This window comes from Phascolarctos cinereus, unplaced genomic scaffold, assembly GCF_003287225.1.
Source record: "Phascolarctos cinereus isolate Bilbo 61053 unplaced genomic scaffold, phaCin_HiC Scaffold_5;HRSCAF=322, whole genome shotgun sequence".
Classification (NCBI taxonomy): domain Eukaryota; kingdom Metazoa; phylum Chordata; class Mammalia; order Diprotodontia; family Phascolarctidae; genus Phascolarctos; species Phascolarctos cinereus.
In genome coordinates this window covers 155,341,089-155,629,446 of record NW_027555958.1, presented here as the reverse complement: position 1 = coordinate 155,629,446, position 288,358 = coordinate 155,341,089, and the positions used below count along the sequence as shown (strand labels likewise).

The 288,358-nt window shown below is 39.2% G+C and overlaps 1 protein-coding gene across 7 annotated transcripts; it reads left to right on the top strand.

Annotated features, from left to right (window-relative positions):
- The first annotated feature begins 60,440 nt into the window (after window positions 1–60,440).
- PRDM1 (PR/SET domain 1) lies at window positions 60,441–215,434 on the top strand. Of its 7 annotated transcripts, XM_020976944.2 has the most exons (9): window positions 60,441–60,512; window positions 61,864–61,901; window positions 126,671–126,747; window positions 194,307–194,555; window positions 202,057–202,176; window positions 206,044–206,296; window positions 212,008–213,119; window positions 214,279–214,407; window positions 214,793–215,434. In XM_020976944.2, exons 4-9 carry the CDS (start codon window positions 194,373–194,375, stop codon window positions 215,366–215,368), a joined length of 2,373 nt encoding a protein of 790 aa, XP_020832603.1. In that variant the 5' UTR covers window positions 60,441–60,512; window positions 61,864–61,901; window positions 126,671–126,747; window positions 194,307–194,372; the 3' UTR covers window positions 215,369–215,434. The 7 variants fall into 7 exon arrangements, with proteins under 7 accessions (XP_020832603.1, XP_020832604.1, XP_078011342.1 ...); XM_020976945.2 differs by lacking the exon at window positions 60,441–60,512 and having other exon boundaries at window positions 61,808–61,901; XM_078155216.1 differs by lacking the exons at window positions 60,441–60,512; window positions 126,671–126,747 and having other exon boundaries at window positions 61,883–61,901.
- The last annotated feature ends 72,924 nt before the right edge of the window (window positions 215,435–288,358 follow it).

The window sequence follows — 288,358 nt, the reverse complement described above, 5'->3', positions numbered from 1 at the left end:
GGTCACAGATTATGTCTAGCAAGTGTCAGAGGATTTGAATCCAGGCCCTCTGACTCCTATCAGCATTTTTTCAACTGTACCAGAAATCCTCTTTGGCTTAATGATTCCACTGTTGAAATATACCCTGAAAGCAGTATCAAAAGAAAAATATATGCTGAAGGATTTTCATTGCAACAGTATATATTATTGAAAAAAACACCTAGAAACAACTAAAATGTCCAAAAATAGGGAAACAGTTCAGTCATGGCATATCAATATAGAATACTATAATGCAATTAAGAATGACAAGCATAGGAAAAGATGTAGGAAAATTGGAACACTAATGCATTGTTGGTGGAGTTGTGAACTGATCCAACCATTCTGGAAAGCAATTTGGAACTATGCCCAAAGGGCTATAAAAATGTGCATACCCTTTGAACCAGCAATAAATACCACTTTTAGGTCTGTATCCAAAAAGATCATGCAAATGGGGAAAGGACTCACACGTACAAAAATATTTATAGCAGCTCTTTTGTGTTGGCAAACAGCTAGAAATTGAGGGGATACCCATCAGTTAGGGAATGGCTGAACAAGTTGTAGTGTATGAATGTAATGGAATACTATTGTGATATAAGAAATGATGAGCAGGCAGACTTCAGAAAAATCTAGAATGAACTGATGCCTACTGAAGTGAACAGAACCAGGAGAACATTTTACACAGTAACAGCCACAGTGTGCAATGACTAACTTTGATAGACTCATCTCTTCTTAGCAATGCAAAGATCCGAGACAACTCCAAAGGACTCATGATGGGAAATGCTGTCCACATCCAGAAAAAGAATTATGGAGTCTGAATGCAAATCAAAGTATATTATTTGCTCTCTTTCTTTTCTTTCCTTTTTTTTTTGGTTGTTTCTTCTTTCTCATGGTTTCTCCCATTAGTTCTAATTCTTCTTTACAATGTGACTAATATGAAAATAGGTTCAGTATGAATGTATGTGTAGAGTATATATCAAATCACACACCATCTTGGAGCGGGGGGAGGAGAGATGGGGAGAAAATTTGGAGCCCAAAATCTTATGGAAGTGAATGTTGAAAACTAAAAAATATATAAATTAATATTTTAAAAAGAGTGACAAGCATAAGTAATAGAAAAAACCTGGAAAGAATTTTATGAAATAATGCAAAGGGAAAAAAGTAAAGCCAAAAGAATAGAGTACACAATAACTATAATAAAACCATACAATAACTCCAGTAATGATAATAGTGCTTTAGTTAATAATAGTGAAAAGAGCTTTATATATATTATCTTAGTTAGATAGTTATATATATTGTCTTAGATCCTTACAACAGTCTGATGAAGTAGGTGCTACTATTATCCTCATTTTATAGATGAGGAAACTGAGTCACAGAGAGGTTAAGTGATTTTCCCAAGATCATACAGCTAGTGCTGTGTGACCATGGTTAAATTGTTTGATTTATCTGACAGTTTTTTGTTTCATCATCTATAAAATGGGAATAATATCTGTCCTGGCAACCAGGTGATTTTAAGGATCAAATAAGAAGGTGCTTTAAAATATTTCTACCTCAGGAGTAAGAGCCAATTTACCAAGAACACAGGAAGTTAGAAGATATGGCAAAATTTCTGCTGCATAATCTCTGGAAATGAATGTTTCTGTTTGGTTTTGGTTTCCAACCAGACTTGTGATTTCATCATTACAGGGAAATCCCAATACAGATATATTCATTACACCTTTGGGCCAGTTGTGTAACTGTGAAGACGCAATTTGATGTGAAGAATTATTTGTGAAAGTTGACCTTTTTCTTCTTATTTTTCATCAAGGGTACCTTTAATGTATATGTAGACCACTATCATAGAACTTTCATACAGATAAGAAAGTAAACATATATGATACTCATGTCTTCTCGATGGGATTTTTTGTTGTTTTTAATAATACCATATGTGTTTTTTCCCTTTTAATCTGTATCTTCCACTCTTTGTGAAACTTTAAAAACTGATCCCTTGCTGCCTCCAAACTGTGGTGCCTATAGCATGTTTTTTTTTCCTCCATGGATTTGGTAAGATCTACTCCCCCTTCCCAATTTCCTCTTAACATTTTCCACTGCCTCATCTAGCACATAATTAAGGTGTTAGAGTCTAAATATTGTGATTTTAATAACTTAGAGAAATTTTTGCAGATCAGTTCAATTTTTTTCATTTGTTTGCTTTCCTCCTCCCATTTCAGGTTGTTAGGTTCTCCAGATGATCTATGTGAGTTTGAATCTCCTGTCAAGTTTTTTGCGAAGCTTGTTTTCCTGTCCATCAATCTTTCTGTTTTGCAAAGCAATTCTATTCATAGTCTTCCATCAATCTCTTCTATAACATGTTATAATGGCTTTGTACTCTAAAATAATGCTCCTTTCATGACCAAACAAAAAATAGAGAGAATCATAGAGGACAAAATGGATAATCTTAATTATGTAAAATTTTTAAATTTTTGCACATATGAAACCAATTCAGCTAAAAGTAGAAGTGAAACAGGTAACTGGGGGGAAAAAAAACCTTTGCAACAAATTCTTCTGGTAAATGTGTCATTTCTAATATACATAGGGAACTGATTAAAATTTATAAGAATAAGAGGCATTTCCCAATTGAAAAATATAAACAGCTATTTTTCAGAGGAAGAAACCAAAGCTATCAGTAGCCATATTTTTCTTTAAAATGTTTTAAATCACTAATAATTAGAATAGTGCAGATTAAAACAATACTGCGGTTCTATCTTCATTTCCATCATATTGGCGAAGTTTTCCAAAAATAAATAAAGGGAAAAAAAACATATGTATTGGAGGAACTAGGGATGGGGTGTGGGGTGGGTATATTAATGTGCTGTTGGTGGATCTGTGAAGTAGTCCAGCAATTCTGGAAAGCAATTTGGAACTTGCCCCAAAAGTCACTGAACTGTGTATACTTTCTGACCCAGCAATATCTAGTACTAGGTCTAGACCCCAAAGATATCAAAGAAAGAGGAAAAGGACTCATATGTAGGAAAATATTTATAGCAACTCTATTTGCAGTGTCAAAGAACTAGAAACTAGAGGGGTATCCATAATTGTTATATGTGAATGTAATGGAATCATTTTATAAGGATTGATTAAGGGACAGTTTCAGAGAAACCTAGGAAGACTTGTATAAACTGATGCAGAGTAAAGTGAGCAGAACCAGGAGAATAATCTACATGGTAACAACAACATTGTATAACAATGTTTCAAACAATTTTGAAAGACTTAACTCTGAGCCACACAATGATCAACGATGACTCCAGAGAACTTATGGTCCAAGAGAAATTGGGAGGATGGGGTTCCTGAGGAGACGTATATGTAATGTTTCCCACCTCTGCAAATTAAAATGGGAGGGTTGGACTAAATATTCTCTAAGATCTCTTCCAGTTCCACAGCAAGGAAATTAAGGTCTAGTGAGTTGAAGCCACTTTCCTAGTGTCATATAGTTAATGTGTCAGGTCTGAGATCTAAACCCAGATCTCCCTAAAAGAAGGTATCCAGGGGCAGCTAGGTGGCGGGTGGATAAAGCACTGGCCCTGGAGTCAGGAGGACCTGCATTCAAATCCGGCTCCAGACACTTGACACTTACTAGCTGTGTGACCCTGGGCACTTAACCCCATTGCCTAACCAAAAAACAAAAACAAACCAAGAAGGTATCCAGAAGGGTGGTTGTCAAATGGTGCTGAAAAGTCAGAAAGGCCATAAAATTCAGGGATGAGATTAATCCTGCTCTGTCTCAGCAGAGTGGGAGAATTGAAGCCATACTGCAGGGATAAGAGGAACAAATGGGTAAGGCAAGATCCTGGATGGAAAGTTGTTATAAAGTCAAAGACATGAGACTAGTGGTTGTTCTTTTCCTCCCTGGCATCAAGTGAGAGAGACAGGCTGTAAGTTTCTGGATGGAAAGAGTCTTCAGACTTTTCCCATCTAAGGTCAACATGTGGCCCATATTCCATCTGTTCTTGGCTTCTTTGCATTTGTTCTTTAGAGTTTAAAATGACAAAGAGTAAAGACGAAGTGAGCTTCAAAAACTCAGACTATTGAACTACCTGAAGTCCAAGAACTAGAGTCCATGCCAGGATTTCTTGGAAGACAGATAGTAATGAGCCAAATTTTGAGGGACTCACTCGTATAGTCCAACAGTATCAGAGATGCAGATTCATCCATATATCCACCTATCCACAATGCCACATTTGGAAATAATCTTGGTGATGTGAACATTATGTGGCAAATACATTGTCTGAGCTCACTACCACCAAGGGACCAAAGTAGTACAGAGGAGAGTATGCCCTCAAGTTTGGAGAGGGAAATGTTCTACTTCTGTTCTTCCTATCTTTGTACAAAGTATCCCTTTGTAAAAACTAAAAGAAAAAATAAATGAAAAAAAGTTTAAAATATAAAGTATCATGTCCATTAAAGGGGACTCTAAAACCTTCTTCATAGGCAAGAAATTCCTGAGAAGTAATTTAAGATACTTAGATTTAAGGGTACATTTTAATTATGGCTAAGGCCATAAGAAACTCTTAACCCAAATTGGATCTTCTAACTTTAGGCAGAAAACACAGTCTACAAAACAGAATACTTAATGAGTTATCTCTGTGATTTTTCTACTGGGTTTTTATATTTTTAAGCTACTTTTTTAACTGAAACAATGCAACAATCAAAAAATTGGTTACAATAATCAGTGAATACAGTTTTTCAGCAGAAGTCACATATCTCTGTACTATTCACCACCCACAATAAAAAAAAATAAAGACAATTAGCAAAAGTGACTTGTCTCTGACTACAATTCAATAAAAAGTTTTCCCTATGAATCCATTACTCTTTCTTTAGATGGTTCTATTTAGTCAATAGTGTCAGACTTTAATTTACTATTCATGTTTGGATGTTTTTAATGTGTTTTCTTATTTTATGTTTTTATTCTGAATTTAAACAGCACCAAAAAAAGATATTTCCACAATCAAAGCAGAAGAGAAAAAAGATCACATATGAACACTGGAATCTCTACTATGTACAATTATCTTTTTTAAAGTATATAATAAATTCAACATTACTGTTAACATTGTCTGGCATGTCTGTGTTTCCTAGGCCTACGCTCTTTAAGGGCAGAAACAAGGCGTTCTTCAAGCTGTAAGAAACGAGGGCTCAACTATGGTCCCTTGCCTAGACATTTGCCCATCCCCCCCAAAAAAAAGCAATAACAGTATTATTAATAGCAGTCACATTATTTCCAGTCTTATTTTACCAGGGTGCTGATTCAAACAACAAGTGAGAAATTTCCAGGAAGTCGACACTAATTCAAATTTAAACTGTTTCATCTTCCTAGGATTGAGTCCATGCCAATCCTACCCTCAGACACCTTACAAATTCTTTGCTGAAATCCAAGGAAAGTATAATAAAACAAGTGAGAAAGTAAACCAGCTCAAAATGTCAGCCTCCACATAGCAAGTTGGTTTGTAGATTAAAATCAGTTTTAATCACAACATGATGTTTCTTTACATATAGTCATTAAAATCTTTCCATTTGCTCTTTTAAAAAGTATAGCCCTCCGGGGCAGCTAGGTGGCACAGTGGATAGAGCTCTGGCCTTGGAGTTAGGAGGACCTGAGTTCAAATCCAGCCTCAGACACTTGACTCTTACTAGCTATGTAACCCTGGGCAAGTCACTTAAACCCTGACTGCCTCACCAAAAAGAAAAAAAAAGGTGTAGCCCTCCAGGTTTCAAAAAGAGGGAAGAACTCATCATCATCATCATCATTGAAGTGAATTTTTTAATATATATCACCCTATCAGGCACTGATAATCTCCAAAGTATGTGGAATTAAATGCTTTCAGAATATATAGAATTAGTAGCTGTGTACACAATGGATAGAGTGCTAGGCCTAGAATCAGGAAAACCTGCATTCAATTTCAGGCTCAGATACTTAATAGCTGTGTGACTCCAGGCAAGTCACTTAACCTCTGTTTCAGTTTCTTCAACTGTAAAATGGGGATAATAACAGTACCTACTTCAAAGGTTTTTGTGAGGAGCAAATGAAATAGTACTTGTGAAGTGCTTAGCACAATGCCTGGCAAATAGTAGGCATTATATAAATACACAACATATAGAACCCTTGCTAGAGAAATCAGAACCACATATTAACAAAGTGGATATATATCCCTTGGATCATCCTATCAGCTACTGGAGTTGTACCAAAAATGATGCTTTCAGCAAACCTGTAGAAGATGAGCTGACATCCCAACACTTTTATGCAATGGCCAAAAGCTGTCATTTTTATCAACCTGTGCAAGAATCCACAGAACAGTAAATATAAAAAGAACAACAATAATAATAGCAGCACATTAACTTGTCCTTTCTTTCCAAATGCCACAAAAAGAATGAGAAGAATGAAGTAACAATAATGTTGATGATGATAACAATAATCATAATAAAAGTTAATTATCCATGGTCAACCTGCATCTTAACCCATTACTGTCTTAAGTCAAATATACATTTTGTATCTAATTTTCTTCTCTCACGTTTGCTATCCTCCCAGTAGACTATAATATCCTTAAGGGCTAGTTCAATTTCATTTTTGTTTTTGTATCCCATCACCTAGCACAGTTCTTGGTAAATAGTAGAGCTTATTAAATTCTTGTTGAATTCAAATTACCTACTTGAAAATGTCCAAAACACTCATTAAGATATGAATACCTTTTTCTAAATATATACAAATGATTGAAAAATAGATGATGATGAAGATAGATGATAGAAAGATAAGTAAACAGATAGATACTGTACTACAAGTGGGGGGAGAATCGGTAATAACTTTTGCTGAAATCTCCATAGTTGGTGCATGAAGGAAATTATCATTTGGTTGATTCTGAGTGACCCTGGAATCCATTTATTAATTTATCATCTTGGAAACAATAGCTTCACAGTTTTCAACAAAGCTGCCCAATGTAAACAAACAGTGGCTTTGCCTGACTTGAAACCTGCTGTGGCTGTGAAATCAGCTCCAGGCCATTTTTCAGAGGGCTTTCTTTATCTCTGGACAACATAGGGGTGTAGTGGGGGAAGGAGAGAAGGCTTACCTGCAAATTGCCCTGTTAGAAAAAGGAAACCATCATTCATACTAAGAAAACCAACCCTCCCCCCTACCCATTCCCAACCTTTCACTCCATTCACAGAGTAAACACACACACACACACACACACACACACACACACACCCCCAACTAGAAGCTAGTTAAAGCCAGGGCTTAACCAAAGGTTCCATAATACCCTTTCTGTGCTTTCTTAAGGCCAGGCCTCTTCTATAGTTCTGAGTCTGATTTTGGGTCTTATACAGCCATAAAATGAGGAGGATTCATTTTCTACACAGATATGTTGCCCTGGAAGGATGCTTTGCAAGTGAGCCTCAAAGGGATGAGGCGTTTGAACCACAAAATAATGAAAGTTTTGGTAGGTAAGATGGAGGCCTCAGCAAATCTCCCAGCTTTTTTGTCTTCAAAACAGCCTCCTCTACCTGCCTTTCAATTTAATGCACAGGTTGACCTTCAAGACCAGAACCCAGAAGTGAGTCATCCACCCTCTTTTGCCTGGAAGCCTGGAAAATTTGTGAGTTTTCAGGCATTTACCCTGGACCGGGAAAAAAAAAAGCTTCATGACCACAGGCAAGTTTCACAATTACTCCTAGGAAATGATAAGGTTCTACTTGGGAACAAGGCCTTTTGCTTTCTGAAGTAAGATATTAGAAATTTCACTTGTTTTTCACCAACCCACGGAAATGGAGGGAGCATCAGTCCCATACCACAAAAGACCAAGGCTCATAAGCTCTGACATGCAAGGCATGTCCTCATTCCTGGCACTGATTGTCAAATAAAACAGTGAGGGAAAAGGACAAGAAGGATTGCAGCTATGCCCCTATCTCAGCGTGCCTGGGCCATATTTATCAATGCATTTTCTCCTGACAGTATTTTTGTCCAGTTAGGTTTTGAGAGCTGTCTGGCATTACCTTTCTGCAGTTTGCACTATTAGTTTCTTATTAAGAAATTTTAAGAAAAAATATAAAACCTGTTCTTGATATTGGAGAAATTATATAAATCTTAACATTTACTTTGAGAACTCTGAGAAAAAATGTTTGTAAATATGGAATGTTTAATTATTGTTAAGTTATTACCCAACCAGGCTTTTGATTGTTGCATTATTCTTTCTTTCAAAAACATATAATCTCTTTTTTTGCCAGGATAGAACATTTCTGTCCAATATTTTTTTGAATAGAGTGAACCAATATAAGCCACTAAAAGGTAACTAGAATTAGATCTAATCTGAAGGGTTCTCCAGCAATTCTGCAACTTCTTCCTGATTGATTCTCCATCCCCCTGAATCACAGTAACTATTCTATGCCTTCTCTCCTCTCCTCAAATTTCCCACAGCACTTTACCCTCTCAGTTGAAGACTTCACTGCATATTTTACAAAGAAAACCAAAGCCCTTTGCTGAAAGCTCCCTCTTCTCCTTGTATCTTCATCTTACAACGCCTTAACTTTATCCCCCACCATTTTTTCCTTTACTTTGGTCTTATGTGAAGAGGTGGCTCTTCTCCTCATGAAGGCCAACCCCTCTGCAATTGCGCTCAATTCCATCCTGTCTTCTCCAGTAAATTGCCCCCACAACTTAATTTTCAATATCTCCCTATCTACTGGCTCCTTCTCTACTGCCTACAAACATGCAGTGCCTAAAGTATAGTAATCACTTAGTAAATGTTGATTGATTGATTGATCCTCCATCTTGCTCCACCACTAGACCCTACCTTACTCTCTAGCTACTCTACTAAATCTCTCCTCTCTTTTGCAGTCAAATTCCTTCTTTTGACATATTACCTCCACTTTCTTTTACTCCCTTTTTGACCCTCTGCAGTTTAGCTTCTGGTCACTCCATGGAAACCATTCTCTCCAAATTCACCAATGATCTCTTAATTGTTAAATCTAGTGACCTTTTGTCAATCCTCATCCTTTTTGACATCTCTGCAGTATTTGATATGGTTGACCATCATCCTACTCTCTGGATTTTCATGATACTACTCTCTTTTGGTTCTTTATCCACCTGTCTAATGGCTTCTCAGTTTTATTTGACTCTTTTCTAGGCCTTCTCTTTTACCTCTATACTCTATTATTTGGTGCCCTTATTGTCTCCCATGGTTTAAATCATCTCTATGCAACTGATTCCCAAATTTTTATATCTAGCCCTTGCCTCCCTCATGAATTCCAGTTCTGAATCACAAATGATCTACTAGACATTTCAACCAAATGTCCCATATGCATACTCAACTCAACCCATCCATCACTGAACTCATCTTTCCCCCAAAACCTTCCCCATCCACCCAGTCACACAGGCTCTGTAGCCTCAGTGTAATCCTCAGATCTTCACTCAAATCTTATCATTTGTTGTTGTTATTGTTATCCTTCACTATTGAAGAGGACCAATGACATCATGGAGTGATGTATTGACTTGGACGTGAAGTGGATTTAAGCAAGGCAGAGCTGTGCAAAGTCATCAATCTCACTCTCTCCTCCAGAGTCAGGGAAGTCCAGAAGTCAAAACGAGGGGTGATGGCCCACCCAGGATACAGTGGATGACCTTGGCCTTTCTAAATTCTGGTCTTTCCCAGACCTCAGATTCTCTGAGACAAATTCCATTCAATGACTAGGGGCTAGATAAGAATTGAGACGAAAGATGGCCTAATTTACCATCACAAAAATATCAGTCTAGGAGGAGAAGATCTTCAAAGTTTCTGGAAAGAACAGAGAATAATTCTTATTTATGCTCATTCTCAGCCATCAAAAGCTAAACAATGAGTGAGCTCATTGAAAACAAGGCCTGGGATTTTGCTTTTCTATGTATCTCCAGTGTTTAGCACTGTGCCTAGCACATAATGCAAAACGAAACAAAAACCCAAAGACAAGGGGAGAGCAATAAGATGATTCACTTATGCGTCTCTAAAAGATCATGAACTCATTTCCAAGTTTGAGGGGGAAAAAACAGGGGCATATGGCTGGGTGATAATACTTTCCTGAACCTTATTTAACATCAGTATTAATTCTATAGGAGCTGTTAGGAAAGCAGTGACAGCTGGGCTAAACCTTTATTGCAACAGTGTCAATTGCCCTGGCCAGAGAAAAGGATTCTGGCACCAGGGGCAGTAGGTAGGCAGAGCAGTTACTTACTTGGATGCTTTGCTAGATCTGGATGTAATCTCATCCATGTGACTCCACTGGTGCAGCTTGCAATCCCTTGCTGCCTTTGACACCTGATAAATTCTCGAGTATGTTTTTCTGTACATCTATTACAGATGTTTTACCCAGTGTGCTGGTGTTCTGCCTTTAAGTCTTTTAGCATTCTTCGGGGGCATCAGGGTGGCGCTTGGGCTGACTGGCTATTATCCCTCTGTCTCACTACATGGCCAGTCCACCTCTTTTTTCAATCACCATTTCCTTGATGATTTTTCTTTTTGTGGGGAGGGGGGATGATTTCTATCATGGTAGCCACTGTTGGCAATATATAGGACAGCTGGGTGATGCAGTGGATAGGGCCCTGGATCTGGAGTCAGGAAAATCTAAGTTCATATCTGGTCTAAGACACTTACTTAGCTGTGTGACCTTGGGCAAGTCACTTAAACCTCTGTTTGCCTCAGTTTCTTCAACTGTAAAATGGGGATCACTACAGCATCTTCCTCCCATGGTATCTGAGGATTTAATGAGATAATTTTGGCAAAGTACTTACCACAGTACCTGCCACATAGTAGGCACTATGTAAATGCTAACTATTATTATTAGTATTATTATTAATATGCTTGTTAGGAAGCAAGGTAAGATTCAGAGATCCATTGAAATTAAGGGACCTGAGAATTTAGTCCCTTATAGTGTCCAGATTTAATAATTACAATAGGTAGTAGGGGGTAATGGCTAAAGAGTTGGTCTCAGAGTCAGGAAGACCTGGACTCAAGCCTCTATTCTTACATATACTAGCTAGTGATCCTGGGTCAATAATTCTACTTTTCAATATCCTGGACAATTGTCTAAGTGACTAGAAGTTGCCTTGATAGAAGGAATTGCTCACCAACAGCTCACCCTATAACGAATGCTATCACAGTTAATATGTAAAAAAAAAATGTGGATTAAAAAATAATTAGGGGGCAGCTAGGTGGAGCAGTGGATAGAGTACCAACCGTGGAGTCAGGAGGACCTGAGTTCAAATCTGGCCTCAGACACTTGACACTTACTGGCTATGTGACTCTGGGCAAGTTGCTTAACCCCATTGTCTAACCAAAAAAAAAAAAAAGGTTAGGAGCCAGTAATATGGTTCTCTGGCTATGGAGAAAGAAAACATGCCTATCTCCTGCAGAATATTATGAAATTCCTACTTAGAATTGCTTACTTGGAATACTGAATATAGGAATGGGGTAATCATTGCATTATCCTTTAACGTCAATCAGAAGCTTATTAAGATAATTTGAGTAGTTGTGGATGTCAGAGTCAAAAAGGGAATGTGGAACTTCAAGAAGGGTTCATTTGAAAATGGCCCTATGTTTAAAGCCTTGGAAAATAAAGTTTATAAGGAAAGAGTAAGAATTGATGTCACTAGGTGTCAGATTATAGTACAAAGCAGTAATTATTCAAATGAGTTGGTAGTAGATAAAAACATTTTAATGAAATTGACTAGATAAGCCAACCCTGGAAACAAATTTGCACAGTGGTCTGGTGTATGTGAATCACTGGGGAAGGACTTTTTTTTATTATTATTTGAGAGGAATTACTGGGAAAATGAGAAAAAGCAATTTGGCAGAAAATAGGTTTTTTCAGCATCTGGTACTATATGGGATAACATATCCCAATAATTCTAATAATAGATAAATGATCTAAAATTAAGATGGGGGCAGCTAGGTGTCACAGTGGATAGAGCACCTGCCCTGGAATCAGGAGGACCTGAGTTCAAATCTAGCCTCAAACACTTGACACTGTGTGACCCTGGGCAAGTCACTTAACCCCAATTGACTAGCATAAATAAACAAGTAGATAGATAGATAGATAGATAGATAGATAGATAGATAGATAGATAGATAGATATAGATAGATAGATATAGATAAAACTAAGGTGTTATACTACAAAAATTGGAGCAAGTAGGTGGCACAGTGGATAGAATGCTGGCCCTAGAATCAGGAAGACTCCTCTTCAGGAGTTCAAATCTGAACCCAGACACTTACTACCTATGTGACTCTGGGCAAGTCTCTTAACACTGTTTGCCTCGGTTTCCTCACCCGTAAAATAAGCCGGAGAAGGAAATGTCAAACCACTCCACTATCTTTGCTGAGAAAATCCCACCATGCAGTCACAAAGAGTCAGATGTGATTGAAACAACTGAACGACAGCCACAAAAATTTGAAGAGGATGGAAGGTTATATCACAATTTTGGATAGAGGAAGACTTCATAACCAGACATGGGATAGAAGAGATCACAAAAGAAAAAAAAAGATAAATTTAATCATGTTAAGTTAAAAAGCTTTTGCATAAAAAACCCTAATCTCCCTGGATCAGAAGAAAAGGTATAAATTGGGAGAAATATTTACAATAAATTTATCTCATTAAAGTCCAATATTCAAGATACATAGGGAATTGACAGAAATATAAATGATTATCTTCCTAAAAGACAAGTGGTCAAAGGATCTAAACAAATAATTTCCAAAAGAAATGTAAACTATCAAAATACTATCCAAGAAATGTTCAAAATGACAAATGAGAGAAATGAAATTTAAACAAAATCTCAAATATTAATTCACATTCACTAAGCCGGAAGAAATGGGAAAGTTTATGTAAGAGGCATGTGAGAATATGGACATGATTAACTCACTGTTAGTATGGTTCTGATTTGGTTCAACCATTATGGAAAACAGTTTGGAATTATGAAAGAACATTTATTAAACTCTTTGACTTAGAGACTAACTAAAGTGTTTATATATTAAAGTTATTAGCAGCAAGCATATAAACAAACAATTTTCATAGAAATATCATAAGAGACTGTCCAATGAGAACCTGCTCTTTAGAAGTATGTGCAGTGTTCTCTACTTGGTACAATCCCCAACATGGATGTTTGTTAAAGCAGCTATCAGGTATGTGTGATGTCATGACACCAGTATGCTCAGGTATACTCTGACTATTCCCTGTCCACTCAGTCCCTGCGTTAGTCTAGTCTTAGCTGTTGCATCAGAACTGAGTTTGCATACAACAGACCCCAATGGCTCAACCTCTTACTTTTTCTTTCTAAAATTGCATTCAAGTGAGGATGAACAGCTGTGGGTCTCTCTAACCCAGAACTTCCATGAAGCTAGTAAGCACATTTTCTCCAAGAACTTGTTTATGTCTTCTTTCCTTTAGTACCAGATCTCATGAAGTCTCAAAAGGTTGGAAGTTCATACCTAGCTGAGCCAGATGGGGTGCCACTGCAGACCCGAGAAACAACCTATGGAATCCAGTCTAGCAATGGCTCATTCTTGGCAGCAGAAATGCTGTTTCCTACAGTAAGGGAGTACTTTCCAAGTGGCTAAGCCATGTTTGGAAATGAACTTAGTAGGGGCAAATGCTTTGCAGCCACTGCTTTAAGCTTGAACCTACTCTTCCCAGAGACCGTGATGGATAGAAGGATGCATACCCCTGATATTGAAGAAAATGTTTATGTTTCTCTTCTTGCTATATCTTATCAGTAAATGCTAAGTAGTCAATCCACAATATAGGGGTAATGCTAACTGGAGACTAACGTTGGGGACAACACACCAGAATTCGAGATTGAGTCTATGGCATTAAAAGAATTATCTCAACACTTCAGACTATTTGGGGCTCAGTGCCATTCAGCTATAGCATCTGTTAGGACTCTCTCCTTTTTGCTTCCCCAATGTTGGTATTTCTGCATGAGACAATACTTGTACCCGGAATCACACATAATCTTAGGGTTCAAAGCACCAAGGAAATATTCCAGCCTCCATCTTGTCCCAGTACCTACCACCCCCACACCTACCAATGGAAGCTTAACCAAAAGAGGAACCAAGATATATCTGGACAGTTCATCCGATCTTACACTAATCTACTCTCAATTTCCACATAGCCATGTCACTGTGTGATCAGTCTTTGCTTCTTTCCACAGCTTTGTACTACAAGTCCTCCACTCCACTAATGTTCTACTCCCATTCTTGCCACGTGCTCAACAACTGCTTTTGTCACAAGCACCCAGGGGTTGGATTTCAATCATTGACATCAAGTGAATGTTTTGACATTTCTTTACAGCCTGGGGAGTAATTAGCAATTACAGGCTTCAGGTTTTTGGTTTCTACATTCAGTTGTCAGCTTTTAAAGTTGCATGTTCTCAGTCTTGAAAGAAGAGAGTGATTCATGCAAAGAGATCTAGACAAAATGAAGAACATTGAAAGAAATATTTAAAGATATAGGACATAGGGAATGGCTTCATAGAAAAAGCGGCACCTGATCTGAGCTTTAAAGGGAGAGAAGGATTTCAAGATACGTACGTGTGAAGGGAACATATCCAAAAGAGTACATTCCACCAGAGATATAACTAGCATGGGACAATGGGGGCATTGTCCCAGAGCACTAACATTTGAGAGATTGCTTCCTCCACATGATGACTGTCTTGCCTTACCCTATGGTCCTCCAGAACTCATACAACTCCCCCTGGCCACCTCTCCCAATTTGTAAATCATTCAGCACAGTGCCAGGCACATAATTGGTGCTTAAAAAATATTTGTTCCTTTCATTTCCTCTCCACTCCTCACCAGGTCTTTTATTTTGGTGACCCTCTCATAGAACCTGTCTTCTCTTCCATCCTGTCAGGGAGTGAGGGAAGGCCAGACCTCTTTTCTGGCATAATTGCACTCATAGTCAGATTGTCCTCTATACTGTTGCCACCCCATATATTTTAAAAAGTATGTTTGCCCTAGGTGAAAATATTCATAGTTATAGCTCCAAAAGCAAGGAGACCTATTAAGGGATGAGTTCAAGCAATAGGAGATGAGTATTAAAAGAAGAGTGGTGGTAATGTGAGTCACTAGGAGGGTATGGATGTGACAGAAATTGTCAAGATAGAATTGACAGGACTTGGTAACTGATTGGATGGGGAAAGAAAGAGTAGAACCATGGAATGATATGAAGGTTTTGGTCTTGATTGACTATCGGCATGATGATGCCATCAACAAAAATGGAGAATTCAGGATAAGCAGATTTTAGGGAGACGATGATGAGTTCAATTTTGGACAGGTTGAGTTTGAGGTACCAAGGGGTTATCTAATTAGAAATGCTTAGCAAACAGGCTGAAATGCTGCTCTGAAGTTCAAAGAACAGGTTAAAGCTAGATTGGATAGATTTAGGAGTCATTTGTATGGAACTGACAATTGAAATCATAGGATTTCATGAGCTCACTAAGGGAGAGAAAGGAAGAGGACTTGATATGGATCCTTTATTCAGTGTGATACAGTAAAGAATATTGGACTCTGACCTTAAGTAAATTACTTAACTTTGTTGGGCTTCATTTCAATCCTTCATATGTAAATTGGAGGGGTTAGACTAGACCTCTAAGGGTTGCCTAACTCTAAATCTATGATCTTAAAATTTCTGATGCTCCTTCTAGGTCTAAATTTGTGACCCTCTGTTCTTTATACTCACACATAGCAAAAAGATGCTCTGGGGATGACTTTATCTAGTCAGAATTCTTGCTTAGTATTGGCATTGATAGGTCCAAGGAATGCATGTAGAGAGGTTTGGGTTTTTGAAGTATAATTCCAAATTGTTTTCCTGAATGGTGAGACCATTTCATAGCTCCAGGAACCACGCACCTGTCTTTGTGGAGTCCCTCCAATATCTGCCTTTTTTTTCTTTTCCATAACTCTTTTCACATTTTTATTCTTTCTTCTAGTGTTTTATTAGTGTTGATCTTAGGCCTAATAGTGCTGGTGATGATTATACATAGTCAGATGATTCAGGAATGAGTCCCACATCAGTAGCCAGTCATTTCCTGTCTGTAAAAATATAATCAATTTTATTTTTTAGAAATGTTATTTGTTGTTCCCATATCTAGCAACTTCCTATTATTTTCTTGAAGAAAGTTTTCATGATGCATAGGCATGAAGTTTCTGTATAGTCCACAAGCCTTTATCTCTTCTCTCATTCTGTACTCCTGAGCCATATTTCTTTTTAAAATAATTTACGATGCATTTTTATGTACCAAAATTTCCAGTTTTCCCTAGTATTCTGCCTCTTCTCCCTCCTAGAGAGCTAGTTCATAGAACGAGTAATATTTTAAAGGAAAAAAATAAAAGGAGAAAAAATTATCAATACTGAACAATAAATTGAAAACGCTAAAAAATATGTGCTATGAGCCACACTCAGGGCCTCCTGCCTTTGCAAAGGGGTGGAGTTGGATTGCCTTTTCATGATCTTCTTTAAAACCAACATAGTTTCCAGCATTTTTCCCACCATCCTTGCTTACATCTATATCTGCATTGAAGTCACTGAATATCTATGAGTTGTTGTTGTTGCTGTTGTTCAGCTGTGTCTGGCTCTTCATGACCCCATGCACTATAGCACTCCAGGTCCTTCTATCCTCCATTATCTCTTGAAGTCTATCTGAGTTCATGTTACTATCTATCCATCTCATCCTCTGCTCTCTCCTTCACCTTTTGCCTTCAATCTTTCCCAACATCAGGGTCTTTTCCAATGAGTTCCATCTTTTCATTTTATGGTCAAAGTATTTAAGTTTCAGCTGCAGTATTTGGTCTCACAGTGAGTAGCCTGAATTAGTTTCTTTAAGTATTGATTGATTTCATCTCCTTGCTGTCCAAGAAATTCTCAAAGTTCTTCTCCAGTACTACAATTCAAGAGTATCAATTCTGCAGCCATACGTCGCTATTGGAAAAACCATAGATTTGACTACATGGACCTCTGTTGGCAAGGTGATGTCTCTGCTTTTTAGTATGCTGTCCAGATTTGCCATGGCTTTCCTTCCAAGGAACAAGCATCTTTTAATTTCACGGCTACAGCTGCATCTTTGAGCTCCAGAAAACAAAACCTGACCTTGGTTCCACTTCTTCTCCCTCTATTTGCCAAAAAGCTATGTGACTAGTTGCCATAATCTTGGTTTTATTTTTTTTTAATGTTAAGCTTCATGCCAACTTTCACATTCTCCCTTTTCGCCCCCATCAAGAGGCTTCTTAATGCTTCACTTTTTGCCATCAAAATGGTGTTGTCTCCATATTGAGGTTGTTGGTATTTCTCCTGTCAACCTTAATTCTGGCTTTTGAGTTATCCAGCCTGTCATTTCACATGATGTATTATGCATATAAGTTAAATAACTGAGGTGACAATATACAGCTTTGTTGTACTCCTTTCCCAGTCTTAAACCAATCAGTGGTTCCACGTTTGATTCTAACTGTTGTTTCTTGAGCTGAATATAGGTTCCTCAGGATACAGGTAAGAAGATCTGGTACTCCCATCCCTTTGCGGATTTGTATATTTTGTTATGATCCACACAGTCCAAGGCTTTAGTGTAGACCAGGCCTGCACAATTTGCAGCCCACAGGCCACTTATGGCCCATGGCCATGCTGAAGGATTTAGGGCAGCCTTCAAGAAACATAGAGGATATAGAGCAAGTGACAGGCTCAAGATACAGAATGAGACATACATTTTTGGAAATGGCCATGGGGTAATTTGCTTTGCTTAACTATGTGTATTTACCAAAGTTTTTGTTTTTCTTCTTTTTTCAATGATGAGGGGAAGAGAGAGACAAAGAGAGACAGACAAAGAGACAGACAAAGAGACAGAGAGAGGGAAAGACAAAGAGACAGACACAGAGAGAGATAGGGAGAGACAGAGAAAGAGAGAGACAGAGAGAGTTGCCTGGGTAGTGACCTGCCCAGAGCCATGTAGGCAATGCAGAGCTCGTGGCAGTGGCAACACTTGACTCCAGCTCTTCCTGACTCTGAAGTCACCTCCTCTCTAGTCACCACATCACACTGCCTCTCCACAAATATATAATACAGTATAAATATTTCCCATGTGACTGTGTTAATACTTTTCATAGCATAAATTAGTGAGTTATGATGTTATTAATATGTCACCTCATTTAGTCATTCAATCAAAAACCTCCTACTATGCTCTCGGTACTTTGCTTAGTGTGGGGTTTATATGGACAAAAATGGAAAAAGTTCTTGTCCTCAAGGAGCCTCCATTCTATCAGAGGTAATGTGCATATGTAGAAATATACTAAATAAATACAAGGGAAAGGGGCAGGGATGGAGGGAGTGGAGCAGAGCTAGCCGCTCAGGAGGCCAGGACAGGCCTTATGTATAGAGATGGAGGTAAGGAGAGAGCACCTTCCAGGCAGAGGGATCAGCCCATGCAAAGACTATGGGGAACACCAAGTAAACCAGTTTGACTCGAGTACAGAGTTTATGAAGGGTAACAATGTTCAATCAACATGAAAACACAGAAAGGAGGAAATCAGGAGAAGCATGTCTTATACTGCCGTATTCCCACAATGCTTAGCCGGGTGAGCTTACACTAGAACACTTACTGACAGATGAATTAATGGATTAATGACTGAATTGGCCAGATGTTCTGATGGCATATAGATAAAACAAGGTAGTGCAATGGAATTAATAAAGATTTGTCATTGGAGGACCTGAGTTCACAATCCAACTCTGCCATTTATTACCTGTGTGAATTTGGGCAAATGGCTTTACATTTCTAGGCCTCATTTTTCCTCATCTGTAAAAGGAACAAGTTTTAATTTGACAGTCTCTTAGGGACTTTGTAGTTCTAAATCTATGAGCCTGTGATTTGAGACCTATCAATATAAAGCAAAATTAAATCGAAGGTTGAGATAATTACTGGGATAAATCAGCAAAAAGTAATCAGCCCCTCCAACCCCCCCCAAAAAAAACAAATAAACACTGAAACTAAAACAAAAACACCTTAGGCAAGTCACTTCTCCCCCCCTGGGATTCACTTAAATTAGCTCATCAGGAAAATGAAAGAGCTGGTCTCCATGACCTGATGTCCCCTCCTGCTCAGAATCTGTGACCCAGAGCCCCAGTTGGAATTATCCGATGAAATTTACTTAAAAGCACCAGTTCGTTACTTAGTCCTCCATTTTAATTTTGTTTTGTAGAGGACCATCCAAAGGTAACCTACAGCTTTGAAAGAAATCCAGTAGGGTGCTTTCCATCCCCCATTCCTAGCACAGGAATTCAGTTTTGTTCGGATAATTCTTTGACCCAAAAGCACAGTAAATCTTGTTGTAGGTTGTTTACACATTTTTATTTTAAAATCTGACCCCTCTCTTCTTTCACGGCCTCCAAAGTGAAGAACAAAGCAGTTTCATTTACATAGATCGGAGACAGATTAACAGACTTTCTAATAAACATTAAGTCCTCCCTTTGTTTTTAATTAAAATTCTCATCACTATGCAAAACACAGAGCCTACAGCACTAGATTTAAAAAAAAAATCCAATTATTTGAATATGCCCAGGGAGGGAAATAAATTGGTAGCCATTGCACCTACTGGACCACAGGGCAGGCTGCACTCAAAATTAGCTGATTTTCATAGAGAAATGTACATGGGGATACTGGTTTTGAAACTCTGTAAGTGATTTGGTCAAAGCAGACAATTAAAAGATTAGTAGCCAAGGGTCAGAGTTTCCTTTGATTTTCAGAATGTAAGTAATATAGTAAGTCAAGGGGACTCACATCTCCTTTTCCTGGCAAATTGAGTAAATGGAAGGGAATGAAGCAATTAGCCACTTTTCAATTCAAGAAAATAAGTAGACATGTTGAACATGTCTTCAAAGTCTGGGGTGTCTTCACACCTTGCTCTCAGTTTCCCTTTGCCTGGACCAAAGAAAGGATGCAATAAATGTCCTGATTGAAATGATGTATCACAGTTTTTATGGACTTGGAAGCTAATTTTGCTTAGAAGCATTTTTATAGACTTTAGAAGTCAAAGAATAAAGCCAGTTAGGTTCATGAGATCAAAAACTTTCCTTCCAGGAAAGAAAGCATTTGTTTCTTTTTTTTTTCTCTCCTTTCTCCATCCGCCTGGCTGCCCCTTGAATCTTTGTTACTAAGAGATACTAGCTGCAAACAACGTGCTTAATGAAGGAAGTTGTTTCTGTAGTCTCTCAATGGAAAGAGAATATTTTCAGTCATGACAAGGGAAGAAAAGATAAGAGGCTTGGTTATTTGTTATTCAAAAAGTTCTGTAAGACTAAAACCTGAAGTTTCAGTGTCCTGCTACAGCAAAAATATAATATTTTTAGTTGAAAATAATGCGTTTCCAATGTTAGGTGAATGTAACCTGAGTTTCCAAGTTTTAGGTGAACATAACATGAGTTTCCAATTTTTAAATGAACAAGCCTCAGTAAGATAAAAGCAAAATTATTTCTTCTCATTTACAAGTTCTATCAACCTTCTCACCACACTTTCCATCCCCCAATTGGTAACGAGGCACTGGAGTGTGGCAAAAAGAAAAAAAATCCTTTCTTTAAAAGAAAAAAAAAAGGTTGATTGATTCCTATTGTTTTTACATCACAGTCATTTCTGGATATGCCCTGCCCCAAACCTCCACCCTGGAATGGAACCCTCCCTTGTAACAAAGCAAAACAGTTGAGCAAAAACAACCAATACAGTGACCACATCTGACAGTGTACCCAAAATTGTGCTTTCATAGTCCCCCGGATGCTGATTTCTTTAATTATCTGTTCTCCCAAGATCATTAGTGGTTTTTGAATTACTCAGAATTCAGCATCTTTTTTAAAAATTTATATTGTTGTAGTCACAGTGAATACAGTCATTTAATCTTGGGTCTTCTTGACCCACTAATGTGACCACTGGATCAAAGGGTATGAACAGTTTTGGAAATTTTTTAAATTTGATTTTGTGCCAGATTGCAATTTAATATACCTCATTTGCATGCACAAGCACACACACACACACACACACACACACACACACACACACACACACACACACATGCCAAGCAGTCCTAGGAAAATTACTCTTTCCACATCTCTTCACAGATTTATGTATGTCGGAGGAAAAGATATAGTTGAAGATTCATTCACAGATCATTTATTAAATACTCCATAACATCTCTCAGTTCTGTCCCCTTCTCAACACTCATGTGGCCACCACCCTAGTTTAGGTTCTCACTTCTCACCTAGACTAGTGCATTAAATAGCTTACTAATTGGTCTCCCTTGTTTCCATTCTCTTCCCTTTCTAGTCTCTCGGCTACCCAGGTGCCAAATTGATATTCCTAAAGTATAGGTATGACTCATGTTACTTCCCTACTCAAAGACTTTTAGTGGTTCCCTATTACCTCTAGAATTTTTATCCTGTCCTATCCTATTTTTAACCTATTTTATTTTTATTTATCCAAACAACTCTGCTTGCCATTTAAAGACCGTCACAGTCTAGCTTTGGCCCATCTTTTCTAACTGATTTCCCCTTGCTTCTCCATTACAGCCAAACCAGCTCCCTTGCTCCCTGTATATAAGTATTTCCCATGTCCATACTTTTGAAGACTATCATCTCCCATGCCTGGTACTCTCTCTTCAATTCCATCTTTCCAAATCCCTATCTCCTTTGAAGGTTCAGGTCAGACGCTACCTCCTACAGTAGGCCTTTCCTGATCCCTATTGCTAAAGTTCTCTTTAAATTATTCTGTATAACTTTGAATAGACTTTGTATTTACTTGTCTGTGTACATGTTGTATCATCCAAAAGAATACAAATTCCTTAAGATCAGTGACCATTTTTTTTTATCTTTGTATCCCCAATGGAATGGAGTGAGGAAGACCCATATTCATGAGTTTAAATCTGGCTGTGTAATCCTAAGCAACTCACTTAACCCTGTTTGCCTCAGTTTCCTCATCTGTAAAATGAACCAGAGAAGGAAATGGCAAATCACTCCAGTATCTTTGTCAAGAAAACCCCAAGTAGGGCCACAGAGAGTAGGACACAAGTGAAAATAACTGAAAAAAAATCCCCACTGGGCTTAGCACAGTGTCTTACACAGTCTGAGTGTCTAAAGAATACATGATGAATTAAATTGAATGTATGACAACCTCTACTAGGGACTGAAGACATGATTGTTCCACAGTAAGTTAGCAGTCTCAAGTTTCCAAACCAGGACTGCAGTGTAGACAAGATAGCTGTTGAAGGAGCAGGGAACAAAATGAAGGTCACTTTTTAGTATTCCTTTTTAAATTGCACACACTTTTAACTCCAGAACATTCTACCTCACTCAAGGCTTGCAGGCATTTATCCAGTGATAAGTTAAGTCACATGTGTTCTAGAGAAGGCTCAAAATTTCCCAAGGAGCGTAGCACATTAGAAGTGTACATTTTAAACTTTGCCTCAGGTGCCCTGGCCCCACACTGGCAGGGACTCAAGATTAAACTTCCAGGAACAGGCAATGTCTAAAGTAAGAGTAGGGCCTCAGCCATGAAGGAATCACTACCAGTGCCCAACCCAATAGAGATTTGTGGCATTGCTTCAGATACCTCAAAAGCAGGTCATAAAAACAGTTCTTTCTAATTACTCCTGGCACATAGTGCAGCAAGGTGTTTAGCTGCTCGGGAAATGAATGGGTCACAGGGTAAGATAACTGTCCCTTCAGCACTTAGTAGGACACAAATGTCCCAAGAAAATCAACAGGACAGATTTAAAATTTTACTTCTCTTTTCTTCTGGTTTGGCTATTTTTTCCTTAGATCACACTACCTAAACCTCAAAATGTATAATTCTTGGGCCATATGGGCAGTAAGGAGATGTGTTCCAGCTAATTTCTGATTGTGCCCCTGAGCAACCTGCAGATGTTGGCAATAGGTTACAATGACTGACATACTGAAGTATTCATGAAATGGTAAAGAAAACATACTCTGTGCAAGGTTGAAATGCTTTCTACAAAGAGAAGGAAAGTTCAAACACTCACTAAGGAATGAAACAGATCATTAAAAAGCAAAATTTTATTCTTACTGTAGACCATTTCTGTAATTTTCTTCTGACATTACCCTAACCTTCCCTGATGACCTATGGTAACCAAAGACTCTACTATCACTTCTCTCTGAGAAATACAGTTCAAATTATTTGAAAAGTGAGAGTAACAAAGAAGGGACTTTCTGCTAGTCTTTTGAAAAATATTAGAGTTACAGTAATTGCCTACCCTTGGGCAAAGGGAAGTTAATTTTAGTAAAACTATACTGGGGAGTTCATGTGAGTTCATCTAGGAGCTGGGGTAGGTTAGAAGCAAGGAGTGAGTGGAGATCCAGGACAACTTTCCCTATCCATACATGTGAGGACAGTGTCTATGTCTTCCTTTGCGGCTTGCCCTGGTAGACACAAATCTGAGGCAGAAGCTAGGCCAGACTATACAATGACACCATATCTTTAGGGGGTATTTAACAGCTTTCCTCACAGGAGAGGCAACTTGGTGGCTGGAGTGCCAGCCTTGGAGTTAGGAAGGCCTAGATTCAAATTCTTTCTCTGATGCCCAACAACTGAGTAATGATGGGTAAGTAAGTATCTTGAGTCAGAGAAATTGGATTCATGATACTACCAATTACTCTTGGGCAAGTCATTTCACCTATCTCGGCCTCAGTTTCCTCACGTACAAAATGACAGATTAGACTAGATGTCTCTTAAACCCTTGCAGCTATAAACTTATAATCCTACTGTAGTGAGAGAGATGCTCAGAAAGAAGAAAGTAATGAATATCTACCTCATATACCTATCAAGTGGGGAATGGCTGAACAAATTGTGATATATGAATACAATGAAATACTATTTGTGCTATAAGAAATGGCAATACATGGGGCAGAGAGGTGACACAGTAAATAGAGCACCAGTCTTGGAGTCAAGAGGACCTAAGTTCAAATTCAGCCTCAGACACATAACACTCACTGGCTGTGTTACTCTGGGCAAGTCATTTAACCCCAATTGCCTCATCCCAAAAAAAAAATGGCAATACATTACAATGACCAATATACTGAAGTATTCATGAAATGGTAAAGAAAACATAGATGATTTCAGAGAAACCTAGGAAGACTTGTATGAACTGATATAGAGTGAAGTGAGCAGGAGAACAATTCATACTGTAACCACAACATTGTTAAAAACTAACAACTTTGAAAGACTTAAGAATTCTAATAAAAAAAATTTTAAATTAAAAAAAAAGAATTCTAATCAACACAATGACCAACCATGATTCCAGCAGACTGGTAATGAAGAATGTTACCCACCTCCTGAAAGAGAGAGGCAACGGATCAACTGTGCAAAATACAACGCATTTTCAGACATGTCCAATGTGGAGATTTGTTTTGTTTGACTATGCATATTTATTACACACACACACACTCACACACTGCCTATGGGGAGAGGTGAAAAGGAAAGAAAATAGATCCATGTTAATTTTTTAAAAAAGAAAGAAAAGGAAAGAGAAAAGGAAAGGGAAAGAAAGGAATGAAATCTACCCCATACCAAGTAATAGGCATACTGGTCAATTTGCCTATTTACAAAATTGTCCTTAAAAATGGTAAGAATTCTATTTTTTTTAACCCATCGCAACCCATCTGCTGCCTACTGGGGAATTGGTAACACTTTCTGATGAGCCAGTGGAAAATAGTGACAAACTGCAAGCTAGGTAAATTCTAAGGAAAAGAGCCTGTTTATCTGTGGTAGAGAGACATCCAGAGCTAGATAATAATAGCTCAGAAGATAATGATTCTGAAAATGATATAATTGGGTAATGGTACTTACAAATTATCAGGAAACCCAACCAGATTCCAATCACAGGGGTACCCTATACAGACAACAGGGGAGGGCTAAACCAGAAGGAAACTCCTACCCAACATAATATTATGGTTCCAAGGCCTCCCAAGGAACCAAGGTTAGTATGAGACTCTGACAGACAGCCCACCTGAACCATAAAGATCAAGAAGGCATGGTAGGACTACCAGGACTTTTTAGCCAGCCAATAGACTTACTTATGATGATTCAGGAAAAATGGAGGAGGTGATTACTCACATAGTCATATGAAACTCATTGATGGAATTATGTGCTTCACACCCCATAAAAACCAGGTTTTATTAAAGGTGAATGAAATGCTGATATGACTGTTAATATGTTCACATCGCAGTATTGATGCTTTGGATGTATTACTGATATGTACTTCCATGATATACATTCTAGTATATAGAATTATACATACACTATTGCAGTAAGTGCATGTGCATTACACATGTGACTATACTTTGGTTATTATATGTGACTATTATATATAATCATATATTTAGTAATGAGTGACATCCCCAGGCCTACCATCTTTGATTGACCTGGAATGTGCAAAAGGCTTAATTTCAGTGTTAAAGAACTGGACCACATGGATCTCGTTGAGACTCATTATTGAGTACAAGCAATTGCAGGAAGGCAGTCAAAAGGACAATAGGAGAGCCTCTTCTAGTCACTAAAGAGCTATCTGGAATTTGAACTATAAGCAATTCTTTTTATTTGTTAGGAAACAGTAGATATTAAATTGGAGGGAGGATATGGTAGAGGAGAATTGATCCAGAGACCCATGATCAATTTCCTCCTCCCTACTCAACCAGCAAATGAAATCTCAGAGTGCAAAGGCTCAGGTAACAGGGACAAAAAGGTGTTAAGCTCTTCTATGAAAGAGAAGTTCTTCAATAAAGTTAGATGAAATTAGAGGGTAGCTAGCCATTGGCTGGCCCAAGGCTTGGCCACACCCTTACTGCTCTGTAGAAAAAAAGAAAGTCAATACGCATGTATAACCTATATTGGACTGCTTGCCTTCTCAATGCGAGGAGAGGCTGGGAGCAAGGGAAAGAATTTGGAACCCAAAGTTTTATAAATGAATGTCAAAAAATTGTTTTTATGTGTAACTGGGGCAAAATAAATAATTTTAAAAAAAGAAAAATAGTCATTTGCTATTAGTAAGAGGATTTAAGGTGATTTTGTAACAATTCTCAAAAGTAAAATGTAAATCATTATTTTTTTTTAAAAAAGAAAAAGAAAGTCAAGACAAGACACAGCTTTGAGGATGGTGACCCTGCCATGAAAAAAGAGAGTCAGATATAGATTCTGGAAACATTTAGCCCTGGGAGCTGAGAAGATTGCTCTCTTTCTGACTCTTGCCCTTTCCTGTGTTCTCTTTCCTTCAGATTCTTTTCCTGCTTCCTCCTCAGGGTGAAGATCACAGAGTCTACCAACAGCATAGGCTCTCTGAACTGAACTCATGAGATGAAAAGTACTTCTTCCCTTGCTTCCTCATTTACCCTGGCTCTGAGAAATGGATTGGGTACTTCTATCAAACTCAAATAGAAACATATCCTTGTAGGCAGCATATTGATTTAGAATATCACAAGTTAATATTTTCTGTGTTGCATCACATTTTTATTTCGTTCATTAAACATTTCCCAATTATATTTTAATCTGGTTCCTTTTGCATCTCTGAGTTTGACACCTCTGGTGGGGAATTTGTCTTGTTCTTTCTTAGATTCAGATGTCAGATGAGCCATGTCAGCCTTGGAGCCAGGATTCTAAGTGGGAAGTTGTAGCTAGCCAGTCTGCCAGGGAAGTTTGAAGAACCCAGAGTGCCTTGACCTCAAACCAGTGAAGAGATCTGGACTTAAAACTGGAACTATGCTCTATAGAAACTGAGTAAAACTGTGAATCTAATCGCCTTCCCTTCCTCCCCAAAGACTGAAGTGGCTGTAGCAAAAATTATGCCTCCCTTGTATTGAAGGATTAAGTTTGTATATTTGCAACTATAACTTTGAGGTAAATATTTCTTTGTGTAAGTTAAAAAAGAAAAAGAAAAAGAATTAGCCCTGGTAGTTGAGCTATGGAGAAAAGCCAGCCACAGGAGCTCATTTGAGCAACATATCTAGCAGAGCTTCTTCACCCAGAGGGCATAGGACACCACAAAAAGAGAAGGGGCAGCAGATCCCTCCAGGGCTAGTGTCATGAGTTACTTTGCTAGCATGTATCCCTTACCTTATACTCCTCTATTAGTATATTTCATCTATATGCCCATTCTTCCAACTGATGTATGTATTTTGGGGAGAGTGTATGGAGGTAATGTTTTACAGCTACTGTCTTTATTAAGTCACCTCAGTAAATGCCTTTGCTTTGAGTTAATTGTATCTACTGGGCTACTATAGTGTTCTCTTTTGTAGGGGTATTTCATAGTGCAGTTCACCCTCTGGACTACTTCACCAACTCTGTATTTGCAGGTTGTAGATTAGATCTTTAGAAAGTGACTACCACCCCAGGTTGAAGGTATTCTGAATGTCCACACTTCTGTGTGCTTCCTTTTTATGGTAACCCAGTAGGTTACTAGGGATACAAAAACAAAACAAAAATTGATCTCTCTCTTCAAGAAGTTTACATTCTTCTGGGGGTGGTGGGGAGACAATGAGAAATTCCATTGTGATAAATCCCAAGTTCATCATTTGGTGATTATTAATGGGTATTCTTTGTGTGTCTATAATATGCTAAGTGCTAAGGAGAAGAATATTACACTAATCAATCAAGTAATCAATCATTCTAAGACACAGCCCCTTCCTTGCCAAAGCATTACTTCTCTATCCATCAGGTTCTCAGAAATGAAGGTGATGAGATGTCAGCGTCAGTGCTAAAAAAAAAAAAAAAGCTCAGAAAAGAGAGAAGTCATTTTCAGCTGGGGTGGTCAGGGAGGAATTGACAGAGCTAGACCTTAAGCAGTATAGCACGTAGCAAAGACAGCATAAAGTATGTTTCGGAAACAAAGATAAACAAGTTTAGAACTGGTAGCAAATCGGTCTGGAAAAGTAAGCTAGGGGCAGATTGCTCAAGGCCTTCAATGAGAACATTTCCTAAGCATTTGGATATCAATTAAGCATGGCTGTGGGCTAAGCAGTAGCGACACAAAGATACAGACCCTGCTTCTGCTTTCTTGGAGGTTATGATATAATGGGAGGAGATCAAATATGCAAAGAATAATGATAACTAATATTTACACAGCACACTTTAAGGTTTGCAAAGTGATATATACACATAGATATATGTATTATATATAAATACATACATATGCATGTATGTATATATATTATATGTACACATAAATATATACACATATAATATCTGAAGACACTAAGACCCCGTTTTAGAGTGGGGTCTTTACACCCCCATAGATAAGCCTGTCCTCATTTTGTATGGGGCGATCAAGACAGAGTTGCAAGTATTAAGCCCAAAGAATGCATCAAGTCATTTCATTTTTTGTGGACAAGATCAAATCTGACACATCATATACTGACGCGTTTTGCATTTCTGATGAAATCAAGTGCTAGTCTTGCACAATTTTAGATTATCTAAAATAAGGACAAATGTCCAATGCAGGAGTACATAAGTCGCCAAATGCACCTCAGAGAGTAATAAGAGCATGCTTTCTTCTTCTACTCCCCAGGGATTATACAAGTTCTGGCTCCTGACCTCTCCTCACCTTTTAAGAACCAACAGATATAGTAAATTTTGGAAAGGTTAGGAGAAGATAGGCATGCTGATATATTGTTTATGTAGCTATGAAGCGCTCCACCATTCTGCATATCAATTCAGAATTATTCAATAAAAGTTACTACATTGCCCCTACCCTTTGATACAGCCATTCCACTAGGGGATAAATCCCAAGGAAATCAAAGAGAGAAACAAGGTTCAATATACAACAAAATATTCATAATAATAATAGTACTCTTAATGATAGCAAAGAACTGGGAATAAAATGGATGTCACCAATCAACCAACAAGCATTTATTAAGCATTTACTTTGTGTCAGGCCCTGGTTTAAAAACAAAAACAAAACTATGGTATCTGAATGTCATGTAATATTACTGTAAAATAAGAAATTATAAATATGAAGAATTCAGAGAAACACAAGATTTGTATGAACTGGTACAGAACAAAATAAACAAAACTCAGAGAAGTATATACATAATTAACCAACAAGTAATTAATAAATGTTGACTTTGGACAGGTAGGTGGTTCAGTGGATAGAGTGCTGGGTCAGGAAGACCTGAGTTCAAATCCAGCCTCACAAACTTACTAGCTGTGTGACCCTGGGTAAGTCAATTAATCTTGCTTGCCTCAGTTTCCTCATCTATAAAATGACATGAAGAGGGAAATGGCAAACCACTCCAATACCTCTGCCAAGACAACCCCAGATGGGGTCACAAAAAGTCAGGCATGACCAAAAATGACTGAACAACAATGTCTTTGGACTAAGTACTGTGCTAGGTTCTAGGCATACAAGACTAAAAATGAAAATAAAAATAAAGGACACAAAATGCTCACAGATAATTGAATACATAATTACTACAACAATATAAATGAAAAGATCACAAAAAAGAAGTGAAATTCTGAACAGTTAAAAAAAATAAGGAAGTCCCAGAAAAGAGATGACACATTTCTTTCCCTTCACATCAAAGAAAAAGATTTTTAGTCAGTCCAGGAGTACTTAAGTGTTGACTACATACCAGGTACTATGCTAAGTGCTGGGAGTACAAATATGAGGAGAAAGAAAGTCCCTGCCCTCAAGGAACTCGCATTCTAATGGGAGAAGACAATACATAAAAAGCTGAAAATTGAAGACTGAATATTGCATACGTTTTCAGATGTATTATGTATCTGATATATAAGGGGGCATTAATTAACCAGATTCAAATGAGGAGTTTACCAATCAACTTCATGAAATTATAAGGTGTTTGTCATTGATAGTCTGTGATCAAAATGAAGAGTCTTCGAATTCAATTGATGGGATATAGAAACTCCTAGTGATTGACTGACTGAAGAATCAGCTACTCCTCTTCATGGTCTATAAAAGTAAACTCATCACACTCTTTGAGCACTCACTCTTTGCCTTTTCCCTTGTACCTTCTTCCAAAGTGCAGCAAGAAGGAAGGAGATTTATCTTACCACCACAACCTAAAGCCTCAATTATGACATAGTGTGGAAATAGGAGCCATGTATACTCCCACATCAACTGAGAAGGGAGGTCAATAACACTGTTGATGAATCTCAACTTCCGTAATAAAGAAGGGGAGAATTTGAATCCCCTCAGTTTCGTGATCTTGCACTCTTAGCCTTCTAGCAGCACTAGTTTTGAGGTTTCTTCTTAAGTAACTCCATGTTGCTATACCTGTCTCTTTGGAGAAAGAAGAGACAGTCCTTGCATATGTATAGCCTATATGAGATTGCCTGATGTCTTGAGAAGGGAGGTGAGGAGGGAGGGGGAGAAAATTTTAAAACTCAAAGGCTTATGGAAGTGATTGTTGATAAACCAAAATAAATTTTTAAAAAAAGGAAAAAAAAGAAGAGACAGTCTTCATGGTTCTGACACAATAATCTACTTGGAAAGCAAAGTTATTCAGACAGTACAAGTTAAATGAGTAGGAGTTTGTTTATACAATAAGCTCTGAAGCATGTTTATCTTTTGGAAGGATTGTAAAATGCAAGATGGTCCTACAAATCTTGGGAAGACTTTTTGAGTTTCTATGGGAAAGAGACACAATGGAATAACATAGAATTGCCCCCACAAAAACCCCCAAGTTCAGTTTTTCCCTGGGATGGAGCTAATTGGCTATCTGAGTGTCTTATGCATATGTATTTATTCCTAGACTCCTACAAATCCCCAGTATCTTCTATATTTTCTATGGAATGGGAAAAAAAAAGTTATCCCATAACCAATAGTTATATTGTATGTTGACTAACTATGCAACCACCCACAGTTATGGACCCAGCCACCCACATCTAAGGCACCCTAGTTATGAGATAGCTAAGGTTAACTGTGGAGACTTTCTTGGATTCATTCAGATGGAGTCAATAAGCCAGAGGAAAATAAATGGAGCCCCTGCAGTCAAGCCTCCCAGGGTGAGACCAGGTCCATGTGACCTTAGAGTTCCTGGGGAACCCTGGACCATGGATTACAGATGTTTTTGCTTATTTGCTCTTCTTTGTCGCAAAGGACACTTCTGTCTGGAGTGAGCATGCAAAATGACTATGCTTTCTTTTAAAGAAAGGACGCTAAGCCTAGAAAACAGTCAATTTGCCAAAACTGTTGGAGAGCTCCTATCTCCGTCTGGTTTGTAACCATAACAGATTTTGTACCAAGGCTTCACCTTCACCTCAGCCCTGCACCGAGTTATTTGCTCCCCATCTGTACTGGAAACATCGCTGGACTGAAAGGGAGAAAGGTAGTGGTGAGCTGGTAAATGATCAACAATCAGATCTCTGACAAGAAAAATCTGTAAGCACACCACTTTTAAGTTTAATCTGATTTATTAACATTTTTTTCCATCACTTTAAATTTAGTCATAAATCAAGTCCTAATTTATATTATTTGCCTATTTCCTCAGTGAAAATGCTCACACTAAAAAATGACCAATCCCAGCCTTGGTATCTGGGTTCAAATCCTGGCTCCGCTACTTAAGCATCTGTATGTGTCTTAATGTCTCTGATTCTCAGTTTCCTTACCCGTAAAAAAAAGATATTACCCTGCACCATCTAACTCATATGCCTGATACAAGGAAAAGTGTTTTGTATACTCTAAATAGATTTTTAAATGCTAGTTTATTAGTATTACAATAATCATCATCGGAGATTATCATTTGCTTGGTATTAAAAGTGACAGGGGTAGCTAGATGGCCAAGTGTATACATGGCCGGGTGTAGAGTCAGGAAGATGTGGGTTCAAATCCAGCCTCAGACACTTACTAGCTGTGTGACCCTGGGCAAGTCACTGTCAGCCTCAGTTTCCTCATCTATAAAATCAGTTGGAGAAGGAAATGGCAAACCATTCTAGTATCTTTGCCAAGAAAACCCCAAGTGGGATCACAAAGAGTCAGCCGTGATTGAAATGATTGAATGACAAAAAGAGGCAGCTTGGTGCCATGGATTGAGAGTCGAAAGACCTGGGTTCAAATCCTGCCTCCTGACACATAATGATTTGTGACTCAGGGTAAGTCACCTAGCTTTAAGACAGTTGCAGAAAATGTGCCAGCCTATACTGGAAAAGGGAATTTCTTCACCTGGACATTACCTCTGCTGTGAATGAAATCCCAGATCCAGTCCTAAAACCATCATGAACTGGACTGCAATTCCTGTATCCACTTGAGCCAGGGGTGGGGAACCTGGGGTCTCGAGGCCACCTGTGGCCCTCTAGGTCCTCAAGTGCAGCCCTTTGACTGAATCCAAACTTCGTAGAAAAAATGCCCTTAATAAAAGGATTTGTTCAGTAAAACAAGGACCTAGAAGGCCACATGTGGCCTTGAGGCCACAGGCTCCTTACCCCTGACAGCCATCTCTGGTGGTCTAGTGACTCTTACTTACCATCCTTCCCATTTTGAAACAACTTCATACTAAAAGGACTGCTTTGTTTTTTCAGTAACATCTATTGCCACCATTCAGCTCCCCTCCCATGGTGGGAAATGACCAATCCTGACTATCAAATGTTCTCTTCTCATTTTGCCTGCCTAGCCAATTGACTAGATGTGATGGCTTGTCCCATAGGGAAAAACCTGAGTTATACTGGCATAAGGGTGAGGGTCAGTCTCCCTCTTCCTCATCCCAATCATTCCATTTAAGGCAGATCAGGAGAGTAATTCAGCTAAACCTGGAAACAAGAGACAGACACAGCTTGTAACAAAAATCTCTTCCAGTGTTCCTGTAGTGGAAAAGCAGTGGATTTGGGGACAGAAAATGTAGGTTCATAGGCCAGCTCCACCACTTATCTGCTACGTGGCCCCGAATAAGTCATTTTCATCTATGAGGCATGGCTTCTTTATCCATAAAACAAATTCAAAGGGATTGTAGATTTAGAACCAGAAGGCATATAAGAGACCCAATTCTTGCCTTTCACAGTTTTTTTTCCTAATGTTATCTTTTTTAAAAAATACATTTTTTTCTAATTAAAAGTAAAAACCATTTTTAACATTCATTTTTAAAAATTTTGAGTTGCAAATTCTCTCTGTCCCTCCTTTTCTCCTCATTCATTGAGAAAGCTGGGAATTTTGACATAGATTTTATGTGTGCAATTACACAAATGTTATTTCCATATGTTTAATATGATTTTACATGCATGGCCTATGTCAGATTGCTTGCCATCTTTGGTGGGGAGAGAGGGGAAAAAATATTTGGAACTCAAAATCTTATAAAAAAAATAAATGTTGAAAACTATCTTTACATGTAATTGGAAGAAATAAAATACTATTAAGTGAGGGAAAAGTTATTTCTACATTAGTCATGTAGTAAAATAAAACAGAAAAAAAATATTTTAAAAAGGCAAAAACAGTATGCTTTGATCTGCATTCAGACTATCAGTTCTTTCTCTGGAGGTGGATGGCATTTTTCATCATACTTGCCTTTTACAGGTAAGGAAATGAAGGCACAGAGAGACTGGGAGATTAGGAAGCAATAGTAGTAATGAGCATTGGCTCTGAAAGGCAGAGAATCTGGATTCAAATCCTGCTTTTGATGCTTGCTAGCTGTGTGATAGGGCAGTAAGGTGGCACAGTGGATAAACATGCCAGGCCTGGGGTCAGGAAGACTCATTTTCATGAGATAACAAATCTGACCTCAGACACCTACTAGCTGTGTGACCCTGGACAAGTCACTTTACCCTGTCTGCCTCAGTTTTCTCATCTGTAAAATGAATTGGAGAAGGAAATGGCAAAGCACTCCATTATCTCTGCCAAGAAAACCCTAAATAGGGTCACAAAAAGTCAGATACGACTGAACCACAAAAAGCAACCTATTTTTTCAAGGGCAGTTAGTAGGCACAGTTGATGAAGCAAGATATTTACCAGGTATGTGACCTTGAACAAGTCACTTCACCCTGTTGGCCTCAGTTTCCTCATTTGTAAAATGAGCTAGAGAAGAAAGTGGCAAACCACTCCAGTATCTTTGCCAAGAAAACCCCAAAATGGGTCATGAAGAGTCAGATATGACCAAACAACAATCTTTGTGACCTTGGGCAAGTTACCTAACCAGCCTAGTTAGGCCTCAGTCTTAACAGTCCTTCCAGTCAGTTAGCCAAAACCTGTGATCCTCTGATTTTTAGGTGACTTAATCAATGTCACCCATTGAGTGTGTGCTGAATGGCAGAGCTGGGAGTTTGGACCGATGCCTTGTGACCCCAAATTCTCCCAAGTTTTCTAAGATCATTTCCAATTCTGGCATTCTGTATTTCTATCTCCCGCTCCCACCTAACCAAAAGCAATGCCTGATGCTGTGGCCAGCAATCATACAGATACTCAGTGGAGGCTGGAACATCTCCTACCCCAGGGCTCCCCAAAAGGGTGATTTCCTTCTTCTTTTATTAAAGGGAATTCACACTGTTCAAATTAAATATAAAATGTGTCATTTGAAAACAATGAGTAACTCAATATATCACCACACACGGGAGCCTCTTCCTCCCATAGGCTGAATCAATATTAAAATAGACAATGCTTTGGCTTTTAAAAAAAAAAAAAGCCATGTTTTTCAAATTAGAAAGATGGAGTTGAGGCATTTCATGGCCCAGAAGGGAAAGTTCCCTACATATGGGACTATCTAAGGGACAAGATAAGTCATATGCCAGACCTGATTAAAGAGATGAAAGGTCATCCGTACATGATGAGACTAAATCAAATATGTCCTCTGGGTACAGGAGAAGGACAAGGTCACATCAAAATTAACACAGGCTCAAGTGAAGGAACCGAGTATGTGGTTATGACAGCTCAGTTTCATAAAAAAGAAAACAACCACTATATCAAAATAACGAATGCCCAGCACCCGAAGCAGACCAGTCCCTAGCAATTTGAATCAGAGGTTCCCAAAGTGGCCCCCTGGGGGGTCACTGGAACAATGGGGAGGGGCAGTAGTAGTCTCAGGTGCAATTGCGGAGTGTTGAATAAAAATAAGAGGGTGGTAGAAGCATAAGGAAAAAAGACAAGAGAAGAAAATTTTGAAAAACCGTTAATACATGTTTTATCTGTTGTGTAACAGAGTTAAAGTCATAATGATTACCTTATTTTCCAAATAAACACACAAAATGCATGTTATAATGAATGGATCAATGGTCAAGTCTGCCAATAGGTCTTCAGGAGCAAGTGTTGGCAGGCGAGCAGAAGTCCAGCATGCATCAGGAGGAATATGTGCCTGCAATGACGTGTTTATAATACGATACTATATGGTTACAACACAATATTGCATCATCAACATTTCAATGATGAAAAAACCCACAAATTTACAATAAATTATTAAATTTAAGATGCATCATTTAAAAAATGTTTTATATTTTTTTGAAATGATGCGAATTAAAAAAAAACATTAAAGTGTTAAAGAAAGCAGATTTCCAGAGGGGCATTGAATAATTTTTTTAATGGGGGCAGTAGGCCAAATAAGTTTGGGAACCTCTGTAATGCGGGACCACCCCTTCTGAGTCAGGCCATCTCTGGATCCTATTTCATCCAACATTCTGCTAACACCTAGTAAGCACCTGGTATGTACAAGACGCTGAGAGGTAGCCTGGGGTTGTGGACAGAGGGCCAGCTTTAAAGCCAGGAAGACCGGGGTTAAAGTCTTCAATCTAACACTGTGTGGCTCTGAACAAGTCACCTTAGCTGTTAGTATCCCCAGACAACTCTCTAAAATTAAAAATTACAGATGAGCTACATTAGTAGGAGATTCTATATCCAGAGATCCCCCATACTGATAAATTACAGGTTCAGACCAATGTCCTCAAAAAGATATTTGGGCAAGAAACCAACTGGGGGTATGTGAAGAAAATGACAGGTTTAACCAAGCCATATATCTGGAATAAGATTGAAAGTAGTATAGGGTAGTAAAAAAGAACACAAAGGATTTTGAGTCAGAAGACCTGCATAATTATAGCTAGCATTTTATATAGCACTTTAAAGTTTGCAAAGCACTTTACATGTCAATTTTATCCCCACAACCACCTCATTTTACAGATGAGGAAACTGAGGCATGGAGGAGTTAAGTGACTTGCCCAAGGTCACACAGCTAATCTGGTGCTGGTTTCGAGCCCAAGTTCCTCATTCTAGCCACCTAGATGCCTCAGATCCTTGGCTCCTTCACTTGCTATATGTGTTAACAAAGGACAAGCCATTTAACCTAAACTGTCCAGGCATTATTCGTTTCATCTAGCAAAAGATAGAGTAGAGCTAGATGACCGCTAATGTCTCTGTGAGTTCTAAATCCCATGAACCTGTCTCCTCTTTATTCAAAAATTACCTATTCCGCATGGCAACATTTTTTCTTCTAGTCCCCACTAAAAAAGTTCAAGGAATATGATCTTCACTGGAGCTAACATTAACCAGAAACTATAATGCTTACAGTTAGAGTCAAAGAGCTGTACAAAGGAGCAGAGCGAAAAGCTATTCCAGCCCATATTTTCCCCAAATATCCAAATGAATGTCACAGATCAGCCAAATACCACATAACTTCCTCTTTCAGGACACGTACTCTGTCACTTACGAACAAGTGAGCTAAATTCCAGAATCAGTAAGTTTCACAGGAGAACCACAAATCAAATGTATCATATTCCTTTTATTCTGCTCTCATATATAGGTCACATTTACCATATTTGTAACCATGTAAACTGATGTGGTTACCAATGGTCCATTCCATTCTCTGGAGGAGAAAATGAGGCAGATCTGGCTCACTTAAATCCAATACACGTGCAAGTCAGGATATCACCTTCATGACATCTTTGGTTTTCTTTGAGACAATGGATGAACAATAACAGGGGGAAAAAAGGCTTGCTTGAACAAAAAAAATGTCATCACACCCTTGTCCAAAAACCAAAGGGTGAACCATGGAAACACGTTTCTAAGCATTTCCAAAGGAAAAAGAAAACCTTGATAGAGCCTTTGATATACCAATCAATCAGCCCAAGTACAAACCTGTAGGAAGTTCCTGGAGAAAACATACTACTTGGGAATATGTGATAAGTAAATCGATTGTGATAATCAGTTAAAACTTGGAATGTTTTAATATTTTTTTGTTTTGTTTATTTTCTTTGCCAGGCAATTGGGGTTAAGTGACTTGCCCAGGGTCACACAGCTAGTAAGTTTCAAGTGTCTGGACTAAGACCAGATTTGAACTCAGGTCCTCCTGACTCCAGGGCTGGTGTTCTATCCACCGCACCACCTAGCTGCCCTAAAAATCTGAATCTTTAAATCACTGGAAGGAGATGTTATAAATGGAATACAGCACCCCAATAAGCCAAATGTTTGGAACTGGGCAGCAGTGAAGTCCTGGATGTGGAATCAAAAGATCTGAGTTCTAATCCCAGCTCTTCCACTTACTACCTCTGTGATTTGGGCCAAATCACTTAACCTTTCTAGGCAACAATTTCCTCAACTGTACAATGAGAGGGTTGGACTAGATATCCCTTAAAGTCCCTTCTTGCCCTAAATCTATAATCCTTTCTTCCAATTAGATTAGATTTTGTTGTGTAGCTGCTTTTTTTTTAAAGTCACGTCTGACTCTTTGGGGGCTTTATTGGCAAAGGCAGTAGAGTGGTTTTCCATTTCCTCCTCCAGCTTATTTTACAGATGAAGAAACTGAGGCAAGCAGAGTGAAATGATTTGCCTAAGATCACACAGCTAGTGTGTCTGAGGCTGGATTTGAACTGAGGAAGATGAGTCTTCCTGGTTCCTGGACTCCAGGTCCAGTGCTCTATCCACTGCATTACCTAGCTGCTCTAGATTGGACCACATAAAGTATTTATTAAGTGCTTACTTTGTGCCAGGCACACACTAACCTATACAAATGCATGTGAGATCTCCATCTGCTCAAGGACCTTACACTGTAATGAGGTTACAGGACACAAAAAAGGGAACAGAAAAGGATGATGGGGGATAAAATACAGTACTCCTGGGCAAAGGGACTGAGGAAGAACTCACCAATCAGAGGAATAGACTGAAGGAATGGAGGTATTGCCAGTGGGACAGAGATGCAAAAGCAGTCTGAATCAAAGGCCAAGCTGTGTTAAAAGTGATATATCCTTGCAATGTTGCCTGAAACCAAAAAAAAATTTTTTTAAATATGTTTTAAGATGTTCATGGGGCAGCGAGGTGGCAAAGTGTATAGAGCACCTGCCCTGGAGTCAGGAGGACCTGAGTTCAAATCTGGCCTCAGACATATAACACTCACTAGCTGGGTGACTCTGGGCAAGTCACTTAATCCCAATTGCCTCCCTCCCAAAAAAAAAAAGTTCATAAAAGCATTATATGTAATTGTAAAAAAGGAAGAAAAAAAACCTAGAAATAACCTATATATACAACAAAAGGGGGATAGTTACCCAGAAATAGACTATATACCATGAAACACAAGAACGACAAATGATGAACTCTTAAAGTAAGAGTAAAAAGAGAAGAAGCTGAATTCTATCTGACCCTAAATTTGTTGGGCACCAGTCTAAGAGGTGATACTGTTCATCATCCCCAGCATGAGTAAGTTTCATGAAGAACAGAATAAGGGGAAGAGGTGAATAAGCATTCCAACTTTTCCACTGTGGTTTCATTGTTTTCAATGTTTTGAATTCTCAGAATATTAGGCACACCCAAATTCAAACATACAAAATGCTTTCTTAAACCAAATATAAATTATTTTTTGATTGCCCCATCTTTTGAATTATCTGTCTACTGTTCCGTCTTCAATAGTATGGATAGTGAAAGAATACTGGAAAATCATTTGAAACATTGACTCCCACCTTCAACCATTTCTGGGAAGAATTAAGTCAAGTTTGTTTTGCTTTCATATGGCTTGAAAGAAAAGCATTGTGTCTCTCTGGGGATCTGCTGGCCATCTGATTTTATCATATCCTCCTATCATATAATCATAAGAATGAAATAAAAATTTTAGGCATTTAACCTCAAATGCCCTTGGGTCCCATTAGAGAAATTAACTAGATACAAATTTGAACAAAATAAAGCAAATACCATTAAATTTTCCAGCATCCCTTATTCATAAAACCATCACATCCTGATTGTTGGAATAAAATAAACCAAAAAAAGGTCCAATAAACTACAAAGAAAACCAAAAGGTCTAAAGTTTCAACCTGCAGAATGTCACAAATATATGTCACAAAACAAAGTATACTTGGTTTATATGAATGCTTGGGAACTGAAGATTGAATGAGTTCAAAAAAGTTCTGCAATCTTCAGATCTTCTTTTCCTCCTCCTCCTCCTTCTTCTTCTTTTTTTCTTCTCCTTCTCCTTCTCCTCCTCCTTCTTCTTCTCCTTCTTCTCCTTCTTCTTCTTCTCCTCCTCCTCCTCCTTCTCCTTCTTCTTCTTCTTCTCCTCCTCCTTCTCTTCCCCCTTCTTCTCCTTCTCCTTCTCCATCTCATCCTCCTCCTCCTCATCCTCCTCCTTCTTCCTCTTCTTCTTCTTCTTCTTCTTGTTCTTCTTCTTCTTCTTCTCCTTCTTCTTCTTCTCTTTTCAGTGCTATTGGCATTTCAAGTATGGCAGGAGCTGCTCTGGACAAAGCTAACTTTATCCTCCTACCTCCCTTTCTTTCCCCTCTTGGTGCCCCTTCTCAATATTCTCATGCTATCTGTGGGTGTCCAGCAATCCTGACCACGACACCTTTTCCAAGCAGTCTGCCATGCTTCAGACCTTCACCAATCATGTGTTCTACTCAGCTAGATTCACAGATTCACAGAAACTCAGATGGAAGAACCCATCTATTCCAACCATCATCTGATCAAGAATTCCCTCTAAAATATAAAATACCTAACCAATGCTTATTAAGCCTTTACTTGAAGATCTCCAGTAAGGGGATCTACTTTTCTACCTTTCAAGGTGGCCCATTCCTCTTCTGAACTGCTGTAATTATTAGGAATCTTTCCTTATATCACACCTAGATTGTATTTTTTGCAACTCCAGCTCATTGCTTTTAATTCTGAACTTTGGGGCAAGAAGCACAAATTTAATCCTTCCATATAACAAACCTTCAAATACTTGAAGATGATAATTATGCTTCCCAACTCACATCAGAGACCACACCACAGAGGTTTTAACCCTTTTCACCCTGTATCTCCATTCTCCTGGTGAAGCCTCTCTTTGCCTGTGATTGCAAGAGGGTCTCCTAGCATGTATCATTTCACTCTTTATTTCTCAGTCATCTCTTCCACAGCATTTCATACTGCCTTATCCTTTTTTTTTCCTGCCCCCCACAACGAATTCCAGAAACATGATCAAATCAATTCTGCCATTTGTCCTGAAAGGGGTGTATCAGTCTCCTATGGTTCCATTTACCATCCTATGACTTTCCCAGTGGAAAATGTCCCTTCCTTGTCCACTATTCCTCAAAATGTGTTGTCTTTCCTCCATTGAAATGTAAGGTCCTTGAGGGCAGGGAATTTCTTTGTGTAAAAGTAGGGATTAATTGAGTTAACCAATCAATCACTCAATCACCCTATCCCACTCAAAGTAATTAACAAGATGATATGCCCAGATACTTCAATGGGATGAGGACATTTCTATTAAATCAATCAATCAGAAGCATTAGTCCTTGATCAATTTAGAAGTATCTGAAAGCCATTAGATGAAATGGAGTAGTTACATAGAAAATATATTCTCTGAGGAGAATTGGTCGCACCTTGTGGGAGTGGTGTCAAACCAACAATTTCTCTAGCAGTAGAGAGAGCCTATCTGCCTTGACAGTCTTCCAGGTGTGGCTGATGCACATGCTACAGCTTCTTGGAGCCACAGGGTAGAGTTGGGTGCATCAGTTGGACATCAAAAGTGGATGAGCAGCCCTGAAAAGGGCTCAGCAAACCCTCCTGCCAGAAGTGTCCATACTTCTGAACACCCCATAGACTCCAAGCTGAATTAAGGTATTCAAAACTCTTCAAGCCCTGGTCCTAAAGGACCTTTCAGCCTTATAATTTCCCCATTGATTTTTGGATCATTTGGGTCACTCTGAGCTATAGGGTTCAAACAAATATTTCTTTTACAAAAAAAAATTCCAAAAAAATTTTTAAAAAATTCCAATCCCTCCCCACCCTCCTAACCCCCACAGAAAAGTTAGGAGGACAAAGGACAAAGTAGTTTATGTTGGGAGAACCTCAAGTTTTACATGATTATTGTGGGAGGGGGGTAGGGTAGTTTAATAGGATCTCTTCAGTTGTACCAAACTGCAGACTCACCAAGTTTTTGCTCCTGCTCTTTCCTCTGTTAATAATCACTCTCCACCTGGCACCATTTTCACCTAATACCTGCTCTTCAAGGTCTAGTTCAAATGACACTTCCTCCTAGGATCCTAGATTAAGAGCTGAAAAGGACCTAGAGGTCATTAAGTCTAACATCTTCATTTTATAGATGGGGAAATTGAGGCCCATTGAGGTCCGAAAGGTCACACAGTAATTGGTACAGCTGGCTTTTGAATGTAGGCACTTTGACTCCAAAAATCCATCCCTCTTTCTACTATTACATAGACTGCATGAAAACAGCCCTTGTCCAATGGAATCAAGTATGATCCACCCCTCCTATGACTCTCCTTTCCAATAGTACTTTTTATCATGGCATTAATCAGAATCTGCCTTGTGTTATAGTTGCCAGCATTTGGGTATTTGTCTTAGCTTGAGAATATTAGCTCCCTGAAGGTAGGGGCTTCCTCTTACTCATATTTGTCCCCCAGTCACTAAATGTACTCATTAAATATTTGTTTAGTGAATGGATGAATTAAGGTGAATTGATGAATGGATGAACACCAGAGGTAGAAAGGAGCCAGGACACATCAAAAAGAAGTTTCACTTTTCTTCCGCTACAATATTCAATAATACAACTTTTCAGTGATTTCTAGAAAGCCCCTGGAGCAATAGCTTGCTCAGATTTAAATAAATATATATATGTATATATATAAATATATATGTATATATACACATACATATACATATATATTTCCTGCACATGCAGATTTAAATATATATGTATATATGTACATACATATATACATATATACATATTGCCTGCACATGCAGAAACCCATTCATACAATCAAATAACTCAATTTTGAAAAAAAAATTAACAAGATTGGAGCTAATGAATGGAAGGCTCTTGCATGAAAGGGTTAACTTGAGAAAAGCACTTCGCAAACATTTCATTAACCCTTACAACACTCCAGCAAGGCAGGTAGGTGGCAATGATTATCACCATTTTATAGCCAGAAAGCCTGAGCCAGAAAGAATTGAAGTGACTTGCCCAAGGCCACATCAGTGAGTGAATAATGGAGGCAGGAATTGACCCTAAATTCTAGCCTTTAACTTCAAGGACTCCTCATCCCCCAAAGCTAAATATTACAATTCTTTTTTCAATCCTGACCTATGATTGCTTTAGTATAGGGAACTCCCAGTGAAAGCTCTTCCTATTAATACAGACCAGTGTTGCCTACAGGACAGAGTTAAGGTAACTTGCCCAAGGTCAGAGAACCAATACACAGTCAGCCAACAAGTCTGTAGTAAAGTCTTGCTACTACTTCAGGTTATTTCAAATATTGTGACAGACCTGGAAAATGCCTGAATTACTTTTACTTCAAATTTCATTTTGGTCCCTCACTGATTGAGGCTTTGTTTGTCAAGTCTCAGCCCAAAACTGTTTGCTTGAAGTGACTACTAAAATTGGAAGGGGCAAAAAAATGAGGGGTTGGGGTGGGGTGGGTGGAGATGATTCTGTTATCAATATGTCTCAGGAAGAAAGATGAACCAAGTTATGGCCTGGATCAAAAAACAGACTTCTGCATTAATGCAAATCATGGTACCTTTTTTTAAAAGGGCAATATGTGTGCACCCTAACTTGCAACTTTAAAGACTGAGACTTTGCTGAGAATTTTGGAAATAGAACCTGAGCACCAAGCATACCACTTTATTAATTTTCATATGATTCTTACATGTGAAGAGGTAGTGGCAGAGAATTATGCCCATGTCACCCAATTCAAACATATTTCTTCTCTTTTATGTGGCTCCCCAGAGGAATCATAATAAACAAGTTGGCCTACCCCAGGAAAGGAAGATGAATTAATGACCTGCTTAACTAAGATCATAGATGGAAAGCATCAAGGAATCTTACAGGATCTCAAATCCTTAAGGCAGATGAGAAAATAGGTGACTTGGGAGAGATTAAGAACTTGGTCACAGTCCCTCAGTCAGTAAGGTGGGATTTGAAACCATGTTCTCTGACTTCCAATTTACCATTTGCTCCCCCTGCCCAACGCTGACCGTCGCAAGAACAACTACAACACCACAACTGCAAGAGGAAGCAGACTCAGAGAGGCTCAGATTGGCCTATAATCACTGTTAGTGAGTGTTGGAGGCTAGATTTTATTTTCTTTCTTCTTTTCTGGAAGTGTAGCCCTGTTCACTACAACGGCCACATTTCTTCAATTTGTTATGACGGTGTTTTGTTCCGCTGTGTGTGGGGGTGGGGTGGGGTGTGTGGAATAAATGTTCTCAGATACCTTTTAAGCTCTAAAGATTGGGGGTGGGGAGTAAGGAGAAATGGGATGGCACCAAGCCCCGAGCGCTGTAGATCTCTTGGAGCCATTCTTTCCCAAACAATTTCTTTTCCAAATTATTCCCCAGACTAAACCTCATTCTTATTGGTGGCAGGAATCTTAAACCCACATATTCTGGCAGGCCACCTGCCTGCCGGTCTGTCTGCCTGCCTCCTTAACCCTGCCTGCCTTCTCGACTCTGTCTGCCTGCCTTCCTGTCCGCGTCTTCTTCTATGTCTATCTGCTTACTTGCCTGCCTGTCTGTAGACTTACCGGTCTATTCGTCTGTCAGTCTCTCCCCTCACCTTCTGCCTGCCTTCCTGCTGACCTCTCCTTCCCTATCCTTAAATGCCCGTCTGCTCTCCTGCCGATCTGTCTGCCTCCTTCTTATCTGCCTTCTGCCTGCCTGTCTGTCTATCTGTCTCTTTACCTGCCTACCTGACAGCCAAGTCTTTCCCGCGAACTGAGCAAAAGTAGTTTAAAATTACATGTCCTCACAGCAGGACAAAGTAGAGACTTTGAATGACTTGGCTTTGCCAAATGCTGCGGGCCACTCTCCATGGCTGGGCGCTCATAAACCCGGGTAACTTAAAGGAGAAGAAGGCGCCAGCGATAGAAGCATCCCCCTTCCCGCAGCCCTGGGCTCGGGACGCTGGACCCGGTCGCGCCGCTGGACTCGCGCGGCATTCCCTGAATCGCAGCCATCAGGGTGGTTTTCCAAAAGCATGAGAAAGAAAGCACTAGTGACCGCGGTCCGAACTTCCCTAGTCCTTTCTGTAAGCCGTGACTGGACCCAGAGCCTGGAAAGTGCTGGTGAACTCACTCCGGGCTTGGGCCAGGCCAACTGCGATGGGGGTGATCGGTTTCCACTTTTCTTAGCTCTCAGTTTCTAAGCACACTTATCAACGCAATTTCTTCTGTGAGAACTGGCAATTTCCCGGGCCGGCGCGCTGGGAAAATCCGGGGAATGCCGAGCCTGACGGGAAGAGGGACAGGCCGCCCTGCAGCCGCTGGGTAGGGGTGGGAAAGGGAAGCTCCAGACCTCCTAACTTGGCCTCTGAACGATGCCACTTGGGTTCTTTGGGCTAGTAAACTCCTCCCTTGCAGCTGGTACCCTGGCACGAATTCGTTCCCAAAGAACAGGAGTTGCTTTCTCCCTCTCCGGAATTGGAAACCAGGAGGCACAAGCGGACGAAACGTTTCCATAATTTGGAGACCTGAGGGGTGGAAAGGTCAAAATGACATTCGGCCTCTCCTCCAGATCCTTGCAACCCCCAGGCTTTCTTTGTCTCTGAGGGGGAAAAAAACAGGCCTGAACCACCTGCGGCTCTCCATGGGGAAAGGCGGGGAGGAGGGGAGGGGGAGAAAGAAAGTTTTTTTCTCACCCAGTGGACAAATAAGTTTTGAGTAAGACACCCTGCTAGGCGCTAGGGAATTCAAAATAGTCCCAGACAGGCTTCTTCCCTCTGGGAGTTCACAGTCTAAGCGGGCGGGGTGCAAGAGGGAGAAGATCAGACTCATACATACATATGAAAAACGTAAGTAACAGTGCTTTGTAAGGAGACCGGCCGCTTGCTCCTGGCCAGACCATTTCTTGCCCTAGCTCCTTTGATCTGATTTCTTCCCTTTCAGCCTAGTCTCCTCCCTGCTTTTCAGGTACCTTCCTCATCGGAATCCATAGCCAGAACAGAAAGGGACAGTACTAGAATGCAAAGGTGATGAATTAGCTGGACCTCAGTTTACTCTTCTGTAAAAGAAGAAGTTTTGGACTAGATGATTTCTAAGGTCTCCTTCCAGGTTTAATATGCTATAATAAAACCTTTTAATTTTCTAGCCCTTGTTCTCTCTTTTGTCTGCCCTTTGCCCTCTTCCCCAACCTCCTCACCACCAAATTTGATTCAATACTGCAAATATTTATATGCAAGATCCTTGGAGGAGGGGGGGGAATAAAACAAATACACAAATAACTACAATAAGGCAAGCAAGAATTAATAATCGAAGAGGAGAAGTTCAACAGAGAAATGAGAAATTTCAGGAGAAGGAATCACTTCTAGGTGAAGAGATTCAGGAAGGATTCCTAAAGGAGGTAGCAGTTGAGCTCAATGTTGAAGGAAGATACTAATTTCAAGAGGGTGAGATATGGGTCAATCATACGGAGGCATGGAGGATGGCTTGAGTACAGTCACAGAAGTGAAAGGGAACAGGGCAAGCTGGGGATTTTTTTAGAACTCATGGTGGCAACACTCCTCTCCCTTCTACTATGAGACCTTTAGCTACATAGTCATGGAATCAGATCTGTATGAGGAAGAATGTACAAAGAAAAGAATGTCTCTCTGCTTCCAAATCCCTGATTTTCAAAGCTGTTTCCACAGTTAAAAAGAAATCAGAGGGGAAAAAGAATTGGCCTTAGAATCACAAAGAGTTAAATTTCAGCTTTGCCTGTACTAACAGTGTGACCTTGGGCAAGTCACCCAATCTCTCTAAACCTCACTTTACCCATCTGTAAAATGCTGGAGATGGGGGAGGGAAAAGGGAGGAGAATTGGACCAAACCATTTCCAAGGTCTATTAGAAAACCAAATTTAGATTTGTCTGAGGTGATTTTAACCTAGGATGTACAGATAGCCTACTGAAAGCCTTTGACCTACTATTCTCTCCCTTTGGTTCAGATAGAATACCCAGATTATCTCAACATTTGGTGCTTATCCACCCCCATTTCTTCTTACAGATTAGGTCTGTAAAAGAATTTCCCTGTTATAGTCATAAAGTGAGACAACTAACTTTCATCAACAGCCAGGATTACCAAGAGTTCCAACTTCCCTTTTCTCTAGAAGAAGACAATGAGATCCAGTAATGATGTTGACATAAACCCAAGCAAAAAGTCCTCACTTGGAAACAGTTATTCCCATAATACTAAAAAGTAGTGACCATCTTTCTGGAACACAGTACAAGAAAATGTCAGTGAAAAAACAATGTCACCCTTTGCCTGACTAGAATTTTGATCCTTGGTTATTATGTCTCACTATTTTTGTAAAGAGAGATAGGATGGTAAAACAAGACCAATGTGAATGCATGAGGAATTCCAGTTTGGAATCTTAAAAGACAAATATCAAAGATGGAAGCAAGAGCAGGTAACTGGGATTAATACTCAATCGGGGCAAAACCTCCTAAGAATAGTGATAGAAATAGTAAGACTCAAAATGAGCTAAGGCTTGCAAGGAAAGCAAATTAGTCAACAAGCACGTAATAAGTATCTATTATGTATCAGGAAAGAGAAAAAGGAGAACAAAAGAAGAGATACTCAGAATGAATGAAAAGAATATGGTAACAGACAACACAGAGAAGACAGAACGACTCCATTTTTATTTTGTTTCTACTTTCTCTGTTAAGAAAAATCATTTTTGGACTAGAAAGGTCAGGACAAAAATGGCTTATAGGGAGTTGAAAACCCAATAAGTAAAGAAATAAGAGAGCAACTACCTTCTTTTGACAAGTCCACATCAAGAGGCCCAGATGAACTACATACACAGATACTGAAAGAACCGAAAGATCTGAGTACTAAGCCACTATAAATAATCTTTGAAAAATAAAGAACAGGGGAAACTAGGTGGTTCAGTGGATAGAGCACTGGCCCTGAAGACAGAAGGACCTGAGTTCAGACCAAACACTTGACACTTACTAGTTGTGTGACCCTGGGCAAATCACTTAATCCTAATTGCCTTTAAAAAATAATAAAATAAAGAACAGAGGAGGAATCACAGACCTGGAGAAGGGCAAATGCCCCAATTTTCAAAAAGATAGTACAGGGAAGGGAAAGAATCTGAAAATGGTAGGCCAATAATCTTGACTTCAATTTCTGGCAAAATTCTAGAATATATTATCAAACAAAGAGTTTGTAAATATCTAGAAAAGGAAATGGTGATCAAAGAGAACCAGCATTAAGTTCAGAAGAACAGGTCATTCCAGACTGACCTCATTTTCTTCTTTGCTGGGTTACTAGACTGATATAATAATGGGGATGTTATAGATATATGCTTGCCAAGATTTCAGCAAATCATTTGATGAAATTTCTCATAGTTTCTTTATAGACAAGATAGACAGACATGGGTTAGATTATAAAACAGATTCAGAATTGATTAAATGATCAGACACAAAGAGAAGTCATTAATGGTTCAACAGTCAACTTGGAAGGAATGGTAAGAGTGCTCCAGTTCAGCTTAAGGTTTTATCAATTACTTAGCTGAGGTTACAGAATGACTTATCAGATTTGCAGATGGCACGAAACTGGGAAGGATAGCAAGAATGCCTAATCTAAAGTTCTACCCTTGGGTTTAAAAAGTCAATTTTACAAGCAGAAGGTTAGGGAGCTGTGGACTCACACAAGTTCAAATGGAAAATATCTAAAGGTTTTAATGGACCACAAGCTTAACATGACCCAACAATGTAGCATGGCAGGCAAAGAAGAAAAAAGTACTAGAACTTAAGCTTCATTAAGAAAATGTTCAAGAAGAGGGAAGTGAACAAGTGAGGGAAGGCAGTAATGTTTGAGAACCAGCTTTCTTCAAAAGTACACAGGACACAGTTTTCAGTTTAATCTGAATTATTTTACATATTCTGTCTCACTTTCTTAAATCTAGACAATCAACAAAAACAATAAATCAAAGCACTGATTTGTAATATTTATGATTTCTGTAGTGTGAATGCTCACACTGAAAATTTAGTAGTAGGGCTTTCAGGAAGGTAGGAGCTGGCTCCAGTACACCACCAGAAGTGAGTTACATTGAACTCTGCCCTAGTCAGACTACATCTGGAATACTGTATTCAGTAACAGGCACCACATTTTTAGAAGGACATTGATAAGCTGCAGCATATATGAAAGGGTGACCAAGATGGTAAAGAGCCTTGGGTGTAGGCAACATGAGAATCAGTTGCCAAATCTTGTCACTTCTTACTTCACATCATGACTGACATAGGTTTCCTCCTCTCCGCTCATACAGTGATTACTATTATTCTAACATATGAGAGTTAAATCTCATATGAACTATTGCAATAATCCACTGATTAGTCTTGTCTTTCAAGTCAGTGCCCCTCTTTAATTCATGCTTACCAGAGACGACAAAGTTATTTTCCTAAATTGAAGGTCTGATGCTCACCACACCCTCTGCTCAACAAATTCCAGTGACCCCCCTACATATAAACTCCTCTCTTTGGCATTTAAAGCTCTTCACAACCTACTCCCTTTACATACTTTTGCAATCTTCATACAAATTACTATCTTCCTCAAACTGTTCTAGCCATATTGATTACAAACACATGACATTCCATCTCTCATCTCCATGACTTTTCACTGGTTATCCATTATGTCTGGAATCAACTTCTTCCTCACATCTAACTCTTGGAATCGCAGACTTCCTTCAAGACTCATCTTAATTGCCAACTTCTGCATGAAGGCTTTTCTGATCTTCAAACCCTTCCCCAAGCTGCTAGTGCACTCCCATAACCATTGGTTTGAATATATTATGTCTCTATATGTTTAAGTATACTGTACATGTTATCTCATTTAGCAGGTAACCTCCTTGAGGGCAGGTGAAACACACCATTGTCTTTGTATTTCCAATGCTTTCCACATGCTAAGTATTTCATAAATGTTTGTTGATTTTTAAAATAATTTTTGTTGTTATCCGGAGCTTGACAAATATTAACTTTTCCATATGCAAGGAACAGGAAAAAATACTATATATACATGATACTGTGAATCTCATTACACACAGCTTGTTTTTAAATGTACAGATTAAATTCGGTGTGCTAGTTCCAAAGATTGTTCCTACTAGTCTGTTTGCTTTTGAACCACCTTTTATTTTCTGTACAATTTTTAAAATGTTTTCATTTTTGTTCTTTTCTTTCTTTTTGGCATCTCTATCACTAGTCCCCCTGTCCTTGACCCCTCTTTTCCTCTGCAAATATGTATGTATGTATGTATGTATGTATGTATGTGTGTATGTATTGTTTTAAAAACATCAAGTCATGCAAAACATATCCCAATATTATCCACATCCAAAAATATATTTCATTCTGAATCTCCAGTCCTTCACCTCTCTGTCAAAGATGTAGGAAGCATATTTTATTAGCAATTCCACTGTAATTATGTTTGGTCATTGCATTGATCAGAATTCTCAAATCTTTTAAACTTGCTTTTCTTCACAATATTGTAGTCATTGTCTAAATTGTTTTCCTTATTCTGTTGGCTTCATTCTGCATCAGGTCATATAAGCCTTCCCAGGATGCCCTCAATCTATCCCTTCCTTCATTCTGAATGGTACAATTTTATTCCATTACATTCTATGCATTCTACAATTCACTTCTTTTTTTCGTGATTATAATGTATAATTCTCCGACTGATGGACATTTCCTGAATTTCTAGTTATTTGCTACCACAAAAAGTCCTGCTATGATTATGTTTGCCCGTTCGAGTCCTTTCTTTTCTAATTTCTTTGGGAATATGCCTAGCAGTAGTAGTAGCAGTCTCATTAGGTCAAAGAATATGCGACACTTAGTGATTTTTTTGGACTGTGGTTCCAAATTGCTTCCCAGAACACCTGTGCCAATTCACAGCTCTACCAACAGTACAGTATTGTCCCTGTCCTTCCAAATCTGATGAATATGAGATGAAATCACAGAGCTGTTTTCATTTTAATTTCTCTTATTATTAATGATTTGGAACTCTTTTTTTTGGATGGTTATTGATGGCTTAGCTTTTTTTTTTTTGAGAACTCTTTGTTCATTCCCTTTGACCATTTATCTGTTGGGAGATAGCTCTTATTCCTATGTATTTGAATCAATTCAGATATCAGACTTTTATCAGAAAAAAAAATTGCTGCAAAGTTTTCCTAGTTAGCTATTTCCCTTCTGATTTTAGCTGCTTTGGTTTGTTTGTGCAAAAGTTTTTCAATTTTATGTAATCCAAATCACCCATTTCACCTACTGCAAACTCCTCTGTCCTTTGTAGGGTCAAGAAATATTCCCCTGTCCATAGCAAATGCTTATTGATTGACTGAAAGAAACATTTAGCCTGGAGAAGAAAAGATTTATTCTTTAAGTATTTGAGGGACTATTACATGGAAGAGGGATTAGAGATTTGTTTTACTTAGTCCCAAAAAGCAAAACTTATATAGATGGAAATTGTAGTGAGACATATTTAAGCTTAGTATGGGGATGAGGGGGCAGGTAAAATTTTACAATTTGGGTTCTCCAGGGGTGGAATAGGTTGACATGGAAAGTAATGGGATCCCCGCTCACTAGCTATCTTTAAGAGAAAGCTGTATGGCCACTTGCCAAGGATGTAGAAAGGAGTCATAATTAGGATCCAATTAGACTCTACATCAGAGATTCCCAAACTTGTTTGGCCTACCATTGCTTTAAAAAAAATTACTCAGTGCCCCCTTGGAAGTTTACTTTCTTTAACTAGTTTTTTTAAAATTTGCATCATTTCAAAAAATGTAAAATATTTTAAATGATGCATCTTAAATTTAATAATCTATTATAAATTTGTGGGGTTTTTCCTGCTTTGAAATTGTGATGATGCAATATTACATCATGTAACCATATAGTATCATATTGTAAATGTCCTTACACATACACATTCCTGCCCATGCATGCTGGACTTCCCAACAATGTATGACACACTCACCTGCCAACACTTATTTGTTAAGACCCGTCAGCTGACTTGAGCACTGATTGGTTATAACTTGCATTTTGTGTGTTTATTTGGAAAAAAATGTAATCACTATGAGTTTAACTCTGTTACACAACAGATGAAACATGCACGAACAGTTTTTCAAAGTTTTCTTATCTTTTCTTCTTTCCTTATGCTTCCACCACCCCCTTATTTTTATTCAACAACCCCCAATTTCACCTGAAGCTACTACCAGCCCCTTGGATAGTTCCAGGACCCCCCAGGAGGTGGTATCACCCACTTTGGGAACCTAAGCAAGTCTATACTATGTGAGGTCCCTTCTAAGTCTGAGATTCTATGATGAGATGACAATGAGTGTACTAGAAAGGACAATGAATTAGGAATCTGAAGATCTGAGTTCTGGTTATATGCCTTTGCTTCTACCTTGCTGTGTAATATTAAGCAAGTCATTTCATCCTTTTCTGCCTCAGTTTCCTCATTTTTCAATTAAGAAGCTTATCTCTAAGATTCAGATCATCTCTAAGACCTCTTCCAGGCCTAATTATCTATAAATCATTACATACATGCCAAAGAAAATAAAGATATGTTTCTGGACTATCTACACAGACATACAGCCAATTATAAATATACAGGTACGTCTGTCCTCTTGCTACATGTACATTTAATTTATTCAGAGTGCCTGAATGCTGTCTTTATATCATGGATAAAAGGTTTAAAATTTGAACTTCACATCAGCAAATTAAATTGTCCTCAAGCTCAAAAAGCCCATATTTCAAATTTCACAAAAGATTTTAGAAAATGCCACTGTTAGGCATGGAGAGTTGGCTGCTGTATCCTGAGGGCTATGGAAGGTGAGAGGCAATATTAGGGAATAAAAACCATAGTGAAGATGAGAATGAGCAGACGGGGTGAACCAAAGGAAAAAGATGAGCAAAGGCCAACTGGTCTGCCAAATGACAGGAGGGATCAGATAGTATAACCAACAATGTATTCATTTAGAAGCAAGGTGACCTCAGATAGAATTTCCAGAGAGGAGAAATCAGTTATTGACAAATTTCTTCCTTGATCCTCTTCCTGACCCTGTTTGCTTGACCCCTGAAACTTGAGAGATTTCCTAGCACTCTTGACTGGTAGGCTCAAATTTTCATCGGTTATACTTGTGGCCTGATCATTTTTCTGGTAGCATGATTCAACTATAATGACTACTAGGTTTGGAGTCCAAAGACGTGATGGATTCAAATCCCAGCTCTGCCATTCAACTTCTTTTGTGGCTTGCGGGGGGGAAGGGGACCCTTTAACTTCTCTATCTCAGTTGCCTCATCTGTAAAATGAAGGCGTTGTACTATATGGTTTTGAGGTCTCTTCCTGCTCTAAATTCTCTGACCAGCAGACCTCTCCAGGAACCGTGGCCCCCAAAGGCTCCCTTCCTAAAGGCAGGCAAGAAGTTTTTAACCAGGGAGCTCAAATTATGCTGTCCCCTACTCATGCTTAAAATACACCCTGATCTCCTTCCCTGCCCCTCCCCGTACCTCCAGAAAAATCTGCTGGGGTTACTATAAAAGCTACGCCATCCTTGGGGACTGTTTCCTCCTCAAAGATCCTAAGAAAGGCTGGGGGGTTTTATGATTTTATGGCTTAGATTTCTGTCCGGAGAGGGTAAAAAAAAAAAAATCCCCAAAGGCTGTGATCTGTTCATTGGATCTGTTCTGTTTTACTGGTATGGGCAGAGAACCAAACACCGAGATCTGGAAGTTTAGAGGAGAGTAACGAGAACGTTTTCCTACGCTCAATAAACGTACCAGAAAAGGGCATGGGAGTTTTTAGTAGGGGCTCTTCTCTTCGCTGCTCTGAGGTTTTTCAAGAGATAGGGGAAACACACGAGTTTGCTATGGGAAAAGATGCTCAATAGGAGACGGTGCAGGGACTTCCCTCTTCTTGAAATCTGAGGAAATGTTTCTCCCTATATGGTCCACTTGAGCGCTCCGGCACTGCCATGCATAACTCTTCCCTCCCCAATGAAGACTTTTGGTGTCCCAAAGACTGGGGGCGCAGCCTGAGTTGGGCAGGGATTGAGTATATCTCGGGGAAAGAAATCAGTTTTCACCTTGAAAGCAGGTTAAAGTCCCCAGGGGAGGCAGTCGCTGGGGATTTCACTGATTTTGGAAGGTCTTGGTAGGGACGGAATTCTCAGTCGGTAATTTCAGTTCCAGTTGGGGGGGGGGGCGGAGAGAGAGAGACAGAGACAGAGAGACAGAGAGAAACACAAAACTGTGTTGGGCTCTCTCCTCGGTTTAGGAAGGCAGGAATTACCCTAAACGCCTTACAGAAACTTGAAGCGAATGCAGGGGAACCGGGCATAACTTTTGGATGGGTGGAAAGTTGGGAGGCAGGTAGTTCTAGCAGTTTTTAAAAGTTCCGAAGAGTTAATTTGTCCGGGTTTGTTTTGGTGCCTTTTCTTCCCAGAAACAAGGGGACAACTGTTGCTTAACTATGATTAGTAGATATGAAAGTACATGGATCTCAAGAGAATAGGAAAGACACAATTAGAATGGAGTCATTCCCTAGGGTTGCCCTGGCCTCCCTAGCGGACAAAAATAAAATCATGGAGAAAAGTTTTAAAAGGAAGTTAGTGAAACAAGGAAGGCTTCCTCCAAGGTAATGGTGACCTTTCTGTTAACTGAAAGATTTTTCCATTTAATACTGAAAGCACTTGATCATCTTAAGGATGAAACATTTGCAGTGCATCAGGAAAGGCTCTTTTACCTATAAAGACCCTAATCCCCCTAAATGACCAATTTTTGTCTTGATACAGTGGTGATGTTGCTGGATGTGATGGGGGAAGGGAGGCATCTGTCCTATTTTATTTCACCAGATGGAGAAACTGCAACAGGGTATTTGAGAAAAACATTTCCTGTCTTTAAAACACACATACTTATGGACATTTTCTTCTCATTCTCTCTCTCTCTCTCTCTCTCTCTCTCTCTCTCTCTCTCTCTCTCTCTCTCTCTCTCTCTCTCTCTCTCTCTCTCCTCTTAATTTTCAGAATAGAACATTGTCTTTCTCCAAGCAGGTCTTGCTCTTCAGAGAACCTGGTGTTTCTACAGGTTATCAGGTATTGCTAAACATTTGGAGAAGCAGAGGGAAAGGATTAATGAAAACATTTCCTATTCATGGCTCATCGATTTTTTATTACACCTTTAGCTGATCTCCACCCCCCCCCACCCTTACACTCTCCAGCTAGCCAGCATCTCTCCAGACTAGATCAAAGAATCTAAAAGGGAAAATCTGCATCATCTTTAATATCCATCTCTCACCTCCCTCAAAAGTAGTTTAGAATAAAAAGAATTTACTCCCACATCCTGAGCCCTGATTTACTTTGATCTTCCCCATCGTTTTCTTGTTAAAAGCAAGGGGTGCCTGCTGTGGCCACCACCATCAGTTTCAGGTCATGAAGTAAGGACTCTAATGTGGGTTTGGTTTTTAAGATTTTGAATTTGTAATAATAAAATATAAATAGGAAATCACAATAATTACAATATTGTGTTTTCATATAGTGCTCCAAGTACCTTACTCCCACTTGAAAACCAAAGGAGAGAGTCTAAATAATTTTCCAACTACTAAAAATATATAAAATGGTACAGCCAGAAGACAGGTCTTGACTTCTGTTCTTCCTGTCTCAGTCACCCCTTTACTTTACACTTTCCTAGAATATTTCTTCTACATAGTTCTATCCTGGGAGCAACTATACAACAAATCATTTAAAAAAAAAAACCTCCAAGTAGAAACAAGATTACTATTTTTTAAAACAACTTTTTGCTAACAAAACAAAATTCCAGTGCAACAAGAGGATTCCAAGTCCTTGGCAATGGGATGTGAACTGTATTTAAAATAGACACATGTCCCACACACTGCCTTTGAATGAATGAACTGGAATCCCATTTCCAACTCTTACTAGCTGGGTAACCATAGGCAAGTCAACTCACAGCTGTAAGCAGTAGTTTTCTCATCTGTAAAAAATGTTGGTAAGGAGTACCTTTCTCACAGAGTTGGGAAAATCAAAAAAGATAATGTGAGTAAAGTACTTGTTATATCTCAAAAGCTCTACAAATATCACCTTTATTATTTTTATTATTAGTCACAATTCATTTGCAGCTCAATTCTTTTTTTAATTCAGTAGTTTGTTTTTCCCAATTACATGTAAAAACAATTTTTAACATCCTTATTTAAAACTTTGAGTTCTAAATTCTCTCTCCCTACTCCCCCTTCTATTGATAAGACAAGCAATTTCAAGTAAGTTATACATGTTGCAGCTCAAGTCTTAAGAAAACATAAGCTTCAAAGCACCCCAAATGCTATTCTTGCTTTAGGTTTTATACATATTCAGTCATACAATTTTGGGGGAAATGTTATAAAACAGCCCTGGAGATGTAGGAACCGAATAGGGCAATTCAACACCATGAAATCATTCTTCAGATTTCAGATAGTGCCTAAGAATCTATGCAGTCTCTAGTTGTGACTTATGCATCTCAATTAAGACATTTTCACTGTGGCCATAGATGATTCACAAACTGTCTTCAGTTATGTATTTTTTGCTTTTCAATGGCCCTTTGGTTACCTGCCTTGTTTAGTTTTCCTAAGGGATTCCATAAAGAATTTGTATGTCTCATGCTGGAGGGCTTTCAATCCAGGGATTTGAATCCAAGTCTTGGCTTTCCTATTACTATGCAACGTTAGGGAAAATCACTTCTGTCTCTGAACCTCAATTTTACCTACACTTCTTACCTCGTTGTAGTTTGAGTGCTTTAGATGTCTATAATGTTGATTTACCCTCCCTCAAAGGAAGGCTTGGTAGCTAATTACTTTTTGTTATTCTCAGTCGTGTCTGACTCTTCATGACCTCATTTGGGGTTTTCTTGGCAAAGATACTGGAGTGGTTTGCCATTTCCTTCTCCAGCTCATTTTACATATGAGGAATTGAAGCAAACAGGGTTAAGTGACTTGTCCAGGGTCACAGCTAGTAAGTGTCTGAGGCCAGATTTGAACTAGTTGAGTCTTCCTGTTTCTAGGCCTCAAACTCTATCCATTTCGCCACCTAACTCCCCTAATTACTTAGTACCCACAATCAACATTTAAGGGGGGGGGAGAAACCAGGAGAATTTGATCACTTTACTTTTTGGTGTTTCAGATATTAATCTTAAAAGGCAGGATATGCGACTAGTATCTGAAATCCCCCAAATTTCAAAAAAGTAGAGATAAGAGTAACTACATTTGAGGAGGAAGAAGATGAACAGATTTGACGATATATATTAGAGTTTTCTGAAAAGATCAAGAATAAATAGGGATTTTTCTACTAGGAAATACTTTTTTTTCCTCCAATTTATTCTATTGATTTTTCTTTTGGTTATAATTCTCGCTTCTTGGCAAATGATTTTTCAATTACTTGACCAGAAAAAGTAAGCTCCTCTGCCAAATCAACACACACACACTCACACTCACACACACACACACATCTTACAGTGTTTAGTTGGGAAATAACCAGTGGCATAGGAAGAAAGAACTTAACTCTAAGAGTTTAAGTTGCAGAGAAGGTGCAGACCTACATTGGTTGAAGGAGTTTGCTCACTCTATAAAAATGAAATCACAGGTCCAGTCCCATAGAGAACATCAATGAGGTAAACTTATCTACCCTTTCATTTGGTAAAATTACAAGGGGGTATTTAAAGACATTCAAAGGCAATACTGTATATTCAAAACAAATGCAAGGAAATACTTTTAAAATAACATATAATTAGTTAGTTGAACTTGCTATCACAAGACACTACTGAAGCAAATTGTTTTATAAGCTTCCTTTTCTTACTAATCAAATCTCACTATTAAATAGCAAGCAAAGGGGGTGAGGGGACCTAGATTTGGTATTTCAAATTATTGGAGGGATACACAATATATCATGCCCCAGGGCCATGGTCACTACTCCTTTTGCTTCTCAAGATGCAATTTGCTTTGAAATGTGGTGTTGAAGTAGAGTTTCAGCATAAGTCAGTATTTTCAAGTAAACTAAATGTATTTGGACCACAGAAATATTGTATTCCTCAATTACGATGACGTTTCAGAGCATTTGGAAAACAGTATCAATACAAGGACCATAAATTAAGCTATGTTGTGTCTTAAGCTATAAAGGGGTTGGTAATTTGATAATTAGATAAGGTTACCCCCACTATATCACCTTTGAAGAGTGAAAAATACTCTGCTTACCAAGACTTTTTTTTTCTTTCTTGCAAGGGCAATGAATTGTTGGTTTGGGGAGAGAGGAAGGGGGCTATACTCATGCAAATCTAATACTCCACAAAGAAGACTCTCACTTTATACGAGTTTATTGAGAAGATGCTATCTACAATTCGTTGCAATCCAGAGACCGAATGGTGAATAAATGAATGAAAATGAATGGGGGGGAAAAGCATTTATTAGGTGCTTACTATGTATAACCATTCTGGAAAGGAATTTGGAATTATGCAAATAAAATTGATAAAATCTCCATATGCTTTTTCTTAAAGGCTCCACAGTGAAGCATAGACCCCAAGAAGGTCATTGACTAAAAGTCCCCAAATACATCAAAATATTTTATAGTAGCACTTTTTGTGATAGCTGGAAACAAAGTCAATGCTCATTGAATGATGAACATCTAAACAAATAAATGGAATGAAATGGAATGCTGGGTGAAATGATGAAACTGATAAATAAAGAAGTATGGAAAGACTTACAAACATGGATGCATAGCGAAGGAAGCAGCACCAAAAAAAACAATAAACACAATCACCATGTTATGGAAGGAATAATAACTAAAACCCAAAGATAAATGTTGCAAAATTGTAAAGGATGTGTCTGACCCTAAAGAAGAGATATAAGAAAACACCTCAACTCACTCCTTTGTAGAGACAGGGTGTCTCTAGGTATGAAACTTTGTATGTAATGTCAAATTTTTTCAGAGATATCATTAAGTTTTTCTGATATTTTCTCTTCCTTTTTTCTTTTTAAAAATAATTATTTCTTTTAAGAGACAGCTATCTGGGAGGGGAAGAAGAAGGGATACAAGGGGAAGTCTAGGTGTAAAAACAAAAAATGTAGATAAAAATTCTTAAAAAAAAAAGAGCTTACTATGTTCAAGCACTGTTCTAAACACTGGCCAAACAAATTTAAAACTGAAAACAGCCCTACCCTTATGATCCTTTCATTCTAATAGAGGGAGACTGAATACATAAAGGTTAGGTGGCCCAGGAGGGGTATTGTGGTTTGAGACAGTAAGCAGAATCTTAGTAAGGGGAATCTATTGACATGCTCTTTCCAGTAGCAAGAGCTAATATTTATGTAGCTTTATAATTATTATCTCATTTGAGCCTCACAACAACCTGGGGAGATAGGTGCTATTATCATCCCCATTTGACAGATAAGGAAACTGAGATAAACAGGGGTAAAGTGACTTGTCCAAGGTCACACAGCTAGTAAGTGTCTACATCTGGATTTGAACTCGTCTTCCAGTCTCCAGGCTGAACTCTATCCAGTGCAGCACCTAATAATTTGATGACGGTGGAATAGATAGAGTGCCTAACCTGGAATCAGAAAATCTGAATAGCTTTCCGAATGCTGATTCACTTATTAGCTGTGTGATTCTAGAAAAATCACTTAATTTCTCTGCACCTCAAGTTCCTCCCGTGTAAAAAATAGGGACTTTGGGAGGATCAAACAAAATAATACATAGGTAATGCTCTGCAAACACTAGAATAGCTATATAACTATATTAGTGTAGTCGATAGAGCTCGAGACTTGAAATCAGGAAGACTGTGAGGTCACAGGGTCACAGTGCGTGACGCTGGCCAAATAACAACCTCTCTGTGCCTCAGTTTCCTAATCTGTAAAATGAGAAATTTGGATTCTCAATCTTCCAAGGTCCCTTCCAGTTCCACATCTACAATCTCAGTAATGCCCTTCCCCCGCCGCTTGCCTCAATTTTCCATCGACACCTAGGGCTCACCCTACATTATTGAGCATGTATTGTTCTGCTGAAGAGTTTGTTGTTTCAGTGAGGCAGAATGGAGTACCAGTTTGTGGTCGGGGACCACCCGGTTCTTTCACTTCTCTTTCCTTGGAAATTTACGACCTCATGTAATGCCTCTACCACTATTTCCTCAGTACCCCCTTTTTCTCCCTCCCTTGCCCCTCGCCCTTCCCCAGCAAGTTCCTTTTTTGGGGTGAGAGGCAAGGCTTCCTTCAAATTCATTAAGAATCTCTCCATACCCCCTCTGGGTTCCATTTCTCTACTCCCGGGGAGTTAAAAGTGAAAGTGAATTTAAGGGGTGGGGGTAGGGAGGAAGGCTGCGGAAGGCAACAGTGGAATAGGCAAGCGAATGGATGGGGAAGGAGGAAGAAGGGAAGGTAATCCTGAATCACGTGATAAGGCCCAGCTGCCCAATCAGATGGGGGGAGGGGGATGAGGCATTTGAGCGGCTTGGAGGGTGGGAAATGATTTTCTGTGCATCAAGCTGTCTGGCTGGAGGTTAGGGTGCTAGCAAAGTTGTATGCCTGGCTGGACTGCCCCTATACCTGCGTGCATCTTCTGCTTCGCGGGACCCAGCTTCTCCCTCTCCCTCTCTCACCTCTCCAAAAGGTCCTAAACACCTACATTCACCGAGCAGTGAACTGCTTTCCATACATTCACTTTCACTCAGTGAGCCACCACCCCTGCCCCGGGGAGAAGAAAGTGCTTTACTTAGAGTCCATTTAACTAGGCATAGCTGCTGCACCCCTTCCTTTCCATCCGACCCGAGGAAGGGAGATCTGTGCGTGGATAGGTGGGTGCAGGTGGGTGTGGCGGGTGGGTATTCCAATTCTCATTTATTTGGTGGGCTTTACTCCGAGCCCATTAGGATTGGGGGTTGGCGGGGGGAGGGGGAGGAAGAGGAAGCCAGCAATAGGATCCCTACCCTCCTATGTTCGTGTAAAAAGTGAGAGGAAGGAGGGAGGGAAAAGAGAGAAGCAGCTAGTCGTCTCTTCCTCGACCTAGGGGATGCCGCTGACCCATTGGCGAAGTGGTCCAGGTGCAGCTGCTGCCGCCTTTCCTTAACTGGGCAGTGGAGACTGCAGGTGAGTGAGTGGCCCCGGAGGGCTCGCTGAAGCTTCCTTCCAGTAACTGGGATTGTCCTCTCTCTGACGTCCAGCAGATGAAAACTTCGGTTCTTTCCCTTTGAAGACTTAGTACAATAGTGTGAATTATATTTCAAGTGACACTTTATCTTTCCCCACCCCACCCGGACCAATTCCAATTTCCTAGCTGTAGCTGAAACCATGATTTATGTTTAATTCTGTTTAAGAAACAAAGCCCTCGGTTTTAACGAAGCAAGCATAATTTGATAGGACTCTGCTCTTCCAAAACCATTCTTTTCCTTTTAATATCTATTACACACTTCCAACATACCACCATCTCAACCCACAAACAAAAACAAAAACCAAAACCGATAACAATAGAGAACAAACAGGTTTAAACTAAATAGAAACATACACACACACACACACACACACACACACACCACCAAGTTTTAGCCCCCAGTTTCTCTCCAGCTTGCCTCCAAGGTATATTTGTGTAATCCGAGACAGAGAGTAGCCAAACTGGAGTTTCTCCACTGAAAGCCTAGTTTGCATTCAATGGAGGTGTTTTGTCATTTAGGTTTACACATCTCTGCTATTTGGAAAGAAGTAACTTGGAAAAGTCTGATTTCCTGTTTGACGTCTGACTGGATTTTGGCAGACTTGAGCAGGTTGGGAGGGGGGATCTATTTGAAACGAAGTGAGGGTGACTGGGGAGTGGGAGTGGGTGTTCTAATGAAGAGCTCCCTTCTCTTTTCGGGGTCTTTTCTATCCTGCACTCATGATTACATATCCCAGTTATTAAAAATTCGGGGGTGTAGTTGACGTTTTAAGGAAGGGCAATTATGACCAGAGTTAAAGTTAACATGAAATATTGGTTGGAGGATTTCAACTCTTGCTCAATCTGCAAACAGTGTAAATGTTGACAATTCATCTCGCTTTTTTGTAAAAATTAATATTAATTATAATCTGTATTTTTAAAATTGTGATAGAAGGAGGAAAATGAGAGTGTTATTTACCTGTATGTTTTGTTTGGAGTTACAATTCCGTTCAACTAGGTCATCGTCTGATAAGACCGGTTGAAATGCGAATAAGATCCGGTTTATTTCCCAAACTTATTTACTCTATCCATCTTTTCCAAGATGATGCAATGTGGAGGGAGCAGGGATACCCCCGTTTGCTAACCAAGGGAAGGAGCTTTTAGGGCTCAGCCTTAACGTAATAGCCTCGGGAATATTGCTGCTCTAGTCAAAAGTAGTGGGAAAGGGATGAGGGTGATGATCCGCTCGGCAGAAGTGCTTGTCTGACTGGAGGTGAAACTTACATGATCTCTTTTCTGGACTCTGTTTAGATCGTTCCGTGGAGGGGAACCACAGAAAGCTGTTCAAGGTAAGGCTGCATTTTTTTTTTTGCCCGAGATTCCAACTCCTGCCGGTGGCCAAAACCACTCTAACTGCTCAGAAGAGACCTAACAGTTCGTTTCTCTGAGTTCTAGGCTAATGCTGCCAGTGCCGCCGTATTACTGGACCGCATTTAGACAAATTCCGTAATAAAAAATTCGGGCCAGTATGTGTGCCACTCTCCATACCTCCCGATGGTGAGATGTGCATTAGGGTGCACATAGCATTCCAGCCTATTTCCTTACTAAACACCGATAAAGAGAGGATTAGCCAAAATGTTCTTTTTCAGGTCGGGCTGATGTAAAGCTTCAGGCGAGTTGATTCCAGGTTGAATCAGATAAATCCATTTTAAATGCGTATCCCTGCTTTCTGGAGGGAAACTAGAGGAAGCAAGTTGTGCAGTAATTTGTCTAGAGGAAAAGATCATACAGAGGACCCCATCCCCCATCCCTTTTAGTTTGCAAGTACTGGGGTCCCTAGTTGCAGCGTGGACACTTCCTCTCAGCCCTTTCGGCTGCGCAGATACAAGTATTTATAAACGTAAGAGTTCACGAAGATCCCAGAGTTTGTGTTTGCTTATTTGGGCGCCTTCGCCCTCCCTTCCCCCAAGTCTCCGTCAAGTTTTGGGGGAATTTGTATTGGGCAATAGGGGAAGGGAGGCAGAGGAAAAGGAATTTAGTCTTTATGTTATCCACAGCCAGATATCCAAAATCAGTGACTGTGGCACCTGGCTAAAGTCGCTGCCCGCCTAGTGGCACAGAGCCAAGGGCTTGCCTTTTTGGCCCTGAGGAGGAGTTGTGTCTCTAAGTGTCAAAGCTCGACTTTTCTTTGGCCCCCAATAAAAACTATAACAAATGAGAAAGACACTTTGCTTTTTCTACTCTTCCCTTGTAGGTGAAGTAGGTGCGCCCAACTGAAAGTTTAAGTAATGATAATCTTCCCTCCTTCCCCTATCTCTCTTTCCCCACCACCTTCCTTAGCCCACCTTTTTATGGTTCTCCGGTTAGTAACAAGCATGTTGATAGGCTAAACTGAAGAAAGTTGGAAAACTGCCAACTTGAACAACTCACACCACCCCACCACCACTGTAGTTAATATCACTCCTAGCCTTATCACGCTGCAGTTTGATTCTATAAATTCAAGAGTGGCCCTTCAGATGATAACTGTATTTGACTAATTAACTCAAGCCCCTCCGAGAGCTGTCAGAAAAGTTGGCGGTTTTTGTTTCTGTTATTGCACTACTTTTATGGAAGGTAGAAAAAAAAAGTGGAGCTTTTAAAGGATGTTGGTACATACAGCATTTTCTGGAAATCCGAGACTAGATGGCATGGAGGGGGGAGGGGACAGGGACCAACTTCCAAACAATTCTATCTTGGAGCCTTTTTTACTGAGCAGTAATTGCTGGAACCACTACTCAGCAGGACAGAGGAACAGGCTTTCAGGAGAGAATAATTGAACAAACTCTTTACTGTAATAAAATAGAAGAGCTTAAGTGAGAAGAGTAAATTAATAAAATCCAGAGGATATATACTGGTAGAGGGGCCTTTTTGTTTTTTTTCCATGTTTTCTCCATATACCTTCTCCCTAATGCTGTATATTTGTACACACACACAAAAAAAACCCCTCCTCTTGGATTAGACATTTTCTTTTGACCTGAATTGTGTTCTATAATTAGTAGATACACTAAGTTGTCTAAAGGAAGAAGTCATTTCCAGGTTAGGTTTCTGAAATAATTAAGAATAACTAATTTTAGAGGACATCTTTAGCTCATAATACCCAAAATTAAAATGCGGTCTTTCAAATTTCCCATTACAAAGCCTTGTTTATTTCAGACACTCATTGGCAGCCCATTGTTTGTCTTTGGAATTTTAACACTATGGAATGTACTATCCCCCTCCTTAGACATCCAACCCATCAAACTTTAGAATATGTCAAAATTTCATTGTGCTCAAATAACCTCTTGCCAGTGTCTCTTTTTAAAACACTTCTCTGGCTCTGCGCTGCAATAACAAATGCTTAAAATCTGGCAATGATTCCTGACCAAATGACTGTTTCTTTTGCTTTTTTAACCTGTTCCCATCTATAAAGGATATGTTTAAGCATTCAGGCCCACAATTTTTGAGTACTTTAAAAAAATCATTTAAATCGGTGATTTTGCTCTGAATTACCAAACTTAGTAACTTTACAGCTTGAATATAATTCAAGCAAGGAAAATCTTGTTGAGATGAAATAATAGTTGAGGCAGCCTAATAGATGAAAGGACTCCTTGGTCTGGAGTCAGAGAACCTGTCTATACTCTACCACTTCTGTATGACCTTGGGTAAATCACTTACGACTCAATTTCCTCATCTGTAAATGGGGGGCTGTACTAGGTGATGTTATTTAAGGTCCCTTCGAGATCTGTGATCCTGCATACATGCTTCTGTTTCTCTGGGCACTAAATGATATGAGAAATGTTCATTGGGAACTGATTTTTTCCAAGGAGAACCATCAAAAATGTGACAAATTAGTATTATTTTTATGGGAAGCTTTACATACATTTTCAAAGTGTATATAGTCCATTGTCATTCAAAACATGCACAAACAAAACATGCTCTCCAGGCTTAGAACATATTTCATAGTATCTTTCTACAAGTATAGCTTAGAAGCATTTTATTTTTTACAGGTAGGAAAGAACCAGTGATCAAAGGGAAGGGTCCAGTGGAAAACAACTGGGTTGAAAAAGCAGTTGGGTTTAATTCTCATAGTGGTATTTTGCAGTTTTAACTTCACATCAATAGTGTGCTAAACATTTTTCAGTGTCTCTTCCTTTGTCAAATAAATCCCTGAGGATTGTTCACAAACTCAAATGTTCTCTATATGGCTTAGTATTCAGTTTGTTAATTGGAGGAAGAAGTTTGTTTCCCATTAGATAGTGAATTACTTGATAGCAGAGACTGTTTCTTGCCTTTCTTTGCCCACCCCCACCCCCAACACAGTGTCTAGCACATAGCAGGCACTTAATAAATGTTTGTTGACTTCTTTAAGTACCTAGGATTTAGTTTTGTTTTTAGCATTTTTAAATACATTTTTATTGGTCTTTTGCTTTTTTACATCCCTATAATTTCATCTAGTATTTCTTCCCCTCCTTCTCCCAGAGAGAGTTAGCCCCAATAAAAACTGGTATTTTAAAGAAAAAGCAAAAGGGAGAAATAAGAGGGGGGAAATCAGCTTAACTGATGCATCAAAAAAAAAGTCTCTAATATGGACAATGTGTGATATCTGTGGGCCCTCCACCACTTCCAAGGGATGGAATTGGGAGTGTCTTCTCATATCTCTTCTTCTGAGCCTTATTTGTTCTTTATCATTTTATAGCATCCCCTCTTCATTTTTATTTTGTGTGTGTATGGCTCATTTTTTCCATTTATATTGCTGTAGTTATTGTGTATATTATTTTCTTGGCTCTGCTTACTTTGCTCTGCATCAGTTCATGGAGATCTTTCCATGATTCTCTGTATTCATCACATACACAATTTCTTACAGCACAGTAATATTCCATTACACTTATGTACTACATTTTGTTTGTCCATTTCCCAATCAATGGGCATCTACTTTGTTTCTAATCTTTGCAATCACAAAAAATGCTGCTTTAAATATTTTGGTATATGTGGGGACATTTTTTTATTAATGTCCTACCTGTGGTATAAGCCTAGGAATGGAATCTCTGGGTCAAAGGGTAGCACATGTTTTAAAATCAACTTGGTGCTCACAGGTAATGACAATCTCATTTCCCTTCAGTAGACCTGTGCAGCTATTTTTAAATTAAAAAAAAAAGGCTTAAAGTTAATATGGAGGCAGTTAGCAAATTAATACAAAATGTTTCTTAGGTGAAAGAATCACATACATAAACACTTTGTGTGTAAAATTTCACTTTAGCTGAAGAACCACACTAGAAGTAGACACAGGCTAGCCATTAGTGCCCCTCCATTCATTCATATGGCAGAAGTAACAGGAAACCATAGCCCCCTCTTACTCCTACTTCTCAATTTTTCCTGTATACATGCTGCCTCCTCTTTACGACTATCCAGCAAATATGTTTTGCATGATTTCATATGTATGATTGATATCATATTGCTTGTCTTCTCAATGGATGGAGGAGGAGCAGGAGGGAAGGAGAGAATGGGGAACTCAGAATTTTTTTAAATGAATGCTAAAAAAAATTTTTTAAACGACTATCCAACAGTCACACTTAACTAGAATTTTAGTTTGCTGTTACTTCATAGACAGGAACAAAGAAAAAAGGAAGTCTGTTTTTTGTAAGAATTGTATAACTTTTTCAAGCCACTTGTTTTTTCACCAGTCTCCTTTCCTTGATCACTGTTCCTTCCCCTACCTATAAGAAAAAGATGCTGCTCAGCTATACTTATGGAAAGACACATTAAAACATGTTCCAAGATCTGATTCTATATTTCATTTATGCATATCTATTTTAATGACATTGGACTATAACTATATAATAATCTGGAAATCCATACAAATTTGAATATAAGGCAGAATAGAATAGGGATAAAGTGCTGAACTTGGAGTCAAGAAAATCGGTGCTCCTCAATTCCTCCTCAACTGTGTCATCCTAAGCAAACTGCATAATCTCGGGACTTCGTTTTCCTCATCTGTAAAATGAGAATGATAATAGCACCTACTTGAGGGTTGGCATAAGAATCAAATGACAAAACATATGTTACATGTTTTACAAACTTTGGAGAGCTATACAAATGTGAACTATTGATTAACTTAGCATCCAAAAGTGAAAGCTCTATGTATGTATTGTTCTTTTTACCTTTGATGTCCCTCCTCTCAGGAGCATCATCTTCCATGAGCTAAATTCTTTTTTTTTGAGCTCTAGCAATTATTATAATGTTCTTGACACATTATAAGAAGCAGATACAAAAGTAGACAAATTATTTTCTTTACTGTTCACTCAGACTAAGAACTTTAATTTGCCTTCTATTCTCCAGCACAGAATCATAGATTTAGGGTCCATAGCAGTCATTTAGTCCAGCCCCTTCATTTTACAGATGAAGAAATTGGGGATCTGGGGGAGGGGGTCAAGTGACCTACTAAGGTCATACAGGTAGGATGTGTAAAGCCAGGACAGGGGCCACATCCTCTAAGTCCAAATGCTGGGTTTTTCCCACTATATCTTGTGGCTTCCATGATGTTTGTAAATTACAAACTGATTTTTTTTTTAATCCTTCTGAAAGTCAAATACATTTTCAAGTATCCCAGAGTAAGAGTGTAATTTGGAAACAATGCAGCCTTTTCTTCTTTTCTAGTTATAGGTGTAGTCTAAGTAGTTTCTTGATGGTATTGAGTTTGTGATTAAAGGCTCTTATACACTTCTGTTGGCAACCCACTCATTAGGATCTTTTTGATGTCAGGAATTTGGAAAGGTTACTCAGCAGCCATCATCTCTTATCCTCACATCCTTGTCCCTTAGGGAAAAAAAAATGATTTTTCTATTTGCTAAAAGGATCAGGATATTTTTTAACCTGTCAAAATTTGAATACTTTTAGATCCAGGTAGCAATATAATTAGGAATATGTGGAGTTAGGAAAATAAGGGAGAAATTCAGTTGTGTCTTACTATTTTTCTAAAGGGAAAGTGTGAGAACAACTACCTAAGAGTAAGGTAATCTGAAGAATTTAAGGACATAACAGTGGTCATTTGTCTTTCCATGGTTAAAACTTAAACTGCTTCGTGATTTTCCTTTTGAGTACAGAACAGGATTTGAAGGATCTTTTATTTCAAGCTGAGAAGTTACAATTCACTCCTAAACAGTTTTGAAAACAAGAGATACTGGAAAACAATAGAGAAAACATGAGACATAGAGCAGAAAGCTTCTCAACAGTTATGGTGTGTGTTGGGGGGTTGTGGGTTGCTTTAATGAAGCTATAAATATGGTTCTAAGATCTGTGGGTAATTTATGAATGAAAGCATCTGGGTTAAATATCGGCATAGCAGAAGACAAATATTTTGTTCCTTTTTGACTGTGGATTACTTTAAACTTTGATAATCATGGTAAGCCTCAGTGTTTTTCTAAAAAGATGACCATATCTGCCATACCCACATCTGACAACTGAAAGCCAATGTTTTAAAATTTATTTCTGGTTTAGCAAATATTGCCATTCATTCTAGGGAGATTACACTAGTAGCTAGAGCTCTGGACCAGGAGTCAGGAAGACCAGAGTTCAGATTTGGCTTCTGAGACTTTCTACCTATGTGAACCTAGGCAAGTCACTTGATGTCGGTTTTCCTCAGTTGCCTCATCTATAAAATGGGGATTATTATTTTACATAGCATTTACCTCCCAGGGCTTTCATGAGGATAAAATGAGACAATATTTGCAAAGCACTTTGCCAACCTTAAAGCACTATATAAACACTAGCTATTACTATTATTCTATTGAAGAATATAAATTTTGATTAGATTCTATTTGTATTCACAATAGAAAATATACTCAAAGTGGGAGGAAATAGAATAATATAGTTGATTTTAAGCATTTTCATTACAAATCTAATTTAGCAGCGGTTGTGGTTTTGCTGCAAGTTTTTCTAAAAGTAGATTTAACATTGCTACCACTTGCAGCATTTCCCATTTTCTATCTTTGTATAGTAAATTTAATTGAGCATTGTAGACAAGTAGTTAAATAAGTGGCTGTGAACTTTCTCCTCAAACTAGCTATTACTGACCCATTTATGGTCAGGGAAAAAGTGGGAAAAGTGGGCATAGTGGAAAGATCACTCACTGATCTTAGCAATCAGAAAAGAAAGCTAAAGGGTGGCTCAGGTAAAGCTCTGGCTCTCTCATTAGAAGGACCTAGGGGTCTAATCCTACCAGATTATGCCACTTAGACCTATGTGACATTGGATAAGTCATTTCCCCTCTCTAGGTTTCAGATTCTTAATCTGTGAAATAAATAAATAAAAATAGGGGATTGAGTTAGATCACCTCTAAATCTCCTTTCAACTGTGAATCTATGATCTCACTTATGTATAATACATATAATATTTTCTGTTGCTAACTTATATATAATGCTTTACTCTCTCTTCTCTACTTTGTGCTGGAATTTGAAATGTGCCAAAAAAATTTTGTCCTTAGAAGTATAGAAAGTATATTTTATAACGCTGAGGAATAAATTTTTAATTACACAAAGAGCATAATTCTTTTGCTTCCACGAAATTTATAGAACTGCATAAGTTTGCATGCAAATACTGTCTGATAATGATACGGAACTCAAAGCTTCAGAGCCTAAGAGATTACATTGTTATCTTCCTACTACCTTTTTTTCCCCACTCAATATCTTTAGTCATGTTTCTTCCATCCTCAAGTGGAATGCCTTCTAGTGATCTAGCCTTCATTTTTTTGCCTGTGAAAATGTTATCTATCCTTCAAGGTTCAACTTATCCCTCAGCTGCTCCATGAACTCCTCCTGATTACCACGGCCAGAAGTAATCTCTCCACTTTGTGAACCACTTCCTACTTCTATGGCATTTGACTCTTACCACATACATGGAGGGAAGAATGTGAGATTATTGTACAAATATCAGCTGCATCAATAAATTGCAAGAGGCAGCTAGTGGTGCAGTGGACAGAGCACTAGGCCTGGAGGCAGGAAGACTTGAGTTCGAATCCAGCCTCAGACATTTCATAGGCCCTGGACAAGTGACTTACCCCCCGTTTGCCTGACAAAGTAGATCCACTGGAGAAGGAAATGGCAGACTACTCCAGTATCTTTGCCAAGAAAACCCAAATGGGGTCAAGAAAGGATAGACACAACTGAGCAACCACAATCAGCTGAATAGCTAAATTGTAACCTTCTAGTAGGATACGGGCTCATTGTTTTATACTTCATGGTATGACTCACTACTTCTACACCTTTGCATTTGTTGAAAAATGAATGATTGACTGCTCAATCATTCATATACATATATATATGTGTATATATATGTATATATATATGGTATTATTTCCATATAAATAAGAGAATTTCAAAGATCCATGGAAAAGTCTTTTTAAAATAGTAAACTCACCGTGGGTTTTTGTGTGTGTGTGCTTTTCTTTATTAAAATTTGACTGGATTGCAGAAACGCATAATAAAGGAATCAAACAATGCTTGTGGTGGGTGGAGTGGGGAAAGGGGAACAAAATTACCTGTGAATTCAACGAAAGGCCAAGTAGTTAGTGGATAATGGGGACCCCTTGCTCTGCATATGACCTCAGGCTAGTATCTTAGGCTGGCCTTTCCACTTCATTTTGGTGAATGAGAAGGTTTTTAAGGTCCATTCCATTTTAAAAAGTTCTATGATTTATTGGAAGACTTAAGAACTAATAAAATTGTCCTGGAGTCAAAAACTACTAAGTTATTTAAATCCAGTATATTTGATATTTGATTCAGGAGGGTAAAGGACACATTGTTTGACCTTCGTTTACTTTTCAACTAATTTATTTTTCTAATTTGAATTCTAAAAATAGTTTTGTATATGAATTAAATTGTCTTGCCATTTTATTCAAGCTAACTATATATGTGAATTCAAAATACATTCTGCACATGATTTTTGTTTTTGTTGTTTCTATATCTTTATTGTAACATCCTATACTTTTGATTATCTCTGTATCACTTCAAATCCTTCTCATATTTTCCCTTCTTAAAACTAGAAGTCTGCCCAGCAAAGTTACTGAAAAGAGGATTGGGCAGCCAATGAGAAAGGTGGTGGCTTTTTTTTTTAAAGTAGCATTTGAATTAAGATACGGAGGTAAAGCCAGGTAATCGCTTTCCTCTCTCTCTTTGTCGTTGGGAGAGACTGCAACAATGGGGCTATTTGGTCTCCAGATTTGCCCTTATAACCTTTGCTGCTCTTAAAACGCCTCAGGGTCTTCAGGATGCTTTTTAGCGCCTTTTTGTTTTTTCTTCATATTTCTTACATTTAACTGTTACTGCAGGAAGATGGGAGGAGTTTGGTGCTTAACCTTCTGGGGAACTGGTTAGAAAGAAGGGACCCTAGAGAACCCAATCTAAGAATGTTTCTTTTCTTACATTGATTAGTTTATTATTATTTTTTAAATGGTATTTTTTTTTACCAACTTCAAAAGCCTATCTTGTAAAGAGAGAATTTTATTATTTGCAGCATTAAGGAATCTAGAACACTTGGCAAAGGTAGGAATGATTCTAAAAACTTAGTTTTTTAGCTTTTTGTTTTCATTCTAGGACCTTATTTTGGTAATTCGTTTTGAGAACCCTGGCTGAACATTAAGAGTGTGTGAGGACATGATGGAATTTGAGTTTCATTTATTTCATTTTTTTGTACTTAGGGAAAAGAGGAAGACGCAGCAAAATAATTAATTTAGCCCTTTGGATATTTTGACAGGTAAAAAAGAGGGACTGAGTTGGGTGCTTCTAGATTATCCAGAGAGAAAGCCATGCTTTCCCTTCCCCCATTTTTTTTCCTTCCTCAAGTGGAGGCTATCTTCCTACTTTCATTATGGCCCCATTGCAACTTTGGGCCTGGGATAAGAGAAACTAGTGGCTGGGTTTCCTCTGCAGCATTTAGAAAATAATTGTTTTTTAAAAATGACTTACATATTGATGAGTCTTTTAGATTTTAATGCTTTGGAATAATTTTAAGCCACTTCTTTTAAAAAAATTTATCCAAAATTTTTACTTTTATTATCTGTTTTACCATAACCTCCACTTCTGTCTGTATCACTTCCTCTCCTACCCAGAGAGGGTTGTAACAAAGGACAAAATAGAAGGGGAAAAGGCAGTTCAACAAATGAAACTACAACACCAAGTGCGACTATTTACTAATGCTTGAGGTGGGTGGGGTAGGGGAAAAGGGAGCAAAATTACCAGTGAATTCAATGAAAGGCCAAGTTGTTAGTGGATAATGGGGACATGCACACATGCATGTGTGAATAGATGTGGGTATATCACATGTGGATATATGTGGATGTATATATACACAGAGATGTGCATATATATATGTATATATATGTGTGTGTGTGTGTGTGTGTGTGTGTGTGTGTGTGTATGTGTATACGTAATATATTTGTATAGTTCCCCATTTCCCCAAAGGGAGAGAAATTAATTTACTCACCCCTTCTCTAGGATTCATTTCTTTTTGTGCTTTCATTTGTTTAAGTTAGTGGATGCCAAGTTATGGAAAATCAAATGATCCCTGTCATGTGATTCCATTTTGACTGTACCTAGGGACATAGGCATGTGATATGTTTGAAACAATGTTGGCCTGGAAGTCAGGAGACCTGGGTTTTGGTCCTACAACTGTCATTCAACTGGCTGTTTGATCTTGGGCCATTGTATTCTTTTGAGCTGGGCCCAGATTGGTCATCCCAGGTCTCATTTAAGGCCTTTTCCTTATTTTTTAGTACAGACTTTACCTCTATGGGCCTAAGTTTCCTCATGTACAAATTAGACTAGATAGTCTCTAAGAACCCTTCCAGCCTTTACATTCTTTGATGCCAAACATTTAGATTGAACATCAGACATTTGCCCACATGTGGAGGGTCAGTCTTAAATAAAACATGCTCCATAGTTACAATCCATTTCAGAAATTTCACAACCTTCAGTAACTTTAACCCTTCTCCTCTACCACAAAGTTGTATTTGCAACAATCTGCATAATGGTTATCTTCCAATTGTATCAGTAGTATCCACCTCAGAGTCCTGAGGAAACGTCTTTATAAATCTGCAAGAGATATAAAAATGTCAGTTAATGTAATTATTCTTTAATAGCTATGTTCATTGTTGAATAGTCAAACTCCTCTCCCAAGTCAATCAGATCACTGGGTACAGAAGAGATAGAAAGGTAAGGAAGGAGGTGACAGCTTGCTTGATTTCTTAGGGCTTTCTTTGTACAAAAATTGGGGATGAAACACTAGCAAGGCTATAAATGAACTGCTGAACCCTCTAAGCACACATGCGTGCACACATGTACTCAGTCATTCGATAAATATTTATTAAACATCTACTGTGTGCAAAGTATAGCTCCATGCTGGGGGAGTCACAAAGTTGAGATAAGACATCATCAAACTTTGCCCTCCTAGAGCTTAATGTCCAGTAGAATGATAAGACCCAAACAGATAAACTATAGCACACAAGATTACTTGATAAATGTATTAGAAAGGTGTAAAATACAGTGTACTGTGAGCATTGAGCCAGTCTCATTGTAGTGCCAAGTTCCTTTAATTGCCCCCATAATTAATTGAGCTATGTCTGTTTCTGGTGTAGGTTTGGTCTCTTTTTACTTCTTCTTTGCCTGCTGGACAGTGATCAATTTCTCCAGAAGCCATTCTTTTCTTTTGAGCTGGGCCTAGATGGGTTATCCCAGGTCTCATTTAGGTTTTTCCTTATTTCGTGGTACAGGCTAAACAGCCCTTCCTCACCTTATTCCCCAAGCCAGGACAGAGGTAAAATTGAATGGCAAGTTTTTTAAAGCCCAAGCTGTTTTCTTTTGACCATTTCAAAATGAAGCCTTTCTCACCACTTTCCAAATGCAAACTGTCTTGCTCTTTGTCACATTACAAATCTCAAAGCACTTTTTGGAAGGACTGAAAGCCATGTAATTTCAGTACTAAGTAGTCATCGTCTTCCCTATCCCCCAATACCAATCTAGGACATCCCTAAATTAAACCAACTTGGAGGAAATGTGATGAACTCAAATAATTTTTACTTCTTTAATTGGAGTCCACTTCCCACTTTTTAATGGAGGCTTCACACCTTAGGGAAAGGTATGGGGTTGTTGTTTTCTCCCTACAACATACACAGTGCAATGTAAGAAAGGTTTGTTTGGTTTGAGGTTTTTTGGGGGGAGGGGAGAGACATTTTGGTTTGGTGTCATCTGTTTTGTGTTTTTTTGCCTTTGGAATGTGCACCTGTGAGTACAAAATAGAGGTGTCTGTGTTTGGATTATGCCCATTGCTGATGATCAAATGTTTCCCAATCGCTTCCTCTCCTTGAAAAGGGAAAGGGCCTGGGTTGACTTTCTGGCTGCTGACCATTCTATCAATTTTGTCATCAATGCGAGTTTTCACCAACAAACTTGTTGGTAGAACTTTCTCCCAAGTGCCTTTTGAGGGGGAAGCAAGTGCTTAAGTGTATTGATGAGGATAAGTTAATTTAAGATAAAGTTAGGTCATATGGGAGAGAAAAATGTGGCAACAAACAAACACTAACACAAATATTTTGGCTAACAGTTAATCTTTCATCAGAACTCCCATTGGATTACCTTCAGGCTTTAGAATCCTTCTGTTCAGTAGTGATGGATGTCACCATAAGGCCAATGTTGTTTAAAAGGATGAAATTGGTAGTAGCAAAGGTGAGGATGACTTGAGTAAGTTCTTAACCCGTCTCAGATATTCACAGGTTGGAAATGTTTAGCATTCAAAAATGTTTAGCAAAAAGGCTAAGTGACTTTGTAGTCAACTAGTAGTTTACTTCCTAGTTTTCTAGAGATAACCTATCCAAAAAAATAAAAGGGAAGGTTTTGGCCATGTGATGTGGTAGTATTATTAATCACAATTTTCTTATGTTAACATACATTGTGGGGAAAGGAGGGAATTAAGCATGTGGGAAAATGATGTCCATTCATTACTTTAATATACATAAATGCCATACCAAATAGCACAAGGATTAGAAAATTTTTGTTAAATGCTGAATTCATCTAAGTTTAGAACTGTTTGCACCACCTAGAGTTAGAAACTGACAATAAATATGCTGATCCAACAGTTTGAAAAAGTTTGAACGGATGTTGGGCATTTCTTTTACCATAGAAAAAAGAGGACATTCGAGTCATTGTAATGAACCACCAGTTAGATTTCCACCTAGTGTATTCTTTTAAACAGCTGACAAACTTAGTATAATAGTGATATTCTGAGCACCTGTAATGTTACCATGTTCCTTCTTACTTCTAAGAAGGTCTGGAAATCTTTGCCTAAATCTGAAAGAATGACTTAAGGGAAGATTTAGGCTTCTTATCAAAACTTAATTTCCATGAATGATGGATTTTGGCACTTGGTGGGAAACTGTGGAGTGATCCATTACCCATTTCTTATGCTAATGAAATTGAAAGTGACTTCAGGAATTTCTTTTCACTGAAGGTGCCCATTTGGTTATGCCCGAGACTATTCCTCTCCCCAGGCTCTATTTCTACTAAATAGTTGTTTCATGGAGTAACGGTATCTAATCTTTCTGTTGGACTACAGGCCTTGGCCTTCCTTTTCTGGACTGGTCTGTAATTTGTAAAGCTGTCAAAACAGGTGTTCTGTCCTAAGAGAATTTTTTTTTAACAAATCTTCTAGTAAACTGGAAAATCAATAAAGTTTATATTTGTTAATATAGTTACCCATTAGCTACACTGAAGGATTAAATTTTGGAGAAAATCAATTTGTTGTGCTCTTTAGATAACTAGAAACAACTCTAAATGTAAGCAAATTTAAAGTTAGTTTTAAATGTTTTTAAATTTGTATAGTACCTTTAGAAGGGTGAGAAAGGAACAGTTAGGTGATGTAGTGGGTAGAGTGCCAGGGCCTAAAGTCAAGAAGACCCATCTTTCTGAGTTTAAATATGCCCTCAGACACTAACTGTATAACCCTAGGCAAGTTACTTAGCCCTGTTTGTCTTAGTACCTCATCTGTAAACTGAGTGGGAGAAGGAAATAGCAAATCACTCTATCATCTTTGCCAAGAAAACCCCAAATGGGCTCACTGAGAGTCAGACAACACTGAAACGACTGAAAAACTGTTTCAAAGCATTATTTTTCAACTCAAAATCAATTAACAAATATTTATTAGGCATTTGACAGGCATTGCGCTAGCCTGTCAGGATATAAAGACAAAAATGAAGTAGTCCCTGCCCTCAAGGAGCTTAGCAATGGATTGTTTTCTAGAATGGCTAAACCGTTTCATAGTTCCCCAGAGATGGAATATTAATGTGCCTCCTCCCATAGTCCCTCCAATAATTGCTATATTCCTTTTTTATCTTTTGACAATGTGATGAGGTAGACCCTCAGAATTATTTTAATTTATATTTCTCATATTTTTATTGATTTGTATAATTTTTTATTAATATTGATGGCCTTGATTTCTTCCCTTGAAAACTGCATATATTTTGACCATATATTTATAGTGGAATAGCCCTTATTCTTATATATTTGAATTGGTTCCCTTGAATATTCCTTGCATATAAGTTCTTTATAGAGAAATTTACTGCAAGGATTTTTTTCCCAATTAACTTTTTTCTTCTAATTTTGCCTGCATTGATTTTGCCTGTGCAGAAGCTTTTCAACTTTATATAATAAAAATTGTCTGTTTTATCTTTTGTAATCCTTTCTCTCCCTTGTTTGGAAAAAAAAATCTTCCTATAGCTGTGAAAGGTATCTTTTTTCTCTTCTAATTTGTTTATGGTGTGACCATAAACCATAAATCTAAGTCATGTGTCCATTTGGAGTTTATTGTGGTGTATATTAGAGTCTTTTGTGGTAATTATATTGTAAGATGTTGGACTTAACCAAATTTCAGCCAGGCCATCAATAACTATTTTATTTTATTTTATTTTATTTTATTTTATTTTATTTTATTTTATTTTATTTTATTTTTTGTTAGGCAATTGGGGTTAAGTGACTTGCCCAGGGTCATGCAGCTAGTAAGTGTCAAGTGTTTGGTCTGAGGCCGGATTTGAACTCAGGTGCTCTATCCACTGTGCCACCTAGCTGCCCCCATCAATCAGCATTTTAAACAGGTCAGGGTGTACTTGTTTGAAATGCACATCCTCTCTAGGTTTTATTAATCTTTGCTGTAACAAGTCAGTGGACTGTCTATATACTGATCAACTGATAGTTGATTCATGTATGACTTCCACATCTCTAATTTCTTGTTTCCTGTTTTTTAAAATAGGATCAATTTCATTTTTCAGAATGAAACGTTTTTTCTATCAAGCAGTAAGCAATTAATGTTTTATCTAAATGATTTTTCATTTGGTGTTGGCATATCTTTTTCTATTAATCCCATGTTCATTTCCCTAATTCTTTGATAAAAGTCACAGACATACTTACAGTTATAGTGAAATAAGAGGAGCAGAAATATTAAAAGAGTGAGGGAATATTGTACAAGTTAATTTAGGGCAGAATTACACATAGGCTAAAAAAGACACCAGGAAAAGATGCATGACCAGAGAAAGCAGATAAGAATCTTCTGCCATAATATGAATAGCAACCAATCAACGAGCGTTTTTAAGTGTCTACTGTAAGTCAGACACTGTGCTGCAAAGAGAAAAAAATAAAACAGTGCCTGATCTGAAATAGCTTACATCTTATTGGTGGAGATAGTATATATTTAAATAAGGATAAACAAAATAAATCCGAAACATTTTGGAAGGAAGACACTAGCAGCTTGAGGGGCAGGGCAATGTATTAGGAAAGGCCCCCATACGTAAAAGTAATCATTGAGCTGACCTTCAAAAGAAAGGTAGTCTGCTTTGGCAGTATTGTAATTACTTCCATCATTCTTCAGAGATCTAATGTACTCCAAAAATTAAGTACTTCTCAGTACCTTTTTTTCCCTTTGTTTTCTGATTACATTGGTTCCTTAGTTCATATTCTAAAGCTCTGATGTTTATTGTTTAACAAAGCATACCCTAGACTTAGAACAGACTTTGGCTAGCTTTCATTCATAAAGGGGTTTACTTTTTTTTTTTCCAATTCATATGCACCTCACAACAACCTGGCTAGACAGTTAGTGGAAGTCCTCATTGCAGCAGTGAGAAAGTTAAGTATGACTTTCCTAGGTCACAGGGAGAACAAGTAGCAGATCTGGGACTTAACACAAATCTGACTCAAATTCAGTGTTTTTTCCATGGTATCAAGTTGTCTCTAAAGTTACTTAAGTCCTGTGTGAAGTCTCTAAACCCAAGAAATTGTCCTGATTTTTAGTCTAGTACAGAGTATTCAGATCTGTACTTTAATTACTCAAGGAGAGCCACTAAAGTTACAGCTACAATTCATTTGATAGACCTTTATTATAAGTAGATAATATTTTATTATTTATTTTATTATAAGAATTTTTTAACTTTATTTTAATTTACTTTATTATAAGAAGATAATAAAGTTCTGATTGGACTTTACTACTCCCTCTTTATGTTATTAAGCTAGTAGGGGATACACTGGACATAGATAACTAACATGCAAAATATTATATGGCAAATGTATTAGAGAAGGACAAAACAAAGTGTTATGTGAGAAAATGATCATGGCCAACAGGGAGGGTCAGATGAGGCTTCATTCAGAAGGTAGCATTGGAGGGAAACTTTAACAGATGGGAAAGCATTTAGCAGGTAAGGGGAGGGGGGGACAAATTGACAAGAGACATTCCAGGCTTAAGGATGAACAAAACATAAGCAAAGGCACTGGAGGGAAAGTGAGGACATGTTTCAGGGGCAGAGAGTAGTCTAGTTTGACTCTATCATAGATTATATGGAGAAGAGTAATATGAAATAGATACAGGGGTAGGGAACCTGTGGCCTTCTAGGTCCTTGGATGCCTTTTTTTGACTGAGTCCAAGTTTCATAAAACAAATTCTTTTATTAAGGGGATTTGTTCAGTAAAATTTGAATTCAAAGGGCCACACTTGAGGACCTAGAGGGCCAGGCCACAAGTTCCCTAGTCCTGGGCTCGAATGTTAGTCAATAAACATTTATTAAGCACCTACTGTGTGCCAGATACAGCAACTAGGTGGCAAAGTGGATAGGGCTGGGTCAGGAGTCAGGAAAATTCATCTTCCTGAGTTCAAATCTGGCCTCAGACACTTACTAGCTATGTGACCCTGGGCAAGTCACTTAACCCTTTTACTTCAGTTTCCTCATCTGTAAAATGAGCTGGAGAAGGAAACACTACAGTATCTTTGCAAAGAAAACCCCAGATAGGGTCACAAAGAGTTGGACATGACTGAACAATGTTCCAGGTACTGGCCTAAGTGCTAGGCATACAAATAAGGAAAAGAAAGGCAGTCCCTGCCCTGAAGGAGCCTATGATCAATGGAGAATGGTACCCACAAAAGGAGGGAAGGAAATGAAGAAGTCCAAAGGAAGGCAGCCAGTGGGAAATGAAGAGATGGTTGGTCTTGGTTTAGGGAGGAGTTCTCCATTCCCTTCTCTAATCAGAGGGTTTCCCTCCCAGGGCAGAGGGTGTGAGTTCCAGGACTGATATGATCTTGCAGGATGAAAAGATTCCATGGGCATGATTGGAAAAGTCCAAAGGAGTACAGCAAGCTGGAAAATGAAGAATGTTGTCACATTGTGATCTGCTTTGACTACCAGGAAAAGAAGTTTGCCTTTAACTCTGTAGTCAAGATGATTGAGCAGAGAAATGACACGACTAGATGTATGCCTAAAGCAGATTAATCTGCCAGTGGTAAGTAGGATAGGTTAGGACTAGAGAGTGGAGGCTGGAAGACCCATTAAGGAAACAAATGCAAAAATCCAGGTAGATGGCAAATGAGGGCCTGTATTAGGGAAAGGGCAGTAGGAGTAGAAAGACTTAAAATGAAGGGAGAGATGTTGCAGAGGTAGAGTTGGTGAGAGTTTGAATGTGATATAGAGAGAAGAGTGAAAATAACCCTAAGATTTCCAACGTGGGAGACTGGGTAAATGATGGTGCCCCTGACAGAGGTGGTACAGTCAAAAGGAGAAACAGGCTCGAGAGAGTAAAAAGAAACTAGAATTTTAGACATTGTGATTCTCAGATGATAGATCATCTAGAAAGAAATGTCTTGCTAGCTAGCTGCATCAAGGTGGGAGACAAGAATTCAGAAGAAAGGTCAAGGCTGGAGACAGAGTTGGGAGTCACATGTAAACAAAGAGATAATAACTGAAGCCATAGGATATTATGTTGTATTATATCACCATATATTCCAGATTTTTCGTGATTGTCATGATTTTTTAAATTAAGTTTCACTGATGTATTTTCTTCTTCTTTTTTTTAATCACCATAATTTCTCCAGACAATATCCTTCTCCTTCCAGGGAGCTATCCCATGTACAAAAACAAGTTTGTAAAAGAAAAAAAGAGGGGAAAAAAATCATTATAACTGATCAACACATTAAAAATGTCTGAATGTGCAACGTACAATCCTAGTAGACTTCGTACCTCTGCCATGGGGTGGGGTGAAGGTGTCTTCTTATATATCTTCTTTCAAGACATGCTTGTTTCTTATTAATTTTGCCACATTCATCCTTTTCTTGTCTCCCATCTTGATGTAGCTAGCTTCATTCTGTATCGGTTCATGTAGGTCTTTCCATACTTTTGTCTATTTGTAACATTTATCATTTCTTTGTCTTCATGCACCACAATTTGTTTAGCTGTTCCTTAACTGATGGGCATCCACTTGGTTTCAATTTTTTTTTATCACAAAAAGGTGCACTATAAATATTTTGGTGTATATAGAGGCTTTGTTCTTATCCATGGCTTCCTTGGGGCAAAAGCCTAGTAATGGAATCTCTGAGTCAAAGGGTATGGACGCTTAGTCATTTCATTTGCATAATTCCAAGTTACATTCCAGAATAGTTGTACTGATTCTAAGCATTACAAATAAATGTACCAGTGTGCCTATCTTTCCACAGTCCCACTAACACTGACTTTTACCATCTTTTGTCATCTTTGCCAATTTGTAGGGAATGAGATGGAACCTTAGGATTGTTCTGATTTACATTTCTCTTACTATTTGTGTCCTGGAGCATTCTTTCATTTGGTCAGTCAATAAACACCTGCTGTGTCTCTGGTACTATGCTGGTTATTGGGGATCCAAAGAAAGACAAATGACAGTCCCTGCCCTCCAGGAGCTCTCAGTCTAATGGGGGATGAAACATAAAAACAACTGTGTAAAAGCAAGATAAATACAGAATAAATTGAAGATAATCAGGGAGGGCACTAGCATTAAAAGGGATAAAGATATTGGGGTGGTTTTTTTTAATAGTTTTTAGTTCTTTTGAGAATTTATTCTGATCTTTTATCACTTATCTCTTTAGGAATGTCTGACAATCATGATTTTTAAAATTTTTAAATTTTATCCCCATGCATTATTGAAATGTCCTAGAAATTCTAATGTATATTGAAATAATGATTAGATTAACCAAGTCAATATTTTTTAAAAAATACTTCCCAATAATTTAGGAGCCACAAAAATAGAAAATCACAGGCTTAATACCATGTCTATGTGAAAACATAGCTAGTTACTAGCCTACATCATGTACATCTATAACTATGTATAATGTGTGGGGGCCCCCCCATTGTTAGTGGCCAAGATATATTTCTGATTGTGAAACCTTGTGTATAACTGGGAGAGGGCAGTAGGAAATAGAAAGTCTGATCGATTGAATCCCATACACTTTTGGTGAAATGATAGGATATGACATTTTCAGACACAGCCAATATGGGAAAAACTTGTTTATCTTTCTTTTGCATATTTGTTACTAGAGCTTAGCTTTTCTTTCTTTTTCCCATTGAAGGATTAGGAAAGGAAGGGAGGAAGGAAAAAAGAAAGAGAAAGAAGGAGGGAGTTTATGGGGAATCTTTAAAAAAACATAGAGAAGAGAAAATAAGGAGCTCAGATAAGCATGGTATCTTTGAAAGCTACAGGCTTAATTTGTTATAAACTTAAAAGTAAAGCAAGCTACACATAATAAAGGCCTACAATTTCTTCTACAATCTTTTTCAATTCTACTATGATATGGATACATCCATTTTATTTGGTGTTTGCTAAATTCAGTATAAAAATGAATTTTTAAAAATTACAAGAAGTAAGGGGCAGATCACAGAGACAAGGAGATAAAACGATGCTCTCATTTTATACTTTTATTGGCCAGTGTAATGGAAGTGTAAAGAATTTCTCCAAAATATGGAGGGGCCCATATGCATCTTGTAAAGTATGTGTCACTTTCAGACTTTGATTAGATTATGCCAAGAAGGTATAAAAAAGTGTTTATGGAATTTTAGGTTGGCTAGAAAAAGGATCAATTTCATCCCCCATTTTGGAGTATCAGTCATTCCTGTCAATCAAGAAGAGATTCAGGGGCAGCTAGGGAGTGCAGTGGATAGAGCACCGGCCCTGAAGTCAGGAGGATTCAGACCAAACACTTGACACTTACTAGCTGTGTGGCCCTGGGCAAGTCACTTAATCCCAATTGCCTAAAAAAAAAAAAGAGTCAGCTATGAAGGAAAGACTTGGCTCTTGAGAAGGAGTTGCTCATCCCCCTTTTCCTTGCATGTCTTCCAGAGTGTAGGATGATGAGAGGGGATTTCTCTCTCCTCTCCCCAGCCCACTCCATTGGCAGGGGCTTCTTGGAGCAAAAACACGTCTTCTAGCAAAGAACAGCCCCATAGAGTTGAGCTGCAGAGAGGAGCAAGTCCAGGGAGCCCAGAAGAGATGTAGCCCAAAGACATCTGCAGAAAAGACATCAGGGACCTACAGCGTCAGAGCAGTTAGTTGCCTTGGTCATGTTGTTCCCTATGTGTATGCCTTTCAACTAGTGTATTTTCTATATGTTCTCCTTCTTCCCACTGATGCTGTGTGTAATTACAGAAGAATGTGCTTCAGGTTCATATTCTTCGATTTCAGTAAATGTCATTGCTATAAACTAATTCTGTCAAGTAGCTGACTATTAAAGGTAAACGCAATGGTGGGAAGCTTATGAGTTTTAGAGTGTGGACCAACAGAGTATATGGAACCTGGGGTAGTTGTTGCCCCAGGGACCCAGTCAATAAGTGGAAGTTGGGTGTGTATGGGGGAGGGGTTCTCAGAAGGAATATGACATTGTTAATGCCACCCTATGTGGAATAAAGTTCATTGAAGTGGTGACCACAAGGCCAAGTCTATTGATTACAATAAGAAACTAATTTTTTTTTAAATTTGCAAAAAAAGTCCCTGCCCTCAAGGAGGTTAAAATCTACATGTACTCTTAGATCCTCAGTTTTAAAAATCATGATTGTCAGACATTCCTAAAGAGATAAGTGATAAAAGATCAGAATAAATTCTCAAAAGAACTAAAAACTATTAAAAAAAAACCAACCCAATATCTTTATCCTCTTTAATGCTAGTGCCCTCCCTGATTATCTTCAATTTATTCTGTATATATCTTCCTTTTACACAGTTGTTTTTATGTTTCATCCCCCATTAGACTGAGAGCTCCTGGAGGGCAGGGACTGTCATTTGTCTTTCTTTGGATCCCCAAACAAATAAATATAATGAAGCAAAACCAATTTGTGTTGTACTTGCTGTGTCTGAAAATGTGTTTCATTCTGGCCTCCTGGAACAACACTTCATCTCTCAGCTCCAGGAATTTTTTTTTCTATCTGTCTGTCTGTCCCCCATGCCTGGAATAATCCTCCTCCCCTGTGCTTCCTGGCTTCCTTTAAGTCCCTCCTATAGGAAGCATTCCCCAACCCCTCTTTTAATTATTTCCTATTTATACTGTATATAACTTGCTTTGTATATATTTGTTTGCATGTTTTCTCCCCCATTGAACTGTAATTTCCTTGAGGGCAGAGAAGAAACTACGTTTTTAATGAAGTTTGTGCCCTTAAATCATATCTTGGTAAGGACTTGTTAGTCACATAGGATAAGGGAAAATATGTAAGTTATTGAATAAGTCAATCCACAAGTATTATTAAGCACCTATTTGTGTTTTCATAAGAATATAATGTTGATTTGTAAATGTTTACATGGTACTACCAACACTGTTGTCTATGTTCCCTTCTGAAGGTCCTTCTGCTTTTGTGTGTGTGTGTGTGTGTGTGTGTGTCTGTGTGTGTGTATGTCTGTGTGTTTATGTGTGTTTAATTGATGCTCTTTCTCAAGGATGGAGAGCTTACAGTCTCAAGGCCACTTATGGCCCTCTAGGTCCTTGAGTGCAGGCGTTTGACTGAATCCAAACTTCACAGAACAAATCCCCTTAGTAGAAGGATTTGTTCTGTAAAACTTGGACTTAGTCAAAAGGCCACACTAGAGGACCTAGAAGGCCACAAGTGGCCTTAACGTTCCCCACCTCTGTGACTTTTCTTTACTTTTTTTTTGTTTCACTATCCACCATTCACATTTCCATCTATACATCTCACCAAAACTTCAAATTCATTTTGTCCAAAATTGAATTCAAAGAATCATAGATTCAGGGGCAGCTAGGTGGCACAGTGGATAGAGCACCAGCCCTGAAGTCAGGAGAACCTGAGTTCAAATGCGGCCTCAGACCAAACACTTGACACTTACTAGCTGTGTGACCCTAGGCAAGTCACTTAACCCCAGTTGCCTAACCAAAAAACAAACAAACAAACAAACAAACAAACAAAGAATCATAGATTCAGAGCTGGAAGTGGCTTAGGGGACATTGAATTCAAATTCCTCATTTTGTAGATGAAGAAACTGAAAACTTACCTGACTTGCCCATAGCTACACAACTCATCCTCACCTCTTCTCCAACAAAATCTGTCCCTTGGAACAAATAAATATAATGAAGCAACACCAATTTGTGTTGTACTTGCTGTGTCTGAAAATGTGTTTCATTCTGTATCTACAGTCTATTACCTCCCTGTCCAGAGGTGGGAAGTGCAAGTGCATCTCACACATTTTCGGTTTGTCTCTTTATTCTGATTCCTTGCCCTTAAGTCTTTAAATACGCTCACATCTCCTCCAGTCTAAAAATAACAACAACAAAAAAGCTCAAACCTACCCTTGTCTCTACTATCTCCATCTTACCTGTTCTTCATAACCAAATTCTTAGAATGACTGCTCTCACTTTACTGCCTCTGTTTCTTCACCAACCACTCAATCCCACTCTACTGAAACAGCTCTCTCAAAGGTCACTAATGACCTCATTACAGAATCCAGTGGCTTTTTTTCCCCTTTTTGTCATTCTCCTTGATGTTTCTGTAGCATTTGACATTGCTGACCACCCTTCCTCCTTTGGTTTCCATGACACTATACTCTCCGTGATGGTTGTCTACTTAACATTCTGACTAGTTGTTATTCTATGGCTCTGACTCTCTTCATCCTCCCACCTTTGAAATTATCGGTTTTGCTGAAGTCTCTGTGCTAGGCCTTCTTGCCATTTTACACTCTCTCCAGATCATCTTATCTACTCCCAAGGCTTCTATTGTTACCTGTACACATATGATTCTCAAATCTATATCCCCACTCTCAACTTCTCCACAGAGATCCAACATATCTCTTAACTGTCTGCTAGACATTTCTACCTATACATCTCACTGGAGTTTCAAATTCATTATGTCCAAAATTTAACCCAAATGTGTACATCTCACCCAAATGTCAGATTCAACATGTCCAAAATAGAACCCAAAGGATCATAGATTCAGAGCTAGAAGGATCTTTAGGGGCCACTGAGACTAATTTCCTCATTTTACAGATGAGAAAATTGAGGCGTGGAGATATTAAAGTGACTTGCCCATGGTTACAAAATTAATAAATGTCTGAGGCAAGATGTGAACTCAAGTCTCCTTGACTCCAAATCCATTGATCTGTCTACTCTGTTACCTACCTTAAACCTATCCATTAAACTTCTTCCTTAAACGGATCCTTCTTCCTCCTAAATTTTCTGTTTTCAGTGAGGAATCACAGAATTTCCAGAGTTGGAAAGAACATCAAAGCTCATCCAATTCAATCTTTAGAGCAGGGGTTCTCAAACTTTTGGCCTGAGAGCCTCGTTATACTCTTAAAATTATTGAGGACACACCTCCCAAGTTTTTGTTTATGTAGGTATATCTATTGATAGTTTACCATTAAAATCTTAATATATTAAAATTATTACTAATTAGTAACACTAAAAATTAAAACACATTATTATTTTAAAAATCTTATATTAAAAATGTACTGAGGGTCACACAGCTATTGTGTTTTAAGGCAGGATTTGAATTTAGGTCTTTCTGACTGTTATTATCAAGTTCCTTGAATCCATTAGGATGGGGGTTAGAAACATAGAAGGAAAATTATCAAAGAAAGTCCTTTCTAAAATGTTCCTAGAACTGAAAAGCATGTCAGAGGTCTGACAAGGATTAAGTACAAATAGCAGGACTAAATCTATGTTCCCATCTTATTCAAACCTGCATTAAGTCTTATCACACTGTTATTACATGGAGCTTTCAGGGTCTTAAGTTTGCAGTCTCTTTTGACCCATTGTTCTCCCTTACCCTAAGTATCTGACCTATTGCCAAATTCTGGGTTTTTACCTCTTCAATATCTTGTGCCTCCCCCACCTCCATTTAGTATCTCCTCAATATGAATTAACCTGTTATACATTCTCAATTTCTTCTAATTAATATCTGTTAAAATCTACAATGGAATATTTACTGAAAAAGTGTAGCAAGGACAGAGCTACAAAAACCTCACTCCCCAACTGGAATGCACTCTGTCCTCTATACCTCCACTTGGTGTTTGTGAGAGTGTTCTCAAAAGTGGTTGCTACAAAGTATTGCCCCTACCTAGTTCGCTTGTGGTTGTGGTATAACTAATAGAACCTGGCTTCTGGCTGGATTCACTGCTGGACTAAATCAAGCAGGTTGATGCTTAGAGCTGCTTCTTCATTGGGCTTGACTGCTGGACAATGGGTTTCTTCCTACTTTTTGACGCTCACAAGGTCATAATCTGTTAAGAGGGAAGAAAAGATGTAACAAGCAAAGATGTAACAGTAAACCATGAGTTCTCAGCCATATAAAATCCATGGTGGGGAAGTAAGGCAGCCAAGAGTAGTACCATCTTCCTCTCTCTGCAGGAGACAAAGCAGCTTTTCCCCTCACTTACCGAAGGGAAGAGTTATTCACCTGGCTGGAGCCTCTCATATGCACGTTCAGCCAGCAATTAAAAGACTTTTTATCAGCTCGTTGGTAGCCAAAAGGAATCAGAGACATATCTTGGAATGCTCTGAATGAGGAGAGCCTTTCCATCTCCCATTTTCACCCATTTCTAGAAGCAGGCTTACCAGATTGTGGAGGGCCTTGAATATAATTGTAAGGGATGGATTGTGGAGCTCCACAAAGATTGATACCAGGCAGAGCATACTGACTATGCTTGAAGAACAAGTGGCTAGTTCATTGGCCAGTCCCTGGACCCACTACCCCCAATCCATCCCTTACGATTATATTCAAGGCCCTCCACAGTCTGGTTCTAATATGATGGAGAAAGTGATGGATAGATTTTGAATGAACCAACCTGGAGTCCATTTACAACTCTTAACAATTACTATATCACCTTAGGCAAATCATTTCGTCTTTTTGCACCTCAGTTTCTTCATCACCAAAATGGAAACAATAATACTTTACTATCTCCCATGATCACAATCCATGATGATGGTAAGAAAAGTGCTATATAAATGTGAGCTGTTATTATCATTATTAGGAATACTTGGCCAAATTTATCTCATACATTCCCTTTTATTTAATCTGTGTTCTCTCCAAACTAGACCACACTTGGTTCTGGTGTTCTTGCCATTCTTTCTCCCACATTGATACACTGAGGGAACCTTACTTGTGCTCTCCCTTTGGCTATGGTAGAAAGCATGGGAGAAACAAAAGTTAGCATCTCCTTTTTTTCCTACTGCCACTCTGCAATGAAATTAGATGCTTAAAAAAAAAATTCAGGTTGCCAGATACACACACTCCTACTGGTGGAAATATCCAGTTCTCCATTCCTACTTCTAGTAAAAGACTGAAGAATAGGTGAATATAGATCCCAACTCCCCTCCGCCCCCAACCGTACCCGCACCTGCAGGCTATTGCTTGTTGGCCGAGGCAGAAATCTGTTCTAGCATGCCCACTCCGGAAGTCTGTGGTGTTGTAGATTAGAGAAAAACAATTGGAACCTCTTTTACTTAACCTTGGGAAGACCTCTTTTGCCCCCCAGTTTTCAAATTAAAATAAAGATCTAGAAGACTGTTTCTTTTTTATTCGTTTGCTTTTAATTGTTAACAGTATATTGCCTTCAAATGAACAAATATGCAATTAGAAATATACCCATCCAGAAAGTATGGGTATTTGGAGATCTACAACCTTAGAGGGAGTATTTCCACATTGACGAGCTCAAAAGCGCAAATGGAATCAAAGTATTTCACGTATTTGGAGATGTGTAACTTTGTGGCTAATAGGAATGATTTGTATATTTTTATTGACATTATTACCTCTATTCTTTGCTATTTTGTGAATTAACTTGAAGGTCTCATTCTATTTGGTAAAAAAAAAAGATGCTAATTTCTTTAGACAAGCTTAAAATGATGGATACTTTGATTTTCGTCTTAGTGTTTTAATGTCCCACAGGTACGCTGAGATGGGGGCAAACAAAATGTGTTTTACACTTCAAAGGAAAAGGAAATATGCACATGAGTCATGAATTTTTGTTTTCCTGTGGCTTACACAAATATTTAAGTGTTGTTTTGTTTTTTTAAATCAGTGCATACATAATCTTTTGAAAAGGAATGGCTGTTCTTAGCACCGCTCTAAATTTTGGATTTGATTACAAATGCCCGATTACAATGCTCGTACTTTCTTGCATGGGGGTAGAGTAATTATGAAGGTAGCAGTTGGTATTCTAGTGACAGGTGTTCTCCACTTTTTATAGCCGAAGTTGTAAATTAGGGTCACTAAAATAGTTTGTGAGGTGGTGGGTATTTTGCTGGAGTTTTTTTCGTTTTGGCGGGGAGAGACTTGAGTGGAGAGAACAGACACCACCCATGGGGATCTGGGAATCCCTCAGAGAGTTCAGCAGAAAGCCTTCCTTCATCCCGTAGCCCTCCAGTCCTGCCCTCTGGACTGAGTGGTCAGCAGGAAAACTGCTGTTTTCCCAAGCCTTCCCTTTTACTGAATAGATAAAGGTGGGGAGGCTGCATTTCTGTCTTTGTTTTACAAGGTGGTAATCACTTAGCTGCCTATGGAAATGAGGCTGCTTTGAAAGAGGAGATTTACACATTGTAAACTTTTTCCCTTGGGGCAAACTCAGGCATCCCCTAATGTGGCTTGAAGTTGTGTGTTTTTTTTCATTTGTTTATGAAGTAGAAAGTGATCTACTCTCCCCCAGTTAAAGTTCCCTTCTGTTTAAAAAAAAAACGACCACCACTACCACCTTGAGTTCCTACGCCTCTTCTGATTTGTGCAATTTTGTGAATTTCTAGTCTCACCCCAGAGATTTCAAATCCTTCTTTTTCTCTGCTCTATTTCCTATCTTCTTTTAGACTCTGGCAAATAGAAATGGACTCAAAGCTGCCAAGTTACAGTAGCTAGGATCTGAGTTGTGCCTTTTTTTTAATCTGGGAAAAGACAGTCAAGCAGCATGGGTCTTTGGAAGAGTCTTGGCTACGGAGTCAGCAGGTCTGGGGTCCACTGCCAACTCTGCCGCTCCCAACATGTGAGGCCTTGGGCAAGTCACATCCCTGATCTAGCTCTCAGTTTCCTCCACTGTAAACCACAGGAATTTGGAATAGATGACTTCGAAAGACCCCTCCAGCTCTAAATTTCTGATCCTCGACAAAGGAGTACCCAAGAGCTCATTTAGTCAGCTTTGATCCATCAATGCCTGTGTTTATTTCAAATTGGCTTAAAGATGAAGTAGACATTAATTTGTGATATGAATACATTTAGGACGGAAGTAGCCACCAAACTTTAGCCTTTCAAAACAAAACAAAACTGGGGAGCTGACAGGTCATATTGATGGAAAGAGACTAATGGAAAACATTCTTGAGGGAAGGTCAGATGAGGAGGGTATCAGAAGCAGGGTCTGAGGGCTCATTGTGCTGAGTATCCTCCCTGGTCTGAAATGACTGCAGACTGGCTGTGACTGCCTGACTGCCAGGATTTCCCCTTCTACCCTCTCCCCCGCCCCATCACCATTCTAAGATTAAAACTTAAGTTTAGAAGCAAAGTGACCCAAAGGGGCACAGGGGTTTATGGAAGTTCAGGGCAGTAGCTTGGCCATTCTGACCCTGTGTAAACATCCCCTCATTTCTCCATGATGGATGATGGAACAACTTTGACCAAGACTGAGATCCTTAGCTCTGAAGGCCAGCTGCCTAGCCAGATTCTTTTTCCCTTTTGAAAAGGGACCCTGAAGGGATGTTGATTTAGTGACATCTCCCCAGGATTGACCCTGTCAGTCAGCCAGCCAGCATGATTGAATTGTAGCTAGAGCTACACATCTAATTGAGATACACTTTGGGGAAGGGAGATAAAAGTTAGGGTTTAAAAAATGGCTCCTCTTATGGATTCTGATTGGTTTGGGGAGGTGGGTGGGCAGGGAACTTTGTTTCACATATTTTGAATAAGTGCCTTTGGCTTCTTTCTGAAGCAATTGCAACCTTTCTAATATCATTGAAGTAGGCAGGGGTTTATGGTAGTGGATAGATAGATGGTTATTGGACCTGAGACTTTGGTCACTTCCTAGCTTGTGACCATGGACAAAGTCATTCAACATCTCAGTTTCCTTTTCTTCTGCCATGTAACAGAAGTAATGACAGCACCAATCTAGAGTTGTTAAGAGGATCGAATGAGATGATATATAGAAAGCACAATATAAAAACTCATTATTTCATTCTCTTCTTTACATCTTTATTATGTTTATGTTATTTGATTAAAAAAAAGATAATCTCTTTTGATAGAGTTCTGATAGAAATGGTCCTGGGACAAGTCATTACCCTGCTATTATTCTATTGTAATTGACATTTATTCAAATCATTGTATAGATTGAAAAAATAATTGCTTTTGATAAGTGAAGAAAAGTGTTAGGGTATACATTCATCTTTTTGTGTGTATGTGAGGCAGTTGAGGTTAAGTGACTTGCCCAGGGTCACACAGCTAGTAAGTATCAAGTATCTGAGGCTGGATTTGAACTCAGGTCCTCTTGACTTCAGGGCTGGTGCTCTATCCACTGTGTCACTTAGCTGCCCCTACACCTATCCTTTGTAGGTTCAATGAAAACATCTTTGTGATAATTCCAACACTGATAGGATGACAGGGATTGTATGTCCCCTATTCTGTTCTGACATAGTTTTGATTTCTATGCATTGCGTAGCTGTACTTTGAAAACTTTTCATTCTACTTAGCTTATAGATTGGGCAGTTAGGGGATAGAGCACTGGGCCTGGAGTTCAAATTTAGGAAGACCTGAGTTGTAATCCTGCCTCAGGTATTGAGTAGCTGTATGACCCTGGGCAAGTCATGCAACCCTGTTTCCTCATCTGTAAAATGAGCTGGAGAAGGAAATGGCAATTCACTCTAGTATCTTTGCCAGCAAAACCCCAAATGGGTTGAACGTGACTGAAATGACTTAAGAACAACAAAAAGCTTTGGTGCTAGCTATTAAAATATTCTTAAATTGTTATGGATCAAATGTTTATCTTAGGAATTGTAGAACCAATTTTGTCTGTTGTTATTATTACTGATTATCTTATTTTTATCTTTTTTGATGGGAATTCAGATTAAAACTATCCAGGGACAAGATATTATGCTGCTATTGTTGTTTGATCTTTGATTTTTCCACTGCCTGTTGTTACTGTTGATGTATTTCAGTTGTATCCAGCTCTCCATGACCCCATTTGGGGTTTTCCTGGAATGGTTTGCCATTTCCTTCTCCAGTTCATTTTACAAATGAGAAACTGAGGCAAGCAGGGTTAAGTGACTTTCTTGGGGTCACACAGCTAGTAAGTATCTGAGGCCAGATTTGAACTCAATCCCTCTTGAGTCCAGGCCCAGAACTCTGTCCATTGTGCCACCTTCTTGTCCCTCTGATGACTGTAATAATAGCAATAATAACAACCAACCTATCATCTAGGTCATGCGGATAAGGGAGTGAGGGGATGAGAGCAAAGTAGGGCAATGCCAGCCAGGATGGTGAACAGTGGGAGCTTCAGGTGCCCTCAGACGGCTATGAAGGCCTGTCAGGACGGCAAATTAAGCTCTGGTGATAGCAATGATCACTGATCAAGCTGGCATCCCATTCAGTGTGGTACAATTGCTTTTAAGAGTCAAAGAAATAAATAAGACAATAGATGAGATGGCATAGGGTTTCAGGGAGTCATACTCAAAATTGTCATGATGATCAGCTTGAAACAGAAGACATGGGAACAATGGTGCTTCTTTGTCTTATGGGTACCATAAAAAGGTAGCTTAGTTAGTGCAGGGGATAGGCCACTGATCAGGAAGAACTGAGTTCAAATCTAGTCTGAGACATTTACTAGCTGTGTGGCCCTGGACAAGTCACTTTTAACCTCTCAGCCTCAGTTTACTTATCTGTAAAATGGGGGTAATAATAGTATTTACCTCACGGGTTTGTAGGGAGGATCAGATGAGATAATTATGTGGACAGGACTGTATAAACATTAAAGCCCTATATAAATGTTAGCTGTTATTATTATTGGAACAAATTAGAATCCGCAATAATAATAGTAGTAACAGCTAGCAATTATATTAAATAAGATAATATTTGTAAAGTGCTTAGCACAGTGCCTGGTACATAGTAGGTGCTTTGTTCCTGACTGATGATGAAAAATGCTGTCAACCTCCAGCACTTTTTTTCACTTTCTTTATTTTTCTTGCTTTTCTTTTTGCAACATGGCTGCATATGTTTTACATGATTTCACATGTCTAATTGATATCACATTGCTTGCCTTCTCAATGGGCAGGGGTGGGGTAGGAGGAAGTGAGAGAATTCAGAATTCAAAGTATTTTTTAAATGAATGTTAAAAATGCTTATCCCCTCACTTGTATAGATCTTTAAGATTTACAAAGAGCTTTACAGATGGTATTTCATCTGTGCTTGACAACAACCTTGTCAGCTAAGTATTTTTATCCCCACTTTACAGATGAGAAAACTGAGGCACCACACAATAATTCCCTACCTGCTGGAAATGCTTCAGCAGAGGTGACACTGATCACAAAAGCAGGCAAACCATGTGTGTGTGTGTGTGTGTGTGTGTGTGCATGCGCACACGCACGTGTGTACATATGCATGAGATAGTCTGAAGAGACCAATGCTTTTATTACATGCCAGCACAATATCATAACCAAATTGGAAACAGATCTCGCTAGTTTTGGCCAAGAGCTTCCTACTGCTTTTTGTCAATGATACCCTCAGCTGTGAAGTCACACAACAATGAATCGCAGACCAGAATATGGCAATAATAAGAAATAATTTCATCCCTAAAGTTGGATTAGAAGAAATAAGAGCTAAGAATCCGAAGGTGTTGAAAGTCTTCACTTATACTACACTCCCAGGATTCTGGTGGTGCAGGGCAAAGAGCAATGAGTTCAAATCCAGCCTCAGATGCTTACTAGCTGTGTGACCTTGGGCAAGTCACTTAACTTCTGTTTGCCTCAGTTTCCTCAGTTGTAAAATGGGAATAAGAACAACAACATCTATCTGTCAGGATTGTTGTGAGGATCAAATGCAATAAAATTTGTTTAAACAGAAAAAGCACTTAGCCCAGTGCTTAGCACATAGTAGGCACCACACAAATACTATTCCCTTTCCTTCTCCTTCCCCTACCCCACCCAGTTATAGCAGAATAGATAACAAAAACAATACTGATGCCTAAAGTGGTTTTGAAGAGGAGATGGGCAGCTTAGACTGGGATTTTGAAAAATCCTTTTTGAGTGATCACACAGATCCATCTAGCAGTAATTCCAAAAATCTGGCATTTGCTATAACAGTTAATGAATATGTGCCTGAAGGCATGGAAAGCATTTCAGAACCTGCATACTATACAGTTGGGGCAGCTTATACTCTGCTCATGTTTTCTATTTCAGATGGTGCATGTTATAGTGGAACAAATGTTGGGTTTGGAGTCAGAGGATCTGGGTTCAAATCTTGACTCTGCTACTGTTTGATACTGGACAAGTCGGTTAACTTCTCTGGGCCTCAGTTTCCTTATCTGTAAAATGAGGGAGTTGGAGTAAGTGGCCTTTCTAGCTCAGAATCTGGGAATCGAGAATTCTTCTCCTCCTCCTCCTCCTCCTCCTCCTCCTTCTCCTTCTTCTTCTTCTTCTTCTTCTTCTTCTTCTTCTTCTTCTTCTTCTTCTTCTTCTTCTTCTTCTTCTTCTTCTTCTTCTTCTTCTTCTTCTTCTTCTTCTTCTTCTTCTCATTCTCACTACCATGCTTACCCTAATTCAATTCCTTAAATTACTTCTCCCCAGTACTATGATAGTAGTTTTCTTAATTGGTCTCCTGCTTCCAGTTTCTCCCTTCTCCTATACAACCTCCACACAGCCACCAAAATAATCTTTCTAAGGCAGAGGTCAGAACCTGCCACACCCCTTTTCAAAGTCTCTAGTGGCTACCTCCCTAATGCCTTTAGAATGAAGTAATAAATATCCTTACTTCCCCAACCCTCTGTGATCTGATTACAACCTACCTTACCAGATTTATTTCATTTTATATTACTCCTATTCACCCACTTACCTTTTAGCCACTAGCTATTCCTAGAACCCAATATTCAGTCTTCTACCTCCACATGTTAAAACAGGCTGTCTGTAGCCCAGGCTGGAATACACACCTACTCTCTTGCCCTACTCTCCAGTTTAAAATTTTGATCTTCCTTCAACACTCAGCTCTGATGCCACCCCCTAAAATTTTCATGGTTCTTCCAGATACTTTGTGCTCTCTTCCTCCCCAAATTACCTCATATTTTCTTGTCTATTTGTAGGTTATACCTTCCCCTTAAATTCCTACTCCTCCCAGGAGAATGTAAGATCTTAGAAAACGGTTTTGTATTCTCAGAGCCTAGTATAAAGTCTTACAAGTAATAGGCACTTAAGAAATGTTTCTTGAAATTAATTAAATCATACATTCACTAGCTGTGTGACTCTGGTCAAGTCACTTAACCCCAATTGCTCACCCAAAAAAAAAAAAAAGAAAGACAGAAAGAAAAAAATTAATTAAATCAAGCATAAGTATTGCCTGCCTTCTCTTTGAAAATGACTCATAGATTCCAGTTAAAACCACTTTCCCTTCCTTTCAGTGGCATAACATTTTAAATAGCTATTACAAATATTATATTGTATATTATAGAGAATATATTATGCATATTATATGTATTATTACTTGATGTATATATAGTATTACTATAATTGATTTTTATACAATTTCTAAAATAATGTCAATCAGGGGCTCTGTTGATTTAGATTTGAGATGTGACGGAAAGTGAATACTAGCAACGGTCAGTGACCACTTAATAAGCACATGTCTTATTAAAGATGGTTGTATTTGGCTTCTGATAATAGAAGAAAAACACAAGTGTACATACTAAATCATGTTGGCAAACATATGTAATTCAATGCCAAGTATAAAGTGGATGGCCAGCAAGTTGGCTGATACCAGATACTTCATGAGTTTTTCCTTTTTAAGTACTTTTAGATTTCTATATTTAGATCCTGTCCTATCCCACCTCTCTGCTGTTCTTTTTTCCTTTCCTCCTCCCTCTTCACCTACCTAACTGTCACTGAGAGTAGAGAGAATACCATAAAAAAAACCCAACACATTGGCAAGGCTATACTAGTGACTATACTAGTGATTATACACTATACTAGTGACAGGGAAGAAGTTACATGGAGTAATCCAGTCTCGGTTGAGTTTCCTATATTTTGCTCCTATATCTTGCTCTTTAACCAAGAGCATACCAAGCAATCAATTAATAAGTATTTGTTAAACACCTACAGAGTCCTAACACAGTTCCAGGCATTGTGCTAAGTTGTGAGGGTGCAAAAAGAGGCAAAAGACAGTCTCTGCCTTCAAGGAGCTTACAGTCTAATGGGGAAGGGGTGCCAATATGCAAAGACATATATACAAAGAAACCTAGAGGCAGGATAAATGGGAAATAATTAACAGGAGGGAATGATCTGGAATTAAAAAGGATTGGGAAGGTGGCATTTCAGTTGGGACTTAAAGGAAGCAATAGAGGTCAGTAGGCAAATCAGAGGAGACATAGCATTCCAGGCATGAAGGACAGCCAGAGAAAATGCTGGTGTCTTGTTCATGAAACAGCCAGGACACCAGTGTCACTGGATGAAGAGTAAGTATTGGGGAGTAAGGTGTAAGAAGACTGGAAAGGTAGGAAGGGGTTAGGTTAAGAAGAGTTTTGAATGCCAAACAGAGCATTTCACATTTGATCATGGAGGCAAGAGGAAGCCCCTGACGTGAGTGGAGAGGGAGATGGGGTGGGGGGGGAAGGAGATCAGACCTTCACTTTAGAAAAATCACTTTAGTTGGATAGGAGTGGGGAGACTAGAGGCAGGTAAACCCACCAGCAGGCTATTGCAATAATAATCAGCCAATAGAATAGAAAAGATTGAAAACAAATGACAGAGTGGGAACGATAGAGGAAGCAATCTGTTGGAAGAGATGAGATGGAATGTGACTACTTGAACAAGTAGAGAGATTAGCCTTGGTAAGGAGTAAGCCACTTCATCATATGGGACAAAGGAGGAGAAAGTGGCAGAAGGCATCTGACTGATAGGAGATGAGAAAAAGTGAAGAAGAGGGAGCTCACAGTGAATGGCCTGAATTTTTCATGTAAAATATGGGGCAAGATTCTCAGCTGAGAGAGTGGGAGTGGAGTGGAGGGAAGGGGCAGTATGGGAGTTTTTAAGAGGGATGAAAAAGTTTAGAAGAGCTCCTGTGGAAAGTAGGATAGTGAGTTGATAAGGGAGGTATATTAGGATTGCCTAGGAGAAGTGAGGGCCCGTTTAAGGTTATGTAACATAAATTTGTGGTGGACCCAGTCAAAACAGTTCCATGATTTTCTCCGCCTTTGTTCAGCTGCATATGTGTAGGAACAGAGATGGCAAATGATGGGAGTGATCCAAGGCTGAGTCTTGGCTGGGCATAATTGGAGAAATGATAAAGGGGCTAGGTATTCAAGAGAGGAGGACAGTGTAGAGTTAAATTGGTTCAGCAAGGGGTCAAGATGGGGAGAAGAAGAGAGTGCTTGTACAAGAGAGATGGCCTTGGAGAGAATTGAGGGGTCAAGGAATTAGAGGTGATGGTATGTATGAAGAATAAGGTTTCATGAAGAGAAGGCAGAGGGAGAGGGGAAAATCCAATAAATTATGGTCAGATAAGGGAATTTCAGATTTCTTGAACATAAAGGTGTCTATTTGTGGGTGATGGCAAGGTCAACGGTCTTTGTGTGTGGCTGAGATTGGGTAGAGAAGTAGCTCATGGGAAATGGGTAGTTTGAGGAACTCAGTGGTTAGGGAATTTGAGGGAGAATCGATATGTATATTGAAGTCCCCTATAAGGTCAGGAGTTGAGGAGAAGAGAAAAATGTGAGGTAAGTATTGAACTTATTAAGGAGGGAAGAGGAGTTATCTGGGGTTCTGTAGATATGGATAGCATGAACCTCAAAGGAAGAGAGGTTGCTGAGTGATGGAGGAAGGGGAAGAACCTGGAAATGTAATGGGAAGCAGAGTTTTCCAATTCCTCCACCTCACCCACTGAGTCAAGGAGAATGAGTGCAGGTGTAGCCAGTACTGCCAAAGGTAGCCAGGAGGCCATGTCATTAGGTGGAGACCACATTTCAGTAAGAGGTAGTAGTAGATGGGAAGAGTATGAGAGGAAAAGATTTAAGATTAAGGGAAGTTTGTTGCCTATGGAACTGGCATTCCAGAGGGCACAGTCAAAGGGATGGGTGGAGTTAAGTTGAAACTTTGGAGTGGGAGTAGGTTAAGGGGAATGGCCATGAGTAATAGTGTGCTAGGTGGTGTGAAATGGGGTTTGGATGATGGTCTACAGGAGTTCAGTGCCACTGGAATTCGAAGGGCATGACCAAATGTGAGGATGTTCATCGTTGGGTGGAGGGTGCCACTCCTCTACCCTCAAAGGACAAGCATAATAAAAGATGGGAGGCCTGAAGTCAAAGGGAATGTTGCTCTGCTTTTCACTAAATGTTCTCCACTTCCCACTTGGGAGATTGGGCTGGCAGCAGGAGGTAGAAGTTTCATTCATGGAAGTAGTTGCTTTTGGGCATATAGAAGATGCCCAGCGCAGTCCTTAGCAGCCGTTCCTCAAGGGACACACGGAGCCCAGCAGGAGATGGAAGGCTCGAGGCACTAGCAACAATGTAACATAGGGGGAAATGTGTGGTTAGGGCAATGTTAATATTAAAGTGAATGCACATGACAAAGAAATAATTTTTTCTGCTTTAACAAGTATATTGTGTCGCTAAAAGACACTGAGTTAAAAGTCAGAAGCTCTGTCTTGTCCCCACTAGTAACTGCTTAAACTAAATAATCCATCACTTCCCCATGCCTCGATTTCCTTGTCTTTAAATTGAATCCAGGGGTGGGGAAATCTAAGACCCCAAGGCCACACGTGGCCCTCTAGGTCCTCACGTGGGGCCTTTTGACTGAGTTCAAGTTTTACAGAACAAATCCTTTTATTGAGGGGATTTGTTCTTTGAAGTTTGGATTCAGTCAAAGGGCTGCACCCAAGGACCTAGAGGGCCACATGTGGCCTCTGGGCCACAGATTCCCTGGCTGACATGCTCTATATAGAGTGGTTGCATGAAAATAAAATTAGATATAATGTGTGAAAATGCTTTAAAAAATAAAGTGCTGGGGCAGCTAGGTGGCACAGTGGATAGAGCTTTGGCCGTGGAGTCAGGAGGACCTGAGTTCAAATCTAGCCTCAGACACATGGCGCTTACTAGCTGTGTTACCCTGGGCAAGTCACTTAACCCTGATTGCCTCACCAAAAAGAAAAAAAAAAGCTGCTATGGAAATGGAACAGACTCTTGAAATTTTTGGACAATGAGATGTGCCAGCAACCAATAATTCAATCAGATGCAACAAATATTAAGTGAATACTGTGCTTTGAGTAATAGTTTGATGTGGTCAAACCTGTATTTTAAGAAGATGAGATTGTGGGGAGAATGGATTGGAGTTAGAAGAAACTGAAAAATGGAGATCAATTAGGGAGCTATTATAATTTAGTCCAGGGAAGATTCAAGGTGGTTACAGCAGGCATTTAGAGAAGCAGAGACATGGCAGAGTTAAGGTGCTAGATTTTGAGCTAGAAGGGACCTTAAGAGATCATTCAGTCCAGCTCTTTCATTTTATAGAGGACTATACTGGGACCTGAGTCCCATACTAGTCGTGTGACCCTGTAAAAGTCACTTAGCCCTGTTTGCCTCAGTTTCCCCATCTGTAAAATGAGCTGGAGAAGGCATTGGCAAACCACTCTACTATCTTTGCCAAGAAAACTCCTCAAAAAGGGGTCACGAAGAGTCAGACACCACTGAAACAACTCAGTAACAACAAAATACTGGGAGCCAGGGACATGCCACATCTTGTCAGACTCAGAGTTGAGATTCAAATCCAGGTGCCCTGCAGAACCAGAGATTGCACCACACTTGTGATAGAATCAGCAGGACTTGGCAAGAAGAAAGTTGAAAACTTAGACTTTTGGAAATGGTGGTGGTGGTGGTTTTAAACTACTTTAAGTAGAAATCTAAAATGTTTCCCACACATTCTCGTCTTTTTGTTGTTGTTGTTATTTTAGGCAATGGAGTTAAGTGACTTGCCCAGGGTCACACAGCTAGCAAGTGTTATGTGTCTGAGGTCAGATCTGAACTCAGGTCCTCCTGAATCCAGGGCGGGTGCTCTATCCACTGGGCCAGCTAGCTGCCCTGACATTCTTGTCTTTATAAACAGGGTATACTGAATTTTAATTTTATCATTTTCTTAAGAACTCAGGGTCATCATTTTTGCTATAAATGTCTTCAAATACTGTTAATAGTGGGATTACTGAAGTGTATAATAGATGTTTGCCTCTACAATCGATGTCCCTTTTTTGAGTGTTTTTGTGTCTTTCTATAGTCTTCCTATCTCCTCACTGTCTGGCTTCTTCTGTCAATGGGCTTGTCTCCAGAACCAGTATCTCCTCTCCTCTTTTTCCTCTTCTAACTCTTATTGTTTGCTACTTCTAATATCCTGTGGCTGGAAGCTAGATAACCAAATTTGTTAGAAACATATCTAAACTAAGTGTCAATAAATATTGAAGGAATTGCCTGAGCAGCTTTTCAGTGACTAAAGCCTTTGCTATTGTTCTCTTTCTGATTATGACCCATACAAAGCAGCACCAGTATTCTGGAAGCAAACTTATTTTTTCTGATATTCATTTAAATTGTGTTGATTTTAGATAAACTCTGATCAGACTTCACTTCCCCTAGGCATTTTTCAATTTCCTTGATTGGGAAATGGTGGTTGAACTTTTCCCCATTATCATGGACTAGGTTTGTTCCTAATGTCTATTCATTTATCTCCTATAGACTTAACTGGAAGCTTTTTAAGGACAAGTACTGTATACCTTATCTATAAGATACTCTAATCTAGAACATGACCAAGCACCTTTAAAAAAATGCTGAACTTAATAAATTCTAAATAAATTCATTTATCCATAAAGATTATATAACAGGAAAGAATTGCACATGAAACTGTGTAATCTTTACTATATAGAACTGCCTTTTGTTTTTAAGTATATAATTCATTCAATATGTAACTTACAAAGCTGAGCTACTTGCTTAGGATTGCTTTTGGATTTCTTTCTGTTCTCTTTTCATTTTGCGGGAAGGGGCAGAAAATACCAGCTGTAGCCCCTTCTATCTCCCCCCACCCCATTTGATAAAAGGAAGGAAAACAAAATCCTTGTAACTACTATGTATAGTCAAAGAAAAGAAATTCACACATTGGCCTCATCCAAAAATATGTCTCATTCTGCACCTTGAGCCTATTAGCTCTATCAGGAGGATAGAATGCTTTATCATCAGCCCCTTGGAATTATAATTGGTCTTTTCATTGATCAGAGTTTTTCAAGTCTTTCAAAGTTGCTTGTTTTTTCCATCTTTGTTATTGTATAAATTGTTCTTACCAGATAACCTTTCAATGTTCAAAACAGGAAGTAAGAGAATCACAGAGTTGGAACTGGAAGGGACCTTAGAGACAGGTCATGAAGTCCAACCCCCTCATTTTACAACGAGAAACCTCGGACTCAGAGAAATAGTAATGACCTGCCCAAGGTTCTACATCTAGTAAGTGACAGAGCTCTGATTCAAACCCAGAACCTCCAATTTCAAATTCAGCACACTTTCCAGTGTAATTCATGGTACAGTGTTGGGAAGTAATGAGTATTGCAATTATTCTTAAAGTAGGCCTAGCTTCTATAACTCTTACCACCATGTTCATAGCTTTTGTTGGAAAACCTTCTTCTCAGACCCTAACATCAGTCGCCTCTCCATCTCGGCCTGTGACATGGTGTCCTACATTTTAGAAAAGAAGTGCCATCTTCTGTGAGCTCCCCCACACTCCCTTTTCCTCATCTCAAACCCTTTTTGTCTTTGTTCATCCTCTCTCCAAAGTCCTCTATTCTCATATCCCTTGTAGCTCTCTCTGTAACTCCGTGACTATCCTTTCCCCTTTTGCCCTTTCCTATCTTCTCTCTGGGTCTTGTTGATTATTCCCTGACCCTCTTATCTGCAATATCTCTCACTCTATCTCCTTGGTTGGTTACTTTCTATTTACAAATATGCTCAGATGTTCCCATCCAAAAAAAAAAAAAAGCCAGAAACTGTCCCTTGACCGGCTATCTACTCCCTCACACTATCTCCTATTTTTCTTCTCTCCTCCCCTCCCCAGCTGAATTTTTAGAAATAATACCCTGCATTCATTTCCTGTACTGCCTTGCCACCCACTCATTCCTCAGGGATCTACAGTCCCAGAAGTATTTTTTCCACATTGTTCCCTTTTACATACTCTGTATTCTGGCCAAAGTGGACTATTAGCTGGACTTCTTACTCAACACGAAGTCTCTGGCTGCCCCACCTTTTCACAGACATTCCCCATGCCTGGAATTTGTACCTTCCTCATCCCTGCCTGGCCAAATCCTTTTCTTCCTTTGCAGGCTCAGCTCCTGTGGGAAGCCTTCCCTGATCCACCCAGTTGAAAGCATCCTGTTCTTCTCTAAATTTCCTTGGACTTCCTTGTCTGGATCTCTCCTTTGCCCCAAAGATTCTAACTTGTATTTTATTTATTTGTATCCTTATTTAGCACCCACCACCACCATCCCAGCAGACTGTGTTATGTTCCTTATTATAAATGAATTTTTAAAAGCACTTAAGTGCTTAATAAGTGCCAAATATTGTGCTAAGGAAGCTCTGGGGAGACAAATATAGAATCAGATGTCAAAGGAAGAACTTAATAAATAAAGGCTTGTTGATTGATTGATTGATTCGTTAAGGCCCTCCATAGTCTGACTCAAACTTATTTTTCCAGCCTTAATTCACAGGGTTATCTATCACACACTCCTGTTCCTGGTCTCTTCCTGCCCTCTCCAGCTTACACAAACACTGATACACATGCATCTCCCTGCTAGACAGTAAAATTCTTATGGGCTGCCCAGATTCCCCCGCTTCCCTCTGCCTCTGTTACCTGGCTCTGAATACAATATGGCTTAACAGTTGTTTGTTGACTTGGAGTTAAATTAAATACCTTCGAGTTCTGCACCCTCCCAGCAGGGAGAGAAGGGTTCTTCCTCCTTCCCTCCCCCTACCCCAACCAAGGGTAATAAAAGCATAGATACAAGGCTTGCCTATACTTTTGCCTATGCTTGAGAGTAATTAAAGAAAACATCTTATTTTAGTCTTTTGTATTTTAATGTGTTGTCAATCAACTTTTTTTAAAATAGAAAAAAAAGGAGATTTATTCTTCACATTTGGAACACTTGGGCCGCCTAGAAGTAGACATTTGAAGTTATTTTGCCATTTGTCAGCTGCGTGGATTTGTGTGGTTGAATGTGTGTTCATCTTCATGCTGTGTGTTTCACATGTTTTACTAAACACGATCATAGAGAAGTAAAAGTAATGGCTGGGCCTTCTCCTCAGGTGGGTTGGGAGGGCACACAAAGACCTCTTCTCCAGGGGAGGATGTGTAGGAGATGTTGGGCTTAGCCATCCTCATTACACTCACATGTGACCCTCAGGACCATCCTGGGAAGTAGATGCAGTTATGGGCCGCATTGTACAGATAGGAAAACAAGCACAAATAGAGGAGGGAAAGAGACTTGCCCGGGATCCCACAGCTAGCAGGTTTCTGAGGCCTGACTTGAACCCTGGTCTTCCTGGCCCTTAGCTCAGCGCCCTACCCACCCCAAGGAGAAGGAGGGAGCTGCTCATCTCCTCCATTTGTAGAGCTCTGGTCAGGGGCTGACTGTAGATAAGGTACCAAAAGTGGGAGAGGGAAGAGAACAGGGCCACCTAATGTACCTCTAGGAGGTCCCCAAAGTCTCAGTGTCAGAAGGTGTTAATAACCTGAAGGGCACTGGGACTCCGGGGACCCTCTGGGGAGGCCCTATAGTCTCAAGGAGAAGTAGGGAAGGGGGACCAGGAAAGGCTTCACATCCTGGATGTGCCCCCTTAGGTGACCCAGAGTCACCATGATGACATCCAGGCCAAAGAGAATTTAAGTTTTCTGAGGGAAGGAATATAGTGATCTTGGAAGAATTCAGTCTATGGAAGAACATCTTCATCCCCATGAGTCGTCACTACCACAATACGATGGGCTGGCAGAAAGCCTGGCAGGGCATGAACTCACTGAGCCTCTCTGTGCAGCACTCACCTGACAAGGGCCCCAAGAAGTGGAAGAACATGATCATTGATGCCTACAAGGAGCTGGTCACCTCAAAGTACCCCCTGCTTAGGCAATGCATTTCAGAAGGCTTTCTGCACCTTGTCTCCAACTTGGTGCTTCCTCCCCAGAAGCCTCCTCCAACACTCTGTGGATGTGCAGACTCAATTCAAGGAGCTCTCTCTAATCAAAGATGTCCCTAAGTGTGGAGAACAAAGGCTACTCGATCCCCTGAAGGATTTGCCTCTACACTGTGAGCCTGTGTCCCGGGTCCATCCTGCCTCACCCAAGGGGGCAGCGTCACCAGAGGATACATCTGTGGACCTGCCCCACCTCCATCCAATGCCAGTCCCAGTAAGCCTTCCCCAGACACAACTCTCCCACTTAAAAGATTAAATGCCCTATCAGCCCTTTGCTGGACTGGCCCTGTTTGGGAGTGAGCTCCAACTCAGTCACACCCAGCAGTGGATTGGACACTCTGAGTACAGAAGGAATCCACGTAACCATGGACAACAATGATGAACACCTTAAGTTCTCTCGGGTCATCCCTGGGCAGTGAGTCCACCCCTACCACTCAGCAACACTGGCCTTATTAAAGTCTAGTAAAGCTAGAAACGTGGCCCAATTATTGCTTTGGTTAAAATATAGGCTATACCCAAAAGTGAGGTCCCTAAAATCTTGGCGAACTTCAAGGTTATTTCTTTAGCTTACAGATGAGGAAACTAAGGGTGTGGAGTGCCTAAGATCAGAGCTAAAAAGTGTAAGAGGTTGGACTACAGTTCAGGTGTTCTCATTCTGTGTTTCTTGCTATTTCTACTTCTCATCAAACTATTTTGGCAGAAGAGAAACATGAAGTTAAACACAAAATAATCATTTCACAAATCTATTAATCAATTTACAAGTTAGCCACCAGGAGATGAATATTTTTTTTCAACAGCATTTTGAAAAATGGGCTGTCAGGGTGTGGAAAGATTAGGATTCGCATTGATGGAAACAGTGTAGGCTCTAATGAAATTTTTTGAAGACTTTAAAAAAATTTTCTCTCATTTCTCATTGTGCCATGTAGCTAACTGCATTGTACTAAGTGTGTGTATGGGGGGGGGGGGATATAAATAAAATTAATGAAATTTATGGGTAAACAAAGAAATTGGTATTGGTAAATATAGAAACTGAGGCAGCTAAGTGATACAATGGATAGAGCATTGGGCCTGCAGGAAGAATTGAATTGAAATATGATCTCAGACATGAACTAGCTGTGTAACCTTGGGCAAGTCACTTCACTGCTGCTTGCCTTAGTTTCCTCAACTGCAAAATGAGGATAACAATAATGCCTGCCTTCCAGGGTTGTTGTGAGGATCAACAAAGTAATATTTATACTTAGCACAGTGACTGGCATATACTAGGTGCTTAATAAATACTTATTTCCTTTCTTTCCCTTCCCACCCTTCCTACAAAGGGAGTCCCTCATTGTAAGCCCCATACACTATAGAGGTCAAAAGTCTGGTCCTTCCCAAAATGTTTTGGTTTTCTGAAACTTAAGTAGTATTTATAGAAAAGCCCAATGTGAATCTGGGACAATACATCCCTTTTAGACAGTTTCTCTTAAGAGATTAAAGGCTTTAGAACCAGAAGATACCTTAGAGATCATGTGGTCAAACTCTTTCCTTTTACAAAGGAAATTGAGAGAGTGGTAAAATAACTTACCCAAGGTCACCCAGCTAGGTAGCAGGGGTGACATTCCAATCTGGATCCTTTGTCTCCAAAGTCAGTACTGTGTCGACTGAATCATGCTGCCAATTAAAGACTCGTTTTCCAGGTAAAATGACATTTTTATGAAGACTCAGTAGAATGACAGCTACGTAAAGAAAAACTTCCTGGTTGATGCCTGACAAAGCTGTTGCTTTAACATGCACAGCATAACTGAGATGACAGTGACGTGATGGTCTGAGTAATCTCTGTTGGCACACCTATGTATTTTACTTTCCTAAGAAACCTATGTAAAAACCCATGCCTATAATGTTTAATTATCCAAGTTACAGTTGTAAATATGATAAGACCAAGATGTAGGCTAGATGATGGCATATTTAGGTAGATTCAGAACTTTAAGCTAGGCTTAAAGAGAAATGATTAAATGCTTTGAGGAAAGACAGGGTGGTATAATGGACAGAGTGCACCTGGAATCAAGAAACGGACTTGTGTTAAAAATCCCACAGCAGACATTTACTAGCTGTGTGACTCTGGACAAATAATTTCATTTCTCTGGGTCTCAATTTCTTTTTTTTTCCCTTCCTCTCATACTTCTCTTCCCCATCCCCATGTAAAAGAAAACCTTTATAACAAATATGCAGTCAAGCAAAATAAATTACTGCATTGGTCATGTCCAATACATATGTCGTAATCTGCACTCTGAGTCCATTATCTCTCTGTCAGGAGGTGGGTAGTAGTAGCATGTTTCATCATGAGTCCTCTGGAATCATGATTGATCATTGTCGTGATTAGAGTTCTTAAGTCTTTCAAAGCTGTTTATTTTTACAATGCTGCTATTTTGTAAACTGTTGTCCTGGTTCTACTCTCTTCCCTCTGCATCAGTTCATATTAATTTTTCCAGGTTTCCTGAAACTGTCCCCTTCGTCATAATTTATCCTATTACATTCATAGAACACAATTTGCTCAGTCATCCTCCAATTTATGGGCAAACGTTTAGTTTCTAGTTCTTTGCCAGCCCAAAAAGAGAGACAATATTTTTGCACAAGTGGGCCCTTTTCCTCTTTCTCTATGTCTCTTTGGGCTATAGGATTACTTAATAAAAGTGTTACTATATTAAAGCCTATACAAAATATAGTAACCTTGGGGGCATAGTTTCAGATTGCTTTCATGAATGGCTGTAGCAGGTCATAGTTCTATTAACAGTGCTCTAATATTTCTGTTTTCCCCCAGCCCCTACAGAATTTTCCCTCAGTTTCTTCATCTATAAAATGAGGGGCTGGACTCAACAATCCCTAGGGTCTCTTCCACCTCTAAATCTGTGATTCTGTGTTGTCAACCTGGAAGGTGGTTTCTAGTGGAGTCCTCCAGGGATATGACCTTGAACTTTGTGCTGTTTAAACTATCAAATGATTTGAATAAAGGCATACATGACACAAAACTAGGAAGCATAGCTAATAGATTGAATGACAGAGTCAGGATCCAAAAAAATATCTACAGGCTAAAATGCTAGAACCAATCTAAAAAGATGAAATTTAATGGGGATGAATATCAAGTCTTATTGCTTGGGTTTCCAGAAAGCAACCTCACATATAGAAGGTGGGGATACCTGGCTAGATTTCATTTTGTCAGAAAAAGATCTCAGTATTTTAGTGAACTGAAAGCTTGAAAACTCAATACAAATCAGTAGTGTGATCAGACCACCAGCAAAACTAATGTTCTATTCCCATGCTTGAAGAGAGGCAGAGTATCCAGGAGGACTAAGGAGGTGATAGTTCCGCTATAGTCTGCCCTGATCAGACCACATTTGGCATATTGTGTTTAACTCTGTATACTATGGTAAAGAATAATTATAAGTTGGAGAATACTCAGAAAAGAGTGAGCAAGTTGGTGAAGGACCTTGAGATGCCACATGAAGATCAACTGGAGGAGGCTTACCCCTAGAGAAGAGAAGGTATAGGGGAAATATGATGGCATTTAGTAGGAGATAGTCAATATTAGTAGATAGTGGATATTAGAGATGGTAGACTTGTTATGCCTTGCCTCAGAAGACAGAGATAGAAGCAAATTTCAGAGAAGCAAATTTGGTCTAGACATAAGATGGCTATTCAAAAATGGAATGGATGGCTTCAGGAAGCAGGGGATTCCCCTTAATAGGCATCTTCAAGCAAAGTCTGGATGACCACTTCTTGGATAGGTAGTCGAAGGGACTCTTGTTCAGACATATAGTAGAAGAAGAAAAAGAAGATTCGGGTACAAGGGTGAAGTAGAAAGTCTTTGAGGTCCCTTCCAACTGTGACATACGGTGACTCTCAGATCTTCATTTTGTCAAAAGTGTGTTTCTCAGCTCATTTGCAATTCAAACTTTTTTTCCCCCTGCTTCCATCAATAAAATACTTAAATATGGTCAGGAAGACCTAGGTTCAAATCTGGCCTCAGACACTTAGTAGCTGTGTGACCCTGAGCAAGTCACTTCACCACTGTTTGCCTTAATTCACCAGAGAAGGAAATGGCAAACCACTCCAATATCCTTGCCAAGAAAACTCCATGGACAGTTTGTTCCACAGGGTCACAAAGAGTTGGACACAACTAAACAACAACTCAGAGAACAGACAACGTGATACAATGGAAATACCACTGGATTTAGATTAGAAGACTTGAGTTCAAATCCTTGCTATTCAGTTTACTAACAGTGAGATTTTGGACAAGTCACATAACCTCTCCTGGGACTCAGTTTCCTCATCTATATGATGAGGGGTTGGACTCAGTTAACTCAGTGGACCCTTTCACCTTTGAACTTAGGACCCTATGATCCCTCTTGGCTTCTTTTAAATATTATTGATAATTTTTTTACAAAACTTTAATTCCCCAATATATTCCTCCATCTCCTTCACGCAGAAAGCAGCAGTTCAGCAAAACCAATGAACACATCAACTGAGACCAACACACATTGTCCCTTGTCACTACAAAGAAAGGAAGGAGGTGCATTCTTATATCTTACCTTTGGAGCCAAGCTTTGACCCGGAACTATCATGTATGTTCAGTTAGCCATTTTGACTAGCAAGCTAACGTTTTTCCAGTGTGGAATCATTTAGGTTAGTGTGGATATTGAGCTTAAACAAATAGGTAAGTATAACCTCATTTAGGAGGCTGTAAGATAGAAATCATAAATTAATCAAACTATGGAAGAAAACTACAAAAAGGACCCTCATTTTATACACCTAGAGAAGTTTTTACTCAAATGGTAATATAACCCAGCAACAGATTAATGGATATTTCTATGATGGCATAATTCTTTTTGTCAGATAACATCAAGATTATGTGTCATCAATCAAGTAATGTCTCTGAAAGCAGTCAAGCCTTCTTTGGAAATACCAGTTTTTTGCTGGGTGTGGTGGGGGACACCTGTATCCTTGCTACTGGGATTATAAGATGGTAGATACTACCTTAAGCTCTGCAATTCTGAGCTGTAGTTGTAGGCTAAGTCCATTAGGTACCTCACTAATACGGTGAAGGGTGAAAGGCCACCATGCTGCCTAACAAGGGTGGGAACCCACCAAAACAGGACAGGTCAAAGCTTCAAGCCTGTGAGTAGCTGATGCCCTCTTATCCTAGCTAAGAAAGGGAGACCTAGTCTAAGAAAAATAAAGTAAATAAAAGAAAAGATATGGCATTTTAAATATAAATAAAAATCAGATTTGCGTGTTTGACTTTCAAGATTGAGAAAGTAAATATTTCTGATTTTGTTTTTATTTGATATGGTAGAAGCAAAAAGAGGGGTATAAATTTCCTGCCTTGTTGATGATAAATGTAATCTAGTAATGTCTGTTGGTTGGCATTCTGATTTTCTAGCACCAGATGGGGATGCTAAAATAACCATTGGCTCTTGAAAATAATGCTATTTACTTTTTCTACCATCTAAAAAACATTTGTCCATTTGAAGCTATTATGGTGGTGGAGGGGAAGGAACAGAGCTAGAATGAGTGCAGATCAAGAAAATCACAGATGAAAAGAAATAAACAGAAAAACTACTCCCCCTCCCCATGTGTGGGAAAACAAGGAACAGGGAAACCACAAACAGGAAACACTACTGAGCCTAAAGGAATTGCAGCAGTGAATTACAAGCAATGGGACTAAGGATGTGCAGGGAAGTCCAGTTTTCACAAAAGACCTGTTAGTGCTTAAACATAATCTGCAGCCGCGGATCTCGTCTTCTTCTCCTCCTCCTTCCTCATCCCCTGCTTACACCCACTCCACACCCCTCTCCGACAAAAGCCTCCACCACCCACCACATTTAAAACAACCACAACAACAACAACAACAACAGGGTCTGTGGGAGTTGTTCCTTCTCATTAAACTGATTTACTGGGGCAGCTGGTTCTGTTCAGCCTCAGTTTATTCCTACTTTGTTTTAAATTCGAGAAGTGCTGGGGGAGGGGACAGGGCATTAATCGCTGCACTTGTGCAAAACGGAGTGCCAACTGATTTATTGCACAGGTTATAAAGGAAAAGGATTCCGCGTGCTTCATTCTCTTGGCAAGCCCATCCTGCACAATGTCCTCAGAAACCCCTAGAGTCCTGTTTTGTCAAAAGAAAGGGGGAAAAGCTCCACCAAAGATGTGCTCTTCTTCTTTTGAGCATTAATTAAGACTGTAAATCACTGGCCACATGAAACAACTGTATACGACAGACAGGCTTCGGATAGTCCCGGAGCTCTGCTCTGGAGATCAGCCTGAGTACCTAGACCAAAGCTCTTATGGGAGGGCAGACTTCAAAGGGAAATTTTGGCTCAAAGAAGAGGCCTGCTGGAGCACTGCTACGTGGATACAGTTGTAAAATGCCCAGTTCTCTATGTAAATTAGGGAGAGGAGGGAGGATGAAAGTTGGAAGAGCGCATGTATGGGAAATCTGGTTTTTTTCTTTCATTTTAAAGGTACCATATAAACATTATGTAGCAACATCTAGTCTTTCATCCTGAAGTAGTGGTGAGTTGGGTTTCATTTTGTTAATACTTTCTAAGTATTAGAAACATCCTGTCTTTCTGAGAAAAAATTATATAATCTTCATTGAGAGGCAGTGTGGGGGACATTGTTGGCTTGGGGTCTGGAAGACCTGTGTTCAAATCAGGCTTCTGAACCATACTGACTGTGGAACTCTGGGCAAGTCACTTAATCTCAGTGCCCTACAAACTCTCTAAGACTATAATAAGTTGTAGATCTGCATTGGGAGAAGGAGTTTTTCTCCTAAGAATTGTCATCGTTGTTCAGTCCTGTCTGACTCTTTGAGACCTTATTTGGGGTTTTCTTGGCCAAGATATTGGAATGGCTTGCCATTTCCTTCTACAGCTTATTTTATAGATGAGGAAACTGAGGCAAACAGGGTTAAGTGACTTGCCCAGGGTCACACAGCTAATAAGTGTCTGAGGCCATATTTGAATTCAGGTCTTCCAAACTCCAGGCCCTGTGCTCTGTTTATTGCACTTGAGAATTGACACTCCCCACAAAAAAAAATGATGTGTTTAAAACTCAGAAGATAGACCATCTCATTGTAATGGGAAATATGTATATAATTTAGATAAATGGATGAATGGATGGATAGATGGATAGACACATACACACATACATAATTTTCCAAGAACATGTATTCATTTTTTATTGTCATTGAACCCAATAAATTGCATTGTAGATGATCTATGGACATCCATTATCTTTCACCGTTATGTATCCAGAACAGAACTTTACCAAAATACTATTCTTTTCTTTCATAGAAGCAAAATTCTCAAAGGTTAGTCAGATCTTGCCAACTCAGAAAGGTTTGAAGTCATGTTTCAGGTCAGCCTGCCTAAGTTTGGAGAAACCAGAAGGTTGACTTTCTGGCCTTCACTAGGCAGAGAGTTTGAAAAACAAAAACAAAAACCCAGCAATTCGAGAAGGTGGTTGATGTACCAAGGCTGGGAAGAATTACAATCTGCTTTGAATAAGTGAGCACCCATATTGATAAAACCAAGGATGTTTAAAATCTTGATACATGAAAGTAGGTATGCACTTCCAGTTTGTGTAGTAACTATCCTTAGAAATAGCCATTAAATAGGTCCTTGATAAGGAATTCACAATAATTTATTTGCCAACCAAATACATTTTTATTATTACAAAACAAGCTACTTAGGCCCAACGTAGGTCCTCAATAAATATATGGTCATTTTTGTTGTCTTATTCTTGATAAACACAAAGATATAAAATTTCCCTTGGGAGGCAACATGATATAGTGGAGAATAAATTTTATTTGGAGTTTGAGGACCTGCATTTGAACCTCAGATCTGCCACTTAACTCATCTATCTGATCACAGATGAGTCACAACTATCACAACTGCTGGGGTCCTCAGTCTGCTCATCTATAAAATGGAGTAGGACTAAATAATCTCTAAGGTTGCTTGCAGTAAAACTATCCTGTCCATTTTACCACATGAAGAGACTGAAGCTCAGGCAGTGTTAAATGACTTACAAAGCTATAAATTAGACTTATTCTCCCAAATCATAATCCCATGGCTTTGTCACTGCAATACAGTCATACCAGTAATTTATTATTAAGGGCAGCTAGGTGGCATAGTGGATAAAGTGCTGGCCCTGGAGTCAGGAGGACCTGAATTCAAATTCTACCTCAGGCACTAGCTGCTCGTGACCTTGGGCAAGTCTCTTCACCTTTTGCCTTAATTTCCTCATCTGTAAAATGAGCTAGAAAAGGAAATGACAAACTACTCCAGTATCTTTGCCCAGAAAACCCCAAATGAGAACAGGAAAAGTCAGACACAACCGAAATGAACAACAACAATAATTTCTTGTTAAACATTTATTTAACAACCGGTTTGGAGGGAGGGGCAGGGTTAGGTTGGGAAAAGTATGGTGATATTTTTACTTTTAATCTACATTATTGGCATTTTCTTCATCATTTTCTTAAGTCTGGACAATCAACCAGACAATAAACCAGACCTGATTTGTAGAGTTCACCTACTTCTGAAGTTTAAATGTTCACAAAGAAAATGTAATGAGCTGATTCTAGCAGTCCCCTGCCCTCTTGAATCTTCAGTCTTACTTAGATTTGAATGAATCTTACAAACTTTTTTTTTCAAAAATTGTGTCCAGAGATACTTGAATGGAATAGAATCCAGAAATGACTTTTAAAAATTCTGTTTTGAAACCTCTAGTTACTAAAGCATTGACCTGGTTTTAGAAGATTCTTTTATCAGTTTCCAAGGAAATCGTAATAGCAGCTCACAGTTTTGTTTTGTTTTGTTTTTAGCTCTATAGTGTTTTTTAGCTTTATAATGTTTTGCAAAGTAACTTACATCCTATTAACTCATTTGATTCTTACAGTATCCTTATTGAGGAAGGGGGGTTTGTTATCCCAATTTTGCACATGAGGAAGCTCACAGGTTAAGTGACTTATTAGAGTCATACAGCTAGTGAGGGTCAGACAGTATCTGAGCCTGTCCTCTTAATTCCAGGTCCAGTATTCTCTACTATACTATATTATCTCTCCCATGAAGGCAATAATTATATTGTCCTGTATCTACTGGTTGTCTCCCTCATAAGAACTAAGCAAGTTCCTCAAAGCAGGGACTGTTTTTGTCTTTCTTGGCTATGGTTCATTGCCTGGCACTTAATAATTATAATAGCTAACAGTTACTCTGTGCCAGCCGCTGTGTTTATATGTGTTTTTTCTCACATTTATTTCTTTTATTTTTAATTTATGGGCTAAAACAAGTATTTCCATAACATAGTATAATAAAAAATATGATTGCACATGAAACTCTAAATCTATTACCTACAACTTGCTATTCCTTTTAAATATGTAATAAAATTATCATGTAAATTTTTTTCTTCTTTTTTTTCCTTCCCTCCCCTCCTAGATGACTACCATTAGACACACACACACTATATCTATACACACACATATGTACACATGTATATATGTATACATACATACACACATATATATAAATATATACTTTTATGAAATTATATCTGTATATATGAACGTATATATGTCAAATTATCCCATACAAACTTCTATTTATCAGTTCTTTCTCTGGATGCAGACAGTGTCTTTCTTCCTATGTCCTTCATAGTTAATTTGGATATTTGTAATAGTCAAGATGACTTATTTGCTCAGCGTCATTCTTAAAACAATATCCATGTTACTGTATACAATGTTCTCTTGGTTCTGCTCTTTGCTCTTCATTATTTTGTGCCTTGTTTTTTGCAGCTAATATCTCACTTGACCCTCACAACGACCCTAGGAGATGGTAGCTATATTACAGTAAAAGAGGTGCTATCCCCATTTTACGGTTGAGGAAATTGAGTCAGACAGATATTAAGTGACTTGTCCAGGGGTTACACAACTAGAGCATCTGAGGCTAGATTTGAACTCAGGTCTTCCTGATTCTAGATCTAACACTCTATATACTACACCACCTAATTAATGCTTATTGATGGAGTATCATTACTAAAACAGTAGCTACCATTCATATAGCACTTGAGGTTTGCAAAGCATTTTACAAATATTATCTTATTTTTTTTTCCCCTCACAACAACCCTGGGAGGTAGATACTATTATTTTCTCCATTTCACAAATGTCAACACTGGGACATAGAATGGTTAAAGTGACTTACCCAGGGTTACAGCTAGTAAAGTATCTATTACTATTGGAATCAAATTAAATTATGTTTGTGAATGTTTTTGAAACTATAAAACACTGTTTCAATATTCTTGAATTAAAGCTCCATAAGAATAAACAATTTTTTTTTTATCATTTATATTTGTATCCCTAGTGCCTGGCACATAGTAGGCACTTAATAAATGCTTGATTGATTGACTGAAGGGGGGCCCCAAAATTAGAAGCTTAAGCATATGGGTGCAGTATCCACTTAAGCAATCCCTGGTGGGCCAGCCAAACCATTTTCATGAAGCCAGATGGCTCCTTGTCAGACACAGGGACATAAGCTTGTGGAGATCACCTTTATGAAATTATGCTTGGGAACCTAGAGTCAAAGTTTAAGTTGATGTTAAAAAAACTATTTTAAAGAGTGTATATAATTTTATATCTGGTAAAACCATAGATAGCTTAAATAAATACTTTGGTCACATAATGAGAAGCTGAGACTCATTGGAAAAAAAAAACCCTGGTATTGGGAAAGATTGAAGGCAAAAGGAAAAGGGGATGGCAGAGGATGAGGTGGATAGATAGTGTCATGGAAGCAAGGAGCATGAGCTTGAACCAACTTCAGGGGATAATGGAAGATAGAAGGGTGTGGCATGCTATGGTCTATGGCAGGGGTGGGGAATCCGAGGCCTCGAGGCCACGGGTGCTTTTCTAGGTCCTTGGGTGCAGTCTTTTGACTGAGTCCAAGTTTTACAGAAAAAAAAAATCCTCCTATTAAGGAGATTTGTTCTGTGAAATTTGGATTTCATCCAAGGACCTAGAGGGCCACATGTGGTCTCAGTTTCCCCATCCCTGGTCTAGGGGGTCATGAAGAGTCACAGCAACTTCATAACTTAACAAAAAAAAACCCAACTTAGAATCTCAAGAGTTACAAAGGACCTCACAGAAAATCTAGTTTTAAATCTGACCAAGAATCCCATCTACAATAAATAGCCATCTAGGCTTTGCTTAAGAGTTCTCATAAGACAGAATCCACTACCCAGGCAAGTCCCACAACCACCATCGATTTCAATTTCCTTATCTGTAAAATGACATTCAATCAGATGAGCCTTCCGTCTTTGGATCTGCGTGCCTATGTTCCTATGACCACTCGGGCAGCCCATTTCACTTGTGGATAGCTCTAATTTTGTGAAAAGTTTTCTTGGCATTAAACCCAAAGCTGCTTCTCTGAAACATCAGCCTATTATTTTCAGTTGTTTCTGGCCTTTGTGATCAAGCAGAATACATCTAAAATCCATCTTCCTCATGATGGAGAGGATAAGTCTTTCAAATGCTAGAACAGAGCTAACATGGCCCTCCTAAGTCTTTTCTCTTCCAAGCTAAGGATCCACAATCCCTTTGATATTTATATATCATATCCTAAGGCTCTGTACCATCCTGGTCACCCCTGATAAGCTGGACAGAAGGTATGCTCTATCTATCTAATGAATGGATCATTGCCTTTCCTCAAATTGGGCACCCTGAATTGAAGACGACATCCCAGTGGTCCTGGCCAAGGCCCTGTCATCTAATGTCTTTCTAATGACTTAAAGGAGCAATGAAACTATATCTCTCATGTATTTGGAGAGGCAATTTTGTGTAGCCTTGAAGCCAGGAAGACCTGGGGCCTGTTTGGGGCCTCTTTCAATCAATCAAGCCCCCTGCTTTGACACAGACAGGCTGTCACTCAACCCTTTCTATGCTCTAGGCAGCTCTCTAAGACTAAATTGCGGAGAAGGTCCTGTTCTGCATTTATCTGTGAGTCCCCAGCACTCACAAAATCACACAGGTTTAAACCTTGCCCTTTATTTTGTGTGGATTTATAATTAATTAAATTCAAATAATTTTCATTCAGTAGACTCCTATGGACCATCTACTGCTTATTGAAGTGTTGTGTTAATCACCAGTGGAAAATACAAAGACGTGATTTCTGGCTCTTTATGGCACTAACAATTTAGGAAGGAAGAAACAAGTATATATTAAGTGTTTACTATGTGCCAGGCACTGTGCTAAGTCTTTTAAAACATCATTTTATTTGATCCTTGTAATTATCCTGGGAAATAGGTGGTATTATTATCCCTATTTTACAGCTGAGGAAATTGAGGCTGACAGGTTAAGTGACTTGCCCAGGGTCACACAGCTAGTCTTCAAGACTGGATTATAACAACAACTAACATTTATGTAACGCTTACTATGGGCCACTATTCTAAAAGTTTTACAATTATCTCAGCTGATCTTCACAATAACCCTGCAAGGTAGGTACTGTCATTGTCCTCATTTTACAGATGAGGAAACTGAGGCAAACACTCTAAGTGACTTACCCAAGGTCACACAGCTAGTAGTGTCTAAGGCCGCATTTGAACTCAGTTCTTCCTAACTCCAGGCCCAGTGCTCTATCAACGGCACCATGTAGAATCCATAACTCATGTAAGTCTCAGTAAGTCCATGATTACACTTCATGTGGGCTTTTTTCAGCCCTTCCTTTTGAAGACCGTGCCCTCTCCTTTGCTTAGTAAAGGGTCGTCTTTAGTTGCTGCAGCCAAAAGGTAGGATCCGTACATAAGTAGGTGTAACTGTAAGGAGAGTGCCAGAGTACCTTAGTGGTACAAAGCGCTTTGACAACTGACCAGAGGGAAAGATGAATTCCAGACGCATTTGTTTCCTTTCAGTTACTGGCTGGAACAATCAAAGGCACCTTTTGGAGAACAATAGGGAGTGAAGGTTGTCCTTTATGACCATTGCTTGGATTACCCCTAATGGTTTTTGACACATTGTACCAACAGATGAGACAATCCAGTATTTATTTCTACATCCAGCCTTCCCAGGATGCCACCCACTGCTTTTTCCCCCCTTGTCTAAGAGTTGGAATATAGGCCACCTGGAATTAGCTTCCTTCTGTCACCCAATGTCATTAAATTCAAGCTCATAATTTCACCCCTGGTGTGTCCAATGAAACATAAGTAAAATGTTGAAGTAAGCTAGTTTGGAAAGAGGGTAGGACCAAAAAGGGGGTAGGGGTGGGGGGGGGGAGAACAATCCTAGTTTGCCAAACAATAGAAATAAGTATGTTTATACTGACATCCCTGTCCTAATCTGTTAGCCAGTCCATAGCGGCTTAGCAAGCCTGTATTTAACCTATTTCCCTAATGGCAATTAAGACATGTCTTCATTTCCCAGGAAAAGGATTGCCAATGAAATCCCTTTGGCCTGCTCTCTCTCCCCTGCCCTCCCTCTCTCCCACCTCACTCCCCTCCTGCAATCATCCCCTTCCCCCACCCAGAGGGCCTAGGCATCCAAAGCATTCCCTGTGTGTTGGGGCAGCATGCAGTGAGGAAGAAATGATTAAGCAGCTGAATGTTTGAAATCCAGCTAAATGCACCGATTATTATCTGCTTAAGCCTTTCTTATCTTGAACTGTGTGGTGCTTCATGGCAGGCCCATTGTTCTCAGCTCTAAGGTATTAATGAAGGAATCAGGGCGACTGGCCAGCGGGACAAGGGGAGGTGGCAGGAAGGTGACCCTACTGGATTGATTTCTTTTCCGCTGCTTCTCTGTGAGACCTTTCCAGCTGGTGTGGTAGAAGGTGTAGTATGTTCAGTAGTTTAAAAAAAAAAGCGCATGCATACACTGCCAAGTCAGGTTGTCTAACTTTTCTCTTAAGGGGATTGAAGAGGGTTGCAAATATCCTGCTTTAAAAGCAGCTTCTCTACTTTCTCACCTGACAAAAATTCTCACAGGGACACTGCCCATATGCAAGGAACCACCCTTGATCGCACCTTCATCAGCTGTCCCAGGAGCTCTGCATTCCATGGAAGGGGAGGTTTGTTCACTTTTAGGGAAGAAAAACATGACTTAGTGGAAGGTAGGGAATTCTAAGATATAGGAACTCAGCCAGCCTGTGATTTCAGTGGCGCAGGAAACTCCTTCCAGCAATACAGGGCAGTGCCTTCTCTGAAATTTAAAGTCTTAGAGTTTTCTAGGGCACTGAAAAGTTGTGATTTATCCCAGGCTCACTCAGTCTGATGCATCAGAGGCTGGTCTTCCAGGCCTTAAGGTTGGCCTTCAGCTACTTTTCTACACTGCCTCACTGGGGATTCTAAGAAACAAAGGGAATAAAAAGACCTCCATTGCCTCAAAGCAGAGATATGCTAGATTTCAAATTCTATAAAGGGGAGGGAGGAGATTTTTTTTTTAATCTCTGTTTGAGTCGAGGTACTGCTACACAGAATAAGTGTCATTTTTTCCCCCAAATTGAGGCAGGGATATTATAACTTCTCGAACAATCATACATTTTAGTTGCTGTGGATTTTGCCATCAGGCATTATGATGTTGCTAAGATTATACACCAGCAATTAGCTTTCCAATACAGGTTATTAAAGGAATTAGACAGTGCTATAAATATGATTTACCATAGAACATAATTACTATGCGTTTGCTGGAATGGGTCGTACTAGCCAACCAGGAAACTCTGGCAAACATACCCAATATTCTGAAATATATCAAAATTACCTTGGAATGGGTCTGGGTGGTGATCCAAGTTAGACGACAAAATCAACCTTCCCTGCCCACTTGATACCTCCTTACTCTGCATTTCTTCAGCACTTTTCTATGTGGTATGCTTTGAACAAGATTATGGTGCCTGTGTTTATTTCTCTAATTCGATTTATGCCTCGTTGTTTAATATCCTTAAGACTGAGGACTGTTTTATTATACTCTCTCTGAATCCTTCATAGCACCTGATACAATTCTGCCCAAATAAATTAAATGCAATTTGAAGACACTTGACATACACCATTATAATGTGCTTCCATCCCACCCTAGAATAATATTGTACACATAATGGGTACTCAATAGGTACTTAATTGAGTGAATAAATAAATTCAAATAGTAGACCCCCAGGTATTTGGTGAGTGGTGTTCGAGTGTGAGGAACTCCATAACTCATAGTTTACCATGTCTGCAAAGCAGAAAGTATGGTATATTTTCATATCTTTTCTTTTGGGTGAATCTTACCCTTTATAATTTGATAGCATTCAGTTTTGTTTTTCTTCTCCATTTACATTGATATAGCTTATAAACACACACACACATATATATATGTGTGTGTATATACACATATGTATGTAAATATGTGTATATGTATACATATATATATGTATTGGGTTTAGGTTTGCTAGGTGGCAGTGGACAGAGTGCTGGGCCTAAAGTTTGGAAGACTCCTATTCTAGAATTCAAAACTGGCTTCAGACACTTACTAGTTCTGTGACACTGGGCAAGTTATGTCACCCTGTTGGCCTCACTTTCCTCATCTGTAAAATGAGCTGGAGAAGGAAACGGCAAACCACTCCAGTATCTTTGCCAAGAAATTCCCACATGGGGTCATGAAGAGTTGGACACAACTGAAAAACAAGAAGAACTTTATACATATATTATTTTCCTGTCTGTTTTATTTCAGTTTGCATTAGTTCATAGAAGTCTTCCTATGTTTCTCTGTATTTACCATTTCTCACTACATAGTACAATTCCATTGCATTCATATGCCACCATATTTTCAGCTATTCCCCAACCGGCGGGTATTTGCTTTGTTTCCAATTTTTTGCTACCTTAAAAGTGCTCTACTACAAATATTTTGGTACTTATGAGATCAGCCTTCTTTGGGGAAATATATAGATATAACGATATATGTAAACCTAGCAGTGGGATTTTTGGGACAAAGGGTATGTATATTTTAGTCATTTCCTTAACATAATTACAAGTTGCTTTCTAGAATGGCTGTGTCGGTTCACAGCTCCACGAACAGTGCATTAGTGTTCCTACCTTTCTACAACCTTTCTGATATTGGCTATTTCCATCTGTTGTCATCTTTGCTAATTTACTGGGTATGAGGTGAAGCCTCAGAATTGTTTTGATTTGCATCTGACTGATTATTAGTGATTTGAAATAATCTTTCATGTGGCTGGCCATTTATAGCTTGCAATGCTTCTTTTGAAAATTCTTCATATCCTTGACTATTTAGCCATTAGGGACTGGCTTTTGGTCATATGCACATTTCTGTTAGTTACATACATATATACATATACATATATATATGTGTGTGTGTATATGTGTATATATATATATACATATATATATATACATATATATATATTGGATATCAGGTAAAGAAGAGGAAGAGAAAGGAGGATAAAGAGGAGAAATATGAGTGAAAGAAAGAAAGAAGAAGAAAAATAAAGAACAACTAGAATTCACCTGACACTTTTAAGTTCTACAGGGTTACTCTGTACCAGTTAGACATCTGGAGAGTTATATTGTTTTATTGATATACAGCCAGTCTACTACATTATCTGGCCAGGTACTGAGGGGCATAATTACTTTATGCAACGAAATCATTCCCATGATACCTTCAACGACTTGTTTCATGCCTTATTATCTTTATTGCTAGAGTTCCCAACATGAGAGACTGCCTTATTTTTGCTCAGGGACTTGGAGTATAAAGCAACTAGTCATTCTTTTTTGTTACAACACTCCACTGGATCTATACTCACATTGCCTGTTACCCAAGAAGACTCCAGTTCAAGTCCCGCCCCTGCTAAATCTTGCCTGAGTGACCTTGGCTGAATCACTTAACTTTTCAGAGAATATAGAGGATTCAATATGTAGTTAGGTAGACCTGAGTTTGACTACTTACCTCAGATACTTACTACCATGAGTGACCCTGGGAAAATCACTTAACCCATCTTAGCCTCAGTTTCCTCATCTGTATAGATAATAATAAGGTATTGTGAGGCTTAAAATGAGATAACATGATGCTGGTCACTGCTGGTTGCCGTGGGTCATGTGACAGCCTCCTGAAATCCTTTGGTGGGCCATATGTTGTGCAGGCCTGAGTTAAACCATAGATCTAGCCCCTGTCCGTATTCCTTGACATTTCAAGGATGACATTGGAATATGTGTCCTATTTTTTTATATTTCCCAATTGTCACATGACCAGTCCATCTAATTTTTCACCCAGACATTTTTCCGATTTCCTTTCAAGTGACAATGTCACTGGGCAAGGTAGCCCAGGCCTGTCTCTGCTCCCTGCATCTGGGGAAGATGGGGCAGATGGAATGCTTGAGCTATGGAGTTCTGAGCCTCAGTAGGGTTATGGCAGAATGATTGCATGTTTACGCTAAGTCTGGCACCAATATGGTGACCCTCCAGGATTTCCCTCCACGAAAATATTTGCACTAGGTACTAAATAATCAGTAGTACTAGGTAATATGAGGAGAGAGATCATTAGCCACTGAGGGAATCTGGGAAAGCTTCCTGGGGGAGGAGACATCTGAACTGAGCCTTGAAGAAAGATAAGATTGTGAAAGTAAAGACAATAGAGAAACAGCAGGAGAGAAAGTAGAGAAAACTCCAACACCAGAGTCTTAGTGGTTGAACGAATATGTAACTAACATTGAATGATGGTTTTGTCTGGGGTTGTTTAGTTTTCAACATTCACTTTTATAAGATTTTGAGTTCCAAATTTTTTTCTCCCTCCCTTTTCCCTCCCTAAGACAGCAAGCAATCTGCTATAGGCTATACCTGTACAACCATATTAAACAAATTTCCACATTAGTCATGTTGTGAAACAAGAATCAGAAAAAAATAAAAAGGAAAAACAATGAGAAAGAAAAAGAAAAGAGAGAAAAATAGTATGCTTCGATCTGCATTCAAACTCCATAGTTCTTTCTCTGGAGGTGGATAGTATTTTCTATCATGATTCTTTTGGAATTGTCTTAGATCCTTGAATTGCTGAGAAGAACTAAGTCTATCAAAATTGGTCATCACACAGTGTTGCTGTTACTATGTACAATATTCTCCTAGTTCTGTTCACTTCACTCAACATCACTTCATGTAAGTCTTATCAGGATTTTCTGAAATCCACCTGCTCATTTCTCATAGCACAATAGGATTCCATTACATTCGTATACCACAACTTGTTCAGCCATTCCCCAGTGGATGGGCATCCTCTCAATTTCTATGAATAACGGTTTTTAAAAACCATGAGAACCAGATTGTTTGTTGCTTGCCTTCTTATCCTCTTGGTATTTGTACGGGTTTTCTGTCTAGCCTCCCTCCCTCCCATTACATCTAAGCTGCTTGAGCGCAGGGATTGTGCTGTTTTCATTTTCGTATTCCCAATGCATAGCAGGCAGTAAGTACTTAATAAATACTTGTTGACTGACTGACTGCTAGGAAACATCATTTACAAGTGCAGTAGGTTATAAACATTTCTTAAATTGCATTGTAGGCAGCTAGGTGGCATAGTACATAGGGATCTAGACTTGGAGTCAGGAAGATTTGAGTTCGAATCCTGATTCTGGCACTTACTAGCTGCGGAGAAATCAGTTAAAATCTCTCAGCCTCAGTTTTTTTTATGTATCAAATGGAAATTGTAACAGAACCTACCTCCCAGGGTTGTTGTGAGGATCAAATGAAATAAAATATGCAAAATACTTTGCAAACTTTAAAATACTATATAAATGCTTGTGGTTATTTTGAAATTTTTACCTTCCCAACATTATATGGCCTCCCCTTAGCATGGTATAAATTATAAATGTTCAAATTAGAAGACAAGAAAAACCATTACATATATTTAATAATAAAGTCATGGTGTATATGTTAATACAGATGTTAGGGCTGATAAGAAGAGACAGTTTCTCTCTTATCACAAAATTAGAGTAATAGTTTGTTGAAAATCAGTGAGCAGGGCAGGTAGATGGTACAGTGAATAGAGCTCTGGCCTTGGAGTCAAGAGGACTTGAGTTCAAATCCAGCCTCAGACACTTAACACTTATTAGCTGTGTGACCTTGGGCAAGTCACTTAACCCCGATTGCCTCACAAAGAAAAAAAAAGAAAGAAAAAGAAAATCAGTGAGCAATCCGTTAGGAAATTGACCAGTGACTTGATGGCGTTGAAGAACACCTAACTAGCTGGTACAATTAACGTCTGCTCATCCAAGGGCAACGTTAGCATTATTTTACAAGCATGTGTGACACAGGCAAAGGAAGGCTTCTTAAGAGTCTTTCACTTCAAACTTAATGTCTGGAAAATGAATTTCCTGTTTTAAAAGGGGATCCTGAGCAAAAGTCCCTGGCATCATACTTGAGACTAATAGAGTAAATCAATTCTGTTTGTTAAAATAAGCTAGAAATTGGTTCTTCCTTTTTTCTTTAGATCAACAAGTATTTATTGAGCACCAGCTCTGTGCTAAGGAATGTTCCATTGTACTCCATGGGAAAGACCAGAGAAGTAGAAAATGGAGGCCCCACCCCAACAAGGAGTTTACTGTCTAGACAGGGAGATAGCTGGAATCTTACCTTTGCCCAGCTTTGGGTGTTTTCATGAGTTTAATAGTTTAAGTGCCAAGTATGCTAAGTGATTTTTCCCCCTTCAAGTTGTGTAAGAAGTAGAAGGGAAAGAAGCTTATTAAATTACAGAAATTGATTTATTTGTAATACTATTTTCTAATACCTACCAACCTTTAAAAATACTTTTTGCATCTTAAAAATGGCTCTTTCTGTATTTATTTCCAACAAGACTCTCTTTGGCATCCGTGTACATTCTTGTCAATCCCCTTGTAGTTTTGCCCTCATTTGTACTTTCATTCATCTTCCCAGAGCTTACGTATATTATCCCTGTTGACTTTTATAGTCATTCATCTGTTTCATTGCTCCTGTTCTTTCAGTCATTCAGTTGTGTCCAACTCTTCGTGATTCCATTTGGGGTTTTCTTGGCAAAGATATTGGAGTAGTTTACCATTTAGTTCTCCAATGGATTAAGGCAAACAGAGGTTAAGTGACTTTTCCAGGGTCACATAGCTAGTGAGTGGCTGAGGCCAGATTTGGATTAAGGTCTTCCTGACTCTATGCCCAATGTACTGTCTACCAAGACATCTAGCTGTCTCCATGATCTTAGGCACATATCAAATATTTTTCTTTTGTCTGCTTCGATAGAAGGCCAAACACCCTCAAATGCAGGGACCATGAAACTTCCTATAGTATCTAGCATATCTGTGAAATGAAAAGTGGGAATTTGAGAGATGTTCATGTTAGAGCTTTCCTGGCATATCATGTGGTGCAAGATCAGGTCTCTCAAGGAGACTTCAAGCATCTCCAAATAAATTCTGAGTAGGGAAAAGAAACATGGCCCATCTCTCCAAATAGTCACACCATTCTGAATGAATATAGCTGGCAGTTTGAAGGAGAGAGCTCTGTAGACATCCATGTATCCTTCAACAAAGGGATGGGGAAGGAGTACTGGGGCTGGGCAGGGGAGAAGACTCTTGCTTAAGCTGGGGTGGAGGAAAGAGCTATCTTCATGGAAATACTGTCAAAGAACTTATTTCCCATCCCTGCATCTTATATGCTCAATCTGATTATTCTCTGTCTATAATCTTGCCAGTAATGTGATCTTAAGTTTTAACTATTATAGAGCTGCCTCTCTATACAGTATGTATGCCATTCTGTCTCTCGTTTTATTTAGCTATAATATGTTTTTAAAAATAGCAACAGCGTTATCAATGTTGGTACTCCTTTCTCCAACATAAATTAAAATCTCCTCATGTTTTCTCGCCCTGTGCAATTGTCATCCATGTCCATCAATCGCTCAACAACCATGTATTAAGCATTCACTATGTGCCAGGCCCTGTCCTAAGTCCTGGGGATACAGCTACAAATGTAGAAAAGGCCTTTCCTTTCTTGACTAATCATCTGTTATCATCTCTTACTCTTGCTACCTTGCCAACCCATCTCCTTTTCTGGTCATACGTATCCTTAGGTATGATGTTGTCTTAACACATTATTCTTACACAAGTCATTTTGGGCAAGGTGCTACAGGTTACTTGCACTTACCATGTGTTTTTACATTTGGGTCAGTATCAAAGAATCATAGATTAGAGCTGGAAGGGAATTTATTGGTTATCAAGTTCCCCTCATTCTGGTTGCCTCAGTTCTTCATCTGTAAAATGGGCTGAAGAAGGAATTGGCAAACCACTCTAGTCTCTTAGCCAAGAAGACCCCAAATGGAGTCACAAAGAGTCGGATACAACTGAAAAAAGCAAATAACAAGAAGTACACAACTTCTGTTGTGTGATTTGTATACCACAAAATATTCAGAAACAAATCTCATACGCAGAGATTTATGCATTTCTCAAAGCAGCACATACTTTGAAGTTGTGTCTTTAGAAAAAGGCGATTGTCTAATAATCTTCTTTATTTGGAGCCAAACATTTTTTTTTAGCTTACTGATGAAAACCTTCCAGATTTGGTAATTTTTTCCCCCTCAAGCTGAGCTATCACCTACTGAAGGCATCACTTTCTTTTTCCCTCAAGTCAACAAAACACTTGTGAAGGAGATATTTGTCACAAATTCACTTAAAAGTTAGATTCCTTTTTCATTGACCCCTGATTCAGTTCAATTCAAGGAACCCTGATGCTGAGTTAAATTAGGAGTAGTGTCACCAAAATTACTTTCAGGTCAGGAAAATTTAATCATAAGAGGCCTTGGTGGCTATAAATGGGTGGTAGCCATCTCTAATTCATCTTGTGATTCTTATGGCAGGCTCAGAATTGCCCATATTTGTCTAGAGATCACCTGAAAGGATGTTTGATCAAAGATGGAAAGAAACCTGAAGATCAACTCTGTTTATTTCTGCTGCTTCCCACATCTAGGTCTCTTTAGTACTCCTTGCTACTTATTAGTAAGCTCTGTATTTTTTTTTCATTATAATTGGCGTTTTTGTGACAGAACCTTGGAGTGTATAACACCCTGTGGTTTTTAAGACAGTTTTTCTTTTGCATTTGGACTCTATTGTGAATGCTTCTGGTCAGGAGTAGGTTGGGATAAAGAAATTCTAAAATTTAAGGACACTTTAAAATGCCCAACCTCATTCGTCTACATCGTGATTTTAAAAGTTATTGCTTTAGGGAGAACTTCTGTTTTTCCTATACTGCTCTCTCCTTTCTTTAGCATTACAAAAGTAAGAAGATAGAAGAATTCACTCTGAAAAGTCTTTCACCATCCTGCTGCCAATTTCTTTTCTCCCACCTTTTCCCAAACTTCTATGCCTACATGAAAGAAAATTACTAGGTTTCTATACATGGTCAGATATATACAGTAGAAAAATGTAGGAACATTAGGATCATAGACTTAGAGCTGTAAGGAGCCTCAGAGGCTATCTGGTTTAACCTCCTCATTTTACAGATGAGGAAACTGAGGTATAGTGAGTAGAAGTAACTTGCCCAGGATCACATAGCTAATGAGTGTCAGAGGTAAGATTCAAATTTAGGCCTTTCTGACTCCATGTCCAGTGCACTATGTAATTAGACATTCCACATGCAGATTTGTGAATCCCTTTACATCTGCTTGGCTTTCTGCTTTTTTAATTTCAGTTTCCGCTGCAGCAAACGCCAAAATCCACAATGCTTTTTAATGTCTTCCTTTACTTTTTGACACCGACTGAGGACAGAAGATGCTTTAACAGGGGTGGGGAACCTGCAGCCGGACTCGACGGAATCTGAACTTATGAAGTTTGCTTTAGCATATCATCACTGGTTTCAAGTGATTCTTGGAAGGTGAAAATCCTACTTCCCACTTCCTACCAACTATTTTCCCCCCTTTTGTTCCTCAGAATTCCTTTTGCTCTTCTGTTCCCTGTGGCTTTGGAACTGGAGGAACTGGGGTCACATCCTACCTTTGTCATTTACAGTAAGTAACCTTTGTGATGCTGTTCTCTCTGGGTTTCAGTTTCATCATCAGTGAAATGAACAATTTGGACTAGACAGCCTCTAATGTCCCTTGTTCCTATGATAAAATACCAGCCAAACAATCCCAGCAGCAACCAGTTGGCAACACTAGCCATGGATGAGTGTGTAATTACAATTATATTAGGTGCTGAAATAAACTTGGTGTTAATGCCCCAAACAAAATTAAACTTGGTTCTTTCTGAGGCTCTGTGGGTATGGGTGTGGAGGAATTGTGGGGAGGCTTGCTTACAATAGATAAGGAAAGAGAAAGGATGGTTATATATTTACATGAGAACTAGGTGATAACAGGGAAATGTAGCCAATGAGTACCTTGAAAAAAATTTTTAATGGTAGAATTCTCTAGTTTTATTTGTTTTTTAATATTGTATTAATATTCCCAAGACTAAAATTATAGAATAAAAAGGAGATGGGGCAAAGTGAGCAAGTCTACTTTTTAAAAAAAAATTGAAAAGAAAGAAATATTTAAATCCAAGTTAACCCCCATATAGATAAGACTGAGAGGTGGTTTAAATGGAAAATGTGGCCTTAGGACATAGTTTAAGTTCTCCTTTCCTTGTGTTTATCCACATGTTCTGTCCTCAGTTGCTTAGTTAGTCTTCATGCTAACATCTTAACCAAGACAAGAAGTATCCCAATAAAACATGATTACCATTATTGCTTGTTGCCCAAGTGAATGGTAATAACAACCTTAATCCTCAGAGAATTTCCTATTGCACAAGAAGGGAGATAGGAGCCGTACCAGGATGCAAAACCTGGATGTATAGGTCGTAAGTCCGAGCTTTTACTGCTTTGCTAGGGTGTGTAGGATATTTGAATCTTAAGGGGGAAACATAACTTCATTTTTCTTAGTAGTTTATTTTTCTTTCTTCCTGATTCCTGATTTTTTTCTGACTTGACCACAGATGTTTATGAGAAGTAAAAGTAGTTCTCTAAAGAACAAGTAATAGCAGAAATACAGGAACATGCTTAAAAAGGGAGCCAGTAATGCCCAGCCAAAGAGGAGGGGAATATAAAAGGGTTCAGAGTGGTCATCATAGGTCACAGCAGTCTATGCCTCTCTGGCTCACATGTTCATCTTGCCTTCCATTCTTCATGGTCTGCAAAGACAAACTGCATCCTTGGCTGCTTCAGTCCCTAGCTCCTGCTACAGCTCCTAGGATTCCTCTTACGTCCTGATCTGTCTCTGCCCTGTTTATTTTATTATTATTTCTGCTTCTTAAAAAAAACCTTTTAATATTCAATGTCATCTTTTTTGCTGCAGTCACTTGTTTTACAATATTTCACATTGGGTCCACAAGATTTTAATGCATGTTCATGTTTCAGTCTTCAACGTGAAACCACACTTAACACAGTAGAAAATAAGCATACTTTTAACAATTGATCTTTCCCAGTCTAGCCTCCATTATAGCCCATAGTTTTTTAAATTCTATTTTATTTTTATATCTGCATTCTCTCCCTCCCACCATCCTCTAGCCCTTTTTGAGAAAGCAAGAAAAACAAAACCCTGTTATAAACATACATATTCAAGTGTAACAAATTCCCACATTGACCATGTCCAAAAACAGCCTCATTTAGCACAAAACTAGGACTTTAAACTTACGCATACATTATTAATGCTTTTGTACAATTCATGCCTTCTAAACACAAATACAGGCACTTGCTAAACTTCTGAGTATAATAATGACTTCCTCGAACTTATATTACATAGGTACTAGAGTATGGGGTGAATGGGGTGTTCAGAAAGGACAAGCACCTCTGGTATGAGGGCTTGCCGAGAACTTTTCAGGGTTGCTCATCTACCTTTGGTGTCCACTTGTCATCCAACTCTCACCTGTGGCTCCAAGAAGCAGTAGCATGTGCAGTGGCCATGCCCCAGTAAACCAACTATCTCAGCAGGTAGACTAAACCAGGTTGAAGGTGACCAACAGGCTTTGGTGAGTTAGGGGCACATCTACCCCAAGCATGTAAAGACTTCCCTTGGCAGAATGGGCAGACAAGAACAATTTGTTCCAAAGGCCATGAAGGCAGCTGAAGTAAGCACTGTGGAACACTTCAACTTGGTCAAACATTGAAGATGCCAAAGTCATCCAGGGCATCCCAAGCCATATTACCAGGTCATCCTGATCTTTGTCCTGCCATTGGACTTCGATGATTCTGGAAGAGAGAATGAGGCTGAAAATTTGTACAGCTCCGCAAATCAAGATATCACTCATTGATGATGTCATTGGTCTTCTTTGAAAAACAAATAACAACTGGAGTGTCCAGATATGCCTAAGAAATCATGCCAGTGGAAACCTTGCTGATATCCAGAGCATTTGAAAACCATACAGCAACAAAGACAAGATTGGTCTTCGACTGTCTTCTGCGAAGTCTTTCTAGTTCTCTAAAATGTATAGAATTAGATAAAATAAGTGACAGGCATTCCACTTCTTGACTACTCAGTTTATGTTGAAAGGATAAATAGGGTATGATGTAGAAAGAATTAGGACAGAGGGAGGATTTGGAAAATGCAGTAGCTTATGCTTATGGCCTTTAAATATAAGGTATTTGGGATGATAAAATTTATATGAAGCAAAGGTACCGTAGAAAATTCTGTAAATAATGATCCAACCCTGCCCATTATAGAAGATTTAAAATAATATAAGTCATGTAATAGACACAGATGTTATGGATCAGATCCCAGACTCTGTAAGTTTATTTTTTAAAGAGAGAAAAACGAAGAATATTCAACAAACAACCATGAAAAAATCCAAGCTACTAACCCTCCCCCATTAGTAATTCTAACAAAATAAAGACATCTTCATTATCAGAGGAAAGGAAAGTATTAGTGCTGATCCCAGCAGGGCTGCTTTACAGAAAGAAACCCTCTGTAGGATGCTAATCAGGCCCATTCAGAAAAGCCTTAATTAATTTAATTAAAATCTGTCAGATCAAACTGATTAGCTTGATATCCAAGCCTAAATTGAGAAAGCTGGGCTGGTGGGGCAGCTGCTACCGAGGTGGGCTTAGCTTTCAATAAGAAGAGAGGGATGGTCTCCAAGGTGATCCATGCAACCTGCCTTGTGTTTCCATTGGAATAAAGTCAATTTAGTTTCCTTTTCCTTCCCCTTAGTTTAACCCATGTCTTCACTGAATTGCCCAGATAAAGAAGTGGATAGCTTGCTCTGCTCTTGTGGGAGAAAGGTAAAGAGGTGACTTACTTATCCTTTTGATAACTGAATTCCTGATTGTGCATTTTCCATCCCTGGCCATCCCGTCTCAATCATTGGCCATGGCCACTAACACACCAGCAGAAAGGAGACAAAGGCCAGGTCATGTGATCCTCTTGATAGCACTATTGACACAGACAGCTTTCACAGATCCACATTTTAGCTCTGGTAGAGCAGCCAGGGTTCTTTGTCCTATGAAGAGGGAAAGCCCTGCTCAAGGGCAGGACTCTGGAATGTCCTGTGGGGAATCACTTTTCATTAGAAGATTCTGGAGGGGAAAAGTGAGTATTTCACCCACAATGCGAGATCTTCTTTTTCCTGCAGTTTGGAAGCAAGTGACTTGGATGTTAGGAAAACCATCAAGCTAACCCACCTTCCACTGGGGTCCTGACTAGAGTTCTTTATGATAGTAAGAGAGGAGAGGCAGTATGGCACAGGGGATGGAAAGCCAGCAAAACTTGGTCTGGGTTCAAATCCTGCATCTGACACAGATTGGCTTTTGCCAAGTCAGTATTCTGAGAAGCTGTCTAAGACTTGAAGTTACAGAGAAAGATTGGACCCATATTGGTACTGAGAGTTCCCTATATCACTGAAATCACAGGTCCTCTCTCTCTCTCTCTCTCTCTCTCTCTCTCTCTCTCTCTCTCTCTCTCTCTCTCTCTCCCTCCCCCTTTCTCTGCATACACACATATATAGAATGCTTATATATGTATGTATGAAAGAATATATCAGCATATATACATTTACCTAGAACATATCAATATACAAAGAATAGTTAGGTAGCTAAATATATTCTTTCTTGAAAATACAGTTCTAGAATCCAAGTAGATTACCCCAAGGATCTGTCAATCCTTTGGTGATTAGCAGGTCCTAGGTGGGAAAATCAAACATTACTTACTAGAGATATTATTTACTAGGTACCACAGAAAGTGATTGAGACTCACTCCCTTTCTATAGGGGCTATGTATGAAGAAAATTGTAAGTTCTCACCTAAGTGTCCTGAGACCTTGATGATATCACATGTACACCGTATCAGTACTGATTTCTCTTCTGGGACCCATAACCTAAATGAAATAGAGTTGTTTAAGCTTGAATGGAGGATTTCATAATTTCCTTTTCTTACTTTGAACAACAAGCTTTACCATGGAGCACATCAGTCTTGAATGACTGCATATTCATTCTTGGTTATAGCTTGAGTAGCCTCAATTCATTTCTAGCCAGTTACTTCAATTTTCAGATCAGTAGTGGAGATAGTTATGAATAGTAGCTAGGCAGGATGAGACAGAGGCTTGTAAAAAATACTTTACTTTGAAAATGAGAAGTGCCTTTGGTTAGTGTATGCATATGAGGACAAACACAACAACTCTTGGTCAGTAGACAGTTGAGAATTACCTACCTTCCCAATCACAGGGAGTACTTGTAGCTAACCAACACCCATACCCACTGGCCTATCCAAAGGAGTTTATTAAGTGAAGAAAGAGTGGTGTCTTCATAGGATTCCTTCCTATGGTTGAATTTATCGCAGAATACACCTAGTGAGTTTGCAACTACAGCATTCCCTCCCATCACTTCATTCTTCGAAATTCATTGTCCCTTTGCTACAATCATGTGTGATGGTGTCAACCATGGAACCAGAATTACACTGTTACTAAAAGTAAACAGTAAAAAACGTTCATGACATATAGGGTAGAGTAGAAATTCTGGACTGAGATATAGAAGAGCTAAGGAACTAGCCTGGGGTCTGCTTCTAACTAGGTGACCTTGAACAAATCATTGCTATTTCCTCACCTGTAAAATGAGAGACTGGGACTTAACAATCTTAACCATCCTTTCCAGCATTAAAAGCATAATGACTATATCATTTTTAAGTGGAGGCATGGTCTTCTTGGTAGCTAACAAATTTTAACATTTATATTACACTGGCACTTCCTAATTATCTTGGTTCCCTACAGATATTGAAATCTGGCAATGGTCAGTGGAGTGAAAAGTTTCTATTTGCCCTTAAATTCATGAGAATAAATGTAAATTGCCTGTCCCTCTCCCCACTCTCCATATCGTTTCGGTGCTAGGACTTGCTGTCCCTACAAAGAAATTCTTTTGAAAGAGATGCATGCAATGCTGTTAATGTGCAGGGCGTGGGCACTCAGTACTGACCAAACTTCAGTGGCATGATTCCAGCAACATTTTTTTTTCACTCAAATCAACAAAAAGCATTCTACTAAACAAAGCCCACGTTTGACTTAGCCAGCTTTTCTCTTAATTTCACAATTTTATGGCTCTTGGTTACATTGATATAGGTATCCTTGAAAAAGACAGCTTTAGTTCAATCAGTGAACCCTGCAGTAAAATGCAGTTGTTTGGTCAGCAAAGGGTCTTATCACTAAAGAAACTTGTTTTATGGAATACAGAGGGTCAGAAAGGTAGGGGAGGGGTTTTTTCCTCTATTTTTGTTGCTTTTTTTTCCTTCTACAGGTTTAACTCTTTCCAAGTCATAGTATTCAAAGATTTTTGCTTCCTTTTAGTTGGAAGAGAGTGGAGCAGAATGTTTTTCTACTTTCCCTTCTGACATTTTTGATGAGACAATGTTGTATAGTAAAGGTATTTTTAATTGGGTCCAAACTGTGCATGCCCTAAGGAGACAGGACAGACCAATAGCAGATCTCTTTTCCTCCCCCAGACCCTCTTCGTGCATCTTAATTAGTACAGAAACAATTTCTGTATTTAATGTTGTTTATTCCTTATATTACAGTAGGAGATAAATTCACTTCCTCACTCCTTTGGTTTTAAGACATGGTGGGCTTGAATGTATCCAGAGGAGGGCAACCAGGACAGTGAAGGACCTTGAGTGTATTATATATGAGGAGCAATTAAAAGAACTGGACATATTTAGCCTAGAAAAGAGAATTCTCATGGGTATCATCTCTATGTTCAACTCTTTGAAGAACTATCACTAGGAAGAATTAGCTATGTTCTGTTTGACCCCAAAGGGCAGAACCAGGTAGAAGTTGTAAAGGGACCAATTTAGACTCCATATTAGGGAAAACTTAACAATTAGAGCTGTCCAGAAGAGGAATGGAATGGCTTGAAAGACAGTGAGTTCCCCCTCCTTGGAGGTCTTCCATTAGAGGTTGGACAACCACTGGTCAATTTTATTACAATGGGGATTTCTTTCCAATGTGGGTTGGACTAGACGGCCACAGAGATCCCTGCCAGCTCTCAGATTGTGGGATTCTGTCATTGGAATCATTTAGCACACATTAATTAACTGCCTACTGTATATAAGCCACTGTGCCAGGTGCTTGGGATAGAAAGATAAAATGATACTATGTTCCTGCCCTCATCAAGGAGTTTGCATTTTGGGTATGGAGGTAGTGGGCTGGAGATGTACACATATACACAGATAAGTATTTAACTACAGGATAAGTGGGGGTGGGGCAGCAATTGAGAGCCTCAGACAAAGTACTCTAGGAAAATTTGAAGGAAGAACTTGCAACTACCTGAGGAGGAGATCAGGGAAGGCTTTGAAGAAGAAACAACTGAATTGAGCCTTGAAAGAGTCTGAAAGACAGAGAAGGGAGGGAGGGAGGCCATTCCAGGTATGGAGATGGTTTCTGTTGTCATGTCCCACAGTTGGAAAACTGTCTTTGCTATATCCTTAAGTCTCCTTTCCCCTTTCATCTTCCCCCTCTTCTCATTATTTCTCCACAAAAAAGATGCTGGCTTTTCCTTGTACAGTCCAGCCCAAACCTATCCTACAGTCCTTACCTTTCTTTCCTCTCTGACCTGATAATATAGTCAAATAGAACTACTTAGGGACATCACAAGGCACAAGAGTTCTGCCTTCTTACCTTTGCTAGTGTTTGGAATGCCTCTTCTCTGGTCATCTTTGTTCATCATAATCCTATTTGGCTTTCAAGAACCAGCTCCAATGGTACCTCCTCTATGTTGCCTTCCCTGATTACTCCAGGGTGAAAAACTTCCCATCTCCTCTATGTTCCTGGGGCACTTAACATATACAGTCCACCTCATGCTATAGTAAATTGTGTAATCTTTTATTACCTTTCTTATCTCTCCTGCTAAATTTTAAGTTTCTTGAAGGCCAGGACTCTATTTTATAGAATATTGTATGCCATGTAGTACCTGGCACCATGATTTTGTAATGTAGCAAGTACTAAATAAATTAAATCATTCAGCATGCAATAAATACATATTTGTTGTCGGGCACTGTAATAAATATGTTGATTAAATAAATGAATTAACATCTGCACTGTACCCTGGACTTTTTTTGTAGATCTATTTTCATGTTGCCGAATTTTTCCTTGTTCCCTAAGCACAATACCAAGCTATTTCTGCCCATTTCTTGTGGCTTATTTTTTTTCTAAAAGTCAAAATAAAGCATGTTATTGAATTTTAATTTCTAAATTACTGAGCTTCCCTCTAGCTAGAGAGAAGGGGGGGAGGCAAGACATAGTGAGAATAACTTAATTGAAATGGTTGACCTTAACAAGAAATCACTACGCACAGGAATAAAATTAATTTCAGAGTGATACCTAGAAGTTGACAGTAATTGAGATGGGAAGTATAACTTCTTTTTTTAAAAAAAAATCATACTGTGGTATAGTGGTAAATTTGGAGTCCTGGAACCTGGGTAAGAATCCTGACTCTCCTAGTTACTACTTGAGTGTCCTTGGGCAAGACATTTAACTAACTTCTCTGGGCCTCAGGATTATGATACAGTAAATAAAGAAGTTGGAATAAACAACCTCTGAAGGTCCCTTTTTCCTCTAAAATCTGTGTTCCCATGATCTAGATTCTTACAATGCTAAGCCTCTTGGCATATCATCATCTACTTGTTCACTCATTCCATCGAAATGCCAAAATATATCGAGCAGCTAGGTGGCACAGTGGATAGAGTTCCAGCCCTGGAGTCAGGAGGACCTGAATTCAAATCTGACCTCAGACACTTGACCCTAACTAGCTGTGTGACCCTGGGCAAGTCACTTAACCCCAATTGCCTTACCAAAAAAAGCAAAAAAATAAAATAAAATGAACAGTTTAGGGGCAGCTAGGTGGCACAGTCAGTGCCCTGAAGTCAGCAGGACCTGAGTTCAAATCTGGACTCAGATCAAACACTTGACACTTACTAGCTGTGTGACCCTGGGCAAGTCACTTAACCCCAATTGCCTAAAAAATAAAAAATAAAAAGAAATACCAAAATATACATCCTTAGTCAGAATCTAAAATAAATTTGTTAATTTAATAGGATTATCTTTGGGAAATTACCCTGGTGATGCCATTATACATTTTCTTCTTCTTTTCCTTCAACATAGTAAGTAAAATAAACAAAAATATCCCACACAGACAGTACTGTAGAGAAGCACTCTTTACAAGTTCCAAATAAGATGAAGAAACAAGTGAGAAATAATCATTCATCATTGTCTTTTCTTTTTTTAATGAAGCTCTTTCTCTGGCAGACTGATAATAAGGTCCAGGGACTCTGTGTTTGGATGATCAGCTGTAACTCAGGATACTCTGCCGAAACTGGAAGTTAAAACCAGCTCAGCATTTAAGTGCCTGGCTATTTACTTCTGCTCCTACAGAATAGCTGGGGGCATATTCTGTGTCCTGTTGCTCTCTTGTGAAACAATTAATATAGGAAAGGCGGTTTTGCCTGGCACCACTCTAGATAGCATAGACCTGATTTTTCCAGTTAACAGCCTGATTCTTTTCACTCTTTGACCAGCGGTGCCCATCTGCAAAGATACTTAAGAAAGATTAGAAAGATGAAGAATTGATTTAAAGAGCTGAACAGGGGAAAATCACTTTATGAAGAAGATGGGGCAAGTAATTTGAGCCATGTTAATGGTTAACTCTCATTTGGATGGGTGCTACTTAAACAAACATGACCACAGTGGGATGGGTCTTCTTTCCCCTGTAGACCTAGGCTCATGTGGTAAACCCAAGGATTGGGGTTTTCAATCATTGCCCAGACTAAGAGAGTCTAGTAGAAGTGCAGCAGAAGGGCTTTCACTGTCTCTTCAAACAGCAGAGAGAGGAATCATGTTACTGCAACTACTATTTTCAAATGAAGAAGGGCAAGAAGGGGAGATGTTTCTGTAAATGGCTAAGTTCATAGGTTAGCTGCCCTGACTTTCTCAGCTGTTACTTTGCTTGTTTAACTGACCGTTGTCCGAACAGGTGCGTGATGCTGCTAAAGGTTTGCTTAGGATAGCTGACATAACTTTATTCTCCTACTTACAAAGAAAAAGTGGGGAAGAAGTGGACAAGATGACTTTTCCAGGAAGATTGTGAAGACGGAGACCCCGGAGACTTGAAGTGAATGACGGGGGTTAAGATATGGTGTGAAACCTGAAGTTTTCTTTATAGGAGACAAAAACCACTTTTAGAAAAGGTGAGTTGGTGGAGGGTCTAGGGTGAATGCATTGCTCTGAAAATGCCTGGCATCCTCCTTGTAAGTTTGCTGGGTGTTGGGTTTGCTTTTCTAAGCTTTTTTTGGGTACAAGTTGACAAATCTTCTTTGCTATAAGAAGATATCTCTCTATAGGTTTTTTGTCATAGCTGGTCTCTCTGTATGTTAAAATTCATCACTTTGTTGTTCTAGCTTGCTCTGATACAGATTTCAAAGATTAAAGTTGTTAAAGTGGCTCAGAAATCCAATTAAAATTCTAGCTTTTCTTCAAATTCTAGTGCTTGTGAACTTGTCTTTCACAAAAGCATAAAATGTAGATATACAACAACCAGCATGTTAAATGAACAAAACAATTTCAACCTTTTTTCCCTTTCAAGAGGTATCAGATTTTTGGTAATTAGCACTTAATAACATAATTAGCATTATAGCATTCTCCCTACCTTGCTCCTTCCCCTCAATGTTTTAATTCTTTTACACAGGTTTTTTTTTCCTGAACAAGGGGAACACGTTCATTTTTTTGAAATGGCAATTTAAAAAAATCATTCTTAAACAGTAATCATTTTTTCAGGTTGTTAGAACTAGAATGATTAAAATTTGATGTTTCATCACCTTTAAACTAGTTGAGACAAGTGTAGTCCAATTTCACTTCCTGCTTTTCTCCTGATAGGGTTAATAAGTTTTGCATTAGCAAGTCCAAAAAAGTGAAAGCTTTAGTTCAAATTAGAGCAGATTCCCCTAGATTTGGAAGCATTTTTTTAATCCAGCCCCTTTAGTTCGACTATTGCAAAGTTTTAAACTAAAAAATCCATTAAAAATTTGAGTGGTATTAAATTATATAGCACAAATCATGATAATCTGGAATTTACAAATAGTGTTGCTATTTTGAAAACCTGTTAGTTTAACCTAAGTATTTCAAAGTTTAGTTTACTATTAAAAAGGGAAGGCATATATTTAGATTAGCACATGAGCAAAACGTATGTATGTTTTTAAGATGTTCTTGAGGAGGGGTTATCATTTGGCTATTAATGAGAATTAAAGGGTCTTTGCTAATATCCTTTTATGGTTCATTTGAGCAGTAGCATCAGACACGTATTCCAACAGATCTGTGACCTCCTTGACAGGAATGGGGAAAGGTGGGGCAGAATTCTTCCAACACTCCCCCGCAACAATATAGATTCCAACTCATCAATGCCTGACTATCTTATGGGACCCAATTACAAAATAGCCTCACATATTTCTCTAAGTGTTCATAGTACTTTATCTGAGTGGAAGGTCATACAGAATAAGCTCTGGTGGCTAAGAAATAATGGTAATATAGAATGAGCAAGTTCTTGTTGAGATTTTAAAGATTATGAACAAGTAGCAGAATATGAAAGGTATATTTGATTACTCCTTTTTGAAAGATTAAAGTTTTGGATTAGAGGTCCTAGTTGCAGCAGAAGAGGTGGCTAGATGACTTGGTGGATAGAGAGCTGGGCCTTGAGTTAGGAAGACCTTCATTTAAATCCAGCCTCAGATACTCTTTAGATGTGTGACCCTGGGCAAGTCACTTAACCTCTGTTTGCCTTAATCCACTGGAGAAGGAAATGGCAAACCACTCCAGTATCTTTGCTAAGAAAACCCTATGGACAGAAAGGTCCATGGGGTCACAAAGAGTAGGACATGACGGAATGACTGAACGAGTTGCAGTATCAGACCAGCTACTGCTTTCTGATGTCACAAGGTGGAAGGACAGTGTATTTTCAAGATAAGGATTGGGTGATTTCATTGGTAGAAGAAACTCCAGGGTGAGGCAACTCTTTCTACCAGTGTAAGTCACCATACCTTCTCTGTAATGTACAGCCTCAGGGAAACGTCTGAAGCATTGAGAGGTCAAGTGACCAGCCCTGGTTCATACCACCAGTATGTGTCAGAGACAGGGCTCGAATGTAGGTCTTCTTAGCTTTGAGGCCGGTCCTGTCTACTATGCCATGGCTGCCTCTTGCTTTCAAGATACATTTTGATTTGATTGTAGCATCTTCTTGAAGGGTAAGCTCTTCCAAACACCCTTTACATAAACAAAATTGCCTGAGGATTTACATTCAGGTACTTTCCAGAAGACTTTATTAAACGTGCTATTCTTCTACCAACTCCTACCACACAACCCTTTTTTTTCCACTCAAAAGGAATGATTTGCCTCTCTTAATCTACCTTGAAAGTTGGCATTTCCTACTTATATTGTGGTCATAGACTTGCCAAAATTCCCAGCCACATCTCTCCTTGTCTGCCTTTGTCTTCTTGGGGTTTTCAGATGTGCAGGGTAAATCCTACTCATATGCCCTGATGAGTTATGGTGGCAACCCTAGGTTCTCCAAAGCTATGCCAGGGGAGAGCAAGACCTGACAGGTACTACTAAGCTTAGAAGACTGACTACAAGCCAGATATGAATTATGCCTATCACCATAGGACTAACCTAACTGAGTTCAGTGAGGCTTATCACTAAGGTATCCACCAAGTCTATTATTATTGTTATTATTATCATCATTATTGATGTTGTTGTTGTTGTTGTTATTATTAGCAGCAGCAACTTCCAGATGTAGTTGTGATCCTTACCAATAACACTGGATCTCTTATATATGGTTAATTCAATGATTTTTTTTTACTCTCAATTTTGTTAATCTCACCTTAATTTAGGATTTCCAATTTAATGTTTAATTGGGGATTTTCAGTTTGTTCTTTCTCTACGTTTTAAAATTGCATTCCCAATTCATTAGTCTGTTCTTTATTTTATTGATATAAGCATTTAGATACATAAATTTTCCTCTAATCACTGCTTTTGCTGTATCCCATAGGTTTTGATATGTTGTCTCATTATTGTCATTCTCTTTAATGAAATTTTTGTTTTTATGATTTGTTTTTCAATCCATTCATTCTTTAAGATGAGGTTGTTTAACCATTTAGTTTTAAATTTATGTTTCCCTGGTCCCTTATTAAATGTAATTTTTGTTGTGTTACGATCTGAAAAGAATACTTTTAATATTTCTGCTTTTAACTTTAAAATTGTTATGTGCTAATATGTGATCAGTCTTCATAATACATTTTCTCTTATATGTGAAGAGAAAGCAGAAAAAAACCCACTGTTCTGCCACTAAATGTGAAGCCTATTTGTTACCCTGCGTGTTTTGTAACATTAACAAAAAAAGAGAGAGAGAAATCCTAGGACCCAAAGGGACTGTGGAGACTGTCTTGTGCAGCCACCTCATTTTATGGCTAAGGAAACAAGTCAAGAGAAACTAAGAGATTTGCCTAAAAGGCCCGAAGCTAATTAGTAATTGAGTCTGAAAAGCCCCATCTTTTGACTCCTGCCTGGTTCAGTACTCTTTCTACTGTATATACACCATGCTGCTTTTTAATGTCTAATGAATTAATCTAGATTATTTTACAATTATCCATTTAATGAGAGACTTTGAAATTCCTGCTTATTAAGCCCATGGCCAGGAAAAGGGCTTCACTTTTATCAATCAATCAATAAACATTTATTAAGCAAGTACCTACTATGTGCTAGGCATTGTGGTTAGTGCTGGAGATACAAAAAGTATCTTGCCCGCAAGGAGCATTTCTCTATCTAAAAAGCTTTTCTTTCCTAAGTTGAAGGGATGTGATAGATTTTCCAGCCAATGTCCTTCATTTATTTCTTTATATTTGTTGTCCAGTCATTTCTCAGTCGTATCCAACTCTGTGATCACATTTGGGTTTTTCTTGGCACAGATACTAAAGTAGCTTGCCATTTCTTTCATCAGCTCATTTTATAGACAAGGGTTAAGTGATTTGCTCAGGGTCACACAGCTAGTACACATCTGAGGCTGGATTTGAACTCAGGAAGAGTCTTCCTGACTCCAAGCTTGACATTATCCACTGTGCCACCTAGCTGCCTTTTCCTCTATATAGAGAATAATTTTACTACTCGTTTATTGACCTTGATCTCTCTTTCCCCTTATTTTTCTTGCCTTTACTCTGACAAGCTTGTCCTTTTATACATCAATTCGTACAGCTGTCATTAACTTTCATTTACTGTGTATGTTTCTGGTAGACAAGCACCATAATCTGCCTGATTTGTTTGTATAGGGCCAAGGGGGTGGAGGAGGTATGTAATACTCCTTAACAGTGATAATTATAAACCTAATTTCTTACGAAGAAGTAGAGGATAGCTAATCCAGTATTTTTATTAACACTTTTCCACACCAAAGAAAAAAATAAATTAAAATGTATTCTACCTTTATGACAAAAATGTATATTCCCTTATTTGCAAAATCAGAACCAGATATAGTAGTATATAGACTTTTGAATTGCTTCACTAAGAATGATGATGGATTAGGACTGAGGTGCTGTCTGTGACCAAGAGACCAAGTGAAACTAAATGGCCCATATGGGGATTGAACCAGTGACCTTGGCCTCATTAGCACCACAGTTTGGCTAACTATTTCTTGTCAACTCTTGATTAACCAACCCAAAGAGGGATTCATTGTTAAATATAGGGCCTTCTAGCAAAATGGCTGTGTGAGATGGTATGTATCAGCCCATTCTTCATCACCTTAAAGCAGCTAGACATGCACCAAATAAACTAAACAACAATTAAAAGAGTAGAAAGGAAAGAAATCCCCACAAACGAAATCCCCAGTGATGGGGGGGGGGGAACAGTAGAGAGACTGAGGAAATGAACAAACAAGGAACAGCTCCTCATACCATGAAAATCCTTAGGGGAAGAAAATGGCTGGATTGTACTAACTACAAATAGAACCCCAGAAAAGCAAATGGATATGCCACAAAGACAGCGAGAGTGGCTGGAGGGCTTTAAAGGAAGAAATTAGAATTTTGAAAATAAAAATAATTAATTTTAAAAAAGGAGAATCTGTGGTTGAGAACAGAAAGTTTAAAAAACCTTACAAAGCAGTGGATGCCTTGAAGGGGGAAACAAATGGAGGAGGCAGAAATAAGAAAACTCAGTGGTCTGTTGATACAAATAGGATCATAGACTTAAAACTGGAAGAGATCTCAAAGACAATTTAGTCCAGGGATTCTTCATCTTTTGTGTGTGTGTGATAGATCGCTTTGAAAATCTGGCGAAGCCTATGATTCTTTTCAGAATCATGTTTTTAAATGTATAAAATACAGAGGATTATAATTTTACTATTTATATTTTATTATTTATTACAATACAAATATTCATGCTAAAATATTATTATCAAAATATAATAATCTCCAGTTTAGTCCAACCTCCCTCATTTTACAAATGAGGAAACTGAGGCCCAGAAATGGTGAAGTGACTTGTCCATGGTCACGCAGGTAACATAGTTGAAGAGCTGGGATCTGAATTCTGGGAGCTCCCAGTCCAGAAGGATTTATAGTGTATCACAATGTTTCTGTAATAAATGACTAATTGAAATATCCCCCTGCTAGCCTGAGACTAATGTTGCATTCACGAGGGCTGGGAAGCAAGGCACAGAATGGAGACAGAGTTTGTACCTAGTTGAATGATGAAGAATTTTGCTTTGAAGAACATTTCCAGACATTCAGCACCACCTAGAATTTGCTATTGTCAGTGGCTTAGGACTGTGCCCCCTCTTTTCACAGTGGCAAAGACAATCCTAACTCATCAAGATGGTAGAATCCTTCCAGGAGGGAGCATAGGGCTTGGCTTATAAACTCTAACTCCCCCATACACTTCTCACCCCTCCTCCTTCAACCCTTCTCCTACTTCTAAGCTTGACTAGCTGGTTATCAATTCACAATGGAGATTTTTTTGGACCAGATGAGTCATTAGAGTCACTTTCTTAATGACTTCTGTGTCTTCAAATCACTTCAGGATTTAAAAATGTCAGAACTCATTATGGTTTTTCCCTGTAGTGAAATACAAAATAGATTTGGTTGGTGGGAGTTCTTGTTTTTCTCCTTTAATTTGGATATATTTGTTGTGTACAGATGCCATCATTGCACCAAAGAAGATTGATGAGCTTCCTGCCTTATCATACCTTTTTGTTCCTGGGACTAGAGCAGGGCTTCTTAACCTTATTCGTGCCATGGACCCCTTTGGCAGTCTGGTGGAAAGTGTGGGCTTCTTATCAGAACAGTGTTTTTAAATTCAGGAAATAAAATCCATAGGATTATAAAGGAAACCAAGTATATTGAAATACAATTATCAAAATATTTAAAAGAAAAAAAATTTCACAGACCCCAGGTTAAGAACCCTTGATATAGATTGAACCAAAGGACGATCTCATTTGCTCTAAGACTCATTGGTTGTAAACTACTTAGCGTATTTATTTACTTGTTGCAGCATTTACAAAATGGAAAAAAAGCATGTCATTTGAACTTCTGAAGCTAAAAAGGAGAAAAATACACAGAATATGTACCCTTATAAAAAAGCCAGCAGACTGGAATATCAGCACAACTAATTCTTAAGGGACCTTGTCTTCCTCTGCTTGCCAATGTCTGTTTGTTGAGTGATGCAATAGTTTGCTAATTAAACAGTTCACAAGGTGTTTGGAGCAGGCCTGTGGACACTTTACCAATTGAACAATTTATTGGGGTAATTGAAAAGGGTAGTTGCTGTTTATTAACCAACTTGACGGCCATGTTTACTGACCCAATCAGGGGTGTAACCCTTGGCCCCTGACTTTGGTTTCTTAAAATTTCCATACTATTGTTGACACTTCCATTGCTAGTTAGTATTCTTCTTGTTGTTTTAAGGCAAGACCCTTAACTTTGCTGAATTTGTGAAATTGGATTAAGTAATGAGATTTCTTCAGCTGGAAGTCCAAATAAGACTGGAATTATATGGGAAAACAGCCTTTTAGTGAGTTTTTTACATGTCTTTATTTTAACAACAACAAAATGCTTTCTGATGGGGACAGGGTTTAGATAGGTTTTATGGGTAATGAAAATTGAAATCATTCAAAATCACCGTATCATTCTTTATGTACTAAACTACACAAAGTTTCTTTTCATGTTCTGATTGCTCCCAATTACTACTGATTTTTTTTCTTTTTTTGAGAACACATGCATAGTTAGGGGATTGGCCAAGGCATTCAGAAAGACTTCACTCTTGGAACCAATGGAGTACTTCAATTTTGGAAAGCTGAAAGCTCTACTGATCCCTAAGGGTGATAACCTGCTGGCATCTTCTGGCCTCCCAGTCTGTCCCTCCCTCCTTCCCTCCTCTCCCCCTTACACCTCCCCTGTCAAAAGCTGTTTAACTAGAACTAATTGACCATTCCGAAAGTGCAATTTGTAGAGATATTAATCCAGGTCTGACAAGGCTGGAAAAAAACAAACCCTAGCCTACCCACTAGACACCCATATCTAATCACTTCTGGAAGAAACTAAAACAAGTGTATAAACTTACTAGAGCCTTAATGCTCCTGTTTCTAATGGGATCCCATTTTATCAGTCACATATGATTCACCCAAATGAAAGACATAAAGAGGGACTGATGGAAAGGAAGTGGTTTGGAGCCTGCTTGGCCTTTACTGTGGTCAGTCGAGGAACTTGGTATACATTTTAATTAGAAGCCTGGGTCAGGATTATTTTTAATTGTAATTTAGGTTATAATGCAAAACAGTTGAGAGAATTGCTTTTTTTAAAAAAAGGAAAGAAATTCATTAACACATTATTCACCCTAATGCTTCTGTCCACAGACTTTTTCTCTTTAGAATGTTTTCATCTCCCTTTGGCCCCTACTCCCTCTGGTGCTCAAAACTCTGAGCAACCCAGGAATCGTTTTGAAGCCATGACTTTCTTCCCTTTCTGCCTGGGTTCTGTTATTTAATCTTGATGCCAGGGGCCCATGGATATCTCCTAAATGATCTTAAATTGGGATTCCCGAGGTGTTTCAGAAATGGAAGTTCAGCAATAAGTTATGAATGGTTTAGGAGGGTTCCTTTAGAAACTGCCGACAGCTGCCTGAGCTAAGTGGGCTTTATCCTTAGAACTAGACAAGGAAATTTGTATTTCCTGTTTTAATTAGAAGGGACTTTCACAATATAAGAATAAAAGACGTGGCTTACCCCCAAAGATATGCATCTGTTTTACATAAAAATAAATGCATCATAAGTGTGAGAAATTGCTTAAAGATGCCCATAATATTGAGAATATGCTGCGTGTTTACTTTATAGTCAACCAAGGTTGGGGTTTTTTTTACTCAGGAAGGTTAAGAACCTTAAGAATTTTTATGGGTTGCTCAGAAAAAAAGTTGGCTAAGCACCATTGTTAGTGTTCTATTTAGACAGAAAGGTGAAAAGGAGTTGTTTTCTTCTATCCCTCCCAGATACAGAAGCAGGGCACTTTCTTGTAACCCTCCAGAGGTGATAAACCTTAATAAGTATCTTAATGAATTCAGTTTTCTCTTGCTAATTACTAATTTGCAAGATAATTTACTGTCTTCTGGCATGATGTTGATTTTTTAAAAATCTGTTCTGTTTCAGAATATGTCCATGTGCCTAATACAGTGCCTTGCGCATAAAAGGTGCTTGCTTAATGTTTAAATGCCAAAAATATGGTGTCATTTGGAACAGCAGAGGATATTACAGCAAGACCACATAACACGTGAAACTCTATTGTCTTGGGATTTAATTCAATTCAGTGCTAGGACTAGGGGTTGGCTGAAAATCATTTTCTTTCAATAAATCAACAAACATTTATTAAGATCCTATTAAGTGCAAGGCATGAAACAGTCCCTGCCCTCAATGAAATTATAATCTATTGAGGAAGACAACCTGTAGATAGATAGATAGATAGATAGATAGATAGATAGATAGATAGATAGATAGATAGATAGATAGATAGACAGACAAATGATATATATGTAACATATACAAATAAATATCAGGGAGTGTGGAGAGGGATGCTGGCAGCTGGGGAGTGGGACAGAATCAGGCTTCATGTAGAAGGTATTATTGGAGCAGAACTTTAAAAGAGACTCAGGAAGGAGTTTATTCCAGGCATGCAGATAGTGCAGGGGCAGAGAGATAGGAGACAGAGTGCAATGTGTTAGGAACAGCAAGAAGCTAGTTTAAATGGACTTCAGAGTGTGGTAAGGGGAGTAATGTATAACAAGGCTGGAATGTAGGTTGAAGTCAGCTTGTTAAAGACTTTAAAAGCCAAACAAAGGAGTTTATATGTGATCTTATAGGGAATAGGGAACCATTGGAATTTATTAAGTAGGAGAATAACATGGTTAGACCTGGGCTTTAGGAAAATCACTTTGGCAGTCCTATATGGAGGATGGATTAGAGGAGGTGGCATTTAAAAGTGAGGAGACCAGTTAGGAGGATAGTGTAATAGCCTAGGTGAGAGGTAATAAGGGAATGAAGGAGATCTTGGGAATAGATAGAGGGGATCAGAAACAGAGATATGTTGAGGATTTGGCAACTGACTCAGTATGTGGGTTGAGACAAAGTGAAGATTCAAGGATAATGGGGAGGTTATGAGGCTGACCCACCTTCCATCCTGTCCCCAATAATAATAATAATAACAGATCACATTTATATAGCACTTTAAGCATACATTATTTCATTTGTTCCTCTTAACCATGTGAGATAGGTGGACCATTAGTATCTCCATTTTATAGATGAGGAAACTGAGGCTGTAAGAAGTTAATTAATTTTAGCATAGTCATACATCTATCTCCATTTGAACCCATGATTCTAAGTCAAATCGGGGCCCTTTCTACTACTCTAACAAATGATAACTTATGTTTGTAACGTGAGTTTCAGTCACAAACCACTTTCACAAGAATTATCTCCTTTGATCTTCACAGTTACTTGTGAGGTAGAGAAAACAGCAGAAACTGAGGCACAGAGAATCTACAAGACTTGCTCAAGGGCACACCTCTAGTTAAGGGTAGAGGTCAGAAGTCAAATCCAGGTAGAAAATAGTGTCAGCAAATTTCAATTACTCTTTATCTTTCCTATTTAGACCATTCCTGAAATCTAAACACAGCATACAAAGGTCAGCTTCCTTCCCTTTCTAATCCTGATTTGAACACCAAATAAAATGAACATTTCCATAAACATTGTAAAACTGAAGGAGAAGATTATACCTGAAACGGTGAATCTCTATTATGTAGGGCTTGATTTTTTCATAACATATAAAATTCAACACCCAACTTTCAAGCTGACCTACTTATCAGAGTTGCCTTCTGGCCTTTCTTCTGTTTTCTTCTCAATTTTTTTTACCTCCCTATATATATTTAACCAACCCCTTCCCAAATTTGAAAAGGAGGGGGCACGTAGGTGGCGAAGGGGATAGAGTACCGGCCCTGGATTCAGTAGGACCTGAGTTCAAATCCGGCCTCAGACACATAACACTTACTAGCTGTGTGACCCTGGGCAAGTCACTTGACCCCATTGCCTAGCAAAAAAAAAAAGAAATAAATTTGAAAAGGAAAGAAAAGCAAAATCCTTTCAACAACCATGTAGAGTCAAGCAAAACAAATCCCTACATTGTTCATTTCCGAAAATGGTATGTCTTATTCTGCAATTTGAACCTATCACCTCTCTGTCAGGAAGTGGAGGAGCATGCATCATCAATCAATTCATGAATTGTCATTACATTGATCTGAGTTCTGAAGTCTTTCTAAGAGGTTTTTCTTTACATTGTTGTTGTCAGTGTATAAATTGTTCTCTTGGTTCTGCTCGTTGCATTCTGCATCATTCCAAAGAAGTCTTTCTAGGTTTCTCTGAAACTATCTCTTGTTATTTCTTAGGATGCAATAATATGGCATTTAATTAGTATATAATCATTTTCAAATTCTTTTCAAGTTTCATAAGGGATTGAGGCAAAGAGGAGACAGGTACAGTGTGGAAGAAACTGAGGCATGTTCTAAAAAATTGCACCTTAATTTTTAATGTCAGAAATGGTAACAGCATCGTGTGATTTTGTTAAAATATTTTGCCTTTCTCTACTAACCCTCCCTCCCTTCTTTTCCACTTTCTCTCTTAGCATCGGTATCATCCCCCAGTAATCTAAGCTCACATCTTTTAAGTTCTCTAAACTCCATAGGGATTTATTGACAGCTGTGTGCCAGGCATTGCATTCCTTGCCCTCAAGAAGCTTGCATTCTAAGGCGTGGGGCTCTCTTTGATGTTTTCCCTATTCATAGTCCCTCAGATGAAAGCAGTCACCCGTAAAACAATCTTAAATGCTTCAATCAAACATTCTTAAATGTATGGTTGGTGCTTTTTTCACATTGCTACCAATTTCCCATGATTCCTTCCAGCCCCAAAAGAACCATCCCTTGGGACCAAGAGGTAGTTGAATCAACTCTTCGGCCACATCTGACAATGCAGGCAAGAGACACATTCTTCTCTATCAGGCCTTTGAAGTCCAGATTGGTCACTATATTGCTTTACATTAATGTGATAATCAAGCAAATTGTTCTCCTGGTACTACTGCTCTTTCTTAACAACAATAAAGATAACAACAACTAGCATTTATATACCACTTTAAGGTTTGCAAAGAGCTATATAAATATCATTTGGTCCTCACAATAACCCTGGGGGAAGTAGTTATTATTATCACCCCCATTTTATAGAGAAGGAAACTGAGGCAAGAGCAATTAAGTGACTTGCCCAAAGTCTCACAACTAGCAAGTGTCTCAGGGCAGCTAGGTGGCAAAGTGGATAGAGTGGTGGGCCTGAAGTCAGGAAGATGAGTCTTCCTGATTTCAAATCTGGCCTTAGACACTTACTAGCTGTGTGACCTTGGGCAAGTCACTTAACCCTGTTTCCTCAGTTCCTCATCTGTAAAATGAACTGGAGAAGGAAATGGCAAACCAATCCAGTATCTCTGGCAAGAAAATCCCAAATGGGGTCACAAAGAGTCATATGTGACTGAACGACAGTAAGTATCTAAGACAGAATTTGAACTCAGTTCATTTTGACTCCATGTTCAATCCATTATCCACTATGCCACCTAACTGCTACGCTACTTTTACTCCTTATTTCCACAATTGCTTTGTTCAGAAAAGTATTACATATATCACAACAACTAGGTTTCCTGAATTATCTTCCCAGCTAGTACCCATCCCTACAGGCTCTCCCTATCCCAGGCATTCCTGAATGTAGCACAGAGGATAATGTTTTGCTAACACTGTTTTTATGTCACTGCCCTGGTAAAGAATCGACAATGGCCTCCTTTTAACCTCTGGGAACAAAACCTGATTCCTTAGCCTAACATTCAAGATCCTCAGTCAATTGTATGTCTGTCCTACCCCAAACATTTATTTACCTAACCTCATCCCTTGCTATACTCCTTACCTTCCCCTTTACTTCTGCCAGACAAGTGTTCTTACTCAGATGGCTTCCAGCTTCCATCTCGCTCACTTATGCATCAACTGGAATGTCTTCCTCTCTATCCAACAGTTTCACCTTTTTCAGTATTTCAGAAGCTTGTTCAACTGATTCTGCCTCATGGGCATCTCTCTCTTTGCTCTGCCTTTCCCTCTGAAGTTGTATGTAGCAAGCGGTGCAGTGCATGAAGTATTGGAGCTGAACTCATGAAGAACTGAGTTTGAGTCTTGAATCAGACACACACTGCCTGTGTGACACTGGACGGCCACTTAACCTCCCTTGGTTTCTTCATCTGTAAAATGGGAATGATAATAATACCTCCCTCACTGGATTGTTTTGAGGATCAAAAGAGAGTAAAGTGCCTTGCAGACTTAAAAGAGCTATATAAATGTTAGCTGTTGTCATAGCTATTATTGTACTAATGCAGACCTAGAAACAATTATGGGTCGTCTAATAACCCTTTAGATGTTGCTTTAAGATTTGCAGATTGCTTTGCCTATATTGTTTCATTTGATCTTCTAAAAAGTATTCATCTGAAAACTGGAATTTGGGATTCGGGGAGGAGAAGCCACGCGGTTTCGTTTTTTTCTACCAATGTTACTGACTGGCTGAGCAGTTCATCAAATTAGTGACAGTTTTTAATTGGCTGTTTATCACTAGCTGACCTGCTAGTGACTGAGGATGCTGAGGTGTCTTCTTCCTCCTCTCTCCACTGATTGGACATGACGGAATCCCAGACAATAGTCCGAAGAGCCCTCCCCTCTGTTGGTCCAGAAACATAACAGCAATCATGAAGATCACAGAATGTTCAAGCTGCTGCTTAACCTCTCAACATTAAAGAAATAACTCAGGGTGGGTGGCTGTTAGCAAGGGCCAGGCTATCCTCATGTAGCCCAGTAGTTCCAAACAACCCATTGTGATTCTGAAGGTGTTCCATAAACACTTGTTGATTTTTTTATTTTTTAATTGATAGATTTTGTTTTTACATCACCTTCATTTCCAAATATATCTCTCCCTGTTTCCCATTCAGAGAGATATTCCTTGTAACAAAAAATAAAAAGAGAAGGAAAATACTAACCTACACACCAGCTGGTTCTGACAGTATGTTCTGCAGTGCTCTACACCCATAGTCTTTCACCTCTCCAATAAAGGGATATACATTTTCTCATCTCTTCTTCAGGAACAAGCTTGTTGATTTTAATGATAGAGTGCTTAGTTTCTTTTTCTTAAATTGTCCTTTCCATTTATGTTGTTTTGGTCATTGGATATATAGTTTTTGTGGTTCTGCTTACTTTACTTTGTCTCAGCTCCTATAACCCTTCCCATGTCTCTTGGTCTTCTTCATATTTGTTGTTTTTATGGACCAATAATATTCACACAGCCCTTCCCCCTTTTCTAACCATTTCCTAAATCTTTGTCTACTTCATTTTCAAGTCTTTGGTACTTAAAAAAATGCTGCTATAAATATTTTGGTATATATGCAACCTTTCTTTCTATCTTAAACATCTTTTGGGAAGATGCCTAACAATGGCATCTCTGGTTCACAGGGACTTTTTTAATCTTGAATGAAAGAACTCAAGCAGAGAAAGGTTACAGGAATTATTCAGGGTCCCATAGCTAGTTAGTAATAGAATTGGAACCAAGAGTAGGCTTTTCTAAAAAAACCAGCCCAGTAGAATCTTCCAAACAGTGACATGGGGACTAAAAAGATTTCATTCATATTTTGATGTGGAAGGATATTGAGATCATTATATTTTTGAAAAATGTCTTAGCATATTTGCATCTCTTTGGTACTTGTGAAACTTTTTCTTAGTATTGATATCATGCAGGAAAGAAAATGAAATAGAAAGGTTTTAAAACAAGATTTGGTTGCTACATTTTTTTTGGTCTCCTGATTTAGAAATAAGCATCTTTTTCCCCAGGTAGCATTATTTATACAACACAAAATAGCCATCTCTTTTTTCAGGTAATATTATTTATATAGTACAAAATAACCATCTTTTTCCCCAGGTATCATTGTTTATGTAGTTCAATGCTACTTTGGAAAAGAGATGACTATTTCTAAATCAGAAGATATGTCTATATATCTATGCATATTTATATAATACTTCTTGGGATTTAATAAAATTTTACTGTTCAGATTTAATTTGAGGTCCTGGAATCCAATCTGCAGAATTTACTGTGAAATATCTTGATCTATGATATGTGTCTGTAACACATCTATGACAAGGAATATAAATCCATGCTTGCTAAAGCTCTTAAGAATATAGTAAGTTCAGGGCAGCTAGGTGGTGAAGTGGATAGAGCACCGGCCCTGAAGTCAGGAGTACCTGAGTTCAAATCCAGCCTCAGGCCAAACATTTGATACTTACTAGCTGTGTGATCCTGGGCAAGTCACTTAACCCCAATTGCCTAAAAAGAAAAAAAAGAATATAGTAAGTTCTCTATTATTATGCTTAATAGGAAATTTAAAGTATTACTCATCCTATAGTTTTCTCCCTCTCTGTGTAAAAAGTACATACAGTCATTGATGTATAGAAGAGATGCTTTCCTGAAAAGTTATCCATAAAGAGACATTTCATACATCAACTTCAATTTCTCCAATGACTTAAAAGAGGGGTTCTTAATCTAAGGTCCATGGCTCCACAAGGGATTCATGGATAGATTTCAGGGGTTTAGTTCACTTGGATGAGAAAAAGAACTACATCTTTATTTTTGTTAACCTCTAACTGAAATTTGGCATTTCTTTCAATTATTTGAAAACATTATTCTGTGGAAGGATCCCCAACGCTTCCCCAGACTGCCAAAAGGAGTCCATGACATGAAAAAAGGTTAACTATTGACTTACACTGAAAAATGACTAAACGTGCATGCCCTGTATAAGGGGAAATGGAGGAGTTAGCAAAATTTCATGAATATAAGTTGAATATATGATAAACATAGAATTTGTTCCTGTTTTATAATTGTTTAAAATTTGGACTTAACAAACACCAAATAAAATTAGCATTTCCATATTCAAGGTAAAGCAAAAAAAAAAAGGAAACCATAAATATCTTTTACCAATTTTTTTAACAATGCTTTTCCTTTTATGTATATTAGGAAATTCAACATGCAACTTTCAAAACTACCCTGCTTATCTAGGTTTCCTTCAGACTTTCCTTATCTTCTGTTCATTAAAAAAAAATTTTAATAGCTCTCTTTTTTTGGATAACCCTATCCCTAGACCTCCTCTCCCTCCCAACTCCCACCAAATAGAAAACAAAGCCCTTGTAACAAAAATGAATAATGAAGCAAAACAAATTCACCCATTGACCATGTCTGAAAATGCATGTCTCATTCAGTGCCTTGAGTCCATCACTTCTCTCTCAGGAGCTGGGCAGCAAGCTTCATCACTGGTTCTCAGGAATCATGGTTGGTCATTGCACCGATCACATTTTTTAAGTCTTTTGAAGCTATTTTTCTTTAAAATGCTACTATCATTTTCCTGGTTCAACTTATTTTGCATCAGTTCACACAAGTCTTCCCAAATTTCTTTGAAGTAGTTTATAAATTTTCTAACAATGTAACTCTGAGTATTGAATTTCTTTATGCTGAGTTTTACTCATCTTTAAAAACCTATACACAAGTTGTAAAGGCTTCTTTGTTCAATTCCATTTCTGTTCTCACCACTTTTAAATTATGTTCACCTTCAATATTTACTGCAAATTATTTCATCCAGAAATAATTGGTTAAGGTAAAGGCTACTGAAGGTATACATTAACAGAATGTTGAATCCCAATTTTAGTTTTAATTTCTTCTCCACTCCTCCCTCCCCCAAATAGCAGCTAAGAGGGGTTGGTGAAGGGGTAATGGAGACACAAATGAATAATCACCCCTGCCTTTGGTTTTAAGAGCCAAAGGAAATAGCAGCAAAAAGAAGTCCAAATGAAGATGGATGGATTCCCATTCCCAAAAGGGCGAAGGGGATGCCCTCCATCTAGGACAAGAATGGACCAGTGACTCCTGGGTCCCCTCAAACTGTTGCCTTTTCCTTGTGGTGTTTTCCTAGGGCAACGATTCTGAGGAGTGCTTCCTGGCTATGACCGGGGCTCTCAAAAAAAAAAAACCCTCCTTCCCTAGGTCAGGCAGAGGTCAATGTAAACTAAACTGAGCACCTCTTTTCTAGCTAATTCTACTCAAATGGGAAGAAGCATCAGAAGTGACTTACATGGGGTTTTCAAGGTGAGAGAGTAGCACTTAGGGTTTGCACTACTCATATCCTGGGATGTGGGAAGAGGGCACGAAATAGTCTTTCTGAAGTTTATTCTAAAGTCAGCCCCTCAGGTTGGGTTTCCCTGCTCTTTTCCTATGTTCTAGCTTTTAAAACTTTTTCTTTAGAAAAAAGTGTGCTTCTCAAGGAGAAAATGTGTTGTAAAACTGTCATGCCATAAAGTTGGCAACTTTGAGGGGATGGACTTCATGTTTATGGGCACGCTTAAGAATATTATATGGTTGTTTGCTCTTTTCCATGGGCATATTTTCTCTGCTATTTCCTTTCAGGGGGAAATAAGAATTATGAGTCACTCTTTTTTGTAGTTTATAAGCTACAAGAGAAGTTTTTAGCAACATCCCCAAAAGTACATGCGTGTCAAAGAAGGATAGTCACCTTATGCTTCCAGTCAGGTAAATCAAGCTATTTACCACATCCCTCATTTATTCTTATCTCCTTATCCCCTTTATTCTTAATGTAGGTATCATTGGGATGGATTCAGTAAACATTGTTCAGTTTCTGCTATGTTCTGGGAAGAGGAGAAATCATGCTGAATACGTTGAATAGCTCAACAAAATACATTCTCTGCCTTCAAGAAATTTATAATCTAACACATGTAAAAATAACTAACTATAATACAAATACATGAAGCATGAAACTCATTCAGCTGAGTAGTGTCTGTGATTCTAAATGAACATTTAAAGGCAGAGACTTTCATAACTTAAAGACATTTATCCTGTTTAGGTTAAATTTCAGCCTGTTTCCTCATTTGTAAAATGAAGACATTGGACTCAGTGACATCAGAGTTCCCTTGCAGCTCTAAGTCTGTAGTGCTGTGACTCTCAGTTTGGTTCTGGCAAGTGATGGAGAAGAAGCTGAAGAAGAGAAGGAAGGGAGGAAGGGGAAAAGAGGACAGAAGCTCATTTTGTATTCAGTTTGCAAACTCTTCTTCTTGTTTTTTAAAGAATATTGTAGTTTTTCATTAAGTTGGATTGTGGAGTGTTAGTTTTACTTCATGCGTACATTGGACCAAAAGAAAAATACATAATTTAGAGGGCATCTTTAATTTTTTTTAAGTTGCTTTGAGTACATTCACTGGAGTTCAAAGACCTCAGCAGATGGGTACAATGCCCACATTTCTAATTTTACCTAATATCCAGCATCTGGTATGGACTGGTTTGTAGTGCTGAGCAAGAGGAAACACATTAGTCATAGATGAAAGGGGGGAAAATCACTGTCCTGTCTAAAAATAGCTTTGTGTTTTTCGCCAGTTAATATCAGCTGGAGGTATGATTAAACAGTAGTTGTCTAGAAAGAGACAATAATTAAGTGTGACTGTTTCCTCTCTAAGGCCAGACCCAGGTGGTGAAAGTTAAGTATTGTCATTCAGATAAGGCCCTGAAAGCAGTTTTCCTGGACGTCCATTCGGCCCTTCTGTAAAATGTCCTTTCTGGGTGCTGAGCTGTGGACAGACGAAGTCCAGATCCGTTTGCAGGGCAGCCACAGCAGCAGCCTCAGATATTAGAGGGTGGGGTTAAGGCTGTCTAAGATACAGATCCCTACACCTATCTGGTTATGAATCCAAGTTGAGAGCCTCAAAGAACATTAGTCAAAAGGCTTATAATAGATGTCAATCCCATAATATTGTTCCTGGGAGTCCTGTGGTGGAAAACCAAAGTAAGCCAGCCTGGCTAGAAGAGCCGCCGGCCGGCCCAGGATGACAGATTGTTTTCTCAGCTAGTTCAAGCAGTTTCAATTTGTTCTTGGTTTATCTCTGAAGGGTTACCCTTTTTTCTTGACGGTCTTGGCACGTTTGATACAAAAGTTAGTCACATGTATGTTTAGAGTTGTGTTAACATGGACAAAAAAAACTGATCTAAAGAACTTGGAAATAACGAAATCTAGTATTTATCAGGCACAAATATTGCATTTAGTTGACTGACTTGGATAACTAAACTAAAAGTATTTGTGTCTTATTGCATTAACAGAGGTTAAAAAGGAAAGGATTCCTAGTGAATAAGTAATCCTGTTCTGCAATGCATTCAGAGGTTGGATATAAAGTTGTATCTTACTGAATTTTAATTTTACTTAAAAAACTTACATATATATGTTTATATATATATTAATATAAACATATATATGTAAGATTTTTACATGCATATTTACATACACATATATATATGAGAGACTGGTATGAGAGACTGGTTCTCTCTCTCTTGCCCAAGCTGGATATACAAAGGTCGCTCACGGGCTTAATCTCATTATTCAGCAAGGAAGCTTTAATCTGCTCTGTTTTTCTGACCTAAACTTGTTTCTCCCTCCTTAGACAGCCTTGTGGCTCCCTGCTTCCTAGGTCTCACCACACTTATGGATATCTGATTGGCTTTAGCCCAATCACAGCTGCCAAACTCGATCCACCAGCCTCAAGCGCCAAAGGAACGGGGATTTTTAGGGGTACGCCACCAAGCTCATAGTTTTTTGATTTTTCAGTGCATAGTGAATAAAAAGCTGGCCTCATCTCTGCTATGTATTCGGCTGTGTGACCCTGATCAAGTCGTTTAACTTCCCAGTATTCTAGGCAACTCTATGAGACTATAAATTACAATGAAGTTGTCAGGGAGTTTCCTCACTTGGGAGTTCCCTATGAAATCACAGTCCAGGCCCTATCGCTATGAAGCACGCCAAACTGCATAGAATCTATGACTCTCTCAGGGGTTCCTAATTTTATTTATATCATGAACGCCTTTGGGAAGCTTGGAGAAACCTATTATTCCTTCTTGGAATCATATTTTTGAATGCATAAATTAAAATTCATAGGATTACAAAGGAAACCAATTATATTAAAATAAAGATGCAATTTTTTTGACCATGGAAGTTAATAGATCTCTTGAAATCTCTGTTCTATGGACCCCAGTTTAAAAACTCCCTCTCTAAATGAACATTAAACCTAAAGTTTTAAAGACATAAAATTTCTTAACTGGCAGGTGAAGTGGTATTATATTTATCAACAATAATTAGATTATTAGCTAAATGTAGATATATGCAGGATGTCGTTTTGGTTTCCAAATAGTTTTTTTAAAAGTATGGTTTCAGTCACAGTAGTAAAACAAATATTTTAGTGGGCTGCCTGCCCAATAATCTCATGCAAATACTATTGAAAATGATTATAACTTCATCTATCATTATCAGTTTATTTAAATAATAAGTGGGTCAATAAGCCTTCAGATAAGAGGGCCAGATAAAGGAAGATTGAGACTTCATGGCTTCCATATTTTTGAGCCTATGACTTCCAAAATCAAGGGGCCATTCCACTAATCCTAATAGATTGACTCCCAAAATTCCTTGGATTTGTCCCCATGACTTGTCTCTTTGTGGGGCTGAGTTTATATTTGGATAGATTTTTAGGTTTATATGCAATAGTTCCATTTAGTCTAGCCATAAACTTGAGGCTACTGAATTAGTACAACATTAAGGGAAAGTCCCATTGGTACCTATGGAGGCCCTAGTGTATCACTCAGACATGCTTAGCAGAAAAATAAAGACTTTTCAATTAGTTGGTTGAGAGGCCCTATGGAAAAACAGCAGGGTTGGCTAACAAAGCATTGTCTGTGGTATCAGCTTGCCCCTCACCAAGAAGACAAATAAAGAGGGATTCAGTGCTTGGTCATTAATGGGCTGGCCATTGGTGGGGGTTTTTTCTTAAATGGGGGCTTTGTCTTATCCCTGCTGTTTAAGCCCCCTCCAAGCACTCCTCACCTGTCATATCTGTCATACATTTAATTCATCACGCTCAGTGGTCAAAAGCTAGCTGATAATATCAAAAGAGGGGGGAGGAAGCCTAAACGGGGAGGGGAGAGGCAATCTTATAACTTTAGCATCAAAGGAGATTACCAGGCAAATAAGATCTTAATGAAGAAGGCGGCAGGGCTGTGAAGGAGAGTTTTCTATGCTTCAAGACAGGTCTGATTTAGGATCCAGGCATTTCCAAATATATGATTTTAATTCACTTTTTAAAAAAATATGTTTAAATAGCTGAATAGAAAGTGGAGCAAAAGATGCACATAAAAGCATTCTTTTCTGATTTGCAGTTATGAAAACCTTCCCCCAGCCTTCCCAATACACATTTTAAAAAATTAAATCCTAAAAGGTTTTTTTCCTTTCCATTTTCATGCAAATGAAAGCTCTAGCTTACCAAAGGATATTAGGGGTTCCAGCAGCCCTTGCTCTGCCAACAGATGTGCCTACCCAGCCACACAAGGCACTTGGAGCTTTTCCAACCCTTTCCCCAGGATGCCAGCCTCAAAATCACTTCTTGCAGGTATAGCTGACCAACTTCTCAGCTTAACATGTAAAGCCCTTCACACTTTGGTCCTAAACTACTTTCTCAGCTTTATTTCACACTATTTCCTTTGAAGTACTCTACCTTCCAGCCAACCTTGGCCCAGCTTGTCATTCCCCGACCTGGATACTGTTTCTCAGACCGTCTTCATTGTCTGGAAATGCTCTCCATCCTCACATCTGACTTTTGAAATCCCTAGCTCCCATCGAGTTTCACCTCTTACTGATGACCTTTCTTCATCTCTCCAGTTATTAGTGCTATCCCACGCATTACTTTGTACGTAATTTGTATATATTTTAAAATTTAATTATCTGTCTCCAAATTGTCCCCTCCCTAGCAAAAGATAAGCTTTTTGAAGGCAAGACAGAGCTTCTTTGCCTGGGGTCTATGAGCTTGGTATGTATGTATATTATAATATTTCAATATAATTGGTTACCTTTTTGATCCTATGTATTTCATTTTCTGCATTTAAAAGTGATATCCTGAAAATGGGTCCATAACTGTCACCAGACTGCCAAAGGACTCCATGACCAAAAGAAAAGAAGGTTAGGAACCTCTGGGGTAAGGACTGTTTGCTTTTTCAAAAGTCTTTATATCCCCAGTACTTGGCACAGTGCCTAAGATAGTCAGTGTTTAATAAATGCTTATTCAATTGAATGGGATGGAATCAGAATGAAAAAATACCAGATAAAGAATCAGGAAAGACCTGGGTTTGAATCCCACCTCTGGCTCTTGCTGAAGGCAAACCTTTTTGATAATTAGTCCTATTTAAAGCTTTCTGAGTGGGAGTTTCATCTTCTTCGAAATAGGATGATAATCTTTGTAGAAATACCAACCCCCCCCCACCTTTTAAAAGGTTAAAAGAAATAACCTAAGTGAAATACGTTAAAAGCCTTAAATCTCTACCTAAATGTCAGATATTATGCTATTATTTTTTAGGGTAGGGACTATATTTTGTCCGAAATTCACATTCCCTCAGGACCTAGCACTGTACCCTGAACATAATAGGTTCTTAATAAATATTTTCATTGTATGGTGGTACCTCAGTTTCCTTACTTATAAAAAGAGAGAGGACTAAAAGAGATTATTTCTATGATTTCTTCTACCTCTAACATTGTGTGAGGACTTACAGAGAACATGGGTCACTAGAATTTGTAGCTGCTTTCTCTGAAACAAAAAGTAACTTTACTGTTACTTATATCACTTTTGCTTATTATAATAATTAGTCCTATTTAAATGACACTTTAAGTTTTAAGGGTTCTCTGTATATCGTTTTATCCTCACAAAAATCTTGTGAGTTAGATATTATTATATGTATATATATCTGTTCATTATAAAGTTATTAATATGTGGAAATACATTATATCCCTATTTTACAGATGAGGAAACCAAAGCTCAGAGATGTTAAATCACTTACCTGGGGTAATACACAGCCAGCACATGTTGGAGGTGGGATTTGAACCTAAGCTTTCCCAACATCATCTAAAAATAACTGACAAAATATTGAGATGTTTTCTTTAAAAAAAATTTCAATTTACTTATACATGTGTCAAGCTCACAGCACTTCACATTTCTCTTATCACATATTTGTGTTATAATTATTTCTACATGTGTTGGATTATAAATTCCTTGAGGGTAGGGAATATATTTTGTGGAGCTATTCAAGGGGTCCAGAGTGATCTCTCCTCTTCCCAGCACCCAACAGAGCGCATTAGTAGGAGCTTAACAATGTTTACCGAATCCATCCCAATGATACCTACGTCAAGAGTAAAGTAGAATTAATCAAGTCAAATGCGAAGAATCCATATAGATAAAGTTGTCTTCAACAACAGTGTGCCTAGACTGCCCCATTTTGTAATTTTATCCCTTCCACCCTTTAATAAATAAAGCCTTTACGTGATTAAAGAAGAGAATAACAACATACAGAGGATCTGGAAGGCTGGTTTCTTTCTCCGATTCAGGTACCTAGATTACTCTGTTAAAGCTGTCTCAGTCATATCTGGAAATTGAATGTGATAACACATGTAATTCTTTACTTCAGATTATACCATATATTCTTGCACTTGGTTTTGGCATCACTGTCTTAAGACTTGGGCAGTCCTCTTGGTTGTGATGGAGAGAGCAGGAGACAAGCTTCTCAGAGCTCTAAATGACGCGTGCCAAACACGTGGAAGGTAAATCCCCTAATTCAGTCTATTCTTCTAGCGTTCCCTGGCAGTCGGCCAAGCTAAATATTTCTGCTGGATAAAAATGCACTCTCGTATGCTACACTCTTAACTGAAGGTCTGACTTCAGCAGGAGGGTATAGAAGAGGGGGTTCCCCCAGTGGAGACTAAGAAGCCAACCAAAACCATTCTATATATTTTCATTTTTTCTTTTATCTGTTTATTTTATTAAACAGCAGCACCCAGGCGATTATTGGATTAGCTTTTTAACATCTGAAGAAAAGAGAAAAACAAATTGGGAAAACAGATTTAATGATGCTTCCTTACTCAACTTTTTCTTTTTTAAGTTTTCATCTTTTTGAATTTTCTGGCTGACTGCCAGTCACTTTAAGTCTGTTGCCTGTTCTTTAGATTAATCAGTTTTAAAAGGTTTTAATATGGGGTTGATTGAAGGACCCAGCATATGGATAGGAGGGGCTCGTCAGTGGTGCTTATGATTAATTGAAATTATCACTTAAAGTGTTTGTTTCTGGAAGACTAATTGAAGGAAAATTTTTAATTAGAGGAGGAGAATTGGAAATCAACAGTTAGACACTCTTGTAATTATTGTTATACATTTCAACTAATACACCCTTTAAAATAATAATAATAGCTGACACTTACGTGACACTTTCAAGTGTATAAAAATGCTGTATGTATACAATCTCATCTGAGCCTCACAACAGCCTGTAAGGCAAGTGCCACGGGTATTATTAGTCACATGTTGCAGATAGGGAAATTGAGGCTCCAAAAGATGACAAGACTCAGCCAGGGTCACACAGCTAGTAAATGCCAGAGTGAGATCTGAACTAGCCCTTCTCACCACTAGCTACACTGCAATGCCTCTCACATCTTTCACAAAGAGTCCCTGTTTTTTGAAAGAGCTCTCTTTAAAAAGCCTTTCCTTTGCTCTTTTTGCTTTGTTTATATCTACTCTTCTGCCCAGCTTTTTCAGTCAACAAGTATTTGTTCGATGCTTTCTATGTACCACACACTGTGTGCTAAGTTCTTTATGTAACGCCAAAAGAAAGGCAAAAACAGCCCCTACCCACTAGGAGCTCACTTTCTAATGAGGAAGACGGCATGTAAACAACCACATGCGTATAATACATACAGAGAGGACATAAGGTGTTCTCAGGAGGGGATGGCACTAGCAACCGGGAGTATATTAGGAAAGGCTTTCTGCAGAAGGTGGGTTTGTATTGAATCTTAAAGGAAAGCAGAGAAGAGAAGTAGCTGAGGTGAGGAAGGAGTTAGGAGGAGGGTTAGAATCGAAGGCTTTTAGGGTTTCCTCAATAGCCACTGGTAAAGGCACAGAGGTGGGAAGATGGAGTGTCCTAAATGAAACAAGTAGGCCTGTGTGGCTAGATTGTAGAATCTGAGGAGGGGAGTAAAGTGTGAAAAACTGGAAGGGTACAAAGAGTCCATGTCATCAAGATCTTTGGTCATCCTTATACTCTTAGGGGAAAACTACCCAAGTTTTAGGGTATCACTGTGAGTCTAAGCACTGAAGCAGATTAGGAAAGGGGGGCAGGACATTTTTTAAGACCTTTAGGTGATAATTCCCGAATGAATCAGGAATTCTACTGTAATTCTTTGCACTTGTGTTCTCTATTGACTTATCTAGCCAAATTTCATTGTGTTTAGTCACATGGGTTAATAACTCGTTTTTGTTATATTATCAAATTCTCAAAACTCCAATGTGAACAGAATTAGGAGAATGATAATGATAAGAACAACCAGAACAACAGTAGCAGGCTGTCCTTTTGTGATCAAAGATGATAATACTGGCTGGGTCCAGTAGGGCACAGACTTTGAATTCTTTTCTAGAAGTGGTGACCCATTTATCCACTTGCCTTTGGGAAATAAGGACGGACATTTGAAAGATAAGCAGCTGGGGTTAGGGCCACAAAAAATGGAACTAAGCTAATTGACCTCCATGAGGTTAGACCCCCATAATATAATGACCTTGGCCTCATTAGTGCTAGCTGTAGCTAGGAGCTAACCAGACACATAGACAGATTTTGTGGGTAATTAACCAAAGTCAGATATTTAGACACTATGACTAATTGGGACTTCTTGCAACTACAAGTAATTTGTTGACCAATGGGGAACAACCACTTAGTAGTTCAGAGTTAAATATGTACACTCTAATTATATGAAGAAAGAATAGAGGAATTGTCTTGAAAACAAAACAACCAAACGGGTTTTAGAGAATGCTATCATTATCATTCAAAGGTTTCCTGATATCTTACATTAGGTATCCCCACAGTAGAATGTAAACTTCTTGAAGGCAGAGACTTTTTTTTCTGTTTTGTCTCTGTATTTCGCAGTGCCCACTCTAGTTCCTCACACATAATAGGAGAGGGGCAGATACATTTACATTTTGACCACACAAAAACGTTAAAAATTTTCCTCTTCTGTTCCCCCACTGGTATTGGAAAAAAAAGATCATGGTTTGTTTTTAGATTTTTCAAGTATCAGTCAGTTAGTAAAAGAAGGTGATGATAATATTGAACCTAAAAATCATGCTACAGATGTATCAAGAACTGGGGACAATCTAGACAAACTGAGGAAAGGCACCTTTGAAACTCCACAAAAAGCCCAGCAGAAATGCTATACCATGTCTATGGGGAATTTTACAAATAGTCAGCTAGCTCCTACTACGGACCAGACACTGTGCTAAGCAACAGGATACAGAAAAAGGAAAAAAAAAAAGCCTACCCAATCCCTATTCTCAGGGAGCTCAATGTCTAGTGGTAGAGGCAACATGCAAATTACTACATATAGACAAGATAAATACAGGATAAATTTGAGATAATCAGCAGAACGAAGGCACTGCTTTAAGGGAGATCAGGAAAAACTTCTTGAAGAAAATGGGACTTTAGTTGAGACTTGAAGGAAACTAGGCATGTTAGGTGGTAGAGATGAGGAGGAAGATGTTCTAGCCTTGGGGAACAGCCAGTGACAATGCCTTGGGTCAGGAGATGGAGTGTATTGTTTAAGAAACTGCTAGAAAGCCAGTAACACTGGATTCAGAATTCATGTGGTAGTTAGGGGAAGGGGAGTAGATATAGGGAAACTGGAAAGATAGAAAGGGTTTTAAGTTATGAAGGACTTTATAAGCTAAAAGAGGCTTTTTTATTTGATCCTGGAAGTGCTAGGGAGTTTTTGGAGTTTATTGAATAAGTGAGTGACTTGGTCAGACCTACATTTTAGAAAGATCACTTTGGCAGCTGAATAAAAGATTGATTGGAGATCAAGGAGACCGAGCAGAAGGCTAATGCAGTAATCCGGATGGGAGGTTATGGGGGCTGTACCAGAGTGGCATCAGTGCAGGAGGAAAGAAGGGGGTATATATGAGAGATGCTGCTAAGGTAGAATTGACAGGATTTGGTAATAGATTGGATATGATGGGGTGGTTGGTAGAGAGGAAGGGGTGAGGGAGAGAAAGGAGTTAAAGATGACACCTAGGTGGTAAGCTTGGGTGACTGAGAGAATAGTGTTGCCTTCAAAAGTAATAGGGAAGTTATGAAGAGAGGAGGGTTTGGGGAAAATATAATGAGTTCAATTTTGAACATGTTGAGCTTAAGATATCTAAAAGACATCCAGTTCAAGGTGTCCAATAGGCATTTGGAGACGTGAGATTGGAGGTCAGAAGAGAGGTTAAGGCTAGACAAATAAATCTGAGAATCATCAGCATAGAGATGATCATGGGAGATCCCTTGGGAGCCGAAGAGATCACTAAGTGAAATACTACTGAGGGAGAAGAGAATGCCCCGCAAAGGGGGGAAAGGGATTCCCAGAAACCAAGAGCTATGAATTTTCCCCTTTGGATTCTATATGTACTTGTGGGACACGGTGTCCCACCACTTCCTAAAGCTAATTAAACCTGGCTTATTAATTGATATCAGTGATAATAGGGAAAGCACACTGGTAGGGTCTCATGACTATAATACTGAACTATAATAGTAAAATGACACCTTTTAGAGCCCTTCTTCTAGAACTCTTGAGGGAAGATATGGTATCTTGATATCTGATATATATACATATATATATGAATGTGGCTAAGTGATGCCAAATCTGGGGGATGTTTAAACAAGTAATCAATAATACTATTCATTAAGATTTGAAAGATTTCCTAAATTTTTGTTTTGATATAAAAATCAAAGACTGCCTATAGTATAGCTACAGATTAAAGGCAATTTCAGTTACTATGTGGATTTGTCTGCAATTGTAGGGAGTAACAAGATATTGAGGAAAGAGACTGACTTAGGTTCTAGTCAATTAATCAACAAACATTTATTAAGTGTCTATTATGTGCCAGGCTCTGGGGTTATAAAGACAGAAATGCAAAAATCTGCCCTCAAGGAGCTTACTATGGGCAAAGAGCACATACACATGTAAGTATGATCCTGTCTCTGCCATTGCCACCAACTAGCCATATAATCTTAACCTATTAACTTCAATCATCTAGGCCTCAGTTTCCAAATCCATGGAAGCTCACATTTATACAATTTCTTTATGATTAAATTAAAAGTAAAATTAAATTAAAAGTAAAGCACTTTTAATTCAGTTCAACAAACATTTATTAGGTACCTACTCTACTCAAGGCATTGTATCAAGGCACTCAAGTATAGCAACCAGCCCTGTCTAGGGGCCCTCACGCTAATGCACGGATTATACATGAGGAAATCAGTGAGGTGAAGGACCTGTCAATTGTAAAACCAGAACTAGGCCCCAGGTCTTTCTAACACAATGTATGTGATAAAGGAAATACGTGTTAATATTTGACCCCATGAAACAAGCTAGAGTCAAGCTGATAAATTGGCTAATTACTAAAGTGCTTTTTACGGCTTGGAATGAATTCAGAAGATGGGGGGGGGGGACGGACTAAAACTGTGCCCCCTTCAATGACAACCTGCTCCAAAACAACTTGGTTAGGACAATTTCTTTTTCTTGGTTGCTGACTACCATCATAAGGGAAATAAATATTAGGGAATTTTTTTAGGCAGGTCACAACTTGGTGTATATTCACATTTACTGTTCAGATGAATTTTACTTTGATATAGTTTCCTTTAAAAATTACATGTGAACACAATTTCAGTAAATATAATGTTTTACCTCATATTTTAAATATTTTGATAATTGTACTTCAGTATAATTGTTTTCTTCTGTAATCCTAAGTATTTTATTTCATACATTTAAAAATATTCAGAGATGAGGACCATAGACTTCACCAGACTACCAAAGGGTTCCATTGCCCCAAAAAGGTTAAGATCCCATGTTAAAGGGATATAATGATTGAACATTTAAAGGAATCCTCTAGGCTAGCCCTCCCCAGGCCTTTTTTTTTTTTTAGATAATGAGGTTGTGACTTGCCCATGGTCACACAGCTAGTGAGGTCAGATTTGAACTCAGGATCTCCTGACTCCAGAGCTGGTGCTCTATCCACTATGCAACCTAGGTGCCTTCCTAATTTTTTTGAAGAGGAATACCATCAGAAATGAAGGAGGTGGTAATTGTGCCTCCTTACTCCACTCTAGTCAGACCACATCTAAAGTTCAGTTCTGAGATTTCCATTTTAGAAAGTACATTGATAAGCTACAGAATATCCAAAGGAGGATATTTGACGTTGAAAGTCTTTCACACATTGGCTTTCACATACTTTCCAGACTTGATATACATTATTATACATTACTCCCCAAAAACTTTACCTCCAGTCATCCTGGTCTATTTGCTTCTCCTCCCCACATGAAAATAACATCATCTCCCACCTCTAGACCTTTGTATTGGCTATCTTCCATGTCAGTAATGTGCTACACTCTTCATCTCTATGTCTTAGAACATGCCATATGAAGATCTATTGAAGAAAATGAGTGTTTTAACCTAAAGAACAGAAACCTATAGATAGGACTTGATAGGTCCCTTAGCCCTAGAGGGCAGAATAAGGAGCAGTAGTTACAAATTGGAGAAAGGTAGATTTGGGAAACTCCCTAATTAGAGCTAGTCCAGAGTGGAACAGGCTACTTTGAAAGACAGTGGATCCTTCCTTACTAAAGGTCTTCAAACAAAGTTGGGATGTCCACTTGTCTAGTATGTTGTAAAGGGATTCTAGATCAGGTATCTAGATGGAACTATCTAGAAGATGGCCTCTGAGGTCCCTTCTAACCATCTAAGATTCTATTATTCCGTGACAATGAGAAGAGTATTCAATCAGTAGGCCTACTATAGTACATAGCATAGATGAAAGAGTGCTGGAGGTAGAACGAGAAAGAACTGGGTTCAAATCCTGCCTTAGCTACTTACCAACTGTGTGACCCTGGACAAGTTACTTTATCTTCTCAGCCTATTTCTCCTTGTCTGTAAAATGGGGATAATATTAGCATCTACCTCACAAGGTTGTTGTGAGGGTCAAATGAGATAATATATAGAAAGTAATTTGCATACCTTAAAGCACCATATAAATACTAGCTATTATTATTATCTAATAGGCTTACTAGTCATGTTGCAGAATTGAATTATGCTGACTAGGTCCATTGCAAATTTCTTACCTAACATCAGTATGACCCTCACTGTTCCTAGGCTGTCTATTTTTCCAGCAATCAATCCTTCCAGACCTAGCCTCATGAGCTCCCTGTTCTCCTCTGTTCTATACTTTAAAACACCTTTTATGTCATTCTTCCATTCTCTCCTCCAGTCTTTTAGAAGCAACCTCTCTTCTTGTCAGAGCCAACCCCTCTACCTATTTGTTCTGGATCACATCTCCTCCCATCTCCTCCAGGAGGTTGGCCTTTGATCAACCACTTTCTCTAATTCTAATCTCTCATCAACAGGCTCCTTACTTGCTGCTTGTAGACATATTTGAGGTTTTCCCATTCTACCAGAAAAAAAAGACCTCCTATGACCCTGTCAACCCTTCAAGCACTCATCCTACATCTCTCCTCCCTTTTATATACACACTTCTAGAAAAAAAAAAGCTAACTATACCTCTCTTCTACTCACTTCTTAACCCCCTTATAATATGACTTCAGTTCCCTCCACTTGACTGAAACCATTCTCTTCAGTGTTACTAATGATCTAAAAGCTAAATCTGATAGCCTTTTTTTTTTTTGGTTTTAGGCAATTGGGGTTAAGTGACTTGCTCAGAGTCACACAGCTAGTAAGTGTCAAGTGTTTGGTCTGAGGCCAGATTTGAACTCAGGTCCTCCTGACTTCAGGGCCGGTACGCTATCCACTGTGCCACCTAGCTGCCCCTCTCTGATGGCCTTTTCTCAGACTTAGTTCATCCTTTTTGTAGCTTGTAACTATTGACTACCTCCTGGTCCTTCCTACCCTTTCTTATCTTCATCATCTTCTTTTGCTTCTTGACCTCCAAAATCTGTCCAGGGCTTTCTTTCATTGTTACCTCATCAGCCTCCATAGGTTCAATTATCATTTACGTAGATAACTCCTAAATCTATACATCAAAACCTAATCTCTCTCCAAAGTTCTTGTCCAGCATCATAACTGTCTTTGTGTCCCCTGAGCCTAACCAAAAATACTTGTTGAATAGAATTGCATTGGGTCATAGAATGTGAACTCCTTGAAAATAACAATTGTTTCATTTTGTATGTTTGTATACCCTGAGGCCTAGTGAAGCACCTAAACAGGACTGGCACTTTTAATAGATTGATCAGTTGAATGGATCTTTCCTCTCCTGGCCTTATAGGCCCCTACCTTTTTTTTTTTTTAAATACAGGGTCCTGAAGTAGGAACCAGAGTTCCTTAAGGCCCATGTAGTGACTTTGGAGCAGAGATTCTTAACTTTTTGTGTGTCATAGATCCCTTTGGCAATCTGATGAAGGCTATTAGAATAATATTTTTAAAGGCATAAAATAAAAATTCAGAGGATTGCAACGGAAATCAATTATATTGAAACATGGCTGTAAAACATGGCTTTAAAAACAAGTTCATGAACCCCAGGTTAAGAACTTTTAGGTTAGGTAGAGAAAAAGGAACCCTCCAGAATATTTAGCAAGAGCCAGAACTAGGATGGAAATGTGGAAAAGTACAGTCTATTTCCTTATCTTTCATGAGATTTACTCATGATTTATTTCCATAAGCATTTAAGGTGCTGGGGGAATCCAAAGAGGAAAGAAGACTGGGGCCTTCCTCTTAAAAGGAGTTTGCAATCAAAAAATAACCCCTGGTAATTTTTTTTTTTAATTGGAGAGGCTGTATGGCACAATGAAAAGAATTCAGGATTTGGAGTCAGAGGACCTCAATTCAAATCCAGACTCTGACATTTAAGTACACCTACATAATGGTAAATGTTTAATGACCACAGAAAATATATGCAGGACACACTTTTAAATTTGACCTGTATTATTAACAGTTTCCTCATCCCTTTCTTAAGTCTAGACAATTAACAAAACAGTTAAATTAAGCCCTGACTTGTCAGTTTCTTTTTTTCTTTTCTTTCTTTTTTTTTTTTTTTACTTGCCAGTTTCGGAGGTGTAAATGCTCACATTTGAGCTGGCTATGGCAGATCCCTGCTTAAATAACTAGGTAAACTTAGTCACTTATCTCAGTTTCCTCATTTTTTTTAAAGTTAGGAATTTGGGCTAGATGATCTCTTAAGGTAAAGTTGACCTCTAAAATGTATTGATTCTATGGTCTTTTGGAGTCTTTGCTCTGGTTCAATTAAGGGGAGAAGACCCTCTAGGGGACTGGTGCCTAGGATCTACTGTGGCTGTAAATCAACCACCAAGTAAGGACATCTTTTAAGAATCGTCATTTGCATAAACCAGAGGCGAAAGTCTTATTTATTCTTTAGGCTTTTGCTTCTGGTTTATATAAAAGAAGCCAAAAAGATTTTCATGGCCCGGCCAAGCCTCACCCATTGCTCCCAGAGGCTGTTTTGTTAGCCTTGCTGTGGGAGTTCCCCAGATTTATACCTTGAGAAGCTGATTACTGCCATCCGAGATGGGAAAAGCAATCACGGTTTTCTTTTAGTGTAAAAATTCTCTTATAGAAGGTAGTTATCAGAAAGTCCCTTCTTTCCTCACCACCACCACCGCCCACCTCCACCTTGATGATTGGATATGAAGTCTCTGAAAAAACATTGCAGGTAGAAGTCTACTACAGGGAGCTCTTAAGAGACTCCAAATTCCTTTGTTACCTGGCATGGTGTTTTATCTAATAATAGATTTACCATTTACCAATGTCTTCTCTCTCAACAATCCCAAGTTGTAAATAATCCAAGCAGTATTATTATCACCACCTTTTTGCATATGAAGGTATGGAGGCTCTTAGGAGTTAGGTGGGTCAATGCATGTATATTTTTGCATAAATTTATTTTAATGGGTCTTTAGGGCTTTTAGAGATCTATATGGTTACCTGAACTAAGGATACTAGGGGCTTTGAGGGGCATTGACATCAGAATTGTTTTTTTTATTATTATTAATTTATTTATTTTTATTTTTCAACGTTCACTTCCACAAGGTTTTGAGTACCAAATTTTCTCCCCATCTCATCCCTCCCCCCCACCCTGACAGTGTGCATTCTAAATACCCCTTCCCCCTAATCTGCCCTGCCTTCTATCTCCACCCCCTCCCTTCTCTTATCCCCTTCCCCTTCTATTTTCCTGTAGGGCAGGATAGATTTCTATACCCCATTGCCTATATATCTTATTTCCCAGTTGCATGTGAAAAGAATTTTTAACATTTGTTTTTAAAACTTTGGGTTCCAAATTTTCTCCCTTCCTCCCTCCCCACCCACTCTCATTAAGAAGGCAAGCAACTCAATACAGGTTATACATATGTACTCATGCAAAACACTTCCATAGTAGTCATGTTGTGAAAAACTAACTATACTTTCCTTCATCCTATCCCACCCCCATTTTATTCTATTCTCTCTTTTGAACTTGTCCCTCCTCAGAAGTGTTTGCTTCTGATTACCCCCTCCCCGAATCTGCCCTCTTTTCTATCTCCTCCTGCTCTCTTATCCCCTTCCCCCCTATTTTCCTATAGAGTAAGATAAGATTTCCATACCCAATTGAGTATGTATGTTATTCCCTCCTTAAGCCAAATCCAATAAGAATAAGATTCACTCATTCCCTCTCACCTTCCCCTACTGTAAAAGCCTTTTCTTCTGTTTTATGTGAGATAATTTACCCCATTCTACCTCTCCCTTTCTCTTTCTCCCAGTATAATCCTCTCTCACCCCTTAATTTTATTCTCCAGATATCACCCCTTCTTCTTCAACTCACCCTGTGTCCTCTATCTATCTATATATACCTATAATTTTTTTTCCCTCCAACTGCCCTAATACTGACAAAGGTCTCATGAGTTACAAATATCATTTTTCCATGCAGGAATATAAACAGTTCAACCTTCATAGGTCCCTTATGGTTTCTCTTTTCTGTTTACCTCTGCATGCTTCTCTTGAGTCTTGTATTTGAGAGTCAAATTTTCTATTCAATGCTGGTATTTCATCAAGAATGCTTGAAAGTCCTCTATTTCACTGAATATCCATTTTTTCTCCTGAAGGATTATACTTAGTTTTGCTGGGTAGATGATTCTTAGCTGTAATCCTATCACCTTTGACCTCTGGAATATATTACAAGCCCTCCAGTCCCTTAATGTAGAAGCTACTAAATCTTGTGTTATCCTGATTGTGTTTCCACAATACTTGAATTGTTTCTTTCTGGCTGCTTGCAATGTTTTCTCCTTGGCCTTGAAACTCTAGAATTTGGCTACAATATTCCTAGGAGTTTTCCTTTGGGGATCTCTTTCAGGAGGTGATCAGTGGATTCTTTCCATTTCTATTTTACCCTCTGGTTCTAGAATGTCAGCGAAATTTTCCCTGATAATGTCTTCAAAGATGATGTCTAGGCTCTGTTTTTGATCATGACTTTCAGATAGTTCAATAATTTTTAAATTATCTCTCCTGGATTTGTTTTCCAGGCCAGTTGTTTTTCCAATGAGACATTTCACATTGTCTTCTATTTTTTCATTCTTTTGGTTTTGTTTTACAATGTCTTGATTTCTCATAAAGTCACTAGCTTATATTTGCTCCATTCTAATTTTTTTTTACTTTTTAATTTTTTTTATTAGATTAATTTATTTTGATTTATTAACAATCACTTCCATATGCTTTTGAGTTTAAAATTTTTCTCCCCCTCCCTCCCCACTCCATTCTAATTTTTAAGGAAGTCTTTTCTTCAGTGAGCTTTTGGATTTCCTTTCCATTTGGTCAATTCTGCTTTTGAAGGCATTCTTCTCCTCATTGGCTTTTTGAACCTCTTTTGCCGTTTGAATTAGGCTATTTTTTAAATTGTTATTTTCTTCAATATTTTTTGGGGTCTCCTTTAGCAAGCTGTTGACTTGTTTTTCATGATTTTCTTGCATTACTCTCATTTCTCTTCCCAGTTTTCCCTCTACTTATCTTACTTGCTTCTCAAAATCCTTTTTGAGCTCTTCCATGATCTGGGATTGATTCATTTTTTCTTGGAGGCCTTGGATGTAGGAGCTTTGACTTTGTTGTCTTCTTCTGGTTGTATGTTTTGATCTTCTTTATCACTAAAGAAAAATCCTATGGTCCGACTTTTGTGCAGTGTGCTTCTATTTCCAGCGAATTACTTAACTTTTAAACTCTTTGTTAAGGTAGGGGTCTGCTTCCAATGTGGAGAATGTATTGTCCCAAGCTTCAGGGGTTTTGTGCAGCTTTTTTCAGAGATACTTCTAGGGACCTGTAAATTTTCAGTTCATCCAAGGTGCTATGATCAAGGGTGAGGTGTTTACTCCTTTCCTGGCCTGTGCTCTGGTCTATGGGTGCCCACAAGCACTCTTTTCTGCCTTGGAACTGTGAGAAGGATTCTGTCTCACCACCACTACGAGTTCCACCACACCTCACCCCAGGACTGCCACCCAGAGCTGTGACCCAGATCCAAGCACAGGCAAAGCAAGAGTTTTTTGCTTCAGCACCAGCAAAGAGATCCCTGCAAACCGCTTCCCTCTTATCAGCCACTCCATTCCCCTCTGTCTGGGGGCTGAGAGCCCTCAAAGTAGCCACTACCCTATGGCTGGTCTTGGACTGGGGCTGGGACCAAGCTTCTCTCTCACCAGGGTCACAGACCTTTCCTACTGACCTTCTAAGTTGTCTTTGGTGTTTGTGGGTTGAGAAGTCTGGAAACCACCATAGCTGTCTTTGATTCGGTCCTCTGAGGCCTGCTCCAGGTTCGCCGAGGCCTGGTCTTTGCCTGCATGCCCACACTGAACTGTGCTCCTCTCTTAGCCCGGCACAATAGATCTTTTCAAACAACCATCCGGGTTGTCTTGGGCTGGAAATTTTCACTCTGTCTTTTTGTGGGTTCTGCTGCTCTAGAATTTGTTGAGAGCCATTTTTATAGGTATTTGGAAGGGTTTGGGGAAAAGCTCAAGCAAGTCACTGCTTTTACTGTGCCATCTTGGCTCTGCCCCCTAGAATTGGTTTTGAAAAGCATTTGACTTGCCTAATAACATTGTTTCATATTTGAGACTAGTTGGCTCAGTATATAGTGCACATTGTAGGCTTAGACATCTTATATATTATATTTGTATTGTTGATGTCAATCCTATATCAGTATTATAAACTTACCTATTAGCTTGACTCCTGAAAACTGAAGGCAACCATCTCCAAGTCCTTTCAAATTCAAAAGCCTTTTATAAGTATTCATTAGCTAAGCATTGCATATATATCAGCCATTCCTGTACTTAATATATGTTTAATGTGAACCCCAATTTATTTATTCTAAGAAAGAGACAAACAAAATTAGGGTGCATGTATCCACTGTTTAATGTCTCACAAGATGGCTGGACATGCATTGCATGAGAATTCAGTCCCAGTTTAGAATTGGCTCCAAGGGGATTTTGGGATACAGTGTAATATACTTTTTCAACAGGGGGCTTATATCAATCTGCCATCATTTCATACCACTCTCAGACTCTGTCTATCTGGGCAGTAGTATTTGTCTCCACCCAAGCCTGAGTAGGAAAAAATCAATTCAGTTTTGGGTCAGGTTTGACCAGGATAAGAAGATTCGGATGCAATCTCATTATCAGTGATGTCCTTCTGAAAAACTTTGAAGCAGAAGGCTGTCAGGGTGGAGCTCTGAGTCACCAAGACACAGATTACCAAGAGAAATAATTTTTCACAATATGTATGGATATATATGTGCCCACTTGTTCATATATGTACATGCATATTTATGTAAAATTGTACACATGTATTTAGATGTGTGTGTACATATTCACATACATAAATAGGATTCCCAAAATCCTAGTGCAGTTTGCTGCATACACTAATTCACAGAAGAACAGTACTGCTATACACAGTTAGCTGCACTAAGACTTTTGGGACACCCTATATTTTCACCATATAATAGTAAATTCATTACTACCCTTCAGTGTCAGATATATGCTAGAAAAAAATGCATGTATCAACACAAAAGAATTAATTATATGTGAGTGATTGAATAATTTTTATTAATCTTTTGTTTTTTAGCTGTCTCAACAATCTAAAACAACTTTGTAATCTGAATAATCAGACCACCAGGCAGTAAGGAGTTTGTTTTGTTAATTGTTCTTGTTAAACTTAATTACTATTGGGTGGAGTAGATGGAGGGGAAGAGGAAAGTTAGATTGGAAAGAAGAAAATTTCCAGTTGTAGGAACAGACACGTGAACTTTAAGGTTGTTTGTAAAAGTCCACTTTTAACAACTGCTTCTACCAATCTTCATATCTTGGGGTTCTTAACTTTTTTGTGGGTCACAGATCCCCTTGGACAGCCTGATGATTCCTACTGACCCCTTCTCAGGATAATTTTTTTTAAAGAGTCAGTTGGGTGGCATAATGGATAGAACTATATAGCCTTAGAGTCAGGAAGACTTGAGCTCAAATTTGGCTTCCAACACTTAAGTGCTATATAAATGCAAGCTATTATTGTTATTGTTAAATGCATAAAATACATTGGATTATAAAGGAAACAAGTCCTATTGAAATACAACTGTAAAAATATTTTTTTAAAAAAATCACAGAGCCCCTAGGTTAAGGACCTCTGATATAGACTGTATGATAGGATAAACTGGTATGGATGTGGGCATGTGCAAGGAACCTGCTCCATTTGGAACCCAAGGACAAAAAAACCCAAGGGTTTTTTGCTCTGTGTGTGTGTGTGCGCGCGTGTGTATATGTGTGTAACACCTAATTGGTGGAGATTTGGATTTATAAAGATTATGGTAGAGCATCAAAACTATAATATGTTGTTAACGTCAGGTTAATTTTTAACCTCAACTGTTAACTATCCTAAAGCAGAGAATGTCAGTTTATTCCATTAACTACTCATTGCCCTGGCAAGGGTTGTACATTCCATTCCTTTGATATGAGTGAAAGACAAGCAAGACATTGCTTTTTATCTCCTTATATATGTGCCCTGTCTTCAAAACTAGATGGGAAGGTTCCTTAGGACAAGGACTGAGTCTTAAACCTTTTTGTATCCCAAAAGTCTAGCAAAAAATCCCAGTTAAGAAAGATGCTACATAAACGTTTGGCAGTTATAGGCAATGATCCCTAACCTACATATTTTAACAATTTTTCTCTTTTTTAAGTTTTTATATTTGATTTAGCTTATCCAAAGAAAGCACAAGCTAATGTTGCCTTCCCTAAATAATACAACAATATGTGTTGGAGCTGCAAGGACAATTTGTGGTTTATTCATTCACTGAACAAGGATTTATTAAGCACTTATCAAGTGCTGTTGTAGGTGTTAGATATATTTAAAAAAACCCAAAAAAACCAAAAAGGAACCAATTCCTCCCTCAACTTTAATAGGGAGGGGGGAGGGGGAAGACATCACACACTCAGATAAGTAAATACAAAATACCATAGTAGGATGGGAGTACTAGCAACTGGAAAAATTACAGAGGTAGCATTTGAGCACAGCCTTGAAGGAAGATAGGGACTCTATGAAGCTAAAGTGAAGAGGGAGTGTATTCCAGGCATGGGAGATTGTCTGATACAAAGGTAGAAGATGCAGTGTCACTTACAGACAGCATCAAATAGGACAATTTGACTAAAGAGTGGGTGATGGGGAATGGTAGTATGTCCAATTCCTTAATTTTACAAATGGGCAAACTGAGGCCCAGAGAGGGGACATGACTTGTCCAGGGTCACACAGATAATCAAGAGCAGGGCTCTGTCTACAAACCGGGTTTTTCAACTACTGTTCCAATGTTATTTGCACAGGGGCACTACCTAATAGGCATTTGACAACATATTGTTACGTATTGAAGCCTTTGCACCTGGGGTTCTTGGGAACATGTGTCTCAGACACTTGCCTAAGATTTTATGAATGAATATAATGGTATTTTGAATAAAATGATTCTCAATTATGAAACATCATTCTGTATTCATAACTAAGGTCTTAAAAGAGTTTTCCTTTGAGCATGACAGAAACTTTTGGCATTAACATTTATGCTTCTTTTAAAGCAAAGTGTGTAATCTTTCACTTTGATTAGGTATATATTCACCCGCTATTTAAACATTCAGCCTTCAGAGTCTGAGGGAGCTAGAAGCATTGGAAAAGTCAGGGAGGGTGTGCTTCTGAGGTAGGAGTGACTTAGCCCTTCTTTCTTGATGGAAATACTGCTGGGTAAATGTGTTTACCTTTTTGTTCCTAGTATTTATACTACTTAATGTGTTGCACCAGATAAATTGACTTCCTGAGGCTGTCTTTCAGCTTGTTCCCTTTTCTCCTTGGTTAACAAATGGTCTGAATTTGACAGTTTATCAGTTGAGCCCCTGCTGGGTGAGGCCTGCTTGCTTGCTCAAGTTATGTCTTTAAAAAAATTTTTTTTTCAATGATCAAGCATTCCTTTTTTTCCTCTCCTACCTCCCTCATCCACTGGGGAGAAAAATGAAAGAAAGAAATACAGAGCTCCTCTATCACAGAAGCAAATCAAGCAAAACATCCTCACAGGGATCGCATCCAAAAATGCATTTTTTCTATATATTGACCTCTCAATATGGGCTGCTTCCTTTTTTATCAGTCTTCCAGAATCGTGGTTGATCAGGGCTCGTGTCTTGCAAAATCGTTTTTACAATATTGATGTTGAAGTGTAAATTATTCTTCTGATTCTTCTCATTTCACTTTGCATCAATCCATACTGTCTCTTTAAAACCATCTTTTTCTCCATTTCTCATATCGTGATACTATTCCATTACATTCACATACAGTATTTTGTTGTTTCAACTGATGGGTACTTCCTTAGTTTCCAGGTTTTTTGTGTTTTTTTTTAACTGCAAATATTTTTGTAATATAGGACCTTTACCTCCTTTTCTCTTGTTGGGGGTATAGGCCTACCAGTGGTATAGCTATGTCAAACGGCACCCATTATTTAGTAACTTTTTGTAGATAATTCTAAATTGCTTTCCAGAATTATTGGATCCATTTATACCTCCACCAATGTGCTTGTTTTCCCATCATCGTTTGTCTTTTTTTTTTGTCATTTTTGAGGGAGAACCTTAGAGAATTGCTTTAATTTGCATTTCTCTAATTGGCATTGCATTTTTTAAATACAGCAATTGATAGCCTGGTTTATAGAACTGCCTGTTCGTATCCTTAGACCATTTGTGAATTGAAGAATGGCTTTTATTTCTTATCAATTTGAATCAGTTCCTTATATATCTTAGAAATGAGACTTTTCCAGACATTCTGCAAAGATTTTCTCTCGAGTTAACTGTTTCTTTTCTTAGCTGTATTTGACCTGTTTGTACAAAAACTTTTATCTTGTGTAATCAGAATTCTTTATTTTATCTTTTGAGATCCTCTTTATCCCTAGTTTAGTCATGAACTTGTCTCTATCCATAGATCTGAAAGATAACATCTTGTTTCTCTAATTTGTTTATGTGACCTTCTATGTCTAGGTCTTGCATCCATTTGGAGCTGATCTTGGGATAGGGTCTGTGTGGGTCTAACCCTAATTTCTGCCATACTCCTGTCCAGTTTTCTCAGCAGTTTTGACCAAATAGTGAGTCCATACCCCAGTAGCTGGGGGTCTTTATATTTATCAAATATAAAGCTAGTAGGTTTGCTTCTGTTTGTATCTAATCTGTTTCACAGATTGACCTCTCTATTCTATAATCAATACCAAATTGTTGAGAATTGCTGCTTTGTTGTATAATTGGAATACTAGGCCCCATTCAGTCCTAGTTGTTTTAATCTCATTATTTCTCATGAGATTCTTGATCTTTTCTGCCTCCATATGAATTTTGTTATTTTTTTTAGTTCTATAAAATAATCCTTTGCTAGTCTGATTAGTGTAGTGTTGAATAAATAGATTAATTTGGATAACATTGTAATTTTTATTATATTGGTTTGGTCAAACTTTCAGCATTAATATTCTCTAACTCTTTAGATCTCTTTATTTCTGATTATACACACACACACACACACACACACACACACACACACACACACACACACACCACAAACACACAATCTTGGTAGGTAGACTCCCAAGTGTTTTATATGATCTCTCTTTTATCTCTCTGCTGGCTTTTGTTGGTATTATATAGAAATGTTGATGTTTTGTTTGCATTTACTTTATATCCTACAAGTTGTCAAAGTTACTGTTTTGATTAATTTTTCAATTGACTCTCTAAGGTTCTCTTAAATATACCGTATCAGCTGCAAAAAGTAATAATTGTTTTTTCTTTATGTATGCTGGTAACTCCCAATTTATTTTCTAGTATTTTGTCAAGTAGAAGTGGTGAAAAAATAGACATTTTCACCCCTAATAGAAAGGATTCTAGTTTAACCCCAATACATATAATGCTGGCTACATGCTATTTCTCGGGTTAAGGAAAGATCCATTTATTCCTATGTTTTCTAGGGTACTTAATAGATACAGATGTTGAATTTTGTCAAAATCCTTTTCTGTATCTATTAGTATCACCATGGTTTTTGTTTCTTTTTTATTAATATGGTTCACTAAATTTATAGTTTTCCTGATATTAAATCAAATCTACATTTCTAGTATAAAAGCCATGTGTCCATAACATATAATCTTTGTGATTTTTTTAGCCTCTTAGCTAACTTTTTATTTAAAATTTTCTCATTAATGACGTTGGTCAATAGTTTTCATGTTTTGAACTTTCCTCGTTTCTGCATCAAGAACATATTTGAGTCATAGATAGAATTCTTTGGATCTCTTGTTCTGCTATTTTTGTAAACAGTTTATGTTATTGGAATTAATTGTTCTTTGAATGTTTGATAGAATTCACTTGCAAATCTGTGTTCTTTTTTTTCTCCTTTGGAAGTTTATTCATAATTTGTTCAATTTCTTTTTCTATGGTTTGAAATTCGTTAGTTCTGTAGGTTTTTTTTACTTGCATGCCTAATTAATTGAGCTATTCTTTCTCTTTTTTGTTAATAAAAATTTTAATGATATAAATTTTCTCCTAAAGACTGCCCTAGCTACATCCCAAAAATATTGATGTATTGTCTCATTGTTGTAATTCTCTTTAAAGAAACTGTGTATCCTTTCTGTGATAGGCTTTTTGGCCCATCCATTCCTTAGGATGGTTAATTAATCTCCAGTTGATATTAATGCTTTTTTCAATAGCTTTTTATTTAATATAATTTTATTGCATTATGGCTAGTAAAAGATGCATTTAATATTTCTGCTTTTCTGCATTTGTTAGTGAAGTTTTTATGCCTGAATACATTGTCAGTTTTTGAAAAGGTACTATTCATAGCTAAGAAACATATATACTCCTTTATTCCCATTGAGTAATTGACAGGTAGCTGCCAAACTAATTTTTTCTAAAATTCTATTCAGGTCCTATACTTTTCTAAATTTATTTTTTGGTTAGATTCTTTTAAGGCTGGAAAGGGTAGATCGAGATCCCTCATTATCATAGTTTTACTCTCCATTTCTCCCTGTAATTCCTTAGCTTTTACTTTAAGCATTTAGATACTAGGTCATTTGGTATATATATATTAAGGATTGAAATTAATTCATTGTCTATAGTAGCTTTCAGCAAAATGTAGTTTTCAGTTTCTCTTTTAATTTTGTTTTTGATGTTACCTTGCCTGAAACATAACTGTTATCCATGATTTTTTTTCATTCAACTAAAAATAGATTTTGCTCCAACCCCCATACTTTAGCTCTATGTGTGAGCCTTTATTTTCAAGTTCACTCTTAGTAAATAATATTGTTGGATTCTGCTTTGTAATGCATTCTGTTATTTTCTTCTATTTTATCAGTGCCTTCATCCCATTCACATTCAGGATTATTAATTGAGTATTTCCCTCTATTCTATTCTCTTAGACTTTTTTTGTCTTTAGTCCCCATTCCCTCTATACTGTGTATTCTTATTCTTTCTTATTTTCCCCTTTTGATTCCCTCTGCACATCTCCTCTCAAAGTTTAGGGTGTTTTTTGTTTATAATTAATTTCTTCCTGAATCTGCTCTCCCTATTTCTTCCTTTCTCCTCTTCCTTTTCCTTCCTACATCCTTGTTGAGTTGAACATATTTTTTCATCAAACTCTTTGGGTGTGTATGTTTGTGTGTGAACCTGACACATGGAGGCATTTAATAAATGCTTATTGACTGTGTTCTGCCCTCTTTTGACAAATTTAGATGAAAATGAAGTTCAAATTATGTCTACTAGCCTTACTTCTTTCATTTTTGTATAGACTTGTACTTGTGTAGCCTGATTATTCATGATAAGTTCCCATGTTTCCTCCCATTTTTTTCTCGTGTATCCTTTCCCTCCTCATTTTTCTTTGTTCTTACAGCATTGTCAAAACATAAACACTTCTAAATCTATCTCATTTGACTACTTCTGTGACACCTGATGTCATTAGGATTCTAAAGAACCCTTTTGTCATCCTCCTTATTTTATAAGAAATATTGAAAGTCCTCTATTTTTATTGAAGGTTCATTTTTTCCCCCTTTGGAAGATTATACTCAGTTTTGCTAGATAAGTAATTATGACTTGTAAACCTATATCTTTTGTCTTTTGCAATGTCTTATTCCATGTTCTCAGTTCCATAACAGTTGTTGCTACTAAGTCTCAGGGAATCTTCACTATGGTTCATTGGTATTTTAATTCTTTCTTTCTGACTGCTTTTAGTAATTTTTTCTTTGCCAGAATCTAGAGCTTCAAGATCAAAGACATTCCTGGGGTTTTCATATTGGAGTTTCTTTTGGGAGTTAATCAGTGGATTCTTTCTGTTTTCCCATTACTCATTATTCTAATGTTTGGGCAAGTGTCTTGAGTGATTTATTTGAAAGATGGATATCCAAATTCTTGTTTTGGTCATAGATTCCAAATGGTCCAATGATTCTTAAGTTACCTCTATTTTATCTGTTTTCCAGGTCATTTGCTTCTGCCATAAGCTATCTTATATTTTCTTTGTTTTTTGTTTTCCAATCTTTTGACTTTGTTTCAATATTTCTTGTTGTTACCTGGAGCCATTAATCTCTCTTTAATCCATTCTAATTTTTATGCCATCTATCCCTAGGGTAAGGCTTTATATAACTCTTGTTAAGCCATTAATTTTTTCCCTAAGTCTCTATAGTTCTTAGTGCTTTTCAAATTCTGTCCTCTCGTTCAAATTTCATTTATAAAATCATTTTAAACTTTAAAATTTTACATTTCTTCTAGGGATTCTTATTGGTCTCATTGATGAGCTTTTTTTCTTCTTCAAGGTTTTGATTATCCATGTTTTTGAGTTATTCTCTTCTGGGTCTGTGATTTGAGCATCTCCATCGAAATCCTTTTCTTTCTTTCTTTCTTTCTTTCTTCCTTTTTTTTTCTGTTTACTCATTTTTGGTGTTTAAGCCTTAGGAACTAAGTTCTAGGTCTTCCCTTCTCTGGAGATCAGACCAGGCTGAAGTCCTTTCATTGGCCGATGGGGGGGATGTCTTTCACCCAACTCTCTTTTCTCAAAAGTCAAAGCTAAGGTTCTTTCCTTCAGCTGTACATACCCTTTCCTTCACCCTTCCCCACAACAAGATTCCCCTCTTCTTGCAGGCTCAGCCTGAATTGAAGCCCTTTCCTTGAAAAGAGGAGGGAAGAAGGGGAGGGCTTTTCTTTAATCCACAGGCCATCCTCCTCTGGTGGAATGGACCTAGTTCCTCAGGACCATGGGAGGGAAGGGGTGTAGGAAGTAGGCACTTTTTATTTAGTTCCATGTTGTGTCCCTTTTCTTTTGCCATCAGCTAAGGCATCTCAACCCTTTTTTTTCCCCTCTAAAAACAACCAGTGGCCTGAACTGAAGCTTTCATTTTTATTCCCTCAGGGTATTTCTTGGACTGGGGTTTCTCTTTTGTCCGTAGTGGGATCTCTTTTTGCTGGAACTTTCACTTTCACTTTTGTCCCTCTGGGGATCTGATTCCAATATATACCACTTCTCTAGAGGAGGAAATGTTATGGTAATTGGGTATTGTGTGTAGTGGAGGAGAGGAGAGAGAATAGAGCTGTACCTTTTCCTTGTGTTCAGCCATCTTGGTTATTCCCACTATATCAGAAAAAGTGAATGACCTGCAATATTTTGTTACTGGGGGGAGGAACACAAGGGAGAGTCACTCTCAGAGGAGGCAGGCTTATATGATAAAAAGGGTCTTTCCTTCACCCCTTTCCAAATTCCATATCTAAAGTCCTCTCATCTTCTGCCACATTGTCCTATGAAAATAGGGTGAAAATATCTTCAGTATTCAAAATGGGATCAAAATGTAGCACCATTTCCCAGTTTTGTTCCAAAGACAAAAGTTAAATTTGCATTGTAGTCATTTTAGTGCCTCTAATGATGGCACAAGTTACTAAAAGAGAAGAGAAAATGAATAGCAGAAGCCTGGTCACAGGTAAATGTTGGCAGGTGTATTGAAATATCCATCCTTAGACTCCACAAAGCTTCTTCAATCCTGAGATTTGGGGAAGAAAATGATGCTGAATTATTGAAGCATGCTGGATCCCTTGAGATCTAAGAGTCTAAAGGGGCTGAGATAAAGGGGAAAAGATGAAGAGAAAGGAGTCGATTCTGGGGATCTGAGAGCCCTTGGTACAAAACATTTCTTCTACCTTTAGAGGCCATAAAACCCAATCCTCGATTCTTATGCCAGGTTCTCCTGTCATTTTACCATTTGTTTCCATTTATTGAAGGATGGGAAGGGTAAGTTAAACAGAGAGGCCACTGAGTGAATGATATACACCTCTAAAACTATTAAAATGGTACTGATGCTTTCTGTTTTTACATCACAGTTGTTTCTGGATATACCCCAAACAATCAACCAAAAAAGAGTCAAGCAAAGCTTAGCAGATACAGGATCAGTCTGATGGGCTATGCAACATTCTGTACTGGCAGCCCTTTTCATGTTTTATTTAATAATAATAGCTTCTATCATATGTTATTTTCTAACCCTTCCCCAGAATCATGATTTTATGTGATCATAGATCTAGAAAGAACCTCCAAAGCCATCTAGTTCAAGCACCTCATTTTACAAAGGAGGAAACTGAGGTCCAGGCAAATTAAGTCACTTATCAAAGGTTCTAAATCTCAAAGGTAGGATTTGAACCTAGGGCTTCTTTGAACCCAGAACAAGGGCTTTTTCTATAGCACCACAGTTCCTCCAAATTGTCATCTCTTTAGGGCTAGCCAAGATGATGATTGAGAGAAACATTGATGCAGTCATTTTCAGCTCTAACCATTTAACCAGGAAACAGGATTCACCTGCTACCAAAGCCAGTTAGGGGGGAGTTGGCATGCGGACTCTAGATGGAGAATCATGTAGGCAGAAGGACGTCACTAAACTGACATTCAAAGGGCAATCTGTTAGGTAAGAATTCTATCCTTTTAGCAGAGGTTGTGTGAACATGAATACTCTGTTCTTGCTTCAAGTAGCTTGGTTGTAACAACATAATTAGGGGGACAGTGCCAGCTGCAAATGGAACCACCGGGGCATCTCTTCTTTGCACATATGAACGCATGCAAAGTTGGCAGTTCAGAGGGATCTAGCAATTGAATTGTCAATGTGGCCTGCTCCCGCTGGTGGAGCCTAACGCCCAGGGACCCTTGAATCAAGTACTGGTGTACCAAACCCATTGATTAGCTGTTAACTGCAGATTAGGGCCAGCATTGTCTGCAGTTCCAGGATCCCTGATTGGGCTGGGGCCTTCCCCTCCCTCTGCCTCCCCTCCCCCAAGGAGAAGGGAAGTTCGGCAGGGAAAGGGGGACAGATGGGGAAGAAAACTGTTCTCTGAAGGCCATCTCTAGGAAGTAGGTCAGGTACTTCAGAGATTAAAGGAGCACGCTTCATCCCTGCGTGCTAGAGGCCAGGACAAGGAGTGGGACAATTAGGAGGAATTAGAAGGGCAACAAGTAGCCTAGATTTATCAGCTTTAATTGTCTATTGTCAGGAAAGAGCTCGTCTTAGAGATCACGGCTGCTGCCTGAATCCTAATACTTTTAATGGACTCTCCCTTGGGGGAGGTCATGGGCTGCTCTTCTAAAGGTGGGTTTGAGGATGAATGCCTGGAAGACAGTACCAGGGGCCCAGGATTTCTTCCACTTACTGGCTGAAGGTTCTCTTTCTCTTTCTTGCCGATACCTGAAGTGGGGGTGGGGCGTGGGGGAAGGGGAAGACCTGGAGGGACCTAGTGAACATTAACCCTTTACTGCCTCTTCCTTGATGAGTTCCCTCAGGAAATAATAGACTGCTGATAAAGACTAGATAAGTCTGGACTCTGAGGTCTGAGAGTCTCCATGCTGTCTTCATTTTGAAAAGGGTTTTCTGGGTTATGTGAAGTAGAGACTAGCTAGATGAAAGAGATCAAATGTCAGCTTTTAAAAGAGAAAACAAATTTAATGAATTATTGGGTTATTTTTCCTTCCTCATAGTCAATCAACCGGCATTTGTTAAATACCTACTATGTGCCAGGCACTGTGCTAGGCACTGGGAATACAAATATAATGAATGGGAAAAAAAACCCTACTTGAAAGCTTACATTCTAACAGTGGAAATGTGCGCGCGCGTGTGTGTGTGTGTGTGTGTGTGTGTGTGTGTGTGTGTGTGTGTGTGTGTGTGTGTGTACACATGCAAACTTTTGTGAGTTTCCCTGCCTGGGTTCCTTGACAAACATATATTAGGCTACATACGTGTATTCAGAATAAATATAAAAAGAATAAATATGGTGTAGTTTGAGAGGAAGGACACTAGCTGGCCTCAGGAGAGGCTCTGGGTAGAATCTGGTGGTGCTCTAGGTGTGTCTTGAAGGAAGACAGGGAGTTTATGGGGAGGAGGTGATAAAGGAGTGCCTTTCAGATGTGTAGGGGCTGCAAAGGCTTGCAAAAGGGAGATGGTGCTTCCTGGGAAGGAACAAAATGGCCTGTTTGGCTGAAGAGCATAATTCAGGAATGGGGGAAATAAAGCTGAAAATCTAAGTTGGACAAGATTGTGAAGGGTTGTGAAGGTGTGAAAGTTAGCTTTAAAAGTTAACTCCAGGTGTTTCTATTTGATTCTAAAACAAGTAGGAAGCCACTAGGGTCTGAGGAGGGGAGTGACCTGATCAGATCTGTACTTTAAAAATCAGTTTGGCGGCAATGTAGCAGCCAGACTGACTGTGAAAAGTGCCCTCCTAAGAGAGGCTTCACGGAGATAGACTGAGACATTTCTCTTCTTCCCCTCACACTTTACCACCACCATCTCCCTCCCTTCCTTTACTCACTTCTCTCCCACCTCCTTATTCTTTTTTCTTTAAATGTCTACAGTTTTGCATACAAGCGGTACTATAAAAACCTTTGATAGAGTGTACCCTCCCAGAGGTCGGAGAATGTGGTTTGTTTTTTGGTTTGAGTGGTTTTTTTGCATTTCTTTGTGTCCCCAGAATTTAGCTTGGCGCCTAACACTTTTGAAAAGCTTAATGAACCCTTCTGGTTGTTGGCTCGAGGGCAAGATCTTTTCCTTTTGTCTTTGTATTCAGTCAGACATTTACTCTTCACCTACTCTGTGCCCACCTTGTGCCTGTTAGCCCAGTGCTTAGCACGTTGCAAGGGCTGAATGAATACTTTGTTATTCATTCATTCAAAATGTCTTGCTTTAAAAAAAAACAACAACAAAACTTTTGTTCAATAAACATTTTGTAGTTCCGATAATATCCTAGGTATTCAGAGAGAAAAAGATGAAAGATAACATAATCTCTACTGGAAAATAGCTTATACTCAGTACATTTGAACTAGAGAAAGTTCGTGAAGTGGCATAACCACCCTACTCTTCGTTCTCTACAAATACCTTTTCCCAATTCCATCTAAAGAATAATGGAAAGTGATCTGGAATTGGGTTCCGGGAGACCTAGATACTAGTCCTGTGGTTTTGAGTAAGTCACATCACTAATTAACACCAGGACTTCCTTCTCTGTAAAATGAGAAATTTGGACCGGATGATTATTTTAAAGTTCCTTCCAATTTTTAGTCCTTTGCTTTTCTCCATTGAATCTATCACCGCTCAAGTCACTTACCCAAATCTCTCCATAATGTCGAGATTTTCTAAAGAAACATTGCCCCTCACATCTTCAGGTCACAAACCTTGGAACATTTTTGCTACTCGACTAAGGTAAGCTGTTCAGCTTTCTCATTCAAATAACAGAATAGAATTTCAGGGCTTCTCTGCTTCCATACATAAAAATCCAAACCTAGCAAACTCCCCTCCCTGGATTATGCCAACCTAGGAAATGCCTCTATACACAGCCTTCCTTTTCTTTTTCCTGTGGGCCAACTTTTTTCTTCAAAAGTCATTCCTGTTTCCAGTGAAAAGAGCAATAATAATCACAATTGGACTATAATATATACAATGCTTTGAAGTCTGACAAAGGCTTTACATATATTATTTCATTTGATCCTCTCAACCCTGTGGGGTGAGTACTACTGCTATTAGAATAGGGACTGGACCTGTGATTTCACGTGGAAACTCCTGCCAGTGCAATTACTTATAATCTTTGAGAATTGCCTAGAACATTGAAAAGTTAAGTGACTTGACCATTTAGAAATGGTTCTAAAATCCAGTTCTTGACCTGGTTTGAGGCTGCTACGATATACTACCTCTCACAGATGTCATTATCTCCATTCTTTGGGGTGAGTAAACCGAGCATCAGAGAGCTTAAGGAAGGTATTCTGATATGGTGTAAAGAATACTGGTTCTGGAGTCAGAACCTGGGTTCAAATCCCTGTAACTCCTGTAACCTAGGAGGAGGAAGAAGTTACTTTAGATGGCCTTTTGAGGTTCCTCCTGGCTCTGGATATACGATTCTATCCTTTATCCATGGATACCCAGCCACGAAAAGTGTCAGAAAGCACAATTTGAACTCAGGTCTTCCTGACTCCAGTCCTAGCTCTCTATTCATTGTATCACTGATATGGAGATTCTAAAACCCAAAGGGATGAAAAATGACTTGCTCAAATCTACCCATAGTTAATTAGGGACTAGGACTAGTATCCAGGTTTCCAGGGTCCTAATTCCAGTAGACTTTCTATTACCACCAAAGATGGGAGTTGGAGCAGGGAGAAGGAAAGGGAGCATAGGCAGAGAACTGAGTGGTGAGGTAGTTATGCCATTTTATATACCTCTTTCTGGGGCTCTGACCTACTACTAGATTATAAACTCCTTGAGGGCAGTGACTCCCCTCTTTTTTCTCTCCAAATGCTTAGCATATTCTTGGTGCTGAATAAATGTTGTACTGAATTGAAGTTAAAAAAAAGATACAAGCTTCTTTAAAAGATGATGTTTGGCACCTCATCTTGAAGTACCCTTTGTATGCAAAACTGTAGACATTTCAAAGAAAAAAATACCTCTTACCCCTAAATGGGGAAGGTGGAGGTGGGAGGGTGGGGTTAGTGAGGGTGCTGGGAATAAGTGTCTCCAAGAAAATCCCCCTTTCCTACCAGAGTAGCTTTGAAGGGAGGAAGTGAGAGAAAGTAACCCACTTGCTATTCACTGGTGGTAACTTTTAAAAGTTGACGCTATATCCTTTTACCTGTTAAGGACTGTGTGACATTGTCTGCCTGTTGACATACCTCACTGGGGTTTGCATCTTATAAACCCAGGAAACCTTTTAATAACAAAAATCATGTTTGTGGCTCAAGATCTTAACCTAATGTCAGACTACAGCAACCCCTAAAAATAATTCTGGGGTACATAAAAAATCTAAGTAGGTCCCAGACCTGGTTACAGATTACTTGTGTGACTGTGGGCAGGTAAGGGGAGACAGGAAGGCCTGGTGACTTCTGGCTGGAGCCTCATTTGGGTCTGGAAATGGAGCAATGCCCCATTGTGGTAAGCCCAGAAAATTCCATTTTCTTATTCCCGTGTTCAGGTTTACTTTGGCCTCTTTCTTTCTCTAAATAAAGAGAAAGTTGGTCTCTCAGCATTGGCTCCTTTCTCTTCATCTTCCCCTTGTTGTAGGCCTCAATGGCCTTAAACCTTAAGTGATTTCTGTGATTCATTATTTCACTTTTTTCTTCCTCCTTGACTTTCCATCAAAAGATCATTGATTTAGAGGCTATCTAGTCTAAACAACTTATTTTCTAGATGAGGAGTCTAGAATTTACCTAGAAGGTAAAATGACTTGCCTGAAGACACAGGGATGGTGAAGTATCAGAGACAGGATTCAAACCCAGCTCCTTTTCCTTCCAAATCCATTCCCCTTTTCCTTATGGTACCACCCTGGCTCTCAAGGTAAGATAATCGAAAGATTCTGTAGTTATTAATCACCAGAGGTGTAATCCTCCCCCTACCCCCCCTTCATTCACCATTTAAATAAATCTAAATAACTATTGATTACCCATATTTATCTAAAATTTAAAAAAAAATCTAGGTTTTTCCATAGGTGATAATATCTGTACCTGTTATTATGGGTTCTAACAAATTTAACTGAGAATATCAAATTAGAAGTAAATGCTCAGTTATAATATGTGTTTACTCTGCATAACAGCATGCCATCTACTTGTATGCTAAGACAAGATTGAAAAACACAGGTAAATCACCACAGTGGTGGTGATGCTAAAAATACATTATTCTAACCTGTACACTTTTGGTGTCCCAAAAGTCTTAGTGCAGTTTGAAGCTTTAATAACTTCAGAAGGATAAATGTTACAAACTTAGCAAAAAACATCACTTCAGAGTTTAACTGTTCACATTTCTCTTATACTTATTTACTTTGTGTATTTTTAATGCTAAATTTTACTTTTAGCATGCCGGGTTACCATCTTGTTGTGTATCATATGTGCCACGGTTTGCGAATTATACTTTCCTAGACCTGTGGATCAGTAGAGGAGATTCTCTCGGTCACCTAATCTATTTTCATCAGACTCTTTCCTTTGTCATCACATCAAAACCATTGTGTATGTATGCATCAGAACCTCATTCTCTGGATTATCCTAAGGCTACTATTACAAGTACAATCCTTTCTGTCCCTAAGCCACAGTTGATGAAAGTTTTTACATATTTTGAAGATTGGCTAAAGTGATGTATAGTACAAGACACTAGTGGTTCTGTTGAATCTTAATTAAAATCCATGTATCAATATCATATAATTAACATTTCAAATTATGTTTTTGTACATTTGGAGCATTTATATTTTTGGTGTTATTTACAGCTTAAAACTTCACTAAGGCTTTGGAGATGCCCAATATTGCAAGGCTCTTAGTGGCGGTGCTTCTCATCCTATCTATATTTCTAGGAAGGGGACATCTCCTTTGAAAATCAGGTCATTTTTGATTTGGAGGCTTGCAGGTAAGACTCATTTCTATCCTTTTATTCAAGAAGGCTGGTTCACACATCATAGTCTTAGGATCAAAAGTTCGGTCCTCCTTTTTTTTTTTGTTTGTTTTCTATTGTTGTTGTTGTTGTTTTAAACCAAAATATCTGTTTAGCTTGGACAGCCTTGTCACCGGAAGGGAAACATAGTTCTATTTTTAAACTTTGTTTCACTCATCACCAAACTGGTTCATGCACGTAAATCATGCCAATGACACATGCCGAATTGTGCTCTAGAGTGTGTCATACATTCTCTCCTTCGTGCACACATAGTTGCTTCCCTTGTCAGCTTGGTGTGTGTGGGGGGATTCAGAGAAGCAGGCAGAAAGTTGATCTGAGTTGATTCACTTTAGAAAGGCTGTTTGAGTTTAAACATCGAGTGTCCCAGTAGGAGCCAAGGAGTTTAGTTCTCAGCCTGCCTTTTAAGACATGTGGGAGGGCTTCAAAGGCCCCTGTGCCCTTCTTTTCCGAGGAAAGACTGCAGTTGGTCCCCAAATGTTTACCAGCATAAAGATGCCCTAACCTACAGGAAGTGGGAAATGAGGAGGGGGGAGGGGAGGGGGAGGGTCAAAGCAGAGGGTGGGAGGGAGTTTACTCTTGATGTGGTTAGTCTGTCATTGACCTTGTTTTGGTGAAGGAGGGTTGAATTCGAAAATGAGACCACATTTCATCTTGGGCACATTTCATCCTTCTTTTGACTTGCTTTGGAAAGTTTGTTGTTGTTGTTTTCCTTGTTGGAGCCAGCTCTGTAGATTTGGCTCTCAATTCCACTTAACTCGCCAGTCCTCTCTACCCATACCCTCACTTACTGATCATAGGCTCCTCTGAGCAAGCACACGCTCGCCTGTCCCCAGCAGAAGACTGAAAATACTGCTGCAGTAGCTGGAGCTGAGTAACATCAGCTGTGGCGATAGCATCAAAGAAAACGGATGGGGATTTCTGAGATCAGAGCCACTTAGGCCATTCATGACTTGCTGCCAACCTGAAAGCAACAAAGAGAGCTCTGCCTGAGAAGTGCTGATTAATAAAATAATTGAGGTTTTTAGTGCACTTTTTTTTGTGAATCAGGAGGGGAGGGGGGAAATGCCATGACTAAAAATGCACCAAATCATTACTTCGAAATGAACATTTTGAGACATAGAAGTCCAGACAAAGACTTTTGATAGGCCTGCCTGTGCTGTAGTAGGCCAGCCAGCAGCTTCTCCTCAATTTTAGTCAACAATATGGCACACTATTTTTAATGCCTTTCTAAACAAATAGGGGGTCAAGAGGTCACTACCCACAGCCTTTCATTTTCTTCACTAAAAAAAAAAACAAAAACTCTGTGCTGTTTTTAAAAGGACTATTTGGAAGTGTTAGAGGAATTTGATTCTAACTTTGTCAGTCATCCTGAGAGATCACTAAAAAGTTGGAGTCAGAAGAAGACTTGGGTTCACAATCCCACCTCTCCCACATACTAGTCATGTGACCTTGGGCAAGTCACTTCCACCCCATCCCAGCCTCTGCAAAATGGATTCTGCAAAATGCAGACTCCAATGATAAATCAACGCTCCTTTGATCCTACAGGAGGCAAAGAGGGATGGCTGAATTGGGTTGGTTATTATCTGTACAGTGATGAAACAAACCCTAGAGGGAGTCCTTATATGCCTGTACTCCTGTGCTCTATCATTTCTGCCCCTTAAGGGCTACAGTTCTACTTGTGGCCCTATCCAACTTAGCTGAAACAGCTGGAATTAATTTCAGGGTTGCCTGACTAAGCCCTACAAAGGTATTTGAAGTGTTCGTCCTCCCTAGACTCAAGCCCTTTTCACCGCCTCTGAAGGTGAGTGCAGGCTGATATTAATTAACAGCGAGTTGAATCACTGGCATCCTCCAGTCACTGAAGTAAATATTTGCCTTAAAACAGCCAAGCCCTCCCACCACCCTCCAAATGTTTAATAAATAAAAAAACCCCCACCATTTTCCTGTCTCTTACTGTATCAGATGGACTTAAATAGCTCTTGAATGCCATGTGTGACCTAAGAACAGATCTGATGCTAAAAGGGAAGTGAGAAGCTCTTCCAACATCTGCATCTCAAAGTGAGACTGTGTTTTAATAGAAGGCCTGCCTCCAGTATGACTACATTGTTTTTCTGTCCAATGTGGCTCTGACTCAGCATCAGTTAATTAACCCTCCCAAGGAGGCTGAATTTCTCTGGTTTAATTATCATCTTCAGAGCTTTCTGAGATCCCTTTTAGGAAGTGCTCATTCAGTTTTACACCCCTACCACCTCTCCCAAAGGAGGGCCCTGATTCTTCTAAGGAGCCAGCGTCCCCTGTGGCATTTTATGCTATAGCAGATAAAACAGGGCGCTGAGGGCAGCTTTCAGCTCTACTAATATCCCCTGGTGGGTGTTGATTAGAGCCTGTCCAAAACCTTTAGACACAGATGCCATTCTCAAATGTAGTAAGCCTGCCTCACTTTTTAGCTAACAGAACCAAAGAAAAGTTTTGTTTTGTCTTAAAAAAAAAAAGGATATATATATATATATATATATATATATATATATATATATAGGTACGATTGTGATTGTGGGTTGGGTTTTTTTCTGTAATTTGTTTTGATCTTCCTGTAAACAAATACTCAAATGTCCACTTCATTGTATGACTAAGTTGGTATCAGTAGGTTGGGACTGGGTGTGTGTGTACGTGTGGGTGGGTGTGTACGCACATGTGTGTTTAAAATGTTAAAAAAGACACTGCATCCTGAGGCAGAGGGAAGGGATGATAAATAAATCTGAGTATCTGAAGCCAGCAGGAAAAATCGGAGACTTGCCCTTCATGAATCTAATGAGTGTTTGCAACAGAGTGGCTGTCTATTAATGGATCTTTTGCATCATTGTTTCTCTGAATTGAAGAATTCCTTGCTGGGGGAATAGGACCATTGAAGGAAGTAAAGCATCTGGTTTGTTTTGTAATGAGGAGCAGGAATGCTAGGTCCTTGCTCTTAATAATAAACAAACAGGACATTGTATGCCATCATCACAGGATGTCCTTCCTTCAGCCAGACTGACTTGAACAGGAGGAAAAGACTGACAAGAACTCAGAACCCACTAATTACTGTCCCAATACTTCTGCCATTTGTAATACACTCTAAGAAGGATCAATCCATTATGCTCTCTAATGGTGAAATTATGAATGTTTTGTATTTGATTTGGATATTGAGGTTGAGTCTGGCAGTTTGGACCTGAAAAGAGAAAAGGAGGGAAACCGAAGAGATTTCTGTGTGAATGGACTCTGATTTCTTCCCATTTCATTACTCCTAAAAGATTTTTAAAGGGGGAAAGTTATGCCGAACGTAAAATCATATAATTACCTACTTCTTTTGGAAGTTTATACAGATAAATACAAGTCTTAAGATGCTTCACAGGAAATGCATGCTTCACAGGAAATTACTCCTGAATTGTAGGGCATTATATACTAAAATATTAGACACCCATTTCCCTCCCCCCAGGGGACTCCCGCCCACCCCTTCGACCTCCAACTCTGTGTGCCCAGTGTAAAGTTCTCATTCCCTAACCAGGACTTTTCGTATCAGAACAATAGAAGTTTTAACAGATTTTTTTTTAAATGATTGAAGTGTTTGTGGTACTTTAATCCTCTGCTGGAAGAAGGGAATAGTTAATGTAGCACAAAGCAGATAATGTCAACTCTTCACTTTGAGGTTAAGCGTGTTTCAAGGGGAAGTAAGAAAGTTCCAAGTGAATGGCGAACTTCACGTGTAATAAGAGGAAAACCTATAAAGCCTGAACTATTTGGAAGGGGGGGGGGGAGGAAATCCCTCTTCTTGATTGGCCTCGACTAAATTTGCAGGTATAGCTCCACCCCCCTGCTTTAGCTTATTGAGTAAATGCTCAGTCTGTTTGGTTAAGCAGACTGAAAGCAGCCCTCCAGTGTTTCGGCGAGGCAAAAGCAGTAAGTGCCGCAGCACCTGTCTGACAGACAGAGAGAAAGAGAAGCGAGAGGCAGGCGAGGGGGGTGCCGGGAGAGACCGTAGAAAAAAGAGTTAACCCTGGAGGTGTGAGTCAGTCTTGTTCTAAGCCGGCAGTTGAAGGGACGAAGAAATGTTTATTGTGTAGAAATGAGTGTGACTTACCTTCGATGTTGGATTTTTGTTTGGAAAAACTTGTGGATACGACCTTGGTAAGAATTTTTTTTCTATTTCTTTGCTCTTGAGTTGTTTAAACTTTTTTTCTCGGTGCTTCACCAACGTAGTAGCAGTTGCAAGCAATACTTTTGCCTTGGTGCACTCACGACTTCAAACATGTTTATTATAAGACCTTTTCTCTCCTCCTTATGAATCATTAACCCTTTCAATTCTGGGTGCAATTGTCAATTCATTGAAGTTTCAGTAGCAGTTCTCTTCTTCCTCCCCCCCCCATAAGATCAAAGAAGAGTAAATATTCGGTGGTGGCTTAATTTTAAAACCTTTATTATTGGTTAATATTTATTTAGCATCGTGACTGTACATGCTGGAGCCACCCATAGACAAGCAGGTCTGTTTAAATTTTGAACAACGTTAAGACATATGTCCCAGGTTCTTTTATTGGATGCATCATTATCCCACCCACCCATCCCCATCAGTTATGGCTAAATGAAAGAAGATAAAGTCTGGTTTTAACATCTTCCATGGGACATTATCTTATTTTGAAAATCAAGTGAGTATTCTCCTTTCTTGTATAGAAATCCTTGATTAGGATTAGTGGGTATGATTTTAACTAAGTAAAGTGTTTGAGACACGTTTTTCCCCTCTTTGTCACCTAGTTTGTATCCTAGTGTAGGAGAGGGTAACTTTTGTGGGGGGAAATAGAGAAGCTACTGACCTCTTATTTGGAAGGAAAGTGTTATTACTGACCTAGAGGGTAAGGCAGACTTGGGGAAAGTAGCCCATCACTAGTTGAGGAAGGACTTACTTAGTCTCTCACTTTTCTATATTTACTATAACTTTCATTACTGTAAATTGAAACACTTGTGACTTCTGAGAATGGAATGAGTGGTCAATATTTTCAACAGAAAGTACTATTTGCAGCCGAGGTGGCTGAAATGAATTCTCTAGGGACAGCTTACTCTTGGACTATTACTATTTTGCATTTTTGTTGTGCCTTTTCACGATGGCGTGAGATGCCAACAAATCACAGAAACCCCATTTTGCCTTCTGCCGCTTTGGTCCAAATGAGTGCACTCCAATGATTTGTGACTAGCTCTTGCTAAGATGCTGGCCAAGATGCAGCCTTTTGCTGTCTTCCTTGCTAGAGGATGAAAGGGAACAAGGCAGAAGGGGGAGGATGATGGGGGGGGCAGGTTGTTTTGAAAGTTGTTTGTGCTTTGGAAGCTGGTGGGAAAGTTCAGTCTTCCCCATTTGGAAAAGGCAGGCTGGGTTCCGCTCCTGCAACACGCGCTTTCCATTTTTAGCTTCATTCAGACGCAGACAGCAGCTCCTTCCTCTTCCTCTCCTTGTTTATGACACTTTTTTTTTCTCTGAGGCAGCTTTTCCATAGGCACTGAGTCGTCTGGTGGCCATGACCCCAGGTTTTCTTGGATACAAGATTGGGAACCCAGAAAGTGGGTTCTGTACTTTTGAGAGGTAAAGCCAGAAATGGATCTCTGAGCTGATTTGTTTTGATTTTTCCCCAGCGAGACTGCCTCACTTTTTTTTTTTCAACCTAAGCCTAGCATTTGAAAACCCATGCTCCATGCAGTCCGGGCAATCTCGTTTGTACTCTTCTTTTGGCTATTACTCAAGTGTACCAGCTCTTCTACATAGGCTTTTCAAGTGCCACAGACTACTGTATTAGTCACAGTGTCTCAGAGGAAACCACAGAAACTGCAGGACAATGGGGATTAAAGGCTTTTTCCTTCTTTTCCAGGCTGCCACCCAGTGTAGCTCCGATACCGTAAATTTTCCGACTTTGGTAGAGGGGGCAGAGGGAACCATGAAAATGGACATGGAAGATGCTGACATGACTCTGTGGACAGAGGCAGATTTTGAAGAGAAGTGCACGTACATTGTGAATGACCACCCCTGGGACTCTGGTGTTGATGGAGGAACTGCCATTCAGGCGGAGGCATCTTTGCCAAGGAATCTGGTTTTCAAATATGCAACAAACTGCAAAGAGGTAAGCCTCTTGTTTTTTTGCTGAAGAAGATTGGCACCTGACAGCCAAATCTCCCATACCCTTCTATTGAGTGAGGCCACATAAGTCTGGGAGACTCCTTTGTAAGTACCTGTAAATAATATAGCCATTTCATTGCATTCTCTTTTTCCTTGAACTAATTTTTTCTGTTCTTCCCCTCCCCTTTGCCCCGTCATACCAATTAGCAAGCAGTTAAAATCTTCTGGCAAGCTGTACTGTGCCTAGAATAGGTATATGTACAGGCATGGGGTGGGGGGCGGTGAGGCAGACCCCTGAGCTAGGTTTTAAACTGCTGTCAGTAGCCAATGTATCCACTGCCTCTGGCCACTGGATTAAATTGCCTTGGTTGTATAATAGCTCTAGGGAGGGAAAGAAAAGTCAAGTTTCCTTGGAAAACACTCTTAGTCTTTTCTTTTGTCTCCCTTCAGTTATTAAAGTGCTTTATTCTTTTTAATGAGCTGGCTTTATTAGCTGTGTTTCTAAAATTATTCCCGAAACATTGACGTGTTTATGAACAGGAGGGATGGTATATAAACTGGGAAAAGTGTCCTTTGTCAGGATGACTTAAGAGTTAACCACTGTTTATCTGCTGAAGTTCCTTTGCTCCCTGCTAGATTTGCAAACTCCTGCCCTCCCCACCCAGCCTCTGAAGTGGGGCTGCCCTTTGTTGTTATTTCCAAAACGCTGCCCCAAGACTCTGAAAGGGCAGTTTGATTTGTGTTCACCCATTTGTGTAACTATCCTAGCCAGGTGTGATGTTCAGCTAGGTGATCTGAAGAACGACCTCTTTATTTCTGGGACTTTTTTACCTGTCTGCTCACCTCCTTCTCCTTTTATTCCACCCCTACCCCCACCATGTGTAAATTATACTCCTGTGTCTTAAGAGAGCAGTGAGAAAGGATTTGTTTGCTTTATGAATGTAGAATTTATTCCTGGGAATATTTATTACAGCCCTGTTAAATCACTTTCTCTTAACCCCTAAGAGTAGCATTTAAAGGACCTGGCAACCCTTTTGGGAAAGCTTTGTCTCATGCCTGATTGTGAGTTCCAGAGCTGAATATTTTTTGAGTTGGAGACAAAGCTGTCTAAAAGAAAACTTACTGTATTCCTAAATTCACAGATTCAGAATTGGAAACAGGACCTTAGAGTTTTGAGTCTAACCCCCTCATTTTACGTATGAGGAAACAGAAGTTAAATGACTCGCCCAGAGTTCCACAGCTGGTAAATATCTAAGATAGGATTTGAACTCATGTCTTTAGGACTCCCAAGTCCAGCACTAGTTACTTACTGCTTGGTGACTTATTTAAAACTAGGGACAGAGGTGTTGGGGAATTGAAGGGGGGATTTCTACGAACGTATTTTGTTAAGTACCTCAAGAGACAATGCTGCCTTTTGTGCAGTAAATCCTATCTCATACTAAATTGCTCGAGATGCCCTGAATCCAACTTAGCCTATACATCCCCTTAAAGAAACATTTTTCTAAGTAGAACATCTTGAATTATTTGTCATAATTCTATGACAGAGGCTAACTTGACATGTTTTATGGATTGTATAATGTTGGTTTTTGTTATCATGGTTGTATAAGAAGTGCATCTCCCTCGGCCCCCACTCCTATTATGAAACTTGACCGAAATGGATTTCTTTGCTAGGGAAGGAGATTGGGGGTGAAGGTGTAGAGCCTCTTTCCTTCTTTTGTTCTCTGGAGTTCCCCATTTTATTCAAAAGGCTGCTGAAGAAACTTTGATCTTGATCCATATTCTAGTATTTAAGAGAGCTACTTCTCTCCTTTTAAGTATGAAGAATGTTGGTGTGTGTTCTATATTCCCCTGTCAGAATTTATACTATTCGGCCTCATTTTAGAACTGGAAGGTACCTTCGAGACCATCCAGTTCAAGACCTTCATTTTACAAATGATGAAGCTGAGGTTTAGAGTTAAGTAGTTTGCCCAAGGCCACACACAGCTAACTAATTATTGGCTGAGCCAGGACTAAAACTCAGGTCTCCTAACACTGGCCAGTATTCTTTGCATTATAACATGATTGTCCCTTTGGCCCTCAGCATGAGTTTATTTTTTTACTTGACTATAAAGTGTAGCTTAGCTAGCTCTCCCATACAGCCCAGAACTTATTACTTCAACTGATTTAGGAGAGATTTTAATGCCCTACAAAGGTGGTTCCAGGAGAAGTGAGCCTACCTAGGCATCTGTTGTTTACCTTGTCCTCTGCTAGATCACACTTAACCGAAACAAGCAGTCTTGGGGGTCCTGGTTGAATCAATCAGGATACAAATTTCATATGTTCACTTACTCAGCAGCTGACTCCGGAATTTGTACTAGAATGATAGTCCTTGTTAAAAGAACAACAATTTTCAAAGGATGGGGAGAATTCAACAAGTTTAAGAACTAACGTTCATGATTAACAAAATGTGCAGGCTGGCATGGATCAGTTTGTCCTTAGTCATATGTCCGATGGGAATTTTTAAAAAACTTTTTTTTGCATTTAGTTTTAATCTAATTTATAAAGTCCTTTAAATGTTTTTATTTAAATAGTAGTAGATGTCAAATTACATGTTGTTTCTGATTCTGCTGACATACTAGATTTTTTTTCTATTTCCATGACTTTTTTTTTATTATGAATTCACATATATGTCAGCTCCTTTTTCATTTTTTAAAAAATGTTTCTGCTCTTGCCCTTGGTGATTGTAGATTTTATTTACCGTAATTACACATTTTAAAGAGTATTCTTCTTTCTTATTTCCACAGCTAAGTTTTTTAAATTTCATGTCAAAAAATATATTTATCTCCGTATACTAAATTCTTTACTTGTGTTCTTCCTTTTGTGGAAACTTGGTTGTCATTCCCTTTAAGCAATATTTTGTGAGCATTTTTTAAAATGTGAAAATAATAGTTTTGACATTTTATGTCTTTGAAAAACCTAGATTTTGAGTGTGCTTCTCTCTCAACTGGGGAAGCTCTTGTTCTGGGAAGTCCTAAAGCAATACTGTGATAAAAATCAGTCTGCTATAGGCCTATTTTAGCTGAAGTCCATTATTAACTTAAGCCATCTGAAAAAAGTATCTCACCAGAACATGCAATCCTGTGTTCTTGGGGATGGTCTTTTATTTTGGAGATGATACAGGGAGGCTGCTACTGTGTTTCCTTTAATACAAAGATAATTAAGGAGGAAACCATCTGAAAACATTTCCTTTCACTCCACCCCTTAAAAAAAAATCAGATGAATTACAGACTTTAGGTCTTGATCCGTCTGTAGAGTCCCAATTATCACAATGCAAGCAGTCTTAGGTCCAAAACAGAATTTTAATAGACTGAATCAGTTTTATGGGGAGGAGGGGGTGAGAGGGAACTAGTAATTTGTGATCTTAATGATTTAGGGTAAGTTTGACCACATCATGAATATACCTGTATAATACTGCTCTGCTTAAATACCATTGTTGTGGGGTTTTGTGTGTTGTGGAATAATGTATGTAAAGCACTTTAGAAACCATGAAGTTCTAAATAAATGTGTGCTTTTTAAAAAAAAAATCTACGTAGTCCCTTAAGGGAAAGATTTGCTTTTTCAGAACCCCTTTTTCTCTCCCTACTGCTAATGGATATGCATTAAATACCCCCTCTAGCTCAACCTCTCCCAAGTTTTTTAATTGCCTTGATTTTTTTGTAAAAGAAGAGGCTAAGGAGTCCTGTTTTTTGTCGAGAAGCCATGGGTGTCAGGCTATGCTCTGTGACCCAGTCCATTGACAGAGACGGATCTTCCAAAATGGTAGAGAGGTCGGTGCTGCTCATAAAGCATCCTGTGGACGGGCTTCTGTAGGGGTAGATGAAGCATAAGTGTTGAGCTTTTTGTCTTCTCACTGATATGTTTATAGAAGGCATGCAGCAGCCTTGCCCCAGCAGTAATTCATTAGGACCCTGGTCAGTTCCAATCATGTTTCCTTCCTGGGTTAGGTGAGCACTAGCATAAGTGGCCTTTTTTAGCACATGGGAATTCACCAGAGAGACAGTCTTTGTGCGGCTACTGCCAGTTCTGGGACAGTAAAGGGAATGTTGAAGGATGCCCATTTTCAGACCATTTGTAGATCTTGAATCATTATTGTTGCAGGAGAGAATTGTCTGATGAGGTTCTCTGTTTAGAAATCCAATGTTTATTTCATAAGGGGCAAAATTAATAATGTCACGTTTTATAAACATTGAAGTGCTGTTATCTTACAGGGATACCTCTGTGATTATAACTAGACAGAAGCTATCAGGGATCGTTTCCTTTCTGTCTGTGTCCCTCATTTTTAGATTGGCACAAAATAACTTCCTAATAAATATCTGTTGATTGCTTGATCTGCTGGTATCGTGAAAATATCCTATTTTAAAGCTGTAGCTTTCATGCTAGATGAAGGAATCCAGCTGATGATACATCTTAATATTACTTCTAAATGTGATAAGTTATTTCCTGCCTGTTTGAGAAAAACTTTTAACTTTCTAGCTAATAATAAGATGAATTGGTTTTTTGTTATTATGTAAGTACATCTATATGGGTAGATAAACAAGCCCCATCGCTGTATCTTAAACAGGCTTTTGTGAAGATAGAAGTGATATACAATGTATTCTAGATATGCCTCTTAATAGTTTGTACTATATCATAATTTGAATTGTCCCTTCTGGCCTCTTCAACTCCACTGTATAGAGCAAAGTTGCATTTATACCATAGGAACATATGAACTTCAAAAAGATATGATGGATCTAACATAAGGCCCTTATAATAAAAATTATTTTCCCTTGTAGTTTTGAGATCTTTAGATGTAAGCTTCATAGGCCTTAGAGCCGAATTACTTTTTATATGTCTGTTGCCTATCTCAACTGTATTGTCAACTCCTAAAGGGTAGGAATTAGGTTTTATTATCTCTTTATGTCCCCTATTTAGTACATATGTGTTACTAAGTAAATTTTTTGACTGGCACCTTCCCAATTAAAGAAAAGCAGTAATGCTTATGGGAAACAAGGTTCTAGCCTGTCACCTTGTATTTGGCCACAGGAAAACTGTATCTGATATTTTCATGATACGGCATGAATTTAGATGAGTTTTAATTCTGAAAAACAAGCACTGCTCATTCTGGTAGACCAAATGGCCACTAGGTGGAAAAGCACTGACCTCAATGTAATGTTGCTTGTTGGTAATCATGCACTGTCTCTCAAGACTGTTTAAAATTATAGTCTCCAGCAGACACAAAAGTTGGTGAACCAGTTGAGTGCCTCTCTTAAAATTACTACTTTAACATGGACATGTTGAAAAATCAGCTGTTAATTATTGGCTGACCAGCAAATGGCATTATTTGCTGTTCCTGTTTGGGCTTTTTAATGCTGTGTTATAATCAGTCAAATATAAGTGTCAGAAGATTTGCTACATCCTAAGAGCCAACGTGAATGTTTCAAGTTGACTGTTTCCAGGATGCTCTAGACAGTGAGAATTTCACTAGGCATACACAGACAGAATCATAGAATGCCAGGGCCTGAGGTACTTGAGAGATCACTAGTCCAACTTCCCTACTTCACAGGTGAGGAAACTGAGGCCTAGAGGGCCCAAGACTTTACTAATATCTTCCCATCAGTTGGGCTGTAGAGATTACCGATAATAATGAACCTTTATTGAAAGGTCAGATAAATGTAAATGAGGGCAGAGGAGGATGAAATGAACATCTGCCTTTTTCAGGCTCTGCCAGAAATGCAGAGAAGCGCCCAAAATAAAACTGGCCCAACAGCCTTGTTTCAGCTTGTGTTGGGTGTAGGAAATTTTTTTGCCCTTGCCTTCCTGCTCTCCCCCTCACCCCCCACTCCGGTGCCAGATGCCTTTAGATGCTTCACTGACTTTTATATCAACCGTTGTGCTCCTAATCACTTGCTGATATGAAATGGACATGAGCGGACTCCAAAAACACAGGATCTGCCAGAAGTTTGTCGGTCTCCTCTGTGGCTTAGCTCTTTGATTCCATAGAAGTTTCAGGTTCCTTTTCATTTGAAGTGGGGCTTAATGTATTGCTAGGAATTGCATGGAATAATTGTAACCATAGCCAGAAATTTACCATTCTTCATGAACTACCTGTAAATACTTTAGATGAAGCATATAGTTTTGTTCTATTGTTCAGTGTCATTTGACTAGCATAGGACATGAAGAAAGTATCTTGTTCACAGGCCCAAACAGAAACATTTACCTAAATCACTAAGAAGCATTATAAAAAAGAAAACTAAAAACAGTGTTACATTTTCTACTCTGTCAATCAATTCTAGTTAGAATTTAGTCAATTCTCCTGGCCACCCTAAAAGAGAAGAAAATCAAAGTTGGGGGGGGAGATGAAAAATACCGGTAACTCAGCAGAATGTTGTAAGTGACTACTCACAGATGAGTTCTTTTGAATGGTGATGAATTGCTTCCTGATTTGTGGTCGGTGAGTCTACCCTACTCAAAAGAAATTTACCATCAAGGAGGAACTGGCGTAATGTGTTTCTTTACCAAAGCCTTTTAGAAATATGGGCTATAGTAGATTTGCAGTCATTTCCTTATCTCAGGATCTTTGATGGGGGAGGGGCAGGGGGCACATAGAATGTTGTCCCCATGCCAGATCCACAAGACAACTGCTGATGAGGACTTCTGCCACTGTTCTGTGGAGAGAAGAGGCTGGCTGTCCTATCGCACATCTAGGGAAGAACAATTATTTGAAAGATATTCCTCCATCAGGGAACAGGAAACTATGATATACTTTATCAGGAATTAGTACAGTATAACAGTGAATTTATGGTTTTTAACCCTTTGAAGAATATGATTTTGTTTTCCAAGGCCAAAATTTCATTCCTCAAAAATGACATGATATTTAATGGTTTAATAGGTGAGAATTCTGAAAGGAAACATCAGCAGGCTGGAATGGTCTGATCTGTTTCTCTGTAGTATTAACTACTTATAACAGAGGATCTTCACCTGGGGTCTCTGAACATGTTCATATTTAGTGATTTGTAACTGCATTTGAACATAATCAGTTTCCTTTGCCATTCTATATATTTTATTTTGTGCATTTAAAAACAATATTCTGAGGTGTCCATGGGCCTCACCAGGAGTCAGAGTCCATGACAAAAAAGGTTAAGAACATCTAGTCTAAAATTATTTAGTTCTTATTCTAAAAAAGAAGCTGTTATCTTTTCTGTGTGAGTCTTAATTCTTCCCACCCCCATACTGAACAAAGGCTCCTAATTCAACAAGTGAAGATAATTTGAAAATGGAGTTTTATTGGTTTTTAAGTTTTGGGGAATACAGTTTTATTCAAATAATTATAGCTTGGTATCATTCTCTACTTACTCACTTCTGCCCCATTAGGAGGTTTTCTTTTTTACCTTATTGTGCTATCCTTTTATGAAAAACCAATTTGGTTGAAATAGGACTGTCATTTTGAAATGTAGGTTATAGGTTGTCTTATGTTCTTTCTCTTTTAGGTCATTGGAGTAATAAGCAAAGAATACATACCAAAAGGAACACGTTTTGGACCTTTGATAGGTGAAATCTATACCAATGATACAGTTCCCAAGAATGCCAACAGACAGTATTTTTGGCGGGTAAGGAAAAATTAAAATTCTATGTTAATTTAATAATTGAAAAAAAGCAAAACTAAAGACTCTAGCTCCCTTTCTCTGTGTGTGTCTGTGTCTGTGTCTTTCTGCTTGGGTGCTTATGTGCACTTGCTCACCTACAGATGAAACTTTATTCTCCCATGGGTGCACAGAATAAGAATTCTGAGTGGATGTTAAAGTAGCTGAGTAAGTTTCTTGGTCCTCTGGGGGGAAAAAAAAGGCCGTAGGTGGAGGAAAAGGAGATAACATGGACTATACTTGACTTGAATTTTTGCAACTCATAAGAGCTTCCTGATAGATGAAACAGTTTTGCTACTTGGTTCCACAGTAAATTCATTTGCATTTCTCTTCAAGGAGGGGGTAATGAGTCATTAAGCCTTTCAATTTCAGATATTCTTGAATTCTTACCAAAACTTTAATTCATTGGATAAACTCCAATCAATGAATTATATAATCTTGAAAACAAAACTTTTTCTTTAAGAAGTGTGGAAAGGCTAGTATGGAGAGAGGGGCAAGGGAAGGAGTGGTTCTTTAAAATAAATATGCTGTAATTGAGAATCTGGATTTCAGTTCATAAAGTTTATTTATGAATTCTTATGACCACATTCTTGTGACCATATGCATCATTTAGAATATTTTCATAAAGTCCCTGAAGACTTTGAAACCTGACCTAGAATATTTAGATAAAAAGATATTTTAAGGCAGTCTGGGTATACTAAGAACCCTGAATCACGAAAAAAAAATTATTGGGTTCCTTTCCTCAATCTACCACTGTTTATTTTGTGATTTCAGTTTCTCACACTTAGGAAGACCCATAAACCCATCACAACTTTTTCTTGAAGGAATGCTGTGATGATTAGGAGGGAAATCTTTTCTTAGGCATTTTTAATTCTTCTAAGGAAAAAGTTACTATGACTAAAAAGCAATGTTTTTAATTACTGATCTATAGGATATTTATCAGGCTCCTGTTTTTTTTTTAATTCATTTCCTTCTCTCATCCTATCTTTAATGTAAAACCACAATGTAGGGTTAAGGAAGCTGTGAATTTGAGAATCTTCTCTCAAGTTGTTCTTGAGAAATAGGTTAGGTTTTCCTCACCTAAGAATTTTTCTCTTTTTCCTTTGTTTTTTTTTACACCTTCTTATTCTCTCACTAACTTTAAGCTGTCTCCAATTTCTATTTCCACTTTGAACAAAAAAAGGTATTTAAATTGTCTTTCCAAAATATAAGCAATTTGCTTTATATATTTTAAATGCAAAATTATTTAATTATTCACAGTTTATGTACACATACACGTGTGTGTGTGTGTGTGTGTGTGTGTGTTCACGAAGGCTACAAGCTTTTCCTAGAAAAAAAGTGGGTGGGTTCTTTCGAGTTTATTGCCAGTAAGTCCCTCTTCAGTTAAAAGCAAACCATGGAGGTGTATAATTTCCTGGAGAGTGACTAAGTCTTCAATTAAGACCATCCGATGTATAAGCCTTTTTTTTTGTGCAAAGCTATCTTGAAAAAGGCAACAACAGCACCTTAGTTCTTGTGTCTTTCTGAAAATTCCTTAAGTCAGTAAGCCTCCATTTCCCCCAAAGATGTCCTTTCTAACCAAGGATTTGGATCAGTCTTGCACATGAAAAGGAAATTGTCAGAGATAACTTCCCACATATTATAAAAACTGTCCTGCTTTTGCTGGCAGGGATAGGAACATCTGCTGTATGAAGAAAAAAAAAGTTCCATGCAAATTACATAGTCAAAGAGGAGAAGGGATGTTAGAGTTGAGTAAACCACAGAGTGACATTATTTCTTGTAACCGTACTGTGAGTCAGCACATTTTTAATCTTCGTGATAATATATGGAAACACAAGATAGGGAAAGGCATTCATTTTAGCATTTGCTTTTATTTTATATTTTTGCGGGTGTGAGCCTGTGACTTCATGGCATCGTCATCTCCCTGTTTAAATGAGGGTACAGTAAATTGGGGAAAGCTGACTGGAAGGTGCATCGCCCTTAGCTTTAGAAAGCAGCTTCCGCCCGAAGCAAAGAGTGCAGAGCAATGGAACCCCATGTTCCTGGAAGTTTGCACATCAGAGTAAACAAACTTGAAGACTCCTCTTGATAGCAGAATTCACCCAGCCCTGTTCCATTTTCTCATAACAAAACACACCGCAAAATCTCTCACTAGCTTCTTTGATGAAGCCACATGTATTTCCCCCTTTACAATTTACAGGAAGTTACTCTTAAAAGAAAGTGATTCTGGTGTTTACTGCCTGTGTTAAAGAGACAGTTCCCTTTTTATTTTTGATAGCGTTAGAGAGACATAAGAAAGGCTTTATCCATATGCCCTATGGATACTCTTGGACTATGAACAGGATGAGGCTTCCTGGAGACCACACACCACAGATGATCAGAAAATCCGGTGAGATGAAGGAGAGGGAAGGGGCATCTCTAACAGGAATGTCCTATGGAAAAACGAGAGGTTTAGGTAGAAGGTTTGAGTGGCTGATTTGAGCAAGTGAGCTGCTTTGAGTTTTCTTTCTTATTCTTAACCCTCTACTCTTTAGTCTAATCACAATACATCTATTAATTACTCTGATGCTGGAAAAAGCTTTCTATTTTTTCATCCTACTTATCCTTCAACAAACTGCATTTTTTTTCTTCTCCAGCTGATAGGGAAAAGTGTGTGGTGGTTTATACTATTATCCCTTATAAAAGTAATAGAGTTTTCCTCTCTTCCTCCCCCCCTACCCTTTTTTTGTTTAAAAGAAAAGTACAGGTCCAAACATGTCCATTGAGAGGAAAAGTGACTTCTCTGTAGTAGACTGTCAAATTTTGGCTTCTGTCCAGGTCTTCACTTTGTTATGGCAGGTGAAGTTCACCTTTGCCCCACCCAGTGTTTCCACAAAAAGGCAAGGTTCCAAGTATTCATATGAGCAAGTGTTACTTTAGGACTTGTGGGGGGGTGGAGGATGTTTGCATAGTTTAAGGCTTTGGGCGGGGGTGGTTGGAAACTGCAAGTAAAGAGAGGCCCATAGAAAGAGCTGAGAACAGAACCAGGAGAACGTTGTACACAGTAACAGCAATATTGTTCGATGAAAAACTGAATGACTTAGCTATTCTCAGCAATACAATGATCCAAGACAATCTCAAAGGACCAACGATGAAGCTTACTATCCGCCTCCAGAGAAAGAACTGATATATTCATTGAGTATTGACTGAAGCATGCTATTTTTCACTTTCTTTTTCTTTTATTTGAGTCTTATACAAAATGATTAATATGGAAATGTTTTACATAATTGCACATATGTAACCTATATCTGATTGCTTAATATGAGGGGGGAGACTGATAGAATTTGGGGCTCAAAAATTTTAATAAAAATGTTTGTTTTAAATTGAAAGAAAAGGAAAAAAAAAGCTGAGACTCGGGTTTGACACAGCCTGCTCTTACACCTGGGTGACTCAAAGTCAGCACACAATCAGAACTGGAGTTAGGAGTATTACTCATTTGCCATTCTAACGCTTTTAAGAGCGCTCTGAGAGTCAGAGGCAGCCCTGCCCCTTCCTTCCATGAAACTGTGTTTCGGTCTTGGTTTTTTTTCCTCAGCATTACAAATTAACCAAAATGGAAAAGGTAAAGAGAGAGAGAAATGCCACCTCTCACTGGTAACTCCCTTATTCTGCTAAATCTAGAATACTCTGATTTTATTGAACTTTGTAACAAGAGAGTTGGGGAAGGGGGAGCACACGTTGGTCTCTTCCCTTCATCTCCATGCTTGTGTTGTGCCAAAGGAAGGGAGAATTAAATAAGCTTCTGTCATTTCAGGAATTATTTTTCCAATGGTGCTGTCTTCTGTTTTCCTCCAGATCTATTCTGATGGGGAACTTCACCACTTCATCGATGGCTTTAATGAGGAAAAAAGCAACTGGATGCGTTATGTGAACCCTGCTCACTCTGTTCAGGAGCAGAATTTGGCTGCATGTCAGAATGGAATGAACATCTATTTCTACACTATTAAGCCAATCCCTGCCAACCAGGAACTTCTTGTGTGGTATTGTCGGGACTTTGCAGAAAGACTCCACTATCCTCCCTCCGGAGAGCTGATGAAGATGGACCTCAGTAAGTGAATTAGAATTTAAAAAAAAAAGAATGCTAGTAATGTCTGTTCTGTCTGTACAATCTGATAATATGGTGGTTAATTATATGGCTATATCAACTGTTGCTCCAGAGTAGGTGGTTTGGATCAGAAAGAGGGGAATTGCTTCCTTCTTTTTCCTTCCTTTGCCTTCTCTCTTTTTACATTCCATTTGCCTATCCAAAGGGCACTTTTTAATAATTTTAAGCATTGCTTCTTGAGAGCTGAATTTATAAAGCTGTAGGGAGAAAAGTGACTTAGAATTGGCACCACTTTTTTTAAAAAAAGTACAACAGGCCTGAAACCATTGAACAAATCAGTTACTGTTGTCTCTTTGTGCTGCTAAGAAATGGATCTCATATTGTACCAAGTCAACTGCCAACTACAAAACCACCGTCAGTCAAGAGATAGCATAAGAATAAATACTCTATGCCATCCCAGGCTTCTTCTAGAAACAATAAGCAACTAGCTCTCCTGAAAGACTATTCTAAGTGAATGTTCTGAAGATTTCATGGCTAACTTCCTTCCTTATGGTAAAATCTAATTATCTGATCTCTTAATCTGTTTGACAGTAGCTGCATATCACTTTATCTAACAGATTCTCAGTTCCTCAGTCAGGTTTATAGTGTAGGCTTTCACTTTTTTATTTAAGTAAAATTATCTGGCCTGGACCTGGTAACCAAACCCCTTCTGCCCCTACCTGCTACAAAAGGTCTTATTTGTATAACTGATTTGGTCCATTCTTGGGTAGTCTTCCAATAGGTCAGAAAATTCTTAATCTTTTGTTGTGTGATGAAATCCACAGAAATCTGCCATTTTTTAAACAGCAAAATATTTGTCATTTTGCTCCCTAAGTCAGACAGGGCCAATTAATTTCAAGGATAGATCATGTTCCTGAATCACTTGGATTTGACTGTTCATTTTCTTTTTTAATGAGAAATGTCAACAAAACTTAACCACAGTATGGTTTTCAAGGCAGAGGATTGATTTATTTAGATGAAAATCCTGGCTTTGCCCCTCGTAGCTGTGTGAACTTGGGTCTGTGTAAGTAACTTAACTTTGCTGGGCCTCAGTGTCCTTATCGTTTAATATAGGTGGCTGATCTCAGTTAACTTCTAAGACACTTACCATCTCTTAGTATATGATCCTATGAAATCATATTCTTGCTTTTGGGACACAAATGCACAAACTAGCTAATTCTAGGAGCTGATCTTCATTAGAGATAAATTACTAACTATACTGCTTCAGAAATGAAGTTTCTGGGGCACCTAGGTGGCGCAGTGGATAGAGCACCGGCCCTGGATTCAGGAGGACCTGAGTTCAAATTTGGCCTCAGACACATAACACTTACTAGATGTGTGACCCTGGGCAAGTCACTTAACCCCATTGCCTAAAACAACAACAAAAAAAAAGAAAAAGAAAAGAAATGAAGTTTCTGATGTGAGCATGTCAATGTAATTCTTGAGAATGTGCAAAATTAGGCTGATCTTTGGAATAAAAAAGTGTAAAGCATCTCCATGTTACTTTCAAGTATCATCCCACTCATTTAGAAGAGTCTTCTGTGAGTTTCATGTTGTCATGGCCCTGTTTGTTTGTTGGTTTTTTCAGGTAGGCTAGGGGATCTCCGAATGTTCAGAAATAATTCTGTTCTCAACACTGAACCTCTGAGGAGTAATTTAGTTTTGCTTGTTCCTCTGGCAGTTACCCAGAATTAATTTCTCAGTCCTTGCCAGTGTGTAACTCCTTAACCTTTGTAAGCGTTTTCACATACAATTCAGTATCCTCTTATTTCAATGGGCGAGAGTGAGTAAATCTCAGACCATTTGGATGGAAACACCAGTGGGATTCCTGCAGCTTTGTAATCATTGGTTAAATCAGAGCAGTTCTAATGACTTGTTAAAAAAAAACCCACTAGGCCTCTCTTCCTGAGTCATTGGTTCTTTTTCCTGCTTTTCTTTTCTACTTTGCCAAGTGAGAAAGCCTTCCTCTCAAATGAAATAATTTCCTCTTGCATCCTAAAATTGTCAAGATACACACAGAATTTTCAGATCCATGTTATCAGACAGAATCCATTTTTTGTTAGAAATGCTTTTACTGCCCCTCAGGGACCTTTTGTTTAAGTAGATCCTTTTTCTCTAGGTCCCCTTACACAATAGAAGAATAACATTTTCAGGTATCACTTTCCATTAAGGTTCAGAGCAGCTGTTGTTTAGCAGTTTTTGAGTTACAACAACTAGTCACCCTTAAAGAGGGTTCTTATTGCCTGTTGTGAAATCAGTTGTCTTAGGTGTGGTGGTTGATGATTGAGACTGTTGATCAGGAAAATTTCCACTATTTCATCAGTCCTAATAAGTAGATTATGCCTCTGACTGGTGAGCTGTATTCAGTTTCCAAACTTAAAGCACAATGCATGTCTGTGCCAGACTCCCACTGGGGGCTTGCGGGATATTCGTGGATAATAATGATGATTTAATTAATAGAGATCGAGAGGGTAGAAAAAAAGAGCTTTGATAGGGTAATAGCTAGATTTTAAAATCTTAGTTACTGGATTTTTTTCCTTTTTAGAAGAGAGAACATGATTTTAAATGTGAATCAGAATGTAGATTAATTTATATCCCTCCTTCTTTCTCTGCTTCTGCCCAAGGGGGAAAAAGTTATTTGGCACATACACAAAAAAAAGAGGAGACATAGACCATCTAGAAAATAGATGACCAAATTATAGACTTCTAAATGTTAGTTTGCTTTCTCAGTTTCAGTTGAAAACATGCTTTATTTTACCTTCTGCAGAACTTCTAGGTTCTCTTGCTTTTAACCTTAGAGGCTCTTATTATAGACTGAAAATGTGAATCGGCATAATTAAGCCATTGAAGGCCTCCAGGAGCATTTTACTCTTGAAATGACTTCGGTCCGCCTACAGCCATTTAAGATTTAAGAACAAAACATCTTTTTTTTTCTTAATTCTTTTTTTTAATGTTAAGTTGTTACTGAGTGGAAGAATTAGAAATAACAGAACTACTGATTACTCAGCAGGTGCTGAAGGATAATTTACCATGTATAAATACACAAATGTACATGTTTTTTGTTTTTAGTTCTCCCTTCAAAAGTACTCCCATAGAACATTCTAATTAGTCTCTTGTCCTAGGTTGAAGCAGCCTTTTCCAGGCATGGTTTACTAAAGTTCTGGTATTGATAAATATTAATAACTTTGGGGTTTGGAAACCAGGGAAGTAAAAAATATTCCAGCCTTACATATTGACTTTCTGAACAATCTTGGTAAGGGTTTTTTTTCCCTTTTTTTTGCTAAGGTGGAAAAATTGTTCTAATTGGTAAGCATCTGTTTTGTGCTCCGTAGAATAGGAATAGCATAAAATGGTACTTTACAAAAGAAAATTTTCACTTATCTTTTTCATGGGAATTTTATTGCTTGGAATTATTAACCTAGTATTAGAATCTGATTTTCTTTCAAGAGTCTGAAAAAAGTATAACTCTTCTACGTGCTTAATGGTCATGAAACTGGTTTTGTTTTAGTTTATTAAGTTAGTAATGCTGTATACTCAGTAGTCACAATTGAGCATATAATAGAAAACTCAGTGCCATGAAAACTAGGAAGTACTATGGATTGGTTTCATCTGGTGTCTTGACGTAGTCACCTCCATCATACTGAAATTGATCAAGAAGAAGGCTTCTTGAGATGCCTGGAGAAAATTATGACAATTAAATTTGATCTCTCAAGTGAAGATAGTAGATTGTTATACCTGTACCTTCATTTTGTTAATGAAGGGGTTTGGGGGAATTGGTGAATGAGGATGGGAAGTGAGGTAGCCTTTTCTAAGGACTCTTCCCACCAAGCATTCCACTTCATCTTAGTTAAATTCCTTTCCTTAGCAGTGAGGAGGCTCCCCTATCAGTTTTCCAGGTTAGCTGTCTCTTCCTCTACCGTTTTAGCTTTAAAAAACAAAAGTGACAATTTGAACTTCCTGCCTCCCAGGCCCCACTGAAAGACTGATATTGGTCTGATAAGGTGATATTTATTTTGGTCTAGTGGCTTCAGAAACCCTTGTCCCTCCACAGGCTTTCTATCAATCCCCACTGATCAGCACCTTTCCTGATAAGTGTCCCCTCTCCCTGTTTATTCTGGGCTGCCTGCTCAGTGAGGAGCAGCTGATAATAGCTAGTTGAGATAACATTCTCCGAGGGATTCTTTAAGATGGAAGAGAATTTTTCTTAAACCTGGTGGCCTGGAGTGTACTGATTTAGAAAGTAAAGTTTCTAGCATTCTGTATCGTTAATTTCTGGGCCTACCAGATTTTCAGGTATGAGATTGACTTTTTTTCCTCAGATAAATGAAGCAGATAATTTTTTAAAAGTTATTTTCCCAAATGTTTCTTTAATTACACTTTTTGAAAGCTTATCCTTTTAAAGATTGTTGGGAAAATGATGGTACCCAACCAGTTGTCATCAAACTCTACTTTTAAACTCTGGAAAATTAGACTGAAGCATGCCTCCATGCTACTTCCAAAGGTCATTCTGTTTTCTTTGCTCTGTGTGTTCCCATTTATAGCTTTCCACATCATAGCTGCTTTGTAGATGGTAGTACAATATTGTGAATAGTAGTCAGGTATCCGTAGCTCAAAAAAAAGGTTTCCAAATGCAGATTTTCAGTATTTCGAGTCTGTTAGAGGTTAGGGTAGACTGAGTCCCATGAATTTGGTTTTCTTTGCCTTGACCTATTGTCTTGTGCAGGAGTTTGGTATTTTGTAACTCTTCTTCCTTGTTGTTCATCTTCCTAAATAGTGTATTTACTGAGTAATGCTATGCTTACTGGTATAGAATACCTTCTCTTAGAAAAAAAAAAGGCTTTCATCCGAGCTGCTTATGTTTTCTTTGGGACTGTAAGTAATTGAACTGGCTGGTGGAGCACATGTTGTGGTTTGGCAAAGGTTAATCTGTCACGCCTTATGATTCCAGGGGACAACATTTTTGGGAGCCAAGTTTTACTGGGCAAAACCTGGCTAAATTTTCATATTGTGAGCAAGTGGTTTGAGGAGGGCATTGACTGGATGTTTTCCTTTAGTTTACTAAATCACCCACACATAGGCATTTATTTAATCAAATTCATATTAAAAAATTGATGTAAAATTAATGACTGATGCTACTCAAAACAGTTTTAATCTGACTGATCTAGCTCATTGTGCATGCTAATTTCCTTTAGGTGAAATGTGAACCATCAGTATGACTATTTTATTAGCTTCTGACACCTCGTGGTATTTTTCCACCCCATTTTAATAGAAGCTATCTGTTCTGGCAAGTTTGATCTTTTGCTTGAATAGCACTTTTCACATTCTATGTTCCTTAACAATGGAAACAAAATAATTCAAACAATACCCCTTTTATGATAGATGATAGGTAAGTACTCTCTCTTTCCCCATTTTGAAGGGGAAAGAAATGAGATACAATAAGTTTTTAATGGTTTGCCTAGAGCCATCTCCAGAGGTGATAGCCAAACCCCTGAATGAGTCCCCAGGACGTTTATCCTCGGTGTATGGGTCAGTGGTCCCTCTCCTTTGACTCAGTTTTCTCAAGCAAACTGTGACACACAGAAAAATCTCAAAACAGGAAAGTTCTCTCCGCTTTAGCAGTGGTGTGCCATTTTCTCACATCCCTTTAAGTAACTGCGTATTCTTCTTTATTTCAGTTCAAACACACATCAGTCCAAAGCAACAAAGCCCTGAGAAAAATGAACTTTGCCCCAAAAGCGTCCCAAAGAGAGAGCACAGTGTGAAAGAAATTCTGAAAAATGATTCCAGCCATTCAAAAGGAAAGAGCTTCTTCCATGCTAACATTTCACCCATCACTCCAGAAAAGGACATGGATGACTTGAGGAAAAACTGCAGCCCTGAAAGGCCTATATGCCCTCGGGTTATCTACCCAATCCGAGTTCCCCATGCAGAAGACTTGTTGAAAGCTTCTCTGACCTACAGGATGGAGAGACCTACTTACATTACTCACTCCCCCATCCCATCATCCACCACTCCTAGCCCCTCAGCAATAAGCAGCCCAGACCAAAGTTTGAAAAGCTCCAGCCCTCATGGGAGCCTGGGGGACACGGTTTCACCTTTGGCTCCCACTTCTCAAGAACATCGAGACTCTTACCCTTACTTGAATACACACTATGGCACAGAAGGATTGGGATCTTACCCTGGCTATATACCACCTAGTCATCTTTCTCCAGCTTTCTTCCCCTCTTACAATACTCATTATCCCAAATTGCTTTTGCCTCCGTACGGTATGAGCTGTAATAGCCTGAGTACTGTAAACAATTTAAACGGCATCAACAACTTCAGTCTCTTTCCACGGTTATATCCAGTCTATGGTAACATACTCAGTGGAGGAGGCAACTTGCCTCAGACCATGTTCAACTCCGCTACTCTTCCACATTCATTGCCCTCTGAAGGATCCCGGAGATTGCTACAACCAGAGCACCCCAGAGATGTTCTCGTACCTGCACCCCACAGTGCCTTTTCTGTCACCAGCGCAGCCACCAGCATGAAAGACAAGCCATGTAGCCCAACGAGTGGGTCCCCGACTGCTGGCACAGCTGCCACGTCTGAACACATGATGCAACCTAAAGCTACCTCAGCCATGTTGGCAGCCAACAGCAGTGAAGAAGCCATGAATCTCATTAAAAGTAAGAGAAATATGACTGGTTACAAAACACTTCCATATCCACTGAAGAAACAGAATGGAAAGATAAAGTACGAGTGTAACGTTTGTTCTAAGACTTTTGGGCAACTCTCAAACCTGAAGGTAGGTATTGAAAATCAAATTACTGACTTCTGTTTGGGCGCACATACATACATGCATGCATGCACACATGTGGTTTTGTATTTCCCTGTCATTTTATAAAAGGTCATGTTTTTACAACTGTGTGGAAAAAGAGTTCTGACCTTTTTTTTTTTTTTAGGCAATGGGGTTAAGTGACTTGCCCAGGATCACACAGCTAGTAAGTGTTATGTGTCTGAGGCCAGATTTGAACTCAGGTCCTCCTGAATCCAGGGCCAGTGCTCTATCCACTGCGCCATCTAACTGCCCCAGGAAAAAGTTCTGTGACCAGAATTCTAGTCTGGGTCCCGCCACTCATTATACGGCTGGGTAACCTTGGGTCAAGTCCATTTCACCCTTATATATCTCAATTTTAAAATTTTTAAAATGGGGATGATACTTGTATGAATACCTACCCCATAGGGTCATTGTGAAGATAGTACTTCATAAATTATGTGGCATCACATAAATATGAGCTACTACTGTTGTTATCATTATGATTCAACAGTAATAATTTTGCTTGTAAGAATAGTAAAAAGAATCTCCTTCATTTGTTCTCTTGAGACATTTGTATCTTAGATGTTTCCAACCAAAAGGCTCAAAGACATTGTGGTCTTAAAAGTCACTAAACTGTGCATACCCTTTGACTCAGCCATGCCACCACTAGTTCTACACTCCAAAGACATCAAAGAAAGATGAAAAGGACCCATATTGTACAAAAATGTTTGTAGCAGTTCTTTTCCTAATAGCCCAAACTAGAGACTAAACAGGGTGCACACATATTGGGGAATGTCTAAACAAAGTATGATACATGGATGTAATGGAGTATTATTGTTCCGTAAGAGATGAGAAAATGAGCACTTTGCGACATCACTGGATAGGCCTATATAAATTGATGCAAAATGAAGTGAACAGGGGGCAGCTAGGTGGCGCAGTGGATAGAACACTGTCCCTGGATTCAGGAGGACCTGAGTTCAAATTCAGCCTCAGTCACATAGCACTTACTAGCTGGGCAAGTCACTTAACCCTATTGCCTAGCCAAAAAAAAAAAAAGTGAAGTGAACAGAACCAACAGGACATTTGATAAGATAACATCATGATTACAAAGAAACAATATGATCCTAATGTTGGTTTATGTTCTTAGGTCCACCTCAGAGTGCACAGTGGAGAGCGACCATTCAAATGTCAAACTTGCAATAAGGGCTTCACTCAGCTTGCCCACCTGCAGAAACACTACCTGGTCCACACTGGAGAAAAGCCTCATGAATGTCAGGTGGGTAAACAACTCCTGGGGAACATTTTTAAGCTGGTCAGAAATCTGTCCGATCAGTTCCTAGCATGCCCAGTAGAGTCTGCAGCTTCATGCCAAAACAGGTGGTTCCTCTTACACCCTGATTGACTGCTGCTGTGTGCTATAGCCTGTCCTATAATCTGCAAGCAAACAGGCAGACCTAGTGTCCAGTGGGTGGAAGAGGGACAGGGAAATGAGCCACCACCTCCTGTGGGTTGTGCCCACACAGCCCTACTTGCTTAATAGCCTTCATGTTGCTTCTCACCTCCCAAGTTGTTGCAGGCTGTCTTCACGTTGAACCCCTCCCTTTTGCAGCTTTTAATTTTTTGATATTCCTGTCTCCTCTCCCGTCTGTCCTTAAATGTAGGTTTGTCACAAGCGATTCAGCAGCACCAGCAATCTTAAGACCCACCTGCGACTTCACTCCGGAGAGAAGCCGTACCAGTGTAAACTGTGCCCGGCCAAGTTCACCCAGTTTGTACACCTGAAACTCCACAAGCGCCTTCACACCCGGGAGAGGCCGCACAAGTGCGCTCAGTGCCACAAGAGCTACATCCACCTCTGCAGTCTCAAGGTTCACCTACATGGTTATTGCCCCCTCGATCCAACTTCTGGCCTGTCCCTGGAGGACCTGACCCGAATCAATGAAGAGATAGAAAAGTTTGACATCAGTGACAATGCAGACCGACTAGAAGACACAGAGGATGGTACTGATATGACCTCTGTGGTGGAGAAAGAGATCCTGGCTTTGCTCAGAAGAGAGATGGAAGGAGCCAACCTGAAAATGTCTTTGCAAAGGAGCATGGGAAATGGACTAATCTCCTCAGGGTGTAACTTTTACGAGTCATCAGACCCATCCCTTATGAAGTTGCCTCACAGTCACCCACTACCTCTGTTACCCGTAAAGGTCAAACAAGAAACAGTTGAACCAATGGATGCTTAAGACTTTCAGGAAATGAAAGAAGTGATTTATGTGTGTGTGTGTGTATATATATATATATATATATATATCTATATATATCTATATATATATAATATATATATATATATATATATATATATATATATATATATATAAATTTTAATTTATGACTTGGCAAGTCAGGATGCCTGTAGCAAATTGTTTATACGTTGATTCCAATGCTGCAAAGCTTTCCTGACATCACAGATGAGTTCCCTCACTTTTCTTCCAATTCAGAGAAGGAACTCTGAAGTTATTGTAATCTCAGGGTATAAAGAAAAAAAAGACTTATATGTATACGTATTATATATACATACATACATATATATATATATATTTGACTGTGTTTTGAATATGTTTGTAAGTATGTTTGCATAGCCTTTCCCATTACTAAGACAATGTCCTATCTATAATTATTTTTCAATGATAGTACTTTATAATTTATTATGCAACTTATCATTCTAAAAGCAATAATTAGAAAATGTTTACAATGACTGGAAAAATCATTGTAATTTGAGTATAAATGTTTATTTTTTTTTTGTCTTGTGGCCATTCTTTGTAGATAATTTCTGCACATCTGTCTAAATTAAGGTGAAGTTGAGATTGGAAAAACAAAAATACATTACTCCAGTCAATATGCCTACATACTAAAGGTTTGAAAATGAGGTTTTGTATTGCCAAGGGTGGATGTGTCGAATCATACTTGAGATCATTTAGTTTGAACAACATCACGTAACTTGGGGGCAGATGTGCAGAATTACCCAGTAATAATTTGGATAGTGGCAATATGGAAAGGAATCCCATGCCTGCCCCTCTGTAGGTAGTCCAGACATTTTTTCCCTACTTAACAGCTCTGCCCAGAAAGGTAACCTGACAAGAAGGCTGTGCCAACCTGACTCTTATACCAATGAGCCCGGGTGGCTGTTATTGGTTGGTTGTTTGAGTTTGGTTTTTGTTGTTTTTTTTTTCTAAAAGCAATACAAAACCCCAAAGTCACCCCAAAGATCCATCACAAACTGCCATATGACTTTGCCATCCCAATGTAGCGACCGAAAATGTGAAGATGATCAAATGTCATGTTTAAAACCACTGTCAAAAGCACAAGTGGTTGTGTGTGTGTGTGTGTGTGTGTGTGTGTGTGTGTTGTGTATGTTTGTTTTTTCGGGTTATAGTTTGGGATGTTTTGTGTGTATGATGTATGTTTTAATTTCTAGATGTCAGAATTGCACAAAAATGGTGCTTTCCCAGAAAGGCATTTTGGGGTAGAAAGGCTCAGTCCGCATTTTGAAAAACTAAGCAAACAAACAAACAAAAATCAAAACGGGTATTTTCTCATTATCTCTGGGTGGAAGTGGGTGATGAACATTCCTGTTCCAGCACATCAATTTTGTTTTGTTTTCTGTAAGACTCAGATTTTCCTCAGTATTTGCATTTGTACATTTTGTGGTTAATTTAATTGAAGATGAAAAGGGCATTGCAAAGTTATTCAACAACAATTACCTCATTGAGTGTGTCCAGTAGTGCAGGAAATGCTGTTTTATCTAATGCTTTGCTACTTTAGAGAAGAAACTGAGTGTGCGCAGAAAACTTAGAATGTGGTGTTTTGGTTTTTTAAGTTTCCCTCTATCTCCTTAAAATTTAAAAAGCATCTTACTGAAAGACTGGGGCCAGAAACAGAGGTGGGGATGGGGTAGGGAGAGAACCATGAGTATAGGGTCAGTTAAGTACATGTTGTACTCCTTTTATGTGCAAGGCACTGTGGTGAATACATGGATAATGTATTAGAAAAGTACATGTCTTCAAGGAATTTAAAATCTAGTCAGGGAGACAACATAGTACACATAAAAACAGAACTACCAATGGGGCCCGGAAATTCAGGAAAGAGAGAGGACACCACCACACCTCCTACTCTGTAGCAATGCCACAGGCTACACCTGAGTGGTCGGCCAGATGAAGACGATCACAACGGGCTATTGCGCATGAGTGTTATTTTTTTTCCTCAAATTTGCTAAGCCCAAAGATCTCATGTTGGCATTCAAGGTATAGCAAAGAATGGTGTATATTTATACATTTTATTTATACCACTATGCTATATGTGTATATATACTTATGTCACATTGTGAGCCAAACCATGTAATAGAACCTAATTTCCATAAAAGAGGAAAATCAAGCCTTTTCAGAGGACTTTGCATCACACCTGATGACCTCAAACCCAGGATGATGATGTGTTGGGCATTTGGAAGAATCTTAATGTGCTTATGTGTATGCTCCCTTTCTGTAGGTTATAAGGTCCAACGATGAAGACCCCAAAACCTTGACAGAAAAGGGAAATAAAAATCCTACCCTACATATGGTAACACCCCAAAGACCAGCGGATATGAATAGAATAAATAATCTTTGAGTGTCAGGGACAGCGTAATAGAGCTTTATTTCATTTTGCCACATCTGAATTATGTGGTCACACCCAGTGTCAGAAGCAGATCCCATTATTACACCCATTACCACTCAGTGTACATTGTCTTTATGTCCTTACTACTTAATAGGTCTCTGATCAGACCATTTTATAAGTTACAGGATTTTATGATGGAAATAAAAATGGCTAATAGGTTGGCAACTAGAAAACAAAACCCAATTTAAGATAACCCAGGGAAGTATGTAAATAAACATTTTCTGGACAAGTTTATATATATGTGTGTGTGTGTGTACATACATACACACACACACACATACACATATAAAATTTCTGCCTCTAGGAACAGCAAGGCTGACAAATTCAGGCGTAGCAATGTGGTTAAAAAACAGTACTTAAGTGTAGATAAACCAAAGTATCACTACTCTGGACACTGGACACACTTTTCTTATCCTAAACCCCTTTTCCCTCCCCCACTTTTTTGGCCTTTAGTGTTTTTGTGTTGAAGTTTTTCAATTTATATACTGCAGCTTTAAAAATTTCGAATTCTCTTTACTGTCCACAGTTCTCCTGACCCTCCCTTGTTTAGGCCTCTTACATGTGAATGTAGCCAACAATCAGAAGTGGTTTTGCTTTTCTCAAAGGGAAAAACTGACCAAAGTTAATCGGCTTTTTACTTTGCTAGAACAACAAACTATCCTATGTTTACGAACCAGTTTACATTGTTATTTATGTACAATTGTCAAAATGTAAATTAAATATAAATGTTCATGCTTTACTGATTGCTGTCATGTCTTCAGTTGTCTCAATAGTGGCCTTGTGTTTACACAGAGAGGACTGTCCCTAGGCAGACTTTAAAAGTTTTATTGATTTTGGTGTGGTTTTTTTTCATGTCACTTCCCAGTTCTCTGTCAACAATATTATAGAACTCTACCTGATCACAATGATGTAAAATAGGCAACAAACACATTTGCCATGTCTGACCACATATATATTGGGGGGGGGGTATACCTTACCACCTCTTCACCTCTGCCCAGAAGGGAAAGACCAGTCAAGATTGGTCTCTGAATTGACCAGCTATCAGAACATGACCTTTAATATTGTTTATGTTATTGTGTCCTCATGGTATAAATTGTCCTCTCATACATGAAAGTCTTCCCAAGTTTCTCTGAATTTTTCAGAGGTTGTTTCTTATGTAATCTATTACATTCATAGACCACTATGTTTAATCCAGTGGGCATCCACTTTGTTTCTACTTTTTTCGTAGCCACAAAAAAGTACTACTGTAACTATATTTTAAAATACATGGAACGTTTGTCTTTGACCTCCTTGGGTTATGCAGTAGGCAGACTTTGGAAATAGAGAAAGTCTCATCCTAAACTTGGCCTCTCAGGCGCTTGTATAACCTCTGGGTGCCAGGGCTTTTCCCTCCTATCGAAACCTGATTCCAGGAAAAGATCTTTGGCTGTAAAGCCATTTACACTAGATGATTTCTAAGGTCCCTTCTAATTCTCAAAGTCTTTGATATCAGTGAATATGCCAGTCAACTTTTATTATCCCCATTTTGGGTCATTTCTAATTTTGGAATGAGAAACATGTTCTGTTAAAGGAATTTCAAATATCAACAAGTAGGTGGGAGGAAAGCCAAAGTGGAGGGAGGATCTTAGTGGGTGTGGACATAGAGGGTAGCCTTTGACCTCTAGAAATGACACCATCACAGGCAAGTCCCAACTCTACCTAGGGTTAGGTCAGCTGTGTATATGTGCGATCAAACATAAGTGTCCACAGACAATATGTTCCATTGGAGCTATGGGAATGTGGACATCTGAGAAGGCTGCCTCGTTTCAGAAATTAAAATGAATTATGCCCTTAGGATTACGGACTTAAAAAAAAACCCTTTAAAATCTAAAACCATGTATAAATATCTTGTCTTTATTTGTCTTCTCTGCTCCCTCATTGCTATTTCAATTGATGATCTCATCACCTCCCATGGTTTCAGTCCTCTTTATGCTGGTGATTCTCATTTATCCAGCCCTCACCACCACCCCTCCCCCGCCAACCTCTAGACTTTCTTCTCTAACTGCCTATTGGATGTCTCAAACTAGATGTCCCAAAGACATCTACGTGTGCGCTTGTGTCCAAAACTGAACTCTTCCCCCCAAAAAAAACCTTACTCCCTTCTAAACTTCCTTATTGCTCTCAAGGGCACCATCATTTTCTGTCATCCAGACTTACAATGCCCCTCGTTCTCACCCTCCCATATCCAATCTTTTGCCAAGTCTTGTCAATTTTACCTTCTCAACATCCCTCATATTCTTCCTCTGATAGTGCCACCATCTTAGTGCAGGCTCTCATCAATTCAGGCCTGGAATAGCCTGCTGGTTGGTCTGACCTCAAGCCTTTTTTTTTTTTCACTCAAGCCCATTCTCCACTCAGCTACCAAATTAATCTTCTGAAAGTGCAGTTATTACCATGTCTCACACAAGCCCATTCCATAAACTTCAGTGGTTCCCTATCACCTCCAGATTCAAATATAAAATCCTCAATTTGGCATTCAAAGCCCTTCACTACCTGGCCCCCTCCTACCTTTCCAGTCCTCTTATATTCTACTCCCCTCCCTTTCACCCCACTCTCCCCCATATTTGGTGATCTAGTGACATCGGCCTCCTTGCTGCTCTTCCCATAAGTCATTCCATCTCCTGATTCTAAGCATTTTTACTGGCAGTTACTCATGCGTGGGGTACTCTCCCTCCTCATCTCATCCTCCTGTTCCTCTGCCTTCCTTTGAGTACCAGCTAAAATCCCATCTGCTGCAAGAAGCTTTTTTTTTTTTGCTTTTTGGTGAGGCAATCAGGGTTAAGTGACTTGCCCATGGTCACATAGCTAGTAAGTCAAGTGTCTGAGGTCGCATTTGAACTCAGATCCTCCTGACTGCAAGGCTGGAGTTCTATCCACTGAGCCACCTAGCTGCCCCAAGAAGCTTTTCTTGATTCCACCTCTATTCTAGTGCCTTCCATCTATTGGTTATCTCCAATTTATCCTGTCTGTATCTTATTTTTACAACTTGTGTGTATATTGTCTTCCCCATTGGACTGTGAGATCTTTGAGAGCTGAGTCTCCCTCTTTTGCCTTTCTTTGTGTCCTCAGCATTTAGCACAGTGCCTGACACACACATAGTAGCACTTAATAAATGCTTGTGGACTGACTGTCTGACTTTAAAAGTCTTTTTTTGGGGAAAAGGCCACTTATTCCTCTATTATTCCTTTGGAAATCATGTAATCTATTGTTATTTTACTTCCAAAGAAAAATCTAATTGCATGCTTGCTATTTTGTTCCTTTCCTTGTCCAAAAGGGCCCTTGTGTTATCTTTTCCTACCTTGGGATTATATATATATATATATATATGTATATATATATACACACACACACACACACATATACATATATACATATACATGTATATATGTATATATATGTGTGTATGTATATATATATGTATATATATATATACACCTATAGGATTCTATATTTAGGTCTGAGAGGGACCTTCAAAGTCATGGAGTCCAATACCCTCACTTGACAGACAAATAAACAGACCCAGAGAAGGAAACTAACTTACCCAAGGATTCAGTTGTTGTTCAGTCAGTTTTTCCAGTCAAGCCCACCTCGTTGTGACCCCATCTGGGGTTTTCTTGGCAAAGATACTGGAGTAGTTTGCCATTTCCTTCTCCAGCTCATTTTACAAATGAGGAGAGTAAGGCAAACAGGGTTAAGTGACTTGCCCAGGGTCACAGAGCTAGTAAGTGTCTGAGGCCAGATTTGAACTAAGGAAGATAAGTCTTCCTGGCTCCAGGCCAGGTGCTCTATCTACTATGCCGCTTAACAGTAAATAGCTGAGCCAAAATTTGAACCCAGGTTCTTTGACTCTGAATACAGGACTCTTTCTATTTCACTCTTCTGGCTTTCAAGTTAACTTGATACTTGCAAGTGAAGGAAATAACAATCTTTTTCATATTGTGACCCTTCACTAACTGGTGTTTTAAAAGTGTTTCACTGTCTTCTTTAAATTTACTTAAACATCTGTCCCAAGAATTTGAAATCTTGCCAATATGTAACTGTGGAGTTAAGAAAACCAGAGCTCTGTTGTCGTAAATGTGCCAAATGGTGCATGTTCTGTGCCTCTATTCTGCAGAACCATTGCAGCAATCACTTTTGAAATCCTCCATCAAAAAAAAAAAAGATCAACAACAACAACAACAATTCCCCCAAACCCTTTGGATAACAGTTGCCACCATAAATCATACCTCATGTGTTGGCCAAGCATGAGCCTGCCATAAAGAGTTATATCTGAGGATACTTTGTGGGTCTTAGAAAATGTTTAATAAAACACAGGAAAAGACAATGAACACGCTAAGTGCCAGCCTTATTGGGCTGAAGTTAGCAGCTGTTGGTTGGGTTTTTTGGTCTGGTTGCCTTAAAGTCATTAAAAAGTAGTCCTTTGTCATATTCAAGATGGAGGATATGCCATCATGTTGCTTTCATTTCTAAGTCTTTCTCTTAGCAAAGTAAAATCTTACTGCTGAAATCCTATCCTCAGTCTCTCAGAGTAGGAAATAAACACCTTCCAGTGGGGAGGTGACTCTATCTGGGCACATTCCTAGTTCTCTTTCCTAAAATGAAATCAATTTAAGACCTGACAGCCTGTGTAAGTAGCTGAGGCCATCATCACCCCCACCACCAAATGTTTATTTTGTCTTCTGATGCCATCTTTAAAAGGACATAATAAAGTCCAGCAAAAAGTAATGAAAATAATTAGATGCACATTGTCAATGGTTTCTTTGGGGGAAAAAAATCAGGTCTCTGGGAAAGTTGGTTCTAGAAAGAAGAGAACCAAGACAAGCACATGAGATTATGAATGGTAAGAGAGACCACAAAGGAGATGTTTCCATTCAGCTGGAAATCCATTGGAGGATTCTCATATTTTAGGAACCATTGAATTCAGCACTTTTGTCCTTATTATGACCATCCCATGTTCTTACTAAATTCTCCTCAGAAGCACTTGGGTTTTTGCAAGTGATGACTACAGCTCCTTTCGAGATCCACTCTGCTTTGCTGTCTATTGATTACACCCTGGGTGACCCTTTCTTTCTATTCTTTTACAAGTCCCAACATCCCAGAGTCCATTTTTCTGAAGCTCTACTGTCACCTACACCCCGGGTGAGTATAAAGGGAGGGTAAGTCGTTCGTTTTACAACTGGAAAAAGAATGGAAGATTATGAAGTCCACCTCCAGTCCTTGTCATATGATCATGAATTAAGAACTAGAAGGACCTCTGAGGATATGTAATTCAACCCCTTCACTTTACAGATGTCATGTAGGGCAAAGCCATACACATTCCCAGGATGACTCAAACCAAAGTGTTATTTTATCAGGCATGTTTGTTTTGTTTTTTTAACCTGGCAAAATCAAGGAATTACATTGTTAACTTTCTCAGAATACCATGAATAATCAAATATACCTTTACCTTTCCTTCCACTTTCAGATTTAGGAGGCTTACTTTTGCCTGGGATACTTAATAGAGTTGCCAAATCCTAAGCTCTCCAGTAGAGCACAAGCTATGACTGGTTCTACAAAAAAAGCTTCAAGTATGATCCTATGACCAGGTTGTCTTCTGACCTGAGAATCAGCCTGGTTAAGCATAGAGATGCTCATAGCCCAGTAGGCTACTGCCAATTCACAGGTTGGGTATTCTTTTTTTTTTTTGAGGCAATCAGGGTTAAGTGACTTGCCCAGGGTCATACAACTTGTAAGTGTCTGAGGCTGGATTTGAACTCAAGTCCTCCTGACCTCAGTGCTCTATCTACTGCACCACCTAGCTGCCCCTATTCTTTTTGTTTTTAACCAAACTCCTTCTGCTATGGTTTAATCTCATTTCCTTTGTTTTTGCCCCTATTGACAACCAATGGAGAACAGCTGATCTCCATGTTCTAGATAATAATCCTTCTCATACCTGAATGTTAGCATTTCCAAGAGAAGAGAATGCAACCTCTCTTATTACCTCTACTTAACAACTTTATGCTACCAACCTCTGCAGTCTGGTACCTCTTTGCCACCCCCTTTTTCTCATTGGCACTAAAAAACCACAGGCATAAATTAGTCATTCATGCCAATGTGCCAACAGATCTGTGATCTCGGTGATGTGGGTATGGCCTCCAATGATGTGTACTGTAACCTGTACACTGTAAGTGTAATTGGCACTAGCCTACTTAATTAAAATCAATTAATCTTTTTGCCCTTGGCTGAGAATGTGTTCTGTCTCAGTAGTCCCTCACTTCTCCTGTGTGGGAGATGCATATATACAGAGAGATAGATAGATAGATAGATAGATAGATAGATAGATAGATAGATAGATAGATAGATAGATAGATAGATAGATAGATAGATACAGATAGGTAGATAGATATAGGTAGGTAGGTAGATGGGTAGATAGATGAATAGAGGATTAGATAGATGATAGACATAGATATAAAATACATATATACATACATATGAAAAGATATATACACATACATATAGCAAAGGTAGGATCTGTTAGATTTTGAGTCAGTGATGTTTTTATTAATGTTTATGCCCTTGGATGAGAATGTATTCAGTGTTCTGCCTTAATATTCCCCTGTCTCTCTGTTGCATTGGAGGAGGGCAATGTTGGGTTTTTTAAATTTTTAGCAAAAATAGGATTTATTAGCTTTTGAGTGAATAACATTTCAAGAGAATTCAATTGCTGTTCCTCTCACCCTTAAAGAAGAAAAGAAAAGGAGTGGGGATAGAAATACGCTGGTAGTGAAAGGAGAATGAGTTTAGAATTGAGACTCGCAAGAGAAGATGATACAGGGAAACTTTTCGGTTAACCAAGGGATGAAGGCCTTGACCATCTAAAGGCTGAAGTTTACAAAGGGGGTTGAGAAAAATTGAACAGAAAGGAGTTTGAGTGAGAGTAAGGTGGAGGCATAGCAGAAGAAGACCATGAGGAGATGTGAAAATAAATGAAAAGTGAAAAATTGCTTTATGAATAAACCGTTAAAAACAGTGAGTGAAAAAGCAATCCCATTTCCAGTCATGACTGAGTCACAAGCTCATGGAAGCTCAGGGCCACTGCACTGAGGCATCTCTGCTACTAACCTACATTGTGGCAGTGGGTGCATACACTGAAGTTCCTGTGGGCGGCCACTGTTTTCTACTTTAGTGCTGAGTTTCACTGTGATTACCCTCGATCAAGGAGACATGTGGGCCATGTTACTGCTCAGAACCCTGAAAAAACAGAATTCTTGGTCATCTACCCTTCCTGCTGACAGCACAGTTCAGGTGAAATTCCTTCAGAGGAGAAAGAGTACAGGAACATACACACACTGAAAGCAGAACAAGCAGAAGGATGTGAGGAGGATAAGGAGGAGGATGGGATGTCTTCAGAGATAGAGAGAAGGAGGGAGAAAAGCTTGGAGGTGGGTTAGACCTCTTTTCATCTAGCATGGTGGCTGGTGCATTTGTCGTCCAGTTGTTTTCAGTTGTGTCTGACTTTTTGTGACCCCATTTGGGATTTTCTTAGCAAAGATACTGGAGTTGTCATTTCCTTCTCCAGCTCATTTTACAGATGAGAAACTGAGGCAAACCGAGTTATATGACTTGCCCAGGGTCACACAGCTAGTAAGTGTCTGAGGCCCGATTGAACTAAGGTGTTCCTGACTCCAGGCCTGGTGCTCTTTCCACTGCCCTATCTAGCCACCCAGTACATAACAGATGCTTAATCATGGATAAAGTGCTAGCCTTCGGGTCAAGAAAGCATGAGTTTAAATCTTGATTCAGACACTCACTAGTTGTGTGACCATGTACAAGTGGTCTCACTCAATTTCCTTATCTACGAAAGGGGGATAAGAGTCACTATCTTACTGGGTGGTTGTGAAGATCAAAAGAGGTGATACTCACAAAGTGCTTAAAGCCTATGCAAAAATGTTAGCTTTTGTCATTTTACCCCCAAAGGCTGCCCTATCAAGCATCTTGGAATGGCTCTAGTTTTCTTGTGGATCATCTCTCTCTCTTTCTCTCTCTCTCTCTCTCTCTCTCTCTCTCTCTCTCTCTCTCTCTCTCTCTCTCTTCTCTCTCTGTCTCTTTCTCTCTCTGTCTCTCTCTGTCTCTCCCTCTCTCTCTGTCTCTCTCTGTCTCTCCCGCTGTCTCTCTATCTCTCTCTGTCTCTCTGTCTTTCTGCCTCTCTGCCTTTGTCTCTGTCTGTCTATCTGTCTGTCTGTCTGTCTCTCTCTCCCTCTCTCTTGTCACTTGGCATTTTCCACTAGAGGACCACTGGCATTGGCTTTTTTGCACTCCCTACCTATGTAGGCCACTTGTGCTCAGAGCTGCCAGAAAGGAGATTCTACTCAGCCTAAGTTGGTCTCAGACCCAGTGAGTCAAATGACAGTTGTAAGTAGCACTCCCTGCACTCCTTTGCATGTTTGAGGAAGTACTGAGAACACTGAGGGAAGTAGACTGGTCCTACCAGTATGATTCTCCTCTCCCTGCATGCCTCCCCCCACCCCCACCCCAGCACCCAGGAAGAGAAGTGATCGTATGGAGCTGGGTGATGGTTTTGTAAACAATGCAATTCTGGATTTTCAACTTGATTAGGAGATTCCAAGAGCACCTCAAACTCAATGTATCTCAAACCAAGTTTACTCTTCTTTCTCTTCTCATTATATTCATTCTTGGCATCACCATTCACCCAATCACCTTATATTTAATACCTTGGTGTTTCTCTCTCTCTTACTCTCCTCCCTCTGATTCTGTCTCTCTCTGATTGTCTCTCTCTATCTCTCTCTGTCTCTGTCTCTATCTCTCTTTCTCTCTTTCTCTCTGCCTGTCACTCTCTCTTTCTCTCTGTCCCTGTCTGTCTCTGTCTCTCTGTCTGTGTCTCTCTGTCTCTTTCTGTGTCACTCTTGCTTTCTCTCTGTCTCTCTGTCTCTGTCTGTCTCTCTGTGTCTCTCCCTCTGTTTCTCTTTATATGTCTCTCTGTGTCTTCTCTGTCTCTGTCTATCTTTCTCCGTGTCCAATCCAGAACCAAGTTTCTCTTTATGCTACTTCTGCAAAATTTTTCATCTATCACATCCTATATGAATATCTCATTGCCTCCACCCACCTGGACAACTGTAATGGCCTTTCAATTGGTCTTCTAAACTCTACTCTTTCCCCATTCCAATCCATTCCTTTCATAGCTCATAGCTGCCTAATTTTCCTTATGCATAGACTTATCTGATTCTAACTGTCAGTGCCTAAAACATTTTAATGACCTCTGATTGCCCCTTAAATAAAAGCCGTACACTTTACCCTGGCATTCCAAGGTCCTTCATGATTTAGTGCCCCCTTATCTCACATTTCTCTTCTTCCCATGCTCTATATTTTAGCCAAACTGAGCTATCTGCCATGATCCAGACCCATCTCTGCACCTTTGTTCACACGATTCCCTAGCTTTCAGATACCTTATCCTTTATCTCTGGTAAAGACCACAGGTATTATTCTCCCTGTCTTACAAAAAGAAAATAAGACTTAAAGATTTTAAATCCGTGGTCAAACAATTAGTAAGGGTTGAAGGTAGAATTCATAGGATCATAGATTTGGAACTGGCAAGAACCTTAGTGGTCATTAAGTTATCAAAAGTATTAAGCACTTACGATGTACCAACCCTCAAGATACAAGTCAAAATGAAACATTACCTGCCCTCAAGGAGCTTACATAATGTTTAGGGAAACGACATGGATTATGAGAGTGTATATAAAATAAATACATGGGACTTTTATGAGGGAAGGCACTAGTTCAGTACCCCCATTTTTCAGATGAGAACAAGCTGAGAAGTGGCTTGCCCAAGGCCACAATGGAATAAGTGATCTAAATCTAGCACAACTCTTTCCACTGCATTCACACTCTTAATTATTCTCAAGCCCAGGCCTCTCCTGACTTCCAACCCAATGGTTTCTCTTATATGACACTGCTACTCAATATCATTGCCTCTCACTTCTCTGGGTCCTTAGAAGAATGTTACACTATGGATATTCTAACATCAGTTAGCATTTAGCTTTAGAATACATTATGTTGAAAGAGAGTGTAATATGATGAAGAAAGCATTGGCCTTAGAGTTCAAAGCCTAGGATTTGAGACTCGACTGATGTTTACTATCTATGAGACCATGAGCAAGTCACTTAATGTTTCTGAGTCTGGCTTTTTTCCTGTGTGAAACAGGAAGTCAGTGAGCATTTAGTGAGCACCTACTATGTGCTAGGCATTGTTTCAAGTGCTAGCTTCACAGACAAGAAAATAAAATAGTCCCTGCTCTCAAGAAACTTACACTCTATTAGAATAACAATGCTTGTACAACATATCTCAAAGGATTATAAACCAGAAAGCACTAAACAAATGTTTAGCTAGGATTATAATAAGCATTATTTTGGAGGGCATTGCGGGGTTCAGCTTTACCTTTTAATTATCTTTTTATTTGTAGTAATATTAAAATGAGCTTGGCATTTTTGAGCACACACTGACTGATGACGATGGCTCAGGAGGGGGAGGGGGCCCTGAAACATGCCAGAAAATATTTGACAGAGACAATCCCCAAAGTGGATAATCGAAGCATTTGTTACAGATAATTGAGGGGTGCTTGTACAATGAAAAAGCTAGTAAAAATGTCCATGAGCTTTCACTTGGTTTGGGAAGATCAGATCATTCTGCAATGGAATCTGGCCGATAATCGCTAAGGTTTTCCTCAAAGATCCAAACAGACCTTGGTATATGCCGTTAAGGCCAAAGTAAGTGTTTGGTCCGTTGGTGGTGTGGAAAGTTTGATGGCAAAGTATTCTTCCCTCTGCCCCAGTCTTTCTACTTCTATTTCAGTCTTGCCATGAAACAGATAGAACTTGCTAGCATTTTGATTCTAGGGTTGTGATATGCTGAAGAATTTTTCTCTCTAACTTGTAATATACCCATTTTAGAGATGGGCAGATCACTCTATATAGAGGTGAAACAGCATACCCAAAATAACCCAACAGGTCATTGTTGGAATTGGGAACAGAATCCAAGCTACCTGAATCTGGAATCTCTAGAGTAACAAGTCAGACAATAGTCCCATTACTGAATTTGGGCAGGACCCTAAGGAATCATTCATGTTGTTTTTATTTAAGGCAGACTTGCCAAGACTGCAAAATTTTATAGAGCATGAAATTAACGTCCTTTCCCTTGTCAGAAGTCTCTTCTTTTTAACTAGTTCTGCAGACATTTCAGCTGAGAGATGAGGTAACACACAGTCTTAGAGAACTGTGGGTGACTTACTCTATGAGGCTTTTTCTATAATCTAACTTTGAAGTCACACATGCCACTCTCTCACCTGCACCTGAGTTCATTTCAAATGTTATCTTTTATTGGGAAATTTTGCAACACGCCTGAGGGGGCCAGTCACCAGGCTCTGAAACAGTACAGGGGGGATACTTTATGATGAGGGCAAGAGTGCTGGTAATCAGTCTTCAGGAGTCTTGCCCTCAAATCATCTTTTGGCCTTCAGGGGAAGGATATGATTCATTTTAGTAACTACCCAAACTGGTAAACTGAGACACAGAAAACATCCAAACCAGGCAATATTTGCAGAGGTTTCATTATTCTATGCACAGAATATGTTACTATCCTCAGATAGACTTTTTTGTTGTTCAGTTGTGTCCAACTGTTTGTGACCCCATTTGGAGTTTTCTTGGGCCAAACCGCTGGAGCGGTTTGCTATTCCTTCACCAGCTCATTTTATAGATGAGGAAACTGAGGCAAACAGGGTTAAGTGACTTGCCCAGGGTCACACAGCTCCTAAGTGTCTGAGGCTGGATTTGAACTCTGGAAGGTGAGTCTTCCTGACTCGAGGCCCTTTACTCTATCCACCATGCCACCTGTAGCTCTGGCCAATTGCAAAACTCCCTGATTGTTCCTGGATCACATTTTAGATAAACTGCTTTTAGAGTTCATCTAGCTTTCAAGCATACAGGGTGTATATTTCCAGCAAAGGGAATGTATGTGGGGGAAAGAAGGAGGGGGAGACACATTAAAGATTCATGGGTCCCAATGTGGGAGCATAGGAAATGGATTAAGTCTCTCCTGAGGTTTACGGGATATGCTTTTCTATCTATTATTATTATCTACATACATGGTAGGCAGAGAATAAATGTGAAGAGCTACAGGCTGTTGTCCCTTTTTCTCCTTATAAACCATGTAGTCTCAATAAGCATGATGTCCTTCCCCCCATCCCCAAAGATCATCTGAAGCCTTTCAATATTCCCACCTGTTATAAAGATTTTGCAACCCACAGAAACCCTAGAAGATTTACAGTCTGGTTGCCTCAAATTGGTGGTTTTTCTCCTCTCTGGTTCCGACCTACATGTGGGTTCCAGACCCAAAATTACATTCCCCAAAGCACACCATTTCAGGCCTATCATAGATGGGTTACAGCTGTTTCAACCCCTAATCCCAACGTTAACATAACAGCATAATATATTATTGTTCATCTGTAGCCTGAAGAATTATATGCTCTTAAGAGACCAGGCATCCTCAGAAAACCAAGCTGGAGAGCTGAGAAATAATGGATATTGGCCTGGAATTGCTGCTTTCAAAATTCAGGTTCTTTGTTAAAGCAGAGAAATGAGAGTTTGAAGAGGATCTGTTATAAAGGGAGCTTTCAGGAAAGGGAGATTATCTCTTTGGAGAGATATTGAATCATCTCATCTCCTCCCACCTCCCTTCAAAGACGTTTGTGCTGGACTCAGGCCTCTACGCAGGGCCCACCAGCAGTTTGGGTTTCTCCAAAGAGGTAAGCCAGATTTCAGGGGTGGGGTGGGCTTGGAGGTGACAGACCAATGCAAGCTTTTAGAAAGAAGAGGCCCAACTGACCAGTCTATCTATCTCTGTACTGAGGCTATACAGACCTCTTTCCCTATTGACCTTTTTTTTCCCCTTCTACAGGCTGCCTGAGAGTTTTTTTCCCCCCTGTGCTTCTAATAGAGCAAAAACCACATAGCTTCTTCTGTCATCATATTTGTTCACCACCATAGACCCTAGTGGTTACAGAGGGAAAGTCCCCTTCTACCCTGAAGTTGGGGTGGGCAGGAGTGGTGTTGGGAGATGAAGGGAGGGGGAGGTTAGAAGGTATGGGCACTTGTAGCCCAAGTTCATAAAAACTGCTGCTCTGGCCTGGGCTGCCTGTATCCCTCCTTTACTAGTCTTTTAACACCATCCATCAATCAATCAACTCACAGACATTTACTACCATGTGCCAGGTACCACATTAGGTGCCAAGGTTACAAAGACAAAAATGAAAACAGTTCCTTCCCTCAAGTAGCTTACATTCCATAGGAGTGACAGGTACATACACAAATATATACAAAATAAGTTCAAGGTAGAATTGGGTGGGGGGGAGAGGGAGGCAGGGGTATACTGGTTAATGTTTAACAACCAGCTCTCTAAAAAATGTAAAGGCAGTAATAGTTTAAATGTAAAAAATAGCTACGTAAATGTAAATGTAAAAAAATAGTTAAAATGTAAAAAATATAAGGGCAGCTAGGGGGTGAATTGGATAGAGGACATGCCCTGGAGTCAGGGGACCAGAGTTGAAATCTGGCCTCAGATACTTACTAGTTGTGTGATCCTGGGCAAGTCACTTAAATCCGATTGCCTCCGAAAAGAATAACAAAAAGAAAATTTTAATTATAAAAAATATGCATATGACACACTTTTAAGTTTAATCTCCATGACTGACATTTTCTCCATCACTTTCTTACGTCTAGACAGTGAATAAAAAAATAAATCAAATCCTGATTTGTAGCATATGCTGATTTCTGAGATTTAAACATTCACATGGAAAATTTAACAGTCTATAGGAGTTGGGTGACTAGAATTTCGAAGGGGAATTTTAAGAAGCAGAGGTGAGGAGGAAAGATATTCCAGCCATAGGGGATAGCCAGTGGAAAGGTACTAAGGTGGAAGATGGTATACCATGTGTGAGGGCCATCAAGAAGACCAGTTTGGCTGGATGGTAGAATGTGGGATGAGGAGTAATATATAATAATGTTGGGACCTGGCTTTGAAGGGCTTTAAAAGCCAAACATCATGGCTCCAAATCAACCAAGCTTGCTTTTATGACAGCTTCCTGTGTTCATGGTCACTAAGAATGAGGACTAGGTAGGGACCTAGACAAAAGAAAGGGCAGCAACATCAATGTGCTCAATTATGTCTTAGAAGTTGTGGAAAGAACTCTGGACTTGGAAACAAAAAAATTAGGTTGAATAGACTGTACACTCCTTGAGGGTAAAGGAAAAAAATCTCATTTTGTAATTGCATCCACAGCACTTGGAACATAATACATGCTTGTTGGCTTTATGAAATGATAGACAAGTCATCTCACCTCTCTGAGTCTCAGTGTTCTCATATGGAAAATGGGCATAATGATTATAATTGACATTATAATAGCACTCTGTATGTGAAGGTGTGCAAAGTGCTTCATGTACTTTGTATAGGAAGAATTCCAGGCACCATTCTTCAGATTTTACAGAGAGATAATGTGGTTGTATATTGTACTGGTAAGGGTCCTGAACTTGGACAGTTGGAACTGAAGTTGGAACCCCTCACTCTGCTCTTTACCTTCCCATGTGACCTTGGACAATTCAACGTAACCTCTCTGGGCCTCAGTTTCTTTAACTGTAAGATGAGGGATTTGGTTGGACTAACATATCTCAAGTCCCTAAGTCTATGTATTACGGAAAGATGAGGAAATGGAGGCTCGGTGGAGTGACTTGCCTGTGGTCATGCACCTAACGAGGTTAAGAGGCCAGATGTGACCTTAGGTTTCTGTTGCCTCCAAGTCTAGAGTTCTTTCAGCCACTTACCTCACAGAGCTGTTTCACAAAAAAGTACTTTGTGAACTTTAAGCTATACAGAGGAGTTATTCTTATTAAGAAGCATGACCCTCTGATTTGTTTTAGTTTGGGAATCCCCTAGCCTATACCCGGGCTGTGTAGGACGTATACTCTAATACAGAGTGAAAGGAAAAGGAGCCCAGGGAGAAGAGCATGGCTTGTCTGGTTTGGGCAGTTTTACAATAGTTGGCCACTGGACTGTCATTTCCACATGTCACTCTGAGGCTTTTGCTTTGTTCAGGCTATAAAATTAAATTTCCATAAAAGCCTCTAGCTGCTCGAAGTTTAGGTACCCACCAAACTCTGACTGCTGTTGGATGGGGAGCAGTTCAAATTCACCCAGTCCTGAATATTCATAAGCTGGCCATGCAGCACCTTGGTCAGTCTATGTCATCAACATTTCAGCTGGGCTTCAGTAATTTATGGAGTTGTTATTTGCACCACCAAACCAGTCAGGAATGAAAATAACACTCAACTCCTGAGCTGTTTACAAGCCTCCTAGGCCATGGGACATATAATTTACAGCCGCCATCTTGTCTCCTCCTCCCTCTCAATGGAATGTCCTCTCTGCCTCCCTCACGTCTTTCAGAACATGATGAGTAAATGGGCAATTGGGTTAGCAGATTTTCCTCAGACCCCAATCAAAGTCTTGTTTAGTCCTTAGTAAGCACTTCCTCATTCAAATCAATCCGGAGCAAATCCTCCCTGCAGCTTATCCTTAAAAACAGAGTAGTGGGAGGAGGAAAAATAAGCACTCTCACCCAATCAGCTCAATAAATTTGTCATCTCCTAAAATAGAGTTAACCCTCCAGTTGGGCCTGTTCCCCTGCACGGCATCGTCAGGATAAAGAGAGAGAGGGCCGGGAACATTTGAGCAATCAGACATTCTTAGGGGTGTGGCTCCCTCTGCATCAACCGCACACTTAGGGTGTGTTTTGCCTCGTGCCTTCAGCCACCCCTGGATATACTGCTATTACACAACAACCGTGAACTCTGGAATGTGTCCGGTCAATTACAGCATGACTGTGTGACTCTGTAAATGACACTGGCATTCTTCAAGTCCCCAGGTGAGACTGGCTTGTTTTTCAGTGGGGCCCATTTTCTCCCAGTGGGAACAGCGTTTCCAAGACTATTAGGATCTGGCCTTCTTCTAGGCCTCTCACAGTAGGAGGCAGGGAAATCAAATGCGTGTAGAGGAGTGCCTTGTTGCAGACCCTTTTTAAAAACATATGTGAGAATTTAAAATACATTCACGGACCAGAAACAATTTATGCAATAACAACATTGTAATGACGGCTTTTTTTTATTTTTCAAATTAAAATTAAATTAATAAAAATTTAATTTGATATTTAACAAAAATCTGTTTTTCTCCTTGCTGCTTCCCTCCCCATTGAAAAAAAGAAAAGAAAAGAAAAATAGAACCCTTGTAACAAATATGGATAGTTAAGCAAAATTAATTCCCACATTGACTACATCCAAAAAATATATTGTATCCTGAGTCCATCATTACTCTGTGAGGAGGTGAGTAGCACAGTTCATCACTGAGCCTCTAGAACTGCGGTCATTTTATTAATCGGAGTTCTCAGACACAAATCCCTTTGAAAGATTTGAGAAATCTGGTCAACACAATGACCATCATGATTCCAGAAGACCAGTGATGAACCATGCTACTCACCTCCTGACAGAAAGATGATGGAGTCAGTGCAGAATGAGATGTGTATTTTTGGGACATGACTGATGGAGGAATTTGATTGGCTTTACTGTACCAATTTGTTAAAAGGGTCTTGTTTCCCCACCACCACCACCTCTGCCCAAGGTGGAGGAGAGGTGGAGAGATAGAAAATAGATTTTGCTAATTGAAATAAATACAATTTACATGGGAAAAGAATAGCTCAGAGTTGTATGGCATTGTGAAGTATGCAAATCATTTAACAAATATTATCTTATATGATCCTCACAATAACCCAGTGAGGTTGGTACTGGTATTATTTACGTTTTACAGATAAGGCAATTGAGACTTGGAGAAATGAAGTGACTTGCCCAGGATCATAATTAGTAAAGTGTCCATCACTGATGACATAGGATTTAAATTCAGCTCTCCCTGACTCTAAGTCCAGTAGTCTACCCACTATGCTAAGCTGCCTCAACAGTTTTTTCTGTCATTTGACATTTTTGTGGACAAAACAAATCTATAAAAACTAGCTAGAATTATCTATTTAGGCAGAACCAGGAGAAAAATACACATGGTGACTATAATAGCATATATATTTTTTTAAAAATCACACTAACAGGAAGGCAAACTTTAAGAAATTATAATAACCCATCTTGGTTCCAGTGAACAGATAGTGAACATGATATCTCCTTACTCTCAAAGACAGGTGAGGGTTATGGTGGCAGGGAGCTGCCTAAACTGTCAAGTACAGACTTTGATTTCCATTTAACTGTTCTTTGCTACAAGGGAGGGTGCAGTGCTGGCTCCCCCTACCCCTGACTGCCAAGGAGGGGTAGCACTACAACCATAAATAGTTGTTGAAAACCAAAGGCGTCAGTAACACTTTGTTTTGAAGTGGGCAGCTACTTGAGAGAAACCATAGAGCAGTGGATTAAGGAACAGCCTCAGAGAGAGGAAGAATAGGGTTCAAGTCCTTCCTTGGTTATAACATATTGGTTACGACCCCAGACAAGTGCCCCTAAGCTATTCTGTAGACCCAACATTGCAGAGAAATTTCTGATCTGTTTTGATAAAGATTTTCTCACCCAACTTTCCCCTACATCAATGAAATCACAGGTCTGAACCAAAAAAAAAAAAGTACTTATCCAGTAGCTTTGTTCTCTCTTGCACTCTTGTCTTGACCCCCCCCCCCCCCGCCCTTCCCTGGGTTATTTCCTTCGTGAGATAACCAAGACTGAAAGTAAATTAATTAGGTTGCAACGAACATATGATTCATGAGTCATAAGTCCATTTTGTCTATACTATTAAGTTTAAGAGCCATTCTTACAGTAGAGGAAATAGAAAGTTAAAAAAAACAAAAAGTTACCTAAGTGGGGACTTTTGCCTTGAAATGCACAGACTTTTAACACTAATAAAGTTCTAGTGATGCCGTATGATGACAAATCATGGTCTCTTAGGAAACAAAATTGTGGACCATCCAAGGAACAATGGAGGGACAAATGGTGGAGTATATAGTAAGTAGAGTAGCTTTTTAATGATGAAAATGGCATAGAAGATAGAATCATAAAGATATATGACCGGAAAGGGAGGAAGATCAATTACATAGCAAAACTCAGAGATACTAGATAGAGGTTCTGTGTCCTACTCTGGTACACATATAATGTCAAGACCCTCAGCATATTGGTGAGATCCTCACTTCCCCACCATGGGTGATTCAGGGAAGGATGCATATAGGAGTCACATGGGATGGACAGGCATGGATGGGCTATGATTTTCATTGTTAGAAGGAATGTTTGCTTTTATAAGAGCACAATTCCATTGGAGTACTGGGGCATAATACATTGTAGGTATACTACAATAGCACAAGGATCTATGATGACATCAAGGTGGATACTCAATTCACTGACATCGATTATAAGGTCATTGTGCTTTAGTAGATAGTCTTCATGAATGCTGTGGCCAAAAAAACTTATGGCCTGGTAGTCAACCCTCTGATGAGAAACAAGTCTCTGAACCCTTAGACTGATCCTTAGAAGCTGAATAAACAGTCCATCAGGATCACTGGGTTAAACATACATACACAAACACACATAGGTGGAAACACAAACATACATGGTATCCACACACAAACACATGTTAAGGAAATATGGTCACCTCGATGAGGAAGCAAGAGAAAACTGGAGGAAGGGAGAGGAGAGACTAAGAGGGAGGCAGGAATCTGGAGGGACTGGTCATAAGCAAAACAAACTCCAATCTTGGAGAGTAGATGGATCAGGAAGGGGGTCAGGGAACATTAAAAGAAAGAAACAAGGAATAAGAATTTGTCGTGGTAGAGGGGAGAAGAAAAAAGGGAGGGTGGTAGAAGCAGCTTATATCAAGGATTTAGAGCTGGAAGAGACTTTAGATATCATCTAATTCATCCCTTCATTTTACTGAGTAGGCATGTAGGCCAAAAAAAAAAGTAGTGACTTGCCCAAGGACACACAGCAAGTATGTAGGAATGCCAGGATTTGAATCCAGTTGTTCAAACTTCAAATCCAGAATTCTTTCCTTTGGCCTGCACTCAAAACTTTTCTACATTGGTAGGAACTACAAAAGTTTGTGCTCCTCTGGCCTAACCTTTAAGGACTGGTCACTGTTATAATGTATTGGGGGATACATATTTTTTTAATTAGTTTTTGGAACATCCATTGTATTATGTAGTATGTATAGGGGTAGATGGGGATGTTTCAAGTTCATTTTGTCCTATACACTCACCACCACAAAACCCCAAAAGCAAGATATTTATTACTTTTTTTGGTTAAAAACAAATAAAACAACCTGGAGAAGTCTTAGAAATATCCTCAGAAGGTTTCACGGCTGGGCTACCAAAAAGCCTTCAATCCAAGAAGCTCCTTTGGTGAGTATGTACCTATTTGTCTCTGCCAGGATGGGTTCAAGGTGCATTGCTTTCTTTAACCCAATATCAAAAGAAAACTCCAGCCCATGGGATGTCAGCTTGATAAATAGGAATAGCTAGCATTTATATAGCACTTTAGGGTTTGCAAAGCACTTCACAAATATTATCTCATTTGGATCCTCATAACCCTTGGAGGTAGGCACTATGATTATTATTCCCATATTATAGTTGAGGAAACTGACACAAACAGGTTAAGTGACTTTCCCAGAGTCACACAGTAAGTGTCAGAGTCTTCCTGATTCCAAGTCCAGTGTTCTATCCACTGCCCCACCTAGCTGCTTTGGTGGTGTTCACCTCTTCCAAAATAGGGTGCGTGTTTCTAAACTAGTTATACTATTACTTGGATTAAGTCATCCGAGCAGATTTTCTCTTTATCTCCAATACCTTCCAACTGTCATTGGGTTCCCTCATCCATTAGTAGGAAAAGGGTATATCTGACCCATTTCTATAGCATATACAGACCTATCAAGTACAGTAAGAAAGTAGATAGTAGCATGGTTGTTATTGTTGGGTTATTTTTCAGTTGCATCCACTCTTTGTGACCCCAAATGGGGTCTTCTTGGCAAGGATACTGGAGGGGTTTGCCATTTCCTTCTCTAGTTCACTTTACAGATGAGGAAACTCAGGCAAACAAGGTTAAGTGATTTGCCCAGGGTCAGCTAGTAAGTGTCTGAGGCAGAATTTGAACTCACAAAGATGAGTCTTCCTGACTCCAGGCCCTACACTCTATCCACTGTGCCACCTGTTAGGTGACATTATTTCCCCCCCCCCGAAATGCAATCATTACTATTGTAGCAGTTAAGGTGGAACCTTTCCCTTATTAACAAGGAATTTTCTTTGTTAAGAGAAGAATAGGAAAATAATTAATGATTTACAGAATAGTAGAATCTCAGTGTTAGAAGGGAAATAGGAACCATCTAGTAACTCCCACAACTGAACTGGAATACCCTGTACAACATACCCAACTTAGTAACTGTTCTTTGCTGCCAACATAGCTAGCTATGTGATCCAGGAAAATTACTTAAACTTTCTGACCTCCTGCTTCCTCATCTGTAAAATAGGGATAAGAATAATTTCCCTACCTCCCTGACTTGGCTTTTGTGAAGAAAGTGCTTTGCAAATCTTTAAGCACTATATTAAAGTGCTATTGTTATTGGGGCTGCTTTATGTGTAATTGTCATTACACATATAATAGATTAACCTTGCTTTGCCTCTCAGTATTCACTACTTGTCAAGAATTAGAGAGAGAGAGTTCTTGGTGCTCAGTTTCTGGCCCCTTGAGCTAAAACTGGACATATGAATATTCACATATCTAGAATAGAAAACCATTTCCTGCAATACACACTGGTCTTCAGGGGTATGAATCTCTAGTCAACATCAATGGCGTCTCTTCCTAATTCTATAGCTCTAAGTCTATTATTCTAAGCCCAACCTAGTAATCCTAAGTAATACGAAGACCCCAGCTCTGACACAGCTTGTGATATCACCTCAGTTTCCTTATCTGTAATATAACATCACCTAATTGGATTAGAAGATTTCTAAAGACCAGCTCTAAAAATTCTATGGTAATACAACATGAGTGTGAACCTCTAGACCAGACGAAGTTTCACATCTAACTAGCTATCTTTCCATGGATCTCTCTCCATTTATTTGACATTGTATGTTATGTATAATATATTATTTTATATATTTGTATATCTATGTGTGCTGGTTTTTTGTCACCATCCCAAGAAGATCTAAATCATGCTTCCAAATTAAAAGAAAAGCAATAGGTACTTTTAAAGAGAGCAACACAGAGGCCAAAACATCATGGAGCCACATATTTGGTATAATCAGAGAGGGTACTTTAGTGTGGGGGAAAGAGCACACAAAAACTTAGGCACAACAATCCCATGACTGGACAGAAACCCTATAGTATTCAATGCACAAAAAAAAGTCCTACAAGTGCCAAAATAGTCGTAGCAACAATTTTGGGGGGTAGCAAAGAATGGTAAACAAGCAAATATCCATCAGCTGGGGAATGCCTGAACAAATTGAAAGCTATTGTGATGCTGAAGATTCTTTATATCCTTACTTGGTGCCTCTGTATGGGCTGTTTCTTGTATTGGGAATGTTCTCGCTCCTTTTCTCTGTTATTTTGGGCTTTGCTTCCAGCCTCAGCTCAGATCCTACCTTCTGCAAGAAGCTTTTTCAGATCCCCCTTCCTGAAAGTGGCTTCCTTTGGAAATTACCTCCATTTCACCTCTCAGCATCAGCTTCCTCATCTGTAAAATGGGAAAAACAGCCTCTACCTCACACGTAGGTAAGCACCATACAAACTTTAAAACCGTGATCCATTATCATTATTATGAGTAGAATATTATTGTGCCATAAGAAATAATGACTATGGAAATTTGGAGAAATATGGGAAGACTTGCATGAGCTGATGCAGTGAAGTAAACAGAGAGAAACAATAACCACAATAAGGTAAATGAAAATAATAATAAAAGATAACAATGCCCAGATTCAGTACAATGACCTCCCTGGATTCCAGAGGCCCAATGATGAAACACACTGCTCTTTCACTGACAGAGTGATGATGGACTATGGGTTTTCACTATCCATAAGCTGTCAGATACAGTTGCTCCCTCAATCAGTTTCGAAGATCTGTTTTTTCTTCATTAGAATAGAGTTCTACAGCATGAGATACACAGACTCAAACCAAGACATTAAAAAAAGAGATTAATCTCAAAATCAGGAAACGAGGATTCAATACTAGATTTGGGGTAAGAGAAGTGGGGTTCGAATCGTGGCTCTACTACTCACTATTTATCTGCTTTCAGGCAAAGTCAATCCCTTCTCTCCCTCCCCAACTGGTTTTCTCACCTCTAAACTGAGGGGGATCAGCGAGATGGCACAGTGAATAGAATGATGGGCCTATAGTCAGGAAGACTCATCTTCCAGAATTCAAATCCAGCCTCAAACTCTAACTAGCTGTGTGGGCAAGTCACTTTACAGATGAGTTTCCTCATCTGTAAAATGAGCTGGAGAAGGAAATAGCAAATCACTTCAGGGTCTCTGCCAAGAAAACACCAAATAGGGTCACAAAGAGTCAGACATAACTGAAAAATGACCGAATAACAATAACAGGGTTTCTTCCTAATTCTATAGCTCTAATTTTATGATTCTCAGACCAAACCCAGCTCTGACACAACTTGTGATATCATCCCAGTTTCCTTATCTGAAATACAAGATCATCTACCTAGATTAGATAATTTCTAAAATCCAGCTCTATCATTCTATCTAGCTCTAAAATTCTACAATAATACAATAGATTTTATTAAAATGTGTTGACATGAAAAGAAATTAAGAATTTATTTATCACCAGGGGCCAGTGGCCCATTTATATCCCATCATCACAAGTGATGCTTAAGTCAGCTTTCCAAAGATAAATAAGGTGAGGTCCAGGCTTGGAGGGAAAGCCCCCAAGGGCTGGGTCAGTACTTTGGGAGGTGGTACTGATGAGTCAGCATTCAGCACTCTGCCCTAGCCAGTGATTCAGCATGTTGCATGGAAGGCCAAGGGTGGCGCTGTTAGGATAGAGAGTGTTATCATTTTGGGATGAGGCACAACTTGAAAATGTAGACCACTTATTACACATTCCAGGGCACTTTTCATAAGCTCAGGGGTGTCAGCCTCCAAATCCTGGCCAAACTGCACCTGAGCTAATTAAGTTCTATTCTTGTATTTCAATGATCAATTATCTGCAGAATTCTTCCTGGTTAATACAGTGTAGGCAGATTAGAATTATTTCTAGCTTTCCAAGATGGATATTTGGGGAAGGGGCTAGATTTCTTGCTGAACGGGAAAGACAAGATCAAGTTATCCTTTCAATCCACAAGCAAAAGCACCTACTAAGTGCCAGCACTTTGCTAGGTGCTGGAAATTCAAAGATGAAAACGAAATAGCACCTGCCCTCCAGAAGCTTGCATTCCACTGAAGGAGATAACAAGTATACATATAAATATTAAACAAATAAAATAGATAAGGTAGTGGGGGAAGGGGTGTAGGGAGAAACTAAGGAAGCTCTGAATTCTTTATGTCAATGGCTGTACTTATCCTCCATAGACTCAAAGCAATGTTCTGTCGTGGAAAGAACACCCGCCACCTCTGGATGTGGAGAATCTGGGCTTAGATCTCACTGCTGACCTTGGATATATCCTTTAATCTCCTTGAGCCTCAGTTTCCCCCTCTGGAAAATGAGAGGGTTGGATCACATGTCTTTCAAGGTGCCTTTCCGTTCTAGAGCTATGCTCCTGTAGCAGACCTGAGCTATTTCTGATTCAGAGGCAAAAGAAAGTTGCTATCTTTTGTCAGAGGACTTAGTATTTTTCTCATTAAAATGAATGAAAAACCCATTTGTGCAGCAAACTGGTCTTGGCTATTTTTTTGAAAGGTTGCGAAAGTAAGCAACAAGATCATCGTTAAGCAATCAGATGTTGACATAATTGTTTTGAGATCAACCAATGACAGGGAGCATTTCAGACTACCAGGTTCTAATGAGTGTTCATTAGCATCTTGATAACAACACCCTCCTTGTTTATGAACAAAAGGACATTCTCTTCATGTATCGGCGATGACAGCTGTGTGGGGACAATTAAAGTCATCCACTTGGTCCCTCTTTTTCCCTGAGATGTTACAGAACTACATTACATTCAGAACTCATTTTAGGAGCTGCTTGTCCACCTCCTCCCTGTCTTCTTCCTCTTCTTCCTCTTCCTTCTTAAAAAATCTGAGTTTATAAAGTGATTTGAGACTTAGAAAAGGTTTTACATAATTTCATTTGATCCTTGGAACAACTCAATTCAATTCAATAAGCATTGATTTTGTTCCTATTAGGGGGAGCAGCTAAGTGGCTGAAGGCCTAGAGTCAGGAAGACCTGAGTTCAAATCCAGCCTCGGACACTTGCTAACTCTGTGACCCTGGGCAGGTTACTGTCTGCCTCAGTTTCCTCATCTGGAAAATGGGCTGGAGAAGGAAATGGCAAGCCACTACAATATCTTTGCCAAGAAAACCCCAAATGGGGTCACAAAGAATCAGACATGACTGAAATGACTCGACAACAATAACAAAATTAGGTATCAGGCACTGAGGTGAGGCTACAAAAGACAAAAATTAAACAATCCTCGCCCTCAAGGAACTTGATTCTAATGGCTCCATCCTTTTACTATGTTGAGTCACGTGGAATTTGCAGAAATTTCTTTCTATCTGTCTGTCTGCCACTCAGAAAGAAGCTATAATTCTACGACGCCACTGGGGCACCATTTTGCGGATGGGTCATGACATTTATGAAGTCAATTTTTAGTAAAAGGACTTAACTCATCTCCCAAAGTGATGGATGGGTCTTGAGGGAGCTGTTTACTTACCTTCCAGAATGATGCAGTAGGACAGTCTCATAAATGATGCTTAAATATTCTACTTTGGGAAAGATGGTCTCAATATCTGATTGTAGATGATTTCTGACTAGGTTTCTAAGGAGAAAAAAGTTTCAACTCCTCTACTCTTCTCCATGAAACTGGGTCAGTATCCTATGCTTAACTCTGGACAATTTAATCTAATTTTGCAAAAAAAATGAGCTGCCAAGAGGATGTGGAATTTTCTTCTCAGAAAGCCTTTAAAAATAAGATTGATTGGGGAAGCTAGGTGGCGCAGTGGATAGAGCTCTGGCCTTGGAGTCAGGAGGACCTGAGTTCAAATACAGTCTCAGACACATGACACTTACTAGCTGTGTGATCCTGGGCAAGTCACTTAATCCTGATTGCCTCACCAAAAAAGCAAAAAATAAAATAAAATAAGATTGATTGTCATCTGTGAAGGAAGGTTGAAAGGTAAGAGATTTAGTGAATTAGTTGACTTTTCTAGTTCTATTACAAACAGGGCCACAACCACACTGGGGGAATTCATGAGTGTTCTCCTATTTTCCTGTTGTCCTATTGTCCTGTATTTTAAGGAAAATTAATATCTTAGGATCATAGAGTTAGAGCAGGAAGGGCTCTGAGAGGTCATTGAGTGCCATCCCTCATTTTACATATGAGGAAGTGGAGGCCCAGCTTCATTAATTGACTTTCCTAAAGTCACACACAGAGGCAGGATGCAAACCTAGACTCTCTCAGGAAACCTTTTCCACTGTATCACAACTGTCTGACATTACATCCTTCTTCTTTTGTTGCTGTTGTTGTTGAGTTGTGTCCAATTCTTCGTGAACCCATTTGGGGTTTTCTTGGCAAAGATAATGGAGCGGTTTGCCATTTCCTGCGCCAGCTCATTTTACAGATGAGGAAACTGAGGCAGACAGGGTGAAGTGACTTCCCGGGGTCACACAGTTACTAAGTGTCGGAGGCAAGATCTGAACGAAGGAAGAGTCTTCCTGATTCCAAGCCCAGTGATCTATCCATGGTACCACCTAGCTTCCCACAGCCTTATTCTAGGAGTTATTTATATTCTTCTGGGCCAAATTCAATTCATTAAAATAAGTAAACACATTAATTGAGCACTTGTAGGCAGAGTACTACTGACTTGGGTGCAGAAGCAGATAAGAAATAATGTCTAACTTCATGGTGCCTACTTGATACTAATAGAATTGATAACTTTGGTTGAGTAGGAAAAGCACTTGATTTAGAGTCAGGACCTTAGTTCAAATCCCTACCAGTTACTAAAAGCATGACCTTGGGAGTGCTACTTCAGTTTCCTCATCAGCAAGATGAACGGATTGTGCTAGATGACCCCTAAAACCCCTTCTGGGACCTCATTAGTACTAAATTCCTACATAGAACCTGTTTTCATTCCTACCCATTATTCCGTGGAATTCCAGGACAGTGGAATGTAAGCTCCCTTGAGGGCAAGGACTATTTAATTTATGTCTCTGTATCTCCAGTGCCTACCATAGTGCCTGACACTTAGTGTGTGATTAATAAACTCGGATTGAATTGAACAGGTTTGTAATATATGATTCATGAAGAAAGTAGGGATTTGTTGGTGTATAGGTATATAAATGGGCAGCCGGGTGGTGCAGTGGATAGAGTGCTGATGCTAGAGTGAGGAGGACCTGAATTCAAATTTGGACTCTGATACTAGCTGTGTGACCCTGGGCAAGTCATTTAACCCTGTTTGCCTCAGTTTCCTCATCTGTAAAATGAGCTGGACAGGAAAAGGCAAACCACTCCACTAAGCCAAAAAAAACCTCAAATGGGGTCACGAAGAGTCAGACATGACTGATCAGCTAAACATATAGATAATATTGATATATCTTGGGCAGTGTTAAGACAGGCTGGTCTGCACACTGAAGCCTGGCCCATAGGGCCACCCACCTTGTTTTAGTGCTGCCCAAGAGCTAAGAATGGTTTTTATTTTTGTTAATTGAAGTTGTGTTGCATTTAAAAATGTAAAAACCTTTCATTGAGCAGGGTCATAATAAAACAGGAGGATGGATCTATTTGTCCTGCAGGCAGTTTTATGGAAATTAGGTGACTATATTTGTAATTCTTCCAAAAGAATCTGTTGCATGGGGTTATGTGGAGGTAGAAAGAGTGAAACATTACCAACCAAGCAGTTCTTCCTGACTTGAAAATTCTTGGTGACACCATCCCATGAGTTTCACCCAAGGGAAGACATCTGGACTTCCAAGGAGCTGCCCTACAGCTTGGAGAAATGTAAATATGTTGACTGCAACATGCCTCCTGAGTGCAGAACACTGTGCTTAGGCCCCTCTGGGAGATGCGAAGTCTAAATAAAACACAGTGCCTGCCTTCAAGGAGATTGCAGTCTAGTAAAGGGTTAAAACTCAAATACTGATGGTTATTAGGATTCAAAGATAGGTGCACCTGGGAAGGAGGGGGTTACAGAACAAAATACTTGGCAGGTTCCCAGAGAGAAGGTAATTATAAGGCAGGTTGATGATCAAGCAGGGCATCTATCAGCCAAAGACCCATAACTAATCTGCTAAACGTTAGGGTAGAGAGTGGATTGGACAATACTGGTATATACCATCTAGTTAGCTGACATTCAGTCCTCTTTGTTCTAAACCAAGAGTTCTTAACTTTTCCTGTGTCATAGGCCCCTTATCCAATCTGGTGAAATCTATGGAACCCTTCTCAGAAGAAAATATTTTTTTATTTTTTTAAGAAAATATTTAAAAGCATAAAAGAAAGTATATAAAATTACAAAAGAAAAATGTAATTCTTTTGTCACCCAAGTTCATGGACCCCCTGAAATCACTTCCTGAAGGTTTAGGGACCCCAGCAACAGTTCACAGTATGCCTTCAATGTTCGGTATAGAGATGATAACCTTTATTATTAATAATTACAATTCAATACAGTCTTCTTTGGCTTTCACTGGGGTTATCATTGGTGGTAATAAGTAACTTCTAGAATAAATAACCTATATCAGATTGTTTCCGATCTTGGGGAAGGGGGAGAGGAAGGAGGGAGAAAAATCTGGAACTCAAAATCTTATAAAAATGCATGTTGAAAACTATCTTTACATGTAATTGGAAAAAAATAGTATTTACAAAAAAAAATAAAATAAGCACACACACAGAAAAGAAGTAACCACTAAGCTTAGAATTAAGACAATGCTAATGACCTTAAGCAAGAAAGTTTTAAAAAACTTCTTGATTTGCCTCAGTCACTAAGGAATGTCCAGGGAAATCTGTGGGAAAAGTCCAGGTTAACCAGATATTGCTCTACTAGGGAATCCCAATCTGAATAGAAATTAAATTTTCTCATGGACCTCAAGCAAATTAGCCTAATAGATGGTAGGCTCAGAGGTCTAGAGACGGAGAGGACCTCAGAGGACATTCAAATCCAGTTCCTTCATTTTACAGATGAGGAAACTGAGGCCCAGGGATGTTAAATGGCGGCTCCTGGTCACACAGGTGGTAATTGTCAGAGCTGGGATCTGAACCCAGAGCCTTTGACTCCATAGCCAGCTCTCCTTCCACTATATCATAGATTGTCTGCCATCCTTGGTCAAATCCAACCCAACAGCCTCAGTATCAAAATCTACTCTACTTCCCTTAACCAATGACCATTCCTTATAAAATTGAACCTGGGCCACCATTTTTATCAATGGTATACATGACTTAGCATGACCTTTGAGGAACCTCATAGGATCTCAGACTGAGAATAATCTAGGGATTCTTGTTGTTTGGTTGTTCATTGCTGCCCAACTCTGTCCGTGGGGTTTTCTTGGCTAGAGGAGTTTGCTATTTCCTTCTCCAGTGTGTTCCCATTTCACAGATGAAGAACTGAGGCAAATAGGGGTTAAGTGACTTGTCCAGAGTCATACAGCTAGTAAGTATCTGAGGCCAGATTTGAACTCAGATATTCCTGACTCCAAACCTGATGCTCTATCCACTGTGCCACCTAGCTGCCACGACCCTTAGTGCTAGAAGGAGAAATAGTCACAAAAGCCCTGGCAATTGGATGAATTTTTTTAAACTCATGAAAAATAAGGTAAGAAAGCCTGAATTAAGATTCTCTTGGATACCACAAGTCCATTTGTGAAATGAGAGCTCTCCTTGCATTTGTGATCAAATTAAGGCCACATGTTTATCTCAGAAAAACCATGTAGACACCACAGCCCAGTGGCTTACTAATGGGGCTCCATAGCTTCCACGTATTTTACTTACCTCAAAAGCCCTAGGGATGGGGGCGGAGCCAAGACGGTGGAGTGAAAGCAGTGACTTGCTTGAGCTCTCCTCCAAACCCCTCCAAATACTCATAAAAAATGGCTCTAAACAAATTCTGAAGCAGCAGAACCCACAAAAAGCCAGAGTGAAACAAATTTCTAGCCCATGACAACCTGGATGATTGATCAGAAAGGTGTATCGTGCCAGGCAGGGAGCACAGCGCAGCATGGATGAGGAAGGCCGCAGCAAACCTGGAGCAGTCCTCAAAGGACTGAATCTCAGGCAGCTGTGGAGGTTTCCAGACTCCTCAACCCACTAATGCCAAAGACAACTTAGAAGGTCAGTGGGAAAAGTCTGTTTCTGCAGTGCTGAGACAGGAAGGCGTGGTTTCAGCTCCATTCCCCAAAAGCATGGCCCTGGGGGGGCGGGGCAGCTGCTTCCCGAGCTTCCGGCCCACAGACTGAGGGGGAATTGAGTGGGTGATCAGAGGGGGATTGCAGGGATCTCTCTGCTGGTGCTGAGGCAGGAATCTCTTGCTTTGCCCATGCTTGGATCTGGGTCACAGTTCTGGGCAGTGGTGCTGGGGTGAGGAGGAGCGCTGGCCTGGTGGAATTGTAGTGGCTGTGGAGAGGAACCCCTCCTCACAGTTACAGGACGGAAAGGAATACTTGTGATCACAGGCCAGGAAAGGAGTAAACACCTCGCCCCTTATCATACCACCTTGGAAAAACTGAAAATTTACAGATCCCTACAAGTATCTCTGAAAACAGCTGTACAAACCCCCGAAGCTTGGGACAGTACATTCTCCACACTGGAAGCAGACTCTTACCTTAACAAAGAGTTTAAAACTCAAGTAATTGGCCGGGATCATGAGCAAGCAGTGCGAAAAGAGTCAGACTATATTATCTTACTTTGGTGACAAAGAAGATCAAAATATACAACCAGAAGAAGACAACAAAGTCAAAGCTCCAAGAAAAATATGAATCAGCCCCAGGTCTTGGAAGAGCTCAGAAGGGATCTTGAGAAGCAAGTAAGGGAAGTAGAGGAAAAACTGGGAAGAGAAATGAGAGTGATGTAAGAAAATCATGAAAAACAAGTCAACAGCTTGCTAAAGGAGACCCAAAAAAATACTGAAGAAAATAATATCTTAAAAAACCCAAATGGCAAAAGAGGTCCAAAAAGCCAATGAGGAGAAAAATGCCCTAAAAAGCAAAATTGGCCAGGTGGAAAAGGAAGTCCAAAAGATTACTGAAGAAAATACTTCCTTAAGAATTAGAATAGAGCAATTGGAAGCTAGTGACTTTATGAGAAATCAAGACACTGTAAAACAAATCCAAAAGAATGAAAAATTAGAAAACAATGTGAAATATCTCATTGGAAAAACAACTGACCTGGAAAATAGATCCAGGAGAGAGAATTTAAAAATTATTGGACTATCTGAAAGCCATGATCAAAAAAAGAGCCTAGACATCATCTTTCAAGAAATTATCAAGGAAAACTGCCCTGATATATTAGAACCAGAGGGCAAAATAGAAATTGAAAGAATCCACAGATCTCCTCCTGAGAGAGATCCCCAAAGGAAAACTCCTAGGAATATTATAGACAAATTCCAGAGTTCCCAGGTCAAGGAGAAAATATTACAAGCTGCCAGAAAGAAATAATTCAAGTACTGTGGAAACACAATCAGGATAACACAAGATTTAGCAGCTTCTACATTAAAGGACCACAGGGCATGGAATATAATATTCCACAGGGCAAAGGAGATAGGATTACAACCAAGAATCACCTACCCAGCAAAACTGAGTATAATCCTTCAGGGGAAAAAATGGTCATTCAGTGAAATAGAGGGCTTTCTTGATGAAAAGACCTGAGCTGAATAGAAAATTTGACTTTCAAATACAGGACTCCAGTGGAACATGAAGAGGTAAACAGGAAAGAGAAATCATAAGAGACTTATTAAGATTGAACTGTTTACATTCCTGCACGGAAAGATGATATTTATAACTCATGAGACCTTTGTCAGTATTAGGGTAGTTGGAGGGAAAAAATTATATGTATGGATACATAGACAGATAGACAGACAGACAGACAGACAGACAGACAGACAGACAGATAGATAGATAGATAGATAGATAGATAGATAGATAGATAGAAAGATAGATAGATGGCACAGGGTGAGTTGAAGATTAAGGGGTCATATCTGGAGAATAAAATTAAGGGATGAGAGAGGATTATACTTGGAGAAGAGGAAAGGGAGAGATAGAATGGGGTAAATTATCTCACAAAAAAACAGAAAAGAAAAGTCTCTTACAGTGGGGGAAGGTGAGATGGAATGAGTGAATCTTATTCTCACAGGATTTGGCTTAAGGAGGGAGTAACATACTCATTCAATAGGGTATGGAAATCTGTCTTACCCTAGAGGAAAATAGGGGGAGAAGGGGACAAGAGAGCAGGGGGATGATGGAGAGGAGGGCAGATTGGGAAAGGGGGTAATCAGAAGTAAATACTTCTCAGGAGGGACAGGGTCAAAAGAAAGAATAGAATAAATGGGAGGGCAGGATAGGATTAAGGGAAATAGAGTTAGTTTTTCACAACATGTCTACTATGGATGTGTTTTGCATAACTGCACATGTATAACCTATATTGAGTTGCTTGCCTTTTCAATGAGGGTAGGTGGGGAGGGAGGAAGAGAGAAAATTTGAAACCTAAAGTTTTAAAAACATATGTTTAAAAAAATGTTTTCACATGCTACTGGGAAATAAGAAATACAGGAAATGGGGTACAGAAGTCTATCCTGCCCTACAGGAAAATAGAAGGGGAAGGGGATAAGAGAAGGGGGTTGAGATAGAAGAGAGGACAGACTAGGGGAAGGGATATTCAGAATGCATGCCATCTTGGGGTGGGGGGAGAGGTGAGATGGGGTGAAAATTTGGAACTCAAAAACTTGTGGAAGTGAATGTTGAAAACGAAAAATAACTAAATTTATATTTAAAAAAAAAACAAAATAAAACAAAACAAAACAAAAAAAGCCCTAGGGATTCCCACTGAAAGTTTCACCTTTGGATTCCTGACATGTTTTACTTTCAATTGATTAAAAATATACTTCCTCTTCAGTCATGACTAAAGAACATGGACTCTGGACTCCTTGGAGTTTCTAATGACAAGTATTGGCTCCTCTTAGTCATGACTATGAATCACTCTCCCTCCCCCACCCCCATCTCCACCCTTTTTCACAGACACCTGAGTTAATTTTGTCTCATCTCACTCCTCCTTTGGCCAGTGAGATTTCCTCTACCTGGGCAGTATGAGTCAAAAACTGATCACCACCCATATCCTAATTCCTAAAGGAACCTGCTGTTGTTGTGATCTGACTGTTTACAACAAAGACCCTTCAGCTAGCTGCTCATGGTGTGTTCATACAGGCAAAAGCTCTCAAAGCAGTGGGAATAGTTCATGATTCAGAATGATCAGTGAGGCTTTTCCTTGGTCCTTTCATTTTCTTGCAGGAGAGAGGGGAGGGAGGATTGACTTTCACTGAGCAACTTCTGGGTTCAGTATCTAGGCCCTTTGGTCTCAAAAGGGAAGTAAATAAACATTTATATATAGCACCTATTATGGGACAGGCATTAACATAACTAATTAAGTGATAAGTGATTTTTACAAATATTTCATTTGATCCAACAATCTGGGGAAGTAGGTGATATTTTATCTCCTTTTTACAATTGAGGAAATTGAGGCAAACAGAAGTCAAATGACTTGCCCAGAGTCACACGGCTAGTAAGTATCTGAAGACAGATTTTAAGTCAGGTCTTCCCGACCCCAGGCCAAGTGCTCTATCCACTGCTGCCTTCCAAATCCTTCTGCCTGCCTTCATTTACCCCATCTTCCAATCACTTCTCAAATGGCTTTACAGGCTTCCCCCGAAAAATGGCCAAACAGTTCGGATGGAGAATATGCTTCACCTCACTTCAATGCATGATGCCACACATTTAATCTTTCATTGAAGGAATCCATATGTAAGTAACCATATTGATTTGTATGGTTAATTTGGGATTAACCATACGGAATTTGTGTTGCTTCCAAGATAAGTTTTCCAGAGTACAGAATTATAGAAGGAACAGCTCCTTTTTATCCACTCTAACTCCTAGTTCCATTCTTCAGTGCTGGTGGCCTCTCAAAACTTTAACTACCATATTTCAAGCCAATGGCTCCTGAATTTGTTAAGGAAAGAAGGAAATTTACATTCATTAAGCATTTACTATATGCCAGGCATTGTGTTAAACACTTTACAAATATTATCTCATTTGATCATCCCAACAACACTGGGAGAGGAAGTGATATTATTGTCCTTATTTTACAATTGAAGAAACTGAGACAATAGAGGTTAAATGACTTGTTCAGGGTCAAGTCCCCCTTTAGACTGAAAGCTCACTGAGGGTAAACACTATCTTTCTTTTTATTAATTGCTTATCCCTTTTGCCTTAGGGCACAATACCTGGCATGTGGTAGGCACTTGATAAATGTTGATTGGATTGGATTGGACTGGTCACACAGGTAGTAACTGTTTGAGGCTAGATTTGAGCTAAGGTCTTCCTAACTCTAGGCCCCATACTCTATCCATTCTGCTACATATGGGACACTTGTGTGCCTTAAGGAATCATTCCAAAGGGGGCATAAAGATAAGAATAGCTCATAGTTACAGAGCGCATTAAGTTTTGTAAAGCACTTTTCCTCACAACAGCTCTGTGAAGTAGGTAATCCAGTATTACTATTCCACTTTCCATTTTATTATTTTATTTCTATTTATTTATTTATTTGTTTGTTTTTGGCAAGGCAATGGGGTGAAGTGCCCACAACTAGTAAGTGTCAAATGTCTGAGGTCAGATTTGAACTCATGTCTTCCTGAAACCAAGGACAATGCTCTATCCACTGCGTCATCTAGCTGCCCCCTCCATTTTATTTTTTTAAATGTTTATTTATTTTACTTTTCATTCATAGACTAAACAACATTTCCATAATACAGTATGATAATAATAATAAAAGTAATAATAATAAATTGTACATGAAAGTGCAAATGTATTACATACAACTTGCTATTCCTTTTAAATATGTAATGAACTTATCAATTCAATTCCTTTTTTTTTTCAGCCTTCCCCAAAGCCACACAGCTGATAAGTGTCCAAGCAGACATTCTGATCCAGGACCTCTGATTTCAAGTCCAACGTTCTTTCCTCTATATCACAGTAGGTTTTTTAAAAATCCATACTTGCTCTTTTGAAACTTCCTTTATATCAAATTCAATTCAACAAGCAATTACTGAGCCCCTACTCCATGGAAGGCACTGTGCTGCAGATACAAAAATAGGGATGGAACACAGTTCCTACCCTAAAAAAGCTAGCTTACCCCAACACTCCTAGTCACCCCTCCATGGAAGCATAGATCCCTTTGTAGGCTCCTTCTCTATTTTGCTCTAGATGTTTGTAGACCAAGGAGCAGTCATCATTGCTTAAGGCATGCGACAGTCTGTCAATAAGCATTAATTAAGCACTTACTAGGTGCCAGGCACTACACTAAACGTTGAGGATATGAAGAAAGGCAAAAATAAATAGACACACAGATCCACAATACACTTGTTTTCCTTTACTTATTTATATTCCACTCCAAAATTCTGACTCCAAGGCTAGCCCTCTATCCACTATGCCAGGCTACCTTTCCTTATACAGGTAAATTATGAAACATACTGTGCAGCTCAAAATAACATACAGCACAACCTCATCTTTCTAGAACTTGAATATCTGGCAATCTCTCCTATCAGGAATACAGTTGAGAACAAGGGAATAAGCCCAACAAGAGTCTGAACAGTTGGAATATATTTGTACTTTACTCATAACAAAGCCTTTCAGGTTATCACTCAGGGTCTGTTGATTTTTAGTTTACAAACAATCCTACTTACGGATGTGATGGTAAATGTTTAACATTAGGTTGGAGGGGTGGAGGGAGATATACTCCACATAGTTTTAATCTGCAGTATTAAAATTTTCTCCATCACTTTCCTAAACCAATCAACAAAGCAAAGAATTGAGTCCTGCTTTGTAATGTTTGCCAGTTTTCAGGGTGTAGATACATGTGCTGAAAATTTAACAACGCTACCTCGGTTGAGCTGACTCCAGCACACCCTTAATCCTAATAAATTTAGTGGTCTGGCCTTTGATCACATATAGGAAACTTTTTAAAAAGGGGTGTGGGTGTGAGCAGACCCATTGATAGCTTTAAGAAGGTACTGTAGAGAAAAAAAAAGACAGAAAAACTATAAAAAGCAGATATGAGAACTTAGAAAGCATATTCATCTGGGACCATTTAGCATTGGGGCTGCACATTCCTCAATAGCCCCTGAGGGAATCTCTTTCTTATATCAGAGCACAATTATTGATGCTTATAATCGTAATAATAATAATAATAATAGTAATAGTAATTCATGTTGCTATAACACTTTAAGTTTTACAAAACACTTTATTCTCAGCAACCCTCTGAAGTAGGCATGCTGTGTAAGTATTCTTGCTCTGCATATATGTATTTGCATGTTGTCTTCCCCATTAGATTGTAGCTCCTTCAGAGCAGGGGCTATCTTTCACCTCTTTTTGTATCCCTAGGGTTTAGTACAATGCCAGGCATGTGATAGTCACTTAAATGTTTATTGATTAATTGATTGCAAGGATCATTATCTCCATTTAACAAATAAGAAAACTGAGACATTTAGTAACTTATCTATGGCCATACAACTAGAAGTCTCAGAGACAAGATTCAAACTCAGGTCCAACGGACACTAAGTCCAAGGACTTTGAGTTGTCAAGAAAAGACTAAATTATATTCAATAAACTCGAAAAGGGCAGAAAAGCTTATCTTCAATATCTGTAATACATTTTTTTTGGCCTGTAATACATCTTAGAATGATTTTTATCCCAACTAGTTAAATGAGATCTTAGTGTTGAAAAGAATAAACTCTTACTTCAGCTTTCCAGAAAGAGTCCTCTACTTAGAATTCAGGAAAAATATATAAATCAGTTACAACTCACACTTACCAAGTCCTTTCCTCATACTAAGGCTTCATGATAAGTGCTATGTCATCCCCATTTTACAGATGAGTAAACTGAGACTCAGAGGTAATGTGACCTGTTTATGGTCCCATAGCTATTTAAGTCATCATTGGAGTGAATAATAATTACATAGCACTCTACATATGTTATCTCACTTTATCCTCACAATATTCCTGTAAAGTAGTTGCTATCATTTTCTCATTTTATAGATGAGAAAATTGAGGTAGAGAGAAGTGAATTGCTAAGGGTCATTCAGCTAGTATTTGGCAAGAGCCAAGCTTGGACCTTCCTGACTCAGAATCCAGCACTCTCTCTCCACCACCCCACCTCACCTGGCTGCCACATCTCAACCAGGGATTCCTGATTCTTAAATCGGCATACTTTCCCCTGGACCTCAGTTCTACTGCCTCTCAGTTTAAATGTATTATGAGTCAACATGATTATGAACTTTCATACTCCCAACTGCTAATGTAGGTTCAGATGATCAAAATTTCATGTCACAAAATTATTTGTTCTCTGGATAGGCTAGAATGATTAGCTTCAGTGCTAAGAAATCTCCAAAAAAAAAGTCTTTCTGTGAATATGTGGTAACAAGCATTTAAATTTCCGCCATTATCTGTTTGGTGACTATCCAACTGCCAAGTGATACCAGTGCCAAAGTCAGCAGGGCCTTGTGGTCATTTTGCCCAGAAAGGCTCATGATCTTGAACAAGTCTGGGCCATGTGCAACAATCCCTCCCCATTTGCATAATGGCACTTTTCTTCCTGGATTTTATAAATTCAATTTTACTGGATGAGAAAAGGAACTGAATTTGGTGGATTTTTCTGCAATGATTTGCTCCCTCCCAATAGCCCGAAGCATGCCAGACCATAGGAAGACAAGATGAAGTAAGAGCAAATTTCAAAATCAAAGGAACCTCTTAGAATTTACCTCTAAACCCACACACATTGAATATGCTGATCTAATATTTCCCCTTTCCCTAGGGAAACACTGTTTCTTCATCTATGGGTACACGAATTTTGTTTTAGACTTTTGCATTTTGACAGGGTTACCATAGAGAATGGAGTCTTTGACCTAGAGTCAAAAAGACCTGGATTTAGACTCTGCCTCTGATACTCACTATGTGCATATGGGCAAGTCACTAAACCTCTCTGAGCTTCCTTGTCAGTAAAACGAGGCTTTGAACTAGATAGTTCCTAATGTCTCCTCCAACCCTATGAGAATTTTCTGGGAGTCTCGTAGCAAACACCTAGGCCTATGTCCCCTTATGTACAGGTGGACATCTTATGGTGACCAGAATCAATTTCTCACTTCTATCTCAAACCCTTTAGATCTCAGCATTCAGAAAAAAGTCCTTGTGCCTACATGGCCCAGCCTCTTTATCTGTACTTGGTGGGATCCTGATTTGGACCTTGGCCTTCTTCTCTAGGACTGATCGTCCCTCCCTCTCTTCTTCTCTACCCATAGCCTTATCTTAATCGTGGGTTGTGATTGTTGTTGTGTTCAGTCATTTTAGTCATATCTGACTGTTTGTGACTCTGTGGACCATTCTGTCCCTGGGATTTCCTTGGCAAAGATGCTGGACTGGTTCCCATTTCCTTCTCTAGAGTATCCAGGCAAGGAGAGATTGTGACTTGCCTAGGGCCAGTAAGTGTTTGAGGTCAAATTTGAATTCAGGCCTTGCCTTCTATTCATGGGGTCCACCTACAGGCCTCCAACACCAGTATGTGCCTAAAAATATGTTGGTGCCCAAAACTATTTCCCTGGCACAGATACTTAGAGTTTCAACAATAGTGATTCATCTCTTCATGCTAAAGGCTGCTCTCTCCCTCCAGTGCTCACTGACAATAACTTCATCTGGGGTCTCACTCGTCTTACTGGCATTTTCCCCCATAGTAACTATTCTTCTCTTCTTAAATTTTCAGAGGCAACCTTCCCCTCTTCCACTATGGGACACACATACCTGGAGTAGATGATCCCAACTCTGCTACTTACTACCTTTGTGACCTTAGACAAATTACTTAAACTCTCAGGCCTCTGTTTTTTCATCTGTAAAATGAGGGTGTTGAAAAACATTGACCTCTAAGGGCTTTTTCCAACCTCAATATATCATCGAATAATCTTGTGGAAAGGCAGCCTAGTTTAGGGGGGAGAGGGGGAAGAGGAGAGACAGAGAGAGAGAAAGAGAGAGAGAAGAGACAGAGAAAGACAGAGACAGAGAGAGACAAAAGACAGAGGGAAGAGACAGAGAGATAAGAGACAGAGAGAGAAAAAAGAGAGACAGACAAGAAAGAGAAAAGAGAAAGAGAGATAGAGACAGAGACAGAAACAAGAGAGACAAAGAAAGACAAGAGACAGAGAGAGGGAAGAGACAGAGAGAAAAAAGAGAGAGAGAAGAGATGAGAGACAGAGACAGACAAAAAAGGAGAGAAGACAGAGAGACAAGAGAGACAGAAAGAGACAAAGAAAGAGATATGAAAGAGACAGAGACAGGAGACAGAGAGACAAGAGATAAAGAGAAAGAAGAGACAGAGAGGGAAGAGACAGAGAAAGAGAGAGACAAGAGAAAGAAAAGAAACAAGAGATATAGAGACAGAGACAGGGACAAGAGAGACAGAGAAAGACAAGAGGTAGAGAGAGGGAAGAGACAGAAAAGAGATGGGGGGAGAGAGAGAGAAGGAGGGGGGAGGGAGGAGAGAGAGAGAGAGAGAGAGAGAGAGAGAGAGAGAGAGAGAGAGAGAGAGAGAGAGAGAGAGAGAGAGAGAGAGAGAGAGAGAGCTCCTCAGAGTCAGGAAGAACCGAGCTCAAACTTTGCTTCTGATATGCAGAGGCCCTGTGCCCCTGAGCAGTTCCCTTAATCTCTCAAGCAGCTCCCTAAAAACCACAAGTTGATTAGCTGCATTGGTAGAGGGAGTTTCCTAACCTGAAGTTCCCTAAACCAATAAAGTCAGAAGTCTGGGCCAAAATAAGGAACAAGCCTAGGATTCAACTTCACAAATCACGATGAAGATTGAGGTCATTTAAAGTGAGCTCCTCCAGCTACAATCCTTGAAATTTCTCAACATCAGCCCATACTGAATGGAGAAAAGATTGAAAAAAAAAAAGGCTGGGTTAAGTCCTTAGCATGTGCTGGGAGCTAGAGATACAAACGAAAACAAACCTTCAAGAGGGTTCTGACCTTAAGAAGCACACATTCTAATAGTGAAAGACAATAAAGAATGGGGTGCAAAGGGAGGGGTGGATGCTTTTGGACAGGGAAGTTAGGGGGAATGGGGATTGGAGGGCAGATAAATGATGGGCATGTGCTTTCCAGAAATGATAGTATTGATTTGATTTCTTTTCTTAGAGCTAGAGCCGAAGGAGATGGAGAAAGAAGATGAGAGAGGTGGGACTGCCCAAAGTTAAACTTTTCCTATTTCACAATGTTTTCTGGGTTAGCCTGAAACATTTTCTCAATGAGATACTATTACAATCTGGGCAAGCCTGAAACATTTTCTCAGTGAGATAATATGACAGTACTAACATTGTATTCAAACATGGTAGTGTTCACTGCTGGAAGCGGAGGTCCAACAAGCTGGAACGCTTGCTGTCTTAGCAACTTTTGTTTTGTTTGTTTTATTGGGTTGGAGGGGCCGGCGGCAGAACTGAAATACAGTTTTTTAGCTGGGATCATACACTCCTTCTCTTCCTTTTCTTATCACTTTCCCTCTCTTTCCCCTTCCCTCTTCAGACCACAGGGTGGGTGTGTTGTGTTGGTGAGGGGGAAGTGATAGTGGTTGTATTCCAAGCAAGTGCCAGGAGCTAGTTAGATTGAATGGTAGACTCAGCTGAGCCAAGGGAATAGGGTGGGGTAGGGTGGGACATAAGATGAAAGGTGAGGGGTCTCCACCAATCCATTCTGTTTCCTTCCATATTCCCTTCCCCAGTACTCACCAGCACCCCCTCCTCCAAGCGCCATGCTTTAAATGACTTAATGCAATTGCAGTTTAAGATATTTCAGGGGTCAAAAGCCTGAGAAAGCTTGTTGCTATGTCAGATGAGAAGGAAGCCAATATGTGCTCTTCCTATTGCAAGCCCCACAGTCTCCACTCATTTTTAACCATGGCCCTTCAAGGTAGGGCTATGCCCTCTCTCCCAGAGATCTCTGGACTGACAAACAGAAAGTTTAGGCAACTTTCTTACAATGTGGGACTCATGAAGTGGGGATGTGGTGGCTAAGAACTAGGAGGCAGAGGACCAGCTGGAAGAGGAAAGGAACAGAAGCAAGCCTAAGAGAAAGTGCTCAAAATATGACGGACAAAGGAGGGATCGGGTGATGAGAGGACTAAAAAGTAGAAGAGATCTCAGAAACCATCTACTCCAACCTCCATTTTACAGTTAGGGAAACTGAGGCAAATAGAGAATGACTTGCCCAGGGTCATACAAGTAAATATGTGGCAGATCCAGAATGCTAATTCCTGTCTTGTATTTCCAAGATTTTCTTTAGTGCTTTGTCTCATAATGATGGGAAAAATCAAGGTAGCCTGGTAGCCAATGAGGAAAAAAAAATGTAAGTGGTGTTTCCTTCAAAACCATCATTCTGCCCAAACTCAATTCAGTCAGTGAGGCAGAATACTAGATTTGGAATTAGGGGGCCTGAATTCAAGATCCAGGTACCGACAATACCTGTGTAACATTGGGCAAATCATTTAACCAACCTGTGCCTCAGTTTCCTCATCTGTAAAATGAGTGGATTGGGTTCTATGGAAAGGAGAGGAAGCTATTCTTCCTTTTTAGCATCATGCCTGCCTGGGGATAGATATGCTGAAGGATCAGAAAATAATTGTTAGGTTTGAGATTCCATCAAGTTTTAGACCTTCGAATGATGACCATCTTCCTATCTGTGTGACCTTGGGCAAATCACTTAACCTCATTAGGGTATCAGTTCCTCATCTGTTAAGGAAGGGGTTTGGACTAGATGACCTCTAAAGTCCTTTCCAGCTCCAAATCAGTGATCCTGGAATCAATTAAGATTTCACAGCAGCTGGCAAGAAATTCAGTTCATTCTGGTTTCACAGAAACTCTACTCCAGCTCTGGTGGTGTCAAATGGGACTATGTTGTCACTTTGGTTCCTGCTTCCAAGGACTGTTTGGCCGATAATCAAGGGATAAGACACTTATGACTTCCATGTGTGTCATCTGTCATGTTTCCCCAGACCTTGGGTATGCTTACTTAGCCGAGTTACTTAACATACAATTGAATATTCATAAACTTTCAGATATGGAGAAGATAGGGAAAGGAGAGGAAGCCATCCTTCCTTTACAGTGCCATGCCTGCCTGGGGATAGATATGCTGAAGGACCAGAAATATTTGTTAAGAAGAGAACTGTAATGCTAGCAGAAGACTCCCCACCCCGCCCCTCCCGCTAAGAAAGATGTGGGCTATATTCCAAAAGAGTAAAGGATGAAAAAAATAAGGTGGAAATAGAGGGAAAGGGGCAGCTAGGTGGCACAGTGGATAGAGCAGTGCTTGTGAGTGACTGACAAACCTGGTAATCCAAGCAAGCATTTCTTTCTTGAGCACAGGAATTCAGGATTCAGAATCTTCCCAGCTAGTGGTGGGGTCATAAGAGTCTAGGGGGATTAAGAAAGTGACAGGATAGGGTAGTTTGGGTGTCTTGACTGCATTTTAGCTCACAGGCAGCTCAGTATATCTCAGGGTGAAAAAAACTACCCAGCTCCAGAGATTGAAATGGGAGTTTTTGGTTTCAATAGGAAAGGATATCCCCCTCCAAAGTTTTGATGAAGGCATCTAGAAAACATTTCTGGAGCAGCATTAAAGACTAGAGGATCTCTTCTCAGCATCCACTTCTTTTAAACTATCTTCTAGCTTTTTGACCAAGTTTGATCAAGGAGAATAGAGTCATATGTTTTTAGGTGATGTTGCAGAAACTGGAGTCTTTAAATCTGATCAAAACTGAAGGGAATCAGTCAATCCAAATCAATTCTCAATCTAGGGTCAGTCAACTTTTAAAATATATTTTGATAACTGTATTTCAATATAATTGGCTTCTTTTGTCATCTTGTGTATTTTATCTTACACATTTTATTTATTTTTAACATTCATTAAAAAAATTTTTTTGAGTTCCAAATTCTCCCCCTCACTGCCACCTCTTCCCCACCCATTGAGAAGGTAAGCAAAATGATATCAATTATATATGCGAAGTTATGTAAAAACTATTTCTGTATTAGCCATGTTGCAAAAACAGTAACAACACAAAAACAGCAAGAAATATAAAGAAAGTAAAAATAGTATGCTTCAGTCTGCACTCCATCAGTCAGTTCCATCAGTCCTTTCTCTGGAGGTAGATAGCATTTTTCATCATGAGTCCTTCAGAATTGTCTCAGATCGTTGTCTTGCTGAGAATAGCTAAGTCTTTCACAGGTGATCATTATTATTGCTGTTACTCTGTACAATGATCTCCTGGTTCTGCTCACTTCACTTTGCATCATTTCATATGGATCTTACGCATTTAAAAACATTGTTCTGAAGAGGGATCCATAGGCTTCATTCACCAGACTACCAACAGGGTCCACAACACACAAAAAGCCAAGGAACCCCTGATCAAAATGGCTTCTTAAAGTCTGCTGTTAAAAGTTCTTGAGGCAGGAGCTCTGTTTTCATCAAAAATATTCTATTTGGAATCAAAGGAGAAGGTGCTCCCACTCTGACAAAATGGCACTACCTTCCCACCCCCAATCAACTGTAATAGTCTAAAGTGGAGGTGGGGAACCTGCAGCCTCGAGGCCACACTTGGCCCTCTTGGTCCTCAAGTGCGGCCCTTTGACTCAATTCAAACTTCACAGAACAAGTCCCCTTAATAAAAGGATTTGCTCTGTAAAACTTGGACTCAGTCAAAAGGCCGCACCCAAGGACCTAGAGGGCCACAGGTTCCCCATCCCTGGTCTAGAGTCTAGACAATGACTATTGGACTTCCAACTCCCCCAGTACCTCCTTGACATAAGCCAATTGGCCAGCTGGAATACCTTAGGCCATGAGTCATATTCTAAGACCTTGCCTATACTAGCATGGCTGAGTTAGGAGGGTGCATGGAAAACCCAAATCTGTGATCATGCCAACAGATCAACACAGGGCAGGAGAATCCGCACATTCACCATAAATAATTTTTTAAAAAATACTAAAATAAACCAAAACAACGGGAAAGATGGAGTTATTAAATAGCTGGTTGACCAACACTCCCAATATTTTATCTCCTGGTCTAGGCCCTACCTTTCAGCCTCAACCTCCATTTCTATAAGACACCCTTGTTTTGACATGGTTTGGCCTTTTGGTCCGTGCTGTCTTGGATCCTAATTTGAGCCTCGATCTTCTTCTCCAAGAGGGGATAATAATAGCTAACATTTGTATAGTGCTTTAAGGTTTGTGAAGCACTTTGCACAGACAAAGTACTCACTACAGTCCTGTAAGGTAAGTGCTATTGTTATCTCATTTTACAGATAAAGAAACTGAGACCCAGAGAAGGGGGATAATTTGCCTTGAGTAACACGTTCTTAAGTATCTGAAGTAGAATTTGAAATCCAAATCCAGTCCTTTACTATGCCAAGGTCTTTTTCTACCCCCACATTGTGCTCTCCCTAATTGCCAACATAAATAATCTTCCCTGGGTAGGATATGACAGCACGTAAATATGCCATGTAGTGAATGGCAGCTAGGGGGCCAGTAGGTAGGGAACCATACTTGGAGTCAGGAAGATCTGGGTTCAAATATCACCTCAGATATTTACAAGTTGTGTGACCCTAGGCAAGTCTTTTATTCTCTCTCTCTCTCTGCGTCAGTTTTCTTATCTGTAAAATGGGGATGATAATCACACCTAATTCCCAGAGTTGTGTGTGAAAATCAAATGAGATGATATTTGTTAAGTGCTTAGCACAGTTCCTGCTTAATAAATGCTTGTTTCTATCCCTCCCTCTGTGTGTGTGTGTGTGTGTGTGTGTGTGTGTGTATTTCCACAGGCATGTTTTCACAAAAATAAATAATACTATTGATACATTCTTTTAAAAATAATTCAGTATTTTATTTTCCCAATTACATGTAAAAATAATTTTCAACATTCTTTTGCTTTTTAAAAATTTTTTTCTCAATAGTATTTTATTTTTTCCCCAAATACATGTAAAGATTGTTTTCAAAATTCATTTTTTGTAAAATTTTGAGTTCCAAATTTTTCTCCCTCCCTCCTTCCCTCCTTCCCTCTGCTCTACACACTCCAAGACAGCAAGCAATCTGATATAGGTTATACAGGTACATTCATTCAACATTCGTTTTTAAAATTGAGTTCCAAATTTTCTCCCTCCATCCCCATGCCCCTCATTGAGAAAGCAATTTGAAAATTTTTATTAATTAAAATTAATTCATGTAATTAATAAAATTGGTTAATTAAAATTTAAAGACATTCTTTAACACAAATTATATGTGTATCATATATGTGTGTGTGTGTATATATATATATATATATATATATGTATATAACACATATGCTGGAACATGTGTTTAAAGCTAAATTTATATGCATGTCATAAACTCCATACTATTACTGAGTTTAATCCTGTATGGACCCAGGGTGAGAAAACATTCCCTGGAAGTACACTCCACCCGATTAACTCCTCTGGGGCTCTGAAGAATGATTTAGTTCCTAGAAAAGCTAATTGACCATACTTGTACTGTAGTGCCCTGAGCTAATAGATGAGCAATTCTCTCCCAGGGAGTATTTTACTTGCTGTGGCTCAGAGTAAGATTATTATTATTATCATTATTATTATTACTACTACTACTAAGCAATAAAAACATTTCTTGAGTGCCAATGTGTTGATTGCTGTCCAAGACCAAGCCATAGCCTTTAGAGCTGTGGTACCCAGCTGGGGCTGCCCTGGATTTGGGCAGGGTACGTGATAATGTGTATCTTGGGAAAAATAAAGTCTTTTGTCTTCATTTATTTTCATTCATTTAAGAGGAAAGCAACCATGGGGTAACAGAACCAACAAGAGATTTCATAATGGAAAAACAGATGAGTATGGAAAACATTCTAAGTCATAGTAACCTTTAAATCCTATCCAATAGTGAGGATTGTAAAGTCCTTTCCCCTAGGACCTTAAGACCAGGCTGGGCATGTCACTCAGCCTTGAACTGCATGAAGTCAAATAGTATTAGGTAGTGCTGGAAACTAAAAGTTCTTTCACCTATGGCAAAGTCAGTGCTGTGTGGGCTCGGGGGTCAGTAGCACAAAAGAGGGGCAGGAGCCCTGGGAGAAGGAAGATGTCTCCTACAGAAGTCAGTCTATGCCCCAACCCCCTCCCACCATTGAGGTTGGAAGGGAAATACGCCCTAGAAAGAGGGGTAACCTGGTGACAGGATACAAAGGATGGAGGCCTGGGAGTAGTCTTGACCCATGCATGGGAAACAAGTTGAAGGGGGGGAGCAAGCCGCTCCTCCCAATATGTTGGTTCCCTGGGAACAAAGTCCTAGTTGTCCTGTGCTATTATGGCTCAGGTGGCAGGAGGAAGGGGATAGATTAGATGACCTTTGGATGTTCTCAAAATAATGAGAATTCAGTTCTGGGAAAATCTTATTTTTTGGAGGGGGCGGGGGGAAGCACTGTCACCTGAGTATGAATTTCCCAAGTCCTGCTTGTACATAGAGCACTCGATTGAAAGCATGTGTTTGGAGAGGATGGTGGTAAAAGAAACCTTGAATTTGAGATTCTGTGAGATTTGGTCAATTTAAGCCTCAATAATAGAACTGCAGAGAGTCAAGACAGACAGGCCTAGGCAGAACAGAGACCAGGAGGAAATAAGGTAGGCAGAGGGGGATTAGCAAACCAGAATCTTACAGGGAGGGAATTACCAATGCCAATGTCTCCAAAAAGATGATCTTACTTGTAACCCATTAAGCCTGTGGAGGAAGGAAGGAGCCACCACAGCAGAGCATTTCAGAAACAGATTTATTCTGAGATGAAAGGAAAGTCACAGGACAACTCAGAAGGATATACGAGAATCCAGGGGCAAGTTTCTAACAGGGTGTAGACAAGTCAATATAAATATGTCCATAATGGTCTCCTGAAACAGACAGAATTTTTTGACATATAGACCAGGGTGAGAAGGCATCAACAGTGAGGGGTAGGAACCAGACCTGTCATTTTGATGGTATAGGGAACTAAGTCCTTGGCGAGGAATAATCCTGTCAATCTCAGGACCACTAAACCATACATAGGGATCCCTCTGGGCCACATATTGACTTAGAAAACCACATGTTAACTTTATCTATGTTCATTGAATTTTTATTTATTTTATGGAATATTTCCCAATTACATTTTAATCTGATTCTAGCTATACTCTGGAGTGTTTATTGAGTAGGGGGTGACCTGAGCTTTAGGAAGATCACTTGAGTAACTTAATGGAAAACGTAAGGATGTAACGAGCCTCTTCTGAACATTGCAAAGGAAGTCACATATTTCTGAGCACTGCTTTGTCAGAGAAATTCTTTCCGTGTAGGAAGTCAGCTGGTGGCGTGTTTGACACCTCTGGCCTAAAACCTTAAGAGGTTAAGTGATTTCTCCAGAGTCACACAGTCAAGATGTAGCTTGAACTCAATTCTTTCTGACTTTGAGGCCAGATTTCTATCCATGATGCTTCTCACTACAGTTTTACATTCTCAAATGAGGACCTTAAGGTACCATCAAAATTTCGGTTATTATCCCTACTATCTAGCTCCAGTGTATTTTTTTTTAAAGTTATCTAAGACCATTCTGAATGAAGACGTGATGAGGCGCCAGGCAAAAGAGTAGGTGGCCGCAGGATTCCCCAATTCTCTATATCACTCAAATGAATCACCTCTGAGACTCTGACTAATTCTGGGTAGGGCTGCCACTACCCAGGTTACTATTTCCTAAAAGGAATTGGGATCTTTCCCAAATTTCACAGGTTAATTTGTGGTAATAGGACAAGTAAAAGTGCCACAGTAAGTATTGGGGAAACTCAAGATTTGCTCCCTCCCTACATAGATAGGATTTCTCTGGCAAAACAATGCTGAGAAATATATGACTTCCTTTGTAGTGTACAGGACAGCCCCATTACATCCTTGTATTCTCCACTTAGCTATCCACGTGATCTTCCTAAAAACTCACATCTGACCACGTCCCCCCACCCCACTCAGTAAACTCCAATGGCTCCCTATTTGCCTCCACATAATATAAGATATACAATGAATACTATATAAATATATAGTAGGATATATAAATATAAAATCTCTGCCTGTCTTTCAAAGACCTTCATAACTTTGGCCCTTCCTACCTTTTTAGTCTTCATGTACCTTACTTTCTTCCAAATATCCTACAGTCTAGTGACACTGACCTTGATGTCAAAACATTCCATCTCTTAACTGTGCATTTTAACTACCTTCCCACCTTGCCTGGAATTCTTTCCCTCTTCGTCTTGGATTCTTAGCTTTCCTGGATTCCTTCAAGTCTCACCTAAAAGCCCACCTTTTACATGAAGCCTTTTCCAGTTTCTCTTAGTGCTAATTAGCACCTTCCCTCTGAGACGATCTCGAATTTATCCTGTATTTATCTTGTTCCTACGTAGTTCTTGCATTTTTTTCTTCCCCATTAGATTGTGAGTTCTTTTAGAGCAGGGACTTTGCCTTTCTTTCTATTCCCAGGCCTTACCACAGTTTCTGGTGCATACTGGATACTTTATAAAAACTTGTTGACTTGATTTAACTTGATTTCTTATCACACAGATTCAGATAACTGAATGGGCTGGTTACTTGCCAGTTAAATAATCTCTGCCAAAATCTAATGGCTACATACAATAAAGATGAAGATAACCTTACTAATCACAACATAGACTTTTGTCCCATTCCTCCCTACACCAGTGCTGGAAAAGGTTTATTTGAATGAGAGGGTTAACTTGTTACTGAAAGATATGTCTACCCCAAATGCACCTGATCTCATGTGATTGCAGAGACTAAGCAGGGTTTGTCCTGTGAGTACGTCGGTGGGAGAATGCCTAGGAATACTGAATGCCACAGGCTTTTCCGTCAGAAAGTAGTATGGTTAGGTAGAACAAATATTGGTTCTGCAGTCAGAACACATGAGTTCAAATTCCATTTCTGACAATCACCATCAGTGACACCTTTCTGAGCCTACGTTTCCTCATCTGTAAAATGAAAGGATTGGAATAGATGGCCTTTGAGGTTTCTTCCAGCCCTAGATCTATGGTACTATGATGCTATAATTCTTAGGGAGGCAAGTATGATACAATGGCAAAAGGTACCCTGTCTTTGAAATCTGAGCACCTGTGTCCAAAGCCCAAGGTAGCTCCTTTCCTGGGGCCTCAGTTTCCTCATCAGTAAAATGAAGCAGATGATATGACCTCTGAGGTCCCTTGCAGTTCTACACATGTGATTCTAAGGAGCTGTCCATCTTCAGTTGGACAACTTGGAGTACAACAAAAAAGATCGACTCCATGGGTCCCAAAGAGAGGCCACGTCAACTCTGATGGGTGGTATAGCCCAGAGACGGACCAGTGTTCTGTGGTTCTTTGAGCCCACTATCCCAGACCATATTTCTCCGAAGCTGCACATATGGTAAACAAGCTTTGCTCCTGGGTCTGCATCACTCAGTTCTCTCCCACAAAGGAAACAGCCCACTCAGAGAGTTCAAAGCCTCCTGGCTGCTCGGTAGTGGGGACAATATGTGCCAGCTTAACAGGCTTGTTTACACAAAGATTCAAAAAGACTGTCAGTTCAAGTCAGGGCTCAGCCCCTCTTCAGCTCCAAAGCTCAGTGAGAGAGAGCTGTCTCTGAAGATTGATGGTAATGGAAGCCTGTGTAGGATGAAGGAACAACAGAAAAGTGGAAGGCTTGGTCTCGAGAGTTTGGCAAACCTGACAATTATTTTTATGACCTAGCACAGATGAAGTAGGTGGTCTCGTTTCTCGTTATTATTTATTATTACAAACTATAGTGAGTAAGGTTATTTAGTCCTGTCTTAGGAGATTGCTCTCTTTTCAGTGACTCCATAGCGGTAGAAAAGGTGGTCTTTCCTGAATGAGGTGCAGCAGAGGGAGCATTGAACTTGGAGTCAGGAAGACCTGAGTTCAAATCCAGCCTAAGATACTTACTAGCTCTGTGACTCCGGGCAAGTCACTTGGCCTGCCTCAATTTCCTCATCTGTGAAATGGGAATAATAATAGCACCAACCTCCTGGGTTTGTCATGAGGATGAAATGAGGTAATATTTGTAAAGAGCTTAAAGCACTCCATAAATTTTAGCTACTATCATTATCATCATCTTAATTGTTTTTGTTATTATTGTCATTAAGTAAACCTTAGTGTACCTAATAACTTTATTAGTGATTGCCCACAATATAATCCCTTTGGGGTAAGTTGGCATAATTGTGCCCATTTTCGAAGGAAGCAAAAGGGATGTGGAGGGGTAGAAAGCCACACAGCTGTGGCTCTGCTCATTTCATTCTCCATCCTTTTGGCTTCTAAGGCCAACACGGGAGTGCAAACCTTTCAGTTGGCCTACTTTCTTCAAACATCTGCCCTCTTCAGCCCATCTTCCATTCATCAGTCAAAGTGACTGTAGCTGACCACGCTGCTCCTTTTAGTCAATAAACTCCAGTGACTCCCTATTAACTCAAGGATCAAATATTAAATCCTCTCTTTGGCTTTTAAAGCCCTTCACAATTTGGTCCCTAATTTTCTAGTCTTACTCTTCATTCCCCTCCACATAGGGATACCCAACTTCTTGCTATTCTTCTCCTTTCCCTTAATACCTTATCTCTTGACTCTGCCTTTTCCTGGTTATCTCCCTTGCCTGAAATGTTCCCTCTCCTCACCTTGGCCTCTTGGCTCCCCTGGCTTCCTTCAAGATTCAACTCAAATCCCACCTTCTACAAGAGGTCTTTCCTAGAAGCCTCCCCAGTCCCCCAACCCCCACATGCTAGTGTCCTTCCTCTAGGATTATCGCCCATTTACACTGTGGGTATTCTATATATATATATTTTTTTTTCCATTTATCTCCCCACTTAAAATGTGAATTCCTTGAGAACTATGACAATTTTTGCTTTTCTTTGTAACCTGCTTAGCATGATCCTTGTACATACTAAGCACTTAATAAATGCTTGTTGTTTATGGACTGATTGGCTTCTGGCACCTGTTAGTTTAGTAATCTGAAATAAAACTGGTATGTGAGTAGAGGTAGTCAAATGCGGGGAGCAAACATGAGGACAGACTTGACATGAGGGGACCTCTGGCCCAGTCCATTTCTATTCCCCAATCAGGAGTCCATGAGCAGGGTCAACTTCATGCTGGAACTGGGTCTTTAGAACCTCTTGCTGTTCAGATCTTTGGGTGTCCTTGCTAGAGATTTCCAGTACTAGAGCAAGGCTATATCCATTCAGATTCCAACCCAGAACTGGGAATGTAGGCCTAGGATCAAGACTACAGTGAAATACTGGGTTGGACTGAGCACTTGGTACATTTGCTAGTCCTATCATTACCTCAAGCAATGTGTCTATAACCATCATATAGCTCATCTTTCCCACAAAAACTAGTCCCTCCCCACAAAAATCCCCTTTTCTGTCAATAGTATAATCATTCCCACAGTCACTAAGGCTCAAAATCTCAGAGTCATCTCTGACTCATCCTCCCCATAGTCTCATAGATCTAGAGCTGAGAGAACTCAGATGCCATCTAATTCAAGCCCTTCATTTTCCAGGTGAGGAAACTGAGGCACTGGGAGAGTGACTTGCCTAAGATCACTGAGATAATAATCACTCGATTGACCAATAAATCCTATTGATTCTTCCTTCAGGCTCTTTCCTGTTTCTGGAGTGAATCTATCTTTTTCTATTCTATTTTTACTATATCATTACCACTTTTATTATTTTTTTTTTACTATCTCTTAAGTGGCCTCCTTGCCTCCAGTCTCCCACCTCCCACCTCCCCCCGTCCTCTTCAAGTCATGTGGCTCAAAATCAGCAGACTGATCTTTCTAAAACATTGTTATTTTTCACAGCAGCTCAAAACTCTTCAATGGCTCCTCAGTTCCTTCAGAATAAAGTCCCTGTCCTGGAACTCAATAGGCTTCCAAAATCTGGATCCAAAGTCGGTCTCCCACCTTATTAGCTACTACTCTAATAACCCTCCACACCAGTCAGCCTGGTCTCCTTGTCTTCTAAACACATTGTGTTTGTTCCTCTGTGTTTGGGAGTACTCACCTCCCCAGTCCATCACTTACCATTTACCTAATCTTAGACTTCCGAAATTTCCACTTCCTCCAGGAAGCCTTGGATGATTGATTATCTCAACCCTACGGAGTTCTCTTAAAGTGCTTACTGACTAACCTCTCAGCTGCTGTTTAGTGGTGGTTATCTTGTTATGTAGATCTGTCTTCTGTCTTCACCTAGACAATAAGTGCTTTTCACTCTTCTTATTTCCTAGGGTGCACAGAGCCCATAAAAGGACCTCCACATTTTGATCGACAGTCACAGGCTGCCTCAAACTTCCCTACTTTAAGCTACAGGGTATGAAAGCAAACACTCTTCCCCTTGCAACCACCTAAAACCTTCTCATTGGTCTCTCTCCTTCATATATTTCATACACTCGTGTCTTACTCAGCTTCTTGTTCTTCTTTTTTTTTTTTTGGTGAGGCATTTGGGGTTAAGTGACTAGCCCAGGGTCACACAGCTAGTAAGTGTCAAATGTCTGGTCTGAGACCGCATTTGAACTCAGGTCCTCCTGACTCCAGGGCCAGTGTGCCACCTAGGGGCTCCTGAGTTTCTTTTTTTCAGAGACTCTCTAGATATGGCAGCTCTGGTGTGGTTTAGAATAAACAACTGCCTATAGGATAGTAGGAGCATAGCTTTAGACCAGATAGAACCTTAGAGATCATCTAGTCCAGTCCCCTCATTTTACAGATGCACAACCTGTGGCCCAGAGACATTAAGTAAGTTGTGTTAGCTCACACGTTGGCTAAGTGGCAAAGCTGGGATTTGAACCCAGATTCTATGAATCCACTCTATCACATCGTCTTAGGAGGCAAAGCATTACATACATCATACGTCACATCTTAACTCTTACTGATTTTTGCCTTAGTAATAATAATCGTACCACAGACTGACGCTTGGGCTCTTCCTGCTTTCTGTGAAGCATCTCCCATATTGTGAGCCTTTGATAAATATTGAGCAACAATGCTATCTAGTGATCTAATTTAACACTCTTGATTAATTTCACCAACTCTGATGAACTTTCTGGGGAAAAAGAAGATGATTAAAGGTCATTAATGCTCACATTTAAAAATATTCAGATCATTTTTCTTAGAAAATTTCTGAAACAAATCTCTTTAAAATTTGCATCATCACTCACAAGCTTTTATTAAACTTCTGCTGTGTTCCAGATAATGTGCTAGGCACTGAGGGTACAAAGACAAAGAATGAAACAATCATTACTTGCAAGGATTTTAGATTAGAATGAGGAAGATAACAGGTACCGGGGTAGGAAATGGAGATTAGCTCCCAATGTCCTTGGGTTTTAAGATCACTACAATTCTTTTTTTTTTAAAGGTTATATCTCACTATTAAGGGCAGCTAGGTGGCTCAGTGGATAGAATGCAGGGCCAGGAGTCAAGAAGACTTATTTTCCAGAGTTCAAATCTGGCCTAAGATACTTACTAGCTCTGTGACCCTGGGTAAGTCATTTAACTCTGTTTGCCTCAGTTTCCTCATCTGTAAAATGAACTGGAGAAGGAAATGGTAAATCACTCCAGTGTCTTTGCTAAGAAAACCTCAAATAGGGTCACAAAGAGTTGGACAGGACTGAAATGACTAAGCAACATATATCACTGGTGGACAAAAGACATTCTGCCAGTATCAATAATATTGTAAACAAAATGGTATACTGAATGGATAAAATAATTAGCTATGGGTTATACCACCTTTGATGTTATGACAACTTGGGCAACAAACAAGATCCTATTTTAGTGACCTAGTTCTATACAACACCATAGGATCATAGATGTAGAGAGGGAAGGGGCCTCGGAGGTCATAGAGTCTAAGTCCCCTGTTATACAGATGAAGAAACTTGAAGGCTCAAGACAGTTGCAACATGTCTAAGGTAACACACATTTGAACCCAGGACCTCTGACTCTAGATCTTACTAAGGTTGACAACTTACTTTACCCAGCTTACCAGAGATCTAGGTCATTAAAATAGAATCTTTAGTTGCCCAGGTTGTTATAACCTCAAGGGTGGTATATTTCACAAATATAGCCATTCAATATGCCATGTTTTTTTTTAGTGTCGATGTTGCCTTTTATTTTCACACAATAGTCATTTCCTGATAAGCCCGCCTCTCCCCACCACACACTAAACCCTTCCTTGTAAAAATGAAAAATAGTTAAGCAAAACTGGCTGACAAAGTCTGACATCATACATGACATTCCACACCCATAGTTCCCCACTCTCTCTACTGAAAGTAGGGAAGTGGGTTTCATCATCTATTCCTCAACACCAAGACTGGTCACTGTAATTCATTAGTGTTGTTATTACTTATATTACTATAGTCATTATGCACGTTGTTCTACTTTCTTCAACATGCCTCATTTTAGGATCATTTTTTTTCATTATGAGTTGAAATAGTGTCTGAGGTCTCTTCTAAATCTGAGCTTCTGTGATTTTTCTTTTACTCCAATTAAATTGAATCTTGTTAGATTTTGCACAACCTTCAGTCTAGGCTGTTGAGATCTCTTTGGGGCCTGACTGTCATCCAGTGCATTAGCTATACCTCTTAACTTTGTGTCATGTAAAAATTTGAAAAAATAAAATAAAAATTTGATAAGCTTGCCATTTTTGCCTCATCTAAATCACTGATAAAAATGCCAGGCAGCCCATGGACCAGGACAGATTCCTAGGCACTCCACTAAAGACATCTCTGGAAATTAGCACAGATCCAGTTAACCAGCTGGTCAGCCAGTTCCAAATTCACCTAACGGTAGTACGTCCATCCAACATGTCTACTAAGCACAAGAGATTTTGTCAAGTGTAGGATAACTAATACATTGGAGGACTTGACCAAGATGTAAAGAGATCTCAAAAACCTAGAACAATGGCCTTGATTTAATGGGATGAAATTGATTAGGGGTAAAGGTAAAGTCCTTAAAGGATCAGTTTCACAAGTACAGGATTGGAGAGCCATGACAGTTCCTATGGCGGGGGCAGGAGGGAAATTTGGGGAGTTTTGGTGAGCAGAAAATTCAATATGAATCAATCTTATGACATAACAACCAAAGCTAGTTTAACTTCTGCTTGTTTTTATAGAAGTGTAGGCTCCAGTTCAAAGGAGGTGGTAGTCCTGTTGCACTCTGACCACATTCAGACCATATTTGAGTACTGTGTCTAGTTCCATGCACCTTGTTGTTGGGGAAGGATATTAATAACGAGCAAGACAACCAGAGGAGGGCAACCAGGTTGGTGATGGGACTGGAAACAGTCATATGGTTGCTAGCTTAAAGAATCTGGCATGTTTAACCTGAAGAAGACTAGAGAGAGAGAGAGAGAGAGAGAGAGAGAGAGAGAGAGAGAGAGAGAGAGAGAGAGAGAGAGAGAGAGAGAGAGGAGGTACAGGGAAAATCATATTTGTAATTGGCAGCTCAGTGGCCTAGTAGATACAGCACTGGGCCTACAGTCAGGAAGGCCTGACTTCAAATCCAATCTCAGACACTTACATATGCCCTTGGGCAAACGCTTACTCTCTGTTTTTGCCTCAGTTTCCTCAGTTATAAAAAAGTGGAGATAATAATAGCAGCCACTCCCCAGGGCTGCTGTGAGGATCAAATGAGATAATAATTGTAAACTGCTTAGTACAGTGCCTGGCACATAGCGAGTGCTATATAAATGTTGGCTATTCCTATTATTATTATAATATTTAAAATATAACCATGCAGAAAAGAGAGCTTTACTTAACTCATTTTGTCCCCAGTGGGAAAAATGGAGAACTTCGGGTAAAAATGTAGGGGATCACGTTAGCTGGCTGAGATACAGCTTTCTAACAATTTGTACTTGTCCCAAAATAGAATGGCTTATCCTAGGAGACAGTAGATTCCCCCACACTATAAATAACACATATAGTATGAATATATGTGTGATATATAGATAGATATAGGAATAGAGTCCTAGGCTCTCTCATCTTCCTGAGTTCAAATGTGACCACAGACACTAGCTGTGTGACCCTGGGCAAGTCACTTAACCCTGTTTGCCTCAGTTTCTTCATCTGTAAAATGAGCTGGAGAAAGAAATGGCAAACCACTCCAGTATCTTTGCCAAGAAAACCCCAAATGGAATCACAAAGAGTCAGACATAACTGAAATGACTGAACAATAACATATGAGTGGACATATGCATCTGTGTAATATGCATACTATATACATGTATATACACATATTTACATATACACATACACAAGCTACCTCCTCCAATAGAATGGAAGTTTTTTGAAGCTCAGAGTTGTTTTATTTCTGTCTTTAAATCCTCAGCATCTAGTACCAGAAGAAACATGTTCATGTTAGACGTTGGATTATAAAGAAAGCCAAGTGAGACATCTGTGTGGCAGAGCATAGGGACTGCAGTATCTGCTAGTAGGTACGTAATACAATGGGGAGGATGCTGGACTTGGAGTCAGGAAGACCTGAGGTCAGACATGGCCTTGAATACTTTCTATCTGTGTGACCCTAAGCAAATTACTTAACCTCCGTTTGCCTCAGTTTCTGCTTCTGGAAAAATAGGGATAATAATGGAACCTGTCTCTCAGGGTTGTTGTGAGGATCAAATGAGATATTTGCAAAGCACTTTATAAGCTTTAAAGCACAGTAGAAATGTTTTATTTTGTTTTCAGCTCCAAATTCTCTCCTAGTCTCTATCGCTTCCCCATCAATTGAGAAGGCAAGAAGTATTATACCTATTATATATATATGGCATCATGCAAAATGTATCTCCACATTAGCCATGTTCTTTAAAAAAAAAAACAAGAAAAAAACAAAGAAAGAGAGAAAAGTACTTTGATCCACACTCAGAGTTCATCAGTTTTCTATCTGGAGATGGATAGCATTTTTCCTCATGAGTCCTTTGGAATTGCCATGGATCATCATATTGATCAGAGTATCTAAGTCTTTCACAGTTGACTATCATTAGAATATTACTATTACTGTATATGTGGTTCTCCTGGTTCTGCTCAATTCACTTTGCATCAGTTCATATCGCTCTTCCTAGTTTTCTTCTGAAACTATCCCCTTCATTATTTTGTACAGCACCGTAAGGTTTCATCATAATCATATGTTTGTTCAGCCATTTCCCCAAGGGATGGGTATCCCCTCAGTTTTCAATTCTTTGCTACTATGAAAAAGAGATACTATGGGTCCTTTCCTTTTTATTTGATCTTTTTGGGGCATGGAACTATTAGTGGTATTGTTAGATTAAAGAATACCATAATTTTATAGCCCTTTGGGCATAGTTTCAAACTTTTCTCCAGAATGGCTGGACAAGTTCACAGTTCTACCAACAGGGCATTAGTGTACCTATTTTTCCACATCCCCTCTGGCACTTGTCATTTTTCTTTTTTGTCATCTTAGCCAATCTGATGGGTGTGAGGGGGTCCCTCAGAGTTGTTTAATTTGCATTTCTCTGCCTATTCACAATTTAGAGCATTTTAATACGACTATTGCTAGCTTTTATTTCTTCTTCTGAAACTGCCTTTTCATATCCTTTGAGCACTTATCAATTGGGTAATGACTCTTATTTTTATAAATTTGGCTCAGTTCTCTATCTATCTGAGAAATAAGACCTTTATCAGAGGAACTTGCCATAAAAATTCTTTTTTTCTGTTTTCTGCTTTTCTCATGATTTTGATTGCCTTGATTTTATTTGCGCAAAACCTTTTAGTTTTAATATTGCTATGTAAATGTTAGCTATTGTTATTGCTGCTGGACACTTTCTTCTGTGTGTCTCTATATTTCCTTGAGGTGTCTTGTATGCTATGCCATGCTAAAAGCTGTCTGGGGTCTCGGACAAAGAGATGTTGGAGGGATTTAACTTATGGAAAAAATCTTTCAATGGATTTCTCCAATGAAGGTCTTATTTCTCACATAGAGGACCAACTCAAATATGTAAAATAAGAGCCATTCTTCAATTCAATGTCAAAGCACATGACAAAGTCATTTTCAAAGGAAAAAATTCAAGCTATCAATAGCCCTATGAAAAAATGCCCCAAATCACTATTTATTAGAGAAATTTAAATTAAAGCATCTCTAAAGTTCTGCCTCACATTCATTAGATTGGCAAAGTTGATAAAATGACAAATGTTGGAGGAGCTTCAGGAAAACAGGCACAATAATGCAATGTAGGTACAAGTATGAATTGGTCCAACCATTCTGAAAAGCAATTTGAAACTGTGTCCACAAAGTTATTAAACTATGTTTACCCTCTGACCCAGTGATACTACTATTAGGCCTATCCCCCTAAAACAGATTAAAGAATGAGGAAAATGGGGGCAGCTAGATGGCGCAGTGGATAGAGCACCAGGCCTGTATTCAGGAAGACCTGAGTTCAATCTGGCCTCAGATACTTGACGCTTACTAGCTGTGTGATCCTGGGCAAGTCATTTCATCCCATTGCCTTGCAAAAAAAAAAAAAAGAATAAGGAAAATGGCCCCCATGGAGGAAGAACAGGCAAACAATCAAGCCAAGATAGTTTGGAAAGTAACATGCAGAATTTATTGTAAACTTTTTTTAAAAAACATATTGGAAAAGAGTTGAATTGACACCAATTAGCTTTTTAAAAAAATACGTAACATTTTATTTTTTCCCTAATTATATGTTAAAACAATTTTTTAACATTTGGGTTTTTTTAAGTTTTGAGTTCCAAATTCTATTCCTATTTCTCTCCCTCCCCTCCCCACTCCCTGAGACAGTAAGCAATCAGATATAGATTATGCCTGTAAAATCATGTAAAACATTTCCATATTAGTCATTTTGTAAAAGAATACTCAAATAAAAAAAAAGTAAAGAAAGAAAAAAGTGAAAAATGGCAATTAGTTTTTACAAAAGGAATATTTACTAAAAACGCTGAGCAAGATCATAAGTTACAAAATGTCCCCAGACCAAGGGTTCACTCTCCCTTCTGCATGCACATGGTCCCTGGAGAAAGTGGATTTAAAGCCCAAAGGTCTCTCTCCATAAAAGTTTTTTCTCACTTTGAGGGTCATTCCTTTGCTCCTCTGGGCTGGCCTCTTGCAGGTCCAGGTATCTTGGCCAACAGGTCAGTCTACTACTAGGCTGAGTCAAACAGGTTGTTTGACTATTGTGCTAACTCCTCACCAGACTCAGCTGCTGTTGGTGGTGGAACCCCTTATGGATTTGGTGGGTCTCCTGATCTCATTGTCACATGGCCATTCCCTTCTCAGATTACTTGTTCGCTTACGAACAGGATAGAAAAAACACACAGAGAGAAACGGATGATATGTGTTCACAAACCCATAGTGAATGAGTGGGAGATAAGACAGCCATTGTTCCTGTCTTACCAGGGAGCTCATGGAAGTTACTTGTTTCCTGACAAGAAGAAAAATCACAAAAGGACCAAGGCAAATGCTTAACTGTCTTTATTCTGTATGTATGTATTTTAAGCTCAGTTCTGGATCAGTAATTCCTGAATCATCAGTCTTACCATCTCCTTAGCCAACCAAAACCTCTGCCATCACACAGCACCAGACCCTCTGTTATTCACAGACGGTAGAAAGATCACCAAGCCTCCATTTGTTCGGCTAGAACCAAGCAGGGAATATCTGCTCACATTCTTCAGGAAGGGTGACTCTCAGTGTGCCTTAAGGCTGAGGCCCTCATTGTTCATTTCCCTATTACATCCATTATCCTTTTTATTTTGTTTTATTTTTAATTTATGGAATTAAACAAGCATTTCCTTAACATAGTATTATAAAAAATATGATTGCATATGAAACTACAAATCTATTATGTACAACTTGCTGTGCCTTTTGAATATATGATAAAGCCATCATGTAAATGTCTTTTTTTCTTCCTAATGGCTACTGTTAGACACAAATAGGTAGATACATGTAAACTTGTTCTATACAAGCTTCTGTTTATCAGTTCTTTCTCTAGATGCAGATGGTCTTTCTTCATACGTCCTTTATAGTTAATTTGGATATTTATTTATTTTTGGTTTTTTTGTTTTTGCTTTTTGGTGAGACAGCTAGTAAGTGTCAAGTATCAGAGGCCAAAATTTATATATTTATAATACATAATAGCCAAAATGATTTATTCACTCAATGGCGTTCTCAAAACAATATTGCCATCACTGTATACAATGTTCTCTTGGTTCTGCTTATTTAGCTCTTCATTATTTCATGCAAGTCTTTTCATGTTTTTCTAAGATTTAATTTTGTGGGCAAAATTCCGGACTGCTCTCCAAAATGGTTGGATCAGTTCATAATTCCACCAACAATGAATTAGTGTCTTGATTTTTCCACAGTCTGTCCAACATTTATTGCTTTCCCCTTTAATCATTTTAGCCAATCTGGTAGGTATAAAATGATATTTCGAAGGTGTTTTAATTTCTCTAGTCAACAATGATTTAGGGCATTTTATATGATTATAAATTGTTTTGATTTCTTTATTTCCAAAGATGATTAGAGATAAAGGAAAAGAACCCATATGTTCCAAAATGTTTACAGAAACTCTCTTTGTGGTGGCAAAGAACTGGAAATTGCAGGGATGCCCATTGATTGGGGAATAGTTGGACAAGCTGTGGTATGTGATTGTGATAGAATATTGCTGTGCTATAAGAAATGATGAGCTCAATGACATCCCTTGCCCTGTGACCCAGCAATCCCACATCTAGAAATACACCCCAAGGATGTCAAAGAAGATTATTTCTCAAGGAAATCAAAGGTCAAATATATACCAAACTAGTCATAATAGTATTCCTTGTTATAGCAAAGAACCGGAAACACAATGAGTGCCAACTGATTGATAGTGTTGGGGTTTTTTTTAATGGCTTGTGAATGTAATGGAAATAATGAGTTTAAAAATGAGTAGTAAGAAATGAATGTGAGGATTTCAGAGAAATGTGGGAAGACTGGTATGAATTGATTGGTAGTTGCACTCTAGTAATGGAAATACCGTCAAAGATCCTAGAGAAGAGATAAGGAAACATATCTCCTGCCTCAGGACAGAGAGGTAGGGGACTACCAAGAAAGACTACTATGTATATTGTCAGACAAGGTTTCTCTATAGGATTTTGTACCTAATTGTTTTTATTTGTCAAAAGGAAAAAAAGAAGAAAGGGAGGAAGAGAGGAAGGAAAAGAGGAAGGAAGAAGGGAAAGAAGGAAGGTAGGAAGCAAAGAAGGAAGGAACGAATGAAATCAATTTTTTTTTACCTGAACTGAATACTCATCTTTTAAATTAAATTAAATTTATTTTTTGTTATATTTTAGGTTCCAAATATCTCCCTCCATCCTTCCCTGCTGTATACTAGAGAAGGCCACCATTTCATACACACACAGACACAGACACACACACACATAAAACCATACTATGCATATTTCTCTGGTTCTTTCTCTGGAGGTAGATAGCATCTTCCTTCATAGATCCTTTGTGGTTGATTTGAGTATTTATAAGCCTCAGAATAACTTAGTCATTCACAATTGTTCTTCGGACAATATTGCTGTTACTGTATACACTGTTCTCTTGGTTCTGTTCATTTCATTATATTATGCGAATCTTTCCATGTTTTTCTAAAATCAACCAGCTGATCGTTTCTTATGGCATAGAAAACAAGCATTTATTAAGCATTTATAATACACTAGACACTATGCTAAGCCCTTTACAACTACTATCTCATTTGAGCCTCACAACAACTTCATATGGCAGATGCTATTATCCTCATTTTTCATTTGAGGAAAATAAGGCAGAGAGAGATTAAGTGACTTTCTCAGCTTCACACAGCAAGTGAGTATCTGAGATAAAATTTGAACTCAGGGCTTTCTAATTCCAGATCCAGCACCCTAATTGACCTAGTTACTTTTTCAGGAAGCATTCATTGTGGAGGAGGGTGATAAATGATTTTGTCATAAAGCAAAAAGGCATCAGTATTTTTTTTTAAATAAAGTCAATCAGCTTATGATGAAAAATGCTCTCCATCTCCAGAGAAAGAACTAATGAAGTCTGAATACAAATTGAAGCATACTTTTTCTTGGAGTTTTTTGTCTGTGTTTTCTTTCACAACATGACTAACACAGAAATGTTTTTGCATAGCTGCACATGTATAACCCATATCAAATTGCTTGTCTTCTCCATGGTGGGCGGGGGGGGGAGGAAAGGAAAGAAAGAATTTGGAACTCAAAAATTTAAAAAATGTTGAAATTATTTTTACATGTAACTAGGGAAAATGAAATATTATTTTTTTAAAGATAAATCATGAAAGAGTAAAATGATTGCTGGAGGGGCAGTGGATAGAGCACTAGTCCTGGAGTCAGGAGGACCTGAGTTCAAATCCAGCCTCAGATACTTGACACTCACTAGGTGTGTGACCCTGGGCAAGTCACTTAACCCCAATTGCCTTGCCAAAAAAAAAAATTGCTAGGCAACAGTGAGGTCTAGTTGTTGCAGAACCAGTTGGTTGTGTGACTGTCCAGCAGAGTTCACAAGTTTCCTGAGTAGGAGTGGAGAAGGCAGCCATAGGAAGAGGACTATAGAGTTGGGGTATGGAAAGGAATCGGGGCACGAAGACAAGCAAGTGAGAGATCCAAGGGTAGAGAACAATGGAAAGTTGAACTGGTTAGTACAGGGGTCAGAGGCCACTAGATGGCTCAGTAGATAGAGTGCTGGGCCTGGAGTCAGGAAGACCTGAGTTTAGAACTGGCCTCAGACATGTACTGGTTGCGTGACCTTGGACAAGTCACTTAACCTCTGCTTGCCTTAATTCGCTGGAGAAGAAAATGGCAACCACTTCAGCATCTTTGCCAAGAAAACCCCATGGACAGTATTGGTGCACTAACGGTCTACAGGGTCATGAAAAGTTGGACACGACTGAACGACAATACAAGTGTAGGAGTCAAGATTTTGAAGGGAGGGAAATGAGACCAGCGAAGGGATGAAGTCTTGGGAAAGCAGGGAGGAACGGATAATAAGGTTGCAGTGAGGAGAGAGGGCAGGTTTTGTATAAGTGAGCTGCAGGGAGAGCTGGAAGGTCAGGAGATTGTGGTCAAATGCAAAAATGACAGTCGTGGATTGTGGGGGTGAAATTGCTTGAAACGATGATGAGATAAAGAGTATGACCACCCCTGTGTGTGGATGAGGTGGAGTGAAGGTGCAGATTATGAAAGTTGAGGAAACTGAGGATCGGGATCTCAACATGTAGATTGAAGCCTCCAAGTTTAAAGGCAAGGGTTAAACTATGATCCATGTATTAAATTCCTTGAAAAAGGATGGAGAGGGCCAAGAGAAGAACTACAAGGATCTCGGTCTACAGTGGATACAGTGCCAGCCTGAAGATAGAAGACTCACCTTCCTGAGTTCAGATCTGGCCTCAGACACTTACTAGCTGCATGACCCTGGGCAAGTCACTTACCCCTGTTTGCCTCAGTTTCTTCATCTGTAAAATGAGCTGGAGAAAGAAATGGCCAACCACCACAGCACCTTTGCTGAGAAAACCCAAACGGGGTCACCAAGAATCAGACAAGACTGAAAGAACTAAGCAACAATCAGGATTGAGACAGGTTACATAGTTGGATGGAGTAAACCTCAAAGAAGGCATTGATGAGTGTAAGTGTTAGGTGGAAGGACTGGAAGAGGCAGTGAGAGGCAAGAAACACATCTATTTCTCTTTCTGGCCTAGTGTAGGGGGTGGCGTATGAAAGAAAGGCCATCTGGTATCAGAGAAGATAGCCTGAGATTAAATTATCTTCTTGGTATGGAACGGGGAGGGAGGTTTCCATGATTTCAAGAAGATAAAAGGAGAATAAGAGGTAGAGGTATAATGTGACAAGCAATTTTTAACAATAGGATAGGTTTCCATGGGGTTCAATGGAAGGAGAGGATAGACAGTATAAGGACATAGCAGGGATAGGACTGATATGGATGGGTATGAGGAAGCCAAAGTGGTAGCTAGAGAAGGAAGCTTTCAGAGGTAACCTGTGACTCTGGATCACAGAGATTCTGAGTACAGGAGATTTATTAGCCATAGGACAGTAACTTATCAGGCCCATCCCAGTAGCAGTGGTGCTTTTGGATTTGATTATCATTCCCTGAGTTAAGTAAAAAGTGGAAGACAGGGGAGGGAGGAGGGGGAAAGGTGGCTCGACAGATGGCAGGACACCATCTTGTCCGTAAGTTTGAGACTTAGGTGGAGCATAACCAATATATTGACATTGGGAGATCTCAAGAAGATCTCAATAGGTTGGAACAATGAACTGAATATAATTGACGCTAGTATTGGCTTATTGGCCTGGAAGCCTGATCAGGGACATGGGATCAGACCTGAATTTGAGACCCTGCCAGCTGGAGATAAAAGAGGGGAGTAGGTCAGTTTGGCAGAGCTAGGGCTTTAGAATCCAGGTAGTGAGAGGACTGATGTCTAGACCCTTGATAGTTAATGGGTGGTAGATTTATTTTCTTTCTCTAGTGAGGAAGAAAAGGGTGACAGATCTGATGTTGACTGGATTTTTACACACATACCCTTGGCAGGAGATTGAGGGAGGGGGATGTGGTAAATCTCTTGGAGAAAAGAGCAGAGGGTCTTCTCTAGCCTGTAATTCTATACGTGGCTTCTTTTTTCAGCTAGGGAAGTGTCCTGAAACACTAAAAGCACAAGTCACTATATTTTATTTTTTAACTATATTTATTTTTATCACCTTATCTTATTTTTTATTTATATGATAAATTTTATTTATTACTTTGAATTTTACATTGCAATCAACCAGTAAGCATTCATTAAACACCTGGTATATGCTGCATACTATGCTATGCCCTAGGGATACAAAGTCAAAAATGAAACTCCTAAAGAAAGTTTACATTCCATTGGACATTTCTTTCTTTCTTTCTTTCTTTTTCTTTCTTTCTTTCTTTCTTTCTTTCTTTCTTTCTTTTCTTTCTTTCTTTCTTTCTTCCTTCCTTCCTTCCTTTCTCTTTCTTTCTTTCTTTCTCTCCTTTCTTTCTCTCTTTCTTTCTTTCTTTCTTTCTCTCTTCTCTCTTCTTTCTTTCTTTCTTTCTTTCTTTCTTTCTTTCTTTCTTTCTTTCTTTTTCCTTTTTTTCTTCCTTCCTTCCCCTACCCTAGAGATGGCTATCATTAGACACAAATAAGTATGTATGTATGTATGTATATGTATATATATATATATATATAAAACACACACACATATACATGTAAAATTATTCTCTATATAATTCTATTTATCTGTTCTTTCTCTGGATGCAGATAGTGTCTTTCTTCATGTGTCCTTTATAGTTAATTTGAGTATTTATAATAGACAAAATAACTTATTTGCTCAGTTATTTTTAAAACAATATTGCTATTACTATATAATGATACATCTCTTAATCACCTGGGCACTCCTTTTTCAGAATACTAATTCACATTACCTTCAAATACCACAATATGTACAGTCATTCCCCAAAAAATGGATACTCACTTTGCTTCCAGTGCCTTGCTCCTCCACAACAGGAGAGAATGAACACAAAAGAAACAGAGGTCACATGGGTTCACGGAGACACCGTGACCAGGAGGGAGAAAAGCAGCTGCCATAGGTAGCTTATAGCAGTTCTTTCTCACCTGCCCCATCAAGAAAAAGAAGCAAAAGGGTCAGGTCGCTGCTTTTGTATACATATTCCAGCCAGGCTCAGCAGCTCATGCATCATCAGTCCTTCTGGCTCCTCAGCCAGCCAGAAGACTCTTCATCACCGCATAATACCAAGTCCTCATGGTCAGAGGTAGACTCAGTAGGCCTCCATGAGTTGGCTTGGAACCAAACAGGGAATATCTGTGCCTTCTATGCATAACCCACAAAAAAGGGCCAATCTGAGCATGGTATAAGGACTGGGCAGTCATGCCATTGTACCTACAAAGTTAAGATACCAGACTTTTAAATACCATTTCCTTTATGAAAATTGTTGTACATATATTTCAGAAACACACAGCTTCACAGGCAACAAATCTGCTTCTACTGATGAGAGAAATGAATGCCTCTGTGCCTTCCAAAGCCTCCAAAATCCTTTTCCAGCTTGAGACAGTAGGTGGGCATCAAATTTTCAGAACTTCTAGAGAGAATAAAGTGACTTCCTTCTGTCACATTAGAGAAAGGATTTTTCTGACCTTTATCGGGAAGTGTCTCACCTCTAAAAGGTGAGAATTTCACTACTTTTGTGTGACTTTTTGTTTCCCTTGCTTGTGGCCGTGACCATTATACTTACAGGAAATCAGAAAGAAATCATGACCCAAGGCTGTATGACTGATTGCATTGACTCCCAGGGTCTTCTGCTGATCATGCTTTTGACTCTGGAGTCATCTGCTTGCTCTTCTGGGAACCCTTCTGCGTGATAGAGGTAGGGCCTGGGGAGGTGGTTTGGGGAGGTCTGGGGGAGAACGAGCTCTGTTACCAGTGATTTGTGTTTTGCCAAGGAAGGATCAAAGGCTCACAGATTGAGGGCTTGAAGAGACCTTTAGAGTCACCTTCGCTAACCACCTCATTTCAAAGAAAAGGAAACTGAAGTCCATAGAAATTAGATGACTTGCCCAAGATGCCAAGGTAGGATTTGAACCTAGGTCCCCTTACTACAGAGTCTGCTTAATTTCTACTTTGCCGTTCTGGAGAACTTTTAAATGACCTCAGTTTATCCAGCAAACAATCAACAAAGATTTATTAAGGGCCTACAATGTGCAGAGTTCCTTAAAGCTCAATTCACTCCCATCTGGGAGCTCATAGTCTGATAGTGGGAATAAGACTGAAACACAGATAGATATAAACCCCGATATTATAGGGTACTCACCCTATAATAGAGAATTACAGAACAAAAATCCAAGTGAGATATTAAAGACAAAGCCCTCAGCTAAGATGGCCCCTTTTTGTAATCTCTGCCACAGAGATGACCTTGCCCTGTGGTCCAAAGCCTCCTCAGCCAGGAACCTGGAAATCCAGTCCAAGTGATTTACTGCCTGGGGAAAGTAATTTAATCATGCTGCCTCAGTTTCCTAATCTATAAAATGGGGATAATAATACTTACCTGACAAGTGGGGGTGTTGTAAAGATTAATTAACATCTATAAAGGCCTTTGAGATGCACAGATGAAAGGACTTCTGTATGGTAAGTACAAAGTATTATTATCACCATTATTACTTCCTTTAGCTCTAATCTTCTCTGCTAGTCACACTCCCCACAAGCCACAGTTAAAGAAAGAGGTGGACTTTCTGTGTTAAGGGTGGAGGATGTGATGTGGGCTAGAGTCTCCTCTCCACGTGAGGCAACATGGCGTCATGAAAAGGACTCCGGATTTAGAATCAGAAAACCCAGGGTCAGATCCTGCCGCTACCAGTGAGTACGTGTACGACCTTCGGCACCTCTTAAACCTCCATTTTCTCCTCCATTTACAAAAAAGAGCAGGGCAGCTAGGTGGCAAAGTGGATAGAGTTCTGGGCCTGGAGTCAAGAAGACAAGTTCAAACCTGGCCTCAGACACCTACTAGCTGTGTAACCCTGGCAAGTCATTTCACACTGTTTGCCTCAGTTTCCTCAACTGTAAAATTATCTGGAGAAGGAAATGGCAAACCACTCTAGCATCTTTGCCAAGAAAATCCCAAATGGGGTTACAAAGAGTCATATGTGACTGAAAAATGGCTGAACAATAATAAAGGAGAAGATTGGGTCAGAGGACCTCCAGGACCCCCTCCAGCTTTTATGAACATAAAGTAAGTGATGAATCTGCATGATGCCCCTAGGGGTTCAGAGGCCCAACACCCTTAGCAAAACCCTTTCAGTATTATCGACAGTTCACTGGAAAAGCAATTCTCAGGCTCTGAATCTTCATGCTTTTGACAGCACAGGGCAGCAGATAGATTTAGAAACTTGAGAAAGGTCACGTTTTTTAAAGCGTGTAGAGCTCAGGCAGCCAGTCCTGGGCCAAGCCTTTGACACCCACCACACCCATGGTGTCCTTAGTAAGACAGGCAGACTCGTCCTATTTTTTTCTTCCAGTCCAGCTGCCCCGCCATGCTTTACAGGATTGTAAAGTCCTCCTCATCTCTCCTGTGAAGTAGTAACAGAGATGGGATGGGGTCCCACGGACTCCCTCACACCCAGCACTTCTAGCAACCCAATCTCCTCTCTATTCTTTGTTTTCTCACCAGCCGAGGAGGTCACTGGACAAAAAGCCCAACCTCGCTTAATGAACGAGAAGCCGAAGTTGCATCAGAGGCACTGGTAGCCTTCTTCCTCCTTCTTTTGCAATAAATAATGATAATAATAATAATGTGCCACGACCAAACAACAGCTGGCATTTACGTAGTGCTTTTAGGCTTACACGTTACCTCAGATGTGAAGGTCTCCTAAGAGTTGATCCTTACAGTGAACTAAGAGCTATGATTGTTATCAGCTCCACTTTACTGATGGCCAAACTGAGACTCGGGCACATGAGGTGATTTGTCCAAGATCACATAGCTGGTAAGTGATTGAGGCAGGATTCAAGTCCAGGTGGTCCAGACAACAAGTCCAGTGCTTCATGAATTCCATGAAAAAAGAAGTCTTGTGATGGTTCTTTGATGTCTAAGGGGTAATTTGTCCTTTAGAAATGCAGTGTTTTGAATAGTCACCTTGGCCCAGGAGATAGAGTGCTAGACTTAAAGTCAAGCGTTCTCAGTTTGAATCTTGCCTTAGACATTTTGCTTGCTGGGCAATCATGTCGTTTAATCTCTCGGTCTTAGTTTCCTCATCTGTAAAATGGGGGTAATGATACATGACTACCTACCTCATAGGGTTGTTCTGAGTAAAATGCTTTAAAAACCTTCAAAAGTTATATAAATGTGAATTATTATTCAGTTGCAGTGGAAAAAGCTTTGGACTTCTAGTGGAAAGTTGTGGGTTCTGGTTCCTACTCTGGTACCAGCTAGCTTTGTCCAAGCTACTACCCTACCTCTCAGCTGTACAATATAGACAGTGAGATTTGTTCTGATTAATGACTTTATAAGGTTGCTGTGAAGAGCAAATTAGATAATGTCTGTGAAACACTTTGCAAACTTGAGATCCCTATGTCAATGTCAACTGTTGTTCGAAGATATTTCCCTTGGTTTGTTAAGTAATCAGTTACTACTGGCTTACAGCCTCTCTGGGGTACTTAGCTGTTCTAAGATAGGGTTCAGAGTCTCTGCTCCATTCTCAAGTGACTACTACAAAATGCTCACAAGTACCTGAAATGACTCATAGTCAGTCGATGGGAACATTTGGCCAGCACACTTAGGAAAGGCCATGCCCCTAAGCAGCCATGTGCTCGTATTAGATCACTGGTTCAAATGTCAGGGTAACCCCCGTTGAGTTACCGAGAACCCTGGCTGCCGTGGGATGATGTCCGGCACCGTAACTCATGAAGATTCTCTGCTGAGGGAAGGCTGGAGGGGTAGTGGCCTGCATCAGTGGAGGGAGCACCCACATTGATGAAATCACAGATTCTTTGAAGTATGAAAGCCAGCCACATGAAACTCACTCAAAACCAAAACTCCCAACTCCCCACAGCACACATCACTGTAGCAGAATAAAGTAACCCCATTCAATTTAACAAACATTTAGCAAACACCTACTATGTGCCAGGTACTGGGCTAGATATTGGCAACACAAAGATGGAAAATAACACTCACCTGTTTTCAAGAAGTTTGCCATCAATTGAGGAGGCGGGAGGAGGAGCTAAGATGACACAAATAAGTCTGATAAAATGTAATGAGAAGAAAAGAAGATCTTAGCCAATGGCTTTTAAAAATGTAAGGAAAGAGAGATCCTGTTAAGCCAGGGGAAGCAAGTAACTTCAGAAGAGATGGCAACTGAGTTGAACCTTGAAAGAAAAAAAGGATTTCAGCATGTGGAGAAGGCCTTGTAGTATATAACAGACATGGAGATTAGCCTGCAGAAATGTTTAGAGGTGACAGATGTCAAGACAAGATCAAGGAATCAAAATGAGAGCCCAAGGTGTCTGGAATTTAGAGTCATATGGGAAGAGGGCAAAAAGAAATAGTGGAAAGAGACTGAGCAAATGTGGAGGGCCTTCAATACCAGGCTAAGGACTTCATATTTGATGCAGTGGGCAGCAATGGAAGGTGTTTGAGCTTGGCTGGGGTGTAACATGGCCAAACTTCTGCATTAGGAAGGCATGTCTTGGTAGCTGTGTAAAGGATATATCAGAGACAAAGGCCTAGAGTTCAAGGGAAAAGTCAGGGCTAAACACATTGGTTCAGCAGTCATTTCCTTAGAAGGCCATATTGAAACCTCAGAGTATATAAAATTACCAAAGAAATGAACATACAGGGAAAAAAAAAGTCAAGAATAGAGCCTTATGGGACATCCTCCTGAAGCGAAGAGGAGCACAACCCAGTAAAAGAGACTGAGAAGGACTGGCCAGACAAGGCCCTGGAGCACCGAACTTCCCAACCCCCATGAATACTAGGAGGATGGGATCCCCCGAGGAGGCTGCATCTCCCCCTCCTAGGGGCATCACTGAAAGGTTGAGGCTGTCTCTTGTGCGAGCCCTTGTTTTGGCAAATTCTCCCCAATAATGCTATTGTTTTTTGCACTGGTAGAAGGAATTCTGGATGAGGAAATTCTTCTCCCAATGCAGATTGTTAGGCATCTCCTCTACTACTTCCGGGGGGGGGGGGGAATGAAAGTGAGGAGTTCAATGACATACCCAGGGTGGCAGAGCTAATATGTGGCAGAAACAGAACTTGAACCCAGGACTCCTGACTATAAGGCCACCTCTCTATCCCCTAGATCATGCCAGCTCTCAGATGGGTACTTTACGAACCTAAAAGCATCAGATCAATACTGTAATCAAGTGCACTGGGCTTCATTGATTCTCTGTGCACATTGTTTCCTGG

Bases quoted from the DNA above. Each gene is read 5' to 3' on its own strand.
- PRDM1 (XM_020976941.2), top strand. From the start codon at position 192,541: ATGTTGGATTTTTGTTTGGAAAAACTTGTGGATACGACCTTG. The intron at 213,120-214,278 runs GTAGGTATTGAA...TTATGTTCTTAG, and splicing joins GGCAACTCTCAAACCTGAAG to GTCCACCTCAGAGTGCACAG. The intron at 214,408-214,792 runs GTGGGTAAACAA...CCTTAAATGTAG, and splicing joins AAAAGCCTCATGAATGTCAG to GTTTGTCACAAGCGATTCAG.